The sequence below is a fragment of the Drosophila tropicalis genome, unplaced genomic scaffold (genome assembly GCF_018151085.1).
Source record: "Drosophila tropicalis isolate 14030-0801.00 unplaced genomic scaffold, ASM1815108v1 contig_878, whole genome shotgun sequence".
Lineage (NCBI taxonomy): Eukaryota > Metazoa > Arthropoda > Insecta > Diptera > Drosophilidae > Drosophila > Drosophila tropicalis.
Window position 1 is genome coordinate 16,812,687 of NW_027173374.1, and position 288,358 is coordinate 17,101,044.

At 39.4% G+C, this 288,358-nt stretch overlaps 22 protein-coding genes and 1 long non-coding RNA gene across 39 annotated transcripts in view; 12 read left to right on the forward strand and 11 right to left on the reverse strand.

The window, feature by feature from the left end:
• The first annotated feature begins 5,225 nt into the window (after positions 1–5,225).
• Positions 5,226–154,627, forward strand: LOC137585803 (lachesin). 3 transcript variants are annotated; one of them, XM_068301755.1, is made up of 13 exons: positions 5,226–5,786; positions 5,987–6,278; positions 32,003–32,070; positions 73,116–73,753; positions 104,346–104,456; positions 110,589–110,789; positions 116,060–116,200; positions 116,728–116,859; positions 117,542–117,639; positions 124,414–124,643; positions 127,155–127,517; positions 127,840–127,898; positions 135,275–138,294. In XM_068301755.1, the coding sequence occupies exons 4-13, from the start codon at positions 73,498–73,500 to the stop codon at positions 135,385–135,387; spliced, it is 1,704 nt and encodes a 567-aa protein (XP_068157856.1). In that variant the 5' UTR covers positions 5,226–5,786; positions 5,987–6,278; positions 32,003–32,070; positions 73,116–73,497; the 3' UTR covers positions 135,388–138,294. The 3 variants fall into 3 exon arrangements, with proteins under 3 accessions (XP_068157856.1, XP_068157858.1, XP_068157857.1); XM_068301756.1 differs by having other exon boundaries at positions 5,257–5,294; XM_068301757.1 differs by lacking the exon at positions 135,275–138,294 and adding an exon at positions 154,605–154,627 and having other exon boundaries at positions 5,226–6,278.
• On the forward strand, positions 39,602–40,614 carry LOC137585454 (uncharacterized). Its single transcript, XM_068301230.1, has 4 exons — positions 39,602–39,769; positions 39,835–40,014; positions 40,084–40,277; positions 40,354–40,614. The coding sequence occupies exons 1-4, from the start codon at positions 39,719–39,721 to the stop codon at positions 40,412–40,414; spliced, it is 486 nt and encodes a 161-aa protein (XP_068157331.1). The 5' UTR covers positions 39,602–39,718; the 3' UTR covers positions 40,415–40,614.
• Positions 154,628–162,983: 8,356 nt separating the features above from the next.
• Positions 162,984–177,505, reverse strand: Ets98B (DNA-binding protein Ets98B). Of its 3 annotated transcripts, none has more exons than XM_068299554.1 (5): positions 176,750–177,505; positions 167,124–167,907; positions 166,661–166,821; positions 165,212–165,368; positions 162,984–165,016 (listed from the first exon to the last, which is right to left on the reverse strand). In XM_068299554.1, the coding sequence occupies exons 1-5, from the start codon at positions 176,786–176,788 to the stop codon at positions 164,619–164,621; spliced, it is 1,539 nt and encodes a 512-aa protein (XP_068155655.1). In that variant the 5' UTR covers positions 176,789–177,505; the 3' UTR covers positions 162,984–164,618. The 3 variants fall into 3 exon arrangements, with proteins under 3 accessions (XP_068155655.1, XP_068155656.1, XP_068155657.1); XM_068299555.1 differs by lacking the exon at positions 176,750–177,505 and adding an exon at positions 168,222–168,314; XM_068299556.1 differs by lacking the exon at positions 176,750–177,505 and adding an exon at positions 168,123–168,139.
• A 21,222-nt stretch (positions 177,506–198,727) lies between these two features.
• LOC137584246 (RNA exonuclease 1 homolog) lies at positions 198,728–202,262 on the reverse strand. Its single transcript, XM_068299548.1, is given in 7 exon segments — positions 198,728–198,987; positions 199,040–199,299; positions 199,376–199,978; positions 200,036–200,564; positions 200,624–201,871; positions 201,874–201,978; positions 202,035–202,262. Coding segments are annotated over 7 exon segments (2,955 nt in total). The 5' UTR covers positions 202,165–202,262; the 3' UTR covers positions 198,728–198,907.
• A 456-nt stretch (positions 202,263–202,718) lies between these two features.
• Positions 202,719–206,087, forward strand: CROT (Carnitine O-octanoyltransferase). Of its 3 annotated transcripts, none has more exons than XM_068301458.1 (5): positions 202,719–202,869; positions 203,530–203,928; positions 204,009–204,806; positions 204,868–205,415; positions 205,470–206,087. In XM_068301458.1, exons 1-5 carry the CDS (start codon positions 202,747–202,749, stop codon positions 205,600–205,602), a joined length of 2,001 nt encoding a protein of 666 aa, XP_068157559.1. In that variant the 5' UTR covers positions 202,719–202,746; the 3' UTR covers positions 205,603–206,087. The 3 variants fall into 3 exon arrangements, with proteins under 3 accessions (XP_068157559.1, XP_068157562.1, XP_068157561.1); XM_068301461.1 differs by lacking the exon at positions 202,719–202,869 and adding an exon at positions 203,115–203,188; XM_068301460.1 differs by lacking the exon at positions 202,719–202,869 and adding an exon at positions 203,229–203,385.
• Positions 205,997–209,437, reverse strand: btz (barentsz). The gene is given in 1 exon segment (XM_068301456.1): positions 205,997–209,437. A coding segment is annotated over 1 exon segment (2,589 nt). The 5' UTR covers positions 209,188–209,437; the 3' UTR covers positions 205,997–206,598.
• A 240-nt stretch (positions 209,438–209,677) lies between these two features.
• ALiX (programmed cell death 6-interacting protein-like protein AliX) lies at positions 209,678–213,023 on the forward strand. The gene is made up of 5 exons (XM_068301457.1): positions 209,678–210,007; positions 210,266–210,384; positions 210,447–210,728; positions 210,789–212,585; positions 212,647–213,023. The coding sequence occupies exons 1-5, from the start codon at positions 209,796–209,798 to the stop codon at positions 212,763–212,765; spliced, it is 2,529 nt and encodes an 842-aa protein (XP_068157558.1). The 5' UTR covers positions 209,678–209,795; the 3' UTR covers positions 212,766–213,023.
• Positions 212,881–214,274, reverse strand: HSPBAP1 (HSPB1 associated protein 1). The gene is made up of 2 exons (XM_068301462.1): positions 213,269–214,274; positions 212,881–213,184 (listed from the first exon to the last, which is right to left on the reverse strand). The coding sequence occupies exons 1-2, from the start codon at positions 214,200–214,202 to the stop codon at positions 213,000–213,002; spliced, it is 1,119 nt and encodes a 372-aa protein (XP_068157563.1). The 5' UTR covers positions 214,203–214,274; the 3' UTR covers positions 212,881–212,999.
• Positions 214,275–216,760: 2,486 nt separating this feature from the next.
• Positions 216,761–223,664, reverse strand: LOC137585397 (uncharacterized). The gene is given in 5 exon segments (XM_068301157.1): positions 216,761–217,465; positions 217,467–217,796; positions 219,022–219,307; positions 219,511–219,744; positions 223,300–223,664. Coding segments are annotated over 5 exon segments (1,029 nt in total). The 5' UTR covers positions 223,353–223,664; the 3' UTR covers positions 216,761–217,339.
• On the forward strand, positions 221,673–223,573 carry LOC137585396 (uncharacterized). Its single transcript, XM_068301155.1, has 4 exons — positions 221,673–221,865; positions 222,030–222,968; positions 223,034–223,117; positions 223,174–223,573. Exons 1-4 carry the CDS (start codon positions 221,768–221,770, stop codon positions 223,316–223,318), a joined length of 1,266 nt encoding a protein of 421 aa, XP_068157256.1. The 5' UTR covers positions 221,673–221,767; the 3' UTR covers positions 223,319–223,573.
• Positions 223,665–226,637: 2,973 nt separating the features above from the next.
• On the forward strand, positions 226,638–228,286 carry Sce (E3 ubiquitin-protein ligase Sce). The gene is given in 3 exon segments (XM_068301017.1): positions 226,638–226,857; positions 226,859–228,034; positions 228,098–228,286. Coding segments are annotated over 3 exon segments (1,266 nt in total). The 5' UTR covers positions 226,638–226,812; the 3' UTR covers positions 228,143–228,286.
• A 58-nt stretch (positions 228,287–228,344) lies between these two features.
• Positions 228,345–229,324, reverse strand: LOC137585302 (uncharacterized). Its single transcript, XM_068301020.1, has 2 exons — positions 229,190–229,324; positions 228,345–229,125 (listed from the first exon to the last, which is right to left on the reverse strand). The coding sequence occupies exons 1-2, from the start codon at positions 229,208–229,210 to the stop codon at positions 228,673–228,675; spliced, it is 474 nt and encodes a 157-aa protein (XP_068157121.1). The 5' UTR covers positions 229,211–229,324; the 3' UTR covers positions 228,345–228,672.
• Positions 229,325–229,575: 251 nt separating this feature from the next.
• Positions 229,576–229,974, reverse strand: LOC137583959 (uncharacterized). The gene has a single exon (XM_068299155.1). It carries the CDS (start codon positions 229,972–229,974, stop codon positions 229,576–229,578), a length of 399 nt encoding a protein of 132 aa, XP_068155256.1.
• A 476-nt stretch (positions 229,975–230,450) lies between these two features.
• On the reverse strand, positions 230,451–231,940 carry Hsdl2 (Hydroxysteroid dehydrogenase like 2). The gene is made up of 2 exons (XM_068301018.1): positions 231,704–231,940; positions 230,451–231,637 (listed from the first exon to the last, which is right to left on the reverse strand). Exons 1-2 carry the CDS (start codon positions 231,824–231,826, stop codon positions 230,534–230,536), a joined length of 1,227 nt encoding a protein of 408 aa, XP_068157119.1. The 5' UTR covers positions 231,827–231,940; the 3' UTR covers positions 230,451–230,533.
• A 243-nt stretch (positions 231,941–232,183) lies between these two features.
• Positions 232,184–233,635, forward strand: YL-1 (Vacuolar protein sorting-associated protein YL-1). The gene is made up of 4 exons (XM_068301019.1): positions 232,184–232,421; positions 232,479–232,611; positions 232,673–232,979; positions 233,045–233,635. Exons 1-4 carry the CDS (start codon positions 232,288–232,290, stop codon positions 233,524–233,526), a joined length of 1,056 nt encoding a protein of 351 aa, XP_068157120.1. The 5' UTR covers positions 232,184–232,287; the 3' UTR covers positions 233,527–233,635.
• Positions 233,524–249,342, reverse strand: unc80 (unc80, NALCN channel complex subunit). The gene is made up of 28 exons (XM_068301016.1): positions 249,293–249,342; positions 246,813–247,100; positions 246,234–246,260; positions 245,962–245,982; positions 245,571–245,906; positions 245,065–245,508; positions 244,676–244,995; positions 244,422–244,615; positions 244,173–244,360; positions 243,845–243,957; positions 243,616–243,633; positions 243,151–243,295; positions 242,656–243,094; positions 242,397–242,594; positions 241,546–241,831; positions 241,376–241,478; positions 240,695–241,312; positions 239,768–240,638; positions 239,405–239,703; positions 239,171–239,349; positions 238,538–239,111; positions 237,878–238,432; positions 237,519–237,822; positions 236,507–237,456; positions 234,985–236,448; positions 234,756–234,924; positions 234,047–234,705; positions 233,524–233,983 (listed from the first exon to the last, which is right to left on the reverse strand). The coding sequence occupies exons 1-28, from the start codon at positions 249,335–249,337 to the stop codon at positions 233,741–233,743; spliced, it is 10,050 nt and encodes a 3,349-aa protein (XP_068157117.1). The 5' UTR covers positions 249,338–249,342; the 3' UTR covers positions 233,524–233,740.
• Positions 239,207–243,451, forward strand: LOC137585303 (uncharacterized). 2 transcript variants are annotated; one of them, XR_011033541.1, is made up of 5 exons: positions 239,207–239,323; positions 239,389–239,479; positions 239,531–239,719; positions 239,798–242,611; positions 242,667–243,451. It is a non-coding gene; the product is annotated as an uncharacterized lncRNA (long non-coding RNA). The 2 variants fall into 2 exon arrangements; XR_011033540.1 differs by having other exon boundaries at positions 239,212–239,479.
• A 581-nt stretch (positions 249,343–249,923) lies between the features above and the next one.
• On the forward strand, positions 249,924–252,603 carry Mlc1 (Myosin light chain alkali). 2 transcript variants are annotated; one of them, XM_068299792.1, is made up of 6 exons: positions 249,926–250,018; positions 250,179–250,206; positions 251,452–251,758; positions 251,822–251,908; positions 252,194–252,240; positions 252,389–252,603. In XM_068299792.1, the coding sequence occupies exons 2-5, from the start codon at positions 250,183–250,185 to the stop codon at positions 252,235–252,237; spliced, it is 462 nt and encodes a 153-aa protein (XP_068155893.1). In that variant the 5' UTR covers positions 249,926–250,018; positions 250,179–250,182; the 3' UTR covers positions 252,238–252,240; positions 252,389–252,603. The 2 variants fall into 2 exon arrangements, with proteins under 2 accessions (XP_068155894.1, XP_068155893.1); XM_068299793.1 differs by lacking the exon at positions 252,194–252,240 and having other exon boundaries at positions 249,924–250,018.
• A 1,260-nt stretch (positions 252,604–253,863) lies between these two features.
• Positions 253,864–271,060, forward strand: tau (microtubule-associated protein tau). 7 transcript variants are annotated; one of them, XR_011033498.1, is made up of 9 exons: positions 253,865–254,564; positions 264,062–264,105; positions 265,357–265,546; positions 265,615–265,820; positions 266,400–266,585; positions 267,796–267,813; positions 268,313–268,471; positions 270,316–270,546; positions 270,889–271,060. XR_011033498.1 is itself a non-coding variant. In XM_068300275.1 (8 exons), exons 1-8 carry the CDS (start codon positions 254,357–254,359, stop codon positions 269,374–269,376), a joined length of 1,113 nt encoding a protein of 370 aa, XP_068156376.1. In that variant the 5' UTR covers positions 253,864–254,356; the 3' UTR covers positions 269,377–270,245. The 7 variants fall into 7 exon arrangements, 6 of the variants coding, with proteins under 6 accessions (XP_068156376.1, XP_068156377.1, XP_068156381.1 ...); XM_068300275.1 differs by lacking the exons at positions 270,316–270,546; positions 270,889–271,060 and adding an exon at positions 269,275–270,245 and having other exon boundaries at positions 253,864–254,564; XM_068300277.1 differs by lacking the exon at positions 270,316–270,546 and having other exon boundaries at positions 253,869–254,564.
• A 2,538-nt stretch (positions 271,061–273,598) lies between these two features.
• Mtl (Rac family small GTPase Mtl) lies at positions 273,599–276,124 on the reverse strand. The gene is made up of 5 exons (XM_068299369.1): positions 275,876–276,124; positions 275,027–275,165; positions 274,726–274,958; positions 274,478–274,638; positions 273,599–274,202 (listed from the first exon to the last, which is right to left on the reverse strand). Exons 2-5 carry the CDS (start codon positions 275,140–275,142, stop codon positions 274,125–274,127), a joined length of 588 nt encoding a protein of 195 aa, XP_068155470.1. The 5' UTR covers positions 275,143–275,165; positions 275,876–276,124; the 3' UTR covers positions 273,599–274,124.
• Positions 276,125–276,488: 364 nt separating this feature from the next.
• Positions 276,489–278,026, forward strand: LOC137584716 (probable enoyl-CoA hydratase). Its single transcript, XM_068300249.1, has 2 exons — positions 276,489–277,431; positions 277,504–278,026. Exons 1-2 carry the CDS (start codon positions 276,576–276,578, stop codon positions 277,608–277,610), a joined length of 963 nt encoding a protein of 320 aa, XP_068156350.1. The 5' UTR covers positions 276,489–276,575; the 3' UTR covers positions 277,611–278,026.
• Tusp (WD40 superfamily protein Tusp) overlaps positions 277,659–288,358 on the reverse strand; it is a 27,786-nt gene continuing 17,086 nt past the window's right edge. For 2 of the 3 annotated variants that reach the window (XM_068300246.1, XM_068300247.1), the window contains exons 3-10: positions 283,334–283,498; positions 282,253–283,260; positions 281,965–282,193; positions 281,637–281,896; positions 279,538–281,553; positions 279,136–279,474; positions 278,869–279,060; positions 277,659–278,795 (exon numbers count right to left, since the gene is read on the reverse strand). In XM_068300246.1, the coding sequence (XP_068156347.1) occupies positions 278,679–278,795; positions 278,869–279,060; positions 279,136–279,474; positions 279,538–281,553; positions 281,637–281,896; positions 281,965–282,193; positions 282,253–283,260; positions 283,334–283,498 (4,326 nt within the window). In that variant the 3' untranslated portion in view covers positions 277,659–278,678. The remainder of the gene's footprint in view (positions 278,796–278,868; positions 279,061–279,135; positions 279,475–279,537; positions 281,554–281,636; positions 281,897–281,964; positions 282,194–282,252; positions 283,261–283,333; positions 283,499–288,358) is intronic. The other variant, XM_068300248.1, reaches the window with a different exon arrangement.
• The window catches only part of LOC137584873 (uncharacterized), a 2,595-nt gene continuing 1,550 nt past the window's right edge, over positions 287,314–288,358 (forward strand). The window contains exon 1 of the mRNA XM_068300459.1: positions 287,314–287,592. Coding sequence (XP_068156560.1) covers positions 287,368–287,592 — 225 coding nt within the window. The 5' untranslated portion in view covers positions 287,314–287,367. The remainder of the gene's footprint in view (positions 287,593–288,358) is intronic.

The following is a 288,358-nucleotide window of genomic DNA, read 5'->3' on the forward strand; positions in this document are numbered from 1 at the left end:
CGAACTGAACTGAACTGAAGTGAACCAAACTGTACCCAAAGTGAATGTTGCCTTTGGTTTTGCATAAAGCCAGGAGTCTTCTAATAAGTTGCAGCTGTTATGTTTTCCAAGAGAGAGAGCTGAAAACTTTAAAGTTTTCACTTCTTCTCACTAGGAGTTTTTCCCCTTTCACAGTCTAATGCCTGCTGCCTGCTGTCTGCTTTGCCTCAAAGTGCAAAATTGTGTTTTGCCACATTAAAATATTATTAGGTTAAAGGGCAATTAACAGTTACAAAACTAGAAGAAGAAGACATCAGCAAGAAGATGATGAAAATGTCTAAAAACACAAAAAAAAAAAGAGTCCTATTTGCATATATTACTAATTAGCTGGTCTAGAGAACGACGACCATGATGGCTATTGGGTTTTATGTTTGGCCAACAAAAATACGCCATAATGGCCATGGAGAAAGTACACACATTACGGAGTGGGGTGGCTGCAGGAAGGGGAGAGCTCATGAAGGTTCTCATAATTAATTCACCTGTTCTTCTCCATACATACTTAGACGCAGACATTCAAGCATTCTAATTCGAACGCTATTCATAACCGAATACACACACACACACACGCAGTCACACACATCAGAATAGAGAGAAAAGGAATCCTTGCTTGCCTTAGGTTAGTTTTCCAAAGCTTCCTTTTCACACACATTCACACACACACACACACCTCTGTATGAAAAGTTTTTACTAATTTACATTCATTACATACATTTGCAATAAAACTAGCAATCCACACACATACACGGCACTACCACACAGACATAACCCATACACACACACACTCAGGCATATATATGGAATTTCTACATACATACAACTACATTGACATTTTACATGCTTCATTAGCGTGTAAGCGCGGTAATAATGAAATTTCCTTATGGCTGCATTTCCAACTTCGCATGTGTCTCTGTATAAGTGTGTGTGTGTGTGTGTGTGTGTGTGTGTAATGGAGGCTGCTTGGCTGCCTGCATATTGATGCAAAGTTTTGCGGCAATTGCTAGCAAACTTGAGACACCTAACCACAATTTATGTTGCTTGTGGCATAAAACAGAACTCAACTATTTGCACACACCTTCAAATAAAGTTATCCCGAAAATTTCTGAAAAGTAGTTGCAATAGATCGATCTTCATTCTTATATAAATTAAATTCCATTTAAACTTCTCCCTGTACATCTTGTTGGCAAAAATCATAACTTAGTATGTGAAATACTACCATTCAGTTTAACTTTGTTGACTTCGTGGCCTGTTTTTTCACTGATCTGTTTCATAAGTTTCACAAGCATATTTCAATTCATTCTTAAACCAAGAATATCAAATGGATGTGAAATGTATGTATTTCTTCTTTCTAAATGGTTTTGAACCTTCAAAAATGGCCGTGAATTAAACAACAAAAATTACAATTTTCGATTAGTATGAGAAACTCCTAAGTCCCAACATTGTGACTGCTACCAATTTGTAGCTTAAACTAAATTTTTTGCTGGAGTGTGATTACATGAAACTTCCGAAATTGTTTCAAGTACTTTAAGATATTTAAGACCATGCAGTTTTTCATCTTCGAACGAACGAACACACATACATACATATTTCGAGAAGTTATATATTTTTCAGTCAAACAATAAGTTGATTTTATTGTTAAACCAAAAAGAGAGTTACATATGTATGTTTGTATATACCTACCTACATATGGATATACATATATGTAGTATTATTGAGTACCATAGAAATTTCCGCTGCTTTTGATTGAGGGGCTTTGGGCCATCCTTTGAAAAGTGACAGACACAATTGAAATGTTCGCAGGAGTTTTTTTTTACAATATTATTTTGTTCTTGTATTGTTACAATCAAATAAACAAACAAACATAGATAGAAAGGCAAAAAGAAAGACAGAGCATAAAACGAATCTATACAAATTTGTCAGGCAGGCATCAGGCATCAGCAGTCAGTCAAAAAAATGAGCAGCGGAAATGATGGCAAAGCTGGCGGAAACGAAGCGTGCGACAAGGTCTGAGGTGGCAGGTGGCAAAGCATCGCATCAGCCATCTGCTGCTCCGGTTCGTGCCGATGTAGGTGGTACCTGCTGTGCCCAGAAAGAAATTAAAATTGCATTATGGAGGGACGAATGGAGCTGGGTGGGGTGGGGTTGCAGCTCTTCTTATTTCATGGGCCTGTGTGTATGTGTGTTTGTGTGCCCATAAATATTTCAATATTTGTGCACATTTGAAGCTGCTTAGCCACGCCCATTTTCATCATCAGCATCATCAACCATCATGACGAAGGCAGAGGCAATAGCAAATAGCAGCAGCGGCAGTCCCTCTGGCAGAGGCACAGAGAGAAGCTGCCTGGCCAGGAAATAGTTTAATTAAAATTCCTTTGGTAAAGTCATTAAGGACATTACATTTTCGTAAGGTTAGGTACATAAGCAATTTTGAAAGGTTTCTTCTAAGGGCAATGGGTAGTCATTTCAATAAGATTTTTACTCCACTCTACCCTGGACTTACAATCATTGTTTTCGCATGCAAATTTTGCATGTGCCAATGTGAAACACAAAAACAGAAAAGTCACTTAAGTAAAAGCGCGACCCAACAATACAGACACACACACACACACATACACAATGGAGAGCGAGAGGGAACAGGGTGTACCAGCAGAATGATAATGATAAAGTCCTTAAAAGGACACAACAATGTCTATACCTAAAACATGCAAATTTCTCATTCAACACGCCCCCCAGATGATAATGAACATGATGGCTTAAACGTCATGTGGACCAAAGGACCAAGGACTACAAAGCATGGGGCAGTGATATGGCTTGATGTGTGGGGGTAGCTGAAATGTACATACAAACAAAGGGAAACAAAACAAGACCATAAAAAATAAATGCAAATCGCCAAATGTTCGATTCAAGAAAGAAAAATACACAATACTGCATATAGTAAAAAACGAAAGGAAAATATATAAATTTAGGTTAAAGTAACGACTTTAAGACACCCTATAAACAGCCAAACTATAATGTTAGCTAAGTATACAAGCAAGTAGTTTTGAACGTTTTCAAAGCGCATGTCAAATCTGTTTTCGGTTTCTGCTTAACGGCTGCCTTTAGCTATTCAAAAAAACATAAGACTCATTGCAAAATATTGGAAATCGCTTGAAACAATTCAGCAATTGTTTTTAGGGTATTAAAATAAAAAACGGAAAACGATAAACGAACAAACAACCTAGTTGAACCGCAAAAGAAACAGCAAGATTCAAATGAAAACAATCATGACAATCAAAGACCGCAAATGTCAAATTAAATTATCAATAAATTTGCACAGACAGGCAAATGCAGGAGGAGGGCAGAGTAGAGTAGGGTCAACAGGGGACTGGGCTGGCCGGAAGAAAAGGGAGAGCTGTCATAAGACAAGGGCCAACCAACCAGCCGGACGCAAATTTTCGTTCGTTCGTGTTGACGGAACAAGCAATATCAAGTATACGAACCGCAATCCAACGACCAAGCCATGGGGCGTCGTTTCAAGCACATAATGAAATCATTTACAAAATGAAAACAACGACAAACCCAACAACAAGAGCAACAACAGAAGAAGCAGCAGCAAACGGCAAACAGCAAATGTCCACCGTATATAGCGATATAGGGTGGGCTTTGTTTCTGGTGGTTGCTGTGGTTCCCCATTCTGGCATTGTCCACTTCACAGCGTCATGGAATGCGCACCGTGTCCGAGTCCGTGTCCGTGTCGTCGTCGTCCATCTCGTTCAAGTGAAAAATACAGAAAAGAAAACTTTGCACGCCATTGAGTTGACGTTCGGCATTGGAAGGGGGTCGGTGATCAGGAGCGAGGGGGCACAGGACGGACAGAGATGGGATGGACAGAAGAAACAAAAACAAAAAAATAAAAGGCACACTTGCAAATCATAAAACAACAGACGCGAAGAAAATGTTTTTTAAATCTTCATAAATATTCATTATGAGAGCCAGGGAGCCAGAGCGCGCCTGGCAAATAGTTTGGGGCAACTGTAAAGTATGATGGACATTGGACATTGGCCAGTTTCAGCTCCAGTTCCAGATACACCAGGCTATACCAAGTCGTGTGGGCGGCAAACTTAATATTGCAGATGGCCCACACACATACACACAGCCACACGCCGACACAGAAAGTAGAAAACAAAAACATCATTAAAGTGGCTCAAAGCAACAAACTGAAGGCAAAAACCAAAAGGGACGAAGGCGCATATTCAAGTGGTTTTTGGCAGTATGTGGCGACTGTGGCCTTGAAGCGTGTCACCGAGCACTTCCTGGATGAAGCTCCAGTTGAACTAGAACCAGTTGCAAAGAGTGCCCAATGCAAGGACGGACATTGAATGTTACCATTGAAACTAAACACTTTTCTGTGGGTGGATTGGTCTCAATATCGTTTACATCAATGACCGGGCATGCATGCAATTGTCCACAATTGTCTAAAAAAACAACAGATAAATAAAGTAAACTTCACCTTAATCAAGGAGGCTACTTCCACCTTGCTCTGATTGCTTGTCTTACCCTTTACTTGTCCATTATTGAATTAAGTTTGAATGCGCCTAAGCCTGATGCAAAATGGTAAAAAAAATTCCTGAAATTTGGTAAAAATGTTTTTATAAATAGCGAAAAAATAAAGACAAAACAATTTTAAAATAAAATATTAAGTCTAACTTCAATATAAGGAAACCATGCATTATCCTTTTGCTATAACGCAAAATGACCGTTAAAAGCAAGCAGTTGGAAAATCAAAAGGATATAATCCCTTTATTCATTCAACGTCTGCAGTTACGGTCCACACACACAGAAAAATATCCCTGGTTTACGTATAAAGGAAATTTTCTCTTTTGTGGCACGCATTCGATGCGTTGCGTCTGTGTGGCATTTCGACAACAAACACGAAAAGAGCAACAACAACAAGCCGAAGCTGAAGCAGAAGCAGAAGAGGGCCTGTAATAGCAATTATATTGGGTTAGGCACATTCGTACATAGTTCGTTGAGGCTCAACACATACACGCACCCGCACACCCGTCCCTTGCCAAGTTGTCCACCCCTTTGTGCGCTTCGTGTCTGTGTGTGCCACAAGAGTTCGTGCAAACTGTTGAATCAACGAGTGGTTGACCCGAACTGTGGGCAAACGGTTCGTCAACTTTCTCCACGAGCAGTCTTAATCGAAACGCGTAACGAGACGGTTGTGTTCTTGTCCCACTGTACCAAATAGCCGCCGCCTGTAAAAATTGTAAATTGTGTGTAGAATCGACAAAAAAATAATCCACTTAATATTGAAAGTGAAATTGACCAAAATAAACCAAATAATAAAACCAAGAAGAAAGATTCACCGTGAAAAAATATATATGTATATCCATAGTTTTGAAGCTAAAATTAGCTTTAGCAACACACACAAAACAGCAAAATAAAGGAAGGAAAATAAGAACATAAACAAAATAAATTCGCTTCGTTAATTTTTGGGGCATCGTTTGCGGATTGTGATTCGATTTTGTCCTCTCGCGTGGCCGACTGTGTTCTCGGATCCGTAACTAACACTACACTAGCAATTCTGCCGCGACCTCCATATACGCACACACTCCCACACACACACACACATATACACACACACACACATATTCACTTTCACAATCTCTGAGTGTGTGTGGGCCTTCACTTGTTCTTGGTATCGCAAAACCGTGAAAATTGTCTTAACTTGGTACTCCGGAGTAAAAGAGGAGACCGCAGAAAAGGTAATTGAAAAACAACAAACGACACAGAGGACATTCCAGTGGACACGGTGGTCAGTAAACAGTGGATAGTGAACAAGAAACACAAAAACCAAGGCCAAGAGCAAACAATCAACACACGAAAATTAAATATTGAAATATTTGTATATTGTGTAAATTGTGTGTGCGTGTATTTTTGAAACTTCCCTCTCTCTCTTTCTCAGAGTGTCGTCTGTGTGTGCCGCATTTTAAATTCAGTCAGGCACAAGTACCCGGCTCCAACTCTCGAACCGCATGTGCGTCTGTGCGTGTCCTGCGTGTCCCGGCCTCTGTGAGTTTTGTTAGTGCCCGCCCCTCACCCACGTCCCCACCCTTTTCAAAAGGGACACAACTTAATCATGGTGCGTGTGCTTTTCTATAACTAAATTAATAATCAACACAAAACTTGACGAAATAGAAAAAAGAGAAAGAAAACTAAGGACCCCTAAATTAAACCGAAACATTAATTGAATACTGGTAAGTGCCGACCCCGACCCCTTCCCCTCTGGCAGTCACCTGTTGAAAGAACCAGAACATTTATGCAAATAATCAGATGAACATCGAAAATATATATTTCATATACAATACATAAAGTGTTTTTGTTTCATTATTTCTTTTTGTTGCATTTTTTTTTAAATGCCTGAATTGCAATCATTCAGCTGCATAATTAATATAAAATAAATAAAGCTACGAGATTTAAACAATCACTTCAAATTGTTATATTTTTTTGTCCACCCGCCGCACCCCCCTTCACCATCTCTCACCTTATTCAGCTTTATTGTTTTTTAACAATTAATTAAAAATATGTACGTATGATGTGGCATTTGCCAATCCCAAATCCCGCTTTCCCCCTTCCCATTCCACTCTTCCAAACACCGCACACAGATAAATTTGTGCAGAGCTTTTACCGACAAATTGAAAACTCGTCGAACATAGTGTAAAAATATTTTTTATAAATCGTCGTCGCAACAAAAAATAAATTATGACCGATGATGAGAGCGGACAAAAAAATTCATAAGATATCTGATGGGGGAAAATGCATAAATCTGCATTATTCAAAAAAACGTTTCCATTCAATCTGACAATTGAATTTCGTTTTAATTTCAACTCTTTAAATTGACCAATTTGAATTTTGTTTTGAATACAAGCTTTAGCTTAATCCTCTGACTTAATATTAATACTGCTACTTGCAGTTTGCAAAATGAAATTGATGGCTAATCAAGAGGTTAATGACATAGAAATTCAATAATGAAAATATCTATTTTGATTTGTCTTTTGTCTAAAGTTGTTCGCCTATTTATTTATTTCATTCGCTTGCATTTGATTTGTGTATACTTGTGAGGTTTATATTAATTAAAGAATGTAAAACCAATATTCTTTTCTTTTTCGGATGAATTTTATTGGCAATTTACACAATGCCAGCATGTTAACAAGAATGTATGGATGTATAGGACTTTTCTCTGTCTTAAAACTCGCAAAAGTATGCTACAAGAGAAACATGCACAAGGGCATGTATTTATCTTTGCCTTGCAGCCCCAAAAAGTATGCTATAAAAACAAAATGTTAAGCTAATTACGAAAAGTACTTGAAAAACTTTATATTTTGTTCAAAAGCGAGAAAGGATTAACAATTTAAAGTTTAAGTTAAACAAATAAATTGTGTTGGGCAAATCTTTATCATATTCAAATAAGGATTTCAGCATCGAATTTTTGGTATTATATATTTCAGCTTTGGTGCCTCACTAATTAGTCAAATGCTTCAGCACTTAAAGTAAGTCTGGGAAAATTGTTTTTCGAGGTCCTCATTCCATTTCATTAATTTTTCTTGCTTCTTTTCGTAGTTTGCAGATAATAATGGCATAAATAAGTTGAACTTCAATAACCAGAGAGAATAAACAAAACAAATCGTTTGAAGAGTTAACAATTAAAAGAAACTTTCCAAATGTTAGAGAAAGTTGAAAACTTTCAGTTCTTCGAAGGAAACACCTGTAGAAAGATATTTTTAGAAACAAAACAAACAGCCAAAGTCTTTTGATGATGAGTTCGAGCAGTTGGTTTTATTTTATTTTACTTTTTTTTTTCGTCAGGTTTTTATTGGGGCAAATTGTTGGCATACAGCCACATTCAATATATTTGATACTACATGCAAGCGTGGCATTTCCGTTAAAACATTATGCTTGGTTACCTTTTTAAATAAAAGATACATTCGGATGTGTAAGTATGCGCATCTCATCGAAATTAATATATGAACAAATACCACACACAAACACACGTACAGACACCGACGCATATCCAGATAGAGACACATAAAATGGTTAAATAATTAAAGACACATGCAACCACAGCAATCACATGGCATAAAATCGCAGTTAAAGTTATTCATATTTATTAAGCATTGGTTGACCAAAAGCTTTCAGCCGATCACTTAATATGCCACTTTCCATAAGAAGCAATTTTCAAATTTACCCCAAAAACCTATAATTTCGGGGCGTGGTCATTTGTGGTCTTTGTTGCAAAGACTTCATTGATTGATACATCAATTTTACTAATTAAACATGGCCAAAGCATCGAATTGCATACGGAAAACATATAGACTTATAATGGAATCATGTAAAATTATGTTGACCAGTGACAGGACCGCAATAACGGGGCTCAGAACAACAAAGCATCACAAATGTATATGGTCAAAGTTGAATTCTAATTGATCTACCCTAACTAACTCTAAGAAAATGGAGAATGAATTTAGAAAATTTAATGGGTAGAATCGGTTCGCATTAAGTACCAAACTCAGAAGAAGAACTTTGCGTCCTAGAAGCAAATATGTATAAACCTCAAGTTCTGGAGCGGTCCTGGCCAGCAGCAGAGGATCTACCCAATGTATGTACATTTTGAATTGTAATGAAAACAATGAAATTAGACTCTGCCCACACGCGTACACACATAACAGTCATAGCCGCAATGGTAATAGGCCTTAATTCAATTGCCTGTAGTTGTAATAACATATGTACATATGTATGTATGTATGTATAGCTCCTATTTATATTTAGTTGATTTCCATACAATTCATTTCATTTCCCTGTGCCTTTCGGTTATATTGCTCGATATTCATTTGTTGAACAATACAAATGTTCTATACATAATTTTGCAGTGCCTTTTGGCAAACGTTTGTGGCAAAGTTTCTGAAAACGAACGGTTTAATAGAGATTTAATTAAATGTGGCATTCATAATTAATCAATATAAATTGATCGAATGCTTTGCAAGGTTGTCATCACGCTCAAAAACATAAGTTTCCGCAATTCATTTCTTCTCCTTCTGCTTCTGGTCCATGCCCACCCATTCAATGCCATCAATTGAATTGCGGGTATTGACTAATTAAAGCAACAAAAACAAGAAGGAAACTGAATCCTAATGGCATAATAGGCCACTCTGGTTGTTGCCATCATCTCTCAGCTCCCTCTCGAAATGAGGGGAAAAATAAAATGAAACAAATGTACATTTTTTTCGTATTTTTCCAGATGACCCAATAAATTTACGCTCATTATGACGCCAGGCCACGCTTCTCTTCTGTTTTCTGTTTTCATTCGGTTGCCTCGTTTGGCTTGAGTCTTGCGGCCAGCTAAAATAACCAGCTGAATCGAATAAGAAAAGAGCAGAGAGAGAGAGAGAGAAAGAGAGTAAAAGTGAAGTGAAGTAAGTAAAATAAATGTGGCAAGCAAGAGTGGGATAGTGGTTGTGCGAGTGCCGCACTATTTTGTGGCAGTGGCGAAATATAAAAATGAGCCACGGCAAACAGCAGGTAATTGCTCTAAGCGTCAGGACCTCCAAGGATAGCATCATTATGAGTAGCCTGGCGCATAATGAGCGTGAAAATAGTGCAAATATGAAAAAGGACTTAAGACAGCGTAAATAGACTGAGAAGAAGAGAGTGGGAGAGAGGAGAGGGAAGTAAGAGGGAGAAGCATAGTTTTCATTCTGCTGATTGGAAAATTTTACTCTACCAAAACTGTGTGCTCGTAAATAAATATTGCCTCACAAATATCCAATTAAACAAAGTTATTAAACGAAACCAAATAATTGCATTAATTAACTGATAATCCACTTAAAAGTGTACCTACTGTTAATATAAGTGTTACCACAAAATGTTGTGCATTGGTCAAAAGGGTTTGAATTGAAGAATAACCTATAACTGATTAAAAGTATTAATTCTAAATATTTGTGTGTTAGTCTTCTAGCTTCACCATTGAGACTGTAAATTTTGACAGTGTTGATTTCAGCAGAAGGAAACTTTTTGCCCCGGAACTTGACCTTAAAACCTCCAAAAATTCAATGTGCACTTTGAATTGCTATAAATATACCCATTTACCTCACACAGGTTAGAGGTAATTACAAATTTGTTAGCTCAAATATTAGCTCGATGCTATTTTTCGCTTCATTGTGCATTGTTGAAAATAATATTTATTTATTTAAAATTGATTATTGAATGGTAATTTGAAATTAATTTCTATTCACTTTCCAAAATTGTAAATGGGTGTATCAGAGAGTATGCATGTGTGGGTCTGGGTGTCTGTTTGTGTGTTGAAAGGCAATTGCTTGATTTCACACACTTTGCTGTTAGCGCTGAAAATTATGCTACAATTTTGGGTTAGCCAGATAGAGAGAAGCTAACCGAAATCTATGCCTAGTCGCTTAATTACGTCTAATTAGGCGTAGTAAATGCAACTGCTGATGTGGCTGCTGTTGCATTTGTTAGCAAGGCTCATATACAAACCTTCAGCTCTTGCACCTCCACTACTCCGCTCACCACTCAGTTTCACCCCTGTTTAACCATTCAAGTGTGCACATTTGAATAATTAATTTGTGCAGTGGTAATTTACACGTTGGTTGGCTGGCTTTTTGGTTTTCGGCCATTGCGTTTGTGCGTATACATACATATGTGACTGTGTGTATTCATTTGTATCTGTGTGTGTTTTTCTGGTGCCGGCTGCATGATATTTGATTATTTTCTGTATCTACTCGCATGTATCCTAGATATGGCATAGAGGAAATGGAGCCTACATTGTCTGACATATTTATGACACTGGTAATTAAATTTAATTGTTGCACTTTTCTGCCTTTGGCCTTCGTCCATTGTTCCACCATGGACCCCCCAGCATATATGTATGTATGTATGTACAAACATTTCCACATTTTCACATTTCGTTGCGGTTGGGTCAGGGTGTCATAATTTAACCCACTAATGCCAAAGCTGCACGCATGGTGTACATTCCCTTTTTGCTCAGTTAACCTTCAGTTTGTTTTCTTGTTTTTTTTTTCGTTTTTTTTTTTTTTTTTTTTTGGTTTGGTTTCTACTTTTTCTTAATTTAAGTTACTCATTTTACTGTTGTTGTTGTCGTCTTTTGGCGCCATTGGCCTTGCGTGCCGCCGTTGATATGATAAGCCAGTTAACCTCCTTCTAAAGCAGCCGCCGCTTTAATTGCAATGCTAAATGGTAAATCATAGCCCCTCACGTGCATCAGGTAATTAGCTTAAATTGTAAGCTGTTGTTATAAAATGCTGTAATGCTCATTAGACTGGAGATGGCAAAAGGGTGAATGAAATGAATAGGCGTGGCTAGAACTAAGGCTAATGACCGCTGAAAATCGGAATACAAATACAGGTCGTCTCATTGGATATTTGGTATTTAAAGTTAAAGCTTATATTTTTATCAGCTATCAAAGTTAGTTTGTAATTGATATAGAAATATAAGAAATACAAAATAATTCATAATTATTTAATTCAGTAAATAATTTCAACAAAATATTACACCAATATATAATTTACACAACAATTTTGCATTTCATGCTTATCCATTTGTCCTAATCATCTTTGTGGGCATGTATTATCATTTTATATTTCAAAGCTTTGATATTTTCCCAGCATTTATTCATTTCTGACAACTAGAATAATATTTACAAGAAAAAGAGAGACAGAGAACGATAATGGTTGAGAGAGAGAAAGGGGCAAACTTTAAAGTTACATTTACTGAGAGTTAATATTGTTGACACAATTTACACATCGATTGCACTTTTGCATGTTCATATACATATATCAGATAGTTGCATTTGATATATTCTGATAAAATTTACAGTACATCATTTATGTGAAATGGAATACTTATTTGCATGCGCCAAAGTCAGTTTGTATGGGAGTGTGTGTGTCTGTGTGTGTTATAGGAAAAGGAGTTGCAACTAGGAGGGAGCAAAATTTGAATGCATATCACCATGATGATTTGCCATCAAAGGCAAATATTTGCATTCAAAAAGAATGTTTTGCTATTTTAGAATATTTTGTATTTTAATTAGAGGTTTTATAGTTAGTACATATCAGTGGCGGACCTATTTATGCGCTACACGCAACGCAGGGCAATCAAATATTTGTACTATATAACTACTCACTTCAAATAGAAACTAAATGCTTTATCTTTAAAAAAGATAACAATAAACAACATTAGACAATAGCAAGTGCAAAATACAACATATAATTAAGCGGATAGATAATTATATTTTGCAGTTGTGATTAGAAAGCAAATGATCGTTCTGCGATAACCTAATAAAGGTAGACGGCATCTTTAGCCACAAGATGTGATGAAGAGTTAAAGAGACAGACTTCGAAACAATATCTGATCTCAACTGGCTACAAGTAGAAATTGTAAGCATCTTAAACATAGAGTTTGTAGTCGATTTAGTTTAAATTTAAATTATTTAAAGATTACCAATGCTAATACTTTAGATTTTAGTTTTGCCGTTTCTCATTGGTTGATTTTAATGAATAAAATTAATTAAATCAAATCGATTTATTGCAAATTTAACTACTGCCCCCTTCCTCTATTCTCATAGATTCGCCCCTGATTAGCATTCTGGCATATTCTATGGTTCAATTAATTAAGCCAATAAAAAAGTTTTTAACAAAGAATATTTGTATATGTATTTTTATATCTGTTTAAATATGTTCATATATTTATTTATTATTGCGAAATGTGAGTTTATTATATTACATTTGTTTATTTTGCAAACCAAACTCAATATTGATATCCAAATAAAAGTGACAAACACGTTTCTATTTTTTTTTTTGGACTCAATTGGGTTATGTTTATGGTTTTGCTAAAAACCAAAGATATATGTAGATATTTTATTATAATTGCATACAAAGTATAAATCTGTTGATACCCTATCTATAAGCACGCAAAATTGCCATCAACAGGCTCTGTTTCTCTGTCTCTGTTGGAGTTGAGTCGTTGTCGTCTGCAAGGACAAGTGAAATTGAAAGTGAGGAAATGCCCGCCAGCAGTTTTTGACAGTATCCTTGACTTTTGTTACTTTTACTTGGCGTTTTTAAGACTTTCTCAGACCGCCCCCCACCCACAGCCGCACACTCCCACACACCTAACAAGCGGCCGACCTCCTCTCAAATGGTAATGAAAAACGCGCCCTTTTGTGGGCTCCCTTAATGGAGGCGCGGGCGTTTTGCCAGCAAAATACTTGCCTCTTGTGCCCCAGTTGTTGTTTGTTGTTGCCATGTTTTGCCTGTTTGCCCGCTGTTGTTGTATTTTCCGCCGCCGTGTTGAGCCGGCAAAACTTTTTGAGTAAATGTCTTTGTCAGCAGGTGTAGTCGTGCAGGTGGCACCAGCAGCAACAGCAACAGTAAAGGCAACAGCAGGCGGTTTTCCTTTTGCCCACTTTTCGTTTCCGCTGTGCCCTTTTGCAGTTTCATTACATTCTTTCATCCCCCCTCTGGGCTAGAGCCCTTTTAAGAGATTTTTATTTAAACTTGTTTAAGAGAGAGCAAAAAAAAAAAAAAAAAAGGGAATGAAAAAAAAAATGGTTTGCAGCATTTATGCGGTCTTTTGTCGAGTTTTTTCCCTAACTTTTTTCCTTTTTTGGCTTTTGGTAACGACCTGTTTGTTTGTTTGTTGTTGTTGTTGTTCCTGTTGGTTTTTTGTGTTAATACGCTAAATGTGTTTATTTCGAAACACTTGAATTATATATTTAAGTACCAGCGTTTGATTATGTCAGGCAAAACAGAATAAGACTAAACTGAGACCGAGAAAGTGAAATTATTCCATGCATTCATAAAATTTGCTGCTTAGGCACAAAATTCCAAAAGCCAGGACTTTAGTAATTTCTATATACACAAGTAGCTTTATATATCTCTACATACATACATATATATATTGTTTGTTGCCGACGCAGCGTAAATTTTAGGACACAATTACCAAGGCCTACAGATAAGCCAATGCCCATAGACAGAGACTGTAACGAGAGACGAGAGTAAAAGTGTGGGCCAAAGAAGAGAAATGAAGCTCATTAAAATGCAACGAAATGTCACCTATCTGAAATTGAAGTACAATCTTAACGGATGTAGGATGGTAGCCAATTATAGCCAACACGGCGTAAATTTCTTGATAAACATCGTGCAACAACACCACATCAATGCCAGGTCACAACAATGTGCCAAATTAGAGTGCAAGCTTGTTAATGCCTGCCAAAATATGCCTCATGTAATAAAAGGCATCCATGGGATATATGTCACGTTTGACTACACTTACCGAAAAATCCACAAAATTCAGAAGCGTTCAAACTGAAATTCCAAAAAAAGAGCAATAGATTAGTAAATAATTGAAAATATTATTCCATGTCAAGCATAGAAAAGGATAACTTAACTAATTTTTGTAGAAAATATATGGTTGGACAGAAGCAAGAGCAGTAACGGGATTTATATGAAACAAGTTTTAAGTCTTTGTGATATTTCATGACGCTCTAATTAATAATAATCGTTTACTAACTGGTTAATTGAGCTGCCTGCTAATTGCAGCAAGAATTAACGAATTACGCCAAGAGATCCGTTTTAATTTTTGTTGGCGTGAAAATTAAATAGTTTCGTTGACAAATAAATACGTTTGCCTAACAATCTTTCCGCAGGCAATGAACGTTTAAAAAGGGATTTTTTTCTCTTTTGCCGAGTGTAGGTCCATTCAAATGGCGAATAGCTGACAGTTTATGTGGGTCAGTCTCGGGCGTTTGCATAATGTAACAAGGATTTTTTGGTCGTTGTTGTTGCTTTTGGCGTTTGTTGTTTGCGACGCGCAAGTAAAGTCATATTAAATGGATAGCCGGGCAAACTACGAATAACCAAAATTACATATATATATATATATGTTGAATACATTGGACTTTTGTACGTTGGTGGAGGGCATCTTCTTCAGCTTTAGCTCTCTCTCGGTCTTTGGTTAACTGCACAACATATTTAAGCCATGGCACAGAGGCATTCATGAAAAGCGATAAAAATGGCTTGGCCATTTGTGTGTGCCTCTCTGTGTATGTGTGTGTGTTGTTGTGCCAGTATTCTTGTGCCATATTGTCCATGGAGCCCTCTTTCGTTTGCTTTTCCTTTTGTTCTGGCCAGTCGACAAGCCGACCGACCGAACGACCGACGGGTTGGGTGTGTGCGTAAAGTGAAGAAAAATTGTGGGAAATTACATTTTTCGAGGTACGCATAGAAGAAAGCCTCACTGCAAGAGCGAGAGAAAGTAAAAGAAAGAAGCGACAGGGGTAGAGGGAGACTAGAAATCCAGACTTAGCCTATTAGCATTCATATTAAAACGAAAGTGGAGCCATATTGCGTATACGTTTCGTGTACAGAGAAGGCGTACATTGTCTGTTTTCTGTATTTCACTGACTGTGTGTGTGTGGTTGTTTCTGTGTGAATGTGCGTAAGTCCCAGGACTTGGTCTAAATCTATGTGGGCGGGTAAGACTCAAACAATCTGTTTGTTGTTACTTCTGTTGTTGCTGTTGCTGCTGCCGTTCATGTTTTTGCTTTTACTGTTTTTGCCAGCTAGCACTTGGGCAGATTTAAGGATTAACGTGACGCTCATCTGCCCCTCCACCCATCTATCCATCCACCCTGAATAGGACGAATGTCCAGGCCCATAAGTCCTGGCTACTTTTTGATTTGCCTTCTCTTCTTCGAGCAATGGCAACGCACAAAGTTAATTCCTTTTTGAGTAATACGCGTGCTGCGTTGAATGGACAAGAAAATTGCATTTGCTTGGCCGACATTTTCTATTATTTTTATATCATATATGGGTAAGAGAAGAAACAAGAACGAAATGGATGGGAGGAGAGAAGACTTAGTTTTTGTGTTTATTAAAACCGACAAAATTGTTACCACACAACAGCAGCAACTTAAAATTTATTATCATACAGACGCTGATCCTACTCGATTTTTGCCGTTTACATTTTACTAAGGGAGAGAAAAATATCCCACTTCTTGGCATTTACTTTTCTTCTCCATGCTTCTGAAGAATATTTGAAACTACTTTTACAAAAATTTTTGAATTTGTTGAAAGCGTATGTCTATAAAAAATTTATCATTTGTCATTTAGAAAATGAAACTTCTCAATAGGCAGTAGGTCATTTATCAAGAGTTTTGTTAAGTCAACCAACGCGGTATTTATTTGGCTATCATTAAATATGATAGAGTTGAGACTATCTTTGTAGATGTATATATGTGTAAAAGGCAAGCAGCAATTGGCCTTTGAATTGATTAAATTAAGCCCTACGCTAATGTCTGTAGCATGGTGTAAACACTTGTTTGGTGTTTGCGTGTTTTCTAGGTGTTGCCCGGCTATGTGGCTTTGCTCTCTACAAATCGCCCCCTAGGGCACTTAAGGGCCTTTGGAAACGCACACCCACCTAGACCTACACCTATACCTACACATGAGACACACATACACTCACAAACACACTTTTATAGATGACACACAAACACTCACACACATGGTTATATGGGATGCCGAGTGGTCAGCGGCCCATTACAGCGTCAAAAGTGCTTATCTACACAAAGTTGTTATTGTTGTTGGTGTTGATGTTGTTCTTGTTGTTGTTGTGGGTGCCATAGCCGCCCTGTGTCCAAGCTAAATAATGCGCTTAATAGCGCTTACCCGCCTCTAACCAAGGCAAAACACGCTCGGTATTTTGTGCCATTTGTTTTGCTTTTGTCTTTTGCCATTTAAGCAGGCAGGCAGACGAGTCACGTTTTGCCTTTTGCAATGCCCAAGGTACAGGGACAAGGACAGTGAGGACATGCAGGACTGCTGTTCCTACTGTTGACTACGGCTCGATTAGCATATCAATATGCAGCAGTACCACCATAACCATCTCTCTATCACCGCTCTATCCCTCTTTCGCCTCTCTCAACTCTATTCACATCCACGCACAAGTGACACATCGTTATGCGGCCTGATAAACATGACTTGCCTCTCCACAACCGAATACAGAATACATTGCGCAACGCCTGGTGTGCCGACACATCAGCATCAAGTGCTAGATTGCGACAAGAAACTTAATGAAATGAGCGAATTGAATAGTGCGCTATATGCCATAGCATACACATGCATACTCAGCTTGGTACTCCTTTTGCTTCCTCTGCTTTTGCTGGATATTGAGTTTTATTTTATTATATTTCCTCTGCCTTTCTTATGCCATTGTGTGGATCCACCATCGGGAACACATGCCGCCATTTCGTAGCATAATATCAAATTACTTTGAATACCCATACATGTGTTTGGTATACTACCCCACTTTTATTGCTTTACACACACCTTGTGTGGGTGTGTTTGCCACCCAACCCTATCATATGTGCGTGTGTGTGTGTCGGTGTGTGGGTGTGTTTGTAAACTACTTAATGGTGTGTAAATTTGCCGACGCGCTTCAACGCAGTTTGGTTTCAATTTTGCGGCTGAGAAAAATTAATTTTGTTGTTCGCCTGATATTGTTTTCACAGTCTGCTATTTCACCCACCCACCCAGTAACTCATTCCTGGCCATACTAAATGATTTGTGCAATTAAACATAGAGAGAGAGAGAAAAAAAGAAAGAGAGAGAGAGTCAAAGAGCAGGAGGATAAACAGATTGATATTACTTAACAGTGTGAGATAGTAGACAAGACAATTAGTCAGTCAGTCAAACCTTTTGGCTTTTACTGGAGAGAAGTCTGCATTATTAGCAAGTTCGATTGAATGGAATTCAATTTCCAAAGCTCCACAGATACTCCGTCTTTACACTCAAAACACAATAAACAAAAGCAAAGTAGGAGATTTTTCAAATACTCCAAAAAGCTCCGACTTGACTAGGGCAAAAAATGTTTACGTACCAAATAAATTTACCATTAGACAGAGAAATGGAGAAATTTACACGACTTCAACGGAGGCCAGAGACCATAAACAATGCATTGCAAGTGCAAGTTTCTTACGAAAGGAGACGACAAAGAGAGGGAGAGAAAGAGAGCAAGAAACTAACATGCTATACGTATATGTACATATATGCATGGCAATGCCAACGACATCCATATCCACATCCATATCGAACCCATCTCTGCTGCTCCTGGAGCCGATGGCAGTGGCATTGGCGGCTGTGTCGATAACGTTTGCGTAAAATTTACGATGGGCACACATTGAAATTGCCACACATCGAACCAATGCAACGAGTACGAGAAAACATAAGAAATGGCAATTGCCTGAGAAATGGGTGGCAACAATTGAAGCACCTGACTAGCTAACTGACTGATTACAGTGGCATCGAAATAAATGAAACTGCTACAGATATTCATAATTTTGAATCCCATTTATTCCACATACATTTAAATAATCTAAACCTTTTTCGCAAATTCAATGCAGATAATTGAATGTTGGGTAAGAATGTACAACAAAACGAAATGAAATTTCATTTTCAATTTCATATATTTTAGTTTAAGCTCTCGATTTGGCCAATATTTTTTTGTGGCATGTTGTCGTAGTCTATTCTGTTGTTGCTGCTGCTGCCGCTCCATTGGCCATAAATTATCACTTGCAGTCTGCCAGAGTTGGTAGTCGGTGGTGGTAGGACAGTGGCTTGGCTCTCGTTACGTATACGTAATACGTATAAATAAATACAAATGAAACTAGCAAACCGACGACAGGCATGCCAAAGAAAAAAATATAAATAAAGAGGAGAATAAGAAAAAAACGGGGTAAAAGGTTCGTAGTTCTTTTTAAATGCCAGTATATATTCGTGTTCCTTTGTCCCCACACTGTCATAGATATGTGTGTATGTGTATCTATGTATGACCCGGGGACAACATTGCAGGGCCAATCGTTTATAATCAGAAAACCCAACGAAAAAATTCCATATTGCCTGGCTGGCCTCAAAAATGGCCATGGCATCTTTTGTTTGCCTGTTATTCTGTGTTTGTGTGTGTGTGTGTAAGTTTCTGGTTTCTGTAAAAATCTTTGAACTATGAAAAATTGATATTAGCTAAAAATACTTTTAGTCCTTGTGCTTATGTTTTTGGGGCCACAGCACAAATGTTCTTATGTCCTTTGTGTTTGTGCGCTCACTTTGTTGACTGCTCTCCCTGCCCAGCAGCTCAACTTGTCCCCATCTGTAGAGTAGGTCCCATCATCTTCAGCTGGAGTGTGTGCACAATGATTAGACTCTGACATTGTGCACATTGTACAATTTACTGTGATTCTTTCTTCACCATTTGGGGGACTAGCTCCCTCAATCCCTCTTTATCTCATTGTGTGTATGCGTCTGTGTGAGTCCATTTTTGGTGGCAACCATTTTATTTGGTTATTTTGGCTGGACTTTATTTAATAAAGCAATTTGCGCTTGGCTGACATAAGTTATTATTGTAGAGCTCAAGCCACAACTGGCCCGGCGGAGATAATTTACTCAGCTTTCAGGATAATGGGAACAGAAGAAGAGGCTAAAGGTTAGATGGGGGTGTGGATGGTTGGTTGAAACAAACCGGGGCTTATGTTTGTTCACCATTTGCCACAACTTGTTAAGCAATTAAAATACATTTCCATAATAGAAATGACATTTTTTTTCTACGGTTTTATCTCTTTTTTCTTGTCATTCTTTGTTCTCTGACCCTGACAGTTATCAAATTGTTGCTTTTGGAGAGGCGGCTATGAATGAGGGGCGTGATTAATTGCGATTAATTGCTTCTCATGTTGACATGACGAGGTGAATGAAGCAGGTAGTAATTTATTGTCAAGTATTTATGTCTTTAATCTTCCCCACAGTCAATCAAACGACTAAATAATTATGATGGAGTACCCAATTGACCCATCAGTCTAGTTGCCTTTAATTGGATTATGTTTAAAGAGTTCATCACTAAACATAATTTGAAGACTATCCAAATAAAGTTATACGAGACGGAGAGATTATGATTGATTTTAATCAGAATCTATTGTTACAAAGTAATATTATTTAACTTTAGCAACAAAGTAATTCGAATTTTGCATGGAATTCGCTATTTCTTAGTGTATGAAAATCACGAAATATTCAAAAATTTAGTCAATTAGTTTGCCACCTGCAACAATCATGCAGAAGAACGTTTTGTGGGCATTGTTGGCCATTCGCCTTTCTACAACCTGACCCTTCTCCTCCTTTCCATGTATAACTGGCTCGACTGTAGCCATCAACGCTGCGGGCATTGCTTGCACCTTTCTGCATTACAAATCAACGTGGAGGCAAAAGCATTTTTTCTTTTTGCTTTCCTCTTGGTTCTTTTTTTGACTATTTCAAATGTTGTTGGATGGGTTTTTTCCCGTTTTCGTTTGAATGCAACGTTTTTAAGCGCACATCCGCAACGGTAACGCCTGCAGCGTACTGTACACTCACACACACACACACACACAAGAAAAGTTGGCCATTGTTTTGTGCGTTTTGCCAAACTGTCAATCAATAGAATTGTGTAAGGCTTTCTTTCATTTTCTGTTTTTTTGTTTCAGCTGCCGCAAAATGCCAGGCTCCGTGCAACATTGTTGCGCGGTTTGCAAAGTTTTGAGCCGGGTGCCAATGGGCAAGGGAGGGTTTCGCCCGCCTGCAAGTTAGCCTTAAATATTTGGCCAACAATTTAAAGCACAGTTCAATGGGCCAAGATTCCTTACACCTTAAACAAGCAGAGATAGAGAGAGAGCGGAAGGCAGAGGAGGGAAAACGAAACGCGTTTACCAAGTGCACTCTGTCTCAGGCGCAGACTTTTTTCTTTTTGGCTCGTTAATACTGACAAAAAAAAGGAAGAAAAACCGGAATGTATGCGACTTTTAGCCTCCGGTTGCTTGACGGTTTTGCATGTGGCTTTGATTTGAAGCTTTTGTTGTTGCCATCATCTGCTGCTTCTTGTTCTTCTCCGTCCTCTTCCATGGATTTTTTCTCGCTTCGTTTGGCCAAAAGGCAAAATCAATATATCTCAGTGGGTTTTGTGTGTGCTTCAAGCGGAAGTTCCGTGTCTGCTTGCTTAGGCATGCAAGATGGCAAATCTCGACTGCAGGCATGCCTTTATTCATATCTCTTCCTTTCTCTCTGTCTCGTTGGGGTCTTCTCCTTGTGACTTTTTCTTTGGCCTGGTCTCGCTTGTCTAGTGTGGGTCATGATTATGTCTAATAGATGTCCAAGTCAATCGTTGCTCAAGCACTTGACATTTGGGGACGTGCCCCACTTGCCCCCATGTCCAACGCATGCTTGGGTCATGGCATCCGTTGCTTGGTTGGTTCGTTGGTTCGTTTGTTTTTCCATAACGCTGCGATGTATATTAAATGACTGCCGCACACTTTGACTTAATTATATAATAATAACTTAAGTAATGCCCTTACCCTCTAACCCCTCCCCCGCCGTAAATAAATAAATAACTAATGAGCTGAAACAGTTTGAGTTGCAAACCGCACAAGGCCCCGGCATTTGGTCTGCCTTTGCCATTTACGACAATCAAAATGATTAACTGACCCCGCGCCAACCATCCAACCAGCCAGCCAGCCAACTAAAAATGAAAAGAAAATAAGCCAAAAATGGGCAATGCGTATACGCAATGTGGGCCCCATAAACAGGCAGTACAAATATTTTTGGAACGTGCATTGGTGGCAGCAGCGGCCATACATAAAGAAATATGACTCTGTGGGAACGCTTAAAGCAATTTAAAGTGCGCGGCAATATTTTCGAAAAATATATACATATACATACATTCAGTTGAATATTCAAGGCATTCTCCCAGATCTACGGTTTAACGGCTACAACTGGCCCCGGGGGAGTGATTAAAATATAATAAATTTTACTTGAAAAACGAAGAAAGACAGCCAGAGGTGGCATTATATTCTGTTCCGGCTGGTGTTGGGCCGTTCTTGTTGTTGCTGTTAGTGGCATAAACCGAGAAGAGATTAAGTGGTTGCCCAGCATAAAAACCGCATATGCAAACGTCCTCCACAACAGCCACACCCCTGCTCTAGCCCAACACCCAATTGCCAGCACACACACACACACACACACTTTAAATGTATGTCTGTAGGTATATAAAGGAAGAAAAGTGTGAACATAATTTAACATGCAGTGGAGCGCCCGTTTTTGGGTTGAGTTTTTCGGTTCGGTTTTGGCTGGCCAACAGTTAGACAATGTTCAAGAAGCGCCCTTTTATCCGGCTCCTGTCCGTCCATCCGTCCCTATGTCTGTCTGTCTGTCTGTCGGTCGGTTGGTTAGTTGGATGGTTGCCTCTTTTTGCTTTGGCTCTTGAGTGTTTTGAAGCCTTATGTGAATTTGATTTGCGGCATTTTAATTTATGAACATGTGAAAGAGGCGCCACCATTGAGTTGCCAAACATTTTGCCAAACATTTCCTGTAACAAGTTGTAAGTGCCTCTGTGTAAAAAAAAGAGTGAGTGAGTAAACGGGCGGGTGGGGCCCCTACGAGTATATGGGTCTACACTGCACTATGGGTAAAAATGCCGAATTTTCGGCATTAATTGTCCCTGAAGAGATAGAAGCCTGAAATTTATTATGTATATTAGTATGAGTTTTTAGTAATTTCGGATTTTGAAATTGGCCACGCCCACACCTCCGCCCTTTTTTAAAAATTTATTTTAATATTAAAATTAATATTGTTGCTTACATATTCGTTGTGTATATGCTATGTTAATTATATTATAACCTATATATATATTATATATATATTTTATTAAACATTAAATATATTTATGTACTTAGATGTTTAAGGCTAGTTTTGATTCATTTAGATTGCTAGAAAAAACAAAATAGATTAGCAGAGGTCAATGAAATATTTTTTCAATTTGCTTTTCTTACCTGGGCAAATGCTTCAACTTATTCATTATCTTCTTCTTCTGATTCTTCTTCTTCCAACTCAATACAATTAACTTCAATGTCTTCATCATCCTGGGAATCATATTCCTCTTCTTGGCTTTCTGTTGAAACAGCATTCTTTCCAAGTGTCTTAGAAGATTCGTAAGAATGTTCCTCTAAAAGTTCAAGAACTTCTGTGGGTATTTTCTTCTTCCTATTTGCTTTAGCTCGTGCTTTTAAATTAAGGCTTGAAATAAGTGGGTCAGATGAGTCAAGTGCTCTGTTGAATACATCACTTATATTTTCCAACCGGCTGCACTTTCTAGCATGTGATTTTCGATCGTTTTTATAAATTTTATTTCGAGCTTCAGAAGCGTTTTCTCCCAAAACTCCAACCGGAAGTATACAGGTGTCCATTATTTGATGACCATGCACCAAAATTTTGTGTATAGTTGGAGGCATTGGATACCAAAAATATTTGCCTAAATACATGTTAAATGTCTTCTCACATAGATCCTTAAACTTTCTGGAGTTCACTTTATACTCGCAAGAGATAGCAATTAATATTATATAAAAGTTTTTAAGAATTTCCTTATCAAAACTTAAAATGCTTGAGAAAGTATTAACATTTTCAAAAGCTCTTCGTGCTGTATTGCCATCATTTGTATTCCCACTTCCATTTTGTTTGGGACTGTCCACATTAAGACCCATTTCATTCCAAAGCCTTTTTTGGATGTACTGTTTTCGTTGACTTATTTCTTCCTTTTCAGATCCCTTAACACGCCATTTTTTTATTTCTAATCGGTATGATATTTTCAATACAAACTCCAGAAATCTAATCCATGCATGTAGAGGGCTAATTCCATATTGCAGACTTTTGGAATTAACAGCAAATATTCCTGATTTGAAGTCAAAGGTCTTTAGCACTTGACTTGGCTTTGCTCCACATAATGGGCATACTTGGCATGAATTCGTACCAGTTAACACGTTTAAAACTTTTCCGTCAATTAACGTCATGTGGGGCTTATAATCAACGAGGATCCTTTTTTCTTTGAAAATATACAAATGACTTTGAAGATTTTTTATCTGTTCATCCAAATTAGATTTTTCTTGTAGTATGAGTTCGGTTGTTTCCTTAATAAACTGAAGTTTTAATGGCCGACAAAATCTTACAGATTGTGGAGTAGAATTACGCCAAATGACTTCATTGAACTCATCAACCAATTGTAATGGGATCATCGTTGTAACAAATAGTGAATGGTCTAATCCGATAAGGTCATTTTCCTGAAATTTCTGTTTGTAAATGCCTTGTCCAGTAGAACCATCGAAGCCGTAGCTTAACATCAATGTACAACGTGAAGAATTGGATATTTCAAGAACGTCTTGCTGCATCTCCAGAATACGATCCACTGTGTGGTTTAATAAATTTTGAAACGGGACTTCCACTTTAGTTTCTGAGTACATGATTTCTTCGGGTCTACATTTCAGCTTACTTTCTCTCACTTTTGCGTAAGGTGGATAAATGTCACATCCTTGCTGTTTGTTAAGGGCCTTGATGCTCAGGTATTGCTGTTTAGTCAATCCGTTTTCAATCAGAAAAGCTAATGCTTTATCAACACTTAGTGGCAATGGGTCACGTTTCTCCAGTTTTTTTTTAATCTCACTTAAATTCTTGTTGCTTATGGCTTTTTTCAGAACAAAGGATGTATCTGTCTCTTTTAATTTTTTTGACGAAAGCAATGCGGCATGTATTAAAAGAGGAGTCGAGTTGTCGTTCTGTGAAGCAAGTTCAGATGCTAATTTCCGTTTTAAACGAGGACCTGCATCGTTATAGTTTAAATGCTTTCGACCTGCTCTTTCAAGTTTTCTATCACTCGAAGTAACTTTGATACTTGACTCCAGCCAACGTGTGTGCTTTGTTTTAAAGCGTTCCACCATCCGATTGCATTTTGGCAAATTATATTTGATGAATTTGACGAATTGTTTTACTTTAAGCTTAATTACATTTTGTTGATCCACCGATAGATTTTCCTGACCTATTTGCTGCACAATATAGTTTTGAACAGCGTTTTCTTCGCGACTGTTGCTGTTCCACACTTCCAACAAAATGGAATGGCAGAACTCGTGTGTAACTGCAACATGTCGATTATTTCGAAAAGGGGCAAATATGAGAAGTATTGTCTTTTCAGTATTGGATTAGTCGAAGATTAGTGTACAACCTGTTATTTATACATTTTCTAACCTTTTCTCGCTTCAAAAGTTAGGTCTGACGAAACACACAAACAAGTTTTAGTTTTGATCTATAAATACACATAGCAACACATTGGACAATTGGACAATAAATAACAAAAACTACAAAATCTACACAAACATCTCATTTTACATACCTTCGTTGATTTTTTCCATGATAAAACTTTTTCACAAATGCAAATACTTTTGTTTTGTTTACTTTGAAAGTCAAAGAAGCTTTCCCGCGTTTTTTTCGATAACCAATGCAACCCTCAAACAGCTGACTTTGAATAAGCGTAAAACATTAAGGGAACTCCCTAAAAATTTTTAAAAATAATTTTTACACTTATTGGAATGTTTTTAATTAGAAACAAATAAAAAAAATCAGATTTTTCAAAAAAAAAAATTTTTAATTTATGCCAAAATTTTGGGAATTTTACCCAATGTGCACTGGGTCGCAGCTGTCGACTGATGTTGAGTCGTTTTTTGTATTGAATGGCCCATCAAGCAGTTGCCTTTCGTTGCTTCTTCGAGTTTTGGGTTTACTCGAGACTTGACTTGGTTTTTTCTACAGTTGAATTTTCCTTTTATTTATCTTTCCTGTCTATGCATATGGGCATTGTTGCTGTCGGGTTATCAGTGCTCACATAAATCTTTTATCTACCAGTCGCAGCTGGTTTTCGTGGTGGAATGCCAAGGGGGATGGGATGAGGCGTGGCGTCTGACAGTGGCTAATGAATACGCACAAAGTTGCTAATGAAGCAAGAGTAAAGCAGCCCCAAGTCAGAGTCGGAGGCGGAGTTAGAGTCTCGCTTATGAATATATTCTTTGTATTTGTGTGTATGTGTGTGTGTGTGTGGATGTGTGTCTCATCTTATGCATATGCGACAGATAGAATAATTATACCATGGGGATGAGCTTGGTGGAAACTTTGTCTCGAGGTCTTTTTTTTTACTTTCGAAAGCTTTTTGGCATAGGGCAATGAAAATTCAATTTAATGACGCTTTCTTTAAGAGTATTTACACAACGAATTGGCTAATGATTCGCGTTTCCTTTGCGCATAAATATTAACGAATTTTAATCAAAAGCCGCAGCGAGTGAAAGGGAGTGGGAAATTTTTTCTCATTAGCACAGTTTTTAAAAATTTTATAATTTATTTATAATTAATAATTGTAATCAGAGATTTTGTATCCATAGTTAATGATAAAGTTTTGTTTAATGTTTAAAAATTATTATATTACTAACATATTTTTAAAAATCTAATTTTAAATAGTGAAACTGTTCAAAACATAAAGCAAAGCTTTAGAGTATTAATTAATAAGACTTTCCGTTTGATTACATGTTTTGCTTAATTAGTTTGCCTTTATGAAGTTTTACTTTTCAATTTCAATTTACTTTTCCCTGATATAACCACTGAATAGTAATTGTTTGTGTAGGTAAATTGATTTTTTTTTTTTTTTTTTTTTTTTTTTTCAAAACTTTTCTTGGTACCTAAATATATGTATGTATGTAAGAGTTATATATATTTTATATTCTTTTTTAACTCTCTCACAACGATTGCACTTAAGGCAGCACAAAAAAAAAATCAAACCAGAAAGCAACTCAGCTCAACTCAACTCAGTTCAGTTCAGCTGACTATAGTTGAGTTTGGCTCCTGGGTTCAAATGCTTATTGGATAGAGGTTGGAAGACAGGGCGGGCGATAGGTTGTTAACTGCAGTCGTTACAGAGTCCAAGGCGAAAGCCAGCAGCTAATGGTAAATAACGATAAATAGAAAAAGTAGAAAATTGCATGGCCAACGGCAAAGTCAATGATGTGGCCCAAAACTCTTCACAGCTATACCGAACTGTAGTAGTAGCAGTAAAGGGGCGAATGAGACGGACAAGGAGGAGGGTCTCCTCCTCTCTACTGTGCTTAAAGCGTAAAATTGTTTGTTATAAAATTCAATTGCAGTTGTTGTTATTGTTGCTGTTGCTGTTGTTGTCCTTGTTGCCTAAATGCAATCGGTTGAATAAGAAATAGCAAACAAAACAAAAAAAAAAAAAAAAGAAAGTTTACTTACAAAACTTAAAAAGTTCTTTTGTTTTATTCTTATGCCGAGATTTCAGTATAAGTTTCATTTTGAAGCCATAGGCAAAACTGAATCAAGGATATGAAAGAAATTTGAGTAAAAACTTCTCTGCTTGCCATTTTGCTTCCTGCTTCGTATCTTGGATTTTCCAACCGCATTTCGGTTAGCAAATTTTCTAGCCTGAAATATGAACATCAATGTTGATTATGTTATATAAGTCTTGAGAATGTTTTATAACCGACTCATCTGGCATTATTACCTTTTATGATGTGTCGTCTCTGTCCCTGTCCTTGTTGTTCCTTTAACGTTCCGTTAACGTAACATCTACCCTCTCTCCGTTTCCAACTCTTCAAACAGACCGAAAGACACGCAAAGCGTCATAAAAGTGCGTAACAAGCAAAGGCAAAAGAAGCTCACAAGTGGCAACAGGTAGTTATTTATGTATGTAGCCATAAAGGGACGTATTCAGCTGTCAAGGGGTTCAACAGAGAAAGAGCTCTTCTGTTTGATTCGAAATATATTATATAAATATAAAGTGTTTTCTTCTTTAAATCTAGCGAAATTTTGGATGCTAATTTGTTAAGCAGTTTTCATCAAGATTTGTGAATTCCAGTCTACCCGCATAGTCTGGTCCTGTGAAAAAAACACAAAAGTATGTGTTATGTGTATGACATCCTCCTACATCGTTTGCCAACAAATTGCGCATATCAAATTCACAGAGTTGTCTCTGTAAGGCCACAGCGCAGGCCTTTGACAAACTAAAAGATTCCGTTGCCTTGACAGTCAAGCTAAGCGCTTACTGTTTGTGTATGTGAATGTGTGTCTGTGTGCGTGTGTGTTTTTGGTAACGGCTATTACTCGAAATGTGATGGGGTAGCCGTAGAAGTCATTGTCAGAGCTGAAAAAGTGGTGGGGTGGCTGTCGAGGATGGGGGCATGGCTAATGTCGCGATTCTCGCGTGACAAACAGTTCTATTTGGCATCTTTCACTGGCTGGCAGCAGGCTGGCATGCATTTACATATTTCCGCCATTTGAGCCGCCATATTAATGATTTTATAGTGTAATAACGCGTTATCACGCCGTCACTCACCCACTCATAGCATAGATATGGCTAATTCATTTGTTTAGCTCACTCCTATCCACTAAATCAGCCCATAACCGCCACTAAGCTCCACCTCCTCCCACGCCACCATTCACTATTCAACATTCGTTCATTCAGACTTCTTCCTCTATATTTTTTAGCCTGTTTCCTGTCAGTTTGCATTTTGATTGAGTTGTTTTGCCATAATTCATAAGCATGAATGTCGAGCCGGGGCAATAGAACATTGTATTTTAGTTGTTATAGAAAATGGAAAATGATATGTACACTGTGGATACATATTTATTTGTATGTCGTTGTCTATGTATATCGTATATGCATTAATAATAAACATTTGATTTGTGATTTGTATGGCGGCTGCATTATGCAAATTAGCGTAGCGCATAAATTGCACAAATTATATTCTGTCTAGTGGCTTAATTAAATGCCAAAAATATATACAAATATATGCATATATTTTCGGTTAAAGCAACGAAAAGAAAAATATGTACATGTACACATACATATATTTGTACATATGTATGTATAAAAAACAACAGCGAAAATGAAATGAAGCATTTTTTCTGCTTTTTAAACAACTCGTGGCGAGGAGAGCGAAGTGGGCAGAGGCGTGTTCGTGTGTATATGTATCTTTATACCCATCGTACATAATGAGTTGGCTTTAATGTGTCATGGGTAATAAACTGGCATGGTGGAATGAAAAGTCAATAAATCAATCAAAATGTTGAAAGTTAATATCTCTTATATACCTTACACATTCTATTAATTTAATGCATTTCATTTTCATTTTTAAGTAAATTTTACAACTTTTGGAATTTTTTTTTCGGATATCTTTATACCCTTGCAAAAAGGGTATATTAATTTTGGTCAGAAGTGTGCAACGCATAGAACGAACCATCTCCGACCATACAAAGTATATATATTCTTGATCAGCACGACGAGACGAGTTCAAATAGCCATGTCCGTCCGTCCGTCCGTCCGTCTGGATCAACGCAAACTCCTCCTAGACCGTAAGAGCTACAGAGCTGAAATTTTGCACCTAGGCTTGTATATACTGCAGGCGTTGTATATCTCGGATTCAGCCGGATCGGACCACTATATCATATAGCTCCCATACAAACTCCAAAGTCACGAACAGTGACTTTTCTCAATAACTTCGTTATTTTCTATGTTATTATCGTGAAACTTAATATTAGAGAGTTTATTACGCTTATAAACGACTGTGCCAAATTTGATCAAGATCGGATGACTATATCATATAGCTCCCATAGGAACGATCGGTCGAAAACAGCGACTTTTGTAAATAACTTCGTTACTTTTACCGCGATTGCTTTCAAATTAAGCATTTGTTAGTTTAGTATATCTGTTAATGACTGTGCCGAATTTGATAAAGATCGGGTGACTATATCATATAGCTCCCATAGGAACGATCGGGCGAAAACAGTGACTTTTGTAAATAACTTCGTTACTTTTAACGTGATTGTTTTCAAATTAGACATTTCTTAATTTAATATATCTGTTAATGACTGTGACGAATTTGATAAAGATCGGGTGACTATATCATATAGCTCCCATAGGAACGATCGGTGGAAAACAGTGACTTTGGCCAATATCTTCGTTATTTCCTATGATTGTAGGCCATTCTTTCGCAAACATAAGCCTTTTTAGATAAAACGTTCTTCCACATTGATGGCTAATAGGTAAGGAAAGAGTTACCAAAAAAGTTGCAAGGGTATACAAACTTTGACGCGCTCAAAGTTAGCCCCGGCCCTCTGGTTTTACCTTACTTTTGAATTAAACTGAGTTTTGGTGTATTAGAAGAGTTCTTTAAGAATTCAACAAGAGTTAGAGTGAAAATTGGTGTTTGTATGTATATTGTAAGCACTTTAAGTACATATCTTTAAACAATCTAAGCTAATTTATTGTAAATAAAACTTAGCATACTTTCTTGCGTGCCGTCCTCTTAGATAACACATACAGAGATTTGGAAATAAGTTAGTTTTAACTAAACCTGAAGATAAAATAATGGAATTTACTGTTTCATATAATTTATGGATAAAATAATAATTATATTTAATTCACCAATCAATTTTTAATCTTGTGTCGTTGCCTTGACTACGTATGTTTGAATTCATGCTTATTTCATGTTCATTTGAGCTCCCAGCTAGTTGGGCTCGCTAATTGCTATCATTTTTGCTGCTGCTTTGTGCTCAGTAGATACTAAACACTCAATTGTTGAGAGTTAGTAAGCTTAAAATTAATAAGTTTGCGTGTTGTTCACAAGTTGCGGTAATTATAATGCCTCCTTCTTCTCTTCCCAGTTATGCATATGCATATAGAATATGTAGGTATATCCACGTTCCGTTCAATAAGCGCTCTCAAAACATTGCCATTCAACTGACACGAAAGCCAAAACCCACATTCGTTAGCCAAAAGAATATAAACATGAATTGCTTTACAACATTTTGCAAGCAAATTGCGTACATAGAAAAACTTTAGATTTCGCTGAGAGAATGTAGAGAAAATGAGCAGCAGCAGTGCATGGAGTGCTTTACAATCTGATATTATGAATGAGGATGCTCCTTCTGCCAAGAGCAAATGAGAATTCTTGCTTTTAATCAGACGAATCTGGATGGATGGATGATAAATGTTTTTCAAACCAGGTCGGGGTCGAGGCAAAGAAACATTCATAATTTAATGCTTGAACCGCAATTCATGGTTTTGCTGCCAGTTTAGCTTTTTGCTTGCCACCATTCACATTAATATCGCTCAGCAGAGTTGTGTTGCAGCTTACCTGGTGCATAAAAGGGGTAGTGGGGCAGCAGTGCGGGGGGCGCGTCGTGGCGTGGGATAAAGTGAGGTAAACCCTAAAAACGCTTTTGCATTTTCATACAAATTTTTGGTTATGCTCGAGAATATAAACCCCTTGAATGTGAAATTTCCTCCCGTAACCCCTTTACATTCGACCAACAGATGGACCCCACCGAACGGGCCACCACTTGGCATTCAGTTTTGAATATTTTAATCTCGACCCCTTAGCCAGAAGTTTTGTTCTACTCATTTGTGGCTCGCTGAGTTTTCGTATCCTGGTCCCGGGATTGCTGTTTGCCGTTTGCTGTTTGCAGTTTGCCGTTTTCCAGTGATGTTTTATTTTAACTTAACCGCGGTCTCTCTTTGTTGCTCCAACTCATGTTCAGTATTCTCCTTCTATCCCAGTTTTCCACCTCTCGCCTGCTATATTGCAGTTCTCCGCTTTTTATGCAATAAAATTGAAATTAATTTTTTTATGATTGCGGATGCGGTTTGCCCTCACTCTAAAATTATTTTTTGTAAGCCTTTTCTTTTATTTGTTTTTTCTTTTTTTGGTGCGGTCGTCGGCGGTTTGACACTGCAATTGAATTGCAAATTATACTGCTTGATGTATGCAGTGTAAGAATATATTTATTCTAGCATTTCCATACCCTTTAATCGAATTATAAACCTAATGACATGGATACTACATTTCAAATTAGTTGATTAGTTTTCAAACTCAATAAAAAGTGAGTACACCTGACAAAGCGTTTCTTTTTCCTTGTTATTCAAATTATTAGCTAAGCAATAAAATTGATTTTTTCATGTAAAATGAATAAATATTTGGTTGTTTTATTTCTAGATTGCCATTGACATCAAGAGTGAATTCAAGTAAAGACAAGCCCAAATATCATCTCACTGTCCGAACAGGTAATTTAATTTTACATATAATAAATAATTGGTGTATAGTGAAATAATAGCTCTTAATATATTGATTGACCAAAAATGAAATGCATTTCGGGTTCATGTCATACTTTTCACTCACACATGCGGGGGAAGAAGCGTTGTGTGGGAGACGTGGCAAATGAATATTTTGACATGGACGTAAATGAAATATCTGTCTGTTTGCCAGACACACACTAAATGGAAAAGAGAAAGAGACGACACACGGACATGGACAAAGTGTAAATTCATGTCAATGTCTGGCTTGTCATTTTACAAGCGAAATATCATTTAATGCGCTGATATGTTTGTGTCTCAAAAAACACAAATTTGTATTTACTAATTGAATAACGAACCAATAGAGAGACATCTAAAGAGATATCCAATTCAAAGAACTGACACTTTTTCGATTTGGAATTTCAATTCTAATCTCTAAGCAATTAACTCAATTAGCCATCCTTAAAATAGGCCAACAAAATGCAACATACTAACTAACCAAAACCAAAACAGAAAGAGAGAGACAAGCAGTTTGCTTGAAAGAAGCCAATTGATAGCTAAACTAGCTTGGCAAACATCTTTTGGGACATCTTTTGGGCACTTGCCATTATTCATGGCAAGCAAATTGGGCCAAGAAAGCAAAAAAGAGCAATGTGAGTGTGTGTGTGAGAGAGTGTATGTTCATACGAGATACTCGTAAATTGCCAAAAGTGTCCTTTATCTTGCCAAAGTGGCTAGATCCCTTCGGTCCTCTCCACTCGGGTTCACCATTGCATAGATTTTTAGTTTTAATTAGACGCAGCTGTTGTGGTATCATTTCGGCCCATGCCCGATTATCTTTTGAACTTTGACCAAGTTTTTACAGTCCGAAAGGGTATGCCTCTCTCAAAGTTCAAGTTCTTCAGTGTGGAGAGTGGGAATGGTTTGCAAAGTAATCTACATGCCATTTGCCTTTTCTTCATTGTTCTGACTAATTGAAAACGTTTATTTTAAAACTTAATTATGATTGTCATGTTGTCTTCCGTCCGGCTTTTGATGTCCTGACCTATCCTGTCCTGTCAAATTTCCTATTGTCGCTTCTTTTGTTGTTTTGTATGCCATTGTGTTACACTAAAACACACACACACACAGATACACGAGAAAATTCTTAAAGTATGCATTCCATATTCAATATTGTATGAAGGATAAAGTCTTGAGGTAAATATTTGCCCAGCTCAAATGCACTTTTTAGTTTTACTTAAGTTTCCATATTGATAGAAATTTTCCTCTCAACATTTCTGCATGCGACACTTGAGAAATTCTTGCCTCTCATTTGTCCAGCAATTAGTTTAATCTATGCAAATATTTTTTGAAAAAGCACTTAGACAACAATTCATCAATCAATCAATCAATATGACAGTCCTGGTGCGGGGGCCGAGGAGAGCTGAGTGTGTTTGAGTGTGGGCGTATACGAAAGCAATTTGATCAAATTTGGAAATTTGGTTTCTCCATGCTTCAAGAGGCGGTTGAAAAATGATTCAATTAAAGTCCATAGCTTGAAAATATATTATATATTAAAAATAAATAGATTTTTAAAGTAACACAATCAATTCATAATTTATATAGAAGTTTCTAATCATTTCAAGTATGAAATTCCTCGTTTACATTTGAAGTTTGTGTTAAATTGGGCTCATTAAATATATATTTGTTCGAATTGAAGTACAAGTTAAAGAAGGGTCCGTTCAAGTAAGTTTATAATAATTGATTAAACAACTTTTCAATAGGTAAATGTTTCTTTTTAAGTGGAATATGATATATTTAATTGAGAAGAAATATTTCATAGACCAATCCGAGAATGATCTACTCGCTAGTTTTAATTACATGAATACAATATTTTGTAGAAATTCTGAATAATCTCTAAAAATAACTGGCAACAATATAATTTCATTTCATTACAATTTAAGCTCCTGGAGCAGTTTGAATTCAAAGAATTTCCTCTCTGACAAAAATGTCAGTAAGTGTATACGGAGGAGGAGGAGCCCTACGAGAAAGGGGAAGGAAAAACTAATGTTAAATGTCAGCTGCAATTACAAGCATTTCATTCACTCCCCCCAAGGCGAAATTTTCTTTAATTTCTGTCTCTCTCTCTCTCTCGTTCTCTCTTTTTGCACTCTCTCTGTTGTTGAAGAACACCTAACAGTATTTTTTTGCTGAATTTCTCTCACCTACGGCTAGTTGTGGTTGTTGTCATACACTTGCAAAAAAAAGGGTATACACAATTGCAAACACAGAGAAGCTAAAGTAATATACATACATATATGTATGCACATTCCTAATTGATCTGTTTATTGATTTAATTTTCATAAAAGAAATTACAATTACAATACATTTCAAATACATTCCAAAAGTTGCACGTTCTTTTTATTGATTTCTTTCTTTCGATAAATATAAGTTTCTAACTGATATTGACAAGAATTTGCAAGCAATTATTGTATTTCAAATTGCAGTCTATGCACATCTCAATGTTAAAAAAGAAACAACAAAATGCCCTGGATAATGAATGCAAGCAAGAGTATAAAAGCCATGCCACACAGTCGAAAGTTATTTGAAGCTCAATGGTAGTTTTTATGTACTTATTTTTTCGTTTCCGTTTCTGTTTAACAGTTTTACGGTTGATTTACCGTGTGCGGACATGTTTTTATTAGTTGTAAAATATTTTCAGCTTTCCTTTCGCTCTACCTTTTCTCTCAATATTTCTCTTTTTCCTTTCCCCTTTTGGTACTTTCTTCTTCGCTCCTGCTTACTTAGTGTTTCTGTTTCCGTTTTGTGTTTTTGTGTTGTTTCGCCTTTTCATTGGCAATTTTCGTGTTTGTCGGTCGGTTTTGTGGTGCAATTAGTTGTTATTTTTATTATTTATTTAACATGCTGACTCTGCTTCTTCCTGTTCACTTGCAACATTTCACAGCAACAGTTTCATCTTGGCAGGCAACCATTAATGCTGTTTGTTTATTTCAGAGAATCATTTGTGTTTCTTTTTGGGTGCTGCTTTTACTAATTGAGCACAACATTTTTCCATTAATCAAATTAATTTTCTTCTCCTTTTTTTGTGTCGTGTTTTTGTTTGTGCTTGCTGTTTTGTGGCCGTTTAACATTCTAGGCTTCCTCTATCTCTACCTCTCTCTTATGCTATCTCTATCTTTATCCCTCCTGTTGCTTTTCATAATTTTCGTAGGTTCTTTTACTTTTTGGATAACTCTGGCACTTAATTAAAAGATTACTTGTGAAAACTTTTGGCAGTAAACTTAATGTCAACAGTGTGAGTGTAGGAAAGAGATAAAGTGTGTGTGAGCAAAATGGAGAGTGAGAGAAAAACAAGCGCAATGTTTGCTAGACAACTTTAAATAAATAAAAGGAAATTGCTAAGCAAACACATTTGGGTACAAACACTCACACACATTTGTTACAAAACGGGCAAACGTTGAACTTTGATGATTTATAGCCGGTTCTCGAGACGAGGACGAAATGAAACGTTTCTTTGTAGTCACTGTGAACACACACACACACACACATATGCATACACACATACACATACAGGAAAACTTGCTACAAAAACTACATAGAGTTTCACATTTAATTTACTACGTGTCACGCATACGTTTGCAACTTTGACAAATACAACTGAGACAGAGAATCAGAGAGACCGAAAGCAGGAGAGAGCAAAATAGCATTGCATTTTCCGTCATCACCAGTCACCCTCCCCCTCCGTCCTACCTTATCTATAGTGGCTTTTGCCAACTCTCTAACTCTCTGTCTCGCCTTGTCGTGGCTTATTTGAAGGCTTTGATTATGTTTTGAGAGCGCCACAAATTACGGTAAACATAAACAAGAGCTTTTACTTCCGCTTCCTTTTTAATATTTATACCAACAGCATATAGAATATATACACATATCAACACACATGTATGTATGTAAATTAATGCATGGTCCAACTTTTTATTTGGTATACCCTTATCATTGGGGACTGATAATATTATTAAGCACTTTCTATTAGCGACATCTCGTATGAAAAATAATTTAATTTTGGTAAAGTGTTAAGAGTCCAAATTGTCACATAACAGATAAGCAAAGGGCCATATTTGCCCTTAGGATATTGAATCGACTAACAAGGATCTCAGGTATCAATTATTTGTGTACTCAGGTTAGGGTATAATAGCTTCGGCAAGCTTAATTCAGCTGTGAGCACAATTTTTTCTATGCAAGTTGCTTAATGCCTACGTAGGTAAACAAATTTACAAAGTTTAATTTAACGTAAATAATGTTATTTGCCAAGTTTTTGTTTTTTAATTTTTTACTTTGCTCCACGACAAAGTTAACAGCGGTCATATTTTTGTCATTAATTTTTATATTGTAGGATACATATAAAATATTTCCATGTGAGTGTGTAGGTAACGAACTTTGAGCTCAAAGGCATACCGCCAGGCCGTTTTTTCTTCCCATTTTTTGTTGTCGTTGTTTTTGTCAAGTAATAGGCATATTTATGTTGGTGTGTGAGTTTGTGTGGATTTGTAGAATTAATTGGTTTTTGAAAAAGTTCAACAAAGCGTGCTAATTAATGCAATGTGTCGTTGACTTTGAACTGCATTTGTGTGTGTGTATGTATTTGAGTACACACATTAGAGGGTCCCTAAGAGATGGGGTCATGTTATAAACCGCGGAAAGTATTTGCCTTTGACTTTACAAGAAGGCCAGGAAACAAGATTATTCACTTTAAGCAGTAACCTAAACGATATAATTCTAAATCACGCATATCATGTATACGCAGTGGTGTTTCATAGCCTTGTGTCTTGACTATTTGGGAGCCAGCAACTTTCAGGAGTCAATCTTCGCTAATATTTGGCAATTTCTCAAAGTAGAAACCACCAATTATTGCCAGAAAATGAAATGACAGTAACATGGTAAAATGGGTCGTATACGTAATATTATGATGGCAATTTCGAGAAATGCTCAAAAACAGTTTAAGGTTAAATGAAATCCTTTGTTTTGTATTTGTCACCATGACAGAATCGTGGTGGGGTGTTTTGTATGGGAGGAAAAAAAACTTTGAACGCTTAAATAAATAAATTGTTTGGCTGCAGAGCAAAAGTAATACGCAAGTGGCAGCAAATGTCACAGAAATTGCAGCAACTTTACCATTCTGGCACATGTTTTTCCCAATAAGAAAGTTCCCAAGCTGGTGGATTGGCAACACTATTATAAGGCCAAACAAACGCACACACACACATGCACTCATAAGCATGTGCATATCGTATATACATACATATGTACATATATGTTGGTATGGGGTATGTAATGTGCAAAAAATAAGACCATTGTGGCCAAGTAGTTGTAGTAGTAGTGCAGTTCAGTTGCTTCGAGTCAACTGGAAAATAATTAAATTCCGGAGCCACGGCTTTTGTTCAAGCTTCTTACTAATTTCATGCAAAATGCCATTTGCTGCATTTGTTTTAGTGGTATATATTGGGTAGTGAATATTCAAATGTGTGTGTGTGTGTGGAAAGAGGGTAAGAAAAAGTTATGCCCTCAACTTATTGCCGCTTTCCGCATTGCTTTTGTTTCGACTTTTACTTGTACTTTTGTCCTTCTGCTGCAGCTCCTGCTGCTGTTGTTGTGTTTGCTTTCTTACGGCTTGTCAGTTGGCTCTCAGTGGCGCACTGCTGGGAATTATTTCGTTTGCACTATTCTTACTCAAGCCCAAGCCCTAGCTCAGGCCCCCAACTTCAAATCGCAGCCCGTTGGCAGCCCAACGCCCACTCAGCCCAGTCCCTGTATATATTTGTATATATATGCCATACCGGAAGGAAATGAGCAAAAATGACAAAGTTAACGGATGTGCACAAAACACAACGCACACTCCTCCAATGCACTTGCACAGGATTCAGGATATGTATGCGGAAAGTACAAAATTTTACATGCATTTGATTTATGTTCGTTGCCTCTTTTAACACAGCAAGCAGGGAAGACCCTTTCTGACCCATCCTACCACAATACCATCTCCACCACCGCTCCCTTCTTGGCGGCCTTGTCATTGAGCATGGTGCAAACTGTAGTTTTTGCTTATTGCATTTCCTCCTTCTCCCTGTCCCTAATGCCCTGCTCAAAGTATCAAGTGATTTCAGTTGGCAAGTAAGCAAATCATAGCCTACATTTCCGCTGTTCGTTTTTTCTTCATCTTCTTCGTCACTCTAGAGCAAATTTCTTTTTTCTTTTCCTATTCTTTTTCCAGTTTGCTCTTGTCGGCTCTGCTCTTGTTTCATATTTACTACTGCTCAGGGGAGTTTATGTTTTTAAGACTTTTTAGCAAAAGTTGTCTTCTAGAAAATTGCTCATAAATTTTATCGAGAAGAAGGCTGTCATGTGCTGCCTCTCCTTCTCCTCTCTATATGTAGTCCATATATACATATGTACATTGTACATATGCATGCTAGTATGCAGTTTTATTTATAAAGAAAGAAAAAAAAAAAAAAAATTATGGAAAAAGATGAAATAAAAATCAAACATCAAACTAAAAGCGAACAACTTTTTAATGAATGAAAGTGCTTGCCCATACACACTGAATTCACACAAAAAAACTCGCTACAACCTAAAAAAGAGAAAGCGTTAGAAACAAAGTAAAAGAGCGAGAGAGTACGAAAACGGCATACCCTTACACAATCTCTTCCTCTACCTCGCTCTATATATATATATACATATATATGTACTTAAAGGTAGCTAGGGTTTTTTAGGGGTTAGGAAAGTTTGTTTTTGTTTTACTCCTTTTGTTATTTCATTTTTGCTTTGTTTCGTTTACTCACTTTCTTTTTGGAAATTTCATTTATCAGCGCCCATAAAACGTTAGCATTTTTATTTCCATTGCTACTAGCACTCGCTCTAGACTCTTAGCTATCCCGTGTCAACAGGCAATTATTATAAAAGCCCCAGTAGTCGGGGGAGTAGTCGGCTGGCTATGTACGTACGGATTCGAGACATTGTAGACCACATTTTGTGGGTTGAACTACAATTGCGAGGGTATGCTAAATGCTTTGCCACTGAAAAATGTGACTTTAAATTGCATGAAATCATCGCCGCATTCTCAGAGTAATGAAATTAGCAAAACAAAAATAAAAAAATACAGAAAACAACAGAAACCAAAACAGAAGAAGGAAAAATAAGCACAAAACATCAGTGCGTGCTTTCTATCAAGGTTAACACAAAAAAAGGTAATAAAATCGTTTGAACCTTTTTGTCATACCCATTAGAAGTTAGCTTAAGGAGTATATTTAAATTGTCAAAAAGCGAGCTACCATCATCTAAATAGTATCTAAATAGTATCACCATCAAGTCATTATTTTAGTGAATTTTTTCAGTTCTTAAAATCACACTTGTAGTTTGAATCTAAAATATTTGATATGTATCCTTCAAGTTTTCCCAACTTAGTAGGAAGTACCAACAAGTCGTTGCTGTATCTCTTTTGTAAAAGCTGTTCTGCCTTTGCTTTTAACTCTAAGATAACTGGCATCTAAATTTGTTTATAGTGTCAACTTGTAAAATTAACAACACAAAATTTCAGTATTTTTCTCTTTCGCATTGTTTTCGGGTTTTGGTTTATGGTTGGACCATCAACATGGGTTTTCCCATTCGCATTGTGAATTGTTTACTGCTGATTGTAACGGCGGTAAATGCATCTCTTTTCAGTTCAGTTGAGTTGAAATTTTCTACAGAATTGCTACTTGTTTGCAGATTTTAGAAATCATTGGTTTGGTCTTTCTCATCCTATTGTTGTCCTCGCATTGTGTCCTGGGCGGCGAATATGGGATATCGGTTTGGCTGTACATATACTTTTTACCGGGCATAACGGCCCAGTCACTGGTCTTGGCCATCTTTCGACTGTGCTGCAACACTGTGGGACTTGATCCAATTGTGCGTAGTGGTGCTCTTCTCTCGTGTGCCTCTTGCGTGTAGTACATTGCGATGTTTGTTTACTTACAGGCGCTAGCATTTAATTTCGCCAGCGGCATTGTTTGCCTAATCACCGCACTAGTTTTGCTCGTGGCCATGATTGATCATTGCGGAAATGAGTTTGCGTACATGTTCTATGCGTCGGGCGTTTGTGGGTTGGTGGCTGGCTTGTTGCATTTGCTGAATGCCTGCCTGTGCAACATATACATGCCCAACAGCGAATGGTATTTATTGAGGAGTTGCGTGCCAAAGAAGTTCCATTTGACTTAATTAACTAATCGATTTGCATTGCATTTTTAGGAGATATCTCAAACCTTCTAAATATTCAAGGTCTAGGGCCGAGCAGGTATCTTTTATGTAGAACGGATTACAGATTACGGATTCCAATTCAAATTCTTCCTCACATTCCATTTCATATTTTACAATACATATGTATATATTGTAATTGTATTTTGCTATATTTGCAAAAATGCAATTAATTTAGGTCAAATCTTTGTCTGTCTCTGAATTGAGTTCGGGCTTGCAAACATTTGATTTATCAAATAAAATTCTTAACATTTCCATTCCAAATATTTTACAATAAAAATCTAATTCAATCAATTTTATGCCATAGCATGGCTGAAGCTAAAATAGTTTTGTGCTTATAATTAATGTACTTTAATATATAATTGTCTTTTATCTATGCCTTATCTGACGTTTATATTTATATGCACATATAATTAACACTAAACAACAAATTAGAGTAAAGAATGATTGCTTTAGGGAAACTTTAAAAAGAATAAGAGCTTTAGCTAATAAAACCCCAGATCGAATTCGAAATAGCTTTGATTTTTGTTTGCCTTTTTATTCCACTCATGTACATGTATATGAAATACGCATTTGTTGGCCAGTGTAAAGGCAATATTTGATATTTGTGCTGAATATTATTGTTATTATTTTGGGCATATTTCTGTTTTGTTGATTTGGGGGTGGAGTAATGTCTGGCCAACGGCAGTAATCAATATTATTTTTGGCGACCTTTGCGTGTTAATAGCTGAAAATAATTCTTAATAGACTAGAGTCCTGGGAAAGACTAGTACACTTGTCCACTGAGACAAAGAGAGAGAGAGAGAGAGAGAGCGCCAAATCAATAAAGTTGTGTCCAATCTCAATACCAATTCAGAAAGTTGAATGCGACTCCTTATGGATATTGTAATTGTTTGGTATTTTAATCAAAATGACAGCATATATTGCAACCGCAGGCAAGCGGATATACACACACACAGACTTCCAATCTATCCACTATATATGTGGGTTGAAGGGAGGAAATATCCTGGCGACAAAAAGACAGCCACTTCAATCAGTTCCCAGTGACAAACCCTGGAGGAGTTTTGAATGTGGGTACCGTGAGGGGAAATTTCACTATTGTGCAATGTGCATATTCATAAGCATAAAAGATTTGCGTGATGCGATGGCAATCAAATGGAGAGATAGATTGACAGACAGATAAACGCAGGAGCAGAAGGGAGAGAAAGAGAGTCGAACAGAGGAGGCACTCTGACAGTTACTAATATAAGCAATCAGAAGCTCGGGAATCAAATGAATAGAGAACGAGTCGAAATAGTCATGTAAATCTGTGACTATGAGAAGGAAACTGCTGCAGATGATGATGATGATGATAATAACGACGACAATGATGATGATAATTATGATGCTGCCACTCTATTGCCATGACTGTTGATGAATGCCAACTGACTAAAACAGACACTCACACACACACTTGATTCTTCCCCTGCCTTATCACTCCACCACCTTCCATACACACACACACATGGAGGATTCAAATTTATCCCACGCTGTGGTTTTGCACTTCTATATATCTGAGCTTTGATGTGTCAGAAAAGCGCATTAATGTTAAAGCAGCCATGGCCATGGTGCCTCTTTTTGACTGACAACAAAGATCTCAGTTATTGTTGTTGCTGTTGGTTCTTACAACACCAGACAGCAATTTAAATTTATATGATTCAAGTAGGAAAAGTAGTTTAGTAAATGAATACCAAAAAGGATTTCTTAGAATCCTTGTATGGAAATAATTTGTAGAATTAAAACTTAAATAGTTTACCTATAATACATACATATACATGTGTATATATATAAATGGAACTGTCTCAGTTTGTCGACTAACACTAAGAAGCTAAGAATAATCAGTTGAGGGCGAAGATTCTTATGTTGTGGTATTGTTCTTTTGTTCTTGTTTAGCATTTTAATCCTTAACTTGTGCAAATATTATTAATTAAGATAGTCCAGATCAGTTTACATGGGTTTTGTATGTCTAAGGTCAAAAATGTTTGACGCTTAATGCTAAGACTCCAAATAGTTAAAACTCCGATTGTACTTGTAACTATTGTCCTGCAATTTATTTTTTATCAGTTTATAATTCAAATCGACTCAAATCAAGAACTCGAATGTTGATATATGTATAAAATCTTGCAATAGATTCAACTAAAGATAGGATTGCATAGAAAAAAAGGAGTCTAAACAAGTCTTAGTCACAAGTCTTTAGTCACAGAATGATAGAATACTTATATTATTAGAAACAAGAAAAATGAGATTCCAATTTAGTTATCTTTATAGATTTGCGATCAAAAATTTTCTGTTGAGAGGATGTTTAAGTAAATTGTGTTGGCCATTGTAATTAACCACATGGACATTGTTTAGACTTTATTTAATATTTGCTCGCTTGATTGGAACTCCTTTTTCGGGGGCTTTAATTAGGGTGTAGTGGAAATGCCATAAATGTGAAAGCAGGCCAAGTTATCACAAGGTTTTTTTCGGTGTTTTTTTGTTTTTCGGTGTAGTTTACTGCAAAGAATGAAATAACAAAAACAAAGCCAGACAACAACGTTTGTCACCACTAGCACTAACAACAACAACAATAGAAACAAAAACAATGGCAGTAAACAAATGTAAAAATATTTGGCACTCGAAAGTGCTGCGAGACAAATACGTTCGTACATACATACGTACAAGCATATAGATGTGACAAACGTTGAAGAGTCATTTACTGGGAGTGCATAGAGAGTCAAAAGCATACTCGGGAGGAGAGGTACCGGTGGAGTGGAATGAAGTGGAGCGGAATGGCACCACTGAGCTAGGCGAGAATGTATGTGGTGCTAGTGGAGCAGGCTTTCAAGTCAAGCGCGCGTATGTCTTTCTCTCTTTCCCTCTCTCTCTCTGAGTGTATGTGTGTGTGTTGAAAAATGGCGGGTAATGCGGGCAAACAACAACTGAGGAGCAATTGCAGACAGCATACGTCGTCGTGGCAAACAAAGAGACGGGCGGCGGCATGATGAGTCGAGCCAAACGCAAACGAAATGAAACCAGCCAGTGAATATGGAGTGGCGACTGCCTTATATTGTATGTGAGTGAAAGTGCACAGAATGCCAGTCAGTCAAATAGTCAAAAAGTCAGTCAGTCAGTCCACCAGTCAGCTTGTGCTGGTGCTCAGCATAGTTAGAGAACGGAAAAGCATCGCCGCTTTGGCGTTGATGACAATTGTACAATTCATAATAGCAAACACACACACACACAATATCACAAATACGCACATAGGAGACAGACATGTCAGTGTTAACTATTTAGAGAGTGCTTCTTTTTACATGAGTGTGTGCGTTTGAGTATGTTTCTGAGTGAGAGATCGCTATAAATAGCACGGACTGTTGCATAATACCTGCAACGACTTTCACATGACCTACACTTGAAGAAAATTTGCTTAATCATATTTCATTAAATGATAATTTAGCAATGCAGTTTTCAAGAAGTTAATTTCAAGCAAACGTTACGCATACGACACGTTGTTCATTTTATGTTTAGAATGAAATGCGTCTTACGGAAATTTGGAAGTACAATTCTCTTATATTTATAATTAGTCGTGTAATTTTGAGGTGAATTCAGTGAGAAAATTATTACCTCCAACTTTAAATGCTTTGTGGGGATGTGTTATTTCACAATATAACCATTATGTTACAAACCTCCGTTTGGTAACTAAATCTTACTTTTATTGATATTCCTTATCTCTAAGTTTGCCGTTAATTTTTTTTGCTGTGCAAAATGCCTATCAGCTGACTGGAGGACTGACTGACTGGCGGACTTGGTGACTGGTTGACTGGCTGCCATGTCACTTGTTCAAAGTTCAAAAAGGGCTGTCAGGTTGTTTATTTTCTCCACTGTTCGCAACACTTGCTTTAATGGGCGGGAGTTATGGGTGCTTAGTAGCCTGCCTTCATTTGCCTAGCCATATGCTTTGCCTTTCTTCCTCTGCCTGGATGCCTTTGGTTGTTGCTGTCTTTTTAGATTGCAAATTGCATGCTGCAAAATGAAAGAGCAGCGGGGCCCAGACAGAGCAGTCCAAACCAGACCCAGGCAGGGCCAGTACCAGTTGCACTATCGAGGCTAGACAAAATCCAGCAGCAACCAACGCAGCCAAGGCCTGTAAATTATTGCGGCAATAAGCATTATGCACAGGCTAGCGTGTCGGTCCGTCGCCTCGTCAGCGTCAAATTAGGTTAGACACTGGACATTAGCTGTCTTCTTCTTCTGCTGGTGCCGCTTCTTCTCTAGTTCTTGAACCTTTTGGCCTGCTCAGTTGACAGCTGCTCCAACTATTTTGCTTTGATGCCAATCCAGATATACCTACATACATATCTGTAGGTATATAAAGCTTGATTAAAATCGTAAATTGGCTTTGCTCAAAGGGTTTGCGTTGGCCTAGGTAAACAAGCTGCCAACTTCTAAATTGAAACTTAGATTATCTTTTGCCAACAGCATTCCAAGCCGAATTCCCTTTTTTCTTTCATCTGTATTGAGATTAAGAAAGCCAATGAGCTGTTCAACCAAAACCATAAAGAAGAAATCAATCAAGTGTGGTTAATGTCTTTCTTCGTCCAACACAACAAAACAAAAACACATAACCGAAACCCAAAAACGGGTTCATTTTAAAGCCATTTTGTTCTATTGATATCGGTTCATGTGTGTGTGTAAGTGGGTTATAAAGCAATTTACACAACCGAAAAGTATGCTAGGTAAATACTTAATTAAAATTACAACCAATGTCAATGACCATGTGTGTGTGTGTGTGTGGCTTTAATCACTCGAAATTAGAGCAGTAAAGTAACAACAACTGGGCCAACTGACCAAGTGCCCAAGCCAACCGCTTGGCCCATACATAAAAAAGGCAATAAAAAGCTCGTAAAAGCCCATGCGAAACAATAACAACAACAACAGCAACTCAAATATTAGCCTAAATGCAATAGACATTAAATTACTCGTAGCAGCAATAAAACCCCCAAACAAATAAAACAGATTTTCTGCTAGTAAAACAATAAAAAACAAATACAAAAAAAAATCAACAAAACGAAAAACAAACAACAGGCAGTCAGTCGAAGCAATACAAAAATCGGAAGCTGGATGACAAATGGAATAGTCTTGGGGATTAAGACATGTGTGTTGGAGGTGGGGGCAACTCCATATTTAATGTTATAATTCATGATTTTATCCTAATAAAGAACTTCATTTTTTAAATTAATTCACATAACGCATATTAAGCGAGTTTAACTGGAAAAAAAATTAAAGAATAACTCTTTAATTTATCAAAATAAATATATACGAAAGCAAAGGTCATTTAAAAAGAACAATTATTTATTTGTTCCAATGTTTAAAGATCCAAACCAATCGATAAAAGCTTTGGGGTCTCCAGGCGCGTTATATTGGATACAGACAAAACGCTGCGACAAACATTTTCTTGATTCTGATATATCCTTTTATTCTACAAATGCAGAGAATGTATGGATACTCTATGGAAACTCTTGAATATACATTTCTGAAAATAGAGCAAATTGAGCAAAGATGAGTTTTTAATTCAATTTCATGCCCAGACAACGTTCCGGCCGTGGTAAGCCTTCAACCCGCACGTGCTCTCAGCAGATATGAAGGCAAACCCAACGGAAAAAAAATATGTCAAAGTAAATTTTCGTGAACAACATTTCGTCAATGGCCACGCGTTGAAATATGAACGGCAAATAAATGAATAAATAAAATAATAAAAAAAGGGAGCCAAAAATTGTATTCTGCCAGACAAGTGGCCATCATAAACCTACATCGAGTTACACAGACATACATACATACACATCTACAATTTCAATTCTTGGTCTTATCAGTTCGGGTCCTCTGCCCTACTACCCCCATATAGGAAAAAGACTCGCCTCCTGGTCCATGACCAAATACAAAATTCAATTTACTAAAAGAGGCGACCCCCCATTTTTTGGTGGCTGTCGCAGTCGAGGCAGGAAATGTCAAGAAAAAGGACAGCCAAAATACATATATACCATTTATATACACATCTATCTGTATATTTGTATATATATTCATATACATACTGTTTGGCAGCAAAAGTTGGCTCTTGTTTATGCCAAGAGAGTGCCACTTACTGTGGCTTACCGTGCAACGCGAATAAAGCAAGTTTGAAGTTACAATTTTTTCGGTCGCTTGGCACAAGCCACAAAACGGTGGCAGTGACAGGGGCACGGATGACGGGGTCTCTTGTATTTGATACAAGTATGTAATATACATACACAAATTTGCCCTTTGCGTCTTAGTTCTTTAGCTAACAAAATGGTTGATGCTCAAGCTGAGAGATGCCAAACCTCAGACATAATACAATGGCCATTAATATGGTTCGTGACCTGAAGACGACAAACAACAAAAGATATTATATAGTAGTTGGATATGAATCAGTTGACTATAAAGATGATGGGAATAGGCAAGGATATCGTCCGTATTTGTGTGGGTATGTGTGCGCCTGGGTTCAATATTGGGATGAAAGATAAGAAACTCTTAATTAAATTTCACTTCATTAATAATAATAACCAAAACGGCCAAAGAGTTGCTTAGGAAGCGTGGATATGCTATGCTTAGTTGACATTTCGACAATTTAAGGGCACAAATAATTTGAAAATCAATTGTCCCTATCATCCCCTTGAACTATTAAGCAACTAAGAAGATAAGTATATGTCTCTACTTCTGTTTGGTTAATTTAATTCCTTGCTTAAATGAGCCAGACCTAAGAAATTTCATGAGTTTGCCTACAAAGTTATGTTTCGTGACATCATTTAAAATGAAGGCCTTTAAACGGAGAGCAATGAGTATCAAAAGATCCATCATCATCATCACATAAAATTGTATATAAAAGCGTTGCTAATATGACCCTATTAGATATTGTTTCCAATTCATCATTCACTTTACATGGCTTTAGCTTGGCCATTGGGTTGGTAGGTAGCTTTCTCTTTGTTTCATTTTTCATTTTGCCAGTTTTTTCAAGATTATGATGACGTTTTTCTGTTACATGAGTTGATAGCAGAAGAATGTCTAGTGTGTCCAAGAGCTAAGGGCAATCTATATGCATGTCCTAGTTTTTTTTTTTATTTTTTTTAGTTGTTTTTGCACCGGTAAGAGCATAACAAATTGCTTGTACTTGTTGCGGCAATAACATGATGAAACACATTGCCATACACACACACACACACACATGCAGGCAGATGTTGCCAATGAAAGTTTTGTTGAGCATAGATGCGGGCCTGAGACCCTCCGATGGGTCTATGGTTGATTGCAACCGATAAAGTTTATAATTGTTTCATTTCCTGGATTTAAATTGCAAATATGAGTTTTGTCTTTTACGTCTGTGGGCTGGCTTACTAAATTATGCCAAATGGATGAAACGCGTGCCAACCCAATGGCCATGGTTGGATGAATGGATGGATGGATGGACGATAGTCCTTCTTTTGAAGGGAATAGTGAGAGAGAGATACCCAAAGGGCTCAGTGAGTCAGTTAGTCAGTCAAAGGCTCCATCAGTGTGCGACACAGTAGATTTAACCTAATTAAGAATGTTCAACAGGACACAATGTTTCGAATACAAATGAAATGCTCTTCCACTCCTCCGCTCAGCTTAGGTCTGAGCAGGGGCAAAGGCGTGTTTAGGAATGAGGGCATGGGTGGGCGTGTCTGACAGGCTGCTGCGCAGAAATGAATGAGCTGCCGAGTCAAAACCGGCTGCTGAAGCAAAAGGTTGCCCTGCCGGGTTACATGGTTTGATGTTGCCGTTGCTTTTGTCGTTATGCTGCTGCTGGCAAGACGAATGTTAATTCTATTTAAACAGAGCGAGACAGATAGAGAGAAAGAGGGGTAGGTAGATACAGACCCACACAGAGACTTAACGCGACTGAAAAGAGTGACACAAAACACAGGCAAAGCCGGGACCAAGCTGCTGCTGCTGCCTTTGGCATTCAAAGTCACAAAGATTGTCAACGTTTTCATTTTAATTCAAACAAATGTTACTAATGTTTTCATTGTTGTTGTTGTTGTTGTTGTTGTTGCTGCTTCTTTTACTGGGCGCTTCTTGAATATTTTATCGTTTGACTTGCCGCCTTGGCAACATTTGGCAACATAATTTGTCCTTAAATCCTTTCACTAATAGCCTTATGGTTCCAGCATATACAACGCCCACGCCTCGCAACGCCCACCAATTTCCAATCCTTTCACTTGTATTCATTAAATGTCGAAATATTTCAATTGCCTTAGAATTCTCTTTAGCTTTTCTGCAGGTTCTAAAAGAAGTACAATTTTGTACTTTAAATTTAATCAACGAATTTAGCTTTTGATAGTTGTTCGATTTATTTCTTCTGAAGTACCTAAGAATAGCTTCTATCTCAGACCAATTAGAATTGAACCCTCCTGTTCTGCTGAAAAGGAAAAAACTCCTCCTCCACTGCGCCTAAGGAAGGTTCGCAACTGAGTGTTTTCCTGCAAGCATTTCACTATATTGAGCAAGAATAATAATATTTCTATAAAAACAAACAGTCAAACAAATTCTCTAAGGATGAGGCTAAAGAAATAGAACGAGTTTAAAGCAAAATTTGCTGAAAGGATGCGGGCCTGGGACCATTTCTTAAAAAGAGTTTTCTAAGACCGATGCCCAAGTCGGGTATTCTGATGTTGGCGGCATAAATATAACCTTTGAAACCTATTTAAAATCAACTATGCGAATTTTTTTAGCCATTCGTCATCGAAACTTTAAATCAAATATTTATGCAGGTGCGAATTTTTTGCATTAATACCAAAAAAAGGCCATCAAATGATAACGTCAGGCCGTGAAAATATTATTTGTATTTCCCTCTATATAGTATATTTCGTATATTTTTCTTTAGTTGTGCTTTTTATTTGTCTCTGTTTTTGTTTTCCCACTTTTGATTCCCATTCTTGCCACTGGTCGCGACACACCTGTGTTGCTACAAAAAAAAGAAAACAAAAACCAAAAACAAAAACAAGAAGCAACTTTTATAGAGAAACAGGAAAAGGAACGGACGGAGGCAATACACAGAATACGGAATTACGGAATACGCGATACGGTGACAATTGTTCCTACTGCCGGATGGGATCCCTCGCATCTACCCTTTTACCTTACAATATACTGTGTCGCCTGCATTTATTTTCTTGGGCAACATTTGCTTAAACAGCGTCAACAATTTGCACACTATTTGCCATTGTGTTGGCCGTCAAGTTGAAGGTGGGCTGATAACTTCTATCTACCGTTTCTATGAATTTAAATGGCATTATGAGCGCCTCGAGAGGGAGATAAGACACTGTGGGGAAGAGCAAAGTAAAAGAATTTTCTTAAGAATTTTGTAGAATTGTCAAGTAAATGTTGAATAATGATTGCAACGATGAAACAATGCAAAATTGAGCTTGTTGTGGTATAAAGTCCATAAAATTCTTTCATTAAATTAATTTGTTCTAACCTCAAGACAAGTTCTTACAGCAAATTCCAGTAAACGTTGGTTCGGTTACAAATACTATCGGTTGTGTTTTAAGTCTTTACTTTTTCATTAACTGAAATCTCGTCGAGTATAGTTCATCATAACTCTACTAAAAATAAGATTAATTTAGAAACCGATGAATTGTGAAGAGAAATTTGATGAACGTTCAGAATTAAGATCCTTTCACTTAATCATCTACAATTCCGAAATTTCATTGTTGTTTTTCGCGCTTGAATGCCTTTAGCCGAAGGCAGTTATCATGCCTATCACCTTTATTTTTATTTTTTTGTCTTGTCCAAATTCAACTGAATGAAATCCAATTAGCTTTTCTCTGTGTGCTTATCAACGCGTTTACAGTTACTCCCGGCAACGGTAGCAAGAGTCGTCGAAATAGTAGCTGACACTTGATTGTCCATGGCCATGGACTCTCGACTCGGCTCTGTCCACAAATACATGACAACGTGATGAACTCGGCTTAAAACACAGCCAACAGAACAAAAAAAAAACAAGAAAGGGAATAGAGTAAAAAAGTGAGGTCAGTCAAATGTAAACCTGTCTGTCAGACGAAACAAAAAAATATGGGCAAACTTCTACTTATCAGTATCAGTTTACAGACTCCTCGCTTCCTATTTCTCGTTCTAGAAATATGTGTATGTGTGTGTGGATGTGTGTTACTGGGACTGCACTCACAATTCTGTTGCATATCTCTTACGCTTCGTTTATTTAATTTTGTCTCTCTTGTTGTACCCAGCATACCCCATATATCTAGGAGTATATGAAAATCCAAGCTGCAAAAAGGGATAGTCTTTTATAATTCTTTGATATTGGTTGACATGCATTTAGAAAGCCTAAAAGTAGAACAGTAGTTTATATATATATAGGTTAAAATTGAAACAATTCACGAAAAGTCTTCAGAAATAGAGGAGAGCGTTGATATAGTTAAGAGACTAACAATTAACTACAATACAGGGTAACTGAGAGTCCAAAAAAGGCCAACTAGTTTCAGTTAGGTCAGTTCTATCTCTTTTTTTTTTTGGGGTTTTTTAGATGAGGTTATAACTCTGACTGCGAGTTGGTTTCCATGTGGCAGCAGCCAGTTTTGTTTGGTCGCAATGAAATCCGTTTCATTAGAAACTCAAACAAATTTTTGTTTACCAACCAGCTGGTTATGTGGCTGGTTGAAGACAACGAAAAAAAGGAATGAAAACAAAAAAAAAAAAAAAAAAACCCATAAATTTATTTGAAGCAAATTTTAATTAAGGCCACCAGCAATGCCCGTTAAGGATGAGGGGGTGGTACATTTGGTCAGGAGCAACGGCCAAGACCGCAACACCGTGTAAATCCCTTTATCAAATTAATGAGCTCATTAAAATTCGTTTAGCAATTACAGTTTTAACAATTTCCGCCTCCTCCACCAAGAAGCCCCAAGCAGCTTCCCACCATTTTGCCCACCGTCGTCGACTTCAATATGCTGCGAAAATGAGTAGAGGAGGAGGTATAGGGTAACATGCCATGCCAGTCAGACGATGAGAATATGCTGCGTCAGACAAGAATCGTACAGGTGGTGAACCGAAAGGAACAGAACAGAGCTCAACTGAACTGAACTCAAATTCAACTAAACTCAATCTGCACGTGCGCAGTGACTAGAATGTATAAGAATGGGAATAGGTTGTTGTCGAATGTTGTCGGTTTGTTGGTTCTCAGCTGACGGCATCAGGCCTATAATATTATATCCATAAAAAATTATAATAAACTCTCCAACGAAATTTTTGTTTCGCCAACTCAGATTGTTATATGTATATTTATGTACAAAATATGTACATACATATATATATGTATGTATATGTAAGTGTGTATGTAGTATAAATTCTAAGAGCTGTTGCTGCTGCCACTGCTGCTTCTTGTGCTGTGTTAATAGGAAAATCGTGTGGCCAGGAAATAAAAGAGCATAAAAATGCTCTTAAAAGTAATAATAATTGCCAGGTCCCAGGCAACGGGAACAGTTAATACAGAAGAGCAACAGTAACGGGCAACAGCAGCAATTGAAGAGGCGGAGACTTGTTCAATCGCGGGTGAAACAATAAAATGAAATAGCAATGTAATAATTTATGATGGCATCATTAAAACATCGCTCAGTACCAACACAATACAAAGAAATAAAGCATATAAAAATATAACCAAAAACCAAAACGTCGATGTTTGTATACTCTTAAATTGCTTACATAGATTAGAAATCCAATCCACAAACCGTTAATAAATATTAATATTTGATGTACATACATATATGTAACAACATACAAATGTAGTTATAAAACTAGCTTAGACAAGCTCATTTAGATTCATTAAATCATCGCAATGTTCAACTACATATATACATTTTGTTTACTTTATCTTCTAAATATGAAGAACCCTTTTTACATAAAGAGTATCATTGGGAAAAAAAGGAACAAAAGAATAAAGAAAGACTAAAAAAAAAGTTTTGCCATTCGAAAAGTATTAGAAGCTGCTGGCGACTTCGTCCTTTCAATTCGACAGCTTGGCAACGCTTCACTGCCCTTCCACAGCTTCTGGCGTTGCCGACGCCGATGCCGATGCCTTTGCCTCATTGCCTCTCTGGCTCACCTTGCCGGCAATGTAATAAAAATGTTATTATTTCTTTTTATTTATTATGCTTTTTAGAGAATTTATGACGTGCCCATGTTTTGATTCATTTTTCATTTAAAGACCAAAAATAACAACAAGAAAATAAGAGGAAAATAAACAGCAATGCAAACTGTGTGCAAATGCCAAACGATAAGCGAAGAAAAACAGAGAACAAAGGGGAAAGAAACCGCCAAGCATAATACATACTAGTAGTATGAAATGATTAATTTCAAGCTTTAAATACAACGCAAGTAAAATGCACATAAACCATAACTGACAAATTTATATTTTATTTGACATCCGGCTTAATGCCAAAAATATTTCACACACTTTACCCGCGCCCAACTCTCAGAGTGTTCAGGCCGATTCCGTTGGTCGTTTCTTTGTGAAAGTCCTTTTTCCCTTTGTGCCGTTTGTTGTTGTCCCGTGCTGCCGGTCTGCCTGTCTGCCCTGTGTGTTCTGGTCGTTTTCTGTGCTTTGGGCTATTGATTTTTCATGCCTTTTGTCGCGCAGCCATTACAGCAGTTTGCCTTTTCTTCTCACTTTGGGTAGCGTTCTTTCGGCTCTGCCTTTTGTATTATTTTGCCATTTATTGTACATTATGCAGGCGACTAATATTGACATTATCTGTTTTCTGTTCACTTTCTTTTTATACATTTCCCCGTCGCGCTGTCACTTAAAGCAAAGGCGTAAATCCTATTTCGCCAAATCTGACATGCTGACTGAGCTTTAAACAAGACACGAAAATGTTTCAAGGATTAACTAAACAAAAAAAGCAACACAAAACCCCATATACACAGATAGAGGAGATTCTGTCTCAGTTCTCTTCTTTAACCCAAATGAATAGACCTTTTCATGTTGTCATGGTTAATGATTTGGCCCCCTACAATCTTGTCATCACACGAAATTTGACATGTGGATATCATATATAGATACAGGAAGGTTTATGTATATACTACAAATTTAACACAGCCCAAAACAAATATATTTAAAATTTATTTGCTTGGACTGCCAACAATAAACAGAACGTGATATGTTTAGACTTTAAAGAAATTCAGAAAATTAGTGATCCCAATAATTGATCCTTCTACCTCTGGCGTCAGACATTATCGAAATAAAAACGTTGTCAACAATAGAAAAATCCAAGTCTAGTCACAAGAACCAATGTGTGTGGCCAGCCTTTGTGGACGTCATCTACACAGATGAATTCATCATCCGTTTTTCATAATATTACTCGTACAATGCTTTGAAATATAGCAAGCAGTTTGTCTGCTCATCTAGCTAATACCCAGCAGGACACATGACTCGCATGAGCCTTGATGCATGCACAGCAAGAAAGAATAGTTAAGAATGGGCAAAGCAATTTCATTTCAATTTTCTCTAAACTGGGTAAACCGAATGTGGAATTTTCATTCAGTGTACATTCATCATGTTTAGAGGCTCGTGCAGATTGCACTCGTGGTTTTTGTGTTGTTGTCAAAAGTATTACGTTATTTGTTCGACTCTTGCCACCACCGGGCACCGCCATGACTGTGCATTTCATTTCATGGGAATTGATGATGCTGCCAGTTGTGGGCGAGCGGTATGAGGGCAACGTGCACTCCCAACATTGTGATGTATTGTTGTGCGGAAAAGGTGACTTTCATAATTCCCCCTTTTACATCTCTCATAAAATGCCATCGTTTTGTATGCACATCTATCTATCTACGCAGAAAATTAAATTCCTTAGACGAGTCCTTTATCGGTATTGCATTGTCACGAGCTCTTACCAACCCTTCTTAGCCCCTCTTCATGGGCGGATGGTGCAGATTTAATATTAAGTATTAGATTCGAAAACACACAGCTGCTCGTAACATAAGTTTATATAAATAATTGATAGTCTGTTTGGGATATATTTTGTCTATTTGGACAAATTGCAAAGAATATGCAAACAAAAAAACAATTGAAATTCGAGTGGTAAAGGAAAATTCTATTTTAAATTGAATTTTTCTTGTGTTTTGTTTGTTGATATGGTTTTCTCTTTAACACTAACAGGCTGAGCTCGCCTATGTAGTGCTAGTGGTTTAGGCCATGCAATTCCATTCACTCAATATGATTTTTCCATCACTTCGTTGCTTTGGTTTATAGTTTTTGGTATTTTTCGATATAAGAAAATAAAAAGCAATTTCCCTTAGCTTTTCTTTCACTCACTCGTACACTCTCTCGCTATAAGGCTGCATCTTCTGTGTTAAAGAACTTGCAACAGCCACACTGAGACCCACTCTCCCAGTCGTATAAGTAACGTTTAGATGATGTTTGGTTGGTTAAGAGGGAAAAATTCAATTTTTGTCCTTGCTGAGAGGCTAGAGAACTCTGGCGGAAATATGAAAAACGTCGTTCATGCTCCACTACGCCGTTCTGTCGTTCGTTCTGGCCAACATCATCAACATCTTTTGCTACGCTCTTTGCCATTCAGTGGATTCGATCGATACAAAAAAAAAAAAAAAAAGGCAAAACATTACACTAGCAACGTTCGCTTTATATTTGGTTATGGTTTGTCGTATAAATCCGTTTATATACTTTCATATATTTACTCGTATACGAACAAATACATACATATATAAAGTTATGTGTGCGCATTTACAGCTTGCCTCTATTCAGTTGGATTTTGTTTAATTCGTTGTTAGAAATATATGACTTCATATCCATTGTCTGTTGCTGCTGCTGCTGTTGGACTTCGCCTGTAATATTTGTTGCAATTTGTTAACCAATTCTCCATTCTCTTGCATTGTTTTTTGTTTTGTCTAGTGTTTTTTGTTGTCTCTTTTCCTCTCTTAGTGTTGCCGGTTTTGTTTTTCAATTTATTTTCATGTTTTTACGCTCTTTTGTTGCATATTTCATTTTGCGCTTTTTAGTTATCTTTCACGTTGCTGTTGCTATTGCTGCTGCATTGTAAAATATGCAACATATTTTGCATGTTGATTTTGTTATTCGGTTTTTATTTCTCGGCGTTGGCGGCAATGAAAAAGTGATAATAAAAAATAAATTGCACATGCTAGACCAGTATCAAAAAAAAACGGACGTGAACTAACTGTTGCAATATGTAATAGATTCTGACGCAATGAACAGAAGCAATTCCAATCACTAAAGCGTAAAATATTCTTATCTCGGAACTGCTCTTTGAGATAAGGATTAAAGTTTATGGCAGCTACGCTGAAGAGGAGAAGGAGAGAGAAGTTCACAAACTGATCTACACGTGGTAATCTCAAAGTAAATGTAAGTTAGTTTTGGACCATTTAACTTAAAGCCAAACATGCACTAAGAGCCATTTTACGTCAAAGTTGGAGGCGTTTAGTCAATTATGCATTAAGTTACGTTTCATTAAATGTGTGTTGGCTCATAGTTTATGCCTAACACAAAGTCTACACGTATACAAGCACGAAAGCTTTCAAGTGTCCCTGAACTGGCAGTGCAGCAAATTTGTTCCAGTAGCTGCTGTTACTGGCGGCTATAACTACGCAGGCAACTGCCGAGTAAAAGTACTTGTTGGCCTATAAGGTTTGCTCACCACTCATTTTTACCCTCTCTATCTCTCTCTTTCTCTTGCACTACAATCATACACCCACGCTTATTCATGCATATTTACTTCAAATGCAAAGGAGTGTAAAATTTTAATTGAACCTTATAGTCGGCCCTCATAAGTATGCTATGTTTTTTTGCTTTTTGTGGCATGTGTGGGTGTGTAGGGAAAATTAGAGCGTTGAAAGAACCTTGAAACTGCAACCTTTGTACCCCATCCCTCGCCACAATCAGATGCGAATGGCAACCAATTTACAAAACAGCGACAAAATGCCACATCAATCAGAGCTCTAAAAAAAACAAAAATATGTTGTATATAAAAATTGTAATGGCCTTGCAGCTGTTATTGCTGTTGAGTTGTGAGGTCGTCAAAAGGCGGAAGGGAGCAAGCAGCAAGGTGGTAGGTTGAGTGGCCCTCAGATTGGTCTAAAAACAGACAAATCAAAGCCCACAATGAAAGCGCGCATCAATTATTTATGTTGAACATTGTGCTTTCGATTATACCACATTGAGTGCATTGGAATGGGCTTCAATAGAAAGGTGACAGCTCGTGACGTGGTGGTCAAAAGGAGAAGGAAAATATTGTGGTTTTAGTTCTTAAATCAACGGTTGAAAACTACCCATGACATATTGACACATTCCCTATCCCGCTACGTATTTAAGTGGCCTTCACTGTAAAAAGCGACAGCGAACCTTGAACAGGAGTTCTGACTTAGGAACTTATGGGTAGTTTTAAAAATCTCTTCATTTGGATTTCAATTTGCCCATCAGGATCTTGGGTAATCAGAAAATTTCTTAAAAATTTAACCTTGACCTAGGGAGATTATTATATTATATGCTTTTTATTTCAATTTACCAAGTTCTCACATTAAATTTCAATTCCTCTATTGATTATTTACTTAAACGCTTCAGATTGGACACGAAAATATTAAATATATTTATTACTTGCACAGAGTAACGCCAGATGGCCTTATTATAGAAGAGATTGCTGTCGGGCAACTTTTTTTTTATACATACATACATACATATAAGTATGTAAGTAGTGTACTCTGTACACTCAGAATAAGTGGAGGGGAAAAATGAAACGGAGGAAAAGTCTCCTATGTCGGGAACGGTGCATTCAATTTGGTGGCGTATTAAGTTTTCAGGCTCCAGCTTGAAACTTGATAAATAAATTACTTTGCCAGCAGGATGGACTTGCTTTACACTTTGCACTTTTCCTAGAATTATTGCAGACAATTGACGCGCTTCGCTCTCAGACATGGACAGTCTCTAGAAACAGACAGACAGTTGGACAGATAAATAGAAGAGCAGACGAACGGACAGATGGACAAAGCAATGCGATTTGCAGTTTTTTCTTTTCCTTATATACATTTGTGTTGTTCTATTTTTTGTTTCTTTTGCAATTTACGGAAAATATTTTTATTTCTCAACGGCAGTGGCCGTACGAACATTCAGTAAACATTCAGATCCACGGCTTCTGTCGCAATGCCTCGTCTTGGACTGGATTGAGCCTTGCCAGGAGCACCAACAGCACACTTTATTGGCTTGGCAAAAAGTTTTTCCTTTTTTCTTATTCTCCCTCACTTTCTCTCTCTAGTCTCTGATGTTGCCACGTCACTTGATCCAGGAACTTGGCTAGCGATTTAAAGCGGCGACTCTGCGACAGGTTTTGGCTCAGGCTTTGAGTGACGGAATGGCGGTACAGTAGGTAGAGTCAGTAGAGAGCTTAATGTGAGAGTTCAAGACGAACTAGCAATTTGCTTTTTATTGATTTCGCACTGAAAATTGATTTTATGCCATAATTCAGGATGTACAAACTGACTTTCAATAAATTTAACGCATAATTCCTGATGGGTTTAAGCGTAATTGATGATTGATTATGGTCCCTAGAGTTTCTTCTTGTTGCCGTTTTAGCCAAATCATTTAGCCTCAATGCTGTGTAATTTATATTCGCTTAGCTTAATCGTACACTTACCTGACATCTGCATCTCCATTGCCATTATATGTATCTTTGGGTAAAGGCTTAACCTTTTTTTGATGAGGTCCAAAGGCAACATCAAAGCGATACTCGATTTTAATTTGAATAGATGATATGGTTTGACATGTGTCTGATGTGGCGCTCATTCATTATTTGCCTTGGCCATTTCAATTGGAATTGCTATACCCTTCACTCTGCTCCGGTTTTTGCGCCCTTCAGTGTGTATGTGCAATTTCTTAATGGCTTTCCATTTCCCCCCACTTTGCTCTCTTGTCACCTCTCGCTCACTGTTAGAGATGTAAATAAAAATGCATTGCAGTGCCATTTCCTGTGAAAGCCAAATACATTTGATGTAACTCATTGCAGGAATCCCACGCCCCCCCTATGTTTTTTTATATTTTGATTTGAAGCGGCCACGTGACGACGACGACGACGACAGTTTTCCTTTTCTTTTTTCTACTTCTCTTTTATAATTTTAAGCTGGCTTTCCATTTTTTTTGTGTGTGCTGCAACGGCTTTTACATGTTTCCTTACCAACGCTTTGCTGAAATCAATGGGAAAAACTGCCCCGTGTCCCTGCAGTCAGCCGCCTTCTGCCAGCTGTTCAGTGATTGCGCAAAGTGCGGCGTTGTGTCCTGCTTGTTAACAGACGCGTAGTGGGGTGAGAAAGAGGCCAGTAGGGGGCAGGAGGAAATAAAAAGAAACGTTTTATTTAAATACGTATAGTATATATGTATACGATATGCTGGCAGGTAAACCGTAACGGTTTAAATCTGCTTGTTCAACTTGCCAGCACCGACTCTTCACTTCACTTCTCTCCCGTTCTTTCTATCCAATCTCACGCTTGCCTTTCTGGGCCGTATTTGTGTCAGACCCTTGCAGATCGCTTACATTTGGCATAAAAAGGGCGCACAGTAGCTGCAACAACAAAAACAACAACCTGAACATCAACCAGAAGAGCATGTTAAAAACAGTTTTATGCACTGGCAGAATGGAGCTGAAATAAAATAAATATGCTGGCCGGCTGTCTCTCTGTGTATGTCCCTCTCAATGTCTGTCCTGGCCCTGGCAAACGCAAAAGTGCCCACGCTTCAATGCGTGTATCTGTCGCTGAGGCCAAAATGCTTTAAAAAGTGATTTTAACACAACCACACACACACACACACACACACACACACAAACCAACCAACACGTGTATAGTCGGGCATTATATGTGGAAAATAAACCAGCAAAGTCTCTGACATCCTCAGTTTCCACTTGCTGACCATCGTAAAGTACATAAACACACACTCATTCACACAGAAAACATCCAAACAACAACGAAAAAAATAATGGATAGTAAAAAAGGAATGCAGCAATGCTATATGAAACATCTTGCTAGTTAATCATATCGAATATATTATACCCATTGCTTGGAATTTAGGCAAAGATCATCAAAAACATAAATTTCTAGTATGAGGAAAAGTCCTTGAGAACTTACTAAATCTAACATCATCCGAAAAAGATAATCATTATTATTGATTAAAGAATAATTATTTTTATAAAATCGTTTCAGAAACAAATTATATATATCCCATTTTCACGCAATTTGATTCATTGTTTGTTTTACCTTGTTATATCGTATTCGAAACAATTTCAAGTCCGGTTGTTAACTTAGTACTTTGTTGGATTTATTCAATCTAAAAAAGCCTAAAAAGTCTATGAAATACTGTGGCAAATATTGCCTTTTACAATGAACTCAATATGCCCTCTTATCCCATTGCCCGCTTGGCAGGCATAAAAAGCAGATTTCTTTTTTTGCCTTTTGCCATTGACTTTGTGGGCATGTGTATATACTGTACACATACATATATAGCGACTCGTTTTGCAGATTTGCAATTTTCGGGGTTTGGCCTAAACGTTTGACTTAATGAATGAGTTTGAGCTGTTTGTGTGCGATTCCTTCTCTCTGCGTTTTTTTTTTATTTCGTTACCCATCTACTTTTCCATTTGTTTGAGCAATGCCTGCATTTGATGTTGATTGAATTTTTTTGATTTTGATTGATTGATTGATTGAGTTCAAGGGCAGGCCAATAAGGTTAAAAACTAATCAAAATCGGCCTCCAAAATGCAAAAAAAAAAAAAAAAAAAACGAAATATGTGTAAAATTGCTGCGAGGCGGCTTAATTGAAATGCGGTAAATATTGCCAAACAATTTCGAGAGCGGTTAGCAGAAGTAGTAGACCTAAAAGCTGCAGCGCCATTGGCCATAGTGGCACGTAGGTAACCCCCGGGAATACTTGCAATTACGCTAAAAGCAATTCTTGTTGAAAGAGTCAGCCAGTCAGCTAGCAAGCCCTCAGTAAAGCGAGACGTTGAAACGCGTTGAGTGTCTTCATTCTTACGCAAAGAGTTACGAAACGCAACCCCAATTCACCCATACACAGATAGAGACACAGAGGAAAAAACGTTCCGTGTTCTCTCACAAATTTTTATTTAAAGCATTTTACATGGTCTCGGTGTTTTTTTTCTCTCCATTTTCCTTTTTGTGTGTCCTACAATCAACTTAAACTAAGATTACATGCAGCGCACCGCTAAGCTCTAGAAAAATGTGTGCCATCAAGTCAGCCAGCCCGCAAACCACTCAGAGTTCTGTCTTCCTGTCTCCACATTCATTCCCTCGACAATCCCACTCCCACTTCCGAGATACGCATTTTACCATTTGTATTTAAAATGGGATTTACCTGGGGTAAATTTGTCACTTCTTTTAGCGCGCTTTTAATTTGATTTAACGCGTCTACGCGTGCCAGTCTGTGGTTCGTTTCTCTATCTTCACATCTTCTCTCCAGTTTCCTCCTCCCTGTATCTCTCTGTGTGTTTTATTTCGGTATTTTGTTGTTACTTTTTGGCTATTTGTGCAAATAAAATTTTGACGTTTGCATTGTGTAGTTGTGTTTGCTAATCACAAAATGCGAATGAAGTTTTGAACCAAATGAGTGTGAGATAATAGAGAATATATTTCTTTTCTCCCTCTTCGGGATCTGTACGCAGTTTACGAGTTTTGTGTCGCAAAATTCCAAGTGAGCTCTCAGAATTCGGCAATAAATGATGTTAAAACTGTTATTCAATAAGGCAGTAAAAAAATCCACCAAAAGATCACGATTCCATTAAATATCATATATCATTTTCGTTTTTTCGACAGCGATCAACCTACGGCAGTGAGTTGTGGATCAGGTTTTCGCAATAATAAGCTTCAGCATTGTATTGAAAAAACTTTTTTTAATTCTTAATGCAACTGTGAAAAGTGATTGGAATACACTAGTATTTATATAATTTAATGGTCCCAATGTTTATGCATCAGCAAATAAATTAATAATAACATTTCATTTTGAAGAACGGTCAGTGAGCTGTTGAATGGTGTAAGGCCTTGGTACGCTTCCTTGGTACGCTTATGTCTGTGTTAATAAGGATACGTATTATCATGTTAAGGACATGTACCAAGTTGAAAACAAGATACTTGGGCAATTCTATGGTTAGCAATTTTGACTCTTTTCGACATAAATTAGATTTTTGTGGTATTAAAATATGTAAAAAAAATCCCTTACTTACTAATACAAAGAGATTCTTAAGCAGATTGGTAACTTGGGCGCTGTTTATTTTTAAAAAGAACTAGAAACAAATTGTAGTTGTATTATGTAGTAAAATGCAAATTAATTTTCCGCTAGTCTTGCGCTGGTTGTTTAACGACGTTTTTATTAAATATGAGACTTCAGCATTCTAGTTATCATTTAGTCTCGGCTTTTGAGAGCTCTCTGTGTATCAATTTATGCTAATGTTGTTTTTGTAAAGGGTCCTGGTCCTGTGGTTTCTTCAGTCCCTGCCTTAGTCTTGCCTGCTGCACATCAAAGACGAAAGACGAACTGACAGCGCCAGCGGCTAGACTTTGAACTCGCTTGCTTCGTGCTGTGAAGAGGCGGTGTTTGAAGGTGTATATAGAATTGTGTGTGTGCGAGTGCGTTTGTATGTGTTAATCTTGGGTCTGTGTTTGTGTCTTTGCTCTTGGCTTAACCGCAATTAAAACAGATTTCTTGTTTACGATGACTTTGGCAAATTTTGTAAGTCAATTCGCCGAGTATTTTAAGCAATTAATTTTGTCGAATTTTAATTGACTTTGTTGGCCTACATTGTTTATTTGATTCCCTATTTGTTTTCTTGTTTGTTTATTTGTTATTTGTGTGGTCTGTCGTGCTTTAACTTCTTTTTACGATACATTTTATTCAATTCTTCATCAGCTGTACTTTAATCTTTAATTGATTGACAAATGTCATCTGGATTATAGATGCGCAATGGTGTCATGCCAAGAAAAGGTTGCACGTGAAACTGCCGATGTCACATAATTTTAATAAATAATATTTCTTCATACGTCTATTTCAGGTATGTGTTTTTAAAATGCAAAAGTTTTAATAGTGTTTAATACGCATTTTTAGTTCTAAGTATATGTGTTTTCTTCAGGGATACGTTTCTCATGCAGTATTGTACGAGTGATGGCCCAAATAAGTAGGCAACGGATTTTGGTTGTTTGAATATTTGAGGAAATGTCTTTTTGCTCCTTGATTAATGTAGCTCTACCTATTAGTGTACATATACGTGAAAATAGGTGAATGCGTGGGTAAGTGTGTGTGTGATGCGTATATTGGACTGGTCATATTTGCCATTGTCTGTAGCAAACAATAACCGACATGGACGCGTGTGTTGGAGTTAATTTATAGACTTATCAACACTTAATCACCGGAAAAATGGCATAGCCCATGTGTAAAATGTACACACACAGAGTGCCACGCATGTTGATTACTTGCGTTGCCATTGCCTCGTATTTCACCCAGAGATGAAGTCGAGAGTCTAGAGAAGAGTCAGAGCGAAAAGCAGATACTGGTGCCAGAGACAGAGGCTTAATAGTTGTTAGTTAGTTGTGCGTGTGCGAAAAGGCCTTTTGGCTTTCCTTCTCTTTCACTCTGACTGTTGCTCTTCCCGCAATGCTGAAGCGTAACACATTTGCCGTAATTTATACTTTATAGCCCTAAAGGCAGATATGAAAAGTCACAGGGCTCACACGCATCCCTCTCTATACACATATGTATGTACATATATATATGTACACACATATATACATATATTGTACTATACATAATATCTTGAGCCATATTTTTTCAGTTGCTGTTCAGCATGTTGACTTTTATGCCATTTTCTGCGGTTACCAACTTCACTGTGGTCAGAGGCATTGCCGTTGATATTTATGCTTGGGTATAAATAACCAGAGACACGATGTGTATGTGTGTTATTACATTTGCGAGTGTGTGGATCTATTTGTTAGTGTGTTGCCGCTATAAAGAAGCAGACATGTGCCAAAACAACACATTTAAATAAACCGCAAAGAGTTGACTGCATAATTAAGGCGATAGACGACGACGATGACGATGACCGACCTTCAGAAAGCAGGAAAAAAACATGAGTTCATCGTACGCATCTGCTGGTGCTGGTCATCCAAGAACAGGCAATTGGCGAAGACAATTGCTAAACATTTTGGCATTCGCATCAATTCCATTTTTCCCGTTGCTGCTGTTTGTTGATATCAAATATTTTCCCCTTGCTATTTGTGACTATGCCTAATGATTGCTGCAACGTGATTCTATCTGGTTTTCTGCCTTTGAGGCAAATCCAGATCCATACAGTCCGGTTTTCTTTTCTCTTCACGCAAACATGTGCGTTATGCGCCCGATATATATATACAAATATATTGTGTGTGTGTGTGTGTGTGCTGGCAGTTTGATGAAGTATTGTTTATGAATCATAAACTGATTTGCTTAAAAAGCGCGCACAGCAGACTGTTGCCAGAATTTTACGTGTCTCGCATAGAAAAGTGGCACTTGGTATTGGTTATTGATTTGCACGAACGAAATTCCGAGTGCTTTCCTGACAGCCTTTCCTAAATGCCTCCGCCCATGCTATTACATTTGTGGCTTATTCTAAACGTGTGCTAATTGCTTTTGTGCCAAAACCAAAAACGTTACCAGCAACATGCCGTTGAAGCTACATATACGAGCTGGCGACCGACCGACCATTTTGTTCAGTCATCCAGGAAGAACCAACACATGCATTTTGCAGCAGGTCCTAGGTCCCAGGCTAGCTAGATGGCTCTAGCTCTGGCTGGCTTTCAAAAAGGACGCCCCATTAAAAATTGATTTATTTTTAATTATCAATGACGTGCGGCGAAATAATAAATAAACGAGCAAATTTATTGCAACGTCAAAAGCGACAGCCTCAACAATGGCCTCAACGTTTTGGCCTAAAATGGCGTGTGCGTGTGGATGACCACCCACATTCACACATATGTATACACACACAGAGCCGCACATATGAACATGCCTGCATGTTGTGTGCATTTTTAGGAAATATTTAGAATACTCGTAACGCAAACGCTTGCCCCTTCCTTCACAAAAAACAAAAAAATACATACATACATGGGCATAGTTCCACACACAATATAAAGCAAATCGAGTTGTTGGCATATTTTATAAACACTTTGCTAATTTTAGCGCCTGTCCAACATAGTTCCCTCTTTTGTTATTGCTGTTTTTGTTGTTGGTGCAGCTGCGCACAAAAGTGGACCAAAAAAAAAATTATTATTATTATGGACTGTTATACTAGTTGTCGCTGTTTCCATTGTCCTGGTCCTGGTTGGTTGGGAACATTTTACTAATTTATTAACTAAAACCCAAAAAACCATGTACAACCATGGATAGAAGCAAATATTTGTTAAATATCATGTACATGTCTAGAAAATATGAGTATGGACGATAGGATATGCAGTCATTTCTTTCAATTCCTCTCAAATTTCAACTTCTTAAGAACTATTTATTCAAAGTTGGATTCCAAAGATATCAAACGTTATTTACTAAAGATGGCTAAATAAATTCTAAAGTTGATTCCTATTATTTGAAACTATATTATTGGTATTTCGGAATGATTTATCTGATGTGGTGCAGAAGGAAATTTGTAATGCAAGTCCTAATGGGAAAACATTTGAGGCACAAAATACAATTGTTGAGTTTCAATTGCCCGACATACAAACCCACCAGCCCACGCACACACACCTCCATTGAGGTTCCATTCCGGTTTTTGTGGCTTGACGCGTTTAATGAATTTTTCATGTCATCATTGCCCGTTGCCAGTATGGTCATTTGGGCTTGGGCTTTTGGGGTACTTTTCGTAGTGGGTAGATCCATTGGCCAGTCTTTAAATTATTCACTCTTCAACTGTATTTACCGCACTGCAATTGAAATCAATTTTTGATTCCGCAGATTTAAATTTTTTATATATCCTCCATTCGATTGCTTTATAGAGAATTCAACGAATAATTTTTGTTTTTTCTCGTGTTGTTGTTTTGTTTACGTCATAAACATCTATATGAAAATTGTACAATTTATTTGGCATCATTTCTGTCTGCTGTTCCGTGCTCACTCATAAATGTTCAACATGCTGATATGTTGTATATTTTATAGACTTTTCGAGACTCGCTCAATAAGTAAAGGAAATAGTTTTAGCAAAATGATTGGCAGCATACAGTACATAAATCCCTTTGCGAGATGCTACGAATAATAAAGAGGTCTGGGCAAAAGATGCCCTAGAAATTTGCCTAAAGAGCTTGAGTTTAAATATCAATTTACTCGTAATTGAAATCAATGTAATAGAGCACAGTGTAACAGTGTTCAAAACTTATCGATTGACCCTTGCAATTGGCAAAAGGTTCACTACAAGCTGTGGTAATTGATACGCTAAACTGCATAACGCAGATTATAACCTTTATGCCAATGGATAAAATGGCATAAATGTGATAACAAAATTGAGAAAAAAAAACCCTGAAATATGTGAATGCAATGCAGCAACAATAAGGGAAGTGTTTAATTATTCATTTCATAGAGAGCAACAAAAAAAAAAAAACCAATGGCAATAAAGCATAAAACTGTGATAAAATTGTAGAGGAAAGGCCATCGCAAATTTTACAAAGGGTGACCAATATGTTACATTTTCATGGCATTGAAATTTTTTGAATTCAATTATTTACATTATCTGCTAATTTTTAACATGATTATTCTGGTTATTTTATAAAGTAAAATTTAATATATATTTTATCACCAAGAGTTTTATATATTTATGCGTGTGTGTGTGTGTGTGTGTGTACATATGTAGGGCACTAAAAAAAAGTTTGAAAAGCAATTTTCAAATGAAATTTATGAATTGTGTGCACATAAAATGCCTTTTGCAAAAAGGTAATTAGAATTCATGACACGCTTATGAAATATCACACATACGCCGTGGGGTGAGCAGAAGCTAAACTCAAAGCCAAGCTGAAAGCTCCTTCTTTCGGTCCCCCTCTCTCTCTACACATACACACACCCAAATGATTTACGATTTTCAAATATACACACACGCACACCCATTCAGAAACCAGCGAGAGAGAGAGAGAGGGAGAAAGAGAGAATACTTGGAGTGTTAGCAAAAGCAATGCAAAGTAATTTATGACTATGTCTTGGCCACAAAAACTGCGAATTGCAATCAAAGGCCAAAGCCAGAATCTAATATAAATGTCATCCAGCTAACGATGAATGCCTAAAGCAACTGCCACAACTTGCAACCGATTGCAATATTTGCAAAAACGTTGCATTAGTAAAGCTTGAAAATTCGAGTTGCTGGCCCAGTCAACCTCCTTAACCATCCTTCCATGTCCATTTACGTTTCCATCTGCATTTCTCATCATCAACTTTGTCTCCATTTAAAGAATGCTTACTTCCAATGAGCCAACAGAGTTTCTGTCTCTCTCTCTCTCTCTGGCACTCTATTTGCATCCTGAGTGTCACCTCAATGTTGCTTTTGCAAAATTTATGCTGCTTTTGCATGTAGAATGTGTTTTTGTTGGCTCTATGTATGTAGGTTGTGTCGTGGATTTTTTAATGGCGTGAAATTCAACGGCGCGTGAAAAAAAAACAACAACGTAGTCATGAGGCATCTTAATAAATTACTTTGGGGATTTTGGTGCACAATTTTTAATATTGCCGCCAAGTCGGGGCCCAGACATACAGACACAGCAGGAGAAGGAGATGTACGGAGATATGGTAGTTGAATCGGGGTTGGGCGGCGGGTTCACGACACTTGCCTGACATTTCGAATTTAATGAAATTTATGCAATTTTTCTTATTTGCCAAATGCACTGCGGCATGGGCAACGACACGCCAATGTGCAATGCATCAAGCGGGTGGCACTGTTAGTATTCAGTGCACTAAGATGGATGGTTTAGCTGCTTAGATATAGACAGCGACCTGACAGACCAACATACAACTGTCATACATATGTCACACACATACCAACATACACAGCCACACCTACGTACATACATCGATCTATTCTTGGAATATATTTAAAAGTAACCCACTTACAATATTGAAAAGTTTATCCTTCATCTTTTTATTGTTGATGGTTTCCCCTAAAAATAATTCAATTTAGGCATGAAATTTAATACTTTCTTTTCTCTGAGTTGTAATTTAAGTTGATTGTCTAAGTTTGCTTCCATTTTTCTTTTTGTTGCTCATGTTTTTCTCCCCTTCTTTGTAATATTATTTTGTTTTCTTATTTTTATTATTTGCACTTTGTTGTTGAATTTTCGGTCCAAGAAAACTTTTCAGACAAGTAAAAAGAAAATAAATATGTTTTACACTTGTCAACTGAAATCTAAAGATCCTTTTTTTCGCTTTTTATGTATTCTCAGCACATATGCTCTTTGAATCTATCATTTTATCAATATAAATAAAATTATCAATCATTTGGTTTTTGCATTGTAAAAGGAATAGCGTTGAATTTAAGTACAATTTCCAAGTTGAAATATACTGAAAATTATTCCTTAAATGAAACCTTTCCCTTTGAGGATCAAATTCTGATCAATTAATAAAAAAGTATTAAAGGAAAATCATCTGAGATTAGACTTCTAAAATTAAAGTTCATCGTGGCTTTTAAATTAATCCAGATACTTTAAGAAATTTAAAAACAGAAATTGCTGCTTCGGAAGAAATTTAAACTTAATTGCAGATGAAATGACAAAAATTGGATGGAAATGACTTCGAAATCGGAGCCAATATCAATTCCATATATATAGTACATATGTCTACTTGTTGCATGAGCCGCACCCAAAAAGTTTACGTTTACTCGTCGTGCCTAATGATGATTATTTTCTAGTCCATTTTCATTTAGCGCCATTCTTTCTTCTTTCGACGACATTATATTTTCATTGTTGGTCAGCCAAGCGCAACGGCTTTGACGTTGTTGGGTATCCACAGACCATCTCCCACCATCGCCCCCCTTACCCCACGATTTAATTTTTTTTTGCTGTTTGTGTGTGTGTATTTTCTGGCTTATGCTTTCAACGGATTTTGGCTTGGATGCCGCACACGATGAAACAAAATGTCGTCGTGGTGTCATTTGGCTTCGACTTTCAGCGATATAGAGAAAGAGAGTAAAAGGACACAAAGCGAGTGGGTAAAGAGACAGAGGAAAAGACAAAAAAGAAGAAACAATGTTGCAGCTTTACTTTTAGTTAGCTGGCCAATGGGAGCGCCTAATGTCCTAGTAGGACAGCTCTTAAGGACTCGCCAGAGTCGGCAGAGTTAATGAAACCAATAAATTAATTTTAATGATTGCATACCCACACATATACAAACATACAGAGGCACACACACACACACATACTGTGCAACTGCTGCGTCAGATATCTCCTCCGCCTTTTGCCTCTTTCTATCCAATTGATCCACAAGGGGCGTGGCACTTGCCATAAGTAATTGACAAAATCTTAATTAGTCCTTGGCATGTCCATTGAATGGCTTCTGTTAGTTGTCGAGTTTAATTAGCGTGGAAATATTTGCTACCGCTTGAATTTAATTAAATTAAAAAATGATGTGCCTTTGTTTAATTGTTATCTTCACTCCTCCTCCCCCTCTTTTAACTTGAACTCCTTGCTTAAATATTAATTAAATAGTTAATGAAATTTTGATTAAACTTGTATGGTCATTTATTCTCGCACTCGGGTTTTATTGGGTGCATGGGGAGGAGAATGATTCGGACGGGGGGCCAGATTGTTTGCTGGCATGGAAAACAAACCGTAATCAGTTGAAGTTGAGTATGTGCTCAAGAATTTTCCACTTGCACTTGCCAACTACTACTACTGCTACCACTTGGAGCTGCTATATAAACTCTGAAGAGCACTTCCGGCTGCTGTCCCAATAGAGTGTCCTTGAAATCGACTACACAGCTACAGCTGATGCGGATGCTGTTCCTCTTCCTGTTGCAGCTGCAATACCCATTGCCATTGCTGTTGCTGATGCTGGTGTGTGTTTATCCTGCTCTCATCGCCTCAACTGACTCGACTAGAATACCCCTCCCACACACACATTTAGGAAGAGAGGACGACGAGTTCGAATAAACGCTGTGCATAATTCAAAAGCCAATTTCTCTTTTGTCCAGCAATTGAATGAAAATTCTCTCTCTCTCATTGATTTTTTCAATCTATCGGTATAGTTTGGACGTCTTACTTGCACTTTCAATAATTAAACCGATGGCAAGGGTAACTTTGGAGTTTTTTTTTTTGTCCTTTTGGCTTTTGGCCTGTCAAAGTGTCAAAGTGTAATCATGCTTTGTGTTTAAGGGTTTAAATTAAATTAATTGACGGGCACTTGAAGTAAATTAAAATTGCCCAGAATGTTCTCCTTGGCCTGTGTTGGCCATAAAAGAGATTACAAAAGGGTCAAAGGGTTGTCAGCGATTGCTCATAATTGCGTGGCGCCTGCGGCAAGCCAAACGAAAGTTTTGCTCCTTCTCTCTCACTTTTTTCTTTTTACATGTATAAAATACTTTTTTTCATTACTTTTGGAGTTTGCTGGTGACATTTCTTCCACACATTGGAAGATTGTGAGGAGGTGGCAACATTTGCTTGCCAAACTAATTAAATTTTTGCTGGCTTTGCGCTCGGCGCACTGGGCGGATATGGGGCAGCCAAATTGGCGCCACAAATTGGTAATTACCCCGGCTGAAGTGAATGTCAAACACGTAAAAAGGCGACGACTGCGACAGCAACGACGTTGAGACATTGGAGATACAGATACTGATGTAGAAGGCTGACCGGGGAAGAGCTGAAGGGGACAGTGTCCATTGGCCGCACATTGTGCAATTAGCCACAACGACAAGGACAAAGACTGTGGCCTCAGTGTCTCTGTGTCTATGGCTGACAAGCAGGCAAGCAAACGATGTCAGCCAACACGCAGCAAAGCAGCTGACGATGCGTGTCCTGCGGATGTGGTTTCAGCGGGTGAAGCGGTGTGTGGGCTGCAGTTGAGTTGCCTAATTACTTGTAAGTTGGCAAATTTTGTGGCATTTCGCACTAAATTGAATTTGACGTACGTCTGTCTGTCTTGTTGAATTGCCAGCCATACCGTCCGGAAGACCGGATGAGGATGTCGCATGTATATTTGGTTTCCGTTTCCTTTCAGTCAATTCGCTGCTGTTACAGCTGCTGCTTGTGGCCAGCGTGTAATTATTTTTTAAGCACTTTCTTGTCTGCCATCGAAATCGGACCGAACTAAAGGCACCACAATTCCTATCGCTATCGCCATCGCAATCGCAATTTGAATAGAGGACGAGCTAGAAAGAGAAAAAGTCGCACAGTCCTGGAGTCCTGGTCACATACTCATCGTTAGGTGGGTGGATGGCGACAAGGCACATCCTTTGGTTGCGGATATCCTCAGCTTGTTGCCTTGGCTTTCATTTTTCGGTTGCTTTGTCCAATTAGTAACAACGGTTTTATTTTTTTTTTTCGTCTTTATTTCTTTCTGTGTTGGGGCTACGATTTCATTTCTTTTATTGTGCTCGTTATCCTTTTTTCCTTTTTTGTTTTGTTCCCCTCCGTTCGCTCTTCGCGCTGTTGGCAGTGCGCAAATTTGATATCCTTGTTACAGCAAATTGTTGTACAATTATTTCGTCTTGAGTATGGCGTGCGACCCAAACAGTGTCTCCAGCATTGGAATCATATTTATATGTCGCAGGACTTGTCTCTTTCTCTTTCGGTCTCTCACGCCATTTACTTTTCTCTCATCTGAGTGTATTTCGCTCTCCCTTCACTCTCTTCTTGCTCATTGTGTCCTGCGCCAATATTGTCGCCCTTTCGATTATTTATGATCCTTGCCGGCAGCTCCCAACGGTCCCGGGCCTGTGGCCAAGTTTTAGTAGTCATCGTCTCGGCCCAGTAATAAATTTATGCTTTTTTATTTCCTGCTGTCATAATTTTACCCCCAAATATACACACACACGCATGGCCAGCGTGAGAGAGGTAGAGGCAGGAAAATGCTTGGTCTTTCTTCTTTTACTCCTTTCATGCCTGCCGCCTGTCCTCCCTTCATCCCCTGGCTCCATCTGTCTAGAAATTTTCCAATTGATAAATTATTTTATGGCAAATACACAAATTTTCTTTCGTACGCATGACTCTGCCTCTGTATGTGAGTGCGTGTGTGTGAGAGGTTTTTGTTGTCATGCCTTAGTGGTTTTTTGGTTTTCGATTTTGGGTATTGGGGCAAATTCTCTTCAGCTTATTTCCTAGATCCATAAAAAAAATACGAGTATGTCCGATCTGTATATGTACATACATATTCATATATATTTATGTTCGTAACTAATATCCTTGTGGATTTTTGCCTATTTCCTGCAGTAAATGTTTTGTAAGGCCCTTGCCCTTGCCCAGTTATCAGTTCATCGGTCTCTTTCTCTTTCTCTCTCTCTCTCTCTCTCTCTCTCTCTCTCTCTCTCTCTCTGTCATACTTAACTTGGCTCAAACCCATCAAATCCATCATATTTGCTGGGGTTTTCTTTTTGTTCGTTGCTGTTGTTCTTTTATATGTTCTTTCGTTTTCTTTAAACATTTTTGCTCTGGGTGAAGCACAAAACAAATTTGTGCCAATTTGTTGTTTGGTCTCTGGCCTTAGAGTAAGCATGCCACATTAATTCTAATAGAATTGTTTATGTGCCACATATTGGCAACGAGAAAGAGGCGCAAATTATGCGCATTTAGTTTTCTTGCTTTCTAACACAGAAGCAAATTGCCAAAACCAAGTTCAACTGCAATAAGAAACCGAATCCCATTTAACCTACTTAGTTTTTTACGAAGAGTCTTCGTTTCACTGTTTATTCAATTGAATGTACGAAAAGGAAACTCATTCAAAATCAAACTTATAAGCGAAGTCAGTATACTCCTGTAGTTAGAGCATATTGAGCAAAAAAGAGTAAAAAAAACTAAAACAGAAAAACAACAAGCCAAGCCAAATCAAAGCCAACAAATTCCAAATGCGCGTACAATATTTTTCAGGATTATTTCAGTTGGCTTCTTGTTGTCACTGGTTGCCAGGAGATTGAAGGGGATAGAGAGGTAGGGACACACATACATACACACCCATTCACAGTCAAAGTCACAGTCACACACAGTCTCTTCTCGATGCCACGGAAATTTCTGTTAATTTGGCAGCCTGTCCCTGCATTGTCATTTTGTTTTTGCTGCTGGCGGCGGCTTCTGTCGTTTATAGTTTTTTATGCTTCGCTTGAGTTTTATTTGCCAAAAAACAGTATAAAATTGCTAACAAAAAATAATGAAAAAATGCACAAACCCACACACACCAAATACAAAAGTATAGTCAGAAAGAAAGAGAGGAATAGAGAGGCAGAGCAAGTTTTTGCCATCGTATTTCGGTGTGCAGATATGCAAAATGCTGCGCGCACATAAATTTCTATGTTGGGCCACGCTTATTTGCATAGGAATTATGTATTTGGGCATGGCGGCTTAACTGCATAACACAGGACACCACACACACACACATTTAAACTCTCACACTCTCGCTGTAAACTAAACTAAACTAAACTCTGTGGTCATGGAGAGAAAACTAACGCATATCGTTTTACTTGTATTTTTTGCAGCAATAAATTTTCAACGGCGCTCCAGGAAAATGCATTGCAGCAAAACAAGCAATTAAAGCAGAACCTACACATAGATACAAGCAGTCGGTCGGTCGTTCGGTCGGTTGGTTGGCTTGTGCTTAGTGCCTAGTGCCTAGGATCTTATACCCGTGCTGTGCTAAAAACCTATTTTGAATAATTAAAATTCCGTAAGTGCTGCAGTCGAAGACGACCACGACGACGACCAGGACAACAAAACTACGTGAAAGAAGTGCCACACACAAGTCCAATTCACTACAGGCAGGCAGCAGGTGGTGGCAGGCTCAACAAATCGTGGCACGAAGAAACTTTTACCACAATCTGCGGTCCACAAATCGTATACAGCAATGCTATAATTAATTCAATGCACTTGAATAAGCCAGCTTACTCTGCAAATCTCTTCAGCAAATTCAGCAGCAGCGACTACAGATTCAACGAAATGGAGGAGCTTGCAACTGCAACAGCAACAACCACATTCAGGATGGCGACAAAGCGAACAATTAGCCAAAATAAGCAAAGACATATCCATAACCAACAAAAGATAAAACAATTGATGAACCAAAGCCATTCACGAACTTTGCTCTTGGCTATCATTGTTCTGATGCTGTGCTTTGAGAGAGGTAAGTTTCCATTCCCCCATTACCATTCCATCTTAATCTATTGTAAATGCAATCGCGTGCCAGGCTCAAGTCAATCAGCAAAGCATAGCTTCCGCTCCCGCTGAGCAGGAGAGTTCTGGATGAAAACCGCAAAAGCCATTCAATTGACAAGCCCACAAATTGTGCATGCCAAAGCCCTTCTTCAGTTGGCCCGACCCCGACTGTTGAATTAATCCCACTCAGATGAATATTTCAAAACGAAACTTAAGCAATTAATTTCGCTAATTGCTTTTCTTCGCTTGGGTTTTTTCTTTCCTCTGCAAAGATCTTTGCCACGTTCACGGCTTTTTGCATTTAAATGGCCGAGAATTCAGAAGGACTAAACTGAATGGTGAGACTGGGCAACTTTGCCTGTGTATAAAACTCAATCTGACATTTATGCGAATGTCCACGGAATCAAATAAGAGTAATGACATTGCTCCAGCTTCAAGACGTTCTAGGGATAGCTGAGCATCTCTTGCAGTGCAGCAGTGCAATGTCCTTTGGCTACTCAAACATTCCAGTGGCTATTAGTATTCATATCTTGACTGAACTAAACTGAAAGCTTAAATTCCTCTGGCCATTCCCCAGCATCCATTCAACGGAGGAGTGAGGATGAGGAGCGTCTCTCGGGGAGGCTTGGGGAGTAGCTTCGGTTTTTATCTGACAACGTTTGCATGAATTTTCATTTCGTGCTAGAATTGTTGAAAAAGATGCAATTAAATTTTAGGGTCCGCGCGAGCGCAAAAAAAGGGAAAAAAACAAAATAGAAAAGAAAATAACTAAAAGAGTCCCTCTGTCAGAGTCTCAGTCTTTGCTTTCTACTTCTCTTTCGCTTTTGTCTCTATTTCGGTTTGCTCTGTCTGTCTCAGTCTCAGTTTGTATGCGGTTGCAGCTGCTGTCAGTGGCAAGAACGCATTATTAATTTATTTTTCAACTTGCAAGATGAATAAGCAAAGAGCAGAAATGCTTTCCGACCAGAGCTTTCCTTTATTTGAATGTCGTCCTCTTTCTCTTCTTTTTCCGCTCTCCATGTCTCTGTTTATTTCTGCCACACCATTGGCAGGTCATTTTGCATGCCGGTTTGCGTTTTGCAAGTTGCTACCGACGTGTTTCGAATAGACTTCAATCTGCTGTCCATCACTGTCTTCGATCGTGACCCATTCGTTGCCAGCAAATAAAATCCAAAAGTGAATAATGAACCGCAAATAACCTGACTTTGTGTTGCACACCCGCCACCCACCGTTCGGTTCATCTCCACACCATTTGAGTTTACCTTCTCGTTTAGTTTCTCGCTGTAAGTGTCAGTAACAATTATTTTCAGTTTACTATTTTTAGTTTTGCAGTTTTCATTCTATTTCACCTATTTCACAATTTTAATTAATGAACTGCAGCAGCAGTTGAAGAACTAGATCGGATTAGTTGAGTATTGAATTTCTATCTAGTGTATTTACATATTTACCCAATTTAGTTATATTCGCAAAAACTTTGTGTTAATGCCGAATAGTTTTGTATGACATAAATCACATAATCATATTATCTTCATGCCCCCTCAGGGAGCTTTCCTATGAGTGTGTGTGTGTTCAAGAGATAGAATGGATTTATCCCATCTGTCTATCTAAACTAATCAATTTGACATAGGTAACTCCCCTCTCCTACCCACGAGAACCTTAACTTAAACTTCAACCAAAAAACTTTAGATTTTCGGGCCAAGAAAACTTTTCAACTTAGATAACAGTTTGCAGATGGGAAATTTATTAACTGCATGGGCCCAAAAAGAAAATGCAAATAAATCAAGCATTGGCAACGGCAACCGCAACGGCAACTACATAAATACTTACAAGAAAAGTTTCTTCCAGTTTTTTTGTATACCCTAGCAAAAGAGAAAAGGTGGGAGTATATGAATATATTTCTTTTTATCAAAAGGAAATCAACTATGACTACACAAAGTATATTTATTTTAAATAATTCTTGCTAGGTATCAACCTTTTTTGAGTTCACTCAAAGTTTTCTCGTTGTGTTGTGTTTATGTATTAATTTGGTTTTAATAAGGTCGAAAAACATAGCGGGTATTATTTTAGTCAATCAAACTTTTAGTCGATTATTTAACCAAGTTCTATTGAAACTAATTGTTGAAAAGGATCGGCTCCTTTTCCATAGACTCTAGCATTCCTAAAATTACCTCGTAGATTTGGTCTGATGTTTTTTTTTTTGTTTTTCGAAAAAGCGATAAGGCAACCGCAGTCAAGTGATGCGTTAAAGTTGCGATGAGGAAGGAAAAAACCGCAAAAAAGGATATTGACGTATGACGATGACGATGGAGAGGCACTTGAGGCAAACGTGCCTACAAGTTGATAGGGCATGGAAAATGCAGAAAGGGGGTATATAGCCTATGTGTGTGTTTAGGGGGTTCTGCTGGGAGGGAAAAGTGGTCTGATGGATGTATGTAGGTGCGGCAGTGTCAAGTATTTGCACTTGAATTGCGCGCTAAGCTAAATTTACGCGCATTTGTTTGTACGACTCCAGAGAATTTTGTTCGACAGAAACCAGCTCAAGTGAAAATCGATGAGAAGTGAGTGTGTGTGCCTGTGAGGGTGCGTGTGTGTATGGTTAGAGCGTTGGCATTGTTGCTTGGCCACAATGTTTTCTTTTCCGCCTCCGTCTCACATGGGTTTTTATTGGTTTCCTTAGTTTGCTTTTTTCTTACTTTTCTGTTGCTGCTTTCATCCCATTTCTGGTGTCATGAGCAAACGAGCGGCATTTTGAGCAAACAAACTAGACCTACACGCATACATTCAAGCATACCCATACAGACACATACACAGCATATTGCTTCATCCGTACGTGTGCACTTCTGGGGGAAGCATCAAAACTGTCAGCTCCATCCTTCGCTTCATACCATTCTCTCACTTCAGCTCATCATTATCATCGGCTTCATCTGCCACTTCACAAAAATGCACAGAAAATCCTCAACTTTATCTCGTCAATAACTTGAGTGCCAGACTGGCAGCAGGCTTCTCCTCCCACCTAAAGCAGTCCTTTCGAACCAGTTTCCTCAATTTTAGTTTGATTTTGATGATCTTTATAAAAGTATTACAAATTTCTTATTTAATTTGATTCTAGTTTATTGATTATAGCCGATGCCAAATCAAATTATTGTTGTTTTACTTACAAAGAGAATCGTAAATAACTCTGACTTAAAATTTTTATAGAATTTTTCGCTTTCATTTCTAAAGTAAATTGAGTTTTTGGTAATCAAATATTAAAGGGTAGTAAATAGCTGGCTTGTTCCAGTTTAGATTTTGTTAGCCTTACTTCAGATTTTAAATTTTACCAGCAGCCGCTTGTGGCTTTGCATCTCTCTCCGGAACTCTTAGCCTCATTCTTCATATACATATTTCTTTATATATTTCTCTATGTTTTTTATACCCTTGCAGAGGGTATTATAAAATTGGTCAGATGTTTGTAACGCACAGAAGGAGACGTTTCCGACCCCATAAAGTATATATATTCTTGATCAGCATGAGAAGCTAAGTCGATATAGCCATGTCCGTCTGTCCGTCTGTCCGTCGGTGCGTACGCGTTTTACTCAGCCATCTTAAGAGCTATCGGGATGAAATTTTTTTTGGGAGCTTTTTTTTACCCGGGTGAGATAAAGTATGAAAATCTTTGGGATCGGACTACTATATCATATAGCTCTGGAACAAAAATTTTTGCAAAAATTGGAGTATCCCCATGAAATTTACCAATATAATAGAATTTGATATAAAATCTCAGATCCCAAAATTTGACCCTGATCGGATAAATAGAACACAAGTTACAGTCTATATAAATCGGTTCAATCGCTGCCGGCAGCTCTGCTTGCTGCCTACTACGTCACCATCTGTTAACAGAGCACATGCATACACACACAGACGCAACGCTACATAAACTGTATGTGTATGCGTGCGTTGCTTTGCTTAGGGAATGAGGGAAGAAGAAGAACAAATTGTACATAGTATGAAGAGTAAAATTGTTTTGTTTGTATATTAATGAATTGAGTTGCAGAAAAGAAATTTTGAACATGTGAAATTATTATTGTCAAGGACTGCAAGGGTATATAAACTTCGGCATAGCCGAATTTAACTTCTTTGATATTTTTTTTTTCCTTTTGTATTTTTCACTTATTGATAAAACAAAAATTTTGCTTTTGATATTTTTTTTTGGCACGTGCTGCGGTTGCAGTGGCAAAATGTTTGCAAATGATTATTTTATTGACAATTAAAGCATGAGCATAAAACCAAACCACACAATACTGACACAAGCTGGTAAGAAGTAAAATTTTATTGCCATGAATGTCAAGAGTTGACATTAGTCGCAGAGGTGCAGATTGAAAGGAATGGTGGCGGCCGCGGAGGAGGAGGTGTAAGTGGGTTGTTGTGTCTGTCTAAACGATTTCAGTTTATTGCTGCATTTAATGCCAAAGAGTCAGAGGGTTAAGGAATGGATGGAGATGGTAGAGGATTCGCACTCAAACGCAGACAAATGTCATTGCAAAATAAAATGATAGGAGACAGAGAGGAAGAGAAAGTATGTATAAGGCTATATATGGGGGAAAACAACTTTTCAGACAGATGCTGTTAAAGGCAGAGCTAAAGTCTGACCAGTGGAACATCTGCTACACATACACTTTGAGCCACACATAACTTTGTGTGAGATACTTTTGTATCTCTAGATCAAAAAAAGAAACGAAAAAAAGTTGATTGCATACTTTAGTGAGCCAAATGAAGAAATTGTGTTGCCTCGATTAACGTATTTAGAAAGTTGAACTAACTGCTCTGCTGATTGAATTTTAACTCAGATACAGAAAGCACTTTGGCCAGCAACAGCGGCAGCAAAAACCATATTTAATTTGTGTGCAAATGCTTGGCAAACAAGTTTCTAATAAAATAAAGTGACTACCAACCTCTTTCTCTGTCTCTCTCTGTCTATCTGTCTGCCTATTTGCTGCTGAATGATGCTGCTCGTGGCGTGGTGTCTAGGAACTTCATTAGAATTTCTGTGCGGCCCTTTTCATTTTGTGTGCCACAAAAGCCATTTCATTATGCCACTCGACTAATGCCCCGGCCAACGGCTAAGCAATTTTAATTTGCAGTTGCATTGGCATTGGGCTTTGTCAACTCCAAAAGCTAACTAGAGGAGCAATGAGAGGTGATAAGGGAAAAAGAGGAGGAGAATGAGCTGCAGTAGCTCTTCATCCAAATTGACATAGACTATGGCTAATTTTTTTTGCTTTCTCCATTTCCCGCATAAACAGGAGTGGGGGAGGGGAAAAAAAATAGAAAAGAGAAAATATGAAAATTTTACCACACAAAAGAGTTTGTTTAGGTCAGGTGGAACCAGCTGCAGCATCCCCAACATGAACAACAACAATGCAGATGCAAGAGCTGTGGGTGTTCCGGCATGTTGCCAAAGGATGTTAAAATATTTTTGCAGCTTTATCTTTAGACATTTGTCGAGGACGAGGTCACAGAGAGAAAAAGGGAGAGAGAGACTACGGCATGTGGTTGGGTACTCAGTTGTGGGGATGGCAGGTTGGGGAATGTAATGCAGCTTCGGGATTTAACTGACATTGAGTGCAGCTTCAACTTGCACTTCCACTTCGACCTCCATCTCGTCGACGTGGAGGTGGCTCCCGGCCCAAGCTGGCAAATAGATTACCTCTATTTTAGCTGAAGTCTAGTGTTGCCCATGGGATGTGGCCATTTTATGGCTGGCCCAAGAGTTTGCTCTTTCGGGCCAATGGAGTGCACACTGTGACTCTCTCTCTCTCCATCTATGCAGGCAGGCATCTCTGGCAAATGCTTCAAATTAATTTCACCGCATGAGGAAATTGCCTGGCCAGAGTAGCAAGTAGCACAAAATCGTAAATCAAAAGCACAAAGACCAATCCCCTCCACTCTCTGCCTCACCTCTTGTTCTTGTTCCATATATCCACTCAACATTCTACTCCATCCACTTCACTCGAGAAGCATTATTTGCCTTGTTTGCTCCAAGCTTATCGGCGTCTAATCTCTTTATGATAAAATGTTTATATTGGCGACAATATCAAAAGCTTCCGGATATGACCGGGTGGCCGGTTGGGGGGTTGGTCCCTCGGTCGGTTCGTCGGTTGGAGGCTGGTCGCTTGGTGGTTGTTGCTGCAATAAATTCACAATGCAAACTAATGCCACCGCAAACACTCGGCACTCGACACTCAAAAGTTTCACGTTGGCGACGTTCCCGTTGCCGTCGCCGTTGCCATTGCCACATGAAAGATAAATTCGTGGATAAGAACTTTCTGCAAAAGCGGATTGTATGAACAAGCTAATTTAAGTTCGACACTGCCAGCTGCCACACAGTCTCGAGAACGTGCAGCTGTTGTCCGGCGACCGCACCACAGTGAAGCGAAGCGACTTTATTATTATTATCCTCGGCGTTAAGTGTGGCAAGTGGGTGAAGTGAGCCTAGCCGAGTCGTGGAATAATAAGCGCCAAGACAAGAGTGTTGTGCAAAAAAGTGGAAGCGACGCCCCCATTCTCCATCTGTAGCGACAGTTTTTCCAGCTGCTTCATTTCATATTCAGAAGTTATTTTTCTCTTTTTGTCACACAACGTCGCCTTCCTTTCCAAAAAATAAAATGGCCAACCAATTGACACAAAGCCAATTTGACCGATTCGATAATACCTCAAAATGACTTTTCACTAACATTATTTTCAAGTTTTCTTATTATATTATGAAAATTTGTATGTTTTATAGGACCATCTTTTTTTTCTTTGGGGCATTTACAAGAAACAGCAAACGGGACGCATTTTAAGCCATCCCCTGTTTTTTCTCTTTTGTTTCTGTTTTAAACATTCTCTTCGCTCTTCTTTTTATACTCTATATTTATGAAGTGTGACGGTTTATAAATGTTTTATAATCAAAGACAGAGAAAACTAAATCTAGTTCAGAAAAAAACAAACCGTCTCAAAGTGCCAAACAAATTCTACAGAATTTTCTACTTATTCAGGTTTTACTTGATATATGGATATTTGTTGTACTGACTTTTTTTTGAGTACCGTTCGTTATATTTAAAGAGGGTATCTAAAAGCCTATTAATCGTTTCTCAATTATTTTTAAATTTTTTTCCTTTCTCTCGTCAAATATTTTTCATTTTCTTTATGTTAAAAAAAGTTATGACAAAAAACAAAAGGCGAGCGCAAAAGTTTATTCTCCTTCGGCCTCGCAGGACAGGATGACGAGCTGACTTTCGAGTCGAGAGTCCATGTTGGACTGACAGATGAAACGAGAGACGGCTGGCTGACGGAGAAAGAGGAGGGGAAAGAAGGCGCCTCATCAGCAGCTCATCAACGACGACAGCATCTAAAATTTTACAATTTTTGCATCATATTTTCTTCTTCACTTTGGCTTTCCCTTCGCCTTTCTTTTTGTGTGTGCGTGTTCTTTTTTTGTGCTTTTGCCATAAATGACTTTAAAAAATGCCTAACAAAGTTTTTAAATTATTTCTTGAGTTAAGTTGAATGAAATTATAAAGGGATTTTCAACAGAGAGTTTTCACCTAGCCCACCCACCGCCTTGGCCAGTCGTCTGCAGTGCAGCTGTCGCCCAAGGAAAGTTGCTTTCGGCTTATTAACATTGGAAACTCATTATTATTTTTTTCACTCCTTCTCTTACTTTCTCTTTGACTGTTTCCGTTTCCCCTTCATTTTACACCCGTTGGCACCGTTGGCTAGCAAAAATTTAAGTCCGAAAAGTTTTTTGGCAAATTTCATTTCATTAATTTGGCACGCAGGTGTCAGTTGTCTCGTGGTGTCCACCATCCATGCACAAATCGCACTACGAGAAAGTGTCAAATAAATCAAACAGTTTGGCCAGAGGCTGACCAGGCCGGCAAGTTTAATGAGTCGTGCCCTAGAACCGGGCAGGGCAGGACCCGGACATGGACCTAAACCTGAATCTCAATGCAGCTGAATCGCAACAGATTTGACAAATACACCGCATGTTCCATTCATTCATTTATACATTCATTATTCCCCCTTTTACAGTTCGTGTTTAGTTTACTAATTTGCTGCTGCAAATATTTGGCAAATGTTCAAAACGGGTGACAACTGCACAGCACTCAAGTGGCAGAGGTGACGTTGCATATGGTGGTTGATCCCTTTTGCCCTCTCTACCTATAGCACAGGCCACTTCATGATATTGACATTAAGTGCAACATTTGCAACCCCCGGTTAGACGGGTATAGACGGCTATGGACTATCCTGCTGATGTGACAAGGCTGCCGTGAAATGATATACGCATCTATTGTTAAGTCGGCTCAACACCATTGTCAGTGACAACCTACAATCCCTGCCTGCCTCTGCAATCGGCGAACCTAATGAACCATAACGCTTTATCGTCGTTTTGTCCCCGCCTTGGTCTTTGTATCACTATCCCATCCTAAGTGTGCGATTGGGATTTAATTTGATTGCTTCGATGCTTGCGAGTGAGTGAGTGTGCGATTGGGTTTTGCTTCTCGCTCTCTGAGTGTCTCTGTGTGTTTGTGTGTGTCTGTGTGGCATTATCCTGTGATTTACTGTGTGTTATTTGGTCTTACTTTGTTTTACCGCTTATTGCTTATTACTTTTTCTCCATACTCCTTTTCGCTTGTACGACTGTGAGGCGCATTAGCAAAGCGTTGACAAAAAAGCAAGGGGGAACAACAAAAATACACATACTAAATCCTTTTCTGCATTGATTGATAAAGTGCCTTATGTGAGGATTACTCTGACATTGATTTACTATGCACTTCTTCTACACCTCCCCCGGTCCGTTTAATACTTTTGATGGCAAAGAACTTTTGCCCAGGCCTTAGCAAGAGAAAACGAAAACTCCATCTGCAACTGTATTTAAAATGAAGGTGTTACATTTTATTTGAAAAGTTTCTTTCAACAAGGTTGCATAAATATGACCAAGGCATTGTTGCCCAACCAATTGCGAAACCCAGTTGGTTCGGTTAGACCCAACCAGACCCAACCAGACCAAACCTGACCAGGCCTTGCTTGCCCTTGTTGTGGCTGTGTCAATTAACGCCTAAGTTGTAAACAAATTTCATCCTAGCCCAGTTGCCCGCTGCACTCATAAATTGCAGTTAGTTAGAAGGCAACCAAAAGGCAGTCAAAGTTTGCCAGAACCCAGTCGAGCGTGGTGTGCCCCTTTGCACTCATCCATTCCCCTTGCCGCCCCTTTACTATCATCACAACCTTGTTGCTGCTGCTGCTGCAGCTATTGCCACTGTTTGTGTTTTTGTTAGTTAAAGTATTCTAGACTAAATACTCCAAGGTATTAGATTACTGTTTACTTGTTTTACCCAGGGCGTTGTTAGTTTGATTAATTAGCCAATTGACAAGTTCCATTGAACGAGATTCCATCAGAAGTACCTACAGCACGTGCTTGGCCTATGATAAGTATTTGGCCTAAGACATAATCAGACTTGATCCCCCAGAACGCTATCTCATTTCAGCATTGACTGCAGCTCATGCCACAAAAGGAAAAAATATCAAAAACTGACCAATTAACTTAAGTAAGATGCTTAGCATTTTCCTTATCCCCTCCCTCCTTCCGTCGTACCGACACCCCAAGGGCAATGCGGGAAGAATGACAAAAACTCAAGAGAAAGAAAACTTTTCCCAAACAGTTATGAAGTTTTGTGAACAAAAATTTTAAATCAAATCGGAAGAGAGATTATATGGCAAATAATACTTATGAACTTATTATCTTGTTTGTGTTACTCAGCCACGCCCACAACAACGACGATTGACCTCCTTGCCTGCCCCAATTGCTGTGGCTGCTTTGTTGTGGCGGCTGCCACTGCTGCTCCTACTTAGCATGCAGAACACGAGACAGATCCTGCACTTGGGGATAGAAATTTGAGCCATAACTTGGCCCTGGCGTGGAGAGAGAGTTTTGGGTCCCGATATTGGTCTTTGGTTTCTGATTTTGTTTCATACACTCTCTCCTCTCGCTTTACACCCCTCTGGTGTCTGTCTCCATGTATTGTGCCAAGTTCAATGTTTATTCTGTGTGGTATAAACTCTGTAAATAAATTTCAACAAAATTGTCTAACAATACGCCAAAACAGGCCTCCAGGGTAAATACACAGGGTTAGCGTTTGCAGCCACAAACGGCACAAGAAAAAAAGAGAAGAAAACGGCTAGAAAACGTGGCGGGTTGGGCAAGCAGGCAGTGGGAGTTGAACAAAAGAAAAAAAATCCGTAATAGTATTTTTAGCCTTTATACAAAATAGCTTAGACAATGTTTCAAGTTTTTGCCTTGAAAATTCCATGGACTTCTTGGAGCATTGGAGATGCCTGGACCAAAAAAAAAATATAAGAAGAACCCCAAGGTGACGCCAAGAAAATTATAAAACAGCCGCTGGTAATTGTGCGTTGAAAGATCAGAAACTGTTTTCGGTTCCTGTGTGTGTGTGTACTTAATCCAATAAGGCAACAACAGTTTTCTTAAGTAGTTCCCCTTTGCACAGACATACACACAAAAGTCCGCTTAACCCTTTATCCCCAGTCCCCTAGAACTCCTTATAGTGATTGTTTTGTGTTGTATGCCGTTTAGTCGGGCAAATAACTGGAACAATGCTGCCTGCCCCCAAACAACCAACCGAAAGCCCGTCCGTCCAACCGACCGACCACCGACTCGCACAACTTCAAACTCTTGAGCTCCGGCATAGTTGAGTCAAGTATTTTTCAGCTTTTGTTTGCCGGTTTCCTAACCTAGCACTAGGCCCTTTCCATGACCCCAAAAACTAAACCGCATCGCTTTGTTGCAGCGAGTTTTTCCAGCTAGGCTTTAAGGAAATCAATCAAATGCCGGTTTTCATATCAAATTTTAATTAGAAAATTTTAAGAAACAACTTTCTGTCTTCTCCTCTCATTCTCATCCATTAAGAAATTATTTATTTTCTATTTTTGTTGTTTTTGTCTATGCCAAAAGCAAACTCACATAAAAGTTAAGGCAAAAACATCGTCAAAGGGGGAGTAGAGTCGGCGAAAAAAAGTAGAACAACAAATTGTTTTTCAGTTATCAGGCTCTGACTGGATTCTCGACTCGGCACGGCTTTTATTATTGCTTTTTTATTGCGTATTAATTTTGCGTGCTTAATTTGCTTGCCTCACAGCTCGGCGAGGGTGTGCGGTGGCTGCCACGCCTACAAAAGAATGGCACCTCCCTCCCCCTCTTCCGTTTTATTGTTGTTTGTCTGTTTGTTTCCGGTGCGAAGGGTTTTTTTTTTGTCTCGGTTTTCACTTGTAATTGGCGCTGTTTGTTGCCACCGTACACTGAACATGGAACGAACTGCTGCTGCTCATTTTAATGGCAAGAAATTGAATTTTAATTAGTAACGAGGAATCTGTTACGCATCAGTTTGTATTTAATTTAATTTCTTAATTAAAATGCGTGAGCATGCGCCAATCGCCTGTATGAAAATCAACGACTTCAACTCGAAATTCTGTTCGGAGAAGCTGACCGAATTACTTTCCCCTTGATAAACAACAAAAAATGAAAATGTTTATTTTCGCAATGGCATGTTTTTAACTTACCCAACTTGACTCTCAATAAGCTTGTCCATTCAATGTCAATGGGTCACATAGTCGTACCATCTGTTTATAAATAAATCAAATTTGTCAAGTGTTAATTATAACTTAACTAGATTGTTTTCGTTTAAATATTTCTGGAAAGTTTTTACTTATTATTATAATTGCTAATAAATGTAATAGTAATTCCCTATTGTAAATGTATAAATATTTACAAAATTTGTCAATCAATTTTGGTATGGTCCAAATTGAATTGGGAGAGTAAAAGTAGGCCAAAATACTTGCGCCCCCAAGGCTTAATAAGATTGCGGCTGGCTACGTCTCTGAGTGGGATTAGCTAGAGGGCATGGAAATGCTTTGTCATGACAGCTAATTGTTGTGTATTAAATTCGACAGACGGCACACACAATCTGTAATTGATTGGCTGGCGCTTAGAACAATTTAAGCGGAAGATAAGCAGAACACGAGTAAATACTTAACAAAGATATTCGTGGGTCTTAAAGAGCTTTTAACATTTCTTTGCACTTCTCCCGCTTTGCCCTTACAGAGTTCACTTAAATGTAGTACATTTCAGTGGAGGATAAGATGAATATTTAAATAATAATATGCCATGAAGGAAAACACGTAGCTGCTGCCTAGCTGTGTCCACAGCTGTTGTATCTATTCTTGGCAACAGTCTTTAAGTTTTTTGCTGCATACTTTTTTGCGCTCTCTGGCTGTGATTTTTGCTACTTGCCCCACAATTTCACTTAGTGTGTGTGTGTCTGTGTGTGCGTGTGGCAGCAAAAACCGACTCCAACTCAGCATCTTTCGCTAGTCTCTCTTCCTTTCTCTCGCGCTCTCTCAGAAAAAAAGAGCGCCTGGTCTCAGGGCACATACATAATACACGTATCTTAGTGTCTGGCACAGTGCACATTTCTTTTCTGCGGTCTACATAAAATGCATAAATTTTACAACGTTTATGCTGTCTCTGGTTTTTCGGGCTGCCTTCCATCCACCGAATGCTGCCGACAACTCTATGTGTGTGTGTATGTGTGTGACAGGTGAATTGTGGAAAGTAGAGATTCCCAGAGACTTAAAGTGAGAGAAAACTAAATGCTTGCCTTAAGTTTTTGGTAGCGGAACATACAAATTAGAGTTAATTAACCCGACTTTTTGAGACAAAACTTGTACCAGACCAGAGTAAAACGTGAAAATCAGGTTACTTAGCACACTAAATGCACTCACTCGTCTTGTTGTTTTCGCTGGCGGTGTTGGGTGGAGTTTGCTTGGCACTGGTACTAATTTTTGTGTTAGCTTGCCGCAGTGTGTTACACTTTTGTGACGCCAACTTTGTTTGCCAAAAACTTTTTATTGGCACATATCCTCCAAGTGAGCCAAATGTTGCTGCCGCTGCCCGTTGCCGGTTGCCATGTTTTGTGGCCAACGACGACGAACTGGGTTAAAATTAAAATCTGCATTGTTTTTTTTTTTGCGAGCGAGTTTTTTTTTCTCACTCTGTTTTTGTCTTTGTTCTATTTAAAGTCACACAATTGGCGCACTTTCGGTAAAGTGTTAACTTGTTGGCAGTAAATGTTGATGTAATGCCTTCTGTTGCTAGATGACTGAAGGGACGACCTACAGCTCAGTGTAGGTCGATATCAGCCGTCCAATTCGTTCGTTTGCAATTTGTGCTCACATTAGCAGCGTGCTCCGTCTTTGGCGAATTATACTCTTGAGCATCATTTAACAGAGAAAACAATAAATTAAATTACCCGACTACCCGACAGCCAACAAATTTGGCTTTTCCTTTTGTGGCCAGTGCCGATGATTTCGGATTCCGAGTCTGGAATTCTGACCGTAAAACTCATAAGTAAGATCTACACACTTGATAAGCGTTCGAACACTCAACATCCGAGCAAGAGAAAAAAAAATTATAAAACACTAACTCACATAAATAGACACGTTCTTGAACACACACAGAGACTAACAGACACTTCCACACGTGCGGTACATATACACACACACACTTTTACTTGTATCCGGCTGAATTTCCGCCTTATTTTGGCTTCGACTTGGCAACCATATTCCAATTCATTTGTTTTCTATGTGCCGTTTTAACTGCTGCCCTTCCATCGTCAGATGCCACACCGATTCTCATCCTTCCCCATTCTCTGCCTCATCACACAGGGCATAAAATAGGAGCAGCAGCAGTCACTTGGCCTGGCATAAAAAATTTATAACTTCGATTATTTCCTTTTACACTAAATACTAATAAATTAAATTGTTTTTTATATCTCAATAAATTTTTATTATTTTGCTACTTTTATACTTCATTTCGTTTGGCTTTCAGTGCTAGGTGTCGGAGCATTGGCATTGGCATTGCCATCGCTTTTTGACTCAGTGTCGATTTAATGCGTTCCCCAATTTCTCTTTATTCCAACGTCTCCTGCTATCGTCAGTGGATTGGGGAAGAAGGTTGGACTGTGCGGGGTGGTTTAAGGTCAATTTTTGATTTCCGCTCTCAAATTGCTCAACGCACACGCATCCGTTTCCGATTTCGATTTGGACTTTGCTGGCCCCAGCCACGTCTCTCCCCATCTCTCTCTCTCTCTCTCTCCGACTCTTTCTTTCTCGCTGACTAAAACTTTGATTTGTTTTTCGTGCTTCATTTGATTCGAGTTGAGTTTCGGGTAGTTTCCAGTTTAATGAGTTGACGCTTTGAATATGAACAGGGAAATTTATTGCGCCAGTTTTAGTGTGATTGCTAATTTGTAATTCACGCAGTCTGCTTGCTGCCACTTTCCCTTCTTTACTACTTGAGCGGCGGCATCGAGGCACTGAGGAGGCCAAATGGACGTAAGTGATTCATTTTCGTTTATACAAGGCTCAGAGATTCAGAATCTGTGATGTTCCCTGCTTTGTCCTGGGCGACTTTGTCTCTCTCTTATTTCTGCACGTAGGTCATCAGCAAATAATAAACATAAACCGTTTATTGTCGACGCTGGGAGCTAATAAAAGTGAAAAGGCCCTCATAAAAACGAGGCAACAATTCAAGTGCAACGCATAAACTGGCAAACTAACTCAAAACACTTGTCGGTTGGTTATCGTTTGTCAGTTGCCAGTTGAGTCTGAGGACATCCCAGACAATCTATATACATACATATGTATGTATGTACATAACATCGTACTAAGTATATAGGAACACTTTTACTGCTTCATAATTGGAATGACCATTTGACAAATATTGAAAACACTTTCAACTGTTTATTACATATAGGAATAGTTGTGTTTAAAATACAATATTATATGCAAGGTTTATAGGTAAAATAATAAACAGAAAAGGAGGCTGTTCGCTAAACAATTGAGTCAATAAGAAACTTGAATAACATAAAGAAGTCTTAATAACTAAATTTAAACTTCTTATTTTAAAATACATCAGCTTAGGAAAAATTAAAATGAGAGTTTAGAAATAAAAATTATTCTATATGCAAAAGGGGTCCTAATATGAGAACGTCTATTCAAAGGTCTTAAATGTTTGGGTTCCTGTTTGTGAAATGGCAATCTAGACACAAACAAAAAGAAAAGTCTCGCCTACACACGTCTTTAATCCGTCCCTGAATATTCCTCATAGTTGTTGTAGGCTGACCAATTGGTTAAAGCAAAATCTTTGAACTTATTTTACATCAATAATTCAGTTTTGTGCGAAGCCCTTTTTCAAAATTAACATAAATTGACTCTTTTCTTTTCCTGTTTATACATTCCATTCATTTCGCAACCTTTTGTTGTTGTTGCTGTTATTCGTTTTTATTTTTGTGAAAACACTTTGCAACAAAATTTTACGCTGTTTACACAGCGAAGTATGCGTAAAAGTGACGCTTATGAACAAGTTGACAGCGACCGGGCGGGCGCTTGGCTTGGTTTGGCTTGGCTCCCACGAGTCGGTTTTAAAAGTCGTAAACATGCACAACTAACAGATTTATTTATATGCGGCATAAAAATGCACGACAGCAAAGCCAATGGCAATAGCAACAGCAACAGCACAAGCATCAGCACCAGCAACATCAGCAGCAACAGCAACACAAAGGCAACACGAAACGAACCGCCCGCGTATAATAAAATTGGCTGCGAAAGTGTTTTCAGGCAACAAGGATAAAAACGTAATCTTTGGAAGCTGCGCAAAGCCAAATGACTAACAGAAATGGAAAAGCATCAGCAAGTAAGCAGAAGAAAAATGGAAAGAAGGAAAAGGAATGAAGTTGCCCGCTCCATTCACTTGTAGTGCGAAGTAAAGTGAAGAGCAAGTGGCAAAGACGATGTACATAGGTTAAAGAAAAGGGGGTAAGAAAACATGTGATTGTGCTGCTGCCTCTTTCCCACTCAAGTGGAATTGGAACTCGCTCTCTTTTTGGGTTGGGTAGTGTTTCTTCTTTCGATGTCATTGTCAGTCAGTCAGGCTACAAAAATCTTAAACTGACTTAAAAAGCATAAAATGTTCAGAGGGAGAGATTGAGAGAGAGACTGAGCGCAAACGATGAACAACTTGGCTGGCATGTCAAACGACTTGCTGGAATTTAAAGCCAACCCTAGAACACCCTACCCACATTCTGCCCACCCCTTCCTTATATCTCTGCTAGCCTTGCTAGCTTGTTGGCGCTGTTAACTTAATGGTGACAAGTGTCAAAACAGGAACAAAGAACCCACCCATACTCAAACTCGCCTCTTTCCCAAACCATCTCCTTTCTGGGGTAGGTTCCCTAACAAGTTACCCTTGTTTCAATTGCCTTTCGCCTTTTCGCCACATTTTGGTTAAATCGCTTCAAATCGCACATTTCAATCTTTTTAACGAACTTTATCGATATATATATACATATATACACATAGGTATGTATGTATATTTTGGGTTGTTCTCCGGGAATAGTCGAACACCACGCAATATGCTAATAAGATAGAATTTCTTCGTTCTTTCGTCCGTCCGTCCGTCCATTGTTAATAGGTTTTTACATGCGGGAACACACATGGGCAACCCATAGATCATCTGCTGGGCATAAACTATGAAATATCATGAAATTTGTATGTCGATGTTGATTTTCATTTGTTGTTACTGTAAACACGCACACATGGCATTGCCGTACAATGTCCTGTTCTGCTCTGGTCGTTGGTATTCCAAACTAAATAATAAAAAATAAAAAAGCACTAGCTAAAAAGAGCGAAAAAAAAAACCAAAAGCATTTTACTACTGCAAATTTACGGCATGAAGTAAACAATTCGGCAAAATTGAAATTCCTATCCCCAAACAGTGGAGCGCCAGTCACCCAGCCAGCTGTTATTGTAATTTATGCAGATTTTCTTTTCATTTCATTTTATTTTCTTTATATATATTTTTTTCTCATTTTTTTTTCTATTTCTTTTTTGACGTACTCAAATGAATTTTAGCACATGAAAATTGGTTGGCCCGGAAAGGTTAATAAGAATATATCATCATATATAAAATATTTACATAACATTTGGCAACCCAAAACCAGGATAAATTGATTGAGGTGAAATAACCGTCACCGTCGTCGTCGTCATCGACATCGTCATCATCAGCGTTAGCCATCATCATCTTTCGGCATCATTAACAGGGCCAGCCAGTCCGTCAAGCCATTGAAGAAGGATCACCCATCATGCCCACACTCAACATTCTGTGGCCAACTAATGAGACTTTGCTGTTCCGAGATGCTCATGATAGACGAGGAGCAGTGGCAGGAGTAGGAGTATGTGGAAAGGCAATGTTAGTGGTTCTTTGTAATTGCCATATGTGGTAATGGCTGTAATTGGTTTTCCTTTTAGAGATTTAGTGACTTTTGTATTGGTTGTCGTCCTAAGCACATGTGTGTGTGTTCGTTTGTGCGTTGTTCTTGCCGTTAAGGCAATGTCCTTGGTGAGTTTCATTAAATCTTGGAAGAACTTAAATGTCGTTTTACACACATACACGGAATTCGTTTTAGCCATTAGGCAGCCAGGAGGTTAACAAGCTAACAAGCGCCAAAGTCGCCAAGTCCAACACGTGACTTCGTGTCATTTGTTGGATTTTGACGGTGCCAGAGCGAAACAGCAGCAAGATGTCCTGCCCAGAAGCATTCCTAGCTGACTTGTCTACCAATATATGTATATATACAAGGCATATCAAAGTCTTTTATATATGTATATACTTATTACATAATTAGATATATCTTTTATAAAGGTGTTTTCATACTTTTCTATGTCAAGGTTTCAACATTTTAGCCATAACATTCGTTTACATTCCTTTCCATGACGGAAACGGAAACATTTGCATGCAACTTTAAATTCTGCCCACAAAACTATGCAAAGTTAAGGAGCAACAACATTTTTATGCTGTCGGTGTATGTTTGTTTGCATGTATGTATTTTGGCTTGCGTTCGCTTGAGCATTAAGTTTGAGTTCCTGTTGCAGCTCACAATTGAATTCAATTGAATTTCATTTCATTTTCAGACCGTTCCGTTTCGTTTCGTTTTATTGCTACGGCCGTAATTGTTTTTTGCTCCCACACTATATAAATGCCAAAAAGTGCTCGGAACGATTAAATTAATTGCCAAAGTTGTACATGAAAACAGAAATTAATGCATAAAATATGCTACTTCAAATAAATTGTCGGACAGCAGCAAATTGAATTATAAGCACAAATACACACACACTTACGCACTCACATACACACAGACATAGATACAGTATGCAAAAGAAACTGAGAATTGTGTTGGCTTTTGTTTTGCAACATTTTCAAGTGTCCTTATCATCATTCTTATCGTCATTATCATCATTCTCATCGTCATCATCATCAACATCTTTGTCTATTTCGTTGCCATTGCCGTCGTTGCTGTAGACACAATCTAATAAAATTCAATACAATTAATTTAATTTGAAGACTTTGCCAAGCAATATTCAAGTGCAAGTCCAGGCTACGTGCTTTCTTGCGTGCCTAAATATATAATATATATACATACACATAAAAAGCATATATAGAACAGGAGCGGAATGCTATAGAAAGTAACTCTCTTAATGTCTCCCATATCAGTCAAAAATAATCTTATAATAAAACATTTAAAAAGGAATAGAAGTAATTGTTATACATTTGTATATTTTTGAACTAGTACGCTCCTGGTTATTCATATCTAAATATACAAGTATTTGGTCTTCAAAAGTATCAACCAAGAAAAAAGAAAGAATACAGATAGAAAAAAACACAATAGAAAAAGCAGCTTGCGAGTAATTTGGAGCCGCTGCAGAACAAGCTGTAGGCGTTTTGCCATACATGCCTAGACAATGTTAGTACACACACACATTGAGGGAAAAATATATACATATGTATGTATGTATATCTAGACTGCAGATAAAAGCATTGTCTGTGGCAGCAGCAAAATGAAGAGGTGATGAGGGAAAATTTAGCTCGTTGGTTGGATGGCTGATTCTTTGTCTGGTTTTGGTTTGTGAGCTTGTCGGAGCCTTCGCATAGAGAATTGAGAGGGGGCTGGAGAGAGAGAGTGTCGGCACAGACCGTAAAAGCAAATTGAAAATTTAACCTCAGGTTAAAAACGTTAGCGACAGTTTGAGTTTAACGGCATTAAGGCCGTGTTAAGCTGTTGGTTACACACACACGCACACACACACATGCTCAGACAAGGCTCGAGATTTTGCTGGAAGTCACGCCTAAGCCAACGCCCACCATTTCTACATGGTCTGTGCCCGATGGCTCTGAATTTGTTTTGCAATTGTTCGCATTGGTTTTTTTTTTTTTTTTTTCTGTCCTCCTGTTGTTTAGCTTTCTGCCGTCATCTGCTTTAATGCCAAAATCGTGTAGTTCATTTCATATACATATATATGCTCACATGATAAAAGATGAAGAGAGAGAGAGAAAGCCTTGGTGCTGAAGCGACAGAATGCGCTATAAATTTCAACAGCCATCAAGATGATTACTTCCTGCCATGGCACATAAAAAACCAAAAATAAGTTGCACTCTTCCCACTTCCCTTCGCTGCCGCCCCTCCCTCTGGGCTTGGCAAACAAAATAAACAACAACTAACTATGGCACTAAAACTTGCTTATATCCTGTTTCGCATCCGTTGCGTAAAACGCATATGAGTGAGAGTAAGTGAGAGTGGGTTGGATGGTTGGCGAGGCTATTCCTGGAGTCGTAGTTGTCCTGGAGGCCGTTGGAAATGCCGTCTTTGTTCAGTTGAAATTATCACATAAATCAGGCTGCAATGTGGCGGCGGCTAGTATGAGTATGAGCAAGAGAATAATGAGGGTGTGAGGTGAGGCCGGGCGGGATAGAGTGCCATGGCAAGGCCAACTTACAAAAGAACAACATTAAAAGTTTTGCAATCGCGTAATGAGAATCTGCTTTAAAACTTGCGACAGACGGCAACAACAGCAACTAAAACAACACGCCAAGTGGATCTGTAGTACACGTAAATTGCAAAGTATCTGAGAGTTGAAACTTAATTGACGCAAAAATGTGCGCTCCAAGTAAACACACACACTCACACAGCCAGAAACAGAATCTCAGGTAGAGTAAGATAGTGTAAGAGAGAGTGAAAGACTTACGCACGTCTTCTGCTGCAATTAAGCAAAGGCAAGTGTAGATAGGTAAAGGGAAGAATGGGAACGTATATTGGTGGTTGTCACGCCTCAACTGGATAAGAGTTTGGCAGTTGACCGGCAAAGTGTAGCAACGCACGTTGCACCATGCCGTAATCATCCTTGTTGCACCTGCACATGGATAAACTTTTATTTACTGTGAAATTCAATTTCGTTTTTTATTTGGAGTCCCTTTTCCCTCCACCACCACCCGCCCGTCATTCTCCCTTAAACGCTGCTGCTGCTGCTGTGGCTGTGCTGAGTGCTTTCGCCCAAGTTGGTGAAACAGTTTCGTGATAATTAAATGCAAAATATTTGATATTTATTTGCCAGGCTTATGCAAATAAAGTCCTAACCGGAGAGTGAGATAATGAAAGTTTTAGCAGACATTTTGTTGCCTACGTTTTTGTTTCGGCCAGTTCATGATGACGATAAGCTCAGCTCAGTTTCAGTTGCTCAGCCCTAGTACAGTCCAGACACGCAACACTGTAATATTCAGATAAATATAGATAGATAGAGAAAGAGAGAGAGAGAGATAGAGAGAGGCAACTTGAGTCGAGTATCAATATCAATAAAAATCACACTTTGCAACTTGAGCGATAAATTCAAAGTGCCATTTCGATACTTTAATCCCATGGACATAATGTCAGCCTGATGACGATGTGATTTCATGCAAAGCATGTAGCCAACAGCCAAGTGCCAGGAGTCGAATACGGGAACCCAAGGACTGTAAACAATTGGCCGGGTCGTCTAAACAATCGGGCCCCAGTTGGGTTTCGCACAAAAAACAGGGGAAAAAAATGGGAAAGAAGAAAAAGGTCATTTGTTTGAAGTGAACAGCGACTTGGAAATACCCTGTTATCAGAGCTATTAAATAGTTCTTCATGGCTTTCTACTCCATGATTTTAATCTGAAGAATTGAAATTCTAAATACTGCTAACACTCAAAGTGATAAGGACATTGACATAGTTATTCTTAATTATTTCAATTGAAATATCTTAAATCCTTTTCTTCACTTCCAAAACTATCAAATATCATATATATTATTTTAGTTGAAGTCTTAACTAATATCTTGACATTTCTCGGAAACCTTTACCCTCACACAAGCTACAGGGTATAACAAATGACTTACAAAAGGGAAACGTGAAACCAGGCAGGGGTAGACTGGAAAATATAAAAACTGTTAAATGAGATGGAGTGAGTGAAAGTGAATGAGTGAGTGAGAGAGGGCCGAGAGAAAAATGTGGCTCAATAAAATCAAAGAGCAGACGTGATACCATAGCCTGTAGACCCAGTCATAGTCATAGTCATAGCCGATTCCGAATCCAATGCCAATGCAAAGTACGGAGAATCAATTGTGTGTTGACATTTTTATCAGTGGCCGTTGTCGTGCCCATCGTGCCCTTGGAGCTGGTCTGGTCTGCTCTGCCGTGCGCGGTGCGTATATCGGCATGTCGTAAGCTAAAATTTTAATAGAAAGAAATCAGTGCCAAAAACCAAGTTCGTCCATGACAATGTTGACCCTTTTTTCTTCCGTTTTTAGGTCGATTCCCTTTTTTTTATTCTTGTGTTTTTTATGCGTATGATCAAACGTGCCTGGAAGCTAGGGTTGACTGACTGGCTTCTGACTGCTTGTGACTGTGTGTTTGTAAGGTGCGACCTGGTCGAATTAAATATGTAAACATTCAAGGCAGTTGTAAGTTGTTTATGGTGCGTATAACTTGCGTTTCGGTTTTATGCTAATGCGCTTCACACGCGGCGTATGCGTGATCCCCTTTTACTTATGGGGGAGGTGGGAAAAGGGCGCCACAAAACTTTGATTACGTCTTTTTGTCAAGGCAACGTCGAAAACATTTAATTGTGCATCATAAGATGCTTACTTAATTATCTCCATGTATGTATATATGTTCGTATCATAGAGATCAAAATCAGAGAGACGAAATCACTCAATAGAAGTAAGAAACTCTTGCGTCTAGCCGAATGAAATGAATAAAATTACCAAACAGAGAAACTAACTACTTGAAGACGCACTTAAAAGAGTCTGAGCGCGTGTATTTGTGTATGTGTTTGGGTATTAGTGTCAAAGGCAACCAATTGACAGGTCGATGGCAACCGAGCTCATCAACAACAGCAATAACAGCAGCAGTAGGAACATTGTCGATGGCGGCAGCAATTGTGGCAAAGTCAAGCTCTCACCGATTGTTGGCGCCGCCTGCGGTTGCCGTAAACTTAACAGCAAACAATTATGTACGAGACCCTCACACACGCTTACACACCCGACTAGCACAGATACAAACTCAGGCGTACATACTGTTGGGAGAAAGCCGCAGTTCGTTTGCCTGGCAGATATTTTCCACATGACTGTGTGTGTGTGTATCTGCATATATGTATATTTGTTGTCCTTGTAACACTTAAAATTTAACACCAAGGCTGTTTGTTTGCTTATCTTACTTGCCTTGCCTCGCCTCGCCTTCACTTGTTTTCCTGTCACATCTCAAACCCTTTGCCGCGCCCACCTCTTTCTATTCTCCTATCTCATCTCTCTGTGTTTGCTGCTTAAGTCTAGTTTGCCAACTATTACGACATTGCTGCGTAATTAATTTTGAAACGCCAAGCTGCTCACTCTCTCACTTTCTCACACAATTTCTCATTCATTCTCTCACATTCTAATTCTACGCATAGTTTGTGCCTTGCACACATGTCTGTGTCTAACAAAATGCCAAACTGTCATATTTAAGCATGGAAATATCGATTCTTGAGCTACAAAAAAATATCCATAATATATCACTCATACGACATGTTCAACGGAAAACACAATCATTTATAATATCTCCATAGTAGGAAAGTATTTTGTTGAACTTTAGCTTCAATTTATGTATCGATTTTCCTGAGTTGAATCAAACCTCTATTATATGAAGGCTGTAAGTTTAACTAATAAAGTAACATTTTAATGTTTTCATTTGCAATATTCATAATTTTGGGTTCCGTAGGAGACTGTCTGAATGAAATGTGCAGGCAAACGAACAGTGAAACAATGTAATAAATAAATATTTAAAGGAACAAACTTATTTTTGCCATCACGAAGTTTAGATGCACTTGCAAATTATAATAATGTATCAAATGACTGGCTTTAATACAATAGCTTCTTGAGAATACCTGACAGTTGACCGAGCATCAAATATTTTTCTTATATTTTCCCAGTGAAAGGTGTTTATAGGTGAAATATCATCGACTTGCCAATAAAATCTTACTTTTTTCTATATAGTTTTAAAGCCGTACTGGATATTTTGACGAACTGCATATAGAAGTAGGTCCACTGTGCCGGCTGGCCGGCCTTTTGTCTGTGTGACACTACAAGGTTAATTTCAGCTTAATGTCACCGCGCGACTAAGTTATGTGGCCACTTAAATTCCAAGCGCCTTCTCTACAATGAAACACACACACACTTGGCTAGGGCACTAACGCTATCGTCAGCTCGTTTTTCACTCGGCCCTGGGGCACTTTTCTCTTTCTTTTACACATTTTTCCTGGCTTTTTTTGTGCAGAAATTTTTGCTTTGTCTGACTTGGCGCGACAAACACTCAGGGCTTTCGCTCTTCCCCTCCCACCTTCTGGGCTCAAGCTATTGTTGAAGTATTTAAATGGTTGCATCTCCATCAAAAATTCAACAGTGCAAAAGAATAAAAAAAAAACGTATAAATTTGTGCAACTGGCAAAAGGAAATGGAAATATTTGTTCTTCTAAATAGATTATTGTAAGGCTTATTAACTGAGATACAGATTCGGACCGAATTGAGCAGGACCTGTTTTTGTTGCATAACAAACGAGCATGCCACATGAACACGTAAACATAACGAACGCATTTTAGAGTAACCTAATCCGATTTGTCTCTCTATGTCTTTGTGCGTTGCTTTTCTATTCCGATTTTACCTGCCTGCTGACCCATTTGTATGCTTTTTCACACTTTATGGATTCTATTTACCACACATTCTCACACACACACATTTCACTTAAATTGTGATGGTGTTTACAGAACGCATGACTAGCGGAACTAGCCGAAAATCACCTTTACCTGGACCACATACCCATACAAAAGCAGCAAAAACAACAACAACGGGCTTACCGTCAGGTTTCCCAGCTGAGCTCAGTCAAAAACGAAAAACCTTTCCTAATTAAGTCGACATACAGCACGCGGTTCAGTTTGGTGCGGTCCTGTCCTGTCCGGTCCGATGCGATCCTTCATGCATTCGTTGTGCCCATGCCATAGACCCATTGAGCCCTTAAATTCGTACTCCTCTCACACTCTCTTTCGCTTTGGTTTTGGTGGCGTTTTTGCACCATGGCCTTTTTTCCCGCAGTTTGCTGCAGTGCGACTCGCAAAATTAGGCCACGACCCGAGGTATCCTCGGTCATTTTCTTGCTTCCTCTACAGACACATACGTATACAGTTCGTCATTCATAAACCCAGGGGAAAAAAAAAGAGTGAAAAAAAATTCTTCTGACTGGCTAGAAAATTTGCATACACGCATTTTCCCCTTTTTGGTTTTTACGGTTCTATTTTTTTTCCTTTGGATGGGTTTCTTTTTGCTGAAACGGTGCGGATTTCCCACTTTTGGGTGGCAGTTGGTCGGCAAAGTGTTCGGTGCACATGCCCAGCATTTAAGCAACACACAAATTTTTGCACTTTTTAGCATGCATTTGGGTGGATTTTGAAAATTTTTTAAACCATACGAATAGGGTAAGTCGCGAAAGGAAATCGTAAAGTAAATTGGAGATTCGGAGCTCCCATTAGTTTTGCATGGATTCTGCACAAAATTCAATGAATGTTTTCCAATGATTTCTTGCGAATAAGAAGTCAGTCAGCCAGTCAGTCAACCTCAAATGACGCTAAGTGAATTGTGTGTGAATTTCATTCGATGGAGAAATTACAAAAAAATGTCATTTCACACGCAAAAATATTTAATATGCACAAGAGCAACACGGACAAAAGAAGAAGAAACTGACTGAGAGAGAAATAAGGAGAAAGTGTGTGTTGTGTCAGTGTCCTTGTCGGAATGTCATGCCATATTCAAATCCATTTCGTTGGGCATTAAAGGCAGCAAACAAATGGCATGAATTTGCAGTATTTTTTGTTTGTCCCCTCTTTCTCGTTCTCCTGTCTTTATATTATTGGCATTCTCTGTGCTGTATAAATTATCAACAAGAGCGAAAGAGATTTTTATCATTTTGTTTACCGATTTCAATTTCATTTTTATCGCATGCAATTTACATGCTGCCTGCTGTCCATTCTGACATCATGATTGATGTCGCATGCTGGCGACAGTCAATTATCGTCAATCACTGGGCAGCACCCAGAGCCTCACCCCTCTATCCAGTCCAAAATCCAATCACACCCGCGTACCCTTGCCAAACAGGAAGAAGACAGTGTTTTGGGACTTCTATGACTTGCAAGAAAACGTGCTCACATTACTCATACGCACTGTGTGGCATCAGGAAGTTTTCATTTTGTTTTGTGTTGTTGCTATATTTTCTTGTTGCAGGAAAGGAATTTTGTAATAAATTTTATCACTCAATTTAGCCCGAGGAAAGGTGAAAGAAAAATACTTTAAGTCTTTAATTCACAAAAAAACATACACACACCGTTAGCTGCTAACACGAAATGGAAATCATTGCCGTCATTTGAAAACCATTATACATATATATAAAATATATGCGTTAATCTGATATGCAAGCGCTCCGAGTCCATGGCACACAAATCGAGTGAATAAAAATGTCACCCGAAAGCGGCAACAACAATAAGGAGAAAATACAATTTATATATACGGAAACTTTCGGCGCGGAAAATAAAAGCAAAGCAAAAAAGAATGGAAACGAAAAGCAGAGGAAACTAAACTCGTTGTCCTTTTGACTAAAACGAGCCTCTTCACGCAGTTAAAGTGGTCGGTGTGTGTGTCATCGTCGTGTTGTCGTTGCATGCAACCCATACGCTAAGTAGCTGCCGGCTTGAGGGTGCCATGGCATGGCCTCTTGGCGCGTGATCCTGCGAAAAGGTTGCCAAGGCAATTGAGTGTGAAAATTTTGCGAGAGACTGACTTACTATATAGAGAGTAGAAGCACCTTTGCGCGGCCTAAAGGCGCACACACACACACTGGCTTATATAATGTTCGACTAATGCACGAGCAGGCAGCCAAAAAGCCGTGGCCCCCACCCACCACGCATCACTCCAAAAAGTTGGCTATACTGACAGCTTATGAGCACGGTCAAAGGGCATGGGCTCAAGGTGCTCAAGCGACTGTCGACAAGTCAATAAATATGCTTTCACATATTCATTGGTAGGGGGACGACGACATGTGCTGAGAACCTGGGCCTACCTACCTCGATGACGCTTGAGTCAAGTCAAGTCAATCACGTGGTGACATTGTTGTTACTGCCATATGCAGACATTCCGAGCACATTGACATTGATTTGTTTTTGTGTTTTTTGCACGTTTAGTTTGAGCTTCCTTTGGGTCGACGGTCGATTCTCATCTTATGTTGGGCAGCGTTGAAAACTTTTGCACCATTGCGTCTCACTTAGTTATTTCCTTTTCGACTTCTATTAGGGGGTGGTGTTTTGGGGGCAAACGACTCAGACCAGCAGCCGGCTTGTAATACGCTTTTGATTTGCCCGAAATTCCATTTTTCACAATTTAATGCGCATTTCGCTACGTGTTGTCGTCGCCGGAGCCATCTGGAACGTGCCCAGGACGAAGGACCCCCGGGGACAACGGACACACACACACACATACTCATAGACATCTATCATAGCCATAGGAGCATTTGTCACGTGAAGGACAACGTGATTTCATTTTCCTGTCGCCATAAAGGTGACACATTGCATTCGTATTCCTCTTTGGTCCATTTGTTTTGTATTTGTCGTTCTTGTTGGTTGTTGCTAACTGAGTAAGTGAGTGAGTGAGTGAGTGAGAGGGCTCGGGGAATTCGGTTCTCTTATTTTTTGCCTTGCGTATATTTAATACGTTTGTTGGCATTTTTTGTATATGAGAGTATCTAGAAATATGTACGTATAGGAAGTTTACAATTTTCGTAGTCATTCTATTGATTTTCAGCAGGCAAAACCATGATGTTAAACCGCAGCTATGCACCAAAACAAATTACCCACAGCAGTTGGCCAACAATTTACCCTCAACATAACTTCAGATTTTATGGCCCACATGTGTGTTCGAAAGGGGGTTCAACAAAACAGTGAGGACCATCAAATTGCTGTTCGTTGTCTAGTGTTTTTGCAGGAGTCAACTGTGAAATTAGCGGTGCGCTGAGTTCCCGTTAACCCAAACCAAACCAGTCAGCCAAAGCGATCCACCTGGCCAATGCCTTCGACTTTTGGTCGGTTCGCTTGTTCCTGGTTGCTTGCTTGCTTGGTTTGAGCCAAGTTTCATGTGAAAAGTGCACTTCATGAATATTTCACTTGCAATCACATTGTTTTCCCGCCAACTTTTCAGATTGTTTTAACATGTGGCGGAAGTGGGCGTGCCATGATGGAGGCATGTGGCACGTAAAGTTGCCACAACAAACTTTTGTACAGTGCAGTGTGTGTGTGTGTATTTTTTGAGGTAATCCTTAATTCTTTTGTGTTGCATTCGGTGGCTGAAAACTTGAACAGTTTCTTGCAGTTTGCCGTGGCCGAAATATGTAAGATTTATATAGCCATTGACCAAAGTCAAGATAGACGTCTGAACTTTTCCTCTAGAGGCCATAAGTAGCTGCCGTTAAAACGTGTTGGGCTCACCTTGCCCCAATTTTATTCCATGTGCGTGGATTAAAGTTTCGCTGAGGCTTTTAGTTGGCCACTCTAAGCATGGCATTTAATGAACATTTTTCTGCCAATTTTCTCTATGATGCTGCCCTTATTCTCACTCTCACCTATTCCCAAACCTAAATTCACAAACAGTTGCACTCGAAATTAGAACTGTGACTCCCAACTGCAACTATTTTTTTTCTCTACAATTTATGCACTTTGCGTGCTGGTAAATTTTTCAATTTCTATCTTACCTCATTCATTTTTTTGCCTTTTGTGGGCGTTTTGTTGAAGGTCAAATGAATGGAGGAGTTTGCTTGGCCCCGGCAAAATGAAAAACTTGTTTGATAATTTTCTACTCAAATTGAATATTTGCTGCAAATGTGTGTGTGTGTGTGTGTATGTGTTAGTGGGGCAAACTTTTCTTATTCTCTGCGAATAACTTTAATGGAAAAACTTTGAATATCAAACCGCAAAAAAAAAAAAAAAAAAAAATTGAAAGCAAAACCAACCGCAAACGAAAAGCAGACAAAGAGTGGGCACTAAAATTGGAAAATTCGAAAATTGAATTGTACACAGAGAAAGGAAAACAAGAAGAATATATTGAAGTAACCAGAAGGACCTACCTAACTGAACGACTTGACCACAAGGTAGAATCCTCTTCCTTTTCCCTAATGAATATGAAATTTCAGCATTTCCATGTCTAAGTGTGTGTGTGTGTGTCTGAGTGGGTTAGGTGTTCCAATTAGAGAAATGTCTCTCTACACCAGAGTCGACGTCCACCTCATGATTATCATGCTTTATCCCTATCCCCATCATCATTATCATCATCATCATCATGGTCACGTCGGGCAGAAGTCATTTAGTTTATTAGCACTCACTCTGTTCATGTGAAGCGTCATCTTCAACTTCAAAAGGGAATAAGTTTCGCTCAACTGACATTATTTCGTTATTATCCGCATCAAGGATTCGATTGACAGGCAGACACACGTGCTGGCAAAATGCCTTTATGCCTTAGCGAAAATATTGTCACAAGCAACGAGAAGGATACAAAAGAAATTATATTTATATTACGACAGAACAACAAACAAGGAGTGGAAACAAAAACACAGAAAAATAGGCAAAAGCCAGGTCAAGAACAGAAAAGAACAGGAGAAAATCATCGAAGGAGAAGAACGACAGCAAAGGCAAAGGGAAAAAAAACTAAAGTAAAATCAAATAAAATGCCGGAAACATGGCATTTGGGGGTCGGTGGGCTGACAAGTGCGTTCTAGCTCTGGCTTTTGGCTTTTTGCTTACTACACAACACCCATTTTTTTTCTTTTCATTTCTCTTCACTTTCACTCTCGATCTGGTCTGGTTTGGCCTCGCCTGGCCTGGTATGACTGTCGTTTGTCGTCTCTCTTTGCACACGTTCACGAATGTTTTCGCAGCAGATAAATACAACATTTGACACTTCATTATTGTGCCCGCAGCGTAATCGAATCAATTCAATTCTAGGACCTTAGCCAAGGCTTGTTCCATGGTGTCAAAAGTGCTTGGCCGGCCGCTCATCGACATAGCTTATGGCCCCTGAAGGCTCAAGCCAGCAGCTTGCCCTGTTGACACATTCGCTTAAATGTATTAAATTGTTTGCCATTGCTTTTTGTCATTGTTGAAGCTGACGCAGAGAATTTTTTTCTGTTCTTCCTCCTCGTCCTTGCCATCGTCGGCGTAGTCGTTTTGTTTGCGTGCGGAAATGTAGTGCCCCGAACAAAGCACTTTTACAGTGTATCAACTTTTTGCAGTGTCACATTGAGAGTAATCGATTGCTCTGTAACCGGATGTGAGTGTTTCCTGCCTGTAGGTACCCTAGAATTGGTCTAGCTCGGCGGTTTCTATTAATAACACAAGTAGTTTATGCAATAATTATTGTTTAATTACGAAAACGAAATAAATATTCTAATGTAATGCCGTACGAAGCAGGGCGGGAGGTAGGGCTTTTGATGTGGTCACTGTTGGGACGCATTAATTATGCGGTACACGAATTATTGGTCAAGTACAAACACTCAAATTTCGCAGGAACACACACAAACTTAAATGCAATTAAATTAATGAACAAAGTCTGATATAATATCAAACCAAAATGTGTGCTTTAATATTTAAGAGCTTTTTAACACTTTGTCGCACACCCACACGCACACACAGTGACAAAAAGATAGTATGAGAAAGTGTGTGTGTTCTGGATTGACATTAAAAATTGATTAGCATATCAACAGCAAGTGCATTAAATTATTTGCCATCTACCAAAGTTGACAACTTTCGTTGGATGGGCATAATAAAATGCACTTTATGAACTTTGCGACATTTGACAAATTTTCTTAAATGCACTAAACCAATTATATGTACACACACACACACACACACAAACACACGAACACAGACTTGAGTGCGTGACATGTGTACGATATGTGTAGATACAGAGTCAGAGAGAGAAAGATTTTCTTTAATACAAAATATTTTGAGTAATTTTCTGTCAATGAAATGTTGTCCTTATTTTCTTCTCTTTCTTGCAGGCACTGGTCAAGGAATGATGAAGAATGAGCCCATGTTCATTTCACGTTCGGAGACATTTAAATTCATTGCCGGTGAGACAATAGTCTTGCCCTGTGAGGTGGCCAATACGGGTGAGTACTATTTAACTTTAACTCGACATTAAATTAACTGCGGAATGGATTAATATACATACATACCGAAAGACAAACCACAAGGACAAGCTGACGACGAGGAGAATAAGCATAAGGACAAGAGACATGTCCGTCGTTTCATTCTCAGTCTTAGTCTTAGTGGTTATGGTATTTTTGTTTTGGTTTTTCATTTCATTCTTGGTCCTGTTTCTGGTTTTGGTATTTGTACGTTTTTCAATTTAAATGCGGTCGTGTGTGCGAGATTATTTGTATACATATAAGAAGGATTTAGCATAAGCAACATAACATGAGAAGGAATAATAAAAAAAAGGACCACTGGTTGGTCAAGATGGTCAGCATGGGACTGAAAATACAAAATGCTACATAAAAACTTGGAGAATGCCGTTTCCAGCGTTTATGTAGACAAAATACATATACATACATATGTATGTATATACATATGAGCTGTGTCTCAAGAAGATGTTCGAGACATATTTATATATACATACGTATGTATATGAATATGTGTGGAAGAAGCAAAAAGAAAAAAGTGTATACAGAACAAAGAATTTCATTTGCGTTTCTTATGCACTTCATTGCCTCCGAGAGACAACAAGGACAGGCCAAGGCGATGGTGCTGGCTCTGTGTCTGGCGATACATAGAGAAATTCCTGCAACAAAATTATAGCTGCGGGCAGTTCGGGTAACGAAAAGAAAAGACAGAAAATGAAAAGAAAAGAAATAAGCAGCAGAAGAAAATAAGTATAAAGAGAGTACCGAGGCGAGGGCAAATAAATTGCCTGGGCGTAGGCGTCCCTTTCTCCTACTGCTCTTCCTCCTTCGTTCCACTGCCTCACCTAATACCGCATTATGCTAATAAAGTACCCATACGACAATTTCATTACGGGACAACCAACTTTAGATGCAGCTTAGTGGCGCTCTCTCGTAAATACTATAATTAAAACCGATTCATTTTGTTTTTATATACACCTTCTAATACCTTTTAGCTCCGCCCTCTCCCCTTCCTTCAGCTTATTCTTATTTTTATTTTGGTTTTTGCTTATAATAACACGCATGGTTTATGAACCTGAAGATAAACTGATTAGACCGTGCAGAGGTGCAGGTGCAGCTCGATTATAATTCCTCTTTATGGCCCACACAACTCGTAAAAAATGTTGAAACAAAAACAAAAAAAAAAAAAAAAGAAATAATAATAATTGATAGAATTTTTAAAACCACAGCGAGAAAAAAAAGGAAACTTCGTTTTGTGTTAGGTACTTCACACAATTTATGCGCATTTTCATTTCATTTTATGATGAATACTCGTAAAATTCGGAAAACGGAAAAATCACATTGCAGACGAGCAAAGAAGGAAGAGAAAGGAGTTTTCCCTTCCCATCTCTCAATCTCTCAGCTTTTTTTGTGCGTGGGTAAATGAGTGTGTGTGTCTGTGTGGGTATTTGCATATTATATGAAAATTCCTTTAAACACTTATTACGCCGCTTCGCACTTTTAAAATGTAATCTTAGGGGTTTTGCTGCCAAATACAGAAGAGAGAGAGGCAAAAAGGTTGCACAACAGTCAGATAAAGAAAGCTTTGAACGAGATACTCAACAAACGAGTGGGAGAGAACGAGGGAGAAAGAGATAGAGAGAGAGTGAAAGTGATGAAAGGGATGGGAGGGCTGTCTCTAAATAAACATTGAAACATTTCATCATTATCATTTTATTTCAATTTTTATTTGTGCGCCTTGGGGCCATGCAACAATAATGTATTTTTACTTAGGCAAACACAAAACTCGCATGAATTGAAAACAGAGTGTGGGAGTACCAAAACGGAGTAGAAATTGGAGGCAGAAATATTGGCTTAGTGAAGTTTTGCGACAAGCAAACAATTATATTTACATATAAGTGTATTACGCAGGCGGTTTCCAGTTACCCTCTAGTATTATATTATATCTAAAATACATGAAACTGATTAGCAACAAAAATATCGCTGTGTGTGAGTTATTTTTTTTGAGTTGCTTGTGTAGACTTCTTTAGACACAAACTCACAATTTATGATGTTTCCGAATAATAAACTTTGAAAATATTTGCAAAGCTTTTAGATGTTTGACAAGAAGAATAAACCCTTCAATTATTTAATTACAGGGTAAAAATTGATAAAGGAATATATTCCATTTCGTTGCTAACTAAGCATAATGACATAGAAGTTGCTCCAGCATATCCAGATTTTAATATGGGAAAATTGAATTGAATTTCTGTTTCTGTTTCGTTTCACTTTGGCTCTCTTCTGTTCTGCTAGGTTCTAGGCTGTTGGCTGGCAAGCAGCAAAAAGCAAACAACGAAAGTGACAGAGCGTACTTATTCTATGTAGATATTTTGTGGCTGAAGTTCTTACTGTCTCTGTATCTCAGATTGTCTCCCTGTGTTTGTGTCTATGTGAGTGTGTGTTCCTGTGTGTGTAAAATTTATTTAGGCAAATTTTCTCTGGCATGCTCCACTTTTCATTTTCTTCGTACACAATATAGAAGCAAAAGTTTGCAATCAGTGTTGAGAAAAGTAAATATTATTAAATAATTTAAGCTGCATATTTTCACATTTTGCGTATATGCGTTTTTGTCTGTGTTTGTGAAATTCACTGAATTGCTAACTGGAATATTCTAAACATTGAAATGACATGTAATGAAAATTGCTGTTCATTTTTACTTTTTGCACTCTTTAAAGTATTCTTTATTCAAGTTATTTGCATTTACATTTGTTGTTGCAACAACTAATTAATTGTTTTTATAGTTTTATCTGCTACTTAAGTTGTCCTCATCCCTGGCCAAGTGTTTGAGTGTGTGTGTGTTTGTTTGTGTATTTTTCATTGCGGTTACTGCGGCATTTAACAACTCTCGATGTGAATGCAATAAAATTTAAAAGAGAAAAAACAACAAAAACCTTTTTATTGTGGCCATACCAACGCTCATTACGCTTTGATGGAGCGCCGTAGACGTTGCCGGAGAGCTCGAAAACTATTACATAGAAACGGAAATGGAATCGTACCGCAAAAGTTGAAGTTGTACAAACAGCAGGATCAGCAGCAGGAATGAAGACTTGGATTCGGGGTCGTGCCAGGGGAAGAGAAAAAGATGTGGCAACAAAAGCAGGCAACAAAGTTTCAATATTAATGCCATTTACAGTTCTAATTTCGCTTTTTACGTATACACACAACACACACTTAACACACTCAAAACGGACAAAAAGTTGTGCAAGAACTTGCAGATAAGTCTTTCCCCTTCTTCTGTCTTATACCCTGTGTCTCTCTCTGTCTTTGTCTGCGTGTGTGTATTGCGGCGGCTTAGCCGCAACATCGTTTATCTTCGGGGGTCATCATCTTATAATATTGGCCTTTCCGACATGCAATAAATTGCGCTCAGACAAACAACATGTCGGTCGGTCGGTCGTCCGGACGGACGGTCGCTTGCAAGCAAGCTTGAGGCTCGTTTCTCGTCTCTTCAATGGTTTAAGGCATATTGCGCATACGCACAGTATGCCCAGAGCAAACAGATAAAGGCGCTGCAACAATGCTAACATGCCTCATATATTTGAATAGTTTCTAAGTATTTGTGTGAGTGTGTAACTGTGTGAGTATTTATTTGTGTGTGTATTTGTGCGAAAGTGTAGAAAACTAAAAGTTAGCTTTGGCCGTAAACAATGAGCTGGCCGCTTCGCTTCCTACGAACATTTCTAACCACACACACACACACACTGACCATTCCTAACCATTTGTCGAGCAGGCCGTGTTTAACTATGTCTACGACTGTGTGTGTGTGTCTGTATATGACTCTGACATACAAAAATACTGAAAATGCTTTTACCGAGTTTCCGGCCTGGCGTGAGCTTAACAGCGCAATTGTTTGCATGTATTGTTATACCCTCACCCTCGAACCCACACTCTCCTGCTTCTCTTTACTGTCTCTGTTCTATGTAAGTGTGTGTGTGTGCTTCTATTTAGTTTAGAACACTTAAACCGGAAATTGAGGCGTTTCGTGTTTTGCTTGTTTTCGTTAGATTGTTGTTATTTTAGTTAACAATTTATTTAGTTGCAACCCGTTCAACTCATACTTACAGACAGAACAGGACCGAGGGGGGGTAGACCCAAAGAGAGAGCCTTAATTTATGTGTGCCAGGGCATTATTTGTACTCCTGCTGCTGTTGCTGCTGCGGACAAGTGGCTGGTCCTTCCCAATCCAGTTACACACATACACAGTGGAACAGAGGTTACAAGCTTTGGTCAAGTCAAGTCAACCCATACAGGACACAACAGAAGACAAGACAAGGCACTCCAGCTAATATTGACTAAAATCCAGGAACAACAAAGGCATCTGCTCTCTTGCCTTTTTCTTCTTCAGTATTATTAATTTCCTGTCTAGAGTCTTTAAAAATTCCAACAAAAATGAAAGAAGAAATGGGCTATCCAAGTTCATGTTAAGAGATTTTCAAGTAATTCAGTCTGCAAAATATTTCATGATTCTTTATTTTAGACTCACAGTGAACGAAACAAACGTATATCCTGATCTGAACCTTTTGCTGCTGATGCTGATGATGAGGTTAAAATGGTTGGCCAATTTCTCGTTCAGGCGGAAAATATGAAATGAACGATGCCAGGAAACTGTGCTTGTCAGCCATACAGAGAACCCAAACCATACGCCACGAATTTCTTCCTCACTCATTCTCAGATCTGTCTAAGGAATTACATTTGCCCTTCCCTCGCTTTTTTTTCACACACACAGAGTCGGTGTTGGAGTTTGCAGCTGGAGTTGCAGTCGGAGTTGGAGCCGACACACGCTAACAAACAGCAGGTGGCTCCTCGTTTATTTATTTGTTTTTGCAATGCACTCAACATTCTTGCCACTTTTCCTCATCCTGCCTGCTTGAGCCTCCTGCCAGCCAGTTATCCAGTCAGCTTTCGTCGGAACTGCTGCAACTTCAACGTGGGCCTGGTAGGGTTCGGTGTGGTGTGGTCTGGATGTTGTTGAACTCATTGCAAATAAATACGCTTTTTGAATGCGCATGTAAATGACTTCATAAGCATTTTATTACCGCCGACATGACTTTGGCATGCGGTATATTTCTCCGTTTCTACAATATGGAAATCAATTTCAGAATTCTACCTTAAAGAAACTTTGAAACTTGACTCTAATGAGTTTTAGTTTTAAATTTGATTTTTCCCTTTTTTTCAATTTCTGACAAAAAGCGAAAGAGTGAGAGAGAGACAGAAATTTCTTTTAATTTCTCTTAATGAGCAGAGGCTTATCGTTCGTTGGCACCGTTCGATATATACGGAAGTCATACATCATTAGTAACAAATCCGGTAACTTCAATGGGCCGTGGACCCTTCCCGTTCCTCACCAACCTACTGCTGTCATTTCCCATGCCATTGCACACGCAGCACACGGAAATTTACATCGAACAACTCATATAAATTGAAAAAGGAATCACAATTAATGAGTTCGATGAATGCGCGCCATTGCCATTGAAAGAGAGCGAGCACGCGCGTATGTGTGTGTGCTTCTGACTGTCTGCCTGGCATCCTTCCCTATTTCCATCCTCTCACCAACTGTGGCATCCTCTAAATGTTGGCCTGGCATATGATTGCAAATGCCGCACATTAGCGGATATCAAGTGGGTGTTACTGAGTGCCTGCTGACTACCACTCTGACTCCCCTATTCCCTTACCCTCCCTGCTTTTTGTTGTTCGTGTCTGTCTGCGGTTTATTTTCCATCGCCTCCAGGCTATATCTCTCTCGCTCTTTCTCCCTTTCTTTATGTGTGTTCGGTTCGGTTGGGTCCATGGCAAATTGAATTTCTAGCCTTTTTAGATCTTTTCAAAAGCCTTGTAATTGAGTCATTCGAATTCTGACTTTTCAATTTGCATTGCTGTCTATATGTCTGTCAGTCTAGCGTGTGTGTATGACGCACTTGATCAGGCTGCCGCCCATCTGATTTAATAACTCTTGAATATGATTTACCAATTATTATATATACCCATACACTCACCACATACACCACATACATACACTCACCATTTACCAATTATTATATATACCCATACACTCACCACACTCTTGCTCTTTCCATCTTTCAGACCCATACGTTGTAGCCTGGAAACGTGGAATTGCCATACTAAGTGCTGGCTCTGTTAAGGTGACACCTGATCCCCGGGTCCATTTGGTCAATGGCTACAATCTGCAGATACGTGACGCCTCACCCACGGATGCCGGTGATTATATATGCCAAATTGCCACAATGGATCCACGTGAAATTACCCATACCGTTGAGATACTTGGTAAGTAGTAGGCACCCAGGCGAACAGGCCCACCCACCAGTTGGTTTTCGCCCATTTTAAGCATTGTTATGCAAAGTCAGGTCAGGGCACACACACGAGTATCAAAGGGAGAGCTAGAGATTGACGTTACTGCGAAATTTTTATGGCAATTTATGCGATTTCCTCAAATCACTTGGGGTTCATTGTTCGTCTGGCTTCATCATTTGGGCACCTATCAGCTCTTCAGTCGTGTTGTGTGTGTGTCTGTGTGTGAGGGTCAAATTAACATATTCCTATACATCCAAACCGACCTATCCTTGAGCTCTCAAAGCTTTATGATGTGCCTAGGCAGTGGTGGCAGCGACCACTCAAATATGCAAAATAGGTAAGCTGCAATTTGCCATCTTTTTATGGCCAGAGAGATTCAATAGAAGAAATCTTTGAGTGAAAAAAATCAAAACTAATCCGCCATTTGACTCAAAAAAAGAAAAATTTCGGTCGTATTTTCCTGCGGATGCAAATTGCTGCTGCCGCCGCCGCTGCTGTTGCTGTCTAAACTCTCAACTACATCCTGTCGAGTCTAGAGTATCCCATTGTGCCTAACAAACCTCCGTTTCGCTACTATTTTCATTCTCTCTCTCTCTCTCTATACTTCTATCTATCTTTATCTTTCCCCTTACTTACTTCCTTCCTTCCTTACTTTCATTCTTGTGGGCCATGCGTTTCGGCGTGCGTCTTTCGGCAAGGCTTCTAATCAGCAATGATGAATAATTTACATATATTTCCCCCAGCCTCCTTCCAATTACAATGTTGCCTTTTATTTGCATATGGCCCCTTTGCCATGGGGCATGAGGCAAAGGTAGTAAGTGTTCTTACAACTTTTGCACGAGTTCTTCTCGGCACATGCAAATTGCCAAAGAATTCCCAAAATCTCAAGTCTCTCATGGGCCTCAACTCTATCTTAACGAAATGATTGAAAAATAGTTTTACAGCACTCGACTTTAAAGCCAGTGTTAAGTAGTCTTCTTGCAGACTCTCTCTCTCCCTTTTTCTCGATTTGCTTTAATTTTATTTGTTACTCTGGGCCTATAAAAAACGCTTATTTATTTTAGCAACAGCAACTTTTTTCATTTGTCATTGAAACTTGGTCCTGGACTCGGTCTTGGCTTTGGTCTTGGTCGGTGGTTCTCTCTGTTTCGGTTTTTGGTTTCGGTTTCGCTACAAACAAATATTAAGCGAAGGGAAAGACTTGTTGTCGGCATCGTCGTTGTCATTCTCTTTTTTTTTCTCGTCATTCTGTCGTCTGGTGCGGAGTTCCCTTTTGTGGGGAAAACAATGTCGGAGAAGCACGAAAAAAATGTCGATTATTGAAAAGTTTTGTTTATTTTATGTGTTTATTATGCGCTCCGTTTGCCAAATAATGATCATGGCCAGAAATATTTCGTTTATTGAACTTTTCGCAGAGCGCACGTAAATTTTTTTCGCCCTAAACCCACCACCCAGAGCCGACAAACATCGTTCTCTATCACCGCCAAAATTTGGGTTCATACCGCATTGTTGTCAAAGGAGAGGAAACTGGTAGAAAATAATGCCCTGTCGAAGTTTTTATAGGCTCAGCAGCAGCTTCAACTCTTGGTTGTTGGTGGGTACAGAGTATACACATACATATAAATTTCATAAAGTTTGGCCTTCTCTCTCGTTCTTCTGGCAGCTTTTACGAGCGTAAATTACTTTCAGTTTGACTCCCTCTCTCACTCTCGCTGTTTCTCTCAAACACTAAAGATGAAAAAATAATGTGCGCTTTTGCCAAAAACTTTTGCACTTGTCCATGGAGCGAGCACTTACAAAGACATTAGCCCCAGGATGGCCAAAAAATGGACCAACTAGTAGAAGCTGCTCCTGGTATCGCAGCTCCTGCTGCTGGAGGCGCAATGCCAAACAATGGACAACAAAAAGTTTGCCCGTTGACAAATCTTTTAATATGGCCCAAAACATTAATATCGTTTCGCCTGAGTTTTGGCGCCAAAATAATTACAGCGACTCACATCCTCATGCCGACTATGACTATCTCTGCCTCTGGGCCTCGATACGATGAGCTTCAATATTTAATGTGTCCATGGATTGTCCAGCAGTCAAGGTTGCCCGAGGGGGCAGAGTCAGTCAGTGGTTCGTTTGTTGAGTGAATAGTTCCGGTGGTTTTCAGCCCTCACATTTATACATATATCTGTGTGTTGTTTTTGTTGCATTTTATTGACCAAATGTCAACATCAACAAAGCGTAAAGCGGGCGTACAGAACTGCATACTAAAAACTATGTCAAGGACCGTTGCATACATACAAGCGCTTTAGATGGACATTTTTTAAAGGCATTTTGCATTAATTTAACATCTGCAATACGTTGAACATTATTTAAATTGTATTTAATAAAACCAATTTGGCGTTGACATGACCAATACACACACACACACACACACCCTCATTTCAACTTTTCGCCCCATCCGATGTCCATCCATTAGCCAGCAAGTTGGACAGACTCTCTGGCATACCGAAATCTGACCGCAAAACATTAAGTTATGTGGTTAAAATGTGTGTGACCAGTCATTGTGGCAATTTAAAATATGTTTTTATATATGTTTATTGATTTTTAAATGCATTTACATAACCCGGTCTTTAATGTGTGCAAGTTATAGGCCGCCTCAGTTGACAGGAATCCAATTACAAATTAGGATGGTAATTAGAGGGGCTTTTGAGTTCAATTGGAAACGAAACTCTTCAACCGAATATCATAATTATTGTGAATTTGCTCAAGTCCAGAAAGAGAACGAGTGAAGGCAGAGAGGCGAAAGAGAAACGGAAGAGGTGTGCCCATTTAATTATGGGCAACAATAGTTTGCTCCTACACACACAATGGAGGTCACAACAATGTTTGCACAATAACAATAGATGCTGAGGTGCAGGAGAAGAGTTTTCGTATAATTATATACCTGCCACATGGATTATATAAACAAATGTCATACACACACGCACACCCACACACACAGCACACACACATAAACATCAACACGCATACGGTAGTTTGAGTTTCTTTAGTTATCTGAGACAAATTGCAGTCAAGCAGAGCAGCAGACCAAAGCAATTGAGCCCACAATTAAATGCCAAGATTTCTAAACACACATTTAAGTCTTAGCACTAAAACTTAAGCAGATGCTAAAATAGTTTGCCTTCTACTTGTCAAAGTGGGGCAAAAGTTTTTGCTTCAATTTTAACTTTAGGCAGAGTGAAATCAATATGCAACAAACGACGCTGTCAAAACTGGCCGCAACGACTAGCAGCAGCAGCAGCAGCAGAAGCAGAGTTAGTGGCATTACTGCTTCTGCTGCTGTTGCTACTGCGGCCACTGTGGCAAGTGCTTTGAAAGGGCTGCTTATTAAAATTTTTGCCATACCACAAGCAAACCACCGCCATTCTGATCCCTTCCATAGCTTAGCCACACCACACCACGCCATCGAACAACCCACCCCATCCTACCATTCGGATCTTCCGACATCGATTCGACACCCATTAAGTAGTCGTCATCTGCATGACATTACAGGCCACAATCCCACGTTTTACATGCGCCGCACCAACCAGCAGACGTCAGTCAGTCAGCCAGTCCGTCAGAGAATCATCAACATTGAGCCGAAATCAATTTCTTTGAGTATTAATATAGAGCCATGTGCATATCAAATTCAATATATGTATGTATCAGTATAAGACCCAACTAAAGCGTGAAATTATTGAAAAACGAAGTAAAAAGACGCCATAACGACTTGAGTATACCTTGCACCGAGAAGCGAAGCTACTTTTAAAGCGTAGCCCATATCTAATACAAACAACCAGATCTTAGGTTTTCAAAACATATCAAAAATTTATATTTTAATAGGATCAGAAATGTTATTGTTGCGGCGTTTTGACTATACCCGCTGCTTTCACCTTGGATGCAGGGTATTACAAATACTTTCCCATAGAATGACTTACTCAACATTCCAGACTTTTTTATCTCTGTCTTTTTTGGTCTTGCCGTTTGCCCCATGGCTCATGATTTATTATAGTCTAATGCATATTTTGCGGTTTGCAAAAGGCAGACTTGTGTATATTGCCTCTGTGATCAATAGTAATTTTCTTTCAAATGCAAATACATTTCCCCACATGTACGAGACGAGAAAATGCCACAGTCATAGCCTGTTTTGTCTCTATCTTTATCTCGGCTTATTTGCCTTGGCCAAAGCAATCGCATTTATTATTTGATGTATTGCAACAAATAAAATATAGACATAGATTTCCGAAAGAATTGCATCAATAACACATGTTATTTTTAGGCTCTTTGGCAGACTTTAATTTAATGTATAAATTCGGTACTCGTATCTAAAAATCTTTCTATTGCTTTTGGTTTCATGAGCTGTTGATTTTATTTTTCTTTAATGGCATAACATTTCATTTTAGTTTTTTTTTTAGTTACACAAGAAGTTGTCTTTTTAAATAAATCAATCAATGATAAAGACTAAGATGAAAACTTAATTACTAAATAAAAGGAGTAAGAAAATTTAATATTACTTATAAAACATCTTAACTTTAAAACTTTTGAAGAATTCGTTTATTAGCTTTTTTACTTAAAAGAAGAATTAGAGTCACCAGCAACGGGTTGCGGGTTATGGTAAATAATTAACTTCACAAAAAACCTTTGCCAATGGTTTTGATAACGAAGGAGTTTTCTTTTTTGGCATTCTATTTTATAGAATAATTAAGAAAATAATTCATTGCTTTGATTGAGTACAATGCAAAAGAAATAAATGTATTTGAAGGGAAAGACACAAAGCGCTAACACAAACACTGTGGTGTAATAATTTTTAACATCTGTAAACTAATGCGACCGCAAATATAAATAAACGGCCGAGCTGAATTAAATCAAAATTGGACCCATAGAAAAGACCCGTCCGTGAGACCATGGACTCGACTAGGGCATGAGATGGCCCCAAAGCCTAAGAGCACAAATGGCATTTTACTCTCATTCAATTTGCATTTCGGCCGCATTTATTTATTCAAATTGTTGTACAGTCCCGCTCAACTTTGCATACATTTTCAATGGACCTTGCCGGGCGGTCGGTCGGTCGGTCGGCCAGCTAGCGACGGGGTTTAACTGAAAGTCGTTTTCTTCTATTTATTATTATTTGGGGCCCACATTTCTAATGTGTTTCTTTTTTCCTGCATTGCTTATTGTTTTGTTGTCTTGTTGTTTCTTTGTTTTTCTTGCAGTACCGCCGAGAATTCATCACATTAGCACCGGCGGACATTTGCAAGTCAAAAAAGGCTCATCAGTGCGCATTGAGTGCTCGGCCTCTGGTAATCCAACGCCAAATGTGACCTGGAGCCGCAAAAATAATATTTTGCCCAATGGTAAGATTCAGCATAAGTATCAAAAACCTGCAATAGAGGGATAAAGAGAGAGAGGAGGCAAGAAAGGAAAACCAAAAAGGATGAAAATTAAAATCATAAAGAGCAAAAAGCACAACAACAGGCCAACAACCAGTGGGGCAAAAAGTAAATGAATATACCCCATAAAAGAAAACTTTAAACAATTTCCATAAAAATGAAAAGTCAAAGAAATTATTTTTTCTTTTTCTCTTCTGATTTTTGCCGCTGCTCCTGTTGTTGTTGTTGATGTTGTTACTGCTCCTGTTTGTTGTTTTTCTTGCCCTGCTCTTTACCTCTCTCTTTTAATATTAAATATAATGCCCATTGATGGTGAAGCGGTCCTGGACCAGCAATCACTGTGTGGGGAGCCACATCCACACGTTGAGAATTGAGTCCCTGTAATTGGCTCTGTCATTTCATCTTCTTTGGGTTGTGGCACTACTTTTATTGACTTGCATTTTTCATGGGGCTTTCTTCTTTCCTTTTTTTTCTGCCTTACTCACTTGCAGGCGAAGAGAAGTTACACTCGCACGTCCTTTCCATTGAAAATGTTGATCGGCATAAGGGCGGTGTCTACATATGCACGGCCAACAATGGTGTTGGTCAACCCGCATCCAGTCAGGTTGTCCTCCATGTTCTATGTAAGTATGAATCACCTCCCACACATACAAACACACTTCTTTCTCCTCCAATCATAGTGAAAGCGAAACAAATTAATTTTTTTCCCAAGTGTTGCCCTTGCATTGCCGCTGCCAGTTCAATTTATGTCAAAACTGATTTCAGTTCGATTTTGAATGGGTATTGACGCAGTGCATGCAATCCTGTGAGTGGGTAAATCACGGGGGCAGAAAGGATGGGAGAACGCGTGTGTGTGTGTTTGCTTGCCAGACACATACACACACAGACACAGAGCAGTGAAACTTTTTATTACAATCCACCGACCCGACATTTATTGGCCGACTGACTCACAATTATTGAAGTGCCTTACGGGCCATCAGAAATTCTGACATTTATTTGCAATTATATGAGTATATATCGCATTTATATATATATTTTTACCGATTTCAATATGATTCTGATTGGCTGCCAAAGGTCGCTACTCTGCGTTCGTTTTCCTTTCCTTCCCTTTCCGCTTCCCATCTCTTTAAATGCCTCTGGCATATTGCAGGTGCTAATTATGTGGTCATTAATTATTCTTTGGTGTTCCCATTCTTTTCATAGTCATTGTATTCCTGGTGTCCGTTGTTATTAACTAATTTCTTTACATTCTTTTCTTACCACACTCACTCATACCCGCACCCACGCCCACATACACATTTACAGATTCGCCGGAAATCGCAGTGGAGCGTCCCGTTGTCTTCTCGGGTGAAGGACATGAGGCCATGCTGGTTTGTATCGTCCATGGTGAAACACAGCCTGAGGTATGTTTTAATTAAATTTCGTACATAAATTTTCATTAACGCGTTTGCTCACTTGGAAATTCGTACAACAATACAAACACACACACCATCAAATGTATAGATATAGATTGCTGCGACCAATGGCTAAGCAATTTTTTTTCTATCTTCATTATACCGCGTAGAAGAAGAGGCCAAAGGGGATTTGGTTTTGGGGGCTTTAGCACAAGACAAAAAAAAACAGCTGGCAACGCATTAATTAAAAGTCTACAAAAGGCAAATTGAAGTGCACAGTACAAAGTGCAGATGATGAAAGTGATGATGATGGTGATGGTGAAGTTGGGGGGCAAGGCGTAAAGCATAATTTTAATCAAACATGCCACACAATAGACTAGTAGAGACAACAAGGAGGTGCAGAAGCGCAGGACCGACAAAGCGTCATTCACATTGCATTTCGTCGTATATTTTTGTTTTTCATTCTCCCGTTTTTATTTCTCGTTTCGTTTCAGTTTTCATACTTCTCGGTATTTATTTTTGTGCTTTGCGCCTTTTGTCGACATTTAAATTAATACGCTTGGCTATAATTCAAAGTAAAATTGCGGAAGTTGCCAAAGCGGAAGTGAGAAGCGGCAAGCTGCCGAAAAAGAAATGTCAGAGAGAACTACCCAGAACCAGAAAAAATATACAGATAGACGAGGGCCAAATTCAGTTCTAACAAACATTTCGATACCCTAGCTTAATTTAGTATTTTCAAAATAATTTGGTTTTTTTTTTTAAGAGATTCTTAGTTTTTTTGGTATGAATTTGCAAAAGAATATACCTAATTCTATAAGCTGATATATGATATACATATGTATCTGTGTCTAAAATGATTATTAAGCTAGTTCTTTTTATAGAAGAAACGCTCGAAACGCTGATTAAAAATGTATCTAATCGAATAAAATGTGCAAATATGCCGATCCTAGGAGGGTATACAAAACTATGGCACACACAAATACACACATACAGAGTGTAAGAGAGAGTGAGAGACAGCACAGAGTGTAGCATAGTGCAGAACAAAACGAATAATGACTTGCGACCACAAATGTCAATGCTTAAAATTATACAGCTGCCTTTTCATTTCGCAGACGGTTTGAGCGAGTGAATGAGTGACTGCTGGAGGTCTCCGCCTGCTAGTTCCACGAATTTCGGCAGCGCATTAAGTTTTTATGGCATTTAATTTTTTAACATTTTTCTTCGTCTCTGTTTTTTTTTTTTTTTTTTGAGTTTTTTGAGTTTGACCACAAAGAGTTTTGCTTAGCTCGACTCGGCTGCATTCCAACGAAAAAGCATAACTATTTATTTGCCCAACCAGAAGGCCAGGCTTTTGGACACAGACTCAGAGACTCGGACTCTGGTCAGCTCTAACTACTACAACTGTGTGTGTGTGTGTTGCATTTGCTCTGCACGTTTCATTATAGAGCTCTGATGCCGCGCTGCCGTCGACGATAACGTTGACGTTTGTGGAGGGTGGGTGCTGTGTGGAGGCGTGGCATTTGTAGTCTTTGAGAATGGCATTTCCGCATGCAATTTTTACATTTGCCTTGCTCTCAACGCTGCCCGCTGTTGCCCGCCTTCTATTGCAATTTCCATTTCCATTGCCATTTCATGCAGTTCGTCATTTTATGGCTACTAGTTAAATGTATACAATTTAACGCTTCGTTCTCGTTGTTCGCGTTCTCTGTACTTTAACCTACCACTAACGAGCCTTGAGGAAAGTTGGCTACACTTCTAGTCCCTCCGTGCGTCTGCACATCAGCGCGGGTGGGTGGTGATGAGAGAAAAAGAGGGAGAAAAATATGTTCAAGTTTTTGCTTTAGGCTCGTCGTTGATAAAATGTTAATTAAAGAATTCATTCGCATGTAAATTTTATGCCGTAAAGGTCAGTTTAATTAACGTGTTAAAGTGTGAAAGTTGGCAGCTATTTTTGTGTTTTAATATTTCACTTATTCCAGACAATGAAAAACAAGAAGCACCAGCAATTTTATGATGCCATTTGGATTGGTCATGTTGCACTTTAAAGTGTATTTCGAAAAAGAAAGAGGTTAATTAAATGGAAATTAAAATTCAATGCATCACTTAATTGAGAAAATTGAATGGTTCGATTAGTGAATATTGAAAAAAGTTTTTTTAAAATAACTTTACACGGTTTTTATACCCTTTAAAGTCAAAGTTACTTTTAAACATTAATTGCAAATAAACCTAAAGCTATTTAGTTTTGATTAAGCATATGTTCCTTAAAAATTATATTAATTATTTAACAAATTCCTGATTAAAGTTCAGATCGCACAAAAGTAGGCAACGTTTTTAAGGCATTTGAGAATAAATATAGCTTCATAACAATCGATTTTAGCTCTTTATATATACAATTTTTGCTATTGTCGCTCATTTTTAATTATGTCGTGACAGCGACAATGGCAAGTTGCAGAAAACCGCAAACTCTGCAATGCCACAAGCATTGCATATTAATAATTTAACGCGCATTCAAAGTGGTTGTAACAAACACACACACAAACACGGAGAGATAGATGGGTAAAAGAGGAGGAGGAGGGAAGCTAGGTGACGTGGGCGCATACACACCGCTTACATGCTTATGAACATGCACTTATGTGCATATTTACATATTAATTACGCATTGCACCACAATCCCAAGCCCCCCTTCATAGAGGCAGTCTTCCCAGTCCATTCCGTTCTCTGCCGCAGACCAAATCTGGCATATTCATAATCCATTGATATTGTTGATTTGTTGCATAATGAATATCATAAACAAGCACTAAGCTGGCTGTCCCCTATACCCCTTATACCCCTTCACGTCCCCTCCCAGCTCTATTTATCTATGGGTTTGGCTCTCTTGTCTGCGTCATCGTTGTCGTCGTGCAACCCCATCATCATCATCAATGGGAGCAACAAAGTCATTACTGCAATTGTCAATTAACATGAGCGACAGCAATGGGAGAAACATCATTATCAACGTCATCATGCGGCGGCATTGTCAACGATGTTGATGACGTCCACAACCTCCATCGATCTCCTCCTTGATGTCATCGAATTGATGTCGGGGGTATTTAACATGCAGCAGCATTTGACATAGCTATCAACATCAACAGCTAACAACATTAATGGGTCGTGGGGAGATTGCACTCTCTCTCACTCACACACACACACACGGCGTTCCCATCCTGTTTTGCGCGCCATCAATGGTTATTCTAGAATCAGGCCTTCGATATTAGGAAGGTCGCTCGCATGGGCGTTGGCCTGGGGTAGATTGGTGTTGCCTTTTCCTTTTAATTATTTTGCAAATTAATTTCCAAATTGGTAATTTTCTTCACATTTGCACAGTAAAAGACAAGAAGTGCGGGTTAGGGAGCGTTGTACCAAAATCGATTGTGTTACCACTCTTCAGAGCCAGAGCCAGCTGCTGGCTGCAGTAATGAGTTTTTGTGCCCCGGCTGACTGGGCCCTGACTGGGTTGCCTGGCTGGCAAATTAGGTGCCTAACTATCTATCTAGCATGTATAGTGGCATTAACTAAAAGTAGATTGATGCTTGAATGAAACCTTTCCCCTTCCACCCTGCGAATGAGGAGATTCCTAATTATAGAGAATTCATAGAGCTGCAGTTCATTTAACAAACTCCATGGCAATAAATCTCTTTTCCACCAAATGAAATGATGAAAGCATTCGTTCTTGCGTCCTTTCTAAAAAACCAAAACGTATATTGACTATTGTCAAAGGATTGCCACTTTGTGCTGTAATGAGCAAACAAGTTTATATAGTCGAAAGGTTAGACATTAAGAGGTTCTTTAAAAGTTGTATCCTTCTTTACTCTCACGTTATGGTTAACATTTGTCAGTTATAATTACGAATGGTATTGTACAGTAGAAAAACACGAAATTGTTCGCTTTTTCCTTTGCCAAATCACTTCTTTCGATTATGCAGATGCTATACCAGAAATTGATTCTCATATCATTTAAAGTGGTTTACTATGTCAATCGCTAAACGTTTTTATTGATGTTAACAATGCATGGCAAATAGATTGGTCGCTCACCTACCAAGTGCTTCAAGAGAGTGAAGAGGTTTGGCGCGATTATTGTTTCAATTATGCGGTCGAATGAATGACCATTGACTGATTGAAGGGCGGCTGGCCATTCACACATTGTAAAGCGTTGACATGTAATTAATTACAGCAAGTTATTTATTGTCATTATCTAATTTCTATTAGCATTTTCCCACAGCTCGAGCTCGAGCTCTGAACACGTCGAGGAGCTGAAGTTGAGTCAAACTGTGGCCATTAGGGGCGACACCAGACCAGGCTGGTCTCACAGACACGCAACTAGCGACTTCTCCAAAGTTGTTCGTGTGGCGTGCCAACGCTGCGAATGCGTAATTCCCCACATGCCACTCGCAATTATTTGTTTTGCTGCTCCAGCTCCACCTACATCTAACAACACTTTTCCGCCAACAATTTCCGATGTTGCTTGTTGTCCTCCTGCCATCAATCTGCCCCCCGTTTCCCTTTTGCTATTGCATAATAGATTGCGAAAGTGAAAAGAAAGAAAGCACGCAAATTCTATTCTTTCCTTTTTGCCTGATTAGTGTTGATTGGTATTTTTCGCTTTACTGCTCATCAATGCTAATTTTCTTTTCTTTTTCCTTTTTCGTCTCCATCTTTTCCTGCCATTCCAAGAGCAAGAGCTGCAAAGTTTGCCAAGTTCCCGCCACCCTTCCTTTTTGTTGTTTTTCTTTTATGCGGCAAAAGCTAACTTCACGTGCAACATTTGAAAATTAAGCGCAAGTGCAAAAGATTGATTGGTGAAACATTTGCGTAGATATATATTGATGAAGTGCAGGAAGAAATGGAACCATGGCAGCCAATCAATCGCCCCCAGACCAAAGCAAACCAAACCAGACCAGACGCGGCTGACGGCTGCCAGTCAATGGGGCGGCGGTAGCGGTGGCGGCCGAGAGTTTTATTAATAACAACAGCGGCGCATTCAGTCCAGCTTGGTAATTAATTCGGTTAGCAATGTGGTGGAAATAGCGTAAAAATATTAAATAAAATAATTTTTTGGCCATTTTTCTGCCACGTCAACACTTACGCCTCGTTACGCACGACTGAAGGCTAAAAGCATGGCGCCAGGCAGGCACAGAACACACAGAGATTCAGTCTGGGTTGAATTGAATTGGATGTGGCTGTGGATGATGATGAGGTTTTTGAGAGGGCGGCGGCAATGGCAGAACGCAAACATCAACAATTTGGACAAATAATAACAAACATTTATGGGTGGAGCGGGGGTTTTGGGATCAGAGGCATAACTGTAAATGCACACGTACACCCAATGGGCGTCGCTTCGTGTGTTCCTCCATTCACATTCAGCATATCTCTCTCGTCCTCTGTGCAAAATATGACAACACATATGCAGCAGTGACAGCCATTTTAATGGAATATGCGGCAGAAACAGGGGCACAGACAAATGTTAACTAATCTAGCCCGAGGCAGATGGAGATAGAAATAAATAAGTGAAAACGAAAACAAACTCAAACCCGAAACTGGATTCGAATTCATTTCCAAAACTCATCTCAACCCAAACCAGCTAGTTTTACGCCTGCCTAGCCTATAACTTTTTTTTCTTGTTCATACCCATATATATTTATTTTAATATTTTTGTCTTTGGGAGACTGCGGTTTGGTTGTTTTACTACACCCTGTAGACAGAAAATTAAAGGGTATTTAACCTGGAAGAGGCTCTTTTAAACCAGGAACCTGGAGAAGGCTCTTTTAAACCCTTATTCCCTTCTTTTACAATCCTAAAAATCTCAGTGAAAAACAGACTCTTTTATTAGATTAGCAAACAAAAAATGATTTATGATCACTATTGATCTAGGAGTGACTAGCAAAAGCAGACATTCAAAAAACCATGAACAACTTAAACAATCTACAGGGTATTGAATGGTCCCCAACGTGACTGAAATTAATTTTTATTACAGATTTTGTTGTTTTTTTTTTTTTTTGTTATGTGTGTCATGCGTGAAGCACCTGCTGCCGCCTGTTACCCATTTTCTGTGTTAATTCGTGCGTTGGCATGTTCTTTTCGGCTTACAAGTATCCATATTCCCAATGGCTGCGGATCTCTATCTGCGATACCGTGCTCGTGTATATCTTTTTGTTTCGGGGAAAAGCCTGTCAAAGCGACGACAACCGACAACCAGCAGGAATAACGAGTTCTCAATGCTCCATTCAGTGGTCTGTTCAAATATATTGCAGAATTTCGCCGTGGCTCAAGCTTTTGTTTAATTTGCAACACATGCACGAATCTTAACTGTCTACAGAGCATAGTTAGGTTCTATTTGCACAGTACAGAGAAACATTAGAAAAATATCTATTTCACATATGTAAGTGTATATCACTAAACAGCTATAGAAGAGTAAAGTTTGTTAGTTTGTAGTAGTTAGTGGTCTGTAAGAAGTAAAATCAATGTTCATTGCCTTGCATGTCGATCTCATTTTCAATTTGAACAGAAATTACGTTTAATTGACTCTCAAGTGACGAGGTACATGAAGTGGAAGTATTGGCCACAAATCGCCTTAACTTTTACCAGACATTGCCCTTGCCTTAACCGCACTCACACGCACACAATGTCACAGACACACACACAATGCAGACATCTAATCTTGGAAAATCACCTCCTTCATTGCCACAGCCATCGCTTGTCGACTGTCTCTGTCTACGCTTCGATTGACCAAGTTTTCAATTATTTACAGGTAATTTGGTTCAAAGACACCATGCAACTGGATACCACAGAGCGCCACATCATGGAAAATCGCGGCTCAAGGCACACGCTGATTATACGCAAAGTGCATCCGCAGGACTTTGGCAACTATTCCTGTGTGGCCGAGAATCAGTTAGGCAAGGCACGAAAAACTTTGCAATTGAGCGGAAAACCGAATGTAGCCGTTTTTAATTCACTCGCAATCAGTCAATACAAGGACAGGTAAGAGAAAAATCACCTACCCCACCCTCAAACTTATGTAATTGACTAGTAAATGCAAAAAAAAAAATTTTTTAAAAGATTAGAAAAAAATTTGGACGTTCCAGACATATATAGACTGGAGGAATGTGTGTGTGTGTGTGTAGTCGTAGCAGCTTTATTAGATTAATTTCGTTGAATGACAGACAGAGTGTGGGAGTCAGCGGTGAGTAGGAAGAGAGAGTCGCCCACGGGGCGTATACGTAACAAATAAAAGTTTTAATTGGATTAGCTGTCATCAAACGCGCGCACACACACACATACACTCAGTCAGTCAGTCAGTCAGTCAGCCGACAAACAAGCTCACATCTCATGTCACACACACTCCCTCAGACTGATAGAGAAAGACAAACAGAGGGACAGACATACAGACAGTCAGTTGGTTGGTTGGATGGTTGGTTATGTAGCTCGTTGAGTGAAATCGGCACCTTTTAATAATTCACTGTGAATTAAATCCGCTAAATGTTGGCAAAATTGCTTTAAAAACCAAATCGAAAACAATTTTTTAAATTCCTCACAAATATACATCGTAGGGAAGGGATTTTGTAGAGTAGAAAGGAGGGATGGCAGAGGACAAATGTCATTATAAGTTTTGGTTATAGAAATTGTTCGGCTAACTACGTATGTAAGCAACAAACGTAATGGCCATGACAACTTTTTTTGTTGTTTTTTTTTTCTGAGCGCTGATTTCATTACATTTCATTCCATTCGATTTCACTTTTGCCGGAAACTGCTGCCGGCAATTAAGCTACCCAAAAACGTAGTCAGCCCGCTCCATTTCTACCCCTCATCTCGAAGGACTTGCTGTAGCTGGCGCCAGTCCTTTGGCTCTTCAATTGTTAATAATCATTTTTATAGCTTACTTTACTTTTATATGGTATATGGGAGAGAGAAAGAAAAAAGGGAAAAACTTTTCTCTCGCTTTTGTGACTGGCATTTTGTGTGTGTTTTTATTGTGAACAGGACTTCAAGTTATTAGTTCGCAAAGCAAAAACAACAGACCAACAACAACAGCATCAACATGAACACATGAATCGATGGCAAAACAAATAGGAGAAAAGACCTTCTTATTAGTTGGCCCTCAACTTCCCCGAAATTCTGCGTCTGCTTGATTAGCATTCAAATTGTGTGCCGAGGTTATCGCAAAGCAATGAAGTCGAGCCTTTTGTAATGGCAAATGGCGACAGCAACATTCTAACCAAAGCGGAGCCAAAGAGGCCCAGAGCTGTAACTAGAGAGATGGAGGCGGAAGTGGAGTCTTTCATGAGTTACGCCATGTAATTAGTTGTTTACTTAAACCAAAAGTTTTCTTCACAACAAACCAGAAGCGGACTAGCTTGGGCGAGGGTCAACTATAAAATTAACATTCAATGAAAGTAAAAATTATAAGTTATTTCAAAGATGTTTTTGAAAATATTTTTCTCAAAAGATGTTTATATGCCCCAAAAAACATTATATGTGCGATAATAACTAGATAGTTCTTATATAGAATCTAAAATCTTGTAACGCTACAAGGAGAAAACTTCAATTTCTGTTATAAGAAAATTGTTAATTTTTAGAAAAAAGACGAGAAAGACATATAAAAGTGCGGACCTGCTAGTGGGTGGATTTGGAGTCAACTATAAATAAATGTGGCACATCATTCGCTTTGATGTTAATGAACTTAGCAGCAGCTAACGCCACCATCCAAGCACAATGTGTTCTAGAATTTAAACCAAGAGGCCAATGGCCAAAACTGCATTTCACGCACAGCTTGAATCGGTGTGAGAGAAGTTAGCCGGCTGGTTTCATATATAGCTTCATTTACACTTGAGTTAAGGATGTGGGTTAGCTTTTCGGTTGAATGGACGACGGCGCATTTTCAAGAGAGGGACAGAGAGAGAGAAACTGAGCAAACAAGAAGCAACCTATAACAATGAGTTGGATAGTTTAAGGATATCAAAGAGAAAGAGAGAGGGTGAGTCCCTCGTTGCATTATGTTAAGACGACAAGCAACAACACACAAGCCAACAATATGTGTGGCTGAAGAATGAAGGAGGAGCCGCACTAGCAGCAGCAGTATCTTAACCTCATATATATGTATATATATATATATACCGTCATTGTCGTTGTCGTCAGCCAACGTTGCCATTGATTATTATGTTGCTGCTTGGTATGGCTGTTGCTGGTGCTGCTGCTGCAGCTGCAGTATTGTTATTGATAGCTGCTGTTGTTGCTGCTGACGTGGCAAGCTTGCTTACGTGTTTGCGGCAACATCGTTGGCAGCTTCAGTAACAGTGCTTTTATATAAAATTTAACAATTTCATATTGTTGTACGTATTGATTGCACTCGTCTTGAAATAAATCCCACGCCAACAACTGTTGCACACAAAAAGTTTAGCCAATTTATTCCGCCCCAACCCCAACTCGTTTCGGATTTGTAGCGCAACTCTTCTTCATCCTTTTTGTGTGCTTTCCCTTCTTTCTTTTTTCTAGATATAATATCTCTTGGGTTGTTGACTCCCATTCACCCATCGAAGAGTACAAACTGTCCTTCCGCAAGGCGCCACAAGGACATGAGGTCGTTGACAATGCCATTGACTCGCAATCCTCCCACCACTCCTCTTCTTCATCGTCCTCGCAGATGTACGGCTCTGGTCAGAACTTGCATCGCAGCAATCATGGCGGTGGATTGTCCAACTATGGCGGCTATGGCAATCTGATGCATTGGGGACGCAACGATTGGCGCGATGTCGTCCTGCCAGCCATACCACGCTCTCATCACTTTTCTCAGGGCATGAGCTATATGATACGCGGCTTGGATCCCGATCAGCAATACGAGGCCACAGTCCAGTCCAGGTGAGTGGTTCGTTAACAACGGCGGCGGCCCAAAATAACAATCAGCCAATGCAAATTTATGCATAGCCAGAGTCAGTTAGGTTGAAGAGGCTCAAACATGATGGTGCACCTTAATGCTCCTTGTGGCTCCTTGTTGATGCTTCGTTTTGGCTGCTTGACCAATTTCTATTCGGCAGTGTTATTATTAATAACCGCATTGTGCAGCCACAACGGTGCAGCAGCCCATCAAATAGGGCTCATTAGCAAGAATTTGCATATTAATAACGGCTAATTTGCCTGATCTGCATAATTAATATGGACAAATGGTTTTCCCCATTCACAGAAATCATTATGGCTGGAGCGATTTGACCAAAAGTTTCGTCTTCTCTACATCATCGAATGGTAAGTAACATAAATTGAACATGTTGTTTACTTTGTTTTTATTGTTTAGTTTTCATAAGGTATTCTTTAGTCCAACTACTTCAAGAGTAGAACGTTTTAAGTACCTACCAAAGGTGGGAATAAAAATGTCCAGATTTGGATTGGGATTTGAAAGAACGTCATTTGTTTTTAATTCAAAGTATTCTTATTTTTGAGTACTTTAGTGGTTCAATTAGTTGCGTTAAGGGGAATGTTTGAGTTAAGTAAACGTCTCTCGGACTTGTGATAAACTCTGATTTTCAATGCGTAGTTAGCTTAAGGACGTCTTTTCCGACTTTTTATTCACTTTATCGAGTATCTCATTCTCTTAACTGATCACACATATGTGTATATGAAACATACATGTATTTGTTTCATGTTTAACTCTTTGCCGTGATGGTTGCTGTTTTCATTTTTGTATACTGTTTGCACAATATAAAATGTATTTTGCCCGGTTGCATGCATAATAATTTGGTATTAAGCGCTGCTTTTATCGATAATCCGCAAAAATCACAATGAAGCAGAGACAAAAACTGAATACAGTAAACTGTTAAACAAAAAAAAAAATATAAAAAACTGGGGAAAAAAGCAATCTCAAAATCGCTTTACATGACAGAGAGTCTGAAGAAAATCTGCTTGAAAACTGTCACAATTTAATGCATTAAAATTTATTACGGAAACGAGGAGCAACAAGAGACAGACAGAAGACAAGAAACGTAAAAAGCTAGCAAGCCCTGTCTTTCTCATTTTATTGTGTGCATTTATTTTCGTTGGTGAAAATTGCAGTAATAATTTCATACTAAGACGCCCACACACATGGCACACCCGCACAGCCCTACCCCCACACACCCCCCACACACATGGCCCACAGTTATCTTCACATTTCCATTTATGCACTTTCAAGGAGCACATCATATATACGCACTGTTGGTTGAGAGAGAAGCTTATGAATTGACTTCGCATAGTTAATAAGCATGAAAAATCAACCAAGGTTGTACTTTAATTGGATGATAGAGACAGAGAAAGAGACCTAGCATAGTTTCTTGTAGGTTGTTGCCACTGCTGTTATAAATAAACAGAGAGACAAAGAGAGGAAGAAAAGAAGGTCGAGAAGGAGGGAGCGACAGGCAGGTGGGTAGATTTAAATGCGCTAACGAAAACCATTTATATGCAAAACTATTGTTGCATTGCATACACAATGAGCAGGAGCAGGAGCTAGCAAGTGAGAGCGTGAAAAGCGATTTACCATGCAAATGACGCGCACTGCGCCGCGTAGCCGCCGCCGCCATCTTTTGACTGCCATGCGAAATGCATGCAAATGCAAACACTGCACAGTTCAATGCCGCCGTCGCCTAGCAAACAAACGCATAAATATGCAACCAGCAACAACAAACAAAAACAACAATTGCAACAAATGAAAAGAAATGCAATAAACACGCACACGCAAGCAAAAGATGGAGAGACACCGAAGGATTCGACTTCGACACAGCATGTCGACCACAACCTCCGGCTTGGGGGTCTGTCTTTGGAGCAAGTGAGAGGAGAAAGCGATACAGCGAAAATTTAATAAAGCAAAAGCGCCACATGAATGAGTGAATGGAACTGCCAAATTCAAAAGGAACTGAGCCAAAGGCGTAAAGTATCGATGTCAGAAGATGTTGCAAAAACGTGTTACGTGTTTGACAGGTGCAACAGCCACACACAACCACACAGAGACTCACTCGCAGTTTGTTTGTCACAGTTCTCTTTGGATGGTTCATTAGGCGCCATTGAAAATGGAGAAACTTCTTGCTGCTCCTCTCATACACATGGCAGCGTCTTGATATTTGTGTGTGGCATGTTCTGACATTGCTTTGTGCTAATGGAAATGACTTCATTATATTTTCGAAAAGGTAAACAATTTACGCAATTAGTGGACAAGCATGCAATGCAGCAAACTGGAACAACTGCTAGCTCGCAATCCTCGTGCCAAGCGCCAACTAATGAGCCTAGAGTGTCATAACTACATACAACAAGTACAACCACCAACAATGACAGCCACATACGATAACAGTAACACTAAAAGGACCAAGGACCAAGCACCAACTCTCTATCACATACATACATACACACACACACACACCTAACTAAGTATAACCAGTTCATTTACCTGGACCGTCGTGCCGACCCAGACTACATGTGTTCTTTCTGGCTGCTGATGCTACTGCTCTTGTTTGGTCTGGCCACTAAAAGAAAATGCCAATTGAGTGTTGTAGCAGACAAAAGCATCAACAGTTCCACATATGCACTTGAAATGTTAACGTTAACGTGCTCCCTCCTTTTCCTTCTACTCCTGCGTGCCACATTTATGAGCAGCAGGGCTAGAAAGTCACATAGAGAGGAAGAGAAAGACCGACTTCAAAGGAGAAGATAGTTCAACTAGTAGAGACACATTTGAACGCATTGCAGCAACCAACTGACAACTGCTGTAAGTGACAGTTTCGCAAACAATAACAACAATTGTGTGCGTTTGTGTGTGTATGCCCTAAGCTAAAGTGGGGGTAGAGCATGTTACCACAGATCAGAGTCAAAATCAATACAAGTAGCTCTTAGGCGGAATCTTAAGTACAAAATATATTGAACTGATTAATTAAGCTGATTTGTGGCCTCTAGGGCTAATTCGCAATCGGCTAAATAATCCAATACGAACCATTTAAAATCACTTTAGAACCTAAAGGGAGAGGGCCTTGCCTAATTTTTGTCAATGGCATTTCCATAAAAGTGTTTTAGATAGAAAACCTTTAGATAGTTTGGAGTAATATTTAAAATTTAATAGTCAATAGTACAATTAGATAAACTTGCTCAAAAATGTATTATTATTTTCAAAATAAAAGTATATCAAGTGTTTTTTTTTTAAATGGTTTAACTATTACCCTAAAGTTTTACAAGTATAACTTTCAATATTAATCAATCTAGTGAATGTGCATTAAGGACTCTCTTAGGGCATATTAAGTTCGCTTTGACTCGTCCTCGTGGTAACATTCGTAACGGCCTTTAAGTGCATTTAAATTTTATTATACTTTTTATGTTGATAAATTGTTGATATATTTTCATATATCTGTTCACTTTGGGCTGTTGTTGTCATTTGCCATTTTGGTGCGTGGCAAACATTTAGAAGTGTTTCGAACTGAATATAGTAGATATGTACATATACATAACATATAGTGAGCCAACTAGGTAGGTATGCAACTATTTACCATCATAACGTTCACGTTAACGGCAGAAGCGCACGCGGGGCCAGTTCTATAGTCATAGTCATAGCCATAGCCATTGCCATGGGGTCATGCCGGCACATAGAGACATAAAAAATAATGCATTTTGTGCACGCGAAAAAATACTCGACATAAAGAAAAAAAAAAACAAAAAGAAGAAAACACACAAAAAAGGAAAGAAGTTAAATAAAATTACAACGTAAAGTAAGGCAACGAGTGCTGAGTGTGAGTGTGTGTGTGTGTGTGTGTGTGTGAGTGTGAAGTGGGATATGAAGGAGGACGTTTGGCTAGAAGAAAATCAGAAAATGAAAGACTCGTTGAAACTTGCGTAAAACTTGCTGAAACTGCCAACTGAGGAATGCCGCAGCAGCAGAAGAAGCAAAAGCAATAATAACAACGACAACAACCAACAACAAGGCAACGCATTCAAACGATGACAAAGTGGACCCTTACTAGAAGCAAGGAGCGACGACAAGAACGACGATAGAGACGCGTAGCGTCTGCTCAAACTTTCAATTTACTCGTCCTCGACGACGGCCATCGTACCCCACACACATATATACACCGCACACATACACACATATAGAACGACCGCCGCCCATCAAGCTCTTCAGTGCGTTTGAAGCTTTTGTGTTGCCTCTGGGAATACTTTAGCAAAGGCCCCAAAACAACTGCAGCGTCGTCGTTTTTATACACATACATACACATATACATATATTCGTTTCTTTTTTCATTCACTTTCATGTAAGTTGCAAAGTTTGCCAAGGCACACAGCAGAAGGAACAAACAACAGCAACAAAAAAAATGAGCCGAAGAAGTTTTGTAGTGGCAGCATAATAAGCACAGGCAAAAATAGCACCACGCTCTCAGTTTTCAGTTCTCAGCTTTCAGTTCTTAGTTGCTAGATATATAATGCGAATTCTTCACGTGAATGTTATGTTTATGTAAAGTGCAGATACCCACAATGCCATCAGAATAAAGAGGGACAGACGACGAGTTGTTGCTGTTGCTGCTGCTGCTGTTCCTGCTGTTGTAGCAGCTCAAGTTGAAGTTTTTTGCTTGCCGCAAGTGCAGAGTGCTGCCCTAACACTGCACAACATCACCCACAGCCACAGCCACACTCACACCAACACCCACAAGATACACAAAAGAAGAAGGGCAAACTACATTTTTATTATCATCAGGATTATTGCATTCACAGGCAGCTCAGTTGGCAGTTTAATTGTAATTGACACATTTCTCTCCTGTCTAATCACCCTTCAAGTCTAGTATAGTTGCTAGTCGTGGTTTACATGGAGTAACGATGATGGTATTAAAATTGGTTACCATAACTTGAAAATCCCCCGTAATGGTAGCTTTTGCTGAATGGGTTATAAGCTCGAAAGTGCGTTACCAGGCATTGAAAATGCGTGGCTTCAAAGCGAAGAACGAACAACAAAAAAGGGAGAAAAAATCCGATTTGTCTGCCTGATGCCATGATGCTCTTATACCACAACACACCAGCAGCAGCAAATCCCTGTCCTTGCCACAGTGGCAGTTTCCTAGTACTAGGGTCTCCTCTATCTGTAGAAGTAGTTGTGTATTTCTCTGAATCTGTGTGTGTCTCTGTGTGGTGGCTAGCACATGTCCATTTGTATTTGTCGCCGAACCGCAATGCTATTATGTGAAAAACGCGTTTGTTCTATCGCACTAAAAATGCTACTGAAAATCGGTAGAGAGCTGAAGAGAGCTAGAGATGTAGTCCTAGATCCTAGAGGGCCAGGTGCTGAAATCTGTGCACTGTTGCGGCAGACCAGGCCACTGTGTGTGTGTGTGTGTGTGTGTGCGTATGTGTGTGGCGACATCGATGGCTGCGCGTGCTTATTTAGCTGCACAAACGAGAAATCACAAGTGACGTTACGGGGTTTTTGTGCCAACCAACCGCAAGCAATAAAAGACGCAATGACAGACCAAAGCGCGCGCGAGCCACATTAGCTGGACGGGCCACATGAACACGAATGCAGCTAACTGCGCTCTTCCTTTCCTCCTTTTCGATCTCTCTGCATTTCTGGCCACGTCTGTTTTCATTACAAAATCGTTGACATTCGCCTGGCGCCGCAATTGACAATTTGCTTTTATTTTATGCTGACAGTTTGGGAATTTATATGGTAATGTCTCCCAATGGTCATTTTTCTTAGTCACTTTAGCCCAAAATGGTTTAGATAGAGGGAGAGAAATATGAGCAAAGGACCACACGACATTTGGAAATTAAACGTGTCATGTAGCCAACACAGATGCCTCAATAGATAAGCTGTCCTGGTTGCAAGCACCAGCAGTACTTGGAGTTGAATCAAGAGCCATAGGCAAACAAAATGACATGCAACCTACATAGATACCATATTCACGTTTGACATTCAATATGAAGCATCCTCGGATGTTGTCTGTCTATTAAAAATGTCATCACAACTGCCAAAGCAATGCACACACATACACACAGAGTAACAGAGGGGAGATTTGTTTTAGATAATGTCATACGAAAAAGTTACCAAGCGCAGTAATTTTTGTAGTCAGAGTGTGTTATCAAATATTTATAAGTTTCAGTTGCATCATCATCATCATCAAGTACAACATTCCGCCTGAATAAGTAGGAAAAAGTAGGCGGATGCGGATGCGGATGCGGATACGGATACGGATACGTTATAAGGTAGCCCAGTAATGCGATTGAACACTTGACATCCTTGGCATTTCATTAAAATTTCCGATGACCGAGAGCGAGAGAGTCTTTCATTTAACTTTATTTACATATAGATAGCGCATATAACTTTGTATGTGACATTCAGCCAGGTAAATTCATCTACCTTTGGTTTCCCTCCTCACCTAGCCGTTCCCTTCCCTTTTATTCCTTTACTTTACTTTCCTTCACTTAACTCGCTTTTGGATTGGCGAAATGCACATTTGTCATTATTGACAGATGCGGCGCGTTGCCATTTTAATTGCCGGCCTTAATGAAATGAGCTGACTACTGAGGATACAACGAGTACACATACCAATCATTCAGCCCATCTCTACGAAAGTAAATCGATCTGATTGCAGTTAAAGCGTTAATGATTTATTTACACACTCTTGGATTTGATTTAAATGTCAATGGAAATGTTTGGGTCGTTGGTATTTTTATTCACACACACACATACTGCACCTATACACTTAATTATAATTGCGCTTTTATCCTATGACTATCTCGCTATGGTTTTCCACACTCTTGAAATTTTTGTAACTTCGCGACATATTAATTGCAGATGGACCAGGTGATCTATCAACATTTTTAAATCACGGTCTGTCAGGTTAGTTTCTTTCACTCTCTCTCTCTTTCTCTTTCTTTATCTATATTTCACTCTCTGTCTCACTCTGTCTGTCTCTATCTCTGTCTGTCTCTATTTCCATATACTTTTTGGCATGTTTCCTATTTGCATGGTATTCATTTTTAAACACTTTTTTGTACCTAAAACTCAATATTGAATAAAAATCTTTAGTTTTAAATTTCGAATGCGTAGGGGGTGATGTGGAATTCCAGGGATTGGTGGGTATTTGTAGTTTTTCTTTTTTTCTTTGTGTGCCATTTTAGTGATCAATAAACGCAAAAGCACCAAAACAAAAAATAAGTGAACAAATTCATGAAAGCAAAACAAAAAAGGCCAAAACCAATTCAATCGGTTTCTTTACTTTACAACGAGCGGTGGATACCCTTTAGCAAAAGATAGATGCTACTCTGAATGGAAATGTTCATAAATTTTTGTTTATTTCCCTTTCTTGAAGCATTTTGTAAAAAGAATTAAAAACGAAAATGTATGCAAAACAAATTGGAAGCCAATGTTTAAAGAGTTTGCATAGACCCTTTCTTTTTCTGTACATGTTTACAGGGTATATTTAATTGCGAATTCAGTTATAAGCAGACATAAATATTTCAATCTATTCAACTTTGCATGACCAAGCAATCGATTTGATGGATGCAACTAAATGAATATACCAAATTTATGTATATAAATATAAGTCTTTTTAAATAAATATAAGAATATATAAAACTTATTACTTACTAATTTCGATTGGATTCTTTTCGTCCTTTTCCCACAGATAACGAGATGCGGGATCTGAGTGTTATATCGTATGGCAGCGGCACCATCAATCGACAACAATTCGGTCTATTAACATTAAGTGGAGCCATATTTAGTTTAATGTTTGCCTAAGTTTGCCAATCTTGTAATTTAGTTGAATCATAATCATAATACTGAAATTTGATTTAAATAACGAATTTCACCGCCAATAGCCGTAATAAAGGATGTGTGTATGTTTGCTTTGGATCTTTCATTTTTGTGTAAGGTAAACGAATCAGAGAAGCAACAGCAGCAGCAGGTGAAAGATCTGCTTTGACTTTAGTCTAGTTAATTTTTAGCGTAAGAAATTATATTAAACATTTACAACATTCACACATTCTGCTCTCTTCTTTCTCAATCTCTATCTTTAACTCACTTCGTATCGAAACTAAACGAAAAACCAATGGAACCATACATTCTACATGTAACAATCAATGTAAAAGAGCATGAAATTGTTCAAAACTATACAAAAGCAAAAAAAAAAAAAAAAAAACCAACCTTTATCTTAAACGTATTACATCCTCACACACACACTCATAAATTCATAGAGCATGTCTCGCACTCTCTCCCCAAAAAAAAAAAAAAAACTCAAATGTATATAGATTTTATTGCATACTTTTAGGTATAAATAAACTCAGCACCAAAGAAGAAAGAAAAACACTTTTCACAAAAGCAAAAAGGGGAAAAAACGAAAAATACAGACAAATATTTGATCCATAAACCCAAACCAGTTAGTGTTAGTGTAATAAGCCCAAAAATAATATTATTAAATTTAAAAACCCGAAAAAACATCAACAACAACAAAATATGCTTAAATATGTATGTTTATGTAAAATGATGGCATACAATTTAAAACTAAATTACGAGTATAGCAAATTATCAAATATACATGAACAAATAAGATTAAAAATAATAAAAACAAAATTATTAACTACCATTAAAACGCAGAATCCATAATGAATGAAATCCCTAAATTAATTTGCTAAAAATATCTAACGCATAGTTCGTCGAAGGCTTAAAGCAAGCAGCAGCAGCAGCAATGTTTTTTCTAGCTTTTTGCTCATTTTTTAATGTACTTAAACCAAAATATGTGTAGGAATTAAGTAAGTAGCTTAATAAATAGCAGCAGTGAAAACAACAAATTGTGTGCAAGTATTTCCATACCCAAGTATATTGTGAATGATTTTTGATTTATGAAATCTGACTAGAATCCATACATACATACATACATACATTAAAAAATATAGGTAAAAATATAAATTGTACTTTTGAATGTGAGTTTTAAATTCTCAATTAGTAGCTAAGTGTAAATAAATAGGACTGCAGATAACTATACAAAGGCATACATACATGGGTAAATGAAATGAATAAAGTTTTAGATCAAAATGCAAAAATATCTACTATGTATGTATGTATGAAGAAGTTTATTTAAGCATATAACCATAATTGAGTATGCATGTATAGATGTATGTATGTATTCTCAGCAGGATGTGGCCCAGGATTGCTAATGCTTTATGTAAATATATATATATATATATATAAAACCATATAAAACGAGATACATAGAAATTAAATGCACTCTATTCTCAAACAAAAAAAAAAACAAATACAAATTAATGTTGCTTCACCTAGCAAATATCTAATAATAATATAAAAATGGCACCTTTCAGATAATTTTCGGTTATTGACCAGCAATTCAAGCCACCCTGTATTATATAATTATATTATATTAGCAATTTGAATATAAAACAAAAGCCAAGTGAAAAAGATAAATTAAACCATTGAGACATTTAAAAAAAGAGAGACGTACGATCTGCGGCTGTGCCGTAGTTGCTATAACCTTGCAGATTAACGATCGAATCACATTCAGCTTCACATAAGATTTCCGAGAAGATTATCTGACCAATATTTCTTAACAGTTTCATTTTAATGGGAATTGGTCTGCCACTTTGATTGACATTGAAAAAATACATTGCTTGCTACCATTTAGTAAATCAATTTCAGAGCTTCCTGCAAGGTTATAGACAAGTAAAAACCGATAAAAATTCTCTTGTATAAATTTAAGCTATTAATAAGGGATACAAATTATTATAATCATGAATGGGGGAAATAAAACAAAAAAGAAATGGAAAATGAAAAAGCACATACTTACAATATATGAGAATTAAAATGCAACTTGATTTTGAGATAAATACAAATAAAAAAATATCGCACACCCCCCAAATCCACCCCACCCCATTCCCTAATCCACCCACTCACTCACACACTCACACACACACATACAAATATACAGCTTATGAAGGATTTAATTAATGTGAAAACAGCCAAAAACAGAATAAAGCGAATAACAACAAAAAACAACCAAAGTGAAAATCCCAAATTGAATATTAAAATTGTATGTGTAATTAATACTGCAGGCAACCGTCAAGACAAAACTGAAAATGAAATTACAATTAAATTACAATTTAAATTTAAACTTGTATGTGTGTGTGAGTATGTGCAAATGAAAATGTCAGCCTGTCTCTATGTGTGTGTGTGTGTGTGTGTGTGTGAGTAGATGGACTCCGTTGTAATCAATTGAACTGCAATTTGATGGATAATTGCACCTACAGAGAAAAATATCCTTTTGGAGGCATTCCCCAACGATAACTAAGTTAATCAGGCAATACTAACTAAAACTCTACATATTAACACTGAAATGGAATGAATGTGTACTTTTCATTTTAGTTATGATGGTAATTGTATTTACTTAGTTAATGCTATCAAGAATATTAGAAAAATATTCCGACAGTTACTTTCCAACCCATTCCTCCTCCCACGTTCCTTCCCGATCCAAAACAGATATAATCGAAAATCCGAAAAAAAAAAAAAAAAACCAACTTGCTGTATTGAATGTATATGTGAACTAGAAACCGTATGTGTATGTATATTTGATTATTTTGTAAAATTTTTCAAAAACTATAAATAAAGTCTATATTAACATATAAATGTAAAAACAAATGCATCTCTTTTTTATCCTTTCTAATGATGTTAAGGCACTTGCGCCGACATTGGCCCAAGGCAACCGAGGTAAACACAAGTACATACAGAAGTCTATATCATAGACAGACATTGGAGATGCACCTGTCGTGGAAAGGAGAAAAAGGTTTGAAAGGAGTTAAAGTTGCGTAAACTTGGTTTATTCTATTCCACTTTTTTTCGCTCTATTCAGTTGGTATGTGTGTCTGGTAGCTCGCTCTAACCCTCTCTTTTTCTATAAAAGACTGTGTGGAGACATTTAAGTGGAACCTACCGCAAACATTACCATCTCCACATAGAGATACGTATACGTACATATGCATATACATACATATACGTTGTACAAGGGAATGGTAATAGAAATGGCAAAGTTTCTTTTGCTTTGGGAACTGCAGCCAGGGTTTATCTGTGGGTGAAGGGAATATCGTCGAGTTATTACACAAGCAATTTTCAACCAGAACTTTAAATGGAAAATGGAAATTTTTTTTGGAATTTTTGACATAGAAACGTCACGCTTATTTAAATATGAGGTCCATAATCTACATACACGCATAGAAAGAGAGAAAGAGAGGGAGAAATTGTTTTTTTGTTGACAACGACATTGAGATTAAAGGGTAGACATTCCATGCTTACAACTTTTATTTTAGTTCAAATTTAAATATGGGTTAACCTTAGTTTAGACATTGCGTATGCAGTGAATGTGTTGACCGAATTTGCTTTCACTTTCTAATTAAGTTACCTTTGTTGGTATTATGCAAGTTTTTAATTAACCATCAAAGGGAAAACAATTTTCTCAAATTTTTCAATAGCTGTTGATCTAATATCTATGTGAAATAAAGTTCACTCTAAATATTCATACAAATAAATTGCATGAAGAGGTGAAGGGTGTGAGAGGTTAACATAGCACCTGAGCCAAAGTTTACAATTGGTAATACGGTAAATTGAAAAGTTGTATGTGCTAATGAAATACTTGGCTAAGCACATACAAAAGAATTTGTTTTGCACCAGGCAAATAACACGGCAAGGCAAATTGGTTGGCCTTGTTTGAGAGCACGTGGCTGCGGCAAAATGGAATGCAATTTTTTCCCGTTGTTTGATGTTGTTGTTGTTTATATTTGTTCTCATTTTTGTTTCTCATAATATGCCAATGCCATGAAGCTTAAGCCAATTGCAAGAAGGTGCAAATGGCATAAAATTACAACAACCGAACACTGGCGAACCGAACTGAAAGCCTACAAAGAAGAAATATAGGCACATGTTTGTATGTATGAGTTTTTGGTTGAAATGAAAGTGAGAACGTGTGTGTGTACAAAAAGCCATAGCCTAAACAAGGGCAGCTCATGTACACGCAACTCTATGCGTGTGTGTGTCTGTGCGTGCGTGTATGTACCTCATTTCCGGACATTGTTTTTGGGCCCATGATGCAATGAAGTTGTGTGGCTGGCTGACTGGCTTCGTTTGGCTTTGTTGCTCTCGTTAGCCTATGCTGCTGCTCCTTGTTTCCTCATTCCTGTTTTGACTGTTTTGGCTGCTGCTGTTTTCCACGTTACGAGCTACTTGTTGTTCCGTTACGTACCCAACATTGGGCGCTTGCATGTGTGTGACATGTTTGCATAAGGTCTCCCTTATGCCGCTTCTAATGCATTATGGCAACAACACAACACACGACTGCCACGTGTATAAGTGTGTGTGTGTGTCGGCTTGTGTATGTGCAATGGGCACAGGTTGAAATATCACACACATCGCTGCATAAATATTTGCATACGAAATTTATTATGCTAAAAATAAGCCAAGATTTAAAAGGCAGACGACGAAATAGGGCCAACTTTACGCAGACTCAAGCAAATGCCGTTGCAGTTGCATAATGAAGGCTCCCTGCCCCTGCTCTTCTTGCACTTCTAGCCCGCTTCGTGAACAAATGTCATGACAACTCTCACTCAGGCACTGGCTTTCACACCTCGTCTCCGTGGCTAAGCCTATTTATGTGACACGGCATCGTCTTTTCTGCAATTTCTCCCCTTTATTTTTTGAATGCGGGCCGGAAGTGGGTCACGTATGGCACACCGACATGCACCTTACTCTTAGACGCGCGGACAAAGACAAAAGCCATAGCCAGCCTGTAATTAAGCCAACGACGATGATGACGTCGCATTCAAATGGGCTCAACATTTGTTTCTCAAGTGTGTATGTACGGGAAGGTCTCTTTTCTCTTTTGGTTTGAAAATTAACTTAAAAATTTTGTCAAGTGGCAATGCGCTTAATTTTTGTTTTTTCTTCAAGTTGGCTAAGCGACGGCTTAGACGTTTGTAATGCGTTTAAGCAAGCAAAAATTTGCATGCTTTTAGGCTGGGCAAAAAAAAAAGTGGCAAGCGACGGCCAAGACGAAAAAATAAAAAGGAGGAGCAACAACACAATAGAAGCAACTTTCAAGGATTGTGTAACTGGGCTGACTAGCTCTGAGCTCTCGGTGCGTGTAACAAGTGCCACTCAAAAGCCTAACTGAAAACAATAAACGGCACGGGACACCAGACGAAAGCGTGGAAGCGGTGGAAATGGAAGTGGAGAGAAGCACTTAATAGGCTGCCACATTGGCGTTGACATGGCCATTTATATGCCGCAACTCTTGGCAGGAGTGGCATTCCCTCGTTTTAATTCATAATGCACGCCACAAGACGGCGGAGGCGTGCTGCTGCTGCTACCCCCACCCCTTAGATATCCCATGATAAGCGCGACACAGGATGTTGGAACTGCCAGTGGCAAGGAGGCTGACAAACTTTGCGACTGCCGCGACACCAACACTGGCTTTTAATCTCAACAGGATATCTCCCTCCGCACCTACCACCTTCCCCCCATATGTCTCTCAACCTGTCTATCTCTGGTGTTGGCCTGTCAACAGCGTTGTCGACTGCTGCCCCCGGCTGCATCGCCATGGGCGACATCATAAAAGAGGAAAAATTGATTCCATTTCAAAGCGTACCCAGATCAATCTCTATCTCCGCCATCGCCGCCGTATTGACTGACACTGAAGCGGAGCCTATAGTTTGTAAATGGCTTAAAGTGGATAATACGTGAGATGCTGAAGTACATATCTGTCATCACTTAGGGCAACTCTTTTCACTGCCCATAGGAGAAATGCAATTTATAATGAGTCGTACTAAATTATAACAGCCTCATATAATATAAGCTTTTAAACTGGCCATCAGTAGTAGCTAAACTCTTGTCTGAGAACTGCATTAAATGGAAAAGCATTTTATACATTGAATTGAATTTAATTTTAACTGTAAAATTCATAAATTGTGTATTAACGCGATGCAGAAATTCTAATCAACATTTTTTTGGATCCTGTTCAGATTGCCCTTATAAGTATGCTAACAAAAAAGTATTAAAAGAAACAAAAGAGTTGCAATACTTGAATTTTCCTTTCTTAGTTGTTTCTTTCTAGAACCTATTTGCGCTTGAATGGGAAATTGTTTTGGCAAATCTTCTCAATTTATCTTCCACATAGGCAATGAATTATAGACAATATTTTCAATAAAGATTTTGCCTTTTAACATGAAGCTAATTAATGGTGAACATGGCAAAATGGAGAACATGTATGTATAGTTCAATATTCAAACTGATTTTTCTTTGTTATTCTGGTTTGAGTATTTTCATTGTTCAGCTTGAATCGGCAGTGCATGTCCATTGAGTTGAATTTCAATGGTTTACCTTTAAAATTAGAGCAACCTTTTGTATACATTTATACATATATATATGGGTGTGTGTGAGTGTAGGAAATACCATTTATAAATGCGCCTAACAACATGATGCCCCATACGTATTGATGTGCATCGGCTAATGCGACCCCAGAGACTGACTGGCCGAACCCGGAGAAGGAAGGAGCCATAGAGCGCTAACGAGCTGGGCCTTGGAGAGGCCGGCAATTGTTGGCAGGAGCTGAATGCCAAAGCAAATAGCAGTTGAGGGGCAAAAACTGAAACTAAAGTCAAATGCCAAAAGGAGAGCACACAAAAAAAATTTAAAAAAAACAAAAAAGAAAAGAATGAAATGTTAAAAATAGTTGCAATAGCAGCAGCAGGAACAGCAGCCAAATCACAAAATCCGATTTGCATGGATTTGTTGGTTTCTTTTGTTGTTGTGGACAAGGAGGAACGGAGAGGAGAAAAGTATCCTTGCCGCTGACGCCCAATGCAGTTGCTATTATGCTACTGCACAGAATTGTTGACTTGTTTTTTATACCATACACCCATAGGGTGAAATGGTATATTAAAGTCGCCAAAATGTATGTAACAGGCAGAAGGAAGCTTCTCCGACCCTATAAAGTATGTATATTCTTGATCAGGATGAATAGCCGAGTCGATCTAGCCATGTCCGTCTGTCCGTCCGTCCGTCCGTCCGTCCGTCCGTCCGTCCGTCCGTCCGTCCGTATGAACACGCAGATCTCGGAGACTATAAGAGCTAGAGCCACCAAATTTGGTATGTATACTCGTGTAGTATGCACATGTTCAGAGTTAATTGGAATTTCGGCCACGCCCCCTTACGCCCCCAGGAATCACATAAAACGGTTTTTCTTAAAAAGTATAACAGCTAGAGACATCAAATTTGGTTTATATACTCGTTTAGTTGGCGCGCAGAAACTAATTGTTTAAACTTTTTGCCACGCCCCCTTCCGCCCCCCGGAATTTACATAAAACTGATTTTCTTAAAAACTATGACAGCTACCGACATCAAATTTGGTATGCAGACTAGTTTAATAGACGCGCAGAAACTGGCTATTTAAAAATTTTGCCACGCCCACTTCCGCCCCCGCAAATCAAACAAAACTGATTTTATCAAAAACAAACAAAGCTAAAGTCACCAAATTTACTATGTATACTGGCTTAGTATTCGCGCAGAGTATATATATTTTCATATTTTGCCACGCCCACTTCCGCCTCCATAATTAAGAAAAAACCGATTTTGTCCTGTAGTTTTTTGACTATCGCATTCAAATTCGGCAGACTAATTAATCTTATCTATTTCTACAAAACTACCAAATTTTATTGAAATCGGACTAGAAACATGCAAAATATGCGTATGAACGTATTTTACTACGCGTTCCGCGGTCCAGAATTGGCCGTTGGCTAGTAGCGGCGCTAGAGTGCTCGTATGTTCGTAGAGTGAGCGAGATAGCACATACTATGAAACATGTAAAAACAATTTAAAAGACATACATATGTACATTTGGTTTTCGAAATTTAAAAAAATTTGTTTCACCTGGTGTATGGTATACCCGAGTCGACGAGTCGACTTACTTGCTTCATTTTTTTTTTGTTTTAGTTTTTCTTAATGTCTGCTCAATAAAAAACGGTTGCCCGTGCCACTCGTGGCACTGCTGGCTGCCTCTGGCTTTGCCATTGGTGCCCCATTCGCTGCATTTGTTTGTTTGTTTGTTTCTGCTAAATTGTGTTTTCCCTGTTCATTCATTCGTTCCTTCGGTCTGTCGGTCGTTCTCCCGTTCAGTCTCTTTCCTTTCTCTATTTCAATCCGTTTTGTGTTGCTGCGGAATTTTTCAGTGATTTTACATGTAAGCATCCTTATGAGCTCTGTGTGGCATGTCTACAATTGGAAGCAACCGCTTGAGCTAGAGGGAGCTCAGCAGGATGTGCTCCTCGTCCATCGTCCACTTGTCCACTGGTCTATCTCGAATCCCTCTCCTGCTTCGTTTTTATATGTTTACTCCGTTTATATTCTTCTGCAATTTTTTTTTTTTCGTTCTTCCTTGCCCTGGGCAATTCCCGTGGAGTCAGCGTCAACGTAGTTGTCGTTTTTGACTGTTACAACGTATCCCATCCAGCTACACACCCATGCGAGTGCCCTACCTGGTACACATCCCTCTTCTCCCTTATCGTTCACTTGTCAATTGTTCGATTTCACATTGCACATTGTTGCGCATTGTGCGGGTGTGTTTGTGTCCTACAAGGATTTCTCGTGTACAATAACGTAATCTACATAATTTTCTTTCAGTTTGGCTTCTCTCGTGTATCTCTCTCACTCATGTCAACATATCCCACAACGTTTTTCAATTTTTGTGGCTAGCATTTGACTTTGGCTTGTCCTTGTATGAAAATTGCCTGCTCCACCGTGCCCCATCTGCGCCCTTTAGTCACTTGTTGCCTCCTCCACAAAAAAAAAAAAACAGGACTGAAGAGTTTTACCCACTCGTTCTGCACTTGTTGTGTGTGTGTGGCAGCATGTGTTTGGCTTCCGGCAGTTAAAGAGAAGCCAAAAAGGACCAGAAGACGGTAGACCTGCATGTGGGTCAATGTAATGCGTATATATTTGGCCAACTGCTACCCATTAGCTTCTGCTTTTATGGTCATGACCAATCCCTATGCATGGTGACGGTTAATACCATAATCCCATTATCATCAGTTGGAGTTGCCTAGCTCATTTTCAGCACAAGATATCAGTCTAGCTAGCCAACCATTGTCTTAGTTGAATGAAAATCCATTTCATTTTAACCGGCTCCCTGGCCGCAATTAGTGCATATCCACGAAGCAATTGTAGACAACACAGCAAGAGAAGCAGGCATCAGCATAGGCTTACGCCACATGTCTGAAACGAGAACGACGAGACCGGGGAATGGACCATGTCACAGTCTTGTTGTTTTTTGCAAACAGTCCACCCAGTCGAGGCACTGGCAGTGGCATGCAACGTGGCTCTCCCTGTCGCTGTCGTTGTCGCTGCCTTGTCGGACGTTGTGTGGACGTTGTCAGGCAGCTGCCAGCTGAAGTGGCATTAACTAGCATGCCACACTCTGTCCCCCCCGTCCGTCTCTCTCGCTTCGTTTCAGAGATACTTTAATACTCTTGCCAAGAAGGTCTAGTGAACTGCATTCATTTATTTGGCCTCTTTGACAGCAATCCAAAAAGGGCGATCAAATAAAAAAATTAACTGACCTACGTTTAATATGATATTCATACGCGGTTTTAAGACTGTAAAACGGCAAGAACTTTGGCTCCTAAAGTATTCAATCTGCTGGATACATTGTAACCTTTCTTAAGTCTTGCAACTTAAAAATTGGCTATAACAATCTTTGCTGATTTACTGATGAAAAAATGCCTCTTTAAACTGGGGTTAATTCCTAATTAATTCATAAAACCAAGCATTTTTTCCCATCAACTTGTCAAATTTTGGTTAGAGTATTCAATTACAGGTCAAACTGAAATGATGTGGCTTAGCCTGTTGGATTGAGTCTGAGATTTATTTTTCGCTGTTGACACAATCTTAGTTAGGGCCCCTTTTTAGTGAGCGTCACCGCCATTGCGCTTAAGAGCTCTTCTCTTTAATTTGCCTGGATTTTGCGTGCCGTTTTCAAAATAAAAACTTGAGTTGACTTGGGGATTTCCTACGCAAATCGCTTAATTAAGCTAGCTGGAAAATTATATAGCCTGTCCCCCATACACCCTTATGAATGAAGTATAACCCGAACAAAGTGCAACAATTTTCAAATTACAATTACATTGCGTGCATGCGTGCAATGTTCTGCTGCATGTCCTGTGGCATGCAATCGAAACAAGAGTCGAAAGCAGGGAGCACCCTGTAAAGTATGCAACAAGCGCAAAACTGGCGCATTAAATTAATTAAAAAATAAATGCAAGAAATGCACAAAAGTAAATAAAACAACACGGTTTGGAGCAACCGAGGGAACGATGGGAAACATGAAGGAAGTGCCCCCTACAAATTAAGAAAATTCAGTGCACGACAAAATCGAATAAACAGGCGAGTTGAATGAGGGAAAATGTATACGGATTCGAGAGTGGGCAAGACTCCCGGACGGACTGGGTTCATGCAACTGCAAACGAAGTCACAGCGTGCCAAAGACGACACACATGAACGTGAGGTCAGGCTTGCGCGCTCTCTCCTTTCTTCTCTTTCGTGTCTTCTCTGGAATTGTTGTTTCTGATTCAGGTTATGCTTCTGGCTCTTGGGTTCATTAATCAAAACAATTAACGAGGCCGCATTTGTGCGACACTTTTTTTCTTTCCGGCTTTTCCCTTTTTCGTTCACGTTCACGTAGCCTAAAAATAATGAGAGGACATATTTAGCGGCAGGATTATGACCATATCTTTATATCCCTTTTACCAATTGGGCTGGCTGGCCAAAAACCATAACAATAAGCAATTTGTCAAGCACATTGCCCACATCCTTGCCACGCCACTTGTGGCAGGAAGACATAAATTTTGTGGCAAGAAGCTCTCTCGCGTCCAAGTGCTCGTGGCATGGTCATGGCATATCCCAAGTGAAAAGAGTGGTAACGAATGGCAGGCGACCATTTGATAACCATTCGTTTACCCACCAAATGCTGTCCCCACCGCTATGAGAAATGGCAAGCTATTCTCAGTTCACCTCCCCCTTTTCCACAGTCGTTGCTGGCAGCCAATGTCAGTGCATTGCATTTCCCTTTTAACTTAATTTTGTACTGACTCCTCTTCATTCTTGTGCGGTTTTAACAATAGGGCAAGGACCTTCAAGAACTAAAACAGTGGATTATTTTATACACCTATTAGACCATTCCGATCTATTGATATTGCTTTTTTAAGTACCACCACCTACCCAATACTGACAATCTCTTTAAGTATACCTATAGTGATTTTTGGATTCAATTGTACTATTTTTTCAAACAATATTCGAAGAAACATATTCGATTTTAGTAGTTCAGAGTACTTGTTCTTGTCTTAGCATTTATAGCAGAAAAATGTTTATAATAGGTATTTATGTAGATTATTTATTTCATACCTCTCTCTCAGTGCCCGCTTCGGCGTCTTATCTACCGTCTGTGTCTGACAACTTCTCATTGCTGTTGATAGTCAAAGAAGAGGAAGCAGGCAGGAAAGGTGGGAAAACGGCTTGAACGATTCTTCTTTCTCTTCTCTCTGTTGTCGCGCTCTGCTTCTTATCACCTTTTTTCTTTCTTTCGTAGCCTGAAGTCTGCTTCGTTTATGCAACAATTAAAATTCGCAATGAGCGTGATTGTAAATTAAAGGAGATAAAAAATATGCCACATCTGTGTGGGCTGAAGGATTGAGGGTGAAGGGTGTGTATGTGCCACATGAAATATGCAGCGTCCTTTTATTTATGATTTCCGTTGATAAATGGGTACGAAAGCCGAGCTCCCCTTTTTCTCCGCGTTCGCTCTGCGTGTGTAATTAAAAAAATATACGAAATATCATATATATTTTAAATCTTATCGAAAAACATGCAACAGCGTGCAACAAGAACAACTACGTAGTTCCGTTGCAGACTGTCGGCAACGACAAATGCTGCAGTTAACTGCATCAATGCCTATTAGGGAGATGGTCTAGCTCTAGATCTCTAGATGGCATCAGGCAGAAGGTCATTCCTTTTTAAATTTTAATTATTTTGCGAAATGCAAACGAAAATTGCATTGCTTGCTCCCACTGCCATTCTCTGCGAAATGCGAAACCTACGAATCCAAAAAGGCAAGCAGCGACTCTTTTGGGCAACAAACCGTAGTGACGATGGGTTGGAAGTTTTTGCGAGCCGGTGTTTATTTTATTTACCCAGCGCCATGCAATCTCAACTGGCTGGGCTTGTAAATCAGTCAGTCCTCCGTACGCTAAGGTGAGGGTAAGCCGCAGTTCTACAACCCATCACCCCAGCAACCCCCTTCCTCCCACCGTTAGGGCTCCTGCAGCATATTTGTTTTGTTGTAAATCACAAGGAGCAACAACGAAAATGTTGGCCAGTTTGCCTCGGATTCGGTTACGTTTGCCAGTTCGTCGTTTCGCCGTCCCGTCGTCGTCATCATCCTCGTTGCAAGCATGCCACATACCTCTCTCTCGCACTTTGCTTCTCTTTCTGGCACATGCCACTGCCACTTTACACCCAAAAGCAAACACGATTTTCATTTGTATTGCATAGCGAGAGGGATGGCCCGTTTTATTTATGCAGAGAACCAAGTGGTCGGCCCCCCTCAGCCAACAACTCTTCATCCAGCCCATAGCATGGCGAGGGGACTCTGACGCGAATTGCTTGTTGCTCTGTTTTTTTCTTTTTTTTGTCTTTCTTTTTTTGCGCCATATATTTTTTCTTTTGCTGCTGTTGCTGTTTAACAAAGCGCATAAATTCGCTTGCAACTGTGTCCTGGGGGCCGCTGCACACTGACCTGCTCGCACCTCCCTACCCCAACGACTCCCCCTGATCATTCATTCTCCTTCTTGCCTTTTTCTCATCTGCCATTTCGCCTGCGTTTCAGTTTCAGTTCTGCTGGTTTGTTTGTTTGTTTCGTTTCGTAAGCTGGTCAAAACGATTTTACCTCCCTCCCTCCCTACCTCGTGACTTTGCCTTTAACCATATGCAAAATGTTATACATTTTTCCCGCTTCTCCTCATCCTCGTCCTGCCTGCTGCTTGCTTGCCTTGCTGCTTATCTGCACCCTCGCTTGGGTCTTGGCTAAATATAATAAAAAATAACGCTTGCAACTTAATCTCTGACAGCTCGTTACCCGTTTGCATGAGCACAACAATATTCATGAGCTGCTAAGCTCAAGTTACGGCAACAACACCACATTCCCATTCGTTGGTCCCCTCTCACAGTTAACTTGGTCGAGTGTTTGTCACAGATTGCCTGAGCTATTAAAGGTAAGGAAACTTTTATTTATTTATGCATTTACCACAATTTCTCGTTGCAAGACTTGGACATCTCGATTGAGTTACCCAAAGACGTATGCCTCCATGCCTCCCCCCTTTCCTCTGGCAGTCATTTAATTTATATAATTATCATCAACGCCCGAGCGACTAGCGAGCGCGTTATGTCGCGTCGCGCCAAAGGGGTCACCACTCGGAACGATAAGCGGAAACCTGACGCTGGCTAGGAAACGGACAGGACCGATAAGGCGGCCCACAATCATACAATTAGCACACACACACTCGTAACCAGAGGGCACATATACAAACACACACTCGATGCCCATTACGCATTCATTGGTCAGCAGGGACTCCATTGTTGCGGGCAACATTTGCGTGCTGCCAAAACCAAATGAGCAATTGACTCCAACCAGCCATTGGCCCATTGCCACACCCACAATTTACGCCCTCATCGCTCCCAAGAGTGGGGACCAGGCATCTTCTGCTCGCGCGCGAGCCCGTCCTTTGGCATTATCTTTTGGCGTTTTAATGTGTCGGTTTGTAAATAATTGCAAAAAGCACACATAAATTATACATTTTAATTTACATTTATTTTTTTGTCGAAGCTAAACCCTACTCCTCCAGTAGCCATTACCGCAACCGTTCCCTCACTTACATCTGGCTTCCTGTTAATTTATTGACATCTTTTTCTCTCTTTCTCTCTCTCTCTGCCTTTTTCTCTCTTTGTCTGACATTAAATAATTGTGCATTTCATTTGTGGCCCAATATGGAGCAAAAGCGGGCAAAAATAATGCCGCAAACCGAAACCTAATTGCAAAAGACAACAAACGATAAAAAATGGAGGTTAGTAGGTTACCAAATAACAGAGATCAACTAGTCAACCCCAAGCCCTAAAAGCCTAAACAATTCAAATGTACGAAAAGGGGGAAGGTGTTCAAGATAGAATTCATTTAACCTGAATTTTGAAATTTCGTTTGGCCATCCAACAAGAATAAAGAAAACAAAACGTCTACCCACACCAGAATGTGGGACAAACAGATGATGAATGTGCCACCGCTCCAACATTTCCAATGGATACATTTCCGACTTGGACATTTACATGTGTTGGCACACCATTTAGCCCAAAGGTTTGAGAATTGGTTGGAATTTGTGTTGAATTTAATTTCAGAAATTTGTGCACAAATTATGTACGTAAATTGCAGAAGGAACGTTTTGTTCAAGGATTGCATTTATTAGCCTTAGGGCTGAACGAAAGAGGAGACAGAGAAAGAGCGATGAGATGAGATGAGATGAGATTGCAGTTTAAACTTCAATCGAGCGACATTTGAGTAAGAAATGAAGCGAACTGAAGGGAAGACAGCTTCAGTAAGTGATTTCAGCTCAAAACGACCAATTTTCAGCTCACCGACAATTACAATATACTTAACAATATACTAAAGTCCTAATGATTAGACCAAATGACAAATTGACTAATCTTAATATTAAACATCATATTTAAATGTGAAATTAGCCGAACATCAAGTGAAACTTTCATCTAGAGAGTAAAAACTTAAGGATGTATGACATTTTCATATCCTTTTTTTTCATTCTGCAATTATGTGAAATTTTATGAAAAACTTTCAAATTTTGTTTGGGTTGAATATATTGATATTGATTATTAAATGATGGCAAATTTAATTCAAATTACTTTTATGATGTAATTTAAATAACCTGCCTTTTCGAAGGGTATAAATAGAAAGTTTCACAACAAATTTTGCCGTTTGCGCTTACGGCGCTTGTAAGACACAGGCAAAGGCAACGGACAAGTAGGAAAAAAAAGCTGCAGGAAAAAGCAAAAGTCGTTAAAAGTTTATGAAAGTCAAACAGAAGAACGTGCTGCTGCCGCTGCTGGGTGAGTAGAAACCAAAAACCTAAAGAAGAGAACATTTTTTTATAAGAATAACTAAGCGCAACGAAACGTGGACTGATGGCAGTTGGTGGTCGGCGTTGGTCAGCCGCCGCCTGCCATGGCCATGCCCCATGTCCGAGTTCATATCCAAGCCCATTCCCATGTCCTTGCTGATTATGTTTTTCATTAGCCACAACAAGAAGCATAACGACAGTTTTGCTTGTCTCTTTTTTTTTTTTTTTGCAGTATCTTGAATTTACTGTGCATTATTCCGATTTTGTCGTTCGTCTTTTTTGTTGTTTGCTTTGCATTTGCAATGATGGGGGTGCAGTGGTTGGACCGGGACCGGGTTCTGTCAAGCGCTTTTTCCGCTGGCAAAATGATTTGATGGCGGCGGCATATCCGCTTCAAGTCGCCTCAGCCTCAGTCTCCGTCTCGGTCTCGGTCTCGGTTTTTGGGTCTCGGTTGCGCACTGTTTGCCATGGCATGGCTTTGGCCATATAATCTTTCATATTTCAGTTTTTTTTCCTCTTCTTTTTTTTTCCTTAGCATTATGACTTCACAATGTTATCAATTTGCTCTTGCTCTCAACTTTGTATTTAACTTTCGACTTTCCACTTATTTTATCGCCCTTACTTTACTTTCTTTTTGCAAGTTTTTCTCGAGAGCGTATGTCTACCTGCTAGGCCCGAAAGATATGGCACCCATTTTAATTTGAACTGTCAAAGCCGTGCATTGAAATCATAAATTTTATTAAGACCAAACCAGGCGGCCATTTTGGAAAATTGACCCTCGACACACACACACACAGTGAAAAGTCCGCTGCCAATATCGTGTAATATATATACATATATATATATGTACATATCTATAGCGCGTATTAGCCAAGCTTGTGCACAGTTTAATAAAAAAGTTTCAGCATCGCTTAAGTGGGCTGGAAAAGGCTGAAGAAGAAGGACTAAGGAGACACTGGGGAATGAAGCGAATGGGCATTGAGGTTGCGGTTAAAATATATACATACTATATACAATCTATATACATAGGTGGGTACTCCATATACACATATACTTTTTTTTTTTGTTTCGTTCCGTAAACTTTTTTAATGCCTTTCCCCCTGAATCAGCAGCATTTTTTTTATGATGTTCCTCTTTGCCTGAGTTCAGTGTTAGCTTTGGTTCGAAATCGGTGGAAATTCTGCCTGGCCATTCTAATAGAGTCGTAATAACTTCATCATTATTGACGCATAAAACAAAATTTATTTATGCTTTCCCCCATCCTTCACTTGCCTTTCGCTCAAATAAGACAAAATAAATGCTTTTATGTGCCCAAAGGTTGTCCTCAGCCATCTCATTTTTGAAGGGGAGAAAGGCATGGGTTTATGCTTTACCTTCGGGTAGTACATTCTCATCTTTTTCGGGTATGGGATTTGCTTTCGGTCTTTTTTTTTTTGTTTTGTTTTTTATTTCTTTACGCATTTAATGAACTATGATGAGGGTCCTCTTTCACATCCTTCTTTCATTTTTGTTTTCCTCGTGTCCAGACAGAAGATGTTCCCTATTGGGCATCAAAATCATCACCCTTTTCGATTTTATTGAACTTTTTCTTCGTTTTTTTTATTAACTTTCTCATCAGACGCAATTTATGGCTTCCAAAAATATTTTCATCTTTTATGTGAAGAAATGTACAGTGAAAACTGGCTAATCGGGCATACTTAGTCAACCTGCAGCCCTCGGGTAAACGTCTCTTTAATACTATGCGGATATAGATATGTTAATAAATGTGTATGTTATTTGAGACGAATATTCGAAAATGAACATTAATTTATATGTTCCTAGTCATCTTAAAAAAACCTTTTTAAAAATGAAAATTAATCTTAAAAAAATTTATTTATAAAATGAATCTTTCTTTAATTATTATTCCATTTAAGACAGCTTTTACTGTTATGGGAATAGCTTAACTTGCTGCAATAATATTTGTTTTATTTTTCTTTTTTTTTTTCTTTTTCGTATGCAGATGCAAAAATGTTTTATTTTTTCTTTTCGTGTAATTGTAAATGCCAAGAGAACCATTTACAATTTCTGGTTTATTTATGCATATTTTTTGTTAAATGAACAATAGAATGTGGGTGTGTGGGTGTGTGTGAGCGGGTGGGTGTATGTGAGAGAGAATTCCTTGTCAGCTGCTTCTGCTGCTGTTGTTGTTGTTGGAGGTGCGAAACAAAAGTAAAACTTACAACAAAAGCCCCAACAAGACAAACTTAACTAACTGTAAAATTTCTTATTGTGATTGCGTTTGTCATTGCGTTAGTTTACAACTCGACACACTGCCACACAGGTGTACAATCCTCTATACATCACCATATACACACGCACACAAACGGGTAAGTGCATATATACATATGTATATGCAGTTGAGGCAAGGCAGAGCATACTTTCCAGGGCACCGCCGCCTCAAAAAGACATTGACTGCTGCACCATCTTCTAAGTTATGAAAATCTGTGCGAGAATTCTCTTAGCTAAAGCGCATTGAACTGTGCAAATTGCGAGCAATTTAATTTTTTCTTTCGTATCTACGTTTTTCCCACTTCCCACTTTTTCCCCATCTATTTTTCTTAAAAATCAGCTAGAAGCAGCAGCTAGCAACCAGGGGCCCACCTTACCTCAAAAGCAGCTGCAGTCCCGCAGCCCTAGGGGCCAAGAAGCGGTGGCAGTGAGAGAGAGAGGGGAATAAAAACTTTGCGTAATACCAAAAAGTGCTGGCAGCACATTTCGAGTGCAAACTTTATATTGGAGTTGAAGTGCCACTCACACAGATACACAAACACTCACCCACAAACAGTCATGGTCACACATTTAGAACGCCATGCCATTACGGATTTCAATTCGGGCGGTCCAACCTAACATTTTCTGTTTGCACAGCAGTTTCTGCCATCTTTACATTTCAGTTAACACATTCTGTTGAAGTATGGTAATAACATATGGTAATTGGCAGACGATCGTTACGTGGAGAAAATTGGTGTGTTTTTCTTTTGGTTCTCCTCTAATTTTATTACCTTTCGTTAGATCTCCAAGCTGTAAATATATCGAATTAATAGCAAAAATTCATTTCAACTTACCCATGTTAATTGCCAGACGATCCTTACTCCGAGAAAATATCCAGCAGACTGATCGTGGCGACGGTCACCAGCACCGCTTATATAGACACTGGGGATAACAGAAAATGTAAACTTAACAGAGTCTGTTATAAAAAATTTAAACTTTACAGAGTCTGTTAACAACAATGTTAACTTTACAGAGTCTGTTAACAACAATGTTAACTTTACAGAGTCCGTTAACAACAGAGTCTGTTATTAAAAATGTTAGTTTAACAAAAAATGTTAACTTTACAGAGTCTTTCAAAAAAATGTTACGTTAACATAGTCTGTTATTCAAAATGTAAAGTTAACATTTTGTGTCAGTTAACATTTTCTGTTGCCTTTCAATTTTAAAAAACAGACCCCGTTAATGTAACATTTTTTATAAAAGACTGTAGTTAACATTTTCTGTTAATTTCACATTTTTAATAACAGACTCTGTAAAGTTAACATTATTAGTAACAGTCTCTGTAAAGTTAACATTTTTAGTAACAGTCTCTGTAAAGTCAACATTTTTATTAACAGACTCTGTAAAGTTAACATTTTTATTAACAGACTCTGTAAAGTTAACATTTTTATTAACAGACTCTGTAAAGTTAAAATTTTCTGTTATCCCCAGTGTCTATATAAGCGGTGCTGGTGACCGTCGCCACGATCAGTCTGCTGGATATATTCTCGGAGTAAGGATCGTCTGGCAATTAACATGGGTAAGTTGAAATGAATTTTTGCTACTAATTCGATATATTTACAGCTTGGAGATCTAACGAAAGGTAAAAAAAGGAATGAAGAACCAAAATAAAATCACCGCAATAAAGACAAAGACTGGAAATAACTAAAATTAATATGAAGTAAAAAGGTGAGCAATCTCACAACTAAAGTTTTCTCAATTTGTGGACAAGAGTGTAGACACATATTCATACATACATATATCTACCGACACACACACACACAAACACACATTGGCAAGTAAGTAGAAAAGTGGCAAAAGTGCAAGAACGTGGCATGGTTTGGGACAGCCCCCCCAACCGTCTTCTTATTTATGACTTGCGTATGTTATAACGAACTGCACGGGGCACAGGACAAAGGCAACAGCAACTGAAAGCAATTCTTGTGTACAACAATGACAACGACGTCATCGACAATTCACAGAAAGTCCTGCTCGTTACAAATACAAACATGTCCAAAATACATGTTCATTGGAAACTTAAGAATAATATCAAACTAAACGCGATTATCAAGCAAGTCTGTATAATCTAGATACTTATTAAATAGTGAAGTTATCGCAAGAAAGTGCTATTTTTACTGCTCACCCATCGATTCTAGATCTTTTTCTTAGTTCCATATATAGAAGTAATATAAGATTCAATCTCATTAGAGGACTACTACTCGCTTTCACTTTAAAAAATGCTTTTTTCGTGTGTTACCAGATCACGATAATATTAAAAAAGAAAACTTTTGCCGAAAGAGTATTAAAAAAATAAAGCTACATCGTAGTAGCTGTCATGACAACTGAGCCACGCCCACGTTTCCTGTCGACGTACACATGTCAGTCCGTATTGCAGTTTAACAACTTTTGCGTGGGCCTTGGATTTCCTCCACTCTATTTTGCACCTTCCGTTTGGACCCGCCCCCGCTGCTGTTGTTGCTTTGACTGGGCTGCACTGCGGACACGCAAAGTTGCGTTTCACTAAAATTAATATATATACATATATGTACATACATATGTACATACATATGCATATGTGTGTGTGTTTATATATTTATGTATGTACATAGGTAGGTACCCAATGAATCCTTTTTTTAAAGCCATTTTCCGAACCCTCTTTCCTCCTCTCTATCTCTATCTGTATTCCCCTTGCTCGTGTTGCCCTCAGGACGCGCAAATTTAATTGCATAAATTCAGATTTATATTTAATTTAACTGCTTTTGTTGTTGCACCTTAATGGTAGAGAACAAAACGTTCGCAACTAGCAACAACAGGAACAACAATAATAATAACGGGTCACGACCAAGTCAATAAAAATAAAGCATAATTTTCTAAATTGCTAGCATTTAATGAGTTCCACATGTGCGTTTTTAATTAATGCCAAAGCCCAACCAATTGGGCACATCAGAGGCTTCCTTGGCACACAAAAATGTAAAATTGATAATATGTATGGTGTATTCTATAATAGGTAAATAATTACAATTAAAAAACCAATTTCGTATCAAATTCGGATGTTGAGAAAGGAACTTAAATTTTACTTACCTCAGTATTTGTTTTGCTATTTTATTTCAGTTTCGCATTTCTTTTTGATTTTAATTTTGTTCAGGGCTGCACACTTTTTGTTTGTACTCAACATAAAACAAACGCAAAGAAAAAGTCGCTTCCTCTTCTTTCGCTTAAGACACCTACGCAGCCGCTTTAACAAATTGATTTTATAATAATAATTTTCCCACATACATATGTACATACACAAAATAAAAAAGTAAAACGAATTACAAACACAATTTTTTCTATTCTTCTCTCTCTGAAGTTGCTAAAGACACCCGCGCCTTCGTCGGGGCCAGAGGTGTCTCATTTTGGTCAGAGGTGTCTCATTTTGATTTTCTAAGCTTTTGCCAATTCCATAAAGAAATTGCCGCGATTGAGAAACCGACAAATGCGAACACAACTATATAAACACAGACACTTCACTTTTTTTGTACACTTAACTTTTCTTCCGCTTTATTACAGAAGCGAATTAATTTAAAGCGCAATTTGCAACCAAAGAACCGCTACGCCAATACAAAGATGACAGTGCTGCCAGATGTCAAAAATCAGAACTGATCGTGTTGGACAAATCAGCAGGACTTGGCAAGGCTAAAAACCGCTAAATTGGCATAGCTGGAAAAAATCCGCTACATTTAAATTTTAAATTCCTCGTTAACGTCGATCAAAGCTAAAAATAATCATGGACTTGTAGAATAGCATTTTATATTAAAAAAAATATATGTATATGGACAGGAAAAAGCAGTTATAGTATGTAATTAAAAAATGCAATACTGTATATTTGTTTGCATTTCCTTCCACTACAAACTCTACTATTATTAAAGGAAAACATCTCTCTTCTGCATTAAATATAATTTCCCCAATTTATTAGCAAACCAGAATTTGCGCCATAAGGAAGCATGGCCAAGTAAGATAGTTACAAATTATTCAGTTTAAATCAAATTTAAAGAGTCGGCTGACACAGTTATATGTTTTTTAACTGGACTTAAAACTGTTTTTCCCGTTCTTGTTATCTAATCCTCCATATGTATCTTTGACTCGGCATTAAAGGTTGTGAAATCAAAACGAATTTAATTATGTTAATATAATTACAAAAATTAAGCCATAATCATCACACACACACACACACACACACACACGCACACACAAAAGCAGATACACAAAGGGCCAGGCAAACACCTGCCAGCACAAGCAGGCGTCGGCGGCAGCGGCAACAACAAACATACACCAAAACGACCCAAATTATTTTTAATTCCCCGCAGGATAAGCGCGCACGAAATGAGCATAGGCTCCAGAGGCTGCCACTGTCGCTGCTGCGCCACGAGGCGGTTGGAGGAGACGGCAGGAAACGGCGGCGGCTGCAATTTATTCTAAGCGACCGGCGAACCTTGGTGCGTGGTGTTGCGCATATTAACGAAATGATTATGGAATTCATAATTACATACACACATGTGTGAATGGAAGAGTGCGAGTGCGAGTGCGTATGTGTGTCTGCGTCGGGCCCATTGTGTATTGTAAAATGCGTCAACACATTTTGCCAGCCAACGACAAGAAGCAACAACAACAGTAACATCAACGTCGATGATGTTCCCAAACGGCCCAGTGTCGTCTGTTTGTCTGAGATGTCCTGTGAATCTGAGGCTGTAGCTGTAGCTGTAGCTAAAGCTGAGGCCTATTCAAGGCCCACATGGCGCATACGCAATTTTCAATGCTCAAATATTTGACGCTTAGTACGCGTGATTAAATTAAATGGCATGCCAGGCCATGCGACAGAACTAATTAAAAACGCCCAACAATGCGACGTGACTGGGAACGTGAAAAGGAATTTCGGTAGTCCGCCCCTCCTCCTACGTCCTCCTGCCACACCGAAAAAAGAACTCAAACTCAATGGAATTCAATCGAGTCGAGGCCAATGACCAATTGAACTCCAAAATATGTTGCTTATGTCTAATAAACTTCCACCAGTAGCCATAATGCGATTATTGTCCCTGACATATGTGCATACACACATAAAGTACACACACACAGACACATCACTGGGTGTAAGTGCAAGTCTAGCCAAAAGGTATGCAATCAACATTCTAAAGAGAATTTAAATGGAAAATCAAATGCACTTAACTAAATGCGAAATGCCGTTGCGTTGAAAAGTAGGCAACATTTAGTATGCTCAATGCATAAATTTCATTTAAACGTTTCGATAAAGGCAAAAAAAAATATGGAGGCCAATGTTTGCATTGATAGATGCCAAAACGATTTTGGCCAGCTGAAAGCCAAAAACTTTTTTAACTTAATTGAAAAGTGCCTCCAAATCTAGAAAAATCCCAAATTTATTGACAGAAATAAGTGTAGACTATCAAATACCCTCTGTATCAAAGCAATAAGCCAGCTCAAAGCAAATAATGAGCATACATCAAATCTAATTATTTAGCTCTCAAGCTCTCAAAGGTACTTCAAATTGGTGGGATTGACTTTACAAAAAAATAGTTATATATTTGGCCACTTTTGGAATTCCAAATGAAACTTGAAACTAAAATGCTTTCTCACAATTTAAGGTAATCAAAATAAATGGCATCTTAGTTGGAACTTAAGTTGAACCTTTTTTCTTAGCCATGCTGTGTTCATCTTTTATTTTGTATTTCTTGTATTTTTTCTTCCAAAAGGTATTTATGTGTGTGCGTATGAAGGTGAGGAAGGACGCTGGAGACGGGGGAGTGCAATACTTGTTGAATGGACAAGTGTAGAAGCATGTGTAGGGTTTTATTTAGTTGAGATTGCCAAGGCCCAAGAAACTCCATCTTGGCTTTTGGGCCAATGTGCTTAAGTCTCATTTATTTTTCATGACTTTCTGGCCTATAAAAATTGTAATTTCATTACCACCGACAGACAGACACCAACGAGGCGGAGAGAGACAAGGCCAAGCGGGAAGCAAAGCTAAAGTGCAAAAATTGAAACACAGTTGAAAAATGAAGGTGCCAGGAAAACAACCGCAACGAATACCTAAATGTAATGCCCATTCTCTTTTACTCCCTCGCTTCTGCTGCTGCTGCTGTTCACCCGACTGCTGGTCTCTACGGTTGCTTGTACCTTTTTTTATGAATTTTTAAAATTGTTGCTGTTTTAGCGGCTGGTGGCGCTGATTTTCCAGTCATGGCCAACACCAACCAATGTGGCCAGAGTAAAGCAACCAGCCGGCCACTTGTTAGCTATTTTACGTGGCCACCAAACGACTCCCTTCTTGACGTGTCTATGCCAGAGAATGTGTGTGTGTGTGCGGCCAAGGTACTTAACTTAAATGGCATATACTCTTCCCCATTTTGGCTACGGTCAGTCGACATCAATTTAAATTGAATTTTCACTTACCTGACCGCAGCCAAAGTCAGCTTGGTTACCAGTCTACGGACTGCCTACGTTCCTGGCGCTGGCGCTGACGCTGACTGTCTTCCTGCTTATTTTGGTTGGTTGGTTGGTTAGTTGGTTGGTATGCAGCTGGTTGCTCAATTTCTTGGTAATTTATAACCACCCTGAATTAGTCTAATGTACAAATTTTTTCAACTTGCCCAATTTTTCGCCAAAGGCAGGGGCGGCCATTTAAATGGAAACCGAAAACTCTCGTTTTCTCTCTCCCTTTCTCTCGCGCTCACTGAGGGCGTGGAAATCTTAATTGATTAGGCTCAGCATTTAATTAGCAGCAGAATATTTTGCTCTTTTTCCGAGTTGGAACGCATTCATCACGCTTTGATGACTTGGTTAGGTCGCGCTTCAATGTCACCAATTATGCTAATTAAAGACAGGTGGTTGGACCTGGGTGGGTGGATGATGGAAGAGCTTAACAATGCGAGCAAAATGCTCGGCTATTTTTAAGCAACCAAATTGGCTGGCTAGGAACAATGGAAGGTGGATCCAAAGGGTTGCCTTCTGAAGCATAATTATCAAAAAAATATTTATGAAATGGTTACCCCAAAATCGATAGAAGGATGGTTAAAAACGCTTGACCTGCAATTGACAAATTAACATAGAAATCATTTACCCAGCTGTTCATACAAGAAACAAAGATGGATGTCTACCCACACATACTAGATGTGAACTGAGGGCGGGGCCATCACCGTGGTGCCATCTTAACGAACCTGTTGATGAATCAAACACAATATTCAAATTATTCGACAGACAAAAGAAGGCGTGGCAGGGCATGGCATGGCATGACATGGTATGGTATGGCTCTGCAGCGGTCTCTGTTGTCTGCTTAACGGTTCCTGCACTAATTCAATTAAATATTTGTCTTTGTAGTTGACGGCATGGAACAAAAGGAAGCTAAAGAGAGAGACGGAATAAAAAAAAAGGAATCCAAAGTATCTTAAAGCCTTCACGCAGGTGACAACTTTTATGATATCCTATAACTATTAGATGAATATCCTTATATTCTCTTGCACTATGGGTCGGCTGACTTTGCAGTCCATCATTGTAAGAGAAACTATCAAGGTATTGTGTATGCTCTTAATGTAATCTTTACTCCCTTCGAGAGCAGATGGACTTAAAATATCTATATATGTATGTACATATATACACAACTATCTCTTGACGAGTATAACTTATCTTGAGTATTTGAAAATGAATCAATCCTTTGAGAAATTTTCCTTGAAACAGGTTTAAAACATTGAACTACTTCTGCCTTATGGAGCGAGGGCATTCTTTATATACCCTCGATGTCGATATACATAGATCCGAGGGTATGTGAAACCTTCAAGCCAAGAAGATAAACACTGGGCTCCAGTCTGGCTATATAGCTACTAGAATGCAAATATTGTACGAATAAAAGCAATGTGAAGGTTTTTTAGCTTTCACTCAGTAAAGTGGGTAAGGTTTCCATTTTTGCAGCCAGCAAACGAATTTATTGCTTTTGAGAATTTTCCACTTGATGGCATTTAATGCGATTTAGTATTTAAATGAAGCAACGCCACACAGCTCAGGCAAAAGGCACAGGGACGACCAATGACAACGGCAACGACAACGACAATGAGGACAACAAAGACGATAAACTCATTGAAGCGCATTAAAATAATCTTAGCCAAGGCAGGCAATTTCCACAAAATACGACATACATCTTAATATATATAAATATAGAGATATATACATATACCTAGTTACATAAAAGGAAAATAACCACATCATATTTTAGTTCAGTTCAGTTCGACATGTTCTAAAAGTTGTATTAATTTCTTGTCCAAAACCGTTTCATATTCAATCTTTGGAGTGAGAGATAAAGTGAATACTATTTTGGCTCGACTTCATGTGACTGGCCAAGCGTTTGCTTTTTTGTTAGCTCAAATAGTTTTCGTTGATTGAAAATGCGCTGGTAGCTTGAAAATCGCAACTAGACACGGTTACACATGACTGCAATAGCCCTGACTTGCTAACTCACTCATTCAACCCCCAGCCCAACCACCCATTCACTCGACAAAAATCCACTCGTTCACTGACTGACAAGCCAATCTAAAATGTGTGTCTCTTTTTTCAATTTTTGTACGTCCTTCCATTTTTTGTATACCCTGTATACATGAAGTCGAAAGGGTTGTAGGCATGTAAAGCTCAGAAGCGTGAAATCTCATAAGGATATACCCTTTCAGTCAGTCATCGATAGTTTTTTAATGTCTAAACCTTTTAGTATTTAGTTATTGCTCACCCTTTAAGTTCAATCGTATATCCTTATATCCTTAAACTTGAAGGAGGTTCAAATTGTAACAGAAGACGGACTCTTTTTGATTCGAGCACTGAGCTATTTGTAAAACTTTCTCCCTTTCTTTATTTAAAAATCGATGTGTTAGTGAAAATTTCACTCCTATAAGATGCAGGGTACACCCAAGTTCGATTGAATTTGTGCTTATTGGTGATATTTTTTTTCCTCCTTTTTTGATTTTTTGTCACTGCACGTGAATGAGAACGAAATTTTTGTGTTCAGCGCAATCCTTTGAGAAGCTTTCTCTCTCGTATAACACTTTATACCCTTGCAGGCGATACTATAATTTTACCAGAATGTTTGCCACTTGCACAGATTTATATACACATATATAAACACACACACATATGCATCTATGTATGTATGTATGTAGTATGCATCATTGCGGATTTATAGTTGGTTAAGGTTGATTTGTTAATGGCCTAAAACTTGAATCCTGCAATCCTTTCTCTGCAATTGCTCGCCTATTTAGCATCAACTAACAACAAATGAAAAGAATTATATTTATGGTAGACTTTAACAATTATTTTAAGCTAAACTGAAATGTTTGTTCAAATTAATTTGGGGAAATAATTTAGACTCCAAATAAGACGAATTCCATTCCACAGATAACACTTGGAGCATGTGAATATCGCCTAGCATAGAGACAATTGGATTAGGTAATTACACCTTTTGATTAGTTTTTGAAAAACCAAATCGTACTCTTTATTCTTTGATTCCATGAATTTTCAAAAGTAAAACAAATTTTTGAAGGTCTAATCAAGAAAATCATATAAAGACAATTACGTTTCTTTCATTAATAGAAATAATGAATCCTTATAATCTTTTCAGTGTGTAGAGACTTCGTGTGACTAAAAAAAGAAAAATCAAATAAAAATCTATTTAATTTCAAATTTTTTTCTCTCTCTCGGACCGATAAAATCTCTTCCCAGATTTAAAGCAAATCACTGCTAATAGCTGTGTTTGCGATTTTTTTGTTGCCCTTTTTTTTGTTGTTAAACCATTTCAGTTTTTTTTTTTTGTCATTTTATTATTGTTTTTTTTTATTCGCTGTCATTTTTTTTTACTATCGTATATCGTATATATTGTATTTGAATCAGATGACAATATGTTAGTTAAATAAATAAATAAATAATTTGCATTTTTTGTGGAAATATAAAAGATAAATATGCATGTGTGTGTGAGTTTGGGTGTGTGAGTGTGTGTGTGAGTGTGTGTGTATCTCTTGTTACAGACAATATCCTAATTATCTATATAAAATGCGCATAAATATTTGCATATAAGCATGTATTTTCAGTTACAACAATATTTGAATATTATTTAAAACAAATAAGCCGTGGCAAGTCGAGCTGCAAGTTGCATAATTCAATTAAAAATGTCTGCGATGGAATATTATTAATATTAACGCCAACTCAATATTTAATTGACTTTCACGCATAATGCAACAATAATATTAATAATTGCAACTATATACATATGTGTATGCCCGACTTGGTGGGGCGAAAAAAACGCGTAAATAAAAAACACATACAATAAATATTAAAATTAACTTAATAGATCTACCCGACAAGTATACAGTAGAGCAATATTAAACAAATTTATCAATGAATTTAATTCTAACTAATTAATTTTTTTTCAATACCAACACCAGAAAAATTGATTAAAATTTAATTTAATTTAACTTATGCATTGATTAAATGTTGCACATAAAAACTAATTAATAACATAAAGGTTTGTCGAAAATTTTTTAACTTAACTTTTGCGAGAAGAGAAAAAATTTTCAAGGAAAACTTAAAACATAACTAAAAAAAAAAAAGCGAAATTTGTATTTGTTCTCTTTTGTTTGTTTTTTGATTTGATCGTTTGTCGTTCTTAAAATCTACTGGTTTTAAATTGTTTATTCGTTATGTTGTTTGTTCATAGAACTTACTTTTGATATATCATAGATATATGGTTCCTAAAATTACCGCAACACCTTCATGCTGTCAACGATTGATTGAGCACTCTGTCTCTGGCTTTTTGGCTATCCTTTTTTCGACATCCCAATGCTTGGATAGAGACCGAATCGACCAATTTCGCCACAGACTACTAATGGCCAGTCAATTATCCGAGACTCGAAAAAGGGGAATAGGGGACCCCAAAAAGTTCCACATTCGAGACAGAGTGCTGTACATCGCTTTGCATCAGCAATTGAATAAAGATGTTGCAGGTAAGTCAAGCATATGCAATTGTTGGGGGGCGTTTGCAATTTTCGGCCACGCCCCCATTGCGCGATACAAGATTAGATTAGAATTGATTATGCAGAAAATAATAATTGTGTAAACTTAAAACTTCGCCCAGACGAACTTACCTTCGCCATGAGGTAAAGTTTTAGCCTAGAGTCTAGAAGAGCCAAGAACTTAGCCAAGCTAATGCACGAACTTACCTTCGTGCCTAGAGGATGAGGCGGAGGAGGAGGAGGATTGTTGGAAGTGTTTGGTTGTGTGTGTGTGTGTGTATATATACAGAAACTAAAACTCGCTAAACCACAAAGGCTAGTCGAGCATAGTCACGGGTGCAGATGAAGGTGGGCAGGTATTACAACTTACAACTAGCAAAAATAAATAGACCTAGAAAACTAAACGACAAAATCCAACGCCCAATTCAATCATCTACTGATGATAGGGATGACAGAACTGATAGACCAAACGCTGCGATCGTTCCGTTTTCTTCATGATCCCCTTCTTATAGTACTGACGTATGGAGCGGGATAATTTGTCATAGTTCATGGCAGGTCGATTCTTGCGACGACCCCATAACTTTGCCACACGCACCGAATCCTCGATTTTGAAGATCCCCTTATTGCGATCAATCCATCTAATGGCTGTTCCATTCACCTGCGGTGTACTTAGTAATTCCTTAAGAAACTGCCACAAATGAATGTGAGAACCGCCACCAGTGCGTCCACCAGTTGTCCGTTTAACTCCTGAAGCAGGTGTATTGGTGGTGGTGGTGGTGCTGGTGTTTATGGAGACATCTGGTGCAGTTGTGACTTCCATATCCTCATCATCTAAAAGAAATATATATATAAGTAAACAATTGTATCATATCCAAATTCTTCATACTCCAATCACTCATCTAAAGAGCCATTCAAATTAGATCAACTTAGCCAAGATCAACAAAGCATTAGTTTTGAATGATTTATCTTTTCGTATCTCAAACCATGTATTCAAATTTTAACAGATTTCTTATCCATTTGACTTACCCTCACTATCCTCATTGTATTCATCCAGATTCTGCAACTGATAATCTGTTGGCCACTGTTGTTGAGTGGGCTCTAACTGGGGCTGCTGCTGCTGTGTCGGTTGATCAGCATAGGCCATCTTCCATATCTCCAATTGGGCATGCAATGTGCTGCCACTCTGTAAGCGAAAGAAAAGAAAAGAGAGAGCCAAAAATGTAGACACAAAATGTTAATCTTGCATAAATCTCAATTAAATTCTTATGCTATCTAAACGTCATGAATTATCCATGTGCCGCGTCTCCTTCATGAAGCAGACAAGCTCGATGCATTTTGCCAATTGTCTGCCAGCCCACCGGTCAGTCAGTCAGTTAGCCAGTTAGCCAGTCAGCCAGCCAGCTAGCCAACAAATAAGCCAACAACAACGAAGACAACAACTTACTTTCACCTTGCAATGTCGTTGCTGGTCGTTGGCTCAATTCGAGTGTTTTTCTCTCTATCTCCCTCTGACTGTTTCTTCCTCTATCCCTCGCTCAACTGCCCTCTTGAGTCCCCCCCTCGCCTGCTAGCATACTGTCATCTGAGCTGGGGCCTGGCCATGTTGTTGGCTCGTAATCATCCAAGTGCTGCAGTTTCACCAAACAACCTTCACACATTCTTTCACCTTTACCAGCCATGACCACGGTTACTAATTTTTCGACTGCTCTCTGATTTCATTCGTTTGTCATTCACTCACTTTTTAGCTACTCATTCCATAAACACACACACACACTCGCACACACTCGTTCGCTTACGTTCGTTGCTTAAGTCTTTTGTTTTCGTTTTGTTGCACTCACAACGGGCAGCAGCAGCAACAACAACAACACCAACATCAAACAAACTGGCCTAGGCAAATGTAATCATTGATATACATACATAAATAAATTTCTGTTATTTTTTTTATTTCTTTTTGGCAAAAACAATTTCTTGTCTTGTATCGTCTCGGCGAGAGCGACCTGGAGAGCGCATGTGGAGTAGATTTTGTGATTTTCGAGATGCCGCAAGCTCTTTCATACATACATATAGATATATATATATTTTTTTTTTTGCCTAATTGTTGGCAACAGGTTTGTGCTGGCTTTCTGATTTGGTGGTCCCTCTGCTACCGCTCAACAACCCTCCCTCCCACCCAACACCCTGCCTCTTTGTGGCCAGAGCCATGACGTCAACGTCAGTTACGAAACTTGTTTCGTTTTAGTTTTGTTGCTTTTGTTGTTTTAGTTTTAGTTTTCTTTGCGTTCATACGCGAAATTCAATTCGATTTTGAATTGATTTTTATGTTTTCTTAGCTCTTTTGCGAGTTTTTTGTTTTGCTCATTTGTTTTTTTTTTTTTCGCCTCTTTTTTTGCCATTTGTCATTTGAAATTTTGTAATACTTAAGCTAATGTCACACAGTTGCAAGCAAGGCTAAATACCAAAACGTTTTAAACTCACCTCGGGCATGCGACGCAAGAATTCCTCTTCGCTGAGTAATGCCAATGCGGTGCCGTCTTCAGAGAATTGCAGCTCCAAGTTGTTGACGGGCGGCAATTTAAATTGCGCCAAGGTGGACCGTAGCCATGCATGTACCTGGGCGGACGTCCAAGCATTTGGATCTGGTGACAAAAATGAAGTCATGTTAAATTGAGCTATGTAATTGTTATATCGACAACAGAAAAGGAAAATAAATTTCAATCTCATTCTAGAATCCATCAATTCATCAAGGGATCAATCCATGAAACAAGATTAAAATAAAAAATCACATTTAAATTTAATAAAATTGTCCTAGAAAGTCTTTCTAAAAAAAAAAACTTTCGAGTCAAATCAACATGGAATAAGTAGTTCAAGCGTTCCACTATTAATTTTCCAGTTTTTCCATTGACATACATTTTTCTATAACGTTTAGGGTTCTCCTTACCTGGTGATATTTGTAGCTCCGCGCAAATGGCGTCCGCCTCACGCTTGGCATGCTCCAGTGCCAATGAGATGACAGGCTCAAAATCTCCACGCACCTCAGCCAAACCTCCAATAAATGATTCCAGAGCCAATGGCTTGAGATTGTGTTTTTTCTGGAATGTTGTATCCTCGAGACACTCACGCAGGAGCTGATGATCGGGCTTGATGTCTGTCGTATCTGGCAGCTGGTGCTGCTGTTGTTGCTGGAGGAGTGAATTCAAGTCAACAAAGCCCTCAATTTCCGCATCGAGTGGCTCAGCTTTGACTGAACGTGGGGATGGTGTCTCACAATTCGATTCCGGTGGCGATGGTGGCAAAATGTGAAGCTCCTGTTTAATGCTTGTGGCATCCAATGAAGGACACGGACTACTTAGGCTCGTGCAGTCGTAGCTGGTGTTGAATTTCACAAATTCCGATTGCAGAGGACTGGACTGGGGTGAGGGATAGACACTGTGTGGATAAGCAGGTGGAGGTGGTATCAACTGATGACTGGAGCTGGTGCTGCTGCTATATCTTGTGGCCAATTGTTGTTGCCCTTGTGTTCCCTGCTGCTGTTCGTGATCCCAGACACATTCGATCTTAATTTGCGGAGCGTTATACTGGTACACAGTGGTTGGTATTCCCGAATCCTGTGGCAGCAGTGATAAATCAAAGTTATCAGCATAGGCCGAGTAGGGATCTGGTTGGCTGTGGCTAACAAACTGTTGCTCTGGGCCGGTGTGTTTTAAATGTGGACTGTGCGGCATCTGCGGAGACAAGAGACAGGAATTGAGTTTAATTAAGGCCAAGCGAAGATTCAATCAAAGCGCTAATTTGCAAAATCGAAAATCCATCTGACTTTGGCGCCATCTTTCTTTCGTTTTCGTTTTGTGTGTGTTCTTTTCCACTAATTATCAAGATCCAAATTGTCTTAATTAACACGCCCATATAAGAGTTTGATCGTTACCTTTCCAATTCCTACCTGCTCAGTAATGGATTTAATGGAAATTTTTGTGTTTCGTTTTTTGCTTTTGCCAAATACAAATTTTCGATTTTCGTTTCTCTTAACAAATGTGTTCACCTTAGAACTTAGAGTTGTTTAGAAGAGTCCAAGACGAGAGCAAGATACATACTAAGCTTCAACTCGCAAAGGTTTTCTCATTTATCAACTTGAGGCCCGATCGATCTCAATGACTGTGACGCCATGAAAACTAACTGCAAACACGGCGAACAACAACAGCAACAATGAAAAAAAAAACCCAAGCCCAAAAGCTATAGGCATGACCGATCTCTGTGTATGGATTATGTGCTTTTTTCTATTTACTTCACTAGCAAGCAACAAACAATGACTCGATGAAAATTAAAGCGTTCTCTTGTCACACACAGAGGCTTTTGTTTGCCTTGGTAAAGTCATTGATTTTCTTTATTAATTCGCTCAACGTCATAGAAACTGCAAGGCAAAGTACAAGCAAGCGAGTGGGGCGTGGGGGTGGGCTACTGATCTGTACCTTTTGAAAAACTCGTTTTCCATTATCTCAAAAACTGGAGAATGAGCCAGCTTCTAGTGAGTGAGTGAGTGAGTGAGGCAGGGTAGGCAGGCAATGGCTATTATTAATGCATACAGCTCATTCTGGATTTTCCGAAATGCATTTTGCAGCCACTAGAGCAGGAGTGGTTGAGGGGGAGGGGAGGGGATGGGAGTAAGCCGTGGACTCTAAAATTGTTTGCCCTGACTACGATTTTATTCTAAATAATTTCAACTAGTCACGATTGTATTACAATTCTCCTCGTATGTTTTAATCAAAAGCGTACTAAGGGCCGTATGAGTGATTTTTTATATTTCGCTGTTCTGTTTGTCTGTCTGTGTGTCTTGTGTGTGTGTGTTTTTGTTAGCTTTTCTCGCCAAGCTGTTAATTGTGCTGAAATTGTGTTTGATTATCCAGTTTAGATATTGCGTAATATGCATAAAATTAAAGCGATTTCTAAGATTTGGCCGTGTGTACTTTTTCTGTTGTTGCTTCTTTTTCAGAGGGTACTTCACCCTCAATTGGGGTCGAGAAAAACTGAAGAACTGTATAAACTGCTCATGATTCAGCAGCTACCTAAATGAATCAGTCAGAGATAGTCTATAATTTATGAGTACCTATATTTACATAGGCGGCATAAGTAAGTGGCAATTCAAAAGCAAAAGGGGAAAAAAAAACATAAAAACGATATTACCACAAAAGATGTGGGGGCCTGTCTCGCCACTAGTTATTACCTTTTGCTTTCCCACTCGATTCTTCTACTTTTCTTTTCTGTCCCTCTCATCATTAACTATCCTTATCATAAATTTAACAACCATATCGAAATTCAATTTAGTTTTGGGTCAAGTCATTATGCTAAAATGTAATATAATGCTGGCAGGGCAGGCAAAAATAAGAAATAATAATGTAATAAAATGTACAAAAAAATAAATTAAAATACAATATATTTGCATTTTTTTTCTCTCGCTCTCCCTCTCTCACTCTCTGTCTCGAAATATTGATTTATATCATTGCCCACATCCTCACAGCTGGGGCAATTAGATCACTTGGGTTATTCCGATTTCCTGCTGTTTCTACCTATGTATATGAGCCAAACAAAAGGCCTTACTGGCTGGCTGGCTCGCTGGTTTGCCAGTAATAGTCAACTGAACCGAACCGCGTATAAAAGTACTCGTAAAACTTTTGATTAAATCTTGTTATACAAAAAATTCTCAAAACAAGCACCAAATTTCTGACACATTGGGACTTTCCAATGTGGTACACAGAACACACACACAAGACAGAGTGAGAGAGAGAGCTAAAGAGGGGTAATTCGAATCGATACACAATGCAAAGCAGAATACAGACAAAAGGCTTTTAAAATACTGACTGAATGTCGCTTTATATATCTTTTTTTTCTCTTTTTTTGTTGGCCAAAATGTTGTTTGGTTTTTGCTGGTAGTTCGATAATATTTCATTCGATTGGCGTGTCCGACATGAGGCGGCTGTCAATGGAAGGCATTGTTAACTGGAGCGGTCAGTCAGTCGGTTAGATTGGTCATTTTAGAATCAAATAACCCAACAGAATTTCATATGTATGTACACACACAAGCATACACACACAGCCACATACACAATTGATATCTGGCCATATAAATAGCACCCACAATAAACGTCACAAATTGGTTTTTATTTTCGGTCTTTTTGTTATGTGCTGTTGATGTTGATGTTGCCTTTGGTATGGCTGTTGGTATCATTACAGCCAGCGGCTTGGGTGTCAAAGTTGGCACAACACAACAGCAACAATAACCGAACCGCAGCAACAATTAGGATTTCGATTGCTTTCGTTGGTATTTTTAGAAAAACCACAACTTTATAATAGCAACATTTTAACTGACAGTTCTATTTTTAAAACAATTTATATAAAAAACTACCTACTACATGAATTCAAACACACAATGCAAAACAAACAGAAAGTTGCCCATTTCAAGTCGTTGGATAGAATGTTGGTAAACGGATGAATGGCTATAAACGTCGGGAATGTCTAAGTACCCCTTGTAATAAATACAATGCCTCCAACATTCAAGCATGAAGAGAAATAATGGTTAAGTGCCAAAAGAGTTTTCTAAAGATAAATTACAAGACCTTGCATCTCTAAATTATTTGCCAAAATCCTAAAAAAAAGTCAAATTTTTCTAGTCTCAAAACAAATTTGTCTAGACCTAATTTTACTTAAGATTTTAACTAATCAAATAAAAAGTATATGTCTTTATATATTGTTGGTACACCCAAGCAGCTTTGTTTAAACAAATATCAAAGTCTTGCATGACAAGTTTTTGGAAATTTTCCATTTTTGAATATGAACGCTAAACGTTAAGGAGAATAAAAATTCATTCACTTTTTAAATGCTATGATTCACACCAAAAGCCTATGAAGATGTTTATTTGATTGACCGAATATATGTAGATACATATACAGAGTCGATAATTTCTCATTTTATAAAAACAAGTATGTTAAGTAAATACTTATTCCAAAGATTCTATATTCTAGTTAGGCTTTTGTTCTATTCTATAAAACAGTTTGGCTATTTCAGTTAAGTTTATAAACTTATGTTAGGTAATAATGTAGCCGAGTTGGTCATGTGACCGTTTCTCTAATGAATGAAAGAGAAACTAATTGTTTTCAAATGTTTTGACATACATATATGTCCATCCAATGGTTACCAAGAAATTGAAAAAATTGCCTGGTACGCATCAACACGGACTAGAATATCAATTTCTAATAAATGAAGAGATAACAATTTAATTCATTTTTGACTCATTTCAAATGAAACCAAAACAAAAAACCGAAAAAGAGAAAAAAAAAAACGAAATAAAATATATATTAAAGTTTATTAAAATTCACCAAAATATGAATATCAAATATGACAAGGCAAGACAAAACAAACCACTTTGCAACTGAAGTAGATATTGAAAGTCAAAGGGCAAAATCCATAACAAATTCTAACTAAAGACAGTGGCAAATATTTTTGATTTTCTTTTGACGTCAACAAATCGAAAAACTCTTATAAAAATTAGCAACAATAACTTTTAAGCAAAGTAATAAATTGAAAATATATGAGAATCAGTTGAGCAGTAAAAACAAAAGCCAGCACACAAAAAAACAACACACACACACACACATACAAAATTCCACACTTCAAAATTGAAAGTTTAGACATGGATATACCATGTAGCCGAAAGGAACAAAAACAAGTTGAAATTTTCATTATTTCGAATATTAGACTTTCGTTAAACTTATCTACAAAATAATGACTCTTCATTGACTTGAGAATAGAAATTGTTCAATATAACAATAAAGACATTTCATTGGTCTTAATGTAAGTATCCCAATTTAAGTTTCATCTACAGGGTATCTTAAAAAAGAACAACTAGCACTACAAAAACAAGTTTTATGATTCTTGTGGCTATGGAAGTCTAATGAAATTCATTAGAACAACTCAAAGTCAAATCGAATAGACAAGAATGTGGCATATTTATGAGTGTGTGTGTGTGTTTGAGTGTGTTTTGTGTGCATGTATGGGTTTTGTATTGCTTTGCCTAATAATAAAATCCAGTTTACGTTTTAAGAACGTTTCTTTTAGCCACGACAAAAGCTTCATTTAAAGCAACCGATCAGATAAGTAGCAAGAACAAAAAAATAAAAATAAATAATAATAAAATAATGAAAAAAAAAAAACAACAGGCCAACTGCCTGCTGTTTGCTGCCTGTTGTTGCCTGGTTGTTGTCATTTATTCTGGCCAAGATACAATAATAAATGAAATGGCCAACGCCTAAGGCAACAGGCAACAGGCCAGAGAGACGCAGGGCGATCTATATAAATAAATTAAGCATGCTCTTTATTACACACACACACACACGAACACATACATAGAACAGGGTGCGCCCAGGTGCCCAAGAATTGCCATTGCTTGGTTCGGTCGGTCAACAAAAGGTTGCAAAAGGTGTGCCAAGAACTCCTCCTGCTCACCCCCCACCAACCTCATTCAAATTAAATCACTTGTATGGCAGAAGTGAAGGGTAAAGCTCAGCAGTTGCAGCAATTGCAACAACCTTGAGAACTGACATGTTGACCATGTTGTGATGTTGAATTATGGCCAACCGAGATAGAAATTAATTTATATGTATCTTTGAACTAAATAAAACAAACTATGCAAATGTCGACACAAAACTTAAAGAATCAACCTCAGGTGTTCTATAGTCAGATTCAGCTGTTGCTGCTGCTGCTGCTGGCGGCAACAATTGTCGTTTAATCTGCTCTAATCGCATTATGACAATGTACAAAGATATACAGAGAGAGATAGAGGATAGACCGTAACCCCAAACCGTAAGCGAAACCCTCACTTGGTTGGTTTTTCAGTTGCTTTTGCAAGTCGCGCAAGCGCAAATTGTTTGTTTAATTAATGTGATCACCAGAGTGATGCTGTCTCTCGTGGTGGAGAAGGGGGTTAGGTAGGGTATGAATATGTTTATGGCAATGCTGAAGTGCCTTGTCAACAGCATAAGCTCCACAGGCACACACCAAACAACCAACAGACCGACCGACTGAATCCACGTACTTTTGCGTGGGCTGAGCTGTCAAAGAGGCAAGACTTATTTCTACTTATTTTTACATGGCTTGTTTCGCCTTTATTTTTATCTGCATACACTTTTTGTTTCTATTTTTTGCTGTTGGCTTTGTATGGCTTGGCTTGGATTGGCTTGAATCTATGTTCTCCTCGGGGCAGTTAATGTCATTCGTAGAACTAGGAGTATCTTGCTTGTACACCAACAGCAATCTCAATTATGCTAGTTATGCGATTTGCCATTTTCATTGAAGAGAGAGAGAGAGAGAGAGAGAGAGCTTGAGCTCTTGGCTCTTAAGTATTCTAATTAAGACAAATGCAAATATGCAATTGTAACAATGTGACATTTCAAAATGTTCCGGGACTTGATATATGTGCGAGCACATATTGGAGTAACAGGAAAAACAAGTGAGTTACATATGTATATCTCGTGATATCATTTCTGTATCAGATAATAAGTTTCAAAGAGACTTGGAGAATTGTGCCCACAGAAACTTTGAAATATCATTTTTGTATTCTTTGCCCTTTCAATAAACGTTCTTGAATAAACCTTCTTCTTTAAGCTACATTCATTTCATATGAAGAGAACTTGAGTTAAAGGAATATGTGTTAATTATACAAGTTCTTTTCATTAAAAGTATACAAATTATTGATATATATATTAGTTATTTAGTGAATGCAATCTTGCAATACGCTGTACATTTTAGTGGTTTACATTTATGATAACCAAACCCAATGAGCGTCCTCTGGAAATACTTTAATGATTTCCACTCACTTAACCAATAAAATCTCTTCAATATGCCTTGCATTAACCTGTCTAAAGTACCTACAAGTGCCATCTTAGACACAACAAGACCAAATACAGAAACACACCCACTTGCAATTCACTTGAACAGAACCCACATCCCATCCCTCCGCCACCATTCCCGAGAACCCAAAACCTATCCTCAGGTTGAAAGGAATGCAATTCTATCTAGGCACTGAAATCTGTCAGGTATTCGTCTACGTCTGCTTCGCCTGTCGTTGTTGTTGATGTTGATGTTGCTATTGCAATTGCAATTGAAATTGCTGTTGCTGTTGGTTGCCATCTCATCCTCATTATGCATTGCACGCAGTGACAATTATTCTGTATAAAAGACGTTGCGAAGCCAACTTCAATTCATTTTCAATTTGCATAAAAGCCACGCTAAAGTTGATACCACAAGCAAAGGCAACAACAACTCTAGACAATGAGCCCTGAAGTCTTGGATACCACACCCAGAAAAAGGGGCAAAAATATAGAAAAAAAGAAGAAAAAGAAGAAAAAACTGGCCTAACCAAATGATAATGCATATTGTATTGTATAATCAATGGAAATAACTGAACAATAGATTTGATTGATTTCATTTCAAATGACCAAAAGGGCTAAGCGCGAATTCAATTGAAATTTCAAATAGCTTTTCTCTTTAGCACAAATAAAAAACTCGACAATATGTGAAATATTTATGTCATGGCAAGTTTTCTTTTTGCTGTTGCTCTTTTGCTTCTGGGGGGAAAATCGCATGCATTTATAATTGTTGGTAATGGTATTTATTTTATTATGTCCATAAATATAATGAGGCATGAATGTGCTAGCTAGTTAACTGGCTAGCCAGTTGTTGGCCTGTGTCTCGGGTTTGGTTTGGTATGGTACGAAAAGCGGTAGTAGCAGCTCTAGAAGATGTGACAAACCGTCGAGAGAAGACAGAAGACATAAGAAACAAGACACATTTCCATCAAATCAATCAAAAATGGTAAATACAAGTTTTTTTTTGTTGCATTTTCTTTTATTGCGACAAAACGTCAAAAGTCTGCGTAGAGCGGTATATATAGAGCTTAAGTAGGTCCAACAAAAAGTATCTAGAGATGTTTGTGCTACTAGAGGATTGGAATGCACTTTCCGAGTGAAATGGCAGGCAGGCAAACAGACAGACAGACAGAAAAACTAACAGACATAGTCGCTCTTACTATTTCTGTTTGCTGCTTTGTCGTCATGCCATAGTTGACAATCATTTAGAATCACTTCTTGCAAAATGAAAGCATCTTTTGAAAGTTGCTGCGCGTTTGCCACTGTTTGCTGCTGTTATTGTAATTAAAGCGAAATGCCATAAGACAAAAATGGGGAAAATGTAACTAGCAAGTGTAAAAAAAACTCACACACACACACATAAAGACAGACTCCAATCTTAGACTCTCACCTAGTGACACGCATTTGTGTGATACATACATATTTATATATGTACATATCTCTGTACATTCACACATCGCGTTGCTCTTCACGACCAAAAACTCCTACATGTTCTCTTACCAACCTATCTGCCTGGCTGCCTGCCCGCCTGCCTTCTTGTCTGCCTATTGCCACTTTTGCTGCTGCTGCCGTTAATTAAAAACATTTCATTTGCAGCCTCGACAGATGTATCTTTGCGTGTATGTACTTTGGGGGCGTCCCTCAGTTACCTACTTACATACATACATTCATATACATATGTGCATATGAATCTGTGGAAAATATCAACAGACACAAATCTTACTGGAAAACTTTAAGGGATTTCATATTATTAAGCTTTTGAATTTCCCAATTTTTCGACTTTATTACTTTTCAATTTGAGTAGCTTAAAGTATTATTTCTTGAAATTTCATTTAATTTTCTTTCCATCAACGAAATTTCCTAGAAAAATCTTTGCTTCGTCCTTGAAGGTTCATATGGGAAAATGTATCTTTTCACCTTAAAAGCTCACAAATGACTTTATTTAAGTAAATACTGAATTAATAGGTACTTATCGAGTTTTAATTTTATTTTTGTATTGTATTTAAACTTTTAAATTTTCCTTATAATATGAATTGTTCTAATATATTCTACTTTAAAAACAGAAGATGATTTTAAAGTTTAAGTTCCAAAACCTAAAGTTCAGTAACATAAATCGAATTGAATATCCAATACTTTTGGCCATGTAAAGTAAATTAAATGAAATATTTTTCAACCGAATATTGTTTTCTACCAAATTTTAATCGATTGTACACTTAGTTTTTAACAATTAACAATGATTTTTAAGCTGCTCAAGGTCAAGTGCTGAACTAGAAAATACAAAAGTTTACGCTTTATAATTTTATAACTAAAGAAAAAACCATTCCAAAAATGAACATACTCATTAAGACTGAATTGCGACATAATATTTTCAGCATACTATTTATATTGGGGAGATATTTATATATGTATATGTGTGTGTGTTTGTACATACATGTTTGTGTACGTTTGTGGGTATGTATATAATCGCCGAGAGAGAGATAAGTTTAGCCAAAGGCAGTCAAAGGTTATCAATTGTCAGCTATAATCGTCTGCTTTACTTGCCCCATACAGACAGAGAAAATGTGACAATATTTTTTTGTATTTAGCAAAAGACGAGAACGTAATGTTAATGTAAATATATTTGCAGTTTTCGATTTCTGTAGATCTCACTTACCTCACTGTTTGCCATGTAAAGCATTTTCTCATACTCCATTTTGGTGATTGTGTGTGTGTGTGTGTGGATTGGTTTTGGCGAGGGAGGAAGGGAATATCTTTTTTAGATTCAATTGTATTAATATTGTTAGCGAGATTTGGTTTTATCACTATGTCTCTCTAGATATGTATGTGAATGATATCTTGTGTATATCGAGGTAACTTCTCGTCATGCAAAAATCAATGTCTGCTGCGAAAGTCTAAAAGTGGCTGCTGTCATTGGTTGTCTCGTTCTGTGGACACCTCCTTCCTCTCTCTCGCTCCCTCTCCCTCTTGCACTCTTTATTTCTGTTGCTCCTTCTCGCTCTCACTCACTCTATCACTCTGTGTGTGTCTTTCACTTGTTTTTGACTTTTCAATATGTTAAACTAGATTCACGTTGTTGTTTTTGCTGTGGCTGTTGATTTAGTTGTTTAACATTGCTTTTGTGTTCATAATGTTTCGATAATTTCGGTTGTTGTTGTTGTTGTTGGTTTAGCACTTTATTGTTGCCTTGAGTTTATTGCATTTGCTTGTATTTCTTTTTAATTCACTGCATTTCGTTATTAAAATTTCCACTTGCAAACTTGCTGCTCCTCTCTTTCTTTTTTCTTTCTTTCTGTTATTCTCTTTCTCTCGATGCTCTCGATGGCTCTCTCGTCGGTTGGCCGTCTGCGTCGTCGTCGTGGTAGTCCGTCACAATGAACCGTTCACAAAGTCTTCACGCTCAATTCTGTGAGCTGGCTCCACTACGATCACTAGGCTTACCTCATGCTTTCGGCTTGGCGGCAAAGCTTTTGAGCTGCCAAACTGGTTTGCTTAAAGCTTTCAAGCCGACAGAAAACAACAAAACAATCAAGTGGAAAACAACAGCAACAACAAATTAAAAAAAAAAAAAAAACCATAATAAATAGCATGAAGCTGCTGCTGCCCTACAGTTATCGCTGGCAATAAAAGTCTATCAATTTTTCAAGCTGAAAATTTATTGCTGCATGCAACTTTGATTGAATTGCCCACATCGACCGCGCCCAGGGACGACATGCACCGACATGGCGAATAGTCTAACCACACTCTCCTTTCTCTTATCTTCCTCCCCGCAGACTATGTTACATATTTTCGTGCGTGTGTGTCTGTGTGTGCGTGTGTGTGTGTCGTCAACTGCATTATCATTTCCGTTTCCGCTGTGTAAGACCAACTCAAAGACAATGCCAACAGCAGAATCAGTAGCTGCAACGGTAACAACAAAATACAATTTCAAAAAGTCCTTTTGACATTTATATTTCATTGCACAATGACAGTTTTGGCTTTTTGTTTCTTTTTTTCCTGTTGATTTTGTTCCGTTTTTGTTTTGTGTTGCAATCCGTTTGACAACTCATAAAAAGCTTATGACAATGAAACTGAAACTGACAACTCGAAATTTTATTCCTGTATGCATTCGTCCCCCCTTCTACAGGACAAGTGCCAACAAATGCATATAAATCTGCTTGACCATTTGAATCGTAAGCCAAGCTTATAGTCTGTAGACTCAAGCATTAATGCGTATACGTAACTTATATTTTTGCGTATACGTAATACATCAGGATGAATATCTGAATATAACGAATTTTTGACAATTCTTCCTTTATGCTTCATTTATAAAAGGGTAATCTGCGGCGAATTTTCTGAATTTTTAATGATAGAATGGGTCATGTGCTTATAAAACAGGAAAGGAATTGTCTGTTTATTGAATTTTATAAACTAAATCACTACGAAAATCCAGTTCTTTAAGATTGTAAGTTTGCTTTAACGCATTCACTACAAATATCTTTGAAAAGACTTACTTGTAATTTTGTTTAGTAAACTTCTTACCTGCCAAAGTTAACCCAAGGCCAATCAAAGTAAAAGGTTTGCTTTATGGCTGCAACTTCTGACTTAAATGTCAGCTAGAAATAAAATGCACTTGTGAATTTAAAATTTGAAACATCTCGTTCACCTGCCGGGAGCCTTTTCATGGCAAGTGACACATTGCATCCAAGATATCCAACCGATGAATAGCTCTAGCGGATTGGGACGGAGACGTCGAAAATGTAAGGCATGTCAACAGCGAATCGCACTCAGTGTGCTCTTGTGTAGATGTGAGTGGGTCTTCTCTCTGTAAGAGTGTGTGTGTTGGATAATTACCGCGCCTGCTGCCGATAGGCACCATTATACAGAACATCTCGGAAATAGCGCCATTGAGAGTATTCTCGCTAAACTTTCATCGCTGCTGGCAACTAGCCCTGGCCATCAACGCAAGCAACTACTTGTCCACATTTGGCCAACGAGGCCATAGAAACCAATAGCAACAGCAGCAGATGCCAACTCATTGAGAGACAGCCTCGTGCTAGCCGATCAGACCAACCGTGATTAATGGAAAGCTGTATTTCCCTATGGCCAAAGATGTCCCGCTGTGACAGGCGTGTGTTTCCGCCCAGCAGCAGCTCGGGCGGGCAGGCAGGCAGCCAGTGGTCCAGTCAGAGCCACAGGGCCACAACCCGGCAGGCGGTCAAATGCAAAGGTAAACTGTTGAAACAAATTGGTGGGCAGTACATTGAGAAGTAAATAATATTAACCAAGCGGTGTGCCAGCTCAGCAGCCAATTCACCAAAACGCTAGAAGACTCTTGAATGACATACGTTGTCATTGAACTACATAGGGTACGGTTTCTACCCCCTGAAGGCTGACCGTTAAACATCATTTATGAGAAAATCTTATATCAAAAGATCCATAGAAATGTTCTATTCGCAAAGCAAATATATCAATCAATCCAACTCGAAAAACAAACAATTTACTATTTAAAATCTACTACAAATTCGTTAAAAACTTGATAACTCGTCTTTAAGCATTTTAAAGCTGTCCCGATTCGAGCCATTTGTTCTTGTTGCATACAAAATCTGTTGGTTAAAACACAATAGCAGAGTATAAATATCAGGTTAGCTTTGTTGTTGGTATAAGGAACAACGCATTGACACTCCCAACACATTGTAAATGAGACGAAGGAGACGTTAAAGGAAAGAGGTCCTCAAATGTCTATGTAGTGTGATTGGACTGCTTATTTGATGGCAGAGGCAGCAACCACTAAACATCATTTAATCAGCCTGATGCCTGATAAATCAGGAATCAATCATGGTCAAGAGTTTGGGGTGCAACCGGAGTGTGTATAAACCCAAGCAACGCACAGTGGTTAAAAACCCATCGCTTAATTTTAAATCTTTGTTAAGTTTAGTTTTATTTTTGGCTAGCTTTGTTAAATTTATACTTAAGATAAAAACTACAAAATTGTTTATAGTTTAAGTGGAAAATTCGAATCAAATTATTTCTAGGGACACTGTGAATTACCACAATGTACTCATTGGCACTCGGGCATCACACAAATTGAACTTAATTCAAAGCAAGGATTAATGCTTTAGTCGACCCGATACCAGACTTCTCTGACTACACACGCACACCGAATACACACACATTCACACTCGCAATGCAGGATGTCGGCAAAAACATGCATCACACAATTCTCCACACACTATTTAGAAGGATGTGTCCCACAACGAGCGAGGAGAATGCGAAGGCGGAGAAGGTGGAGCAGTAGGTAAAGGCATGAGGCATGAGGCGTGACAGCGTATGCAACCGGATTGCCGGCCAACGAGAGCAACGAGAGACTTCCGGTGTAGGAAGACCACAGTATTGATGTAAATGAATGCAGTTACGTTTAACCGATTCTCAATTCCCAGAGTTCACTCCGGAAATGCTCCATTGAGAACGATGACCAAATCGTCGAGAACGATTGCTTATTTTGACTTTAGCTCCAGCTTGGAATCTGAATTCTGATTCGTAGTTGAATTCCTGTTTGTCTGTCTCTTCGTCCGGCTGTCTGCCTATTTGACTCGCAGTCAATAGACTGGGCGTGAGGCAAACTGTTGCATGCATCGCCATTGAATGCAATGAGTAATAAACTTATATTTGACCGATTCAGTAAAGGGAACTTAAGTCTTAACTTAACGCTATATGTACATATAACGGAGGATTGCATTGCGGTGACAATTCAAGCGAGCCCATTTACATAAAAGTCCGCAGAAAGCCCCCATTCACAAATGTAATCCGATGGCCATTGGCCACAGTAGGGATCAACAGCGTGATATATACACAATAATTGCCATTCAGCCGATTTTTCAATGAATGTGTGTGTGTGTGTCAGTGTCAGCGATTTGTTCAATACCCACAAGGATATTTTGAGCGATTTCGTGCCAGCCATGGTAATCATCTGGAATGCCAGAGCCAGAAGCAACGACCTGACCATGCTAGCGGCAAATCGTCATCCTTGCCCCAACCTCCTTCTCCCGCCCCAAAAAAATCTGAAAAAAAATAAACAGGAGACGGAAACGAGCCATGGTTGACTCTCACGCAACGGCTGTCGGCTCAATGAGCCAAGCACCAGGAGCAAGACCAGCTCCAGGTGATGGGGATGGCGATTGCGACAGTGATGGTGATGGTGATGGTGATGAAGATGGTGAGTCGAGCGTTGATTTCAAATAAATAAAAATGTTAATTTTAAAATTCTACCATCAGTTTGTGTGTGTCCCTTGAAAATTACAGTTATTCGTTGTACGTGTTTAATTATTTTTAAATCACACGCAAAGCAAAGCAAAAAAAAGGGACGACAACAAAACCTACTTCGGGGGTTATAGAATGGAATGCTCTGGTAGGCAAATCACGTGCCGATTCCCAGCTATTTTTACGCAGTCAAAGGGAATGCCGATGCCAAAGCTACAGCCACAACTGTCCACTCAAAGTGTTATTTCCGTGGTAAGATTCTTAATTACACATCCTGGCAAATCCACAACAACAAAATCCTGTTTTGTGTTTTTGCCCCAAAGTCAAATTTTGAAACTAACAATTATGACTTCCTTTGACACACGCACTCGTACACACACACACACACACACTGGCATGCATTTGACATAGATTTTCAATGCATAATAAATAAAGCAAATAATAATAATTCTTTGATGGAAAGTTTACATGGATTATATTTACACAGACTTTTGACTTAGATTTTCGTGCCAAAAAGTCAAAGGTCAAAAGACCCTTTTGTTTTCCCATTTCTTGTTTATTAAAGTTAAACAATTTAAAAGAATTTTTGTGTAAACAAAACCCTTAATGCAATATGCAAATTACAAATCATAAAAGGATGAATCCTTTTAAATCAATTCTATTAGATACAAAATACACTGACAGAAAACCGCATTTTTCTCTTTGATCTTCAGCTCATATTAATACTAACTCTTAATTATTAGCGCTAATTCTAAAATTCACTTAAATTTTTGTAGATATTACTAACGAAATTCAGATATTTGCCAATATGTCTTTAAACCAATCAAGTTTTTCTCTGTAGCGTCTCAATTTATGCGGCTGGTCAAAGGACCAGCTACTAAAACAAAACAAAGCTATTTAGTTTGTTGCAATTCTATTTTGTATTTATTTTTCAAAATTTGTATTTATGTTTTTGCCATTCGCTGTATGGAAAACTTTGGACACAACTTTTTGCATATTAATTTCAATGCCCAAAAATGGAAAACAAAGAAAATGTATTAATTAATATAATGGTTAGCCAAGGAATTTGCAGAAAGGACTGACAAGGAGCAGTACCAAGTACATTTTTCATGTCAGTTTCCATCTTTTTTTTTAATTTTTAAATTTATTAATAAGTTTTCCTCGAAAAGTGCCAGGAAACTCAGGCCTGAAAACGACTTTCAACATAAATAAGTAATACACTATAAATCGCACGGAAATATAAAGTTATCATTCTTTTAGTTAACTTTTCTTCAAGGATCAATGTAAACTTGAGGAGACTTAAGCAGTATCATCTAAATAGATAGTTTCAGATGGCAATTAATTGAGAATTGTCGTATTAAAAGGATCTTTGCTGGAATTTTCTTAATACTTACAAAATTAAACAAATCCCAATCAATATGTCTTACTGTTGTGTGTGTAGGCGTGTGGGTGTGTGTGTCCTATCGAATAGCGACAATCATTAGGTAGCTGCTTTTTAGTCAAGTTACAAATGCTTGAAACTTGAGAAATGGCTAACAAGATGAGAACCAGACTTAAAATGATGATAATATAGCTGATGATGATGATGATATTGATTTGCAACGATTTGTGTTTAATGTTGCTCAAGAGTCTATTAAATTATAAGAGACGGCAGGAGAGCACGTATCTGTTGAGTATCTGCGACCTCGAACAAGACAATTGAGCAGCAAATTGTGTAGCTTCAAAAAGGTATGCCAATAGGATTGCCTCAGCTAGCTAACTGGCTGGTCGATTGTCTTTGCCCAAGTAGAAATTCTCAAAAGTAATACGAGGAGCGTAGGTGTGGAGTGGGGGTAATAGTGTGTCTGCTGTGGAGCCGCCATCTTCAGTCATACAGTATAAGCTCCTTAGTTTTGTCCCCTTTTCATAACGTTCTGCTGCTGCTCCTGCTGCGCTTCCTTATTATCTGTCCTAGTGTATTTGCATTCGATGATATGCCCATATGCTTCAACGAACTCTGCCTCCACTTTAAATCCCTTATTCCGCACAGAAATTCAATTGTTTGATATTTGCACAGAAGGCAGAAGGTAGAGTCAGTTGCGTTGTTGGAATATAATGTTTGACATATGTATGTATGTATGTACATATATACACATCAATACTTTATACGATTATGAAAATGCATGATTGCATCTTTTCAACGTGGGCAGCAAAATAAAACCATTTAAAGGGATTATGCCATTGATTCCTTAAAGACGAACAGCAATTCTCTCGTCCCACTGATGAGCAACTGTGCACACAAGTTGAACAAAGTTTATAGCTCTCCCAACTTTACCAGGCGGGCAGGCAGGCAGGCAGGCAGGGAGACAGGACGAGACAGGGGAGTAGCAGCAGGAAACTCTGAGAATTTGTATGTAAGCGTGTGAATTCTTTTAGTTCTAGCCATTCAACTTAGCTCCAGTCAATTAAACTTGAAGCGGGAAAAAACTGCGCCCGCAAGCAAATAAAATGAAATCTAAATAAATAGCAAAAGTAACAGCTCAAAATTAAACTAATACAAAGGATGTGTACGCACGCAAGGGAATTGCCTTTTACTGCACAGAGAGAGAGTGAGAGAGAGAGAGACAGGAAGAGAAAAGGATAGATTTGCCCCTCATTCTTTAGCGCTCTGGTCCATGTCATTGCACGCGTTATCCTTCAAGCCAAAAGAAACAGAAGAATCAGAAGAACCAGAAGCACCACAAGCTGAAGGAGCAACAGCAGCAGCAGCAGCTGCAAGCACATAACAAAATTAAATAGGAAACTAAAGAAAATGGAGCCATTTTCATAATAATGGCAACTAAATACTCTAATCGAAAGGAAATCAGGAACTATTTAGTGGTAGTAGCAGCTTGCACTGTGAACTCAATTAAAGTTTTCATTCCCACGCGAATTTCCAAAAATATCCTTTTTATTTTTTAGTTTAAAATCCTTTTGCTCCATCTGCTCAACAGATAATCAGGATAAGTGAAAATATCAAAATACTCTATTTGCTTAAGGACTATCAAACTTGTATATAGATAAATGTGAATATATATATACAAGTTGATATTCTTAGATATATGTATCCCTATGTGTGTGTGTGTGTGTACATAGTTAAGCATGTGCTAGTGTTCCTGGCTCCCACTGGCTGACTGGCTGACTCCTTGGTTAGTTGGTTGCGTGGCTTGGCTTGGTCTGCAGCGAAGGTCCTTGCAAAGGCAAAGGGACATTGCACTGCTCATTGAACTATGGCTAAGTATGTAAGAGTATGAGTAAGGGTATTAGTATGAGTATGAGTAGGAGGGCAAGTAAGTAAGCGAGCAGTTGGATGGCCTCGCTGCCTGCCTCCCAGCTCCTTGTGGCGCGCTTGTCCGTTATGAAAATGACAAATGCTCTGCTGCTGTTGCCGTTGCCGCTGCTGTTGCACTTATAATTAAAATATGCAAATGTTGCCCGGTATGTCAGTGGCAGTGTTGCCACATGTAAATATTTATGCAACCGCTAGACTCCGCGCAGCACATTTTATTGCACAAAAAGAGGAATAAAGGAGGGAGTGAGAGCAAGTTGAAGTCAAAGCTGTATTGCAGTCGAAGTTGGCCATAATTTGCATGTAAACGCGCCATTTTTCTTGGTGTCGTCATTCAGTCAGTGTCGTCGTCTTGTGTGGCATATTTAATTATTTTGTTTTTCTTCCAAAATGCAAAATATGTCTGTGCCTCTCCCGCCCCCCACTCTTCTGTTGGCCACATTTTTTAATTGAGTTTTGGCTGCAAAGTATTTTTCTGCTCAATTGATTACGTATACGCAGCAAGTGCCAGCGTGTTGTACACTGCTTCATTTATAGGTAAGCCAAATTGCGGACACAGATCCGCCCACAAGTCATGACCTTGATTAAATTAACCAATACAGATGTAAATTAACTTTCCATATCAATTGCAATTCAATTAATTTTTACAGGAAACATGCTTTTTAAACAGAGAAAAAGACAGACAGACACACACACACACTTACACAAAACCAAAATACACGCAATGAAAAAGTCATTAAGCTTGACTGGACTAAAAACTGAATGAGCGAGGATGTAGAGAGAGGATGGAGTGCGGAAAGGGGGGGGAGGGGTAGCAGTGTGTATTATACTGGTCCTGCTGTCATATAACAAATTTTATTGCACGCACTCTGCTCTCGTTGGTGATCTTAAAACGTAACGAACAACTAGAGTAAAAGAAGGCAGAAGTAGCTAAAGGAGACGCCAACACCTTTCGCAACGTGAGGGCAGTGGAACGTGAACGTAAATTACAATTAATTACATTTTAATGACGCTTGTTTAATTCAGCGTTTACAATTACATACACAATTATGGTGTAAAAGAGACAGACAGAGAGCGAACAGAAAGAAAGAAAAAACAAGCCGGAGAGTGCGAGGTAGACGGCAGGACACTTGCTCGCTCATTACCTTCACTACAGCTACTGCCCCGTACCCACGCCCCTATGGATCCTGGATGCTTGCCTGCACTTTGCTGCACTTGGCTGGCTGCCATTTTTATGCACTTTTCGCCATTGACTTTAACAAATTTTCTCCTCGCTTTCATTCGGACTTGGCCTCGCCAACCATATTAATGGCCAGAAATATTACACTGAGTGTAATTAACTCTCTTGGTTCCTTAATTAAAGTGCGCACCAGAACAATCAAATGGAATTTAAACTGGCAACAACCAAAAAACATGCAAAAAAACAAGAGGCAAAACAAATGAAGTATGGCAAAATGGCAGAGAAAGACCAAAATGATAAAGTGAAAAGCGAACGAAACATTTTCAGTGATATATAAGCACATTAATTCACAGAAAATCAGACAACACTGGGCAAATTAAGGTGCGAATCCATAAACACACAAGTGAGAAGACCATAAAATTGAGCTGGGCCTCAGTTTCAGTTCCAGTTTCGAGTTTCATGTTTCAGCAACAGCTACAGCATCACACACACACACCAAGGCTCACACCCAACATGGAATGGAGGGGACCTATAACCAGATAGACAGACAGACAGTCAGACATTCAGAGCAGCCATAAATATGCTTCAACTATTTGGCAGAAGGCAAAAATTTAAAAGATGTTTACGCCAACCATCCAGGCAGCCAACATTAAATTGCAATTTATGCCAATGAGTTCTTAATGTACGCCCAACAACAATGCGAACAATAAAAAAAACCAAAAGGGAGTCTATGATAACGACTATTTTATACCCTTGAAAGAACTGCAACTAGAAGAGGGTCTTACATTTAACAAGTTTATTCTGTTTTATTTTATTTCTAGCAGAAACTTTCAACACATTGCACTCTCTTTTCTTTTTAAGCCAAGAATAAACCAAGGAATCTAATCCGAAGTTAGTATTAAAGTATTGATTACCAGATTAAAGCTCAAAGATAAACCAGCAAATTACAGCTTGATATGCGATCGATTACATACCTGTACATGTTGATATTTAATATATTCATTTAGTTTATGATTTTGTAGTTGCCTTTGCATTTGAAGTGTATCAAAAATTGCTGAAGGCACACTCTAATGGCCGCACAAGTTGGTTGTAATTTATTTGCAAATTATTATTAAAACTTTTTGCCTCGACTGGCATCGTCTCGTTGCTCTTCCTGTTTCCACCCCCATGCCACACTCGACCACTTTCATGTGCCTCCTGCCGTTTTGGTGCTGGCCACCAGTCCATAAATGATTCGCACTTAGTTTGCTGTCAGAGCCACAAAATATAAGCCACAAAAGTCGCTTCTATAAATCAAGCCATGACTTTTTGTTGTTGTGTTGTTTTTGTGTTTTTATTATTTGCGGCCAAGTTAATACAGCAACAGGACCAAAAAAGAAATACCAATAAAGAAAGAAAGATATAAATAGAGTGAGAAAGCAAGAGAGAGTTTATATTAAACACGCGCACAATTAGTTGGCAATTAGTTTCGCTCTAGATCTGTTATTTTATATATATAATGTACATACATATATGCTGATAACTGTTGTCGTGCTTATTCAATTAAATGCTCTGCACCGACTCCATTTTCGAAATCACATTTATCAAGCCATTAGAGACGAATAATCGTGCACACAACCTCACACAGACACACACACACACAGACACATCTATATACATAGATTTGGATATAGATATAGGCACTCATCAGCCATCAAGGCGGATTCAGTGGTGCAGCCACTCGCATTAATAGCAGCCGCCGTTTGCTGATAACAAAATTTGCCTACCATTATAAGCAGGCAGCGCATTGAATCCAAGGGAGATGAAAGACGAAGAGTGGCTGGGTTGAATTCAAAAGGAGGAGGCACTCGATGAGTGCACTCTTGGGTCGGCAGACAACGTGAAAGTAAAGACCATGATGAAGATGATTATGATGATGACAAGGAGCAAAAGTGGAGAAGCACGACAAAACCAATTGTTAGAACCGGGCATAATGCACGGCAGCAATCGCATTAGAAATAGTTGAGAGAAATCAAAAAGGTTTGTTAAGAAAGCGAGAAGGTAACCATAAGAGAGAGTGAGAGATAGAGAGGGTGAGCCCCAGCACAATGGCTCTTTTCAATATGCACAATGGCCAAAAGCCTTTTCAAAAGACAAGACTGCAAAGAATTAAATTTCATTCTCTCCTTTTTTTGTATCATTACTCATTTTACTATTATTAAAAGATTTCATACAATAAGTAGTCGAGTGTTTAATGAAATGTTTTATGTTTCATTAATTACGTAATTTTCCATTTTGTTAAAATGTTGAAAGTACAAATTTCATTGATCTCTTGCCCATTGTGCGACAATATTTTCATTTTTCATTTTTTTTCTTTGATAAATGCTTTTGCTCTCAAATGAAGCTGAAAAGTATGCTATGGTTTATAAGGCAAACCGACAATGGCCATTCAATTGCCATTCACCACCGCACCACCCACCCACCACCCACCCACCACCCATCCGCTCGCTCGCTCGCTCTGTCTGTCTGCCATTGCCACAACGAATTAGCGCCGTAAATCGCATTTAAATCGTAAAATTCTTGCAGCCAGCAAGGCACTTTGCATAGACCAAGACCCAGTCAGCCAGCCAGCCAGTCAGATAGAACGCAAAGTGCAGCGCGCTGTAGCAGTCACAACCACCAGAACCCCTACCCTCGAAAAAAAACCAAGAAAAATCATGGATATAGCTATAAGAATTTGATCCTATCAACTAAATTGCATTTGGCAGTTTGTGCAAAAACTTTACCATAGTTTCTGCTCACACAGGCAAAATAATGGAAGAGCACAATGACTCACATTGGAATATGAAAGCCAATGTTTTCATCTAATGTCATGGTTCATTTAACTTGCAGAATCAAATGACTAATAGATTGTAGCCTAAATCGAAAGATAAGCAAACATATATGATTAAATTTATAGTCATTTGTACAACCATTTTGAACTCAAATTAATGGGAATTTAAATATGGAAAAGGCTGTAGATAGAGAAATAAATTGAAAACAATAACAGGAATGGTCCAATAAAAATGTTATAATTTTGAAGCATTTACAAATATTTTCAGCAATTTAAAGCCATTTTATGATTACTCCTTGTTGATATTTTCCTTGTCCGTTGCATTCCTCTGACCATAAGTTAATGATTTATTTTTTTATTCTCATTTTATTTCGTTTTTTGTAATCTGTTTGCCTGTAAAGGTAGATGTTCGGACTGTAGAGTTATTTCCAAACTTTCTATGGCTGTTGCAGACATCCTCCATTTACCACTCTCCGCTTAGCTTTTCGATGACTGGATGTACCGTCTGCTGCTGCAATTTCCAATCGATTGGGCCATGTTCGCACTTCATACGATAACGTTAAAGTTTTGCAATTTGCGGCATGGTAAAGTTTGCCTTTATGCCTGACTCTAGACAGTGTGTAGAGGTACCTATGTGTGTGTGTGTGTGTACCTCAAGATTTCTATAATTTTTCGTTTCTTTATGTAGTTTTTTCCCGAGTTTGACTGTTTTTTTTTTTTTTTCTTCTCTTTTTTTGATGTTTTTTGACTTTGGCAAGATTTATGCGGCAAAGTCGCCAGGAGTTTAAGTGTGCTTGCGCATGTTTCGATAATTTGCGTGATTTTTGCATTTTATCCGTATGGAAAAAGGCGAGCAGTGGCGGACCCAAGTGGTGCATGTTCTGAGAAATGGCGTCGCTGCATCATTAAAACTTGCTGCCACTACAAATATGGGCCATGAGATGCTGCCCCAAACCATTTTGCCTGCCACTCAACAGGCATATAATTTTCTATATGAACGGTGTATATTTTGCGCATATTTATAATTTTCTTCCTTCTTCTTTTTTTTAATGATTTTGTATTTATTTAAGCTGGCAATTAAAACTAGCTTGGCGCATAAAATATTTACTTGCAATTAGGAGCAGCAGCAACAGCAACAGCTTCCAAGCAACTCAAGTGCAGTTTAGTTTTCTCCTTCCCTTTTTTTCTGCAGCGGGAAGGGTCTTTGCGGTGGATATCGCCGTGACAGACACTAATTATGGATTGTGCAATTTGCGACTTGACTCCGCTGCTAACCGCAAGGCGTGGCAGCGATATTGCAAAGGATATACGCCACAAGGATACAGGACACTCACCTACTCAACTCACTGTCACATTGCGGTTTCTCGAAGGGAGCCCTGTTGGTCAGGTTGAGGGCTTGAGACCAAAATTGAGGCTGATGTCAACTTTTACAACAACACACGTGTTCCTGCCCTCCCCTCCCCACATAATGTAAGAAGAAGAGATGGATATAGAGAGAAAGTGGGAGGTGAACACGTTGCAATCGCCTGCCATTAATAAGAAAGTTTTTGGTAGCTGCCTGCCTGCTGGTAATAAGCAAATTGAGATGACAAAGTTTATTGTTGATTTTATGTATACTTATACACACACACAAGCACATAGACCCAGCCAGAGACACACACGCTTTTCTAAGGTCTCTCTGGTGGGGATCAAGCCAACCTAAATGAGTTATTTAAGTAGCACTCGCGCCCCAGTTTAAATGTGCGCTCGTAATTTGCCTTTGTGCCGTCAAAGTTTTCCGTTTCTGTGGCTGGCGTAGAAATATATGTATACAACAAGTACACACATATCCACACTTTGGCATATAAGAAATACACAGCAAAAAAAAAACAATTCTTTTCTAAGTGTCAGGAGGTTCTCAATTCAAAACGAATTCCCTTTTTCCAAGAAAACGTCTAGTGCAAAGCCTTGCCTCAAGTCAATACAACTCCTGAAAGCTAAAAGTTTCAGAAAACTAAATAGATGATGCAGCATCTGCATGCTTTTACTTCATTTCTCCTTTTTTTAAGAAGTTCTGAGATATAAAGCTTTAAGAACTCTTCATTACCTAAATAACCCTTTTTCTCCTAACAACATGAAATTTGGTTTTCCAAAATAGTAAAGATCGTTTTTGTTGGCGTATTTATTTATAGAATTTTATATCATTTCACGCAGTGTAGCAACATTTTGTGGTGCTCTGAACGCATGTGTGTGTGTGTGTGTGTGAGTGTGTTTTGTAAGCTATTAAGGCTCACTTCTGTGTGCCTGGGCTATGCATAGCTATGTGGCCTCCTGTAGTGTTGTTGTTGTTGTTGTTGTCGTTGTTGTCGAATGTTGAATGTCGGTCCCCGTGTAGCATACTTTTCAGCTGCTTCTTTTCGGCTTGTGCGCATACATGTATTTTACTTGGCTAAGTACGTGATTTGATTAGCGTTCCCGGAAAATCCTAGCTTCTTCTATTTCCCACTTATGTTGTTGTTGTTATTATTTAAGCTGGGTACTTATCAAAGTATACGCAGCATTGCACAGGGCAAAATTCATTGAAAACTTTAAGAACATAACAGCAAGAAAGAGATTGCATGTCGCCTGTTGATGCTGCTGCTGCCGCTGCTGCTGTGTAAATTAGAGATGAAAGATTTTTCATTTTTATATATTCTTACTTGCCGCCCATTGGAGGTCCGTTGGTGGTCCGTTGGTTGTCCAGGCACTGGAATGTCAACAGCTGAATACGTGAGCAAACATAGAAATGGCTGCCATTGACAAACTCGAAAGCAGGACACACACACATATAAACACCCAAACACAAATACAAAAGCTAAGAGTACTGAGAGTCCTGGGAAGAAGTAAACGAGACATTAATGCTATTATGCGAGGGCTAGTGTATGTATGTGTGTGTGTGTGGGCGGCACTTGTGTAAAAGCAACTAATGAAAACGGAAATAAAAACCGCTCGAGGAATGCTGATGAGTCTCCAAGGATGGTATTTAATATGCGTATGTGTGTTGGTGTGTATGTGTCTGTATGTTGAAGTATGAAAGGCTCAGCGGGACAAAAGGGGAACTACTCCTACATACATACTTAGTACTTGCCAACGCCAACCCATTTTGCACGCGCACCCAAGCACTTAGCATCAATTTGGTGGCTCGTCCATATAAGACTGAGCCATAGCCATGCCATGTATGTATAGCCGGTGTGCCAAGAGAGCGGACCAAGCTACTAACTAAAAGCATAAGTAAGGCACATAAATCAAAAATTCAGTGCCGCCAACATTGCCTTGGCTCCTCGGCCTGTCAGAATGGCACGCACAAATACTCGCTCAGTGCCAGCCAGTCAACCAGCCAACCAGCCAGCTAGCAGAACCTCCCGCTCATACCCACACACAACTCCACCATCGTACCATTCACCATCCAACATCAACTTCAATTCGTAGTCCTTCTCACACTTGGGCGCGTAAAAATTCCTTAACAATGTGCAAGTCCAGCTCTTGGTAGTGCAATTATTAGACAAGTCCAAGGAGCATACAATCGAAAACCCAGCTACCATGAAATATTAAAGCTGAAGCCGCATACCTAAACAGACAAACAGGCAGGCAGGCAAAAAGTCAGACAGACAGACAAGCAGACAAAACTTTTTCTACACAGATAAAAATAATGAAAAGCAATTCGAGTTAAACTTGTGCATATGTTTTACATAAACTAATCGCCAAATTGTTTCAAGTTTGTGCTATATTCTAGCTATACGCTTTTTAGATCTAGGAAGTAAAAACTAGAATAAATTGATAAACGTTAGTGCAACCAAGGGTCAGTGATAGTGGTCAAACTTGACATATAAACAATTCCATGTTAAAATCAAACTGAAGATCAAATCCAATTCAAAATATTTCAATTTACAAATTAATATATAATAGTTACTGATTTATTTGCTATGATTATTCCCTTAGCTTGTTTTCTTATTCCTTTTTTTGGCCAGTGTGTATTTTGGAAGTTAAAGGCTCACATAATGACCATGACTTGGAAGACATAGGGCTGGGCCAGCAGTCAGGTAGTAGTCTCCTGTATTACTTTGGCACCTGCGGAATGCGCTGCCCAGGAATCTTCGTGAAAAAGAAGAATATTTCTATGTTCTGCTGGCTGTTGTCCTGGGCGTCATCATTGCTTCAAGTCATAGCCATAACTCTGCCAGTGTATACATACATTCATACATACATATGTATGTACATATATACATATATATACATACATATAGATATGTACATACGTATGAAATTTACTGTGGCCAGACAGGTGTGTAATTTATTGATTATTCCGCTAGATATGCTGCCTGCCACGCCTCCTCCCACACACACGCACACCAACATACAAGAAGGCGCTGGCAGTCTCAGCATCGCCTCCTCCACCTACTTGTTTAGACATTTTGTCATCTTCAATTTGTGGCTGTCATGCCCTGAGAAATTGAAGGCAGAGAGAAAGAGAGAGATAGAGAGACGTACGATGTGGAAGGAAAACGGAGGTAACGTTCACTGCATTTCCAAAAGTGGATTACAAGCTGAAGGCACTTGTAATCGCTGTGTTAAGCCAGCAAAAGCAGAGCAGGATGAACTTGGCTGTTATTGAACACAGCCATCCTCCATTCATCCTCTCCGGTGCCGCCGCTGGCCCATCTATACCTATTGGCTTTGGCATTTCCTGCCTTTGGCATTCTGGCTGGCATCTTCATTTATTTGCCTGGCTTAGAAGGGGCCGCGTTTATTGAGTTTTAATTGGATAAGTTATAGATGCTCATGTTGCATAAATTCCACAAACGCCTTTGTTTTGACACTACACAACCGAAAGCCAGGTGGTGCACCTGTGTATCCATTGCTCTCCCTCCCCCATCTCTCTCTCTTTCTAGGTTGATGTTTTGCCATGGCACTATGTGCGGTCGTGCGCCAATTGGCAAGAAACGTGAAACTCATTACATTGGTCGACCATCGTCAGGACAATCAATAAAAGTTCATTAAGAACATTTCGATTAATTAATGCCAACATTTCTTTAACTCAATTTTTCATTAACTAGTTTGATTTCCATAAACAGAAGACAAAAATGAATATGAAAATGTTTCCGCCTAATCGCAATGTTCTTCTCTCTTCATTTCTGAATACCCTATACATAAAAAGGTCAGCAGGTCCCCAGAGATCAATATGTGGAGTTGACCCCACTCTGAGAGCAGGGACGGACCGATTTATATGCCTTATATCAATAGAGTATTAACAAATTGCTGATCTGTTATAATAACGAGTAAAGCATAATATAGGTTATCTCAAAGTCGTCGCTCTATCTTAACAAAGGGAATTCTGTTTCTCTCTCTGTGTTTTTTGCTGTTGCACTATAGCAGCATCATCAGTCATGCTACTTCATTATTATCACTGACACTGGCTCCATTGCTTTATACTATCATCTGTCCCACCCCTCACCGCACTCACTCCCAGCCTTGTCGCTTATAATTCATTTCTATTGTGTCATGCCTGGAAAGTCCTTTTTGATCCAGCAGACTTATTTGTCTTGAGGAAACTCGCAGTGAAATTGCTTTTCCTACTACGCGTTCGCTTCCTGCTGTTGCTGTTGCTTGTTGCGCTCCCGCCTGACGCTGACGCAACTTTTTCCCCATTGTTTTCGCTGCCCTTTTGTCGAGCACAAAGTCGCCGGATCCGTGTTAATAGACGCTTTGGTCCTGGTCTGCAACCAACAGCAGTAGCAACAGCAGCAGCAGCCGGTCTTCATTTGTCGCTTTGTGCTTATTGTCATTGCGCCCGGCTTGGCTTCAGCTTCATTTTCTTGTGATTAATGTCGTCATTAACTGCAATTAACTTTTTTTTTTATTTGCCCAGCCGCGACAAATCTTTTGGCGTTTTTTTACTTGAACATTGTCTGTCGCCCACTTGACTGGCATGTTAAGCAATGTCAATTTGTGTCCTCTCTATGTTTTCTGTATGTGTGTGTGTGTTTTCGTGCGTGTGTGTGCCACTCCCATTATCGTTAACCATGAGTGGACGCCTTCTTATGGTCGACCATCAGTCATCAGGTCAGTGTGTGTAGCTCATCAATTGACAACTTGATAGTTTTTGTCCTAATTATTTGTCAAGCAGTCAGATAATTTCATGGGTCGAATCATTCAGCCATAAAAGCCAACTTCAGGCTTGATGCTTGACCTAAAGAACTAATTTTGTGAAGATTTAGCAGTTTAGCTACATATATAAGCTTTTAATCAAATAATATACAGATCGATAGCAATCTAAAATGGAACCCAAAAGTTTGCACAAATTATCTAAGAAATGTAAAAATTACAGAAAACAATAGAGGTAAATTGATTTATTCGAATCGTTGCTAATTGGACTCTAAATGTCAAATAAGACGACCTAATTTCGCATGTACATATACATATATTCATGTATTCAAAAGGCATTGCAATCGTCTGGTCATAGTTGTGTTAACTTTCGTGCAAAGGGTATATAAATTGCATGGCAAAGTACAAAATAAAAACACTACGTGTGTATTTCCGCTGACATGTGCACTTGGAGGAGTCATAAACTCAGGACACCACACGGAGCACCGACCCTAGCCCGCCCCGCTCCCGCTGGACATCTTACTCCTATTACTATTTACTCGGACAGCGACATTCGGAATGCCGTTTTCAACATGGACAAGTTAACACACACTGTATGTGTAAGTGTGGGTGCTCATATGTACATATGTATTTGTAGTCGCTGCCTAAGGGGCAGAGCGCCTGGAATTATTCTACAAATTTGATAATTTCACACCTAAAACCAAGGGCAAAAGCTATGGCAGCATCCGAAAACGGAAATGTGACTCGTAAAACAAACGGCATTGAGAAGTTTTATGCTTTGCTTTTGTTCTTTTTGTGTTTTAGCGTGTGGCATTTTTTTCTCGGCATTTTTGGAGGCATTCTTTAGTGCCACCATCCAAGAGAGGTGGAATATTGTAGAAAGAGAGCGGGATGAGCAGCGGAAAGAGGGTAAGATCTACGCCCAAACAGCTGGGACTTGGCTTGCATTTTTGTGTTTTAACTTTCTTACAATAAAGTGATGTTATCTTGTGTTCCCCAGCTACTATGCGGCTTAGGCAACAGGCACACACACATACACCCACACAAAAGTATGTGTGTGTGTGCTGGTGGTGTGGGGGGTGGAGCTGGGTACTCAACAGGATCTACGGGAAATTACTCTGTGCTTTATCGTGCATATAAATCTATTTGCTCAGGTGTTTTTAGCTGTTAATATGTTTGTGATGACTTTATTTTACGTTTACCTTCTAGCTTTCTTTTCTACGTTTTTCTTTTCGACTTTTGTTTTTTGTGTATTTTTTTTTTTTTTTTTGTGAGCTGGCTTTGCTTGCTGCTTCTTTCTTTTATTTTTGTGGCTTTACTTGTGCCTTTTGAGTCAACTTATTTAGATTGGGAGGCAGCTTATGCTAGAAAAGTTGTAAAAAGGTTTTTTGCACTTGGCCAGATGCGATGCGCAAGCGTTACCCAAAAAAAAAACTTGGTTCTTTAGTTATTTGAATATTTCACTATTAGCGCCCAATCCGGCGTATGAGTAATTTGTTTAACTACGTGACAAACTACCACCACCATCACAAGTCAAATTAAAAGCCATGCTCAAACGTTTAAAGCACTTAACTTAGCATCCATGTACATACATACTATGTATCTAGGTACTCTGAGTAGTGAAATATTCATTGAGAGTCTTTGCCATAAAACGTTCCTTTTAAGCCTTTGTTTCTTTATACTCTTACTTGCAATGGTATGTTCGACTTTTAAGAAGTTTACGATGATCAGTATAGTCATCTTGTAATTGGCAATTTTTTTTTTCTTTTTTGATTATATCTTTACTTTCATAGTCAGAATAAATGTTTTGAGTTTAGATTAATAAACAAGGATTAGAATCTTAATTGTAGTTTTCCAGGGTGCATTAGGGAAGAGCTTTTTCTCGTTCTCTCTCTTTAATGCCCCTTAAGTACAACTAGACAAGGTACGAGGCACAGGCACACACAGGACAATGTTTGTTGTCGTCGCGACCACACAACATTTACTTAAGGGATTAACTGTAAAGATCTTAATGCCTCTATTTCGACGGTCTTAAGTAAACTTCCTTTTCTGGGTGTGCACCGTCCCCTCCCTTACCCCCTGTTCGGACTAAACCAAACGTGTGACAAACAGGCAAGCCAGCGGCCATCTAACTCCCCTCAGCCACTCTCTTCTTCTTGAATTGGTTGGTTTTTGGCTTTTTATTTGTATTTGGATTTGGGCTCAGTGTTTATTTTGCCCACTAGCCCACACTTGGCCATGTCTCCGCCTCAAGGAGCACTTCCGTGTGTGTGCGTGTGTTTATGTGTGTGTGTTATGTTTATCCTCCTGTCCAAATCCATCTCGGTGTTGCTGTTCCTGTCCCCATATATCGAACTTCTGGGCCACATATGCACATTGTCATAGCCAAGTACCACTAATATTATTTACATTTCGTTATGTCCTTGTTGTTCAATAGATAAGACACAAAACCATTCATTCATCTATCCTCTTCTATCAACGACAGGAAGCTACCACTTTTCCTTCTTTTCTCTTTTTTTACCCTACCATCTTCATTCTTTGAGTTTCATTATAGCAACAATTACTACCATTTAAGCATAAAACTTTGTCGGCAAATTGTGCCTTCTTTCAATTTGTAATTTTATATAAAAATTTGATGTATTTTTTTTTTTTTTTTTTTTGTTTTTGCGAGCTGTTCAATACGAAAACTTTTGTAAAACAACCAAGGCAACACCGGCCCTGGCAACCACTTGGCGCCCGATGCACGGCGCCAGGTGCGAGGTGCCCAGTGCCCACAGGGCTCGCCCGAATGGAAAATTGTATATAATTGAAAAATATATAAAGTATCACGGGAATCTGATTAAAATTACATTTAAATATTAACAACAACAACAACGAATGCAGCAGGAACAAGTCGAGAAAGCAAACCACGAGAACCGCAGGCTCACTTTCCGTTCTGATGTACACACATACATACATACGTCAGAGCCACGAAACTTGCAATCATGGAATATGTTCCATAATAGAATTATTCATTAAAGAAAAAACTTTGCAACAACTTACAAACTGTTTACCACCGCATCTATCGATACTGAAGTAATGAAAAAAAAAAGGAAAGAACTTGTCAAAAAATATTTTTAACCATGGAAAACATGTTCCCAGAAGTATTTCTATTATCAGTTACTGCCAGATTTCAAAGAAAAGGAGTCAATACTGGCAGAATTCATTCATTTTCGGTAAGTTGGCAACTCTTAGCAAATTTGACTTTTTTTTCCTTATGACATTTATTTTAATTGTCAATCTCATTTCGCATTCATTTGCAGCGGACAGCGGGACTGGGACCTCAACATGCTTTACTACATTATCAAGTTCATTAAACTCGTATTTCGCCAGCCTCACAAGCTGGCCATCCACTTAAGGGGACTGCGTCGGGAATGGAAGGATGATTGCACTTCTCATCTCGTGATTGAAACGATTCATCTGACTACAAATGACTGGAGATTGTCCTACGGCAGCGATAATTATTCAGCTCGGATTATTCAGTATATTGTGAGGGCAAAATATAGCATTGACATTGCCATGTATTCCCTATGGCTGGACCCAATTTGCGAAGCCTTGACTGAATGCCGTAGACGTGGAGTTCGTGTGCGTATCATATGCGAAGTTGGCTATACCCGCATGGTGAAAAATTATGGAAAAGTTCTAGAACTGCGTAAAATTTCAACGGAAACGCTTTCCAAATCTCGACACCCAACAATGCATCACAAGTTCTGTGTCATCGATGGTTATCGCAGTAAGAAGCAGAACTCTTACAAGGATGCAAAGGGCTTGGCGCCTATTGTTACGATTGCCATGACTGGATCTCTCAATTGGGTACGTTCTACCCAATACTGGGACAATTTGCTCATCACCAGCTCTCCAAAAGTATGCAGGCGCCTCGAAGATGAATTTGAGCGCATGTGGAAGCCAGTATTCATGTAAAAGCATTGATCAAACATTTTCTGAATTTTCTGGCTTGTTGCGAACTTAGATTTTTGTTTTTATTTATAAATATAAATATGTATACATATTTAAAATAAGGCATTTTAAAGCGTTAGCTTTTGGATTGCTTATTCAGAGGTGAATGACAAAGGAGAAGGGGCGAGGGATTTGGAGTTGTAAGCGAACAATTGTTATTTCAACTGATTTTGTTATTTAGATAGTATTTAATGAGTTGTATGCAGACCTCGGCATCCTCTGCGCTGTCATGGCCAGCTTCTGCAAAAACGAAATTAGAGGAATTGAAATGATTTAAATTACAATCACTTACCATTTTCTTGTATGATACGCTTCAGATTCTCGATGCAAAGTGTCTTAAGGGCACGTTTTTTGGGTAGCCCCATCTTGTGGGGAAATAAAACTGATGTATCCACCACAACATCGTGTATGAGCTTTAATGCCTTCAGATCGCTCTCCAAACTATGTCCCACCAGTATTGTCTTCGAGTGGAACATTGACATGAGAACGGCCTGGACATCGCGTAATGTGCGTGTCTCCTTGGATAGCATAGCTTCTGTTATGCCAGAGTAGCTAAAATTACAAAACAAAATTGAGTAAATTGAGTTATTTACGTGTTGACAGTATCAAACATCGCTTGGCCACTTACACAGTATTGTAGTCCACGATCTGATTATCCGGTTTGACCAAAGCATCGTACACGGTGCGTCCATCGATGTCCACCACAGTGACACGTGTGAGCTCTATGCCATGCGTTGTGTAGCACATTTCGCAATCCAATGCGAAAATATCCTTTTTGCTTGGAACATATTCTGCAAGACGTCGATGAATCATGGTTTTCACAAAGCACGTTAATTTATCCGGGTCGTAATAGTCGCTGACATGATAGTTGGCATAGGAGCAGCCAGGTGTGCCGGCAGGCTGTTGGCAACATCGGTGATAATTATCACTGAAACCACGTCGATAGCCCGTGCTTTTGGGATGATAGTTGCACTCGTCTGAGCACTGACGTTCGTACACATTCAAATTGAAGACTTTACCACAACGAGAACAATAACGTTCGGTCTCATTGGGGCGACGATTGGGACGAGTGGAGGTTATGACAGCTAGGCCAGGCTTGGAACCCGGTCGCGGAAAGCCATTATCTATTAATTGCTGTTCGGTAAGACGCAGGTCAAAGACCATTTCATAGGCCTTTTCAGATTCCAGACTATCAAAAGGTTGCTTTCCACCCGCCTTGGAGCTTAATTTCCTAAAATAAAATTAAACAAAATGAGTTAAAAGGCAAGTGTATTATGCCGTTACTCACTCCTTCTTCTCCACACTCCAGGAGGTTGTTAGCGCCCTCTTGCCACCCAACATCATTTCATGGGAAACAGTCTTATTGGCCACACTGGGTCGATTGCCAGTCTCGATGGCTTCTTTACGCATCTTGTTTATAGCCAGCAAGGAACTATTTTTGTAAATTGCCACAGTATTACATTTTTTAAACACAGCCAGCTCCTCCACCTGGGCTCTTTCCCAAGCGTCGACCAGTTGGGGATAAATGATGGTGCATTGTTTCACCATCAGTTCATAATACTGCATTCGTATGTTGTACGATATTTTAGAGCTTTGAGGTTCCAGCACTGTCGGTTTCTCAAGACCCGTCGACTCCACCAAGGATTGTGATGGTTCATTTTTGTCCAGGGTTGTAGTGGGCTTGTGGGCGACACGTGTTGCTCCCTTAAATGATTTGGCTGAGGTAAATGCTGCCTTTTTTTCAGCTTGCAACTCTTCGATTTTCTTTTTCGCCCTCGCAATGGCCACAACATTGGCAACTGGGGCTATGCTGCGAGCTGGTGAAGAAAACATAAATAAGTCGGAAATATGCACATAATACATATTGACTACTTACCTGAACGTCCCGGGGTGAGGGCAGTGCGCGGTATTAGCGGAGTTAGTCTTGCCTTGTCCTGTTCCTTGGCCAACGCTTCTTGGGCAACACGTACCCGTTCCTGTGCCTCACGCAGTTGATTGGCTGCAGCCTCGGCTCTTAGTTTCTCCTGTCGGCGCATTTCGGAGCGTCTGTCAAAAATCGCTTGCATAGCATTGCGAATGTGATTCGGTTTTTGCTCTACCGCACTCAATCCTCGTGCCGCTTTGCTTTTGTCAGCATTTTCGTGGGCAACACGGCGCTTCTGGAGAGTCGCTGTAGCTGCCTCTGTTAGTGCATCCAAATCGGGTGTCGGGGCTTTACGCTTGCGACTGCTTTCAGCTGTCGATTCACTGCTCTCGGTTGAATTATGCATCTGGGCAAATTTACTCTCAAGTTCATTAAAGATCATCTCGCATTGGCGTGCGATTTCAGCTTCTGAGGTATTGTCATAGTTAAAATCAAAATTCATTACCTCCTGGTCTTCCATTTCCTTGTGTTCCTCTTTATCGGTTTCCATTATCCTTGTGCTCTCACTAGTAGATGTGCATGATTTGGAAGAGGAACCTTTCGATTTGGATTTGGAACTGGAAGACGAGGAGGAACGATGACTTTTTGATGAAGATGAGCTTGTCTTGTGTTTGTTGCTGCTACTGGTGCTGCTAGAACTCTTCTCAGTTGATTTTCTGTGTGAGGTGGAAGAGGAACTGTGTCTGGAACTTGATTTATGCCGATGTTTGTCCTTATCGTTGTCTTTCTCTTTATCCTTGTCCCTGCTTTTATCTTTATGAGAACTGCTCGAACTGCTTCTGCTGGATTTGTGTTCACGCTTATGACTGCTGTCACTGCGGCTCAATGTTACCGAACCAGATGTGGGGGTTCTCTCGGTTGCCGCCTTTTCCTTCACCTCTTTCTCCTTTTCTGTATGCGATTCATTTCGCTTTTTCTCACTGGTATGTTCTTTACTGGTCGTCTCCCTCTCACAGATGGGCTCCTCTTTGGTCTCCAAGCCTGCTTGCTCCCCATTCTGCATTTCAATATCTATTGTAATTTGTTCGTCGTCTATTTCTTGTTCTGTGTGTTGCTTCTCATTGCCACCGGCACCATTCGTTTGAGGTTGTGAGGGGACATATTTCGGGGCGTTGTCTAGGCTACCTTCCTGCTTTCTTTTGGCTGGGGAAGCATTTAGACCGGGTTTCTCTGGATGATACTCCAGATTTGTCTTTTTGCCGTTGCGAATAGCTTCAGTTCAGGCAGCGGCAGTTCCATTAATTTTGGCAGAGGAGCTGGTTTCAGGTCCGACGCGGGTTCTGCCACCTGCATACTCTCAACATCGGCTAAAAGTAATCCAATAAATACATAACATTCATAATTTCATAACCCACATACTCACTCCGGACATGCTTGAAGTGACAAAAAGGACGGTTACAGGTCACCGCAGAGTCTCCCCCGGCAGCGGAGGTTTCCTTGCTGCCATAGAACGGGCAAAGGAAGTCCTTAAACAAGCCTGTCGATGGCAACATTTTGACAAATTATTAATATCCAATTTATATTTCTTTGCGTGATATTTGGCTTTGTCCGTTTTTGTTTTCTTCGCCCATTTCATATGTTTGCAAAATGCCAAATGACCAGGGCTGGAAAACACCTTTTCAGCTGTTTCCGCTTGCACTGCAATTTTAATTTCTTTCACCAATAATATCAGTCTAAATATACGCCAAGGAATTTCAAAACAATTTATCTCTATATAAAAAATATTTTTGATGTATTAATATGCATTTTATATCAAAAACTGATTGTAGAAAACGAAATCGAATTTCAAATAGTTGTGCAAAGTGACAACTCTGACGTGCAGCTGCTGAGTTTTTTTTTAAACCGACCCAGTAGAAAAACAAAGTCGAACCAATTAGCCAAAAGCAAATGTTGCTAAATTTCACAATGAACAAAATTATGAGAAAAATAACAAATAAAGAAAAAAGTGAAATTAAATTATCTTTCAATTGTTTGTATTATGCACAAATGTTTCTTAGGACTTAAATAAATGGAATTAATGTTAGTTTAAATAAATATGCCGCTAATTGCCTACTGGGGGTTGTAAACAAGAACAAATGTGTGCCGCTAACCACCTTTGTCCCTCACTGCTTCTTACCCTGACTTGGCGAGTTCAACGTTTTGTTAATTACCTTAAAAAATGGATATATAAATTATACGAGACTGCACATCAGTTACAGGTAATAAAAGCTAATCTAAACGTGCACTCAATTGCTTTCATATTAAAAGTACTGACCCACTCCTACGAACCACTTATCAGACGCCGCCGCTTGCCGTCTAGCACTTTCATTCTTACCAATATTATTATCTTAATTTGTTCCTATGTATGTATATACGTATGCCCACCACACCCCCAACCCCCCACAGAGTTGGAGCTGATAAGGGTTTTCCGAGGAGCTTTGCTGGTTTCGTTAACATTGCTAATCGTTTAGTCGTTTAACGGCACTCTGACGCTTCGGGCATAATTTCGAAAAACCGTTCTCCACATCAAGTCCAAAGGTCGGTCGAAACAAAAAAAGAAAGAAAGATATTTCTATTAATATGTATTTAGCAATCAGTTTAGACAGTAAATTCATCTATTTGTCTAGCATATCTAAGGCTATATTAAAATGCACCCAAACACTTCAGTTTTGCTGATGCGACCTTTGCCCGACTGGGCTGGAGTCATCACTTCATCTACATATGCATATACATATGTATGTACTTGACTTTGGTACTTTGGACTTAAAAACGAAAGTTCTCTATGTCGAGGGTGTGCGCTATCTGCTTGGGGCCGGATAGGCCTTTTTTTTCCAAGTTTATACCACCCTGGGCTAATCTTAACTTTTGTCCAATTTTAGATATTCGTACAGAATTTAGCCATGGATCGAGCCAGTCTATATTTTATGGATAAGAATGACAGCAATACCTATGATTTTGATGAAACATTGCCACCACTTCCGTTGCCCGATCTACGGGAAACAATGGATCGTTATTTTGCCTGCGTTCAGCCATTTGGCACAGCCGAGGAACTGGCCCAGACAAGAAAAGTTATTGATGACTTCCAAAATAACATTGGTCCTATACTTCAAGAAAAACTGAAGGAACGTGAGGGGAAAATGAAAAATTGGTTGGGCACTTGGTGGGAGGATTATGGGTATCATCTGTTGCGTCTTCCTCTGTTACCCTATCAACTGATGTCAATGGCTGGCCAGCTGGAGTTGGTGGGAGTCCCGGAGACTCCGGAATATATGTTGAAGGTATAAAAAAACTTCTGTTCGGCTAACTAAACACGCAGATCTTCAAGTTTTCTTTTCACCACTTTTGTTTTGTTTGATAGAGTTTCGCAAGACAAATCCATCATACTTTGGAGTTTTGGGATCTAACCCGAAAAGCCACCATCAAGCCGCTTTCCTCGAACGGAGGTAAAATTAAGTACTCATCCGCTCTATATAAGAACTTTTTCTCCACTTGCCGCATTCCGGGCATCGAACAGGATCACATTGAGAAGCACTTCCTTACCAAGACTGAGGGCCAAACGCCCACACATTTTCTTATAAGTGCCAAAGGTCGTCAGTTCATCCTGAAATGTGTGCATGATGATGATAGCATTCTGACAGCTCCAGAGATTTTAGTGGCTCTACAGCGTTTACGCAGCATTTTGGACTATGAACCGGAGGGTGATTGTGTGCCAGCTCTTACCCATGATGATCGCCCAACTTGGGCCAAGAATCGGGAGCGAATTAAAGAGATTTCTGCCAACAATCGGGAAACATTGAAATTGGTAGAGAGCGCCAACATAGATATCTGTTGGGACGAGCACTCGCCCAAGGATTATGAGGAGGCATCACAGTTGGGTCTCTATGGCGACTATCACTCCCGTTGGGCTGATCACAGCAGCAGCATAGTTGCCTACAAGAATGGACGCTTCATTTGGACGGGAGAGCACAGTTGCTACGATGGGACAGTCAGTGTCAGCTTCGCTACTTTCATGCAATTGAGTCTGCTGGAGGTGCCCGAGCCAGACTGGAGTGAGGTAGAGAACACCAAAGTAGTGGACTGGAAGGAACTTAAATTTGAACTCGATGATACTCTGCGCGGAGAGATTAAACGTATGCGGCAGGAGATCGATGATAGGGTAAACGGAGTAGATATTGATCTTTTTTTGGACATTATCATTCATTGTCATTCGACCTTAGGGTATGGATGTGACAGTCACTTTTACAGTATTCGATGAGTTTGGCAAGGACTTTATGAAGACCCATCGGTTGCATCCTGACTCTTTTGTCCAGGTGGTCATGCAATGGGCCTATTACCGAATGCATCAAGACATTGCTCCCACCTATGAGACGGCATTGATGCGTCAGTATTACAATGGACGTACAGAGACGTTACGCTCCTGCACTGGAGCTGTGCATACATTCCTTAAGGCCACCACAAATCCGAGTACCAGTGACCTGGCCTTGGCCAAAGCATTTCGTGCTGCCGTCGATGATCATAAGCACATGATGAATGAGGCCCGCAAGGGACAGGGCATCGATAGACATTTGTTTGGTCTCTGGTGTGCTGCCTATGAGAACAAATTGGATATACCGGCCCTTTACGATGATCCCCTCTACACCAAAAGCGGTGGTGGTGGAAATTTCGTTCTATCCACCAGTACACTGGGATTCACAGCTAATGTCGGCTATGTGGCACCCATGGTTTTCGATGGTTATGGGGTCTTCTACTCCATAACTTCGGGAGAGTAAGTTTACTCTTCACTGGTCTAACTTTTTTATTAACTATATTTGTATTTCAGGGTCTTTATTAATACAACTGCCTACCGTGATAGCATTAAGACAAGTGCTCGAAAGTTTAATGATATATTTAAGGATTCATTCCGTAAAATCAGTGAGCTACTGGAACAACTTGCCAAGGAGTCCAAATTGTAAACAATCTATTAGTTTAAAGTTGAATTTATAGGATTATCTACTTATAAGTACAAAAAGAAGGAGCTTCAGAGTATGCTACAGCTAAGTCAAAAGGGGATCTTCTAGTGCCCACTAGAATTCAGAATGTTTAGACTTAAAATTCAAGAAATAGTCAAAATCTTGTTATTTTTGTTCATTTTATGTAATTCTGTTGAAATGTTAATGTTCATTCCCCAAATTGTCCAGTTCTTCATACTTTGTGTTGAACTTGTGTTCTCTTTCACTTTCACCTTATATCTTAAGTCTATGTACGTTTTTTATTTGCTTTTTTAATGTTTTATCGACTTAGTTTTATACCAAATACCAAAGCGAATTTGTCTTGCCTATGACCATCCATAGAACTAACCCAAAATGGTTTTTTTTTTCTGTTAAACGTTTATTTTTAAATTCAATATTCCATTAGTTTTATGCAAATACATTTTACACAATGATTTCCAACTTAAAAATGCGGCTATTTCAAAATTCTTTAGACTTGATTTTGATCTCAAATGATCCTACTGACTACATATACATTATACAACTGAATTGAAGCTGGCGCTTGGATTATTCATATACATCTTTGATCGTAAATATATATTTTTTTCATATTTAGTTTGATTATCTCTTGAGGCGAGAGCTAAAATCTATTTTACATATTTTTTTTTTTGTTTTGAAACTTGTCAAACTTAATACACAATTCTAGAAGAAAGAATAAAATTTAAGCCCAAGTCACAGACTTGCGAGTAAATTAAACAAATCAGGAGTCAAATTCCCATGAGTTAACTTTGGAGATCCAAAAAAAAAAAAGAAAATATTTCCCAGAAAACGATTTCTTCAAGTTGAAAGCAAAAAAAAAAGAAATAAATAATTGATTTGATTTTTAAAGGGGAAAAAGTTCTCGTCAAGCCAGTTTTTCAAAATGGGGGCACTAGCCAGTGCTGATGCTATTGATGAGCTGAGTTCTCCGGTCCTCCTCCACTAGTGCGGTCTATAGTAGCCAACGTGCGGCGGCAGCAGGGCATAGGCGGGTAATGGAACTGAATTACTTCCCAATGGTGGTAGATGGCGGCCACGCCTATGCTGTTGCTGCTGTTGCTGTAAGTTGGCATAGACCTGCACTCATTCCTGCCCAGTAACAGCAACTGGCTGAAGGTTTTGCTCAGAAACCGCGCCAGAGCTGGTGCTATTGTTGCTAGTGGCTGCGTTGTTAATGCTAGTGGTGGTGCTATCCTCCTTGGGTGAAGTTGTTGCTGCATCCGCTGGCGGCGCCTGGAATGCCGGACGCTGCACAAACATATTATCCAGAATGTGATCAATATTATCAGAGTTGCCTCCTTCCTCTTTGGCCTGTCCTCCTCCGGATCCGGAACCAGATGCGGCTCCCCGTGTCTTATGCTTTTCGGATGGTGGCAAAATGGGAATCGCATTGGTTGGGCGTCGTTGAGGCAGCTGAGTAGGTCGACTGGTTGTCTGGGCAGGCGGCACAAAATACGTGGTACCCCCGACTGTATTGTAGTTTTGATGATAGTTAATTGACGGTGGGGGTGCCTGGGCCGACTGTGTGGCAGCCACTTGCGCCTGCGGTGGCGCTTGAGGCTGGGCGGGAGCTGATTGAGCTTGAGCCTGAGCATACGCAACGGCAGCTGGTGTAGTGGGCAAGTAGGCAGCAGCGGCAGCTGCAGCTGGATTTCCATATGGTCCCGCCTCTGCTCCAGTTACATAATACGGAGCCCCCTGAGCCGGAGCATAGGTGGCGGTTGCTGGTGGCTGAGCCGGCTGTTTGGCTGCGGGTGGTGGCACACTTGCCGATCCGGGTGCAGGACCCAGTTGTAGGCCCTGCAGTTGGGCTTGGAGTTCTTGCTGTTGATAAGCAATCTGCATGAGCATATGAGGATCCTGTAGAATAATTTGAGATTGCTGTTGCTGTTGTTGCTGCATCTGTATCTGTTGTTGGATTTGGTCCTGCTGTTGCTGGGATCTTCGCAAACTGGAGTAACGCTTGGGCGCCACAGATTGACTCTGCTGCTGCTGCATGTGGACCTGTTGTTGCTGCTGTTGATTCTGACTGGCCAGCGCCTGCATTTGGACGCTACCCACATGACTGGGATCGTTACGTTGCTGCACTTGCTGCAATCGCTGCGAAAGATTTGTGGTTGACAGTGGCGGTATTTGGTTCTGAGTCGGTGGCGCGGGCAAAGGCAATTGCTGCTGTGGTTGATGTTGCTGGACAGGTTGCTGCCTCTGCTGAGTTTGGGTTTGCTGCTGATGCTGTTGGTTAGTGTTTGGTTGTAACTGAAGACCTTCGTTGTTTTGAATAGTTTGACCATTTGCTCGGGGAGTTGTCGGCTTTGTATGCTGCTCCACCGGTTGATCACGGTCCACTCTATCTCTCTCTCGCTCCCTCTCTCTGGGTTGTTGGTTTGGCCCACGATTCGATTTTTGTTTAAATTCCATGGCATTCTGACGCCCAGCTGCGCTGCCATTACTATGACGGCCATAATGACGGGGCTGTTCCTGAGAACCACCAGGTGCTCCTGCCCCTAAACCCCCGCGACGATTTTCCTTCTCGGCGCGACCAGAAGTGGCAAGCGGTCTACGCGAGACTTTACGCTCATTAAGAGCTGGAAAATCCTGAGGCCTGGGTGGTTTGCGTTCTTTATTGCTGGCCTTCAGATAGGCCTGCTCGTCCTCCCAGTTACGTGAATATTTACTAGGACCTCGCCCATATCGCCGGCGGCGACGAGCTCGGGGGGCAGCATCCTCGTTGCGTATATCATAGCCGTAGGTCTGCAAAAGTTCAGCTCGCGATTTGGGTGCCTGCTCATTTGCTTCAAAACGATCGTGGGACCAGCGATCACCGCCTGATGCCGGCTGCCATTTCTTCATGGTCTTGGAAGCCTGCGATATAGTCGGCGTTTGACCACCAACGCTTCCTCCGCCCACTCCCTCACCCGCAGCAGATTGTGCAGCGCCACCGCCAACACCATTCGCATCCCCATTGATATCTGTTAATGATTGCGACTGACTGTCATCTTCAATGACAATGTCCACCTCTGTTTCAGCTGTGCGGTCATCGTGCTCGTAGAACGTACCACGTTTGGGTATATACTGCGGATTGCTGCGATCCTCGTCTACTTTCTTTTGAGCCGCTGCCGCTGCTGCAGCTGCTGATGATGTGTCGCCATCGGGCATCTCACCAGCACCATCCTCATCCTCTTCTGTCTCTTCGTCGGTTTCCGTCTCGTCCTCGCTGCCGCTTTCTCCATCGTCATCTTCATTATCATCGTCGTCATCGTCATACTCCTCGCCGCCTTCCAGATCGCTGGCCGTATCATATTCCGAGTCATGTGGATGAGAATTGCTCGATGGTTCCTGAGTGGGCGATGTGCCTAATTCAGGAGTTTCCGAGGAGACAGCGTCCATTGCGGTTATTGGGATATCAGTGGGTGGAGCTATCGATGTTGTTGTTGTTTTCTCCGCTTCTGCAATCGGGACTGAATCTGCGGCTGGAACCGGGGCTGAGTCTGGCTGGTCCACCGCTGCTGTCATTTTCTCAATCTCGGCCATAGTTCTTCGATTTTTCTTCTCTCTCTCCCTCTCCTCCTGTTGTTGTTGTTGTTACTGCCGATTTCTTTCACTCTGCGACTGCTCTGTTTATGCGTTTTGATTATCACTAGGTACGATGAAAAACCTTATCGTAACTTCTTCAATAAAAATTCGAGGATTTCTGCTCAATCAATACGGGAAATATGTGAAAAATTTCAACCAACTTTTTCACAATCAGAAAATAGAAAGTATCTAGAGTTGCCACACAGAGTCAAAGTGAACAACATACAGTGTGGGTAACAGTGTTGGCGGCTTAGCTATAAATGAATCTAGTTTCCCCACATACAATATATTGTAAATATTCTACAGAGTTCTGGCCCGCAAAATTTATTTAATTATTTGTGATAGACTTAAATTTAGACTCAACAATTATTTTCTTTATCTTATGTATCGAAAGTTGGCAGCACTGTTTGTAGTGCTGCATAACGCCAGTTCGCCATTTGACAGCTGTTGGCGAGACAACGACTGAGAAGCGACATTTAAAAAGAGTGGAGTGGAGAGAAGGGGAAAAGTAAAGAATTTCATAGACCGTGTTTTAATTAATTTTTATTTTTGCAACTGCACAAAAGATGTCAAAACTGTTGGGCGTGCCGTTGAAAAAACCATCGGAAGTGGACATAGTAAAACCGCTAAACAATCTCATACAAAGCACTTACAATGGAGCCACCACCGATGAGAAGGCCAAATATGCGGAGTCTGTAAATGAATTTTCAAAGCAACGCAATACGGCGATTTGGAAATTCTTTGAAAAGTATGAGGCATCCTTGGAAGTGGTCTACGCGTAAGTTGCAATTAATCACAAAAATGTACATATATGAATGGGTATATAAGAAGAGGGTTTATACATACCTTCGAAAATGAGTCATTCACTTTGATAGTAGGGAAAGACCATTATCCGACTGCCCAATCATACATATCAGCATTATATGATGTGTGTGTGCGTAAGTTAGACGTAAACAAGCTTTTTTTTGTATTGGTAGTGGATGACGTAGTCTCTAATTGTTGGCCCCGCTGGGCATTTGGTTTCGCTTTTTTCTAGCTATTATGATCAGATTTGTGCTCTGGAAACGAAGATTTCGGTGAGTGAACTGCAAATACCCTTCAAATGGAAAGACGCCTTCGATAAGGGTTCTATATTTGGCGGTAAAATCAGCCTAAGTATGTCTCCTTTCTGTTATTTGAAAGAACAACGTTAAGATAATGAAATCTAATTTCAATAGCCCACACGTCGCTGATGTATGAGAAAGTATGTGTGCTTTTCAATATAGCCGCTCTGCAGAGTAATGTAGCGGCTAGTCAGGCCCTGGACACGGATGAGGGTCTCAAGTTGGCCATTAAATTATTGCAACAGAGTGCTGGCATTTTCCAGTACTTAAAAGGTGCAACGCCAGCTGCATTGCCTTCAGAGCCTACTCCGGATCTAAGCCAAGACACACTGGTAGTACTTCAGGCTCTGATGGTGGCACAGGCTCAAGAGGTATTCATTCTCAAGGCTATTAAGGGTAAGTTTTATCGTTTTCGTATGCAATTTTTTTGTAATTTCCAATCCAACGTGTTCACAGACAATATGAAGGATCAAATTATTGCTAAATTATGTTGCCAGGGTGAAGAATTCTATGCAGATGTTTTGCGTGCCATGCAGAAAGAATCGGTGCGCAGTTTGTGGGAAAAGGAATGGATACCCACAGTAGCCGGCAAGCAGGCAGGTTTCCATGCTCTGACTCAACTGTATCAAAGTCTTGTTTGTCGTTCTGCCAAGAAAATTGGCGAAGAAATTGCTCGTCTTCGCAATGCCATAGACTTGTTTAAGGCGGCTCAGTCACGTGGAGGCAATGAGACGTACTTGGACGAGTATTTCAGTCGGGCAAAACGGAACTTGGCTGAATCTACCAAGGACAATGAGTTCATTTATAATGAGATGATACCAGAGCTAAGTACTCTGGCCTCGCCTGGCAAGGCTCAGTTGGCAAAACCTCTACCTATTCCTGTACCCTTGGCTAGCAATTTTAAGGATATTTTCTCCAATCTGGTACCGGTTGAACTGCATCGCGCTCTTACCGCTTCCGATATGCGGAAAAACGAAATTGTAAATGGGGAGATTATGAAATTGCGTGAGTCCACACAAACTCTTAATGCGGTGCTGGCCAGTCTTAATCTGCCGGCTGCTGTGGAGACCACAGATGGCAACAATGGATTACCACCGTCGCTCAAGGAGAAAGCCCACGAGGTTCGTCAAAAGGGCGGCATTGAGAATGTACAGACCTTGTTGAAGGATTTACCGGAGCTTCTCAGTCGAAATCGCGAGATTCTGGATGAGACAGAGAGATTGCTCGACGAGGAGCGCGACTCGGACAATCAGTTACGTGCACAATTTAAAGAGCGCTGGACACGCATCAGTTCGGACAAGCTGACCGAAATGTTCCGCACTAATGCGAAGAAGTATCGCGAAGTTATTACCAATGCCATTGAGGCAGACAAGGTCGTGCGTCAGAAATTTGAGGCAAATCAGAAGGGAATCCAGCTGCTTTCACTGTCTCCAGAGCAGATACAACAGTCGTTGCCCTCCGCCAGCGGTAGTGTAGATCCCAATTGTTCTAGTGTACAGCGGCTTAAGCATCTAATGGAGGCCGTAGAGACCATTAAGGCCGAACGGGATGCCGTTGAGTCCGAACTGAAATCGGCCACATTCAATATGAAGGATGAGTTCTTGCATGCCCTCCAGAAAGACGGAGCCATCGATGAGCCAGCCTTGTCTCTGGCGCGCATTGGTCAAGTTATAAATCCGCTGCAGCAACAGGTCAAGGAGAGTATTGAGCGTCAACAATCTCTGGTTGCTGATATTCAAAGTGCCCACGGAGATTTCGTCTCGGAGACTGGCAATTGTGGCAGCTCGCGGGACAAGCTGTACCAGGAGTTGGCCAGTGCCTATGATAGCTATGTGGAGTTATCTGGTAATTTGCAGGAGGGTACCAAGTTCTATAATGACCTCACCCAGTTGTTAGTGGTATTTCAAAACAAGATTAGTGATTTCGTATTTGCTCGCAAAACCGAAAAGGAGGAATTGCTCAAGGATCTGACCACAGAGTCCAGTCGCCAGGCATGTCCAGCTACTCCAGCATTGCCTTCACACTATGCATCCACCTCGGGCAGCGGCAGTGACATTCCATCCACACCAAGCGGTGGTGCTCCTTATGTGCCTGCTGCTACAGCAGGTGCTCCATCAGCTATACCCTATCCAACCCAGGTTCAAGGCATGCCAGTGCCTTTTGGAGCAACTCCAGGTGTACCATATCCAGCTTATGTACCGGCACCCATGCCGCAGAGCTTTAATCCCTATGCAACTTTGCCATATCCAGGAAGTAAGTCAATTAAATAATCTCAAAGATAATAAAATCTGATCTATTTTGCCTCTTATTACAGATTATCAATACCCTGGCTTTCCCCAGGGACCGCCACCCGGACACTATGGCACCTATCCCGGCACTTATGCCCAACAGCAGGGTGGCTATCCCAACCAGCAGAAGCCTCCTGGCTGGTAAACCTACCACTTGATTTGTAGCCACCTTTTTGTAGCATGCTTTTTGATTTAAGTTGAAATCTGTGTTTGAGGAATCTAGAGATTCTAATTGAGCATTCAATGCTTTACACCCTTCATTCGTTGAAATTGGATTTTTGTTTTATAAATCTTTATATATATATATATATGTACCCCTTCAAAGTTAATCTCACATATGTATTCTGCCTATCACAAAACAAAACAAAATATAAGCATTCTATTGTCTTAATCTACGAAAGAACTCTCGCTTGATGCTCGCTATACTTCGAGGAGCACACATGCTATTGATAAGTAGCTCCAGGTTGGAGCTGATAATACCGTCGTTACTCTCGGGTGCAGCTGACAATCGTCCCTTCGAGTTGGTGTTGATCAGATGCTCGTACTCATCCTTGTGCATAATCTCTACGGGTCGTATAAACAGGTCAATATTATTAAAGAGGGCATTCACATCTGTGGCCGTTAGGTAATCAGTGTCCCATAGCTTACGTTGGTTCGCCTTGTCGTCAACATTTTGACCAACTGCCTGTTCGTATTGTTCGAACAGTTCACTGGGCAGGGCAGACACCTCTGACAGCTGATTGGGATTCAAGAGATATTCCCTCATCTGATTATTTTCGCCCTTAACAAAGCTCTCGATTATATGCTTGACCATAAACTCATCCAAGGCCAAATCTAAGTCTACTTTAAGTGGGACCCAATAGTTAACACTCAACGATGTCTGCTTGGACTCCACGTAGTGCCACCAATGACGCGGCACAATGAGAACATCGCCAGCCTGAAGTATACAGGAATGGGCTTGGTCGGCAAATTCACTGTAGTTTCTGTCCGGAGGAGGAGCATAAAAGTTTTCCAAGCAATAAACACTAGACTCTTCATATGGAATTCGGGAACTCTGCAACGGCGTCTCGGGGGGAAAGAGTAACCAGAGTTTGCTACCATAGACCTGAACGACAATGTTAATGCCGTAGGTGTCATAGTGACACGGTGTATTCGCCTGTTCCGATCCCAGCCAGAAGGTAAAGTCATTATTAGGATCAGGAAAACCAAAGTCCCCAAAATCTATGCCTTTCACACAACTCTCAGGCACATCCTGTGCTCTCTTATACTGATAGGCAGCCCAGTGGCTTTGATTCTCCATCACTCCACCGCCATAGTCCTTGAGAAATTGCTGCATAGACATGTTGGTAACCCTTTTCCGTTTTCGTTCCCACTGTGGCGATGAGCAATCTGTCATTGACATAAGCTCGAATTCCGGTCCTGGACTGGATGAGGTTTCTGCGTCAAAGCACTCGCACCAATCATGCAGCGATCCATTAAAGCATTCCCACTTCAAGGGAAAATCGTGAATAATCAGTGGTTTCGATGTATTGAGAATTATATCTCGCATTTGGGTACGCAATTGGTCATTCGAATCCTCCATTATAACATTAAAAATTAAAACAGCGAAGATTAAGTTGTAAACAAACTACTTATTTACATTCTCATTAACCACGTTTTCTAACACTGACAATTGTCGCCCAGGGCTCCTGACAAATAGATAGAATAACGGCTAGTATTCAAAAGTATGGTAAATGTTTACTATTACTACTCGAGATTTCAGTGTTGAAAAGTGGAAAAATCGGGTAAAGCTAGATTTCAGTGTTGTCAAACGCTATTTTTTATTTGGCGCGCTGTTTGACTGCCCTGGTAGCCAAATATTTTAATCTAAACTCAAAATTCGAGGAATATTCGGCTGCTCTGGCAGCCGAATATTGTATTCTATACTATATTTGTTCCATAAAATCAAGAAATATTGTAAACTCAACAATATTTTCGTTTGTTGAGAATAGTGCTAACAAAAGATTCAAAAAGCCCGCGTACTCGAGTATCCAAAATTCGGCATTCGGCAACACCATCTCAAAATTGAACAGCTTTTTTGGTAAATGTTTACTATTACTACTCGAGATTTCAGTGTTGAAAAGTGGAAAAATCGGGTAAAGCTAGATTTCAGTGTTGTCAAACGCTATTTTTTATTTGGCGCGCTGTTTGACTGCCCTGGTAGCCAAATATTTTAATCTAAACTCAAAAGTCGCGGAATATTCGGCTGCTCTGGCAGCCGAATATTGTATTCTAAACTATATTTGTTCTATAAAATCAAGAAATATTGTAAACTCAACAATATTTTAGTTTGTTGAGAATAGTGCGAACAAAAGATTCAAAAAGCCCGCGTATTCGAGTATCCAAAATTCGGCATTTGGCAACACCATCTCAAAATTGAACAGCTTTTTTTAGCCGGAAACAGCTACTTTTAGCTATAGTCCCGCCAAAAATATTAATTTTCTTTTGTTAATTACTCAAAAACTACGAAATAAATCGCCAAGGCGCACCTGAGGTCGTGCTCGTGGAATTTTTCTCTTTCGTTTGATACCAAAATTATGTAGTTTAAGCGCGTTTTGGGCCCGAGTAGTAATAGTAAACATTTACCGCTTTTTTTAGCCGGAAAAAGCTACTTTTAGCTATAGTCCCGCTAAAAATATTAATTTTCTTTTGTTAATTACTCAAAAACTACGAAATAAATCGCCAAGGCGCACCTGAGGTCGTGCTCGTGCAATTTTTCTCTTTCGTTTGAAACCAAAATTATGTAGTTTAAGCGCGTTTTGGGCCCGAGTAGTAATAGTAAACATTTACCAAAAGTATTTTAAATTTCAGCACAAAAATTATGCTCAGTGCAATTAACATAAAGGCTCGTTTGTTAAAAATTATTGCTCCATTGAAATTCATACGATGGAGTTAACTTAAAATTAAATAATAAAATCAATTCTAATCCTGTTTCAATTACTGAGATTGAGATTCTATATGATCGATATAATAATCAAGTTAAATATCAATTAAATGTTTTACTGCGCTATAAAACTATGGGGAGTATGTTAATACAATTAAGTGAAATGTAAGTTTAATTAGCAAGATAATTACAATCAAGATAGCGTGAAAAACGAGTTCTGCAGATCAAGTTGTCGCACGCAAACTGAGCCCAGCAACAACATCGGATCTTTTACCAGTCGTACTTGTTGTTGTAGTTGGAATTAGTTGCTGCTGTTGTTGTTGTTGATAGGACTTGGTCTAGGCAACACTTTAAAGATAATTTTTTTGATATGACAGGCGGAAACGGCGTTAACAAGTTGCAACTTTTGGCATAGAATTGCAGTTTTGGCTTATTCCCAAGTCGCATTTAAACAGATAAATATATCAACGAATGTTATCTGGCATTTGATTGCCATAACTGTTATCATTCCTGTTGTAATTTGCATTTCATTTTTCCCCCGATACAAAACCACAAAGAAATATCCATGCCAGGCCAGTTTTATTCCTCTGTTCCGTCTATAAATGTGATTTATGTCAGGCATTTGCTTTACTTTGGCTTGTTGCCCGATGACAAACTGGCAAAAAACAAACTAAATCCACAAGTCATTAAATCTACTTAAGATGGCATACGGGATACGGGTGAAAAGTTCATTGTACGTGAGTCAGCAAATAGCCACTAAGAAGAAGAAGAAAAACAATTATGCGCCAAAGTCGCCAAAAAAACAGCAGACACGAGAAGACTAAAAAACACACACACACTAAGAGATTGAGGAGCAAAGAGGGGGAGGATGAAGGGGGCAACAATGGAAAACGCAACAACCTTATTCATGCCTCGTTATTGTTATTACTATTTATGATTGTGAGCTTTTTATCTTCCAAATGTGATGTTGCTCATGCGCGCCTTTCCGTCACCATTGCCTCTTCCGTTTCCAGGCTGGTTGGTTGGTTGCCTCTCTTAAGCCCCAAACACACCCAAGTTTATATAATTAGTTCAGAAAAGAATCAACACAAAAATCTCTGGTTACGCTTTTTGGAGCCAGCCAGCCAGCACTTAAAAGCCTCTGAAAATGTCTGTCAATTTGAACCCAAAAGTGTCAATAAACCGACTGACAGAATACAAAAACTCATTAGCGTGGGTGCTTTTCATCAAAAATCAGTCATTTTTTATTTTTCGTATATTTAAAACAAAATTCCTCATAAAAGTAGGTACTACACTTAATTTAATAATATGCTTTTCTTTTGATAGCTGTCGCAGAGAGACCTTAGCTAAATATGCAAATATTGGGATAGGTCAATGAGGTTGTTAGAAAAACCGAAACCGGAATTACAATTGGCTTTTATTAAAGGGAATTCTGTTCTTACTCCTCCATAAATATTTATAGTTATTGCATTGGCTTATGTTAATTTCCTTTAGAAAAATATATATTTAAATTTAATTTTTCAACTGTCTGACAGCTGAAGATCATAAGTACTACTATTTATTTTTTTTTTATAGATGTCTGAAGACCATAATCAAAATAACAATGCCACGAAAATTCGAATATTGTCAACTTTTTAGGAAAATTGGACGGAAAGTCATTAGAGACAGGAAAAAAGAAAAAAGGAGAAAGAATCTAATATCTGAACGATTAGTTAATAGACAAAATTCACTTGCGCTACAGTCTTTTGTATACCAAATGTTGATGCATAAAGAGTATAAAAATATAATTGGTCAATTTATGATATGATATTCTGATAGAATTGCGGCTTTGTCTGATGCTCCTTGATCACATAGAAGCCCTTGGGTTTGCCATTGCCGGCAAAATATTTGTGAAAACTTTGCTTACTCACTGCCTGGGCGGGGGGCGTAGTATGTTGGCGATTTGGGTTTCAAGGACTTCTTATATTTGGATTTGCCGTTGAAGGACTTCTCGATGGTCTCATTCTCCCATGGCTTGCGCCAGGTGGGCTGTTGCTTTTCAATATCTAGCAAACGATTGCGATCAGCCGTTGAGACAAAATGATGTGGATGCCAATGTGGCTGCGACTGCAGCTGCGGATGATCATCATGGCCGAGATTAGTTTGGGCACTCAATTGCTTCTGCTTCTGCTTGTGCAGGGCCTGCTTGAGCACGGGCAAATTCCAGTGATAGATGCGTCCCGGCCGTCCATTCGAGCTAAAGGGAAATGAGACCTGCAATTGCAAGTGCATTGATTAGACAACATTAAGCAACAACTATTTACGCATGGCGCCCCATAAATCTCTCGCTCTCTCTCTCTGTCTCCTCTAACTGGCTCTAACAAATTGCATTTTTAATTGAAGCCTGGCACTGGCGACTGAAATTGACTGAAACGTGGACTCCGAGTTGGTTAATGGCTTGCATATTAATTTCTATTTCTAGTTCGTGAGAGCGAAATAATTTTCGAGCCTCTGTTGGGGTATCTTCATGGCATCCAGCTGACATTGACATAAGCGAGCAATGGAACATCAATCTTAAGAGTCGACTAGCACATGACCATTGATTGGAGTGTAACGAAAATTTGTGAAGTAAGCACGTGGAAAACTTAATGCTTCTAAAGAACCCCTGCCGAGATTAGTCCCAACTATTAATGATATTACAGATCCTCAAACTGAGACACAAGCTTAATTAATAGAAAACTCTTTAATTTGTTAGCAAAATAACTTGATTATGTATTACACCATGCAAAATACATAAAGCTTTAATGACTATAGCTTTTTGGGGCAGTTTTGAAATAAGAGACTAAAAGTTGAAGTAATTAGTTACACCTTTTGAGAAATGGCAACAGTCTTTAGTGTCTTTATCTGATTTAATGATTTATGCCGCTCAGCCTTATATGCTTTCGTCTCACTTCTGGGTCTAGGTTTCGGTGTTGGCATGAGCATAAAAATAGCAACGCGCCGACTGCAACTGGAAGTGGAAACTGAATCTGAGTTTATGTCTGAGTCGGAGTCGGGGTCTGAGTTTGTATAAGTCGGTCGAGCAACGCATGTGCGTCCAACAATGTACATAAATGTATGTTTATATACAAATGTATGTCCAATATATGGGTGAGCCCGCCGCCAACTGTGGCCAAGGAGAAAACGGTCTAGGCCTAGTCTCTTCTGCTCTGTTCTGTTCTGTTCGGTTCGGATCTGAGCCCAAATGGGTAATGGTAATCCATTTTGCCTCGTTTTGCACTCGTTGTCTTGTGTTTTGCAATTTGTTCTTTTGATCATGAAGCAGCCAAGCCAATGTAACAACTAGATGTTTATCACCCAGAAGGCCCAAGTCTCTGTGGAGCCCGTTTTTTCGCCTCTAGACAAGCAGGGAGTGTGTATGTGTGTGAGAAAGAAAGAGAGACATAGAGAAGTTCTTTGTGCTGCCATAGATGTAACCTAATGGTGGAATCCCGTTTACCTTTTTCCCGTTAGTTTTCAACGCCGACGCCTCAGTTGTTGCTGTTGGCGACGTTTCGCCAGTCGACAATTGTTGTTGCTGCTTCTGCTGCTGCTGGTGCTGCTGTTGATGATGATCCAGAGAATTCTTGACCGGATTGTGGGGACCAGTGTAGTAATGCAGATTTGGCGGCAATTTGATGATGAACATGTGTGAATCATCGCTAGATGCATGACGTCGTGACTCAACAGCCAAACGTTTCCTGTTATGGCTATTAGGGGCCTTTACCTTCATGAAGCCCATTTTGCTGCAATCAGAAGAGAAGAGAGGACAAGAACATGGAAGCATGGCCCCCATAGAGGGTTAGAGAACTTCTGTGATCAAGCTCTAAAACGTTTCCATTATATAATTTATGGTCAACTACTACTAGACACGTTGCATTAATTAAGACCAAATATAAGAGAGGCGGGCGGCATGCCAACTAGTCCATCCCTCGGCAACTTAACTCACCTGAGCATCTTCTTATTGAGTCCATGGGCATTTCTTGTCAGTGATGGTTGTTGTTGTTGCTGCTGCTGCTGCATCATGACATCAGTAATTCCTCGCTGTTTGTCCTGTCTTTTGGTTTTGGTATATAAACCTTTGTGAGTTGCTGCTGCATCCTTGGATATGGCTGTGGCTGCGGATGCTGCTGGTGGAGAACTGCCTTGCGCCACAACGACAAGACAAACGAGACAGCATAAACTGCAGCAGAGCACAAAAATAAAGATTACTTTTATGGCCAGCCCCTGTTCCCGGCAATAACCAGGCTACTACTACTACTACTGAAGCTCCCTTTTCTTTTTTATTTTTGGTTTTTGTATTTTATGTGCGAAATTCTATAAGGATTTAAGCCGCCTGCGGTTTGATTGCAATGGCTGAAGTTTCAGCCCCACCCCGAAGTCAATGTCATTGAAGAAGTTCAGGGTCAGATTTTGTGTATATTTATTTTTCGTTTGTTTCGAACTCAAATCGATGCCTTTGAAATTGTAAACCTTTTGCAAGTGGCGGCCAGTGGCCCCAAGTAACTAGCTAGTAAGTGTACCTAAGTTGTGAAGGGGCCCTAATAATGATGAGGAAGAAAGCGTAAAACAAAGCGTCTAAAAATGCAAATAAGCACGTCTTTCTCCCTTTTCTTCTCTCCCCCCACCTCTCACTCTTTAGTTCCAACTCCATTTTATTACATTGTAAACAATGCACAGTGGCTCATTTTACCATTTTATCATACATTCTAAATACTTCCTCTAGAGTTTTAGAGTTTCTAGCTTCACCTGGGATTACAACAAATGAGTAATTCTTAACTAATTCAAAACTTGACTCATGCCAACAAAACTTCCCAAAGCGTTCCACTGTGCAATGGGCTAAGAGTGGGTACATAGATGAAGCGGTAATGAGATATGGATGGTCATAGACGAAATGCAAATGCACTGCGGTTTCGCATTCCTTTGAGTGGGTGAAGAATAGTTTACAGCTTCTTTGGAAACTTGACGACTCACTTGAAATTCTATGAATTAGTTAAGTAACTTAATCTTGAAATACTGCTAAAAAAAAACCCAACAAAGAAATTGTAACAAGTTTCAGAGTTCAATTCAGGTCTATGATTAAATGCGTTTCCATTCATTTAGCCAAATCTTTTTACTGCTCAAAATTCACATAAAGTATTCTAATTAGGTAACTATTTTTATTCTAGTTAGTTGTTTTTATAAAGCATCGTTAAGTGAAATGTTATTGAGCAACGAATTGTAAGATCCGGCGGCGACCCATTGGCAAAAATATTACAAAAATAATATTGGAAATTGACGAAGTTTTATGCATTCAAAGTAACCGAAGGCTAGTACTACGTGCAATGCATTTCGATGGGATGAGGAGTGCACAACAGACGTGGCCAGTGGCTACCTAAGTATGTATGTATGCCTGCTCCATGTGCATATGTTTAATGTATGCAAAAATGGTCTTAGAAGGAAGCTGCATAAATTCCAAGGCGAGACAAGAGCCTAAGATATACATAAAGTAACTACATTGCCTTGAGGCGGGATTAGAAGCACAAAAAAGTCTTGAGAGAATGGAGCTGCAATAGATTTTTTACCAATCCCATTTTGGAGGAACTCTACCCTGTCCACTCGTCCATGTTCAATCAAAAAGTGGTCGAATCAACACGAATTTAGTAGGAAGAAAGAGCTGTGGCAACACATGGCACCAATACACAAAACTCAAATCACCCTCCAGGCTCTTTGGCCACACATTGGCCGACTCCCATCCTTACCCTTCCTCTTTGCTCTTCATTCTGTTTGTGTGGTTTTTGTGGCCATTTTCATGTTAACCTCGAATTGATAAATTGCAGAATAAGTGAATAACATTTTGTTGCTTTTGTCCTGGCCCAGGCGCACATGCGGCACTGGCTGCACCTCCTCCTCCGTATCCTCCTCTTTTTTCTGCAGTTTTTTGGTTTTTTCTGAATTATTAATGAATCACAGGCAGAAGCACACAAAGGAACCCGCAGGCCAGACATGGCATGTTGGCGTGTTGGGCGATAAAAACAAAGGACAAGACTTTGGTTCTTCTCTTTCCTTTTTTTTGTGTGTTTTTCAAAAATAACTTAGTATGTTTGGCAGTTTAATTCACAAAAATTTAGAACATTTATCAACTGAAATTTTCTAGGCCCCTCAAAATTAATAGTTTTTCATATTAACAATTTATTCGTCCCTACATTTGAAGAAAAATTTGCGAAATGCATATAAATTTAAAGGACTTGTTGCATTTATCCAAGTCCATGGTCCCAAACGAAAAAATACAACGTCAAAAATTTATAAAATGCGATAAAAAGAGGTTAGTCCATATCTATTCTAAATTAGGTTGGGACTATAAAGCTGATGTTAAGATCTTTTCAGATTATATTCCTTGATTTCGAAAACAGAATACTTTCTTTCATTTCGGTTGAAAAATTGTTTAAGAAATTGTTAAAAGTTTGAAATTTGTTTTTTTTTCCACAGTTTTTTGATACGCTTTGAATTAACTGGCGAGGAAATTTTAATAATCAAACAAATTAAATTGATAAAAAAGAAAAGCAATTTACTAAAAAAGAAACCCAAACGGATAAATGAAAAACCAAAGCAAACTGTTGAATATAAATTTGTAAGACCTCGAATAAATGAAACTTCCAGTTCCGTGTCCATAAGTCAAAAGAGTCAAACGGAACATAGTTTTACAAAGGATCAGATAATTCAAGCTACCATTTCGCTGGCCTCTGGCGATTCTCTTATGAATCGTATTAGTCAAACTGAAAAAATATATATTAACGATCAAGCAATTCAAACATCTGGAGCAATAACTAGGGATCAACTGAATCAAACTTGTTCGGTGACAATTTTAAGCAATCAATCAATACAAACGGCCAAAAGGGAATATAGACATGTCAAATCGGATTCAGAGGACTTGATATTGAGTTATTCCAGGCACCAGCAGACAATGATCCATTGCTATCAGTCGACAACCAGTCAAACGGACCTCTATGCACAGGGAGTGAAATGCACCCAGACCGAAGTTGAGTGCAAGGAAAAGTCAATGCAAACCACGATCACACAATGCCATGTGGTTATCCAAACGGATCCCTATAATGCGACCGTGTGCACCCAGACCTTGGTGTCTAATCGGCATTCCAGTGGTCAGACGGTGGCGACCAATAATGAAATGATCGAAGTGGTTGAACCTTACAAACCAGACGATAAAATTCTAACCCTGATACTCACTTCACTTAAGGGACAAAGCGATTTGCTGCAAGGTGGCATACTGGAAGCATTAAATCAGTTGACTGAATTGACTTTGCTATCCCTGAAGAAGGAGCAAGATCAGTCCAGAGATTATTTCGGCATAATTGTGGATATACCAAACGAAGGAAGGGGCAGGCCGAAAATACTAAATGAACACAAGAGGTAAGAGGGAGATTCCAACCACAGAATGAGTCAACATATTGAGAAGTTTCTTTCCTTTGTCTTAGCTTACCCAAACATCGAACTTGGAAATGCTCCTTGAAGTGTCGAGCTTGTGGCTTGCACAAACATCGCATCCTGCCAGTGACATGGTAGGTGACCCAATCCAAGAACTCTACCCCCCTTAACCATTTATTTCTTTTACCAGTTGCCAAGGCACGCAAACCGAAGGCGACAACATAAAGGTCGTCTACGACATTGCCACGCAAACGTATAAAAAACCAAAGACCCATTGGATTCTGCGACTCTGTGATGCTGGAATCACCAAACTTACCCAAGCAACCAGCCATTGATGGCGTTTCTTCTTACTCTTGTTGCTGCAGTCATAATTTTTCTAATGTATATATTTATTTTGTATTTCTTCTGTTGTTTCTTGTTGATTAGCTGCTATTTAGTTTTTAACTGATTCGCGACACGCAAAACATTCGAAATATGTCAAAATTATACTTTTGCTTGAGGGTGAGCGCGACGTAGCAAAATGAAATTCATCAAGCAACAGCAGAAGATTCGCTCGGGCAATTAACAATAAAACAACGCTAATTTCCAAATTCCGAATCCAGAACTCTGGAGTGTGTGGTATATTCGGATTCGCAGAGACACACGTCCGCACACGATAAAATCTCGCCAAAGACTGAATGAACAAGACCGGCCAACAGCGATGTTTATTTCACAGAACGCAACGACTCAACCCAACGCAGTGTCTGTTGTAAAGGCGAGCAGCAGCAGTTGCATGCCCCTAAACCCAAGACGGGATGAATCAGCTAAGTCATTCAGTTGACCAACTACCTAGTGGAAATTGTTGAAATATACGACAAGGCCTCAAAGGGACATGGTTTGTCATAGACAGATGCGAACATTTGGAGAGAAAGTGTAACCCAACTTCGTTATTGCGAAAACCTTTACTTAAAATTTCTTTCTTCTTTTAGTTGGGGTCTTTCGTGAGCGGCTTTGACTTGAAGTTTTCGAGTCGGTTCGGCTTTTCTTTACTTATTTTTCTCTCTCATTTCGTTGTTTACGTTCCCGTTGCTGCTGGTATGCAAAAAGGCAACAAACAACAATAACAAAAGTCACGCTTAACGACTGTGACTTCGTCGGAGTCATCTCTGCCAAAGCCGCGAATGGGCTTGGCTTTGTGGCCCTGGCTCTGGCAGTGGCAAACATGGAAATGTTGCGGCCCAGAAGAATGAATAAAGCAAATCCATTTGATGGGCATATGGGTCGGGGTGTGAACACGTGGAACAAGTGTTGGAGTAGGAGTAGCATTTGCCTGGACTTGTCCGTTGATTGATTATTATCCTGAATCCCACAAGCAAAAACAAAAAAAGGGGTTGCACTTTAATTGAGATTTATTTATGTTGTGTGTATACATGTAAATCTGCCTTGGTGTGTGTGTGTGTGCGTATTTTTGTGTGTGTCCAAATTCAGACAAAGAGCTGAACACCAGGTCCATAATAAGGAGCAAACAATGCGCACACAGTTGCAACGAGGGCTAATACAATCGTTTGTATTGTAACAGTTTGACCAATTCCAACTCCCACTGAAGTATTTTCTCAACAATTACAACAATTAACTTTAACATCATTTCATACTTCTAAATCAATTGGCAAGGATTGTGAAAGTTTTCAAGCTGCCCTCGTGTTGCTATTGGCTGGGCAATTGTAAAGTTTATTTGTGTGGCCAGGCACTTCAACGGGTTTTTTTGTTGTTTTTGGTTTTTCGAAATTGGGCGGACGCCGCCTGCTTGTTATTGTCAATTGTCAGTGGCTACAACAGATTGCAGGTATTCCTTATCTGTATGTGTGTGTGTGTGTTTCCCCCTCAATAGGTGTGTGTGTGTGTGGGTGACATTCTAACGGTTCGTTGCCTATGTTTTTTTTGTGTGTGTTTTGGCCTGGAATTCTCTTCTCGTTCCATGGCATTGATTTCGGCTTGCGAATTTGAGGCTAAGTGGCATGTTGTGGCTTTTTCTATTCACATCCATCCAGCAATTTGAGGTAGCTTTTCAACTGCCTGGGTTGCTTGCTTGCCTTGCTAACTTTGTGTTATGCTCATTTCAGTCACGCCCATTTCTATGCCCATCCCTAAATGTCTGCTGGTTGCAAGTCCAAATTTACCGTGCTATAGTCGAACTAAAGCAGAACAAAACTTTCACTTTATCACAATAATTTTCCAGACATACCGAAAAATCAAACAAAAATGGCGTAGACAAGCAACAACAACAAAATGGCGTCAGCTTCCTTCCGGTCTGTTGCCATGAATAATGTCGACAGTACACAAAATATATATTTATGTATGTACATATACATAGATTTGAAGCGAGAAGAATACTTGAACGTTTGCGACTTTTTTGTTCTGGGCGGAACAGCAAGAGAACGCGGGTTTGTAAATAGTATGTCATAAAAAGAAAAGATTTCCTTTGAGTACCTCCACACAAAGACAACAACAACGACTCCGACAAGTACTTGCAAATTTTTTCAAGACTCTGCCAATGATTAATGTCAATAAATGATGGAAAAATGCTGGAAAATCATTAAGAAAGCTGGCAATAGGCAGTGAGTAGCTACACTGTGAAAAATCAAGTTTGTTGTATTAGAAAGCTTTGCACTCCTGACAAAGTAAACTTTTCATTTTCGGTTCAGTGTATATATCATGGCTCTTTCCTATTGACTATGTGGGTCGTGAACCTACTCGTACCTAGACAGAATTGAGGACACAGCATCATCAGTCGATGTTGATGATGATGACGATGATCCGCAAGCGTCGTGTGGGAGCAAGAGGTTAACTATGGTCAGCTTTTGGTCAGCATAGTGCATAGCCTCGGTAGATTGGAAACTTTTTCCACAGTCTTCGGGCAGAAAGTGCTGAAATAAATCAGACAGAAGTCAGCAGTCACTGGGCGGTGAACAACTCTATCGGGTAATAATTAGCTACCTGGCTGTAGTCAGTAATAAGGAATTTGAAAGTGGTAACGCCTGCTTAAATCTGGACATGGACATGTCCCACAAGAGACAGGTGACAAATGTTTTGTTAGTTTTTTAGCGATGACTAGTTTCTGCCACATCACCTGTGGGCATGCGCAGCCGAGGTGAGTGACAATGGGCTTGGAAAAACCTTTTTGGTTTTGGCTCTGGGAAAAAAAAAGTACAAGGCACGCGATTGCTAAAGCTAATGGAATGCTGCCAATTACTGTTAAGGTAAGGGTCGTTGGTCGTCATCGCATGAAGAGCGTGCAAATTGTCAACATCCGAGATTCGAGACACTAATTGAATTAGGCCCCACACACATGATGCATTCCTTTCAAATGCAATTGAAGTAACGGGCACAAATACTGCCATTTAAGCCATATTTGGTGTGGGTTCTGTCAAATGTTTTCAGCATTTTGTTTGATTGACAGGCACAGGCATTTAGAAAAAATTGAGGTGTCGATGTCGATTAGCAACAGAAAAGGATTAGGCAGTGGAAATTGTCAATAACGAGAAGTGTTTCTCTTTATGACAGCGAAGCCTACTGACACCAAAAAGAACAACAGCATCCAACACTTATTCGTTTCGAACACCACCACGATATGTAATCGATTGACGAAGTACAATTTCGATAATTAATCGGAGCAAGTGCCAATAAGTTATGTGCCATCACTAGTTTTGATGAGCACCCATTAATTTTGTTTTTCTCTTTTTCTGTTTTTAACAAAAATTGTAATTTCATATTGGGTGCCGAATATTTGTTATTAAGACTATCGTGGCGCAGTTTGCATAAATACATACATTAGAAAAACACCAAAACTGCGATGACTTCTTTGGATCCGGCCCCCAACAAGACATGGGATCTCTCTCCTATACGAGCTGCAGCGTAAGCCGCAGGAGATAATCACAGACAGCACGGAAATAGCAGTTTCACCGCGGAGTCTTCACAGCGAATTGATGTGTCCCATTTGTTTGGATATGCTAAAGAAGACAATGACGACCAAGGAGTGTTTGCATCGCTTCTGCTCCGATTGCATTGTGACGGCCCTCCGCTCTGGCAACAAAGAGTGCCCGACATGCCGCAAAAAACTGGTATCCAAACGCTCGCTGCGCGCTGATCCAAACTTTGATTTGCTCATCTCCAAGATCTATCCCAGTCGTGAGGAATACGAGGCGCTTCAGGAAAAAGTGATGGCCAAGTTCAACCAGACACAATCACAGCAAGCTTTGGTCAATTCGATTAATGAGGGCATCAAGCTTCAGTCCCAAAATCGGCCTCAACGTTTTCGCACTAAGGGCAGTTGTGGTGGCAGCGGTGGGGGCGGCGGAGGTGGCGGTGGAGCTGGCCGCGGCTCGGCCAATCAATTACAGGTTCACGATACAGCTTCGAATGACAGTAATAGCAACACAAATAGCATTGACCGGGATAACCGAGATCCAGGCAATTCGGGAGCTTCAGCCACATCGGCCAATACAAGCGCTTCAACAGTGGCAGTTACTCCATCGACCACATCGGGAGCCAGCACGTCTGCCAATCGTATGCAGGTTGATGACGCCTCCAATCCGCCATCAGTGAGAAGCACACCGTCTCCGGTGCCGTCGAATTCGAGTAGCTCCAAGCCTAAGCGGGCCATGTCTGTCCTGACCTCTGAACGTTCCGAAGAGTCCGAATCGGACTCACAAATGGATTGCCGTACTGAAGGGGATTCAAATATCGACACCGAAGGTGAGGGCATCGGTGAGCTGGGCATCAATGATGAGATTGAATTGGTCTTTAAGCCACATCCCACCGAGATGTCGGCTGACAACCAATTGATTCGAGCCCTAAAGGAAAATTGTGTGCGCTACATCAAGACTACGGCCAATGCTACCGTGGATCATCTTAGCAAATATCTGGCCATGCGTCTAACATTGGATTTGGGTGCCGATTTGCCAGAGGCCTGCCGCTTGCTCAACTTTTGCATTTATGTGGCGCCACAACCCCAACAATTGGTTATTCTGAATGGGAATCAGACATTGCATCAGGTCAATGACAAATTTTGGAAGGTAAACTCCATACTTAGCTTTAAATCTTTATCGTTTTATTAATATAACTCTCTTGTCTTTCAGGTTAATAAACCAATGGAAATGTATTACTCGTGGAAGAAGACCTAAAACCAATTGAATTCGAATATAATCTATTTAATCCACATTTCACCGTAGTATTAACTTTGTATTCCTTAAAATGGAATATTTAGATATGTAGTTTTTGATCATTTAAGTGCTTAACAAGAATATAATCTAAACGCAACAATTAAACGCACCTTGAGTTAGAATTTAGTTCAAGAGAGTATCCCAAACAATTATAATAGTGGAGTGCTTAACAAGAATATTTATTGTACATAAAAATTTACAATGTAATACATTAAGAAGAGACACATTTGATTTTTGAAGCATTCCAAAAGTGGGTAAGCTGTGAGATATAAGGAACTTAACCAATGTCTATGGATAGTCCTATCATTACAAAGGACGGTTTCGTTGGGTATAAGACTTAAATAAATGTGGTGGTGATGCGTTGAAGGCACTTGGTAACTACTACAAACTAATCGTGTGAGGATTACCAATTTTTCACTTTGGTATGCAATGTGAACACAAAAAGCACCGATCGGTCGGTTCCGGCTAAAATCTACTATTAAATCTATAGATCATTTAGGTACACGCCGCATTTTCTCCAAAATGGCATTCCGAAAGTCTCGGAAGTCATTGCTAGCCTCGATCTCATTACGGCACTTGCCCTGGATCCGATAGAGCCCCAAACTGATTTCTGTTCGCTGACTGCTAAGCATGCGACGCGACAAATCCTGCTCCAAGTCATACGGTAGGCCTAAATCGACCAGTTCGTCAACCTCATCCTGCGTGAAGGTGCGTTGCTCCTCCATTAGAAATTCGGCGCATTTCTCATATATTTCCAAATACTGTTCGGCTTCGTTTTTATCGCCGGAACGTTGAAGCTCCATGAAGCGTGCCAACAGCTTGGTGGCCGGTGCATCCAATAAAGTTTCATGGACACTATTTGTGAGTGTGTAAATGCGATGCACTTCCTCCACTGTCATATCAGAGCATCCGCAGAAGCACTTGATTAGCCTTACGGCCTTGTTCTGTTTATTGGCATGGGGACAATTAAAAGAAGTTTAAGAAATTGACGACATTGTCCTTACAAACCTTGTACGAACAAGCCGCCATAGTGATTATGAGTCCCCAGTTTTCTTCTTATAGCTACTTTATGAATAATTTTTGCAACAGCTGGATCCAGTTGCCGCGTGAGTAACGGCAGTGTGACCGTCAATGGAAAATATACGAAAAATACCAAATGGTTTTTTTTTGGTATTAACTATGAATGAATTGTTTATCTAAGCTCCTTGTTCCCTTCATCCTTCCAACATTGCAGATAAAAACATATTTCATGCTATTTTACATGCATTAAGATAACTTTAATCAATTTTTTTTAAATATTTAATGTAGTTAGATCATTTTGTCAACTCAGAATTAAATTAAGGCATAGTTAGAGCTGCATAGTGAAAGGCGCGCCAAAAAAAGTAGATAAGGAATTACTTCGTTATACGCTTAAACAAATCTTTGCGAAAGGCATCAAAGACTGCTAGAGTCTCGATTTCAGTGACGCAGTGATGTTGTATGCGGTGACATACATTAATCTCATTAGGAATGATCTTCACGTGTTTGGCTGCAGCCTCGCGGAGCTCCATATCCAGTTGATATGGCAATCCCTGTTCCACCAACTTCTCTACGTTTTTCTCATCCAAAATGCCGGTTTTGTTTAATTGTCCGGCATGCTCGTATATATTTATCAAAGAAGACATTTCATTGGGACCTCCCAATACGGTCTTTTGATTAAATGTTTTAAGCATATGACGAGCGTTATCATCAGCAAGCACAGCTTTAACGCTGTTTGTCAGCTTGTATATATTCTTAAGCTCTTCGGAGCTCATGCTTCGAAAAATCTGCAAAATCAACAGCAAGCGCACCTTTTCTGATGACCGTAAAAATACAACTGATTGTTTTGCACAAAAGTTCGATAGGTGATATACGCATATGTACATATCTACAGAATTCATAGGATGCGAAGTTAAAACGTGAATCTAATTTCGATCGTGACGAATTGTGAATACCCTTGCCTGTCAAAAATAAATACAAACTACATGAACTCGACTCAATATCTTATCTTATCTTATCTTACTTATGTACATACATACATATGTATGTATATAAATAATGTAATTTTATAATTGATTGAATTTTTACCCATTTTTATTTAAGTAAAATATCATAGAAGCTAATGTTGACTGTGCCAAGGTTCATACTTTTATTTTGACTCAGTTTATAAAACCCTCCGCAAGGTTATGAAGTGTTTTTCTTTTATTATTTATTAGTATTCAAAAACCCCAAAAATAAACCGAAATATTGGTAAAATTCAACCAATGTGTCAGACTTTATTCGGAATATGACAATTTTAAAAATTAATGTAAATACAAAAATAAAAAAATTTAACTACAACTTAGACTTTAGGGCCTTCATTAGTTTCTCAAGCTTCAGGGCTTTTTGGAAGTCGCCGCTGATCTTGAGTTTTCCCGACATATAGGCTGGAGCCGGCTTAAGTTTGCCCGCGAACATGTCAAAGAAGTTTTTCGAGTTCATGACAAGTGTGGCATCTGGCGCAGCGGAAGGAGTACCCGAACCACATGAGCCGGAACCGTTTTTCAAGTCGAGGAACCATGTTCCCTGCACATCGCCACTAATGTTGAATTGAAAGACGGCCTGCGTCTTTGAGACAATTTCAGGGGAAAGCAGAGATTCGATTTTCTTAAACAATTCTGGAATAGAACCACTGGGTGAAGAAAATGCACCGGTAGAGGTAGTAAAGGGCACTGGTTGACCCTTGGGCTCCACAAAGAAATCGACCATTAGTTGATCGGCGTTTTCACGCACGCATGCATAGTCAGTGAGATCTGTGATCCCCACCGACTCGAGCACATCGTCATCGATGCAGAACTGTCCGGTGAATTGTTTGGGCTCCTTGCAGAGAATTGCATAAGCGGCGTCGGCCATGATCTCAGGTTTACGAGACCAGTTGGCCGAATCCTTGCCAGTAAGCATTTCGATGGCAGCCGTATAGATGGCAGTACGAGGCCAGAGGGCATTAACAGCAATGCCCTGATCACGGAATTCCTCAGCCATTCCCAGGACACACATGGACATTCCATATTTGGCCATTGAGTAGGCTACATGGGGCGAAAACCATTTTGGCAGCATGCTCAGTGGCGGAGAGAGGTTGAGAATGTGGGCATGGTTACTCTTTTGCAGGTATGGCAAGCACTCCTTGGACACCAGAAATGTGCCACGAGTGTTTATCTGGTGCATTAGATCGTAACGTTTCATGTCTGTCTGTAATGTTGGTGTGAGGGAAATGGCGCTGGCGTTGTTCACCACGATATCAATGCCACCAAATTTGGCGACAGCCTCCTGGACAGCCTTACGGATCTGATTCTCATCTCGCACATCCACCACACATGGATGAGCCCGCCCGCCAGCTTTTTCTATTTCTTCGGCGGCTGTGTATATTGTTCCCGGCAACTTCGGATGTGGCTCGGCAGTCTAAAATGTGGAGTAAAATCAATTATTTAAGTAACTGTTATTATTAAATAAATGATGCAAGTGAACCTTTGCTGCGATGACAATATTAGCCCCATCTCGGGCTGCCTTTAAAGCTATAGCTTTTCCGATTCCTCGAGAGGCTCCTGTTATGAACAGAGTGCGTCCAGCTAATTTGCCCGAATTGATCATTTTGCAGTCCAAAGTTTACACCGTTCTTCGCGTAGAGTAAATCTCTTCTGACGCCGTTGAAATTTTGATTTCAAAGACCCCACAAAGTGAAAGTCCAAAGTACAAATACATATGTAGATTGATCTTAGCCAGTGTTGTCATACCAGCCATTTTTCGGCTTTTTTTAAACGTGTTATGAAAAATTTACAAATTAACAGAAAAAACAAGAAATTTTGTTTATCTAAGGAGATTAATTTCTTTAAATGGAATACCAACTAAAAACTACAACTTTAAACAGAGTGTAAAAATGTAATAAAAGTTTTTTTTCAGAAAGTTGGCAACGCAAATAACTCGTTACAAGTAACGAATCAATGCACACTCATCACTAAAACGTTTTGTATTTGTTTGTTTGCAAAAATTGAAAAGTTGATAGTTTTTTTTTTAATAAATTGAGTTGAATTAAAAGTGTTTAGAACTATATAATGGCTGCATCGCGTTCTAGGCGGAATAATGCTGGCAATAAAATAGCTAAATTGCTGGATGAGGAAGAAGAAGATGATTTTTACAAGACGTCCTATGGCGGCTTTCAGGACGAAGAAGAGGACAAGGAATATATGTAAGCATGGCAAATTTTAGACTATTCTTACTTAACTAATAATCGTTTACTTTACAGTCAAAAGGATGAAGAAGAGGACGTTGTGGACTCGGATTTTAGTATCGATGAACAGGATGAACCAGTATCCGACCAGGAAGAAGCACCCGAAAAGAAACGTAAACGTGGTGGAGTCAACACCAAAGCCTATAAAGTGAGTCCAACTGAAGAGAAATTTATCACTCAGTTATTTAATGAATGTTTTTATGGAAAAGGAAACGAAACCTGCTCCAACAGCAAAAAAAGAGTCAAAAGCAGTAGCCGCTCTGCATAAGAAACGTCCCGGAGCTGGTGTGACCAAACGGCGAGTGCGTCCCCGCTTTACAATTCTCGATTCAGGTCGAAAATCTATACGCACATCAACAGCCATTAAGACACAGGCCACAAAAATCCGACTAAAGGAGCTAGATGATGCTCGTAAGCGTAAAAAAAAGAAGGTACGTGTGGAGGATTACATGCCCACCCAAGAGGAGCTACTGGAGGAGGCCAAGATAACTGAAGAGGAGAACATCAAGTCATTGGGTTAGATGCCTCTCTATTTGTATGTCTCTCGGATTTTTGAATCGAATTGTTTTCTGATTTTGTAGAGAAATTCCAAAAAATGGAACTGGAGAAGAAAAAGACTCGCCCCACAAAGCGGGTGTTTACTGGCGCAACGATACACTATCATTCAATGACGATGCCTGTAATGCGTAAACCCACACGTGGCACCACTTTGCCCCATGATCCCAACGATCCGGAATCCAAATGCGAGCGTACCTTTGTCACATTAGAGAATGACTTCAATGACAAGGTCTTTAAAACGATTTTCCGACCCAAACTGAAGCCAAAAAGCAGCAATGGTATTTGTCCCATCACCAGACTGCCGGCACGCTTTTTTGATCCGGTTACGCAGCAGCCCTATTATAGTATACAAGCGTTTAAGATTCTACGCGAGGCCTATTATATGCAACTGGAGGGCAACAGCTCGTCGCATGCGGATCAGCCTGAAATGGCCAAATGGCTGGAATGGCGCAAAATGATTAAAGAAAATCGGCAGAAATCCCAAATGCCAAGCAAGAATGGCTAGAATTCGAACGGCTACCGAGTTGATTTATTAGTTTCCTACAATACGAATAACTACTACTACCTTTACTATATCCAAATGCCAATACAAAATGCGAATTTTCACTATAAAACTTAACATTCTCAACTATTCCATAACAATTGATGTTTGCCCAAGCTGAAGGATCCTTTGCTTTGGGCATTTACAATTCGTAGGCTCGGTCGCCGTTCTGTGATTGTTAAATAAGCGTGTCTTCGTCCTGCCCCTCGAACACCATCAAAAGTGAGTGTTGGGAGGGCGAACGACCCAATGTGAGACCGCCCAAGGATCCGTCTGGTGAGAGTAGACCCGTCTGTAGGCTGTTGTTGTCGCGATATCCCGAAGTGGATGATGTTTGTGAGACGGAATCCCAGGATATCTCACCAATTGCCTTGGGTTGCGCCGCCTGTGCCACAGGTTCCTCCTGTGACAGCGAAGTGACCTTAAAGTGGAATATTCATGGTCAATAGGTGAGCAAAAGTTCTATCTATATTTTTTAGCTTACAATGCTTGGCGGTTCCATAGGTGTGAGTCGACTGCGTTTTAGACGGAAGGTTTTGCGGCTGGCCGCCTTGGAACGCTGCAGACGTGAGCGTGTATGATCTCCTCCAGAGCTATCCTCTGCGGGACTCTCAGGGGAGAGAGGTGTTGTGGAGGTTTCCCCGGAAGAGTGTCGGAATTCTACGGATGACACAAAACGTAGTTTGGGCGGTTGCGCTTTGAATGGTGCCTGTTGCAACGACTGCGAATGAGAGAGTTGGGCGGGCAGTGCAGCTGATCCAGCCGCAGAGGTTCCCTGACCCGATCCACAAGGTGTGGCACCAACTAGAGTGGGTGCCGATCCGGCCTCTGGCCCCTCGCCACTGTGACTTTCACTTGTCGTGGTGTGATGGTCGCGCCCAGTGGAACTGCTGGACAAAGATTCACGTGGAGGATGCAGTGTCTGCTGGGAAAGGGTATCGCTGGGCGTGCATATGCCGCCTGAACCACTGCGTGAATCGATGGGAGCAGCCGAGACATGAGAATGAGTGGCCTGTCCGGTTGTGGTTCCGGTAAATATCGAGATTAGCGATGGCCTCTGCTGCGACTTGTGAGGATCTGCCACACTGGTGGCCGCTGGAGTGTCACTTTTCTTTTGCTCCGAGCTTTCGCGATCTGTGGAAACTACAGCAACATAAGCTTAGAATCAAAAGTCTTAAAGTGCGGTTACTAACCATAACGCTTCTCTTCCAACTCGTCACGAAGATCTCGCAATTCACGGGCCAATTCCAACAGCAGAGCCCCCTTAGACTTGATGCCTCCTTGCGGAGGAGTTCCGCGAAGTCGCTCTCGAATAATGAACTGCATATGTCTCTCGTGATCACCGATGGGCGGTTGGGAAATCTAATCAAAAGAGATCAGTTAGAACGCAGTTACGTCTATGGGGAAAAAGGTCATAATTACCTTATGCAAAATAAATGGCAAAAGCACTATATAAAGAGGCGTGCGATGGGTGACAACAAACTCCATAAAGCTCCATAGATCTGGGGCAGCTTCATTACGTCTACCCAGATCTCTCATGACACGTACAATCCGTGGCCATTCGGTGGATAGACGATTCTCAAAGCAAATGCAGACGATGCGCAGAGCTAAAAAGGCAGCCTGGTAGAGGGAGCCTGATATGCGGGCCGGACGTTTGGCATCACGGCTGCCTGTAAAGGTGAGAGATCCAGCACGCAGATCTCCAGTGACTCGATTAATTTGTGATACAGCCTGCCCGGTGCGTCCTGCGGGCGGACTCATGGCGTTTAGCACCGAGGTGAGCAAGAAACTAACATCGGTCATTTTTAGATCACCCACATCAGATACTCCGCGACCCGAGCATACCTTCAGACACAGTGGCATAATCAAATGCATTAGAAATCCTTCGGCCTTTTCCTGCGTAGCGAATTCGGCACTACCACCGCAGATCTGGACCAGCGAAAAGCAGTCCACCGGACTGACCACTTGCAGTGCCACCAAACGCACCACAGCAGAGCAGAAAAAGGCCGGCGGATTCTGAGACATGAGCGCAGCCCCCGCACTGGAGACACCCTCGGGTATGCCGGTGCCAGGTTCATTAACAATCAAATTTTGCACCGTACTGATTAGAGTTTTCATCTGCTGCCAGTGGAGAACATAAGAATGCCTAATTATGGTCTCATGGATGCCCTTTAAGAGCCCTGAAGCCGCTTCCCAGTCTGTGTTGCGGCGTATGGATGGTTTTTTTGATATCTTGAGGAATACCTTGTCGATCCTTCGCAAAATGGTGACCAAGGCATTACGGAGAGTATCATTTGACCATTCGGCACGAGGTAACACTGCCTGCATGTAGCGCTGTAGTCCTCGGCAGGCCATGGACTCGGGATCATATGGTGATACCTTCAGTAGAGAATGGGCGATGTCAGCCAACCGTATGTGACACTTGGCATCCAGAACTTCCGTCGGCTTGGTATCAGAGGACAACTTTTTGGCTAATTCCGCTAGACGCGCCGTCGATTTAGTTAAGAAATCTGCGACAACGGACAAAAGAACGTCCCTTGGTCGCCGATATTCGGTGCGAATCATTTCTGAATCCTCAGCCGAGTCCATCATGTTCTTTGTGCGAGCATCTGTCATATATTTCGGATGGGACTCCTCTTCGAAATCCAAACCAGGCGAGCAAGGTGGGCCCCGACTGCAGTTACGCTGCGAGGAACCTTTGTGCTCAGGACTATTACGATAGGGTCCATTGTAGCTCTTGGCCAATCCTTCACAATTATGGACCATGGTGCGTATAGCTACTGCCAATTGAAGTATAATATCTCTCTCGGATTTACCCTGCAATGGTATATAACTGGGCGATTGAATCTGCTGCAAATAGCAGGGCAGAATGGCCTCCAGAATTATCTGCAGAATGAACAAAAGTGAATCAAGGACCAAGTGTAGTTAGATGGAAGTTACTTACCAACATCTGGTACCCACGTGTGCTCTCGGCCGAATAGGATACAACCATGACACAGAGCGTTATGCAATCGAGAACCGTAACATCATCATCTTCGTCATGGTAACAGAAATCGATGGCCTTTAATGGCTTTGGCTCCTTGACCAGTTCCGCAATGTTCAGAGGATCTGGCGAAGGGTCCTCCAGGCTTAGCAATAAATTGAATAGGCAACTGGATTGCACTTTGTGGGCCTCTCCGTAGGTGCCATCCTCATCTGTATCCAAAATTGCCGACACTGAGCCAAACATTTGCAATATAAAAGGTTTCCGATTCAGCAGATAGAACTGTTTCACAGCATACTCAATTGTCGTAGTAATCAACTTGTTTGTCTGATGCAGTGAATAAACCTGCAGAAGTGTGGGCATGATCATGAAATAGCCATTGGTGGAGAATATATTCTTGAAATTAAAGGCCGCATTGATAAAAGTGGCCATCACATAGCGCATTATGCACGAATCCTCGGCGTGCAATATGGAGGCACCCGAGAGAACATTCAAGAAGAGTTGGATATCCGCAGAGTAGGCAAAGTTGCCAGCCATGGCCTCAAACATACGGGCAATCAGTCGCACCCACATGAACTTATGGAGAACATCGAGACCAAGTAAAACTTTGCCATATTCTCCGCCGTGATGCAAATCTAAATCAACCTCGAGGGCTTTTCGGGGAAACGAGGGCAGCTTCATAAGCTCCTCGTGCAGGAAGACAACGCGCTGTACCACCATATCGACATTTTTCAGAATTGCCCATGTCAAATGGACTTTGCCGATTTCCACAAATTTCTTGGTCAACTCCTGCTTCTGCAGAGCCAAAAATGATTCATCTGGACGCATAAGCATGAGTCGCACTTCTGGATACTGGGAACGCTTGAAAAAATACAAATCCCGTATATACCAATTAGGATTAAGGATTTTGTCTGAAGAAAAATTAAAAAATAAATTATTAATATTCTTCGATGGGCAGGTGAACTAAACTCACTGCTTTTGTAGTCGACCAGGCAATAGTGACTGGTGTTCTTCTCATCGATGGGATAGTAATCCAGAGCCTCTTTCAATAATTGACAGAATAGAGTATCCTCCTGCACAGGAAACTGTGAAGGAATGTTGTAGTCATCATCGGCAGGTCCGTGGACGACAATCTTCTTGGCCGCAGGCACATTGGCTGTTAGCAATATGGAGGCATCGCATTGTTCTTTGCGCAGGATCTGTTTCAGATCCTTAAACATAATACCATGAACCGAATGAACCACCATCCAGAGCACGGATAAGGCTGAACCCACAAGCTACAAGAGAAGAAATATTTTAGTTTTTGTTTCTGCGTGCAATCATTCAAATTACCTCCTGTTTGAGTTCATTGGAAGAGCGCACATAGAACATAATGTAACCAATAATGGAGTTGTACAAGGCAAAGGCCGCCTGCTGTGGCAGGCGTGGAACGAATCTTATGAGATGACGCAACAGCTTGAACATCTGATCCTGGCGATCGCGAGTCAAACGCTCAAACACATAACGCAGAAACAGAGCCGATTCCTCGACCAGGCACACCCAGATCACCTGATAGGCTATCTCATAGACAGCATTTCCATCCGATCCAATGGCGGCATCATCCAAACAGCCAACAATCTGCATCACCGACGAGCACAGCACGGAGGGAAACAGCGAATGGGCATGATGAAGATGCGATGACATGCGTGTCCCATCGATATCCTCTTCTATTTCATGATCCTCATGCTCCATGCCGGGCTCGTGAGACGCCTGCTGACTGATGGGTATCATAGTGATCAAGAAACTATGACGTTCGGCCCGTTGTTTGTCCCGCTGCTGACGCAAAGCATTTCGTATGGCTTCGGTTTGTTGCATCTTTCGACTCTTTGTGGCCGTCACGAGAGAACGCTGCGAAAAAGAAAAGCCAAAATTATTATTCTCCATGTGTCCCAAAGGAAGTGAGGGGATTACAGATTCTACATAACCCAATGTTTCTGCAGCCTTCTCACTCACATGTCTATCCTGATTTAGGGTCACATCCATATCTTTAGTCTGTTGGACAGGCATCCAAGGCGGATCGACTACCGGAAGACTTTCAATGCCAATTTTTGGCGAAGGCAGCGTAAATTCAATGCCACCCGGTGGCACTTTGAAGGTCACATCATGAGCATTCTCCTCCATGCGTGGCCAGACATGAAAACGGCATTTCCACAATACCAAATACCTTTGAATGGCACCAATCCGTATATCCGGATCTTTGTGCTTCAGTGCTCGTTGCATAATATCAAAGGCGAAATTCTGAGCCTTCACCGAGCCCATTAGAAAGACTGCGGCACTTGTTGTCGACAAATCATGATTGGTCTCCAACAGCAGTTCCCAAGCTGCTGGCATTGCCTCAATGACCATCTCTTCGGTGAGTATAACGGCACCTTTTAGCATGGTTGCCAATGGAAAGTGGAATAAGTTACGTATGTGGATACGTATGAACTTTAATATGGGTGGTTCCTCTTGCAGCTTTTTTTCCTTCTCCTGGCGAAAGGCCTTGGCAAGTTTTTCAGCCATCTCCAAATCAGGATCGTCGCTTATCCTAAAAAAGGAAATTGATTTGGCTAAGATTCGGAAAAAGTGCTAAGTTGTTTCACTTACCGATCTTTGCGGGATAAACTATCCTTGCGTTTTGATGGCGAAGTTTGCGTTGAGCTCTGCTCTGATACTTTTCGCGTCGATCGTGGTCTAGATGAATGTGTTTTGCTAGAATTAATCACCAAAGGTTCTACCGTTGGATGATCTGCATCGAAGGTGAAGCCGAATTCCTCGCCGTAAACCTGAAATGATCCACGGTGTTTTCTAAATATTTCAAACAGAAGGATTGTCGTTTACCTTTCTCGTGGCCTTGATCAGACGCGTACAGGAACGCATGTGACGCTTATAGCAATACGGATGGCAGTAACCCTTGTGAGTGCAATAATAATTGTAACTGGACATTAGATCGATAATTGCTTTCAGCCAGGGCATATTCTTGGCCGTATCATCGTTCTCATTAGAGTCGGTTGGCGATTCGGGTTGCTGATCATCGCTTAGAATGCCCGGCGATTCCTCTCCGCCACTAATCATGCCCTGTTCCGATGTGTCACTGCGATCGGAGAGCGATGAGACCTTTCGACGGGATTGCATATTAACTGGAATGATAAAGAGGTATGTTGATTTATGTAAATTATGAAAAAAAATCGATTTCCTACTTACAATCCGTTTCAATCTCTTTGCTGTCTTTAGTGTTACGTCGCAGTTTAAGAGAACGTCGCTTGAAGGATCCGCCCGTGGTTGTTGCTGTGCCACGTCTTAAGAGAAACGGACGTACGGCAGAAGCAGTTGGACGACGAGCCTCTTCCCCCTCTTTGGTTAGGGTGGTGTTGCTACTATTCTCCGACTCGTTGTCCGGTTCGTGTAGGACGAAGGAAATCTTACGTTCTGTTTGCCCAACACCATCGTTGCCAGCTGCTATCGACTGCAGACTCTGGGCCGAGGTCTGTGAATGACCCATAGAACTTAGGGCCATGGACCACCGACGATTTGCCTCACGATATACCTTCTCCCACGGTGCTGGTTTATCTCTATGCATAAGCTTTGAGGTCCTTGGCAACATAATGTACGTGTCTCGCAGAAACGCCGTAATCTCGAAGAGCAAAACACATGCAACCAGTTTTAGGGCATGAGGACAATCATTTCCGTGTGGATTCACCGAGGATTCATCGAGGAAGTCTTCTTCTTCATCTTGCTGCAGCAATTCACGTTGCTTTTCCGGATCCGTGAGGCTGGCATTGATGGCCTCATACTGCAGACGTTCGGTGAATAGAATCTCTTCGAGACGGGCACCCACCATTTCCGCCCATTGATGAAACATTTTGCCAGCCGCTCGTTGCAGAATGTGCGTGCGTCTGGCACTGCTTTGGCTGACCTGATGCTTCATCTGATTGATATTTATATTAGCTCCCGATGCTCTGTAACTGCCCACATTCTGTTTCATCCAAGTGGGCCACTGGCCCTTGTTGCAGAGATGTACAAAATGGGCACACTCCAGCAGGAAGGTGGCTCTACTGACCAACGGAGCTTGTGGCTATAAAAGGAAAAGAATTATGAGCGAGTGGAAGGCCATGAATTGGGAATAGTTACCAAATCCAAGACAGCTGCTACTAGCTGTGGATCGGGAAATGAGCCAGGGGCACATGTCTCAAGTAGGAAGGACAACCTTAGCATGCCCACACGGACTGGTTCTGTGGGGATCAGTTTACGCTCCTTGAGTATGACCACCTCGGATTCGCGTGGCCCATCACACATGTCCGAGGAGCTGCGGCGACTAAAGTCCGCTGTCTCTTCGATGCCGCCAACTTTCTTTTTGCCCTTTACAATGCCTCCGAAACGGTTTAGCCGCCGTTCAACACGGCGCTTGGCGCGCTGTATGGAACGCCCGATGCCATCGCTTGAGCGACCGCGCTGTATTTTTAGCGAGGCGTGCCTCATGAATGTGGAGGATATCTCGGGATTAAGCGAGCCTATCTCCAGGTCAATGGACGACGCCTCCTTGGGAGTACCGCGAAACCAGCGCACCAAGCCGCTGAGCCGTCCCAGCGAATTGCGTTCAGAGCTGGAAGTGGAATCGGAGAGCAGGGCCCGTTCACTATGCCGCGGTGTCAAAGTGGGTCTAACGCCGGTGGTTCTTCTTCGGAAATTGCTCAACGGCGACTGACTAGTCTTATAGTGTTCCTCGCAAGTCTCGGTTTCCAGTAAGCTCTGCAAAAATCAAAACAAGGAATAAATAGATTATCAAAGGACTCTATGAGAGGCTCTCACTACAGCGCAGGCGGATGAAGTGCTGCGTTTCTTCAGAAGTAGTCTTCGTTGCGATCGATTGTCGTCATTCTGCAGATTCTGTGATACATTCGCCTGGGGTATATGTCTACAAAGGAAGAAAACAAATAGGAGTGAAAAGAAACCATTTATTTTGCTCTTTCTTCTCCACTGACCTTATCACTCGCGTCGTCTGGGCTGTGGGACCTTTCTTGTGGGGTCGCGGAGTCACTGCCAATATGCCACTAAGGGCGACCAAACGGAATGGACCACCATGGGCTCCCTTCACATATGTGACCAATTGTCGTATGTCTCCATAGAGGGCAATGTTTTCGGGTGATTTGAGATCTTTGCTTGCCTCCACAAAACGACTAACCAACGGCTTGAAGACAGCGCCAACAATTTGTCCTTCGGCTCCACCGCTGCTGCCTCCGCTAAAATTGGTCGAATAGCCACCTTGACCTGGTACGCCGCCAAGATCGTTGTTAACATTTTTATATCCACTCTGACGTTTATGAGCTATATATTCGCATCATCATTTCATACATACATACATACATATTTATATATATATATATACATATACAATGTGGTGTGGGTAAATGGTGAGTGGGTGGGGTACGGAAGGGAAGGACAACAACTCAAAAGCATTAGCACACAATTGTTTCATGCAATTGGAACAAATTATCAAGAGAATCAGTGGCAATGGATGCAAACTGTTGGCCAACGGGCAACGCATAATGTGGCCAATACATAAAATAATTATGAAAACAAACGAAAAAGAGATAAAATTGTGCTCCTAATTTTGAGAGGCATTGCATCCAAGCGTAACTAACTAATATTAGCCAGCCAGACAGTCGATGGCGGATCTAAGCGGGTGAAAAAAGAGGAAATGTCGCCCACTAAAGTTTGCACTATCCATTCTAAAATATAAAGAATCTTTGACTGGTTATTGCATACATAAGAGGGCAAATTTCTCTAAATTCACTCAACCTAGATCCGCGTTTGCAGGCAGTGTAACACTTACTCAAGGGCGACAACAAAGAGCTGGGATCCACACAGAACGCCAGAAAGGCATGGAAGAAATCAATAAGTTCTGGCAATGGAGATGCCTTCACCATTTCCTGCATAAAACGTTTTGTTCGCTGGCCAGCTTGTCGTAGCATACGTGAAAGTATCTTCTGGCATTGATTGCGCAAAAAGTCAGCCGGAGGACCACGAACACCTGTGAAAAAAGTTAGGGTTAGTATAAATAGCTTAACTGATGTCTTTAGTTGATCCATTACCATCATTACAGCCATGCGGACAACCCAGAACTTGAAGAGCGCGTCGTATGATACTCATGGATATCTCATGGGCATGTTCACCCAACTTCAAAACGCCCATTTCAATTAGCAGCTCACAGATATTGAGACCAGCCTCTAGGACACGCAGTGAGCAGACCAAAGCGGGATCACGCTTAAACACATTACTAATTGCCAAGAGGATAATCTCATAGTCGATGCCACCATCACGGGTGATATAGAACGATGAACCCGGAGCCTCAGATTCATCGACGCCCGTGTAATCAATATGCGAGTCTGTGTGAGAGCGTAACATTTGACCGCGATATCGGGTCGAAGTGCTGCCACCGCCGGCACTACCATTGCCACAACCTCCATTTCCGGTGAGGCCCGCAATGCTGCCGCCATTACTCAAAGCATCCAACTGGGAATCAACAGAACCCTTAAAGGAAATAGAAACGATTAGCTGAAGCCATCTTAAATTATTTAATCGGTTACTTGTCTCTTCATATAATCTGGCGAAGGCGTTGGCGTGTGCTCGGTCACTGTGATAATGGGATTGCGTGGATAGAAGGCTGTCGAGGATCGTGGTCCCATGCCTGCTTGTGGTTGTTTGGGAGTCTTCGACGATGGTTCGATATATCTGTAAAATCTTTTATATTGTACAAAAAAAATCGATCGATGGAACGATATTGTGTGTCATTAGTTAAAAAACGGCGTGCAGCAAGCTTAAGAATAATTAAGACAGAGAGAGAGAGATTGAGGAAGAGGCAGAGGTGGAGTAGATTAAGAGGGAAAATAGTGAAAGGTGAAGTAGTTGCAATTGCGGGGGGTAAGCATAGACACATAGTAAGCAGGCAAAGATTAACTTGGAGTCACAGCAGAGGAGAAAGGAGATTAAATTATCCTTGATAAGTTGTGTTGTGTGTATGTTCGTGTTGCATAGAACAAGATAAAACTCACCCGCTATCGAGCAGACAGCTGGTTGTTCATAGTAAAGAATGAATCATAGAATATATACATAGTAATATATATATGTATAGAGAATTAAAACATTTGAAACAGTTTAGGCTTAGATTTTAGTTTTGAAAAATTGTTTTGAAGTGTGAATTTTCTTCAGTCAAGGCCTGATTGAGATTTTAAAGTCGTGTGCTGGCAAATAGAGTCAAAATGGAGAAGCATATGTAAATACCTGAGACTAGGCATGGATTTGCCTTTGATAAGATTGCTGGCTGGCTCACGTGTGATCATGGATGCAGAACGTGATAGCTTCTTCTCGCCCGTATCCAGACTGCGATGGTATTCCTAAAGAGAAAGACACACAACATTTTTACTAAAGTGTAAATAAGTGGATGGACAAACATAGCCAACTTGAATGAGAACCAACTGACAACTGACTATGGGCCACTACTGACTACTAATGACTGAAGGGATAAAGGATTCGGGATGAATAACAACATTTAAGAACAAAATAAACGCGTGCTAACTGCATTTCGGTTAGGATTTGTCTCTTGGCTTACTGCATGCTGCAGTTGAATCTTGCCATTGGCTGAGCTAGTATCGAGGCCTACTTTTTCCAAATTCTTTTCCGATTTTGAGAACATCTTGGTTTCTACAAAAGCACGCAGATCGGCCATTTTGACGCGTTTCTTTTTCTCGCTGCCGCGACGTTCCGTCGATGTTGGTGGCGTTTTAGTCTGCGCCTCCTCTGAAAGAGTTAAGAATTAGAGAAGATGCTGGAAATTCCACAACTGAACGTTAATTCTTACCAACTACACTGGTAACAGGAGCTGTCTCTGGTATTTCAATATAGTCTTTGACTACAGAACTACCAGGACTATCTCGACTATTGCTACCAGGTCCCTGATAAAGGGAAATTTCTATTTGTGGTATAGGCAGGGAATTGGACCGTTTGCGCGGCTGATTCAAAGTAATGGCCGCTTCCTCGCCTATGTCGCTGAGTCTGTAATTAATTGAATGAACTTTTGAGACATTTGCTTCCCCCATTGTATCACATACCCACCGATTGTATAGATATTGTAGGCTCCAGAATATGCCCTCTTCTTGCCAATGTGAGATAAAGAGGCAGCGTAGAACGGATACATCCAAAAACGTGGCCGCTGACACATCCGCCTTGACACTGACACTCTCCGATTTATCCGAATCGGATTCTTTTTCTATGGAGGCACTACGTTTCTCTTTCATGGATGCTCCACGCACTAGTTCCTGCTGATCGAATTCAAATTTGGTCGATGGAACCTTTTCTTTATCCCTTGAGTTCATCGATTGACGACTGCCACGACGACTTTGGGATTGCTGCTGCTGTAAGAGGCTAGCATCAGCCTAGTATTAAAGAAAGAGAGATAGACAATAAGAACATACAATTTTTGGTAATCAACTTGCGTTACGCACTGTGAAGAATGAATTATCCATTAATTGAGGAGCGGATGGCAATCGAAAAATGACAACACGTTCATCCTCGACGCTGGAAGCTTCCTCTGGTATAGTCTCGGGAAAAGCAAATTCTTTGGGAGAAGAAACCCAAGAACCCTCCTCATCTCCTTGTCTGCCGTATTCAGAAAATCCGCTCTGTGGGGACGGGGAGTCAGCCTTGGGTGACATGGCATCACCCCCGCTCTGTTTACGAGCGGGAAAGACATCAGTCGATCCCTTTGGCGTTGGTGCACAAAGTAAATTCCGTGCCTTAGGCTTCACCGGAGCCGTAAAACAAGGCGCGCCAGGGGCACGATTATCCCACATTCCCTGCCACAATTTAATGCCATTCTCAAGTCGAAAATTCTGAAAATCCGACTCCTTCAAATGGTGTATAATGGGAGCAAAGAGATAAACAAAGAGCTGCAATGGACCAACAAGAGTTAGATTAAGTGTAAAACAAACAACTAAGACTTTAAGATCACCGTTATTGTTGGCACCGAGAACAAATACTGGTCTATGGGCTTGGTTTTGGGCTCAGGAAGAGCATCGCCAAGGCCCAAATCCTCACCACTCTCATCATCGGCGCATTCTTCGGCCGCATAGAGGAGAATCCATTGCATGGTATACAGTAATTTGGTCTCCACGGGTCCGATTGCCTGCATATCTTTTACACGATTGTGAAGCAATGCGGCACAAGCATGCATGACATGTGGCAGTGCTCCCTGAAGAAGACGCCAACGCGGAATCGCACCCAAAGCCTTGGTAAGAGGCGGTGAGAGGCCAAATTGTATGTTCTGCACGAGGACCTTTTCGAATGACTGTAAATCAAAGTTATGTGAAAAAGTTGGATAGACTCAACCAACTAACACTCACCTTACAAGCCTCTTTAGATTCCTGTTCAATTGGTCAATGTAAGAATTAAGAATCAAAAGAATTATTAAACATTTGCAATAGGCAAACAAGATAGAAATCTTCTAAAGAAACCAAAATGAGAACTCGAGATCTTAATACAAACAGATTTTTCTACCAGTTCTCTCAATGTCAAAATCAATCGTAAATCGTATTTACATTGAGTTAACGTGCCTTATTATATAGATATGTATATATATGTATATATAGGATACGACAAAACATTTATAACTTACATGGTGTCCTGGTGCGTGTTGACAAAACTACATTCAGATTCAGACAAATTGCGAAAGATTTACAATAATAATTTGTACAGTTTTGTTATTGTTGGCATTTGTTATACATATGTATGTGTTAGTATTAATAGTTGGAGTAGTAATAAAATTTGGCACAAACGGAAAACAAGCGTCCGTCTCTAGTGAGACAAAAGGCCTAATTCGTAACATATTTTCGGGCGAAAATATTGAGAATATTTGCAATTCTTTAGGGGCAGGTGACCGTGTTTATTAGTAGAGATAAAAATAAAATATAGATAGTCAAATCAAATGCAAAAACAAAGAACACAAAAGTAAATCACATCAAAAGAGTGATAACATCAAAGAATATTTTATTGGACAATTTGGTTGTTGTTGCTGTTAATGTCAATTTTTTTTGTTTTTTTAGATAACAGTCCATCCTTACAACAAAAAGACACGCATAGCGAATTTACAGCAAATGGAAGTTTCATATTGATTTTTGTCATTTTGACTCTTTAAGTTCTGGTATTATTATTTGGCCCGAATGATATCTGTGGCATTTTGGCAATGGCTTCTTACCAGACACGTGGATTCGTGCAATTTGCCCAGCTTGGGCCGTATAAAGGGGGCTATTTGACGCCACAGGAACGTTTGCACGGAAACGGGCAAGCCCAAGTCCTGCAGGCCATCGTCCTGATCAAAGTCAAAGTCATCGTTGTTATTATTTGTTGCTGTCCCAGCACCAGCACCGCCTCCGCCGCCGGCATGACTGTTGTTATTCGCCTGGAGGTTGTTATTGTTTGTAGTTGTTGTTGCTCCTGCTGTTGTTGTTGTCGTTGCTGTGGCCGTTGTCACCATGGTGGCCAGCTGGAAAAGTGGAAACAGAAAATGAAAGGACACGAACATATGCAACATGTGGCGGCTCATTCATAAAAAAATCAAAGAGACCCCCTCCAAAAAAGGGGTAGCACCCAGAGAACGGGGCAACAGGTGTTTGCGTGCGCAGGCTCGACTCTAGGTCAGTGCCATGTAGACACTAAAACCTCAGGGGTGGCCTCCACCTCCGTCTACGCTCCGTTTGAAACAGCTGTGCATAATGCGAGCATCGCAGAACGCAGACTCCACATCTTTGAACGAGGCGACTGGGTTATAGATACACAGAATTGGGTTTTTTCGGTATACATGCAGAAAATGGGGCAAAAAATTTTCACAGTCTTATATAATCGTCTTGCAAATTTTTGGTTTTTCTTTGCAAATAATTAAAGAGTTTGCCATTCCAGGTCTTAGAGTGATAATTGTTAGTCACCTTTCACACGCACTCAAATCAAACATTACGTTTTATAGCCAGCAATTGGTTTTGGATTGCCTGTGAATTGTGGTGGCCGCACCCACAGACAAATGATGGGTTTGGCTCCTTGGCGTTTAACTAATTGCAGGACATTTTCTTCTCCCTCTTCGATGGACACCTGCTAAGCGTTGTTTGCTTAGCACTCTCCCACTCTTTGTATGTGTTTTTAAGTTTGATTTCAATTAAGATATTTTAGCTATTTCTCTGAAAATTTTCCTTTGTCTTTACCTTGATTTTTGCTTTTGGCCAGTTTCGATAACTGCTGTTCACTGGTGGACGGTTCGGATGCAACTGAGACAAGCCTCGTTAAATGACGAGCTCTGTTCCTCTCGTCCTCGGCGACATTGCGTATACAGGATAATATACATACACACACAGACGCCCGCACTTCAAAGTAAGTATACGCACTGTTCACCCTCGTTTAGAGGGTGCTTTTCTATTCTATGCACAAGGGGGGGGCTTTACTACTCCCAACTAGGCACCCTGTTTCTTAACGAGCGCTTTTTGGCTTGGCAAATTTCTACAAATTGATAAGAAGTTGCTTTAAGGGTTGATATTGCGTATACGTCCTGTGTTAGTAATCTAACATTAAGTATACCATTTTAAGAGGTGTGTGTGTTTGCTAAAATGTCAATTTATTGAGGACATTTTCCTATACTGATCAAATTTGATACAATTTTCATCACATTTAGGTAAATAAACTTACTCTCGAGCTCATTCCCGTTTTTAAGAATGAAATGCGCATTAACCATTGCGCATCTGTATCTGCATGGATACATAGACCCATTTGTTCATCTTTCAGCTGTTTTGATTGAGAACACTCGGATCTTAGACCAAATAGTCGTTGCTTCAAATTGGGCCAACTACCAACAACAGGTTGGCGGCAAGAAGTGAACCAAAACAATGGGACAGAGGCTGCGCCTGAAACCCAAAAAGAGAAATCTCTGTGTGTTAGAGAGAAACATTAGCTTAGAACAAACAGCTGCTGTTTTTGTGGAGTCTGGGAAAACTGGGTCAAAGTAAAAGAAGGGCCTGTCACACAAAGTCAAGGACATGAACATGAACAAGGACAAGGACAATGACAAGCCAACAAAGTTGCTGGCAATTTTTCGTTAAGAAAAAATTTGCCAAAACTTGTATTGACAAGTCAAGCTAGTATTAATGGTTTTATTTTTGCCAAGAATCTCTACATTTTTATAAGGTCCTCCACCTATAGAAATATACATACATATAAGTCGCTATCTCTCTTGCTCTCATATATGTATGTAGCTCTGCCTTTTTCTAATTTCGTTTTGTTTTTGTACATTTTTGCTCTGAATACATTTTGTGTATCTGTGTCATAGTTTTTATAAATAGCACGCATTAAATTGTTGCCGAACTAAACGAACAGATAGATATATCTTCAAAATGTATATATATATGAAGCTATATAGGAGATATTGGGAAAGAGAGAGATCGAGAGAGGAAGCAGTAGTAATGCAGCATCTTCTAACTATGTAAGGAGAGAGAGAGTGTAGTGGGCGAGGGATTTGTATGGAAATTGAGGAAAAAAGCCTTTCAGGTGTTTCGCCTGTCCAAATACAATACGATAGATGGACCAAAACATTTTGAATGATAACACATGCAGAGCTTTTAAAAATTTCATCTCAAATACTGTGAGGCTTGCCAAAAAAAACCGATCAGGGTCGACAACGAATGTATAAATACTTACTACATAATAGTAGTCATCTCTGCACACACACAGAAACACACTCATACATATGTACATATACAATGGATATAGATCCATAATCATAGATTTGATGTTTATACATATAAAACATGTGTTGATGTGCCTCGAACTGTCTAGTTCTAGGGTCCCCTTGAACAACAATAAAAGTTCCAAAAGTTTTAAAATATTATCTGCAAACTCATCTTCGAAATCAAATGATATTTAACACTATCCGGCTGGGCATGCCACAAACGATTATTATTTTGCCTTCGTGAGAACCACGAAAAATAAAATAAAAAAAAAAAAAAAAACAGACAAGAGGAAAATAAGAAAAATTGAAAGAAAAAAAATAGAAAAGAAAAGAAAAAAATTAAAAAAAAAGCATAATGTTTAAAAATAACTTCAGGAGAGAGCGAGAGAGAGTGAGAAAGGCCCAAGAAAATGCTTCAAGTAGAGAGTCAAAGTCTCTATCTAGAGAGAAGGCATTTGAAAATGTTTCCAAGATGAAAGTAAATTCTTCACTGAATTTTTCTAAAAGTGTTTGTGTGTGTGTGTGTAAAGAGTATTTCGTCATGCTGTGTGTGTGTATGTGTGTGTGTGGGGCGATCTGCTGCTTTTGGCTATCACCTCAGAATTACCTTGCCGTACTGCTGCTGACGAATAACGTTCAGTCGAGACCGAGCTCATCCGCGATACAGTTGATTTTCGCATCCAATAGACAAAATGGTGAGATTATATATATATATACATATATATGTGCATATATATCAACATAAATTAATACTAAAGACTTGAGAAAAATCATAAGACTTTGAGAAAAACAATAGAAACTTGAATTTTGCATGAGTTTTAATCAATTCCTTTTTCTCTAAATTGAAATTTCTAGGCTGATGTTCCAAAGCGTGAAGTTGAAAGTAAGTTGCACTGCATCAGCAGACAAAGATAAATAAAAGGAAAAAAGGATTATGCCTCTAACCTCAAATCACAACAGAAATAATTCAATCAATCAGTTTAAATTTAAAAAACCACAAAAATACCAAAACCAACGACTATCTCAATCTAAAAAGCCCAAAAACGGCAAGGAAAAACTTGTTAGATTACATAATTGTGCGCGTGTGAGTCAGTCAGAAATGTATTATATACGCAATATATACTTTGAGCAACGTGGAAAATATTTCGTAATCGGTTGGAAAATATCACCATTATATATACTGTATATATACATAAATATATACGGATATGTCCGCAGACGCCCTAAATCCACCTGCCGAAAAGAATGCTATACAGATTTCAAAATTTTCCAAAACAAACTGCCTACCAAGTATTTCTGTGGTCGTTCGTTTTGAAATCTGCAAAAGGATTTTGCATAGACCTACATAATTTCCATGGTTCATTTTCATCAGTCGATCAAATCTGCGGAAAACGACAAAAATATTGGAAATATCTAGTGCAATATTATGTTTGAAATGTATAGAAAATACAATGAAAATCGGCACGGCGACGGGTATATGTGTGTGTCGGTGCGTGTGTGTGTGTGTACCATGGGGTAAATTGTCGGTATCCCCAATTCCGAATCGTTGCGAGATCGTGTCACGAACGCTGCTCGTTTAGAAATCTAATTTTGGCCAAGTTATTTCATTAGATTTATTTTCGTTAAAACGCATTAAAGAACAGCCAAAGAAAAAGCGAGACAAAGCGAGAGACACACACACACCAGCGGGAGAGAAAATCGGAGAGAACTATGTGCGTCGGGATATATAGAAATATATATATGTATCATGGTGAAGGCGTTCGGGTGTCGGATTACGTATACGCCAGAGTGGAAGAGAGAGAGAGAGAGAGTGAGAATACATATGTGTAATGCTGTGTATCTCTGTGTGTGTTCGAGTGTTTGTGTGTGTAGGTGGTAGTAACCAATGGCCGACCATGTCAAGAATTTCATGATGACCAAAAATGTGCGTACTGAAAATTTCAGGGTTACCCCTTCAGGTGACCCCGTTCAAAATGTATATCGTCGGTTTTAATTATTTATAAATCAGTATAAAATCAATAATTAAATAAAATTGTTAAACAATTATGAGTCGTATGAGGCCTTTGTGTTTGATTGCCTTTGGATAATTGTATGAAATGATAACTTTGAATTATCTTGTTTCTGACAGATGTCGAATTCGTTTTCGAAGTTATGGGTTCCCCCTGGTGAGGGTATTGATGCCGTCGATCTAGGCGATGCTCTGCGTGCTCTGAACTTGAACCCCACCTTGGCTCTCATCGAGAAAATGGGTGGCACCAAGAAGCGCAACGAGAAGAAGATCAAGTTGGATGAGTTCCTGCCCATCTACTCACAGGTTAAGAAGGAGAAGGAACAGGGCTGCTATGAGGACTTCATTGAGTGCTTGAAACTGTACGACAAGGAGGAGAACGGCACCATGATGCTCGCTGAATTGCAACACGCCCTGCTTGCTCTTGGTTAGTTTACTAAACTACACTTAAAATGGAAAAGACATTTAACATTTCACTTCCAAATTACAGGAGAGTCTTTGGATGATGAACAAGTGGAGACTCTGTTCGCTGACTGCATGGATCCCGAGGATGATGAAGGCTTTATCCCCTACTCTCGTAAGTATAGCACCAAAAGCATCTGTTCTTGATTGTATCATGAATCGGAAATGATTTGATGAATGTTATTTGTATATTTCATATGCACCAAACCACAAAAAAAAAAAAAACATTACTCTGCACTCCTTTGCACACACAACCCGAACAAAATGTGTTCAATATATATGTATATGTATTATTTGTGTTTATAAAAAACCTACCAATTGCACCAACCAACAAACCAAACAATTCCTATTGCGTGTTCCTGTCTATTGCCTGTTTTGTGACTTGTGACCAAATATACAGAGTTCATCCAGCGTTTGATGAGCGATCCAGTTGTCTTCGACTAAACAGTAAGTACTCTACATCCAGTCCAATTGATGTTGATGTTCTCGATGTCATCTCGTCTGGTTGTGTTAGCAATACAATCCAAAACCGGATCGTATATATGTATATAGTTCTTGCCTAATCGCAATCTCTTTTTTATAATCTTTTCAACAGCATTCCTCGCCAGAATGTGTGAAAGACCAGATCAGCTATAAATAACTACCACCAAATACCATCAACTACAAAAAAAAAAAACAACAACAACAACTACAAAAATTTATAGCAACAACCATTCTCCATAGATGTTATATATTCATCGCTAACTCTCTCTATCTCTCTCTCGTATATTATTTTAATTAAATTTTACTTCTGCTACTACAACTGCAAAATTGAACTTCAAGATAATATTATTTTTTAAAAAAAAAAAAAATTTAAATTATAAAAAATAATGAAAAAAACATAAAACTAAAAAGAAAGAACAAAAGTTTTTTTTTTTTTTTTGATACAAAAATCATTTTGCTGTTCAGTTTTATTTTGTTATGTTTAGTTTTATTTGCACCTTTTTTTTTTGTTTAAATAAATAGCAAAGAAATAGTTAGCCGACGAAAATTAAAGAACATTTACAGGAAGCATAAACCAAAAAAATTTTAAAATTGGCAATTGTCAACGTGAATCTTAGAGTAAGTTGTAGGTGTAGTTAAATTTTGTACACAAAATATCGTACTGAGGGCCAATTGCGTTTGTAGTTTTGGCTCTCACTTTTTGAGTTTTTTGTATTTAGGTTGGCTGAAATTTCGATTATTTTTAGGATCATTAATTTCTTTCTGTGGAGAGGACAAATTTAAATTTTGTAACGGCTTCTAGAGCCTGTTAGCTAAATTTAACGGCTTTAATTCCTTCTAGAGCACTGTTAGCTTTCAAGCTAAATTTAGCGGTTTGGCTAAACTCGATCAGCACTAGTTTTGTACATTTGGCAGCTCTGCGTTGTTTTATATTTGTTACTTGCCGCGTTTTCTTGCGTTTTGTTTTGTTTTTTTTGGTGTGTTTGGATCTATTTTCAAGTGAAAATGAATAAGTTCTCATTGAGAGTAGCTTTCCAATGATGAAATTTAATTTGGTTGAAATGTTCATTAGAAATAACAAAAATTATTTTTGCGTCAAGATGGCCACAGAAAATTTGAGACTCCTCGGGCGCTGTGCATGTGTGTGCGTAAGTGATCGAAGCTTAGCTTATGTATGCACGTATGTATGTGTGTGAAGTCACTTTGATGCACAAGGTAAGTCAATTTGTTCCTTTCATTTTTAATATCTGATGGAAAGTAAGTAAACTGAACAAACGGAGACCAGACCTTTAGCCTCTTTTTCTGTCTGATTCTTTGGGCATATAGTGAAAAGTTTAATATTTGCATGTAAAAAATACTGATTAATTGAATGAAGTGTTTGCTAAAATCAGCTTGCATTCGCGGGGAAACCCCATTTCTGATAGGTTTCAGCCACCAACACATAGGTGGCGCTGCCATAAAGCTGAACAAACGAGCAAATATGTATGTACATCGGAAAGAGAAAAGCTCATGCTCTAATTTCGAGAGTACTAAAAAGCATTCCGAATAATTGTACTAAACATACTCGTAGTCGCATTTCGCAGCTGGCGTCGGCAGAGGTGCGACGTTAATTAGAAAATTTCAACGTATTCCAAATCAGTTATAAACGAGATAACAAACCCAAAACATATGAAGCGGTCAGTCCCTGTGCGGCGCGGTGAAAATTTCAGAAAATATAAGAAAAATTGAAAAAGAAAATTTTAAAAAGTGCAGCAAATTGAAAGAGAAAGAGAGCAATTTTACAAACGTTATATATGTATATGTGTGTATATCTGGCCGATTCTCAGTGGTAAATGCAAAACCATAGGATAGGATAACCAACTAAGGCATTCCAAACGTTTGTGAAGTAAATAATTTTCTTTAAAAGTTCAGTGTGAATCAAAGTCAAAGTGTTTTAAAGATACACACAAAAAATAAAAGAAGCAAAAAAAAAAATCAAGCAAATTCCGACAACGCAAAAAAGGTCCTTTTCAGCCGCTGCATACTCACACACTACAAACACACACACATACAAACAGAGAAAACACAGTTAACTTTCAATATGGCGGACGTCATGGAGAAAAGCTCTGTGCTGGATGCTGTGCCAACTGTGCTGGGAGACTCCCACCCTCCAACCATCCCTCCGTCGACGCAGCAGCAAACACAGCCACCGTCTCTACCGCTGCAACAGGAAGCGCCGAAACCATCAGCTGCAGTTCCCATTCCAGTCTCAGCATCGGCTCGAGCCAGCCATGGACAGGAGCAAAAAGGTAAGTCCAATGACTTCATTCATCCATTACGCATACGCCGTGTGAATATTTTAGAAAATCAATTAGGCAAAAACACAAACCTAAACAAAACACACCTCTTGGCACAATACATTGTTGTTGCATTGAACTGGAGCATTGGCTTATGGCTCAATTAGACAAAGTGTGGTGCTGCCACACCCCCAAATGGTGTAGGACATTGATATTTATGTCAGGAAAACATGCAGCGACATCCACGCAAGTCTCGGCTCACGTCATGCCGACGTCTTTTCGTATTGCCTGATTGGGGTAGGAAATTATGCAAATAACCGGGAAGGTTTTTGTTTTTCTATATTGTTCTATTTGTATTCTGCTTTGTTTTGTTGAACTGTTTGCTCAACAGTCGAGACTTTAAAGATTCAAGGGAGCTTAGGCAGACAGTCTCCAACTAGGATGACAACTACGAAAAAAGAAAACAAAAAAAAAACCGCAAGCCAGTTTAATGACCTGCAATTGTTACGAGTTACCAACCACCCACCCATAGGCATAGTGCTGCTTTTTAATTGTGCCTAATGCCCCTTACCACATACCGCCACCATGTCTCCAGCCGGTGGAGATGGCGCGATATCTGGCTCTATGTGTATCCATCAGATACAGATAGAGCCAACTGCGATAAAAAGTTATCAGCAACTTGAGCTCGTGCTGCTGCCTGTGGTCGCTCTGCATTTGACCTCGTTTTAAAATCATGCTTCATGGGCACTTCTGCTCTTCTGATGGGGTCCATTTCAAATGTTCACTCAAATATGTTGTAGTATTATTTCAAATTAAGTGTGTTTAAATTAAGCTACTCTCTCAATGGAAATTTCCTTCAATTTGAGTTAGTTTTCAATACTATATGAGACTCATTTGAACTATTTGAGTTTTAAAACTCATATAAACATCCAAATCTCCATTTACCGAGATTTATAATTTTAAACTCACTGGCTAATGTTGTTCAAGTAAATGTCTAACTATGAAACCTAACTATGAGCGATTGAGATAGTAAAATCGATCTATGGCTTAATAAATTTTTATTGAAATATTGAAATCTTAGCGAGCTAAACGTATACTAGATACACCCTCGCCTCTGGTGATGATGATGATACAGGCAAAACATTTTTCAAGTCAAGAGCAAACCGGCTTGCTAAATATTATAATAAGTAATAATAATAATAAACAAAACAAAAGTTTAACTATAGTTTTTGTTGCTGTTATTGTTATTGTTGTTGATTACTATCAGTTTGTTCTGTATTCGCATCTGTTTGTCGGCCGTCATCCACATGAAGTCATCGTGAGTGCCGCTGTCGCTGATGTTGATTATTTGCCTAAAGCTTGGGGTTCATATCATATATATAAACACACATTTAGGTATTCGTTATTGGTGATAACAGGTGAAATTGCTGCTCATCATAAATGTGGTTAAGTATATCACTTACACTCAATTCTCAATCAACACTTTGTGACGTAAGAATCTGTTGTTAAATTCTAGTAGATATATGTATGTATATCTACATATTATTTAAAAATAGCTAACATTGCATTTCTTTTGCACTTTTCGTTCTTGGCGCTCTTCAATTAACACAAGAAAAATTTACCAGCTGAACGACGTTTTCTCATTGGCATTAGAATTTTCTTTTCCCTCTGTCTCTCTATTTTCTATTGGGGGCGCGCTAGTTTTTTTTACTTTTTACTAATTGTTACGATTTCCGCTTTAAATCTTCTTAAACAAGAGACCCAAAAAACAATTACCAAATATTTGTCACCCATATATGGGAAGATGCCACGCCTCGTTTATTGCGGCAGCAAATGAAGCAAGAAGAAACAATCTTCTTTCGGTTTACGCATAACCGAGACCTAGACCTATATAAGGTCTTTATGATTAATTATTATGGCTAACAGATTTATAGATTGATCGGCATTTACATAGCAATTTCCTCGTGACTATGTGAACTATAGCATTCCATTTCGAATTTGTATGCAAAGGGCAAGCAGTGACCATTCATTAAGCTAACATCATCAGTACTTTCATCATAATCATCTTGTGACGGAAGCATGCCGCATATTAATTAATTTACATTATTCTTGGCCTGAATTGAAAAGTTTGATCAATACTAAGTATACCAAAAATACAAATTAATAAACTCGCTCTGACTTTTAAGTTGGCCAAAAATAATTCCACAACTCTAAAGTTAGCACGAATGTATTTAACCGAAGCTTAAATGCTCTATTACTAAATGTTTGAGTTGAAATTAAGTAAGTAAAGCCAAATGGTAATCTTTATTCTGATAAGATTTGGTTATTTTGAATAACATTTATATATAATATAATAGCTATATCTAGGACTGGACATACATATATGTATAAGCTAAAGGCTATTATATTTTGACTTAAAATACTTCTACTTCTCAAAGAGCTTAAAATATTAATGTTTGAATGGCAATAGAAAAGTCGCTTAATAGTCTAATGAGTCGTTTTATTGAAATAATGGAACATTTTGTCCTTTTATTTCTTGACTAAAGTTGTTAATTGTTTATTTGTTCGACAGAGCTCCCCTCATCGCGTAGCAAATGTTTGATTAAATTGATAATGTTTCTTGTGAAAGAGTATACTTGGCATTAAGTTGGCTTTGCCTGACTTTAGTGTTTGTTTAATTGTATTTTTTTTCTTCTTGGTCTCCAACAAAGTGTCGCTTGACACGCCATTGCAATCCGCTTTCAATTAAAGGGCAGCAAAGTTGTCAAATCGCTTCAGATCGAACTACTTTAGTTCATTAAACTTGTTCTTCCCTCTTCGGGGGGGATCATACTCTGATTTCGATTTCGATTTTATGACCACTTTCGCCTAAAGAGAGAAGTACCACGGAGAAGGAGGGGAACTGGGAGGGAGTTATGTATCTGTAAGTTACCCAATGCTTTTTGCCACATTTGGTGGCAGGCAGCGCCACCGCATAATTTGTTATTCTTGTTGTTGGGGCAGTTGTCTCTTTAACTCTAGTCCACATTTGGATGGTAGCCATCGCCACATTTGGATTGCTGCCGTGCGTGCGTCAATACACCAATAACATACAAGTTGCCATTGCCACTTTTTGTGGCAGCAATCAATAAACGAAGTGCGTCAAAAATACAAATGTTAAAGTTAACCCAAACAAACTTGTCCATAAATAAATATGGAGCCACCTTACCAGAAACTAGTCATACGTATTTAAAAAATCTTGATTAATTGATTAGGGTGCGTTTTAGCTTCAGTTGACGATGGCTACGTTTGTGATTCATCTTTTTCTGCGTCGCAGGACAAGAAAACTTGCGTAAAGCTCCTGCTACGCCCTTCCCCCAAACCCAATCAAGCTACCGCCCTCTCGCCGCATACTCAACCGGCGGCAGAGAGTGACAAAATGTGTTGAATCAAATAATCAATGAATGACCAAAGGGAAGCCAACAAAAAACGAAGGCATTCCAATAGAGACAACCCCCGATGGCATGCAACCTCACCCCCGTTCCCCTCTCGCGTACTATCGAAAAAAAGGAAAACAAAAAGAAGCAGAGAGTGAGAAAGAGACAGAGGGAGCAGAGCATATAACGGACGCCGCCAAAGCAGCAGCAGCACCGTCAACAGAAGCATCAGAAACGGCAGAGCAACCGCCAATTCGCGGGTGGTGGGTACGAGTCAGCTTTCGGTTTTACTTTTCCCCTGATTTGGCAAAGCTTTTAGACCAATTTAACTTTTAGCACTGTCAAAGCTTCTCTACTAAGGTGAGTCGTCCACTCGAGGGTGGGGCATTTTGATAGAAACGGAGGGGAAAAAGTCAAATCAAAGACAAGCACCATAAAAGAGCTTTAAAAGTTGTTAGCGGATAGAAAACCAATTAGAGACTGATCAATTTTCAAGACATTGAAAATTTGAAATTGAGAATAACCGTCGTTACTTGTTTATAGGCGGAATCGAGAATGTATACAAATTATATAAACTTTCGATATCCCATCTCGATTGCCACTGTCGTAGGTGCTGTATCTCAGTTTGAAGATGATTCCTTAAAAACTCTTAAGACCATCAGAAATATATTACAAAATCTTTTAAGCCAATTTCTTAACATTTATAAAAATATTTAAGCCTGGATATATTAAATTTTCCTTATTAATAAACTATTTATTCTCCATTCCATTTCAGGTATAAATCGCTTCATTAACTTGACATATTTACAAAAACTCATAACTGGCTTCACTTTTAATCGGTTTGGTATGTAAGACTAATGAGTAAATTTATGCCATCGGCTTGTTCCATAGTCCTCCAACCTAGGATACAACAAAAAGTGTTCCACATTTGTCTCAACACAGCGCAGACACATAACCTTGACAATCGAATTAGCAACCGAAACGAACCCTCCCTTGGAAACGAGAGGGAGGAGTTAAGTAAACCCGACATAGAACAGACTAACCACCTTCTCTTCGACATCTACTTGCCACCCTAACACCATGTTAACCATGTTGGGGCTTCTTTGGTTTACTTTTAATGTCTACGCATTAGCAAAGAAGACGAAGACTGGCGACGACGACGACGTCGATTGCGTGTTGTCTGGCCCTAAATAGACAACAATTAGATAGAAATCATGGAACCTATGACAACAACACCTAAATAATATACCAGAGGCCATAATAATATTATAGAATGCGTGGCATTCGGTGACGGTGCCTGTAGCTTCAGCTATAGACGATCTATATTTGCATTAGAAACGCATTAGCTGGCAATGCACAGAAATGCGCAACTCGACTTAATACTGGGCGTCCTGGGACCTGGGACCGCCATCACCCTCTGGCCATAAAATTAATCAAGTCAAATGTAATCTGCAAATAAAATCAACCTGGTTACCCATTGAAACAAAGGCAAGGCGCTTGCTAGCTGGCTCGCCTCATTGCTGGCGTGTTGGATTTGCATTTTTCCACGGCGCCCAACTAATAAATTTGTATGTCAATAGAATAAGCATGTCGCGACGCCAGGTGAGCGAGAGTCTTGCCGTTACCATTATCCTTAATACCTTTATGCCGTTGCCCGTCGCTCTTTGAGCTGCGCAAGGACACTTTCTGTGTTATGCGCCGTGTGCAAAGTTTACGAGCCACTAGAGAGCAGAGAGACCAACTGCTATTTTGGGGTACCCATTTCGCAAAGGGGGCGCAGGAAAAGGGGCAACAAGGAAAAACCAATTTCTAAGTATTGTAATTCGAAATTTTTCAAAGCAAATAAAACCAGTCGAGTTTTAACACTCGTCCCAAACAGAACAAACGAGCCAGAAGCCGCCGCCTAAAAGTTCCCAGCAAACGTCGCGACGCCTTCCAAACGAAGAATTAAAATCAACTACATAAGAGATTTTATTTATAGTTTCAATCGTGTAAAGCGTATACCTATTTTGACAATAGACAGAAGTGAATCAGCCCAAAAGTGAACTGAGACAGCTGCAGGTGCTGCAGCAGGTGCATATCCTTGTTAAAGTGCAAAGTGCATTACCCTGACAGCCAACAACAAAGTACATACATACATACATTCAGGACATAGTTTGTGGCCAAGTTATTGCCCTCTTTGGATAGGAAAATCGATACAATTGCATGGTAATCATTGTTGTTGCTTTATAGCCAACTGCAGCCATTGATAATGTGGAGTCCTTTCCCGGGTGTATCCTGTGTGATAAAAATCGCAACTGCAATGCCAATCCAACCAAAAACAACAACAAACCCACATAAAAAACATAAAAGAAGAACTTTTCAAACTCCGTTGATACTCTTTTAAACTCTGGGCATTAGGTTATCCAAATATATGCTAGAATATTTTATCAATTTCTCACAAGAGAAACATGGATATCCATATTTAAAAATCCATAAAGGCAGAGACTTAGCCTTAGCGCAGAATAACTAAATATTAATCGTTACAAATCTAACATTTATTTAGGAAAAATCTCATAATTTTAAAAGGATTAGCTACAACTGATATACAAAAATTCCGTGTAAATATATTTACTTATAATTCTTCGTGCAAAATATGTAATTCATGGCCTTAAAAACGAAATTCTTGTATTCTTGTTTAATGAAATTTAAAATAAGATTCTTATAAGATAAGATTCTAAAGTAATTTTATTTTCCATTTCATGTAAAAAAGTTGTCCTGAACTAAAATAGTTTGGATTATTGCATAAGTTAGCTTGAATATTTGGCCAGTTTGATTTGTTATAAGGCAATTAAACGCGTACTCGTACCTATTCCAACTATAATTTTGATTCCGCGGGATGCAATAGGTCTTATGGAAAGCTGAGATTCCAAGATCCCAAGAGGTATCATAAATCAATTTGGGATACATCAGTTACCAAAGTTATAGGATTGTTAGTTAAAGGATTGCAAATTTTCAAGATAACTATATTTTACAAGTACTTGCATCTAGCGGCTTAGACAAAAATAACATTGAGCTCGTATCCTCGTTGTTCAGTTGCCTAATTGACTGGGCCACAATGACAACTCATCTCTAGAGACCTCAGTTCTCAAATATTTACTATTACTATACATATAGGAGTGTATTTTGTTGAAGTTTTCGAAAATTATGAAATATTGCCAAATCTTAACCATCTCCAGGAGAGTTTATGTCTGTTTACCCCATGACTACACACATCTTGTTAAATACAATGAACTTTGAGTTTTAAAAAGCAATATTAAAGCCTCTAAAATGGTTTAGAACCGGAATTTTGATCTACAGAACTGAAATAAGATAATGATTAGGTTCTTTTGTAAATTATAAGGGCATATAAGGGTCGTTGTAGATTGAGAATTTTGCTAGCCTTTTCAATTTCGTGTAACAAAAGGCGAATGAATCTAATTGAATTCAATAGAATGCGCGCTTAGATGGGGAATAAAGTTTGTTTTTTGTGTGGGGTTGGTTTATATGCTGCAGCTGGAAGTGCGCAATCGAAGGGATAGCCCCGTCCCTGCTGCCGCGTCAATTTGGTCACAAATGACAGTTTTGTTGACATGAACATTGTGGAATGGAATGTTTCAACAAGCATGGCAGAAACAAATCATTTGTAGGCCCTAATTTGCAGTTCTCTCTACTCCCCCCTCATTTAGTTCTTATTGTTTTTTGCGGTTGCGACTGTGACTCAACAGAAGTTGCCGCTTTAGTTGTGACTTTGCACGTGGTGGGGCCACAATTCACGAGAGCGAGCTCCTTTCAGTGTCCTGGCTTCCTGACTGGCTATTTAAAGTGGCATAAAAGTTTTAGCAATTTTATCGATTTGAGTGTCCAAAACTATTTTTGTTTTTTGGATCACATTTCTCTGGTCTACACATTTTATTTGGTTTTATTTCGTTTTGGTTTCGCCAGGTACTGGTAGTGCCTAAAACCAATCCAAATCAACTGATATGAGTGATACCGATGCGGTGAGTGCATGCAAATTTGAGCATACGATGAATATTTAGCACACAAACACGGATCACAAGTCATTATCTAGAGCACTAAAATATTTATGCACAATGAATGCGATTTATGAGCATCATTTGAATAAAAGAAATAACCCACGACCTTGCCCATATATTATTCGCCTGGCCCAGGACCAGGCCCAGACATACAGACAGAGAGACAGACAGCAAGAACGTTTCGACAGACAGAAGAGTCATGGCAACCCAAAACCCCTACTTCTTTCTTTGCTTCTCTTGTTCTTATTTTTGCTGTTGTTGTTGGGGTGAAACAAATCAAACAGCAATTTCGGCTTTCCCTTGATTTTTCCTGTGTGTGGTCTTATGTTAGAACTTGCTGCAGAAAACTTTTGTTGAATCAATAAGCTAACAAAAACGATTTGGGTCATGTTACAACTGGCAACCGAATTTCATGACAAATTCCCTAATGGTAACCAAAAACCGAAATGAAGCAAAAAACAAATACCAAAATACCAAAACAATAAAATGTAAACAAATCAAAATGCGAGCTAAAACGAAAGCTAAAACAGCCATCAAATTTGAAAGGTTCCCTTCCACTTGACTCCAAGTTGACTGTTCGATACCAAATGTATTGAGACGTCTGATATAAGTACATATACATATATATAGGGATGTATGCACATACATATGTATTACCCATATGCAAATGATATGAAGCCACTTGGTGGCCTGCCAGGTTTTGGGTTACCCGACACTTGCACATTTCTGCACCGACACCGCAGGCGAAAAGTACCAGCAGGATGTACAGAAACACGGCAAACGGCGAGCGTGGCGCCGATTCAAGTTCCACTTTAAACTTGAATTTGACTCCCAATGTCAGTTATTCGGCCCAGGAACTAACTCGCGCCCAGCCAGAGTTTAGCGTGTTCAGTCCTTCTGAACCGTCTAATGTAGAATTCACCTCAATGGAACGTTCCATGCAGCAGCTACGTTCCCGCCCGCCGACTGTCAAGGAGCGCACCAGCCTCAAAACACAGCACAGCAGCAGCAGTCCAAATACACAATCCAATCCAAGTTCAAAATCACCCACTACCATCCTACCCGAGTATATGCGAGCACCACCCAATTATGTTTTGCCACCGCAGATGCGTCCGGTTGTGGGGCCGCCGCCTCCCCAGAATCGTCCACCGTTTCCCGGCGCACGGCCCATGGTGGGAATGGGACCGCGACCGCCTATGCAGCCGCCAAATATGGGCGGACCCAGACAGATGCCGCCCCCGTTGAGATCCACAGATAGCAAGAGCAACTTGCTAATGGGCCCACCAGGTCCTCCGGGCATGAGGCCGGGAATGCCACCGCCTTTGCAGAATATGCAGCAGGCGGCACGTCCACCCAATAATCCTGGCGGAGGACAGATCAGTCCTCCTGGCCAGGGTCAACCACGGCCACCGGGAGGCTTTCCCTGGTCACCGACAACCGGTGGAGCTCCACCGCCTCTAGCGAATTCTGGCTTGCCCCCAGGAGCACGTCTACCGCCGCCGCCTCAAGGTCCGAATATGACCAGAGCACCGCCACCAACATTTCCACGTCCTTTGCCGGGGCAACCTTTGCAGGCTCCATTCCGACCGCCATACAATCAGCAGCAGCCACAACAGCAACAACCTATGCAGCAGCAGCAACTCCCTATGCAGTCGCCACAACCACAATTGCAACAACAACAGCCTCCCCAACAATTACGCCCACCATCTGGACATAACGAAGACGATGATGATGTAATTATGGGATCAGCAGTCACTCCCCTCAAGTCATACAACATGAAACCAGATCCCATGGGTTCACCACTGCTAGAGGACATTGAGCCACCATTTGAGACGACCTCCTCTGATCACACCTTGCCATCTTCGGTCATCAAAACAGAATCCAACAAAAAGGCCAGCCACTATAGTAAGATTGGGTTTCGTTTCCTCTCAAGGAAGTCCATAAAAGTGAAGCCATCCATTAAGTCAATCATTTCAACTAACTCACAAAATACTCCCATTAAAATATACATAATTAATTTGTCTTTAAATGTTTGCAGAGGGTGACAATGACAGCGGCGTTGATGAGTCCACTCAAGAGAAGGTGAGTTACACTTGAAAAAATAAGTTACTACGAATGTTTGACCTCTTTTCCAAGAACAATCATGGAGGAATGTTAAATGATTGCGAATTTTTCTTATTGTATAATCACAATAAAACAAGTCAGTTTAAATTTCGATGTAGATACCTAAAGGAGTATCAAAATTCTACTATTTGCAACCAATTTGTTCAATATTCTTTCGACTGAAATTAAATTTAACATTTTGTGATTCAATACTTTGTTCGAGTGCAGTGTAAACGAGTTTAGCACAGCTTGTGTCAGTTTTTGGTCTATTAATTGAGAGGAAATTAGACTGGCAACAAGAAAATCATTAATTTAATTTCGTTTGTTGCTGTTGACCGTCATCGGTTTTGAGTCTTCATAATGTCATATTGTGTTCACAAATCATAAATATCTGTAAAAGGCAAACTGTTTGCCCGCCTTCGCTGAGCTCCACGCTCGATTGGACAAAGAAACGAAATCCATTTCCATGACCCGACCCATTAGAGGCGATGAGTGAGTGAGTGAGATGAGTCTGAGACTGAGCCAAAGTTGAGACTAGACTAAGTTGTGTCTTCGTTCTTGATAGACAAGTCAGTTGGCAGTTGGCTCTACGGAAAAACCCGCAAAGTTGTGTTCATTCTTCACACAAAAAAATAAAAGAAAAGGGAAAGAAAAGAGAAAGTGAGTTTCTTATTCACGTGTTTGGGTGCAGGTGTGAGATGGCAGAATTGCCAACTGTTAGCAATTTTGTATGCCAAGGCGTTTTGATTTTGTTTGGCTGATATCGGGGCTAGATAGATAAGTACCCAAACACGAAACTGCCAAATTAGTGGCATGAGAATTCTATACAGAGGGGCGAGGAGGAGGAGGAGAATGTAGGAGAAATGGCGGTTGTCTGCTATAAATATATATCTGTGCCCATCCAAATGCAAAGACGACACGAACTGGCGACAATCGATAAAACAATGCATAAACTATAAATCCTTCGTGTGTCGTTGTCGTTGTGGTTGTTGTTGTTGTCATCGTCGTCGACGGCGTCGACGCACCCAAGGTAGGACCTGCTCTTGGAGGCAATAGTCATAAATGCCAATGGCATAACGTTGACAGCTTCTAGGCAGCAGAGTGTAAAAACATTTTTAGAGTCGTAAAAATGCATTTGGTTATAATGGCCGATTCGAGATTTTTGATTGTAAATTTTTATTGTGTGTGCGTTTATGAGTGGCAAAAAAATGTATCCATTGGCATTTCCAGGACCGAAACGGACCCACATCACCCAGTTCACCGGTCAAGACACCCACATCGACCTCATCGAAGCCAGATAAGTCAGGCCAATCGCGTCCACCGAGCGCCACTCCTTCGAATAAATCAGCCTCCAAATCGCGAAGCGCCTCAAAGAATCGCTTGCTACTCCAGACGCCCGAACCCGAGCCATTGAAGAAAGGTAAGTGTGATCGATCCGCAAAGATTCCGCTTCTCATACGTGTGTGTGTGTGTCTGTATTTGCGGCAGTTCCAATGAACAAGGTACAAGTGGGACATGCTCCTTCACCCAACCTCAAGGCGGTGCGTTCGAAAATTGGTTCATTGGATAATGCCACCTATAAGCCAGGCGGTGGACATGTAAAAATCGAATCGAAAAAAATTGAAATCAAGGCCGCCGGTCCCCGCATCGAGGCCAAAAACGACAAGTACGCGCCCAAGGGCGGCGAGAAGAAGGTAAGTTTGAGTTGGCCAGCAAACCTGGAGAACTAAATTTGGGAAAGCGAAACCCCCAAACGCCCCCCTTTCAAACCAAAAAAAAAACTAAACAGAAACTACTTGAAGGTATCGATATAATACATTCAATATATGATGCATTCTCATAGATCTTTTTGTAAATTTTCTATCAACATTTTTCTTTGTCACATAACTACAATTGGCTTTTTTCCCAAAACCCATTAAAAAGCAAAAACGAAAACGAAAGAAAAGGCAAAATTATGCAAATTCAATTTCACGGTCGATTTACGATTTGAAATATACATATGAAATTAACTTATTTAGATCGCACAGTATTCTATAATCTGTATCTGGCATCTATATATACTTATGTATGTGTATAAATGTAGTTGAAAATGCAATTACCAATAAGCAAAGCAACTTAGAGACATGGAAATGGGGCAAATGGGTGTGGGCTCTGACTCTGACATTGACAAGAATGGAAAGGTTCCTTTTCTATATAATCTTTTTATCATCTATTTATACTTGCAACACCCACACACACACACCAACACACTTCAACTTAATGCAAATTCGTAGATAGTCACAACAAAGTTGCAGTGGAATGCCAAATCGAAGATCGGTTCATTGGAAAACGCCGCCCATAAACCTGGCGGCGGCGACAAAAAGATTGAGACATTAAAAATGGACTTCAAGGACAAAGCCAAATCGAAGGTCGGATCCAAGGATAATGTCAAACATCAGCCTGGTGGCGGTGATATCAAGGTATCCTTCAACTCATTGCCCATTCATAATAATTATCATTTTTTTCATCTCAGTTAAGTTACACATTCTTTTTCTTTTTAAAGTGATTATTTATGTATTTACTATTAATTATTTTTCTGGCAAAGCATGTGGTGTTTGCTGATGACAAACAAACAAAGTGTTGAAAATACTTTTTCCAACTTGGCATGGGCATGACCTGCAAATAGTTTTTTTTTTTTTGAAGCATGCTGCAAGAACATTTTCTGTTCGGTGTTTGACTCTCTCTCTTTTCTATAATTCACTGATCATTGACTAACACCAAGTAGGATTCAAATACCAAAACAATTGCTAACTGCCATCTAAAACAACTTATAATTCAGTCATTTCTTCAGATTGACCTTCTCGTCTAGGCTTATAAGTCAGAACATTTCTCAGTAACATCTTTAAGTTCATATCTTTATATGTTTTGATTCTTGGACCGATTGTTCCCATAGAAATTCATACCTACAACGTCGAATCTGATTCAAATTCATAATATTTCCAACTGTAAAGAAGAATTGTTCAACAAATTACAATTGAGTTACGTTTGGCCGCTCCTCATGACCCAACAGAACAACAGAATGTTGGATAGAATTGGCAATTGTTTCGGTATTGATTCCCTGAACACAAAGCGTTACTTTTTATGGGCAAAAGGAAAAGAAAAACAGAATTGTATAATAATTTTCAGCGAAAGATGAACGTCATTTATGGTGAGGGCTCGAAAATTGTCAGCCATCGCGCCTGTGTGCTGAGCAACAAGCGCCTGGATGAGAATTTATATAGGTTTGATGATGATGATGATGAGGCTTAGTCGGTGTTAGCTTCTTTGGGGTAGGTAAATCCCATCGAAATCCTAAACTAATGCTTGGTAGATATGTCTTAACAAAGTTCACTTCAAGTTTATGGGGATGTTCCCATTGTAAATATTTCGTTTTGAAGTTATCAAATGTAGATTATGAATAACCCAAATCGAAATGTGCCTGCAGAGAGCTAAAGGAAATTAACCATGTTTAGATTGGAAATACTTTGCAGGCATATATTAAATATCTGTCTGCAATTGGAGCAAGAATTAGTTATCAAAATATGCATATCATTTTTACATAACATCTCTAAAAAAAAAACCAAACATATTTTTAAACTATTTTTGGAATATATTTTTTGTTTTTAACCTCTGAACCACATATAATAAAAGGACAAGAACTCGAAGGATGTAAGTAGATGTATTTAATTTTTACATACACATCCATGTACCTTACATTGTAAAAACGTATTTATTTTTGATTTGGATAATACATTCATTTTTTTTGTGGAATTTGCTTTTGTATTAATAAGATAATAGTTGGACACCTACTCACTCCTTTCTCTCTCTTTCTCTTTTTCTCTCTTGTAGAGCCAATTAGTCGTGTAGTTTTTGTTCTCGCTTACTATTTGATTTGTGTTTTCCACTTTCTTATGTATGTGTTCTCTAATTTATGTTTATCTTTGTAAGAAAATTCCAAATTTCAGTTGAGTTAACTTAACATGTTGTTGTTGTGTCTCTCTGTCTACAAATTGGCTCTGATTGGTGATTCGTCTGTTCACGTCCAACAAAACATTTGATTGAAAGAATAAACCTATATCGAAAATAGAAAACAAAACACCAACAAAAAGAAAACCGAGATGCTAATCAATTTCTGTACGTTGCCGGTGCTTACCTACTTACTTTTCAGATACAATCGCAAAAAATAGAAATTAAGGCACAAAGCAAAGTTGGCTCTTTGGATAATGTAAAGCACAAGCCCGGTGGCGGGGAAAAGAAGATTTTCGATGATAAGGATTATTTGAAAAATGTTGAACACTCTGTTGCACTGACAACACCACCAACACAGGTAAACTTACGTGTAAATACATAATGCCTAGCCCCCTCTCTCCTCCCACTCTATAGAAAGGGTGTGTAATGCCCCTCCCCATAGAGCAAATTGTGTTCAATGTAGTTGTAATTAGTTTTCACACACAACTAAAAAAAAGAAACAAATATTTAAAACTCGATTCATTAACAAGTACATAAGATAATCCCATTTTGTGTTCACACTTGAGAAATTCATTTTTAATGTAATTGTCAATGGTAAAATTGTTTTGCATTTATTTTCAATTATGGCATTTGTATCCTTATATACTCTATCCTTCCACACTCTCACATGTCTCGATAAATTCACTGCACTGCACAACTGTTTAACCCAAACGAGAACTCACAAGTACCTCAACTAGACTAGACTAGAGAGAAAACTAAACGAAATCACATCATCAAAGTGGCCAAAACATAATGAAATAGTAGGGCAAACGTCAACTGTAGGTTCCATATGGCGGTTACTATATAACTTTCATTTTCTGACTCTCTTTGTTTTTTTGAATATTTGTTTTATTGTCCTTATTTGCGTTACAATTAAAAATGAATTTCTTTCAAACTCAAACTGAGGTTCATTGGTTAATCCAATTCAAAACAAAAACAAAAAACGTTCAAATGATTCACCTTTCATTCAATAATTTAAATTTAAAGTAAATACATACATACATACATATGTTTTCCTAACTACTACTATTACACACATTTCTTCTCTCTTCTCTTCTTTTTCTCCCTCCCTGTGGCTCACCATGGCTTTTAATATACATATATATAAATATATATATATAGTATGCGGCTCAAGGGCGCTTGATTGCGACCATTCATCTAGAGTTTGGTCTTTGTAATTCCGATTGTGTGTGTAACGATATATTTGACTCGCTTTTTAAATGAAATCCTTTAGCTGTTAACTTGTAATAAGAACAACAAGAGCAACAACAACAACAACTACTACTACATATAACCAAAACAAAAAGAAGAAAAATGAAACCGATAACAGAAACCATGATATATAACCGACTTAAACGTTAAACAAACTACTGTACTGTACCTAAAGTTTGAATAACAACAAACAGACAAAGATCTCGAATGAGTTTGCAAGAGTTTCGATTTTAAATTGTATGTTAAATTATATCTTACATATACAGAGAAGAAACACAACAAAACGAACTCCTTACACTTGCCAGAGAAATGCAAATGGAAAGTGTATGGAGGAATGAGTGTCCAGATTGCCATAGCCAAATATTGGGACTATGCTCAATACCGATCCCACATAATTGTTAATTCGTTTAGTATTATCTATTATTATTATTATTATTATGATTATTATCTAATTATTATTACTATTCTTATGATTATTGAGATCCAAAGAAGTATTATCTACACTGCAAACCAAATGACCAAATGGTCAAATGGTCAAGAATTTTATATACTTAGTAGTTATTACGTATACAAATGTTTACTATGTAGGATAGTACAAATTTTTTCAAAATTTTGAACAATAATCCTTGTTGTACTGACCAAACTGGAACTGAGAAACTAACCGGAAACGGAAACGCTCAACTACCACACACACACACACAAATACTGAAACCGGGAAAACAAAAACGTAAAAGATAAACAAAGTCTCAGCATTTAAAATCATATTGTCAAGTGCAAAAGTGCTTTGCTCTCTCTCTCTCTCATTCATCCTACCTTCATTCAGATCATAATACATTAACAACTAATTTATTTAATTACTATATCATAATTAACTTTTAAGTGGAATATATTTTTGTCATTCATTTTTCTGTTTTCTTTGTGCTTAATCGATTTTCTTTTATTTAATTATAGGAATATATATATCAATTTTATTAACTAGGCTAACTAGAACATATACCAAGAAAAACAAAAAAAAAACTAAGTGCATTGAATTCGAATACATGTTACGTCCATTAGAGTTATTTATTATCGCCTACCACCAACTTTGACTTCTGAAATGAACGACAATTTTAAAAGACCCAAACAAAATTTGAGTAAACAAACTAAATTATATAAGAATGAAACTGATTTTCATAAAATCCTGTAAGTTTAATGTGCGTTGCGAGTTCTATATATATTCTATAAATATATATATACATACATATATAAAAGTATATTTTTAACAGTGCTGTGATAGACTAACCGAACCAAGCTAAAACCCAAAAAGAGAAACAAATTTCAATAATTTGTCCCCCCTCCATTTTACATGCGGTTTTATCTGAATCCTTGATTCCTTGATTAAGCTACATATAGACCCCTTAATTTTTTTTTTTGGATTTATGCTCCTACAACTGGCATTGTTGACATATTGATTGTATCATTATTTGTTGCTATTTATTTGTTTGTTTATTTATTTCTTTATCTATATCTATATCTTGAACGCAGAGTCCACTACCATCCATGACGGCTTCAACAAGCGGCGCTGATGAAAATTTGAATCAACAAAGCTAAATGCTCTGTGAAACCAAAAGACAACACAAAAAACATAAATGAAAAGAAAATTTACACAAAATTTATATACCAACACAGAGACACACACACACACACAAATGAGAAATGAAATAATTTGCAATAATTCCCACTTGAAAGATCAAACAAATAATCTGAGTATAGTGCTAAAGGCATTTGCCGATCCACCCACGATCCACAGCGATTAAATTGAAAGTATATTTAACTAGTTGAGCAATGCACTATTTATACAGAAACAAAATTATATACATACATATATCTCAATGTATTACAAAACTTCATAAATGCATATATATATGTGGTTATATATATATACATATATTTAAAAAGAAAAGTATCTAAATATTTAAGCAAATTATACAACAAATCGTAAATGATAATAATTAAATATTTACCTGTGTGCTTAGTTAAAAGTAAAAACAAAAAGATACAAAACAAATTCATATACCACTAGATTGATCATTTCGGCTTGTCAAAGTCTATAATACTCTTGCAGTCATCCAAAATTAAAGACATACGATCTCGACCCAGGCTCGACTATAATAAAACTGAAACCTCAAATCCTTGGCTATTGGCTATCAAGCTATAAACCATTTCAAAAGGTATAAGAAACTTTTGTGGAAACAAAACAAAGACCTAGTACTAGGTCTAGATCGATTTCTCTCCACTTCTGACCAAAAATTCTCATACTCTCTGCAAGAGTATAAAAATCAAAGCAATCTAAACCAAAACTTGATGTCTAACAATTAATGTTGAAAAGATAATTAAAAAATAAAACCAAAAAAATATAAAGAAAAAAAATCAATTTGTATAAGTATGCGAAATCTAGATACTTTTGCTGCAACAAAACTGATCAAAAAAACGAGAAAACTATTTTTAATTTGTATCTTATTAGTAAAACTCATCATTCTCACAACTTATTTACACCCTGTTACAAAATGTAAGAACAAAAGGCAAAAAAAAAAAAAAAAAAAAAAAACGAAAAGAAAATTTATAAGTAATAATAAACAAACGTTTTTTCATTTACCAAAACAAAAATATTTAATAAAAATTTGCTGCACTTTTAGTTTTACGAGTATATCTATCAGTTTTCTACAGTATTTTTGACATATACGATATATGAAATGATATATTGTATATGGAAATGCCACGCCCCCACGCCGCAAGCGTATGCAACATGCTAAGCACGCACACTCATCTTCTCCAGCTCATTGGATGCATCTATTGGTAATCGAGAAAAAGATTGAAAAAAAAAAAAAACTAAAACATTTTTTATGATTAAAGCAAAAAAGTTGTAAGTTTCAATATTTGAATTCAGCTAAGATTTCGATTTTCCTATCAATTTCTTTGATCTACCCTCGCTCCCTATCCTCATTTCCCACATGAAAGATTCCCAAAACATTTAATTTGAATATTAATTGCTGAATCTAAATTATATTTCGCAGTATTGGAAGGCACCGCGTATACAACGTGCCACCACTTTGACCTCGTCCATGTCCTTGCCAGCGGAATGCCTTGTCCTATCCGTGTCGATGCCCTCACTCAACTCGGAAACAAAGCGTCCCAAGAGTGCGGGGCCCAAGAAGAAGCCTGGCCAGGCCGTTCACTCGAAACCTTTCCGTTTATATTGAAGAAGCAGTGGTCTTTATATTTGAAATGATAGAATAGCAACACCAACCACACAACCACCCAACCACCAAGAATCTAACACCACATTGCACCACAAGGGATTATGAACAAATTGTGCACAAGTTGATATCGAGGCACGCACAATCTAAAATCTGTTAATATTGCGTTTAGAATGACAAATGAAAAACGTGGCATTTAAATCGAAAACCAAATGTGAAAATAAATAAAAAATCAATGGAAACTCAAACTAAACGCACACAAGATTAATTAAAAGTTGTTTCATTTTTAAATTTTCACAGAGAAAACTGACATTTGGGCTTTGATTGGAATATCTTTTGAATCTCCAAAGGCCAAAGGAGAATTTAAGTTTTCCTTTAGCTAAAAAAGATAAATTTGGTTTCGAGTAAAGACAATTAAAGAACAATAACTATTTTTTTAGTTTTTTTCATTAAATAATTACAGTATATATATATATATATTTATCGTAAGTGTTAAATCAGTTTTCGGGCTGCCAAAGTGCCCCTCGTTTACATTTCATTTACATAAGAATTTCGTTAGCATTTTGTTTTTTTTTTTTTTTTTTTTTTTGTGATTTGTTCTTATAGTTTTATAATTAATACAAAAAATTGTCCTGGGATTCCTTCTACTATTTTCCACTTCTGTGCTTAGAAAATTATGTGCATTTTCTTTGTTTTCCTTTGTTTTGATTCGAGTCGCTTTACATTTAAATGCAGTTCCATTTACATACAACGTCCTATTCCTTTTTTTTTTTTTTGCTAGACTTACGTCATAAAAGTTGGTTTAAACATTGCATTGTTGTTAAAGTTAGGATAATAAATAAGCTATATATGATAAAAAGTATAATAAACAACAAGTTTTAGGACTTAAAAAAAATTTAAAAGTTGATAGAGTATTGTTGATAACTTCTAGTGGATACAACCAAGAGATGGTCGACCAAAAATTCAAAATATTGAAATGCTTGCTGATTAATAGTCGATTCTCGTTGCTGGTTGTTTTCCCTCTACGCTCTGACTTGCCGCGGTTTAGATAATTATAATACAGTTAAATGAAATGAGAAAATGCTTTCATTATATATACATATTTAGAATTATATATGTATACTTGATAGCATTGATATGCGAAACCAATGTTTTGCTTCGAGTTTAGCTGCTTTTTGCTGGTTTTTGTTTTCTTTGTGTTAAAATTAGTACAATACATTCGATTCAATTGACTAGATTTCTATATATATATATATGTACGTAGCTGAGTCTGAAATTTGATTATACGTTTTTCGATTTTCTTTCTGTTTCGGGAGGGAGATTCACTTTTGGTTTATAGTAGTAAATACAAATGATTTGTTTCAACTTTTACGAAATGAATTAGTTATCAATGAACGAAGTTAGTTCCTCTCTGTGATTTCTGGTTTCCTTTTCTTTTTTGTTGTGATGTATTCATCCTTAGCTAAATGAGGGCGTTACATTGGTGTGTGAGTGCTTTTCCGTTGCCAGAGTTCTGGCATCATTTTACATAACTAAACACTTTCGTTGGCGTCGCTTTAAGGGTTCTGGTCTGAGAACGGCTCGCACTGCTTCCTCAAATACCTGAAATACGAGAGAATAATGTGATTTTAGCAAATGTATACAAAGCTGTAGTGTCAAACTATAAGTACATTATTTGTCTATTTTAAAGTACGAAATAGGTAATTTAATAGAATCCAAAAACTACTCTCTTTTATGTAAGTTTGCATTATGCCAAGCAAACAGAAAAGATTCTCCTAATGGCCTGACATCTGTTGAGATTTCTGAACTTTTAAGTCAGTCAATTGATTAAAGGTGTGTCCCCATTTGCGATTGCAAAGGGGGAGCAGATAACATACTTGCTTTAGGCCACGCTGCGTCAGAGCGGAGCACTCCATGTATTTCACAGCGCGTATTTTATTTGCCAACTTTTGCCCCTGTTCACGTTTCAATGGTGTCAAGCCCTGCTCGGCAAGGCCACTGAGCGTCTCACGATCGTCACGCAAATCGATTTTAGTGCCTGCAAAATTTATATATATATACACACGAATCAGCACAAGTATCCATTGAGAAGTGAGAAGAACTGCGAATAATATTGGCAACTTACCAACTAATATGATGGGCGCGTCCGGGCAATGATGTTTTATCTCCGGATACCATTTGGATGTGACATTTTCAAACGACGAGGGACTCGCCACACTGTAGCATATCAGGAATACATCTGTCTGTGGGTAGGATAAAGGTCGCAAACGATCATAATCTTCCTGGCCAGCTGTATCCCAAAGACCCAGCGATACTTGTATTGTGTCCACTTGCATGGGGGCCGAATAGTTATCAAACCTAAAAGAAATAAAGAGGATTGATCAAATGGATTGAACAAAATGAATTTCAATTCGAAGGAGACTCACACTGTGGGCACATATTCACCGGGAAAACTGTCTGTTGTATAGGAGATTAGCATACATGTCTTTCCAACAGTTCCATCGCCAAGTATAACACACTTTATGGGTTTTCCGGTTGACATTGTGACGACGGTCGGTGACTAAGCTATGGAACGAAAAGAAGAAATCGAGAATGAATGGATGAATGGCTGAGTGATTGAGTAAGCGAATGAATGGCCAAATGACTGAATGAATGCGTGCGCGTTTTTTAATTCAATTAATTAAGTTCTTTCGCTCTCCATTCTCTACTCGCCGCTAGCTACTTGAGGCAATCAAACCCAATTCGTGGCCCATAAAGTGTTATCTGTCTATAACCTTAGACTGCACCCATCATCACGATGATTATTACGATGATGATGAGATCAAAGAAGGCGTGTCCCCAAGACAATAAAATGAAAGTTTTATTTGGTTTCTTTTTTTGCAAATAGAATTTACAAAAATAGATCATGAGGCGAGCATGACAAATGGCACAAATGGTAAAGGAGCACGGAGAGAGGAGGCCCCGCTATGGTGGGGTGGGCGGCCGTCCAAAGGCTGGGCGCCCAAAATTGTTGTTTGTGCTGCTGCTGTCTGTCGGTGGTGACGCGGAAGACGCCGCCACAGCCACCGGTGGACTCTTGTTGTTAAAAATAGACACAATTAAATTGTAATACTGTGGACATATCGTGAGGGGGAGGGATGCAAGAAAGCATTACTGGCGTCTATCTGGCGGTTGATATGAGATAACCGCACACAACAACATCAATTATTATGCCAATTCAATTAAAACCTAACCCCCTGGCCCAAAAGTTCAGGGTTGGAGTTGGAGTTATATACCGTGTCTTTGTCTGCAAACGGGAGTAGTCCCCAATAGATTGTGTTGACAATGTGTTCACCAAACAAAAGATGATAAATCCAGCGAGATTCTTTGTTTGTCACTAACTTTATTAATGATTTATATTAAGGTCTGCGTTAAACCGCACTGGGTATTTCGCGTTGGTATTGCAATAATTCAATTTTATTAAAACTTTGTTTAATAAAACTACTTAAACTGCAACGCAGCGTTTTTTTTTTACCGAGAACACACACACACCCACACAGTAGAGCTGGGAGTTCCGTCGATGGCACTATCGATAGTATCGAGTAGCATCGATAGTGCTTCTGTGCTACCGCTGCTGGCGGGAACTTTAAATGCAATCGAGGTGATATCCACAATTAATGCACATTGAACTATATAGACTATGCAATTCCGTTTTTATTTACATTATATATTTTCGGTTTTTTACATTATATAAAAATTCCCACAACTTGAGAAATGTTTAAGTTGGTCAAACTACACCACCGTGCCATACCCTAGGTTGCGGAACTACACTGGTTGAACGGAACTAGTTCGATCTAAGTAAGAATGGACCGCCATCCAGGCTCGATAGACGATTAAATTTTTCTGATAATCGATAGTCAATTTACAGTTGCAATTGGATAAATGTTATTGTTTTTATATTTTATTTGCGGCAGTTGCAAATAACAACAAAATTTAATGATTAAATTTCGAAATTTACTCCAACAAAGTAGTAATATATGCAAAGGGATTTTTTTCCCCGTCTCAACAGTTAGAAATGCTTCTGAATCGGCGGCCCCACCCACGGTTTTAGTGGAAAAAGATTCACACATCACATTAATTGGAATAAACCGTGAGCAACAGCGAAATGCAATTGATGCTAATACGGCTCAGCAGATATCGAAGGCAATAGCAGATTTTGAAGCAGACGACACTTCGCCGGTGGGTGTACTCTACGGCCTAGGCGGCTCATTCTCAGCCGGCTACGATGTTGTCGAACTCGAGGCGGAGGCCGAGCGCGGTAGTCTCGATTTTCTGTTACGTCATGAGGGCTCCGTTGGCCCGACCAGACGTCATCTCCGCAAGCCCATTGTGTGTGGCATTAGTGGATTCTGTGTGGCCAGTGGCTTGGAGCTTGCTCTGCTCTGCGATTTAAGGGTAATGGAGGATACTGCCGTCTTGGGATTCTTTAACCGTCGCCTGGGCGTGCCTCTCAGTGATGGCGGAACAGTGCGCCTCGCAGCTGCTGTTGGCTACTCCAATGCCGTAGATGTCGTTGAGACGGGGCGACGTGTCTATGCCCGGGAAGCTCTGCGAATTGGTCTAGTCAATCGTATGGTGGCCACTGGCACAGCTCTTGGTCAAGCCGTCAATTTGGCATTCTCCATAGCTAAATTTCCCATGTCCTCACTACAGCATGATCGCAATGCTGTGCTGGCCAATGCCAATGCATATGAGCGACCTGGTTTCCATGCCGCCGTCAACAACGAGATCATGAATGTATCCTCAGCCATGATAACCGATATGCAAGAGGGCGTCAAACGTTTCAAAACTTGTGAGTTTGAGATTTCGAATCAATTTTGATTGATATGATCTTTGTATATATATTTTTCCTGCCCCAATTTAGCTGAGGTAAAGGGTCCCAAAACCGATTCCTGGCATATCAAAGAAAAGTCCATTCCAGATTGGGAAAAAGCCGAAATAGCTATCGAGGAGCAGAGGAAAAAAAGATGACAAAGAAATTAAACAAAATTCCCTGTATATAATAACAAATTTCATTGGTTTAAGTTTTTTGTATTCACATTTATTTTTTGAATTAGGTTGTTTTTGTTTTTTATAGTGTAGTTTACGATATTCACAACAATTACAATTTAACGAATATTTTCTTGGAAATCAAGCCTAACTACAAAAATGTGTTTGTTATTATTTTGTTTTAAGAGAAAGAGAGGAAAAGCACAAAAGTTTTTGTTGTTCTTGTTGTATTTTCTCACCATCGATTCGAGTGTTTTTGGTTTTTGTTAACATTCACATTCAATTAGTTCACAATATGATTTAATTTTTGTTTTCTGTTATTTTTTTTTGTTGCATTATGTATGTATATAAAAAATATGCTAGCATTAAGTAATTATATAATTATCCTTGCTATAGCAGTTTAATTGTTGTTTTTGCTTTGGAAATTGTTTATACTTACATCTAAAAAGTTTTAACGAAAGGAATTATTATAATTATTGCACTTAAATATCGAGTAAAGCGGAAACAAAGCTCTATCATAGGCAAAAAAGGCTGCTCATCATCATCATCATCAATGTATGTAGATACAAACTAGCTTTTTGTTTTAAAAATCGTCTATTGATCGATCTGAATCTCTGATGCTTAGACTAATAACTTCTACACATAATCGTCGTCGTCGTCGTCTCTTTATCCGCCACGAAAAAAAAAACGTGTCATTACAAATATTGCACAAAAAATGGATCGGACTGTAAGTTTGTTGTTTTTGGTGATTTTGGTGGTATACGGTATTTTAGAAACCACAATACATATACACATTATATACAAATTAAAAAACAAGCCTCTCCTTTATCTCTACTTTCTTACACGCGTCTTTATCCTGATTAATTGCATCCTTTCTTGTTGTATAAAAAATGTATGTGTATGTAGGCCAAAAAAAGCAAACAAAAATTTGCTGCACAATATGTTTATATATGTATATATGTATATGTATCTGGCAGATACAATACAATTATACAGTTAGCACACACACATACATATGGTTATATATCGGCATATGTATTTAGCATTTGTTTATTTCAGACGTTGAGTGACATTGGCCAGAGCCACGGCAAAGGCTTGCAGGGCGGAGAAAGGATATTGGAAATCCAAGGTATAGGCATTGCCATCGATGCGACCAAATTGCATGACCTTATAAAGAGAATGAGTTTTAAAAGGGAATATACATACATATGTATGGTGGAATGCTTCTTTAATCGGTTACCTGCTTGCCACGAAACTCAATTTGAAAGTTCTTGGCCGACTCTTGGGTCACACGTCCGCCAAAGTCCAATTGATATACCTGACTCATCTCATTCCACATGGGGGCTTTGTTATGCATAACAAATTCACGTCGCACTGGCGCCGGATTGGTGCAACTGGCACTGCCATTCGGTTCGATCTTTCCACGTTTCAGCTGTTAATTTGCGAGAGAGGGGAAGAACTTTACTTGAGAATCTCGCAAAATATCGAGAGAGATAAGACCTCCTACCTTCTGACGCAATTGGGCCTTTTGGAATGTCTCCAGATCACGATATTGTTTGCCATTTCCCGCATTGTTAAGATCTTCGCCAGAGCCATTCGTCTGATTGCCTCCCTCATCGTCGGAGCTCTCGATAATGCTCGGTTTCTTGCGCTGACGCCGGTTGAGAAGCGGGGAGTTGAGTATATGTCGAATGGGTGAATTGCTCTGCTGGCGTTTGTTCTTCTTGCTGGCCGCTGGTGAGGCTGGTGAACTGCGGGGCAAACGTTGTGGCGTAGACGGTGGGGTCAAACGACCTTCATCCAAATCCCGCAGACGACTAATAATGTTCTCCAATGTGGTTAGAGCCTGCAAGAAAAGTCATTATCAGATGGTGGCCACCTGGAAGTGGAAGCGGAATGAGGATCATACCTGTGTGTGTAGGGAAACGGATGCCTTGGCCTCCACGGGAGTTGCCTCCACAGTGCCGCAAGCTGCTGCAGATGTGGCCAGTTCTGTTGGCTGCCTCTCCAAGGTGCTGCTAGCTCCATTGACGGCGGTCGCCGTTGTAGTTGGGGTGGCTTCTTTGCGTCGCCAACGCACTTCTGACAGCTGTTTGACAAAGCTAAAGCCATTGTCCTGTTTCCTGCCCAGCAAGGGTGTTGAATTCTCTGTGCCACTCGCCGTCTCCTTGCTGCTGCGTCCATAGCCAAAGCGATGTTTCCTCGTGAAGAGGGGGGAATCTGTAAAGCTAGTAATCACATCGAAACGTTTCTTTGGCGTTGATTTGATGGGTGTGGCAGCGGCGGCAGGTGATTCCTTGGACTCTGATTTGGCTGATTCCACAACAACAGTGGCGGAGGTAATCTCATCTAGGCCAGATGTTGGCTGGCAGCGCTTGCACGCACTACTCGGATTCATGTTGTTGCGACACTTGAAGCACAGAGTGTTGGCCGCACTACTACACGCACTGCTGTCGGAGATCTCTTGGAGTTTCTTCACCACCTGCTCGTGCTCTTTGCTGGACAGTTTGGTCTGGGCGAGGGCCAGCAGATCACAAGAGTCGAGACTTTTCGATTTCCCCGTCTGCTGCAGTTTCACATGTCCACGTCCCTTGGCGTCCCCCAATTGCTGGCGCTTGCGGCGATTGCGACGCTTGTCCACAAGAATCAGCCGCTTGTTGGGGGCATCTTTGCGGAGGGCGGATAAGGCCTCATCGGAGGGTGTGATGGCAACTGAGTCTAGGTAGCCGACACTACAACTGCGTGTTATTGAATCGGGAAGTGCTGGAGCTATGGACACGACAGTCGGCGTACGTTTCATGCTGGTGCTGTTGGTTGTGGGTGATTGCGTCTCCTCGTCAATGTAGAGCATATCCCGTCGCTTGGATGTGGATGCAGTGGGCGCAGTTGCGGCGGCAGCAGCTGCCGCCATACATTTCACCCTGGCATCCATGCGTTCCAGATTGAGGTTGAGATTAAGCGGCACAGGATTAACATGACTATTCGCCGAACGTATGGGCTCCGACATAAGAGCATTCTTCACCTGGACCACATTGTTGGCATAATCTGCATTGCTGGAGTAAGACATAAGAGTGGTCTGACCAGCAGCCGGCACGGCCGGCCTTTCGAAAATGATGTCCGATGGAGCCACAGCATTCTTGGGAGACTGCAGTGTAGGTACAGCTCCATCGCAGTATAGCGGTGAGATGGCATGACGAGACTGGCAACTAGAGTTCGAACTGGAGCGACTGTAACTGTTCTTGAAACTGCTAATGGTCTTGGGTCGGGTGATTGTCTTGCTACAACTTGGACCCGCACTGCCATTCGATGGAGCCTGGTGTAACAGGACAGTGGTGGATGAGGCTGCTCCTCCAGCTACTCCACCTCCTGCAACAGCCTCCTGAGATTCATTGGAGGAATCATCGTCATAGCTTTCAGCACGGGCCAAGGAGCAGGAACCTGAACTACCACCAGAGTTGGAACGATCTGTCCCATTCACAGTCAGTGAGTTCTTGTGGCGAGCCAATAAACGATTGGGGCGCGGTGACATTGGAGCTATAAGTGGAGCCGTTCCGGGGCCATCGGTCAAACGGCGTTGAGGCATAATGGGTGGCTTTAGGCCACTCATCACTGGACCCGATACATCCTGAGCCGTGGTCACATTTACTTGTGGAACGTCCTGGTGTGGCAGCTGCTGCTGTTGATGCTGCTGGACCTCGTCTTCGTCCTCGGAGAAGATATTGGGATTAAATGTGGGATCGGGACCAGTTGGAAAATCGTCACGCAGCTCGGTGATTACCAGCGTCATCTGACGCGGCTGCAAATGCAGTAGGGACGTCTTATATGTTACTTGGCCTAAATTGGCTGGGACGGTTTTGGCAAGTCCATGAATTTTGAATTTGGTTCCCCATATATTCGAGGTGACCTCCACCAGTTTGACTTCCTGCTTTAGAGAGCGCAACAAAACGAAATGCAATGAAAATTGGATAAGAAATTGTGGCGACTCTTGGCCTCCTGGTTGCCACTTACCTCGGGCAAGGTGTCCACATAGGCCAACTCATCTAGACTGTCGGGATCTCCCGCCGATGAGTTCATACGGTCTCCTCCTTGATTACGTCGCTTAGGCCGCACTCTCTTCTTACGCGGCGTTCGTGGTGAGCCAAACCGGGAACGTTCCTCAAAATCACTGTCCGAAGAGTCTGTGCGTCCACTATTCCCAGTTGTGGTAGATTGACTGGAGCCCGAAGAGCTTTTACCCTCTCCAGAGTATTGATAATACAATGGAGCATCTGCAAGAAAGGTAAAGATTAAATTAGGATTCTTATGGACCGACTGGCTGACTATCCAATTGACTCACCATTCACTTGCGGATCGAAAATGACAAATTCCGGACGTATCTTTGAGGTGCGTTTGCCCTTGAGTAGAGGCACCAGTCCGCCCAGATACTCCAAATACAAGGTGTAACAGGTGCCCGAACTTAGATTGGAATCATCATCGTGCCGTATCATTGTGCAGTGCAAACGCGTAGAGCAGAGTGGAGGACGCGAGACAAAGTCACGCAATGACTTTAAATCAGGTACACAGCACTGCAAAAGAGAGGATTCCAATTAGGGTAAGTATTTCACTCTAAACTATTTTCACTCACTCGTATCGTTTGAGCAAACAGATTGCCAATTAGAGACTTAATCCTAGAAGGCAACGGCAACAAAGGCAATAGCGTCTCGGAGCCCACACTGGCTTGAATTTCCAGGCGACAGAGTAACTGCAATGAGGCCACCCGCCGCGAAACCCAGGCTATGTGGACTTGCGTTCCCGTGGCTATAAATAGGCGCTTATCGTTGTGGCCCCACGTGATGGCCGATACAGTGGCATTGCTGCAGGGTATATGAGCCTGATACAGACACATGCCCGTCTCAGTATAGAATTTGACCATGTTGTTGTAGCTACTGTTGCTGTTGCCATTGCTGTTGCCGCTATTCGGTGGTGCGTCTCCATTTAGATGATGATGGTCCACTCCAGTGCGCTGTGTGCCGGCCACGGCGAGCAGTTCGCGGGAATTGCTCCATTCCATGACCATGCCGAGGGCGCCATTAAGGCAGGTGTTGATATGTGCGGGTGAAACGTCGTCAAACGACTTTAGCAAATAGATAAATCCATTCTGAAAGCTAACGGCCAAAACAAAGGAACGCTTGGCCGCATTTGTAACACCGGGTTCGGTCTCTTCGCCCTCCTCCATTTTGAATTTCTCACAGGACCAGGCCATCGATGTGATGGGCACATCATTGGACAGCTGCACCTGAGATACCATTGCCCCGTGTACATCCATTACAATTACCTGCCCCTGCGTGGTGCCGAAATACACCTGCTGATCGTCTGGTGTCCAAATGCCGCAGGTAATTGTCGACTCCAAGTTCAGCATGGATGACCAATATCGCTGGCCAGCCACCGAACCGACCAGCACAAAGCCATCCTGATAGCAAATCAAGGCCATTCGACCATCATGCGACCATGAGAAATGCGTCACTGGCGTATTCCGATCATTGATTAGCTCTATGGACCAACGACCCTCGTATTTGATCCACACGAATATAATGCCAGAACTATCGCAGGAGGCTAGCTTTTGATACGGCTCATTCCACTTGACCAGGATGACCTAAAAGAGACGGGAAAAGGAACAAACCAATTGCAACTAATGGTAATCCATCTCTGCGAGCAAATCCACTTACATCCGATCGATGGCCACGCAAATTGTAGTTGGTCCTCAATGGATAGTCCATATTCTTGCGGCAATGTGAGGTGGTAAACGTTACGCCCACAATGCCACGTATGTTGCCTGTGGCCAGCCATCCCTCCTGATAATAGTTGGTTCGATTCAGTTTCCAGCCTTCATCCTGCAATGGAAAAATGGCAAAATGGCCGATGAGTACTATGTCGATGATGATGGGATTCCACTCTGTGTGTATGTGTATGTGTCCACAGATGTTGCCAGCTCTTTGGCAAGGAGCCTAAGCGGGCGCCAATTCCAACTCAATTGGCTGCTAAAAACTTGTAAAATGGATTACCAAAGACCGAGGGACCAAGGCACTGAGCTCAAAGTCAGCTCAATTGAAACACATTTGCCACAATCGACGTTTTGCCTATGCCTGTTTCTCCCCACTCCACCCCTTAGCTGACTCCACGACACGAGGCGACGCAGTAAACATTCTGGTCGTTTGAGAGTAATCCGGAAATTTACTTTACAGGAAACTGTTTCTTTCTCTCTCTCTAATAGACATTATCTCATAGTTGAATTGGGTAATAATGCACTCATATTATCAGAGAAATGTTTACTTAATATATCGCAAGTCTGATTATTCCCCTTCACGTCTTTGTAATTTGTTTATGCAGCGTATCATTATCACGATCGAAATGAAATACCCAGCGGAATAATAATTAAGTTAAGAAGATTATTGCATAATTAGAAATTGGAATCGACAAGTCTAGGTTACCATTTATTGTTTATTGGATCTCCAGCTTCTTTTCAAGGTGAAAGCCAACACACTATTTGCATTATGCCATCAATATCAATTCAAAGAGAACGAATCACATGGCAGTAGCCACAGGAACTAAATGGTATTACCGCTTCGAGTGGATGCTTTTGGCCACCTGTCGGTTATTTCCTTTTCTTTGCGGCTTTTTCTCATTTCTCTCCCGTTCTCCCTGTACCTCTTATCGGAACTCTTTGACTGTTTATCATCTGCAGCTTCAGCTGCGGTTGGCAACTGCCACTGGCAGTGGCACTCAACCGCAGTTTCAGTTTAAGCAAAGTTTCCTTTCAATTGGCAGCTTTGACGATTGTATTTCAAGCCTGAAGCATCACATAAAGTGAAGCCTACATTTCTGCGTTGCGGGCGATAAGTGAAATTCATTTCATTCAACAGAGATTTTTCAAAGCGCTTTTATGCTTTACCGTATTGTTTGTGCTTTCGTTTATTTTTTACCTTCCTCGTTTTTTATTTTAAAGCTATTTCAGCTAATCCCAGCTAAGCCAAATGGGCATTTTCGACGCCAAATCCAATTTGCGGGGCATAAATTAAAAATCCCAGCAGCGGCAGCAAAAAAGAAAAAACAGCAACAAGCAACGCAGCAAAATTGGTAATTTCCGTTTGTCCGGGCAAAGAGAATTTCAGCCATATATAGAATGAATGTATGACCCATCATCACATGGACATTGGGACAAGTTAATTGCTTTATTAGCCTGATTGATGGGCAATATGTTGTTATTGTCGTTGATGATGATGATGGCGGTGATGTTGCCGCTTTGCAATGGCAAATTCAATTATATAATTGGACAGACTGGCCTGCGGCGGACCCAATGCCAATTGCCTGCGACAGGCCATTGATTGTCTCATTATGGGCGCCTCCCCAACCCTTTTTCTCCCTAAAAATGGCAAGAAAATTCCGAGAACGTTTCGAGTTAAGTTAAGAATATGCAATGCAGTGTTTTCTTTGTGTAAAGTGTTATTAACCTTTCATTTGGCCACTTGAGGCCATCGAGAACGATGAAAACGTTGCCTTTTGGCTAAAATAAACACTTGAAATACTTGAAAAGCAGCTCGCACAATCATAGGAAAATATATTTTTTGATTTTCTTAAGCTATTTTCAATTTAATAAGTAGCACAACTAAAAATGCACTTTGTGGGGCGTACGAAACGTGTATTCCACTTGTTTACAATACTCAATAAAACATGCATGCAAAAGTTGATTGATATTGAAATGGAAATATTACCCTAAATAGAGCGTAAATTCAGATGCAGGAAGTAAACATACATATATCCACAAAAAGAGGAAATGAAAGTCAACATTTATTAACTGAAAATTCTCTTTTAATATGCTTTAGGAATGTATTTTTTAGATTTTTTAAAAAAATCGATTTAAAATGATACAATTGTTGAATGCCAGACCATGTTAAAGTGCATTACGAGTGCAAATATAGCCAAGAAATGAAAATGAATAATTAATGAAATTGTTGGAATCTACAATTGGCCTTAAAGTCAATTTGAATTACCAATTCAATTTTCTTAAATGCTGTAATTTCATATAGACAACAACAACGACAAGAGAGCCAACATCACGTTACGAGAAGAACGAGAAGTGAGAAGAGACGTTGTCTGAGACTGAGGCCAGGCTATGTCTTTGGTCAGATGAAATTAAAGTAGCTGGTAGCTTGTAGATGGTAGATTGCAGCTTCTTCTAGTTAGTGCTATTTGCAACTTGTTAACTGCTTGCCACGTTGGCATCCTGTCAACATTGTGCCACCATTCGTCCGTGTGCAATTCGGAAATTGCTTTGACTGCCAACAACATCCGACGGGCATTGCTCTGGCTTGTATAACGAGGCTTAAAGCAATTGCAATTGTACAAAATTTGTTGCATAGTTGCGCAAAATGCAATCACACACACACACACAACAATTTGTGGCATACAGCGAGATGGTAATCAGGAGTGCGCACAACATGATACCATAAATTATGGGGGCACAACCCCAAAAACTGCATTGCCATGCTCTATTTCAAATGTTTAGACACACACACACACACACACACAATTGTTAAAGCGCATTTAAATGAAAGCAATTTTCAATGCACAAATTTTTAGCTAATCTCTTTTCCTCTCTCTTTTCCTGTTAGAGTGCATTAACCATAATTGAAATTCATTATGCATATCCTTGTGTCCCCCACCTACAAACTATTATCTATCCATTCATTGCCCCCACAGAATGTCGGCCAGGATCTGGCAAATGAGCAGCACAACTAATGCAAATTAACATTTAATGAATTAAATATTTATTCAGCAAAAGTTTACTAGGCGACGACAACCAGAAAAATGCCAATACGGAAAGTATTAACGAATAGTCTATACCCTGGAAATTGTCGTTCTAATCTTTGTTTCAACTTTATACATATATTTTTTTTATTTTCATTCAGATGATGTCATTTCCATTCATAAACAAATTACTTAAAAGTTGTTTATCCTATTAGACAACTTTTCGTCCTCTTTGTTTGTAACTGAAAGAATTTGGTTTATTGACTCTAAAAAGTAATCGACAATGAAGTAGAAGCAATTTCGTTTGTTTATAAACAAATCGAAAAAGTTTCAACAATTTTCAAATGATATTTGTCTGAAGAATTGTGTGGCAAAAAATCATTATACCCTTCATTTTTTCTCACAAAGATTTATTTTCTATTCAGTTCTACTTTGCTGAGCTATTTTTAATAATTTTTTGTGTGGCCAATTTTAAACGCAATGCGAAAAGGTTGTGCTTGTTTGTTTGCTTCAAGAGGGGGGAGACCCTGGGCGGACGTAATCGGGGGGCGGCATGGTCTTTATGTATTTTCGGGGTCGTTGACAAAAACTTGGATAGGCGCATGATGGCTGGATAAATAAACAAACGATTGACTGACTGAATGACTGGATGAATGCTCTTGCGTTGCTCAATATCAGCCATTTGGGGTCAAGTACAAGACATACAAACCAAATAGTAACAAAAATCAAAATGCAGAGATTCTCTCTCACTCCCACCCTTTCTCTCACAAGTCACTCCCACTCTCTCTCATTGCATATATGTATCTACATACATACAGCGATCAGTCAGCACTTGGAGAGAGCCCAAAGCCATTCGCCGAATTCAGAATTCAGTTGCCAATGTTCGTTTGCCGCGGCGTGTTCAATTTCTTTTTGTAAATAGAATATGTTTTGAATGTCTTGAGTGTTTGACAAGATGTATACAAAAGTTGTTTGTCTATTGGCCTGTCTGTTCCTACTGCAGAAATGCAGTGTGGAGGCCAGAAGTATGTTTGGTGTCGGTAATCGGTTACCTGAGGATCAATTGCTTCTCAAGGATGTCCAACATTCACGTCCCGCCGGCTTAAATGAACAGCCCAGTGTGACGTTTCAATATGAGATTGCCGAGCCAATTACTTATATCGAAATTGTGTCTAAGGAAGTGAGTTTTGTGATCCCTCGTGATGACATTTAGATACCCTTTACCTAAATGGACTAAAAAATAGGGGTATACTAAGTTTGAAATGATTTAAATCAATTCCATTAGCAAGACTAACTAAGCTAAGACCTACATATATCCCAATATATGTATATATATTGTATAGATTGTTTGTGTCAGGGTAATACAAAGTCGAAGCACTTAACATAATGTGATTTTTTCGTGTATTTATTTTGCTTCTTTTTTTTTGCGCATATTCTTAGACCAAAATAGAAACGAATTTTACTTGGTTTTGTTTTTTATTTTGTCGTCATTTGCAGGGGACAACAACTTTCGGTCAGAGATTATATATAGTACATATACATATGTATGTATATGTGTATATTTGTGGCATATGCCGCAAACATATTTTTACTTGACTTTAATATATGCACAAATAGCCATGTCCACAATTCTGGTTGCTTCCTTGCATTGCCCTCAAAATTGACTGCTCGTAACAATTTCCAAATGTTAATATGTATATATATATATATATATGTATATATATGTATGTATATGGACATATGGCATGATAATTGAATGACAGAAACAACAAAAAACAAAAACAAAAAACCTATGAAAAACTTGGCAATAAGGCTTATTAAACCAAATGAATATTCAGCTAATAATATATTTGAAAACGTGTTTCGGCAAAAATTTTGCAATTTTCGAAAATGCATTTTCAATTTGTTACATGAGGGAAAAACACACACACACACTCACACACAGC

Coding starts and splice junctions, on each gene's coding strand:
- LOC137585454 (XM_068301230.1), top strand. CDS start 39,719: ATGGGTTTTCCCATTCGCATTGTGAATTGTTTACTGCTGATTGTAACG. Junction 39,770..39,834: donor TACTGCTGATTGTAACGGCG/GTAAATGCATCT, acceptor ACTTGTTTGCAG/ATTTTAGAAATCATTGGTTT. Junction 40,015..40,083: donor CTGTGGGACTTGATCCAATT/GTGCGTAGTGGT, acceptor GTTTACTTACAG/GCGCTAGCATTTAATTTCGC.
- LOC137585803 (XM_068301755.1), top strand. CDS start 73,498: ATGCACTTGAATAAGCCAGCTTACTCTGCAAATCTCTTCAGCAAATTC. Junction 73,754..104,345: donor GATGCTGTGCTTTGAGAGAG/GTAAGTTTCCAT, acceptor TCTTTCTTGCAG/GCACTGGTCAAGGAATGATG. Junction 116,860..117,541: donor GGTTGTCCTCCATGTTCTAT/GTAAGTATGAAT, acceptor ACACATTTACAG/ATTCGCCGGAAATCGCAGTG.
- Ets98B (XM_068299554.1), bottom strand. CDS start 176,788: ATGGAGTATGAGAAAATGCTTTACATGGCAAACAGTGAG. Junction 167,908..176,749: donor TTTACATGGCAAACAGTGAG/GTAAGTGAGATC, acceptor TTGTCTCCGCAG/ATGCCGCACAGTCCACATTT. Junction 166,822..167,123: donor GGAGCTACAAATATCACCAG/GTAAGGAGAACC, acceptor TTTTGTCACCAG/ATCCAAATGCTTGGACGTCC.
- CROT (XM_068301458.1), top strand. CDS start 202,747: ATGTGTGCCGCTAACCACCTTTGTCCCTCACTGCTTCTTACCCTGACT. Junction 203,929..204,008: donor CTCCGGAATATATGTTGAAG/GTATAAAAAAAC, acceptor TTTGTTTGATAG/AGTTTCGCAAGACAAATCCA. Junction 205,416..205,469: donor TACTCCATAACTTCGGGAGA/GTAAGTTTACTC, acceptor TTTGTATTTCAG/GGTCTTTATTAATACAACTG.
- ALiX (XM_068301457.1), top strand. CDS start 209,796: ATGTCAAAACTGTTGGGCGTGCCGTTGAAAAAACCATCGGAAGTGGAC. Junction 210,008..210,265: donor TCCTTGGAAGTGGTCTACGC/GTAAGTTGCAAT, acceptor GCTTTTTTCTAG/CTATTATGATCAGATTTGTG. Junction 210,729..210,788: donor CATTCTCAAGGCTATTAAGG/GTAAGTTTTATC, acceptor ACGTGTTCACAG/ACAATATGAAGGATCAAATT.
- HSPBAP1 (XM_068301462.1), bottom strand. CDS start 214,202: ATGGAGGATTCGAATGACCAATTGCGTACCCAAATGCGAGATATAATT. Junction 213,185..213,268: donor TGACGACAAGGCGAACCAAC/GTAAGCTATGGG, acceptor TACGACCCGTAG/AGATTATGCACAAGGATGAG.
- LOC137585396 (XM_068301155.1), top strand. CDS start 221,768: ATGCATATAAATTTAAAGGACTTGTTGCATTTATCCAAGTCCATGGTC. Junction 222,969..223,033: donor ATACTAAATGAACACAAGAG/GTAAGAGGGAGA, acceptor CCTTTGTCTTAG/CTTACCCAAACATCGAACTT. Junction 223,118..223,173: donor CGCATCCTGCCAGTGACATG/GTAGGTGACCCA, acceptor TTCTTTTACCAG/TTGCCAAGGCACGCAAACCG.
- LOC137585302 (XM_068301020.1), bottom strand. CDS start 229,210: ATGGCGGCTTGTTCGTACAAG. Junction 229,126..229,189: donor TGGCGGCTTGTTCGTACAAG/GTTTGTAAGGAC, acceptor GCCAATAAACAG/AACAAGGCCGTAAGGCTAAT.
- LOC137583959 (XM_068299155.1), bottom strand. CDS start 229,974: ATGAGCTCCGAAGAGCTTAAGAATATATACAAGCTGACAAACAGCGTT.
- Hsdl2 (XM_068301018.1), bottom strand. CDS start 231,826: ATGATCAATTCGGGCAAATTAGCTGGACGCACTCTGTTCATAACAGGA. Junction 231,638..231,703: donor ATATTGTCATCGCAGCAAAG/GTTCACTTGCAT, acceptor TCCACATTTTAG/ACTGCCGAGCCACATCCGAA.
- YL-1 (XM_068301019.1), top strand. CDS start 232,288: ATGGCTGCATCGCGTTCTAGGCGGAATAATGCTGGCAATAAAATAGCT. Junction 232,612..232,672: donor TCAACACCAAAGCCTATAAA/GTGAGTCCAACT, acceptor TTTATGGAAAAG/GAAACGAAACCTGCTCCAAC. Junction 232,980..233,044: donor GGAGAACATCAAGTCATTGG/GTTAGATGCCTC, acceptor CTGATTTTGTAG/AGAAATTCCAAAAAATGGAA.
- unc80 (XM_068301016.1), bottom strand. CDS start 249,337: ATGAGTGTGTTTCTGTGTGTGTGCAGAGATGACTACTATTATGTA. Junction 239,704..239,767: donor CAAAGAGATTGAAACGGATT/GTAAGTAGGAAA, acceptor TTATCATTCCAG/TTAATATGCAATCCCGTCGA. Junction 233,984..234,046: donor CTATGGAACCGCCAAGCATT/GTAAGCTAAAAA, acceptor TTCCACTTTAAG/GTCACTTCGCTGTCACAGGA.
- Mlc1 (XM_068299792.1), top strand. CDS start 250,183: ATGTTCCAAAGCGTGAAGTTGAAA. Junction 250,207..251,451: donor TCCAAAGCGTGAAGTTGAAA/GTAAGTTGCACT, acceptor TGTTTCTGACAG/ATGTCGAATTCGTTTTCGAA. Junction 251,759..251,821: donor ACACGCCCTGCTTGCTCTTG/GTTAGTTTACTA, acceptor TCCAAATTACAG/GAGAGTCTTTGGATGATGAA.
- tau (XM_068300281.1), top strand. CDS start 262,950: ATGGAACGTTCCATGCAGCAGCTACGTTCCCGCCCGCCGACTGTCAAG. Junction 263,929..264,061: donor CAAAAAGGCCAGCCACTATA/GTAAGATTGGGT, acceptor AAATGTTTGCAG/AGGGTGACAATGACAGCGGC. Junction 265,821..266,399: donor CCAAGGGCGGCGAGAAGAAG/GTAAGTTTGAGT, acceptor GCAAATTCGTAG/ATAGTCACAACAAAGTTGCA.
- Mtl (XM_068299369.1), bottom strand. CDS start 275,142: ATGTCAACCGGAAAACCCATAAAGTGTGTTATACTTGGCGATGGAACT. Junction 274,959..275,026: donor GGTGAATATGTGCCCACAGT/GTGAGTCTCCTT, acceptor TATTTCTTTTAG/GTTTGATAACTATTCGGCCC. Junction 274,203..274,477: donor CGCAGCGTGGCCTAAAGCAA/GTATGTTATCTG, acceptor CTCGTATTTCAG/GTATTTGAGGAAGCAGTGCG.
- LOC137584716 (XM_068300249.1), top strand. CDS start 276,576: ATGATTAAATTTCGAAATTTACTCCAACAAAGTAGTAATATATGCAAA. Junction 277,432..277,503: donor CGTCAAACGTTTCAAAACTT/GTGAGTTTGAGA, acceptor GCCCCAATTTAG/CTGAGGTAAAGGGTCCCAAA.